This window comes from Ylistrum balloti, unplaced genomic scaffold (genome assembly GCF_031769215.1).
Source record: "Ylistrum balloti isolate Yb309-2 unplaced genomic scaffold, AGI_CSIRO_Ybal_v1 Utg369740, whole genome shotgun sequence".
Classification (NCBI taxonomy): Eukaryota; Metazoa; Mollusca; class Bivalvia; order Pectinida; family Pectinidae; genus Ylistrum; species Ylistrum balloti.
In genome coordinates, this window is record NW_026781950.1 from 574176 (window position 1) to 842510 (window position 268335).

The 268335-nt window shown below is 34.9% G+C and overlaps 10 protein-coding genes across 12 annotated transcripts; 5 read left to right on the forward strand and 5 right to left on the reverse strand.

Moving 5' to 3' along the window:
- Positions 1-7251: 7251 nt before the first annotated feature.
- Positions 7252-15308, forward strand: LOC132543077 (protein FAM81A-like). Its single transcript, XM_060206532.1, has 5 exons — positions 7252-7659; positions 9047-9295; positions 9822-10064; positions 14227-14337; positions 15093-15308. Exons 1-5 carry the CDS (start codon positions 7252-7254, stop codon positions 15306-15308), a joined length of 1227 nt encoding a protein of 408 aa, XP_060062515.1.
- Positions 15309-18282: 2974 nt separating this feature from the next.
- On the forward strand, positions 18283-97434 carry LOC132543058 (ras GTPase-activating-like protein IQGAP1). Its single transcript, XM_060206512.1, has 43 exons — positions 18283-18556; positions 26064-26157; positions 44889-45045; positions 47830-47907; positions 51008-51084; positions 57912-57979; positions 58682-58773; positions 59701-59722; positions 61139-61317; positions 65615-65705; positions 66003-66163; positions 66652-66745; positions 67924-68084; positions 68522-68561; positions 69587-69750; positions 70096-70134; positions 71494-71575; positions 71811-71974; positions 73166-73256; positions 73564-73731; positions 74295-74437; positions 74672-74842; positions 75692-75775; positions 77036-77107; positions 77490-77559; positions 77966-78052; positions 78471-78592; positions 80321-80619; positions 84051-84125; positions 84738-84887; positions 85763-85903; positions 86284-86368; positions 86709-86873; positions 87080-87147; positions 87838-87970; positions 88336-88438; positions 88622-88760; positions 89533-89733; positions 90138-90252; positions 90665-90831; positions 91672-91806; positions 92567-92675; positions 93518-97434. Exons 1-43 carry the CDS (start codon positions 18502-18504, stop codon positions 93641-93643), a joined length of 5037 nt encoding a protein of 1678 aa, XP_060062495.1. The 5' UTR covers positions 18283-18501; the 3' UTR covers positions 93644-97434.
- Positions 97435-102582: 5148 nt separating this feature from the next.
- Positions 102583-151426, reverse strand: LOC132543121 (sodium/potassium/calcium exchanger 2-like). 2 transcript variants are annotated; one of them, XM_060206581.1, is made up of 8 exons: positions 151366-151426; positions 116119-117117; positions 113580-113685; positions 109798-110066; positions 105382-105513; positions 104682-104801; positions 103166-103302; positions 102583-102903 (listed from the first exon to the last, which is right to left on the reverse strand). In XM_060206581.1, the coding sequence occupies exons 2-8, from the start codon at positions 116911-116913 to the stop codon at positions 102654-102656; spliced, it is 1809 nt and encodes a 602-aa protein (XP_060062564.1). In that variant the 5' UTR covers positions 116914-117117; positions 151366-151426; the 3' UTR covers positions 102583-102653. The 2 variants fall into 2 exon arrangements, with proteins under 2 accessions (XP_060062564.1, XP_060062566.1); XM_060206583.1 differs by lacking the exon at positions 151366-151426 and adding an exon at positions 145588-145617.
- A 317-nt stretch (positions 151427-151743) lies between these two features.
- Positions 151744-161826, forward strand: LOC132543097 (integrator complex subunit 14-like). 2 transcript variants are annotated; one of them, XM_060206552.1, is made up of 10 exons: positions 151744-152037; positions 152357-152520; positions 154334-154504; positions 155630-156015; positions 156453-156598; positions 157495-157630; positions 158582-158661; positions 158782-158954; positions 160428-160493; positions 161083-161826. In XM_060206552.1, the coding sequence occupies exons 2-10, from the start codon at positions 152359-152361 to the stop codon at positions 161305-161307; spliced, it is 1545 nt and encodes a 514-aa protein (XP_060062535.1). In that variant the 5' UTR covers positions 151744-152037; positions 152357-152358; the 3' UTR covers positions 161308-161826. The 2 variants fall into 2 exon arrangements, with proteins under 2 accessions (XP_060062535.1, XP_060062536.1); XM_060206553.1 differs by having other exon boundaries at positions 151744-151980.
- Positions 161827-166105: 4279 nt separating this feature from the next.
- LOC132543119 (leucine-rich melanocyte differentiation-associated protein-like) lies at positions 166106-170909 on the reverse strand. Its single transcript, XM_060206579.1, has 7 exons — positions 170801-170909; positions 169196-169269; positions 168961-169043; positions 168264-168403; positions 167776-167896; positions 167229-167328; positions 166106-166493 (listed from the first exon to the last, which is right to left on the reverse strand). Exons 2-7 carry the CDS (start codon positions 169235-169237, stop codon positions 166443-166445), a joined length of 537 nt encoding a protein of 178 aa, XP_060062562.1. The 5' UTR covers positions 169238-169269; positions 170801-170909; the 3' UTR covers positions 166106-166442.
- Positions 170910-172049: 1140 nt separating this feature from the next.
- On the forward strand, positions 172050-178629 carry LOC132543079 (uncharacterized). Its single transcript, XM_060206533.1, has 9 exons — positions 172050-172205; positions 173614-173731; positions 174298-174398; positions 174821-174962; positions 175931-176025; positions 176786-176891; positions 177104-177188; positions 177666-177858; positions 178516-178629. The coding sequence occupies exons 1-9, from the start codon at positions 172050-172052 to the stop codon at positions 178627-178629; spliced, it is 1110 nt and encodes a 369-aa protein (XP_060062516.1).
- A 27956-nt stretch (positions 178630-206585) lies between these two features.
- Positions 206586-218475, forward strand: LOC132543080 (uncharacterized). Its single transcript, XM_060206534.1, has 4 exons — positions 206586-206762; positions 214187-214354; positions 214557-214595; positions 217951-218475. Exons 1-4 carry the CDS (start codon positions 206586-206588, stop codon positions 218473-218475), a joined length of 909 nt encoding a protein of 302 aa, XP_060062517.1.
- Positions 218476-223985: 5510 nt separating this feature from the next.
- Positions 223986-233262, reverse strand: LOC132543081 (uncharacterized). The gene is made up of 9 exons (XM_060206535.1): positions 232839-233262; positions 232103-232479; positions 231244-231259; positions 229211-229324; positions 228607-228688; positions 227228-227355; positions 226066-226205; positions 224718-224774; positions 223986-224120 (listed from the first exon to the last, which is right to left on the reverse strand). The coding sequence occupies exons 1-9, from the start codon at positions 233260-233262 to the stop codon at positions 223986-223988; spliced, it is 1473 nt and encodes a 490-aa protein (XP_060062518.1).
- Positions 233263-238068: 4806 nt separating this feature from the next.
- LOC132543133 (uncharacterized) lies at positions 238069-242432 on the reverse strand. Its single transcript, XM_060206595.1, has 5 exons — positions 242345-242432; positions 240591-240795; positions 239474-239552; positions 238726-238851; positions 238069-238270 (listed from the first exon to the last, which is right to left on the reverse strand). The coding sequence occupies exons 1-5, from the start codon at positions 242430-242432 to the stop codon at positions 238121-238123; spliced, it is 648 nt and encodes a 215-aa protein (XP_060062578.1). The 3' UTR covers positions 238069-238120.
- Positions 242433-244908: 2476 nt separating this feature from the next.
- LOC132543101 (zinc finger protein 69-like) lies at positions 244909-257500 on the reverse strand. The gene is made up of 5 exons (XM_060206557.1): positions 257395-257500; positions 255960-255996; positions 251233-252459; positions 250295-250451; positions 244909-249286 (listed from the first exon to the last, which is right to left on the reverse strand). Exons 1-5 carry the CDS (start codon positions 257428-257430, stop codon positions 248197-248199), a joined length of 2547 nt encoding a protein of 848 aa, XP_060062540.1. The 5' UTR covers positions 257431-257500; the 3' UTR covers positions 244909-248196.
- Between the last annotated feature and the right edge of the window lie 10835 nt (positions 257501-268335).

The following is a 268335-nucleotide window of genomic DNA, read 5'->3' on the forward strand; positions in this document are numbered from 1 at the left end:
TGTCTACTTTGTAAATAGATTCCACTGTGGCATTGAGGATCAGTATTAAGAATATGAGTCAATTCACCGGCTTCTGGTTTGTTTGTCAGGAATGTGGAAAACATGAATCAATAGCGAATACTGATTAAGGATCATATTCTGGCCAACAAAATGGCTGTAAGCACATGTAATTAAGCCGTAACTGGTAATGTAGAAGTTGAAGTAATTGATAGCTGTATATATGTCCATGATATTTTATTCTTGAGAAAATCAATATTGATCGAAACTGCAGCATCGGTGTAGCATTGTATTGCGAAGCATGGGGAAATGGCTGATATTATTTCTTAAACATCATGCCAGAACTACAGATCATATTGTTGACTTTGTGGATACTCTTAATCCACAAGTTTGTTGTCCACAAAATCGTAAATAATTGAAAATTAAAACAGCTAGAACACCCCAAAATCTGAGCCCACCAAAATGTATGATTTTTCAGTATGCCTGCTGAAGATGATTTTTGAAACAGAACTCAAGTAATTCTATTGGCTAAAACTTGAACACAACTTTCCATCGTGTTATTATACTTCAAGATAGCATAAAATACTCCCAGTTAAAACAACTAGTATACAAATCATGTTCCAGCCAAAACATCATCAAAACCATTTGCGAGTTAAAAACTGTAATACAGGTTTGACTAAAAACTACAAACTTTCCTCAAAATAGCTTCACCTGTCATATCTCTCAGGTAAATTAATATCTATTATGGTTATGCACTGTAAGACAGCATATACCTGTCTATAAAGGTCACTTCTAAATCAAATACCTTTCTACAATGGTCAACTCTATCATTAATACCTTAATGGAAATAAAGGAAATTTATAAAGAATATTGCTTACTGTAAATATCACTTCATAGTAAATATATATCTTAGATATATAGGTCATTTATGTAATATATATATATCTGTTTAATTAGGTCATCTTTATAGCTAACCTTTTATGTAAGTCAACTCTTAACAATAAATATCCATAAAGGTCACATTTATATTTAACCTTTGTATAAAGGTCGACTCTATATAACAAATATCTTCTACAAAAGGTCACCTTTAAAAGTAAAACTTTTATAACGATCGACTCTCTACAATGAAAACCTGCCTATAAAGGTCACCTTGATAGTAAACCTGTTATAAAGGTCAACTATAAACAATGAATACCTGTCTATAAAGGTCACCATGATAATAACCCTGTTGTAAAGGTCAACTATATACAATAAATAACTATCTATAAATATCACATTTAGATTAAAACTTTTACAAATGTCAACACTTTTCAATGAATCTATGTACCTCTCTATAAAGGTCATGACTTGTCGGAAATACCTGTTTATAAAAGCCACTTTGTATAACAAATATATGTCTATGTGAACACCTTTTATAGTAACAAACTGCGTCACCTCTATGACGAGGACATATCAACCTCTAGTTTGAAATATCAAGTCAGCCTGATCTCAGTTGAGTTTTCTTGAAACGTGACATTTTCATGTCAATTGTGTATAAATCATGGAATCTAGAAAATGTTTGAAAAGAAGGAACATTTGTTTAGTAGTTACAGGTTGGGAACTCCCTCAAATAGTTAAAACTATCTCCATTTTGTGAGGCTGCGTTCTATGTATAAGAAACGATAAAATGTTGGAATATAATGTTTTATGGGTATCGACAACTCTTGTAATCATAATAAACATCTCTTCATCAGTTTTATTTTATTAGCATATTTCATGGTTATTTGTAAACAAAATTGTTTGTAATAACCTAAAGACATGTAAAATCAATCAAATATACTGAATTCCAATATTTTGTCGTTTCATAGCATTAGTTGTAAAATACACGGGGAAGTTTTGCAAAATCAAATCAGCCTTGACCTCCCATAGGAGTTCTCACAACAAGATACACCAGTAATGCTATGTCTGTCGGAAGTCTGATCAACAAATATATACACAGATCATTCAATAATGAAAATCACCATTAAGTTTTAGAAGATGTTCTGATGTAAATGCCAACCACAAAAATCAAATATGATTTATAAATATTTATACACAGAGATGTATATTGACAGTCAAGATCATTTCATTTTTATACTCATCTGTCAACAGATAGGGAATTGAATGACATGGCAAAAGACATTAAAAGTAGAATAAATAAACGATGGCCATCAATTTATATGGCATTCTTACCCACCTTGTGGTAGTCTTATTCAATTCACCTCATGTTACATGGTTCAGAACCAATATACAACAGTACCTGAATATTAACTTTTCCTCCGAAAAGACACGGGATTACAAATAGTCTGAATGTCCTACCTGATGGTACTACTAAGTTGGCTACACAAAGGCACAGAACATTCTCATAAACATGTAAAAACAGGATTCACGTGGGTTGAAATTAAAAATTGTTTACCTGTGAAATCTTCTTTAAAATTCGAACAAGTGGAATTAATTTGAAGAAAATACAAACTTTATTTACAACATGACAACCATGTTTTCCAAAATGGTGGGATTGCTCATGCTAGTTAGAAATACATGGGATCATTCTGTGAAAGGTGACAGTTCATATCAACTTTGGATTTTTATATACAGAAGGGGGCCCAGTGTGGGGATGGAATTTCAAAGGTGAAGTATCAAAAAAATACTTAAATAAGGATGAATGCCATATTCTTAACCTTCAAAAAATTATATAGATATATGTTAGTAAATGAGAACAAATCTTTGATCCTTTCAATTTGTAAAAAGACTTTGGGTGAATGGTCAGTACAACTTTTTATTTTTTGTAAAACCTGAATTTTACTGACAGATTTTTCTTAGTCCTCAGATACAGCTACCTCAGCACCTCACTTACTATACACCTCACATAATTCTGATATAAGTACCAGACCTGGCTTCTATAACAACTTGTCTTAGGATGATCTACTCTACCAACACCTGAATTTTCTGACACCTTGCTTTACCGACATCTGACTTTTCTGATACCTAACTGATACCTTACTGATACGCCAGCACACCGCCCCCACCCCTCACCCCCTGCTCTTGCCTTCCAAAAATTATAACTGTGATTGTCTCCATTATCACTTAGTAATGACACAAGAAAAATAGCTGGTCTTCTATATCTTGATTCCCAAAAACATATATTTTTTTTTCACCCTAGAAAAATCATTCTTACACAAAGAAACCAATGTCTGAAACTTATCAAAGATGTTATTGTTGATTAACATTTCAATTCTGTTTATAAATATTCAATATTAACACAAATTTCAATAACACAAAATGTACAACAAAAATTATAGCATTTAATTTTTTGACAGATTTTTCCATGTTCAGTCACAAAATCAGCAAATTGAAATCTCATATATTCTGTTCTAACTATGTTGACATATTTAAAATTCATCTTTGAAAATCTATTGTCTAATCAAAATTGTTTGTTTACTTTCTGTGGGACAAGAGATAAGAATCCAAATATGCAAACAAAAATAATTTGAACAGTCCTCCATTGTACGAACTCCCTGAACTAGGTAAGGGTAGAATTTAATTATGGCTAACCGCTAGGGATTATATCCCCCTAGGGAGCCTCATGTGGGAGCCCTGTCCATTATGTAAATATCATTTATGGTTATTGAAATTTTGTTGAATAGGTTTCAAGTCTATCAAACCAATGTGAAAAATGTATGCAAGTAAATATGGGGTTGGATCGCAGTTTTATTAAAAAAAGATTTGTAAGCTGAAGAATTTGAAGAAATGTGTCACAATGTGAGCATCGTAGGAGTGAGTGTCAATCTACTTAAAAACACAGAAGAAAGATGTTATCTTACCGTCCTTTGATGGAATATTGTCTTAGCTAATTTGATTCTACATATATGTAAGTAGAAAATTATATCTTATAATTATATGTGATGTATTTCTGATTTTTGTTTTTACTTCATTTTTTTCTGTTTTGAAGATTTCTTTACAATAATTATGCTTCTGTGAGTGTACTCTTGATGTCCTTTTTTTCTTTTCTTTTTTATAAAAAAGCATTTTTGATGTGTTCACTTTTATCAACAAATTTTGGTAAACACAGTCAGTTAATGCATTTTATTTGTAATGAATGTTGACTGATTAAAATATCATTTAAAAAACATCATTTTGTTGATCAAAAATATGTTTCCTCTGTTTAATACTTTTACTTAAGACCCCAGCTGTTGTCTTCCTGCTGGTGTTACTGTGTGTGAAGCACACGTCATATTGGTTTAGTAATTAGAAAAAACTACCTGTACTTCCGTTAATCAAAACTTTTTGAACAAACACAACAGTGTAAGGACAAATTATTCACCTACAGCAATTAATATCATGGAGTTTGTTTTATTGTTTGGCATCAATTCACTTCTATTTTAAATGTTCTTCCCCTCATGTTTATAATTTTTACATTGATTGTTACATCCAACATTAATGAAACTGGAAAAATTTTATAACCCTGTACTACATGAATGATGTCCAAACCAAGAAGAAAAAGTGAATTCTGATCATCTGAATTTTCCAGGATAAGTGTCGAAATTGTTTTTGATTGTACACATCAGCCATCGGCAATGAATGGTGAAATGATTTTTAATTTGTAAATTTGATTAATTTATTTGTTTACATTCTACAAATCTGATTACTTTTGATGACACAATAACTTTTCCATGTTTTCTGTTGTTGGTATCAGCTGTTGTAGTGTGGTTCAAACAATACCGTAAACACTGATTCCTTCTGGGTTGAATTCCCAAAGAGTTCAATTAAAATACCTACAAACCAATGTACTGGTTTTCAATTTGTTGGTTTTGAAGCACTGTCAACAAGTGATCTAATTAATCATAATCTCCAAATCGTTTACCCTAGATGACAATTAACAACAAAAACACTGTAATTTGCTATGTGTATGTGAATTTAATTTCCTACGAAGGCATAGGTATTGAAAAACTCATTCTATAGGAAATCTTTTATGAAGCTGAATAGATTCTGGCTAAGTATTTATGGGTGTTTTACATAGGGTGAGTAAAGCACTTTGAAAGGCCATACGAAGTGTGAACATGTTTAGCATTAATCACACTCCCTAGACATGGCAACATGGCAAAGAATCCTAACATTTTTCTGTCTCTGGTTCACGTAAAAACATTTCAACTTGGACCTCCTTACTCATACACTAGGTAAGTTTATATATTGAAATACTTCAGAATTTAAATAGATTTTAAGAGTTTGTTTTGAACTTTTGTCTTTCTGTGATAATCTTTTAAATTAGGGCACTCAGATACATAAAAAATTGAGAAATTAAGAAACTGGGCACTGATACTGGCCTGGATAGAAACATTTCTTTGTGTGTAGATTCTGTGGTATTTTTCTTTAGATGTGGAAATAATTCAATTTTCAGTTCATTGATTTGTACAAGATATAAAATGTAAATATGTACGAATGGATTATCCATTTTAATACCCCAGCAAAACTGGGTCTCACTAACCATCTGTAGATGTACATATAAGGTAAGGTGTGTAGGGGTGGGGGGACACATTAACTCTGATTTACAAGAGAAGAAATTAAGTTTATTTCTGGACAATGAAACAGTATTTGTTGGGATCTTGGCAGAACTACACAAGACAATAGGGTAAGCTTGCTACCAAACACAGACATTTGTGTCATTTAAAATTTGGTCCATTCAGTGTTTGAAAAGAACAGAAAAAACTGGCAAGGCTTGAGACAACAAAACCATAAGGTACACTGAAGCACAAAAGACATGTGACTTTACAACATGGCACTGTCCATGGGAATGAAATTTTTGCCAAAAGACAATGACTGTCATAAAAATCTTTCCCAATTTTTCATCAACCTGCATTTCTAGAAAACCAATGTTTTCAGCTTTTTAATCAGCTGTCAACATGTCAAAAGAAATCATGATATTGAAAACCATTTCTTGAACAGTTATCACCTATTATATGTTAAAATTACAGGTAAAAGAAGTGGGTAGGGGAAAAAAGAAAAAGAAAAAAAATGAAGAGGGTATGTCACTATCTAAAAACAGAAAATTCATCATAAAAAATTGTAATTATTCTGTTTGTTATACAGCTTAGAAGTGTTTAAGGTATATGTATGTTATTCATATCAAGTACATGAGGGTTTATCAAACTGAAATGGTCATTTATTATCTTGTTGCATAATTAATATTTTTTATATTCATTTAAACTTCCATTTCAACAATTTTGTTTGTAAGATAGGAAGTCTGAAGAGGATAGGAAACATAGCATGGTAGGAGATTGGTGCTTATATGACAAGAAATTAATTCACTGACTTATACATACTATATTTGTGTGATAATTAGCCATGTGTGACAAAAAACATGCGTGGCAATAAGCCTTAGTATGACAATAAACCCATGTATGAAAATAAGCCATGTTTGGCAATAACAAATCTCGCAATAAGCCCATTGAATGATATCTATTGCAGTTCTAAAAAATTATTATGGTTCTGTGATAAGTCCACTCACAACTTCCAGCTAAAGATAATGGGTTTACCCATTGGTCTTACTGTAGTAAAAATAAGGTACATGTGTATTGTCAAAATTTTAAACACTTGACAGAATCAAACCAATGGCTTTCTTACCATACTGTGTTCATTTCGTGCTAGGTTAAACATGCTATGTTCACAGGCTATACAATATTAATGTTTCTTGAAAACCTTTGACACCTTCATCAAAAGGTACCTGTACCACTGATATCAAGATAATGTACTCGCAGTATGTTTTCATTTTACATAGACCGGTAGTATAGAATCTTCCTATGGTTCATACCGATGGGCTGACATTCTCTTTTCAGAATCTGGCATTTAATTTTATAAAGTGATTGTACACTCAGAAAGTTTAGACAGTGGAAATGAAATGGCCTGTACTTAGGTCCTAAGAACCCTTATACACACAAAGATGAAAACTTCTGATTTAAAAACCAAATTAAATTTCAGTATAAAATCATAATTTTTCTTGTTGAAGTTCTTATTCAAAACATGAGTAGACCGATATCTTAAAAGTATAATTTTTTAAAACTCACATATCAAAAACATTTGTATCATAAATTCAAAAAAGCAAAAAATTTTCTCGTAGAATAGGCTTTTGTGTTTCATTACACATACAGTGAAAAACCAAATATATAAAATGATTTAACCTCAGTCTATAGATAAGGGAAACTTTCATTGCAAGTTTATCATTTGGTTTCTTTACAGAACAACATGGCGTACAAACTACCACCAATAACAGACACTGGCGGAGGTCAAACATACGAGGTCGTAGAGCAGGACTACAATGCGATTCACGTGGAAAGTCCTCGTCGTAAACAAGTGACCGTTGACTCCAATGTTCTCAGTCCACGTATCAACAACTTAGAGAGTAAGGTCTCCCAGGCATTGATGACACAAAATCAAGTTCTGTCACAGCAGCAACAAGTAGCAGACGCTCTCAATCAACAGCAAGCGATGACAAAAAATTTGATTGAGAAAGCTTTTAAAAATCGTGATGATTTCATAGATAGTCTCGCCCGAGCCAAAGATGACAGAATTGAGGCGAATACCCGATATCTTTTACAGAACCATCTACGCTACATTACCACCATTGTTCAAAGGTTGAGCCAGGATATTGCTGTAAGTAACAAGCCATGCTTTTCATTCAGAAGCCCGAGGGTCAAACATATTGATTCTTATTCAAACTTAAGGGATGGGCCTATTAGGGGACAAGGAAAAGGTTTATAATTCCACTGAAGAGCAATATATATATGAATAGACTTTTTCCTATAGACATGAGCTTATTTAGTTGATAAATTTACCTTCATTTGTTTGCCTTGTTAAGTTATTTTTGGCCTAATAATTAATTAAGACATTTATGAATCTGTTTACAGTATTCCATATATATCCTGCAAAAAGTCCATAGCGCTGACAAAACTACTCAAAATTAATATACAGTCCAAATAAAGAAAATTATTCACAACACAGGTGATTACTCCCACTGAACTGCAATTTATATACCAGGTAGGCTTGATGCAATATCTTTAGGAGGCGAGCATACAAATTCTGACTTAACCACTGGGACTGGGCTTAATGTAGGATGATGAAATAACATTTATTTATAATTCTCCCCAAGAGCAATGTTTACCATAAGTTATACAATGGACCTATTACCAGACATGATAGCTTTTTGCCTGACTATAAAAAAATTCCTAATGGAGTGGGAGAGAAGACAATTATTACATGTACATCACAATAGAGCTGTACTTTCAATCTAAGCTATATAAATAATTATACTAGAGTTCTGATGACGGCCAGCCTAGCTAGCTGTAACATGGACATACTAGACATATTTTCCGTACAATACCAATTGCGGGAACGTACCAAATTACAGATAAAAATTAACCTATCACCCACTCAATACAACTCCAGAGATCTGACAATTTCAGGTACCATTACTACCTACACAATCACCAGAATGTTGAACAAGAATGTAACTCATTTTCAAGCAAACAGAATTTATATGTAAACTGTGTTAATGTAACTTAACTATACTGTCACTACTATTACCACTTGATACAGACAATCGTAATAACATCATGGCTGAGTTATTATTTTGACTTAAGTTACGAAAATATTCATTCCATTTTTCTGATGATGGCTAGCCTGTCTAGTCGAAACATGTTAACCAATGATAAAACCATGGAATCCAGATGTTGATGTTCCATATTTTATGTCATCTGTAACTACCAGATTGGTATGGTAATCATGGGATTATCAACAGAATTTCGTTTTTATACCTCATACCAATTTTTACCGTAGCTTGTATGTCAGATGTCCTTTCAGTTAGGTAACTACCAGAGAGATGTTTCTGTAATTGCTTCTCTGTTGGCAGGTAATTGATAAGAATTTTGAAAGATTTTTGAGACCCAATTCCATGCTGCGAAGTTAACCAGATGTTTGAGATTTAACTAAGAAACAATATATAACAAAGATGATTTAAATGGTGTTTGGACTTTTTCCTCAGGAGCAAGAGGAACAACTTCGACTGCGTGACACAGCAGTGGTTGGAACCAACAAAGCTGTAGGGAAGATAGAGGTTCACAATGTTACAAGTCTACAAGATCTTCGTAGCAGAATTGTCCGATGTGATGCCAGTCTCATCCGACATTCTTCAGACATCAGAAACTGCTTCAATGACATCAATGTTGTGTCAAAGGAACAACAGTACCTTAAGGAGAATCTTACCGATAAAATACATCGACTGGAAGCAGAGGTACATAACACATATTCAGAGCTTAAAAAGTAGGGTGAATCGAAAAAAGCAGAACAAATCTAATCATTTTATTCCTTTTGTTTTGCCGAGGGGGAAACTTAATATAATCATGTTGTTTGTGTGTCAGCTTGTAGTAAAATAGTCCTGAACAGATTAAAGGTAGACACACCATACTATAATTCAAGATCCATATATAATTATAGTATATTTTGGAGGTCATCAATCAAGGTTAATGTGTCAAAGGTTACACTTGCCCACTTTTAAAATAACAACCCTGTGCATCAGATATCTTATACACCCTTCAGTAGATTTCATTTGTATTCACAACATTATATCAAAAAGTCTTAAAACCTGATTAAATTTTGGTTATCAGCCAAAAAGTGAAGGGGTCAAAGGTCATACTTGCCCTCTTTTCAAATTAGTTCTTTCATGCCAAAAATAAGAGGGGGAGTGTGGAGAAATACAGATTTCCAAAGATGTGGAAGACATGCATACTTTAAGGGGCATAATTTTTGTTATCTGCCAGATGCTGACAATTACAGCAGAGTTGGAAAGAATGACAGGACAGCAGATGTCAGAAATAGGTCATGTTAAGAAAAATGCAAATAGAGAAATTGCCATACTGGATGAAAAGAACCATACTGCTGTTTTGGAAGTACGAAATGCAATGGCATCCCAAAAAATGACAATGGACTCCCAGCAACACAATATGGAGCTCAAATTCACAGCAATGATGAACAAAGCCACAGAGGAATGGAACTCTGTTCTGGTGAGTTATCTCCCTTTTCTTACAATCACTTATAATTACAGCACTTTATAATCCTACCACCATATCTGAATAATTTATCTCTCTTATTTTGTAATGATGAAATGCAACATTATTCTGAGACAGAAGCAAATATCATCAGTTATTTTTCATAGATTTAACATTTGTTCTATAACATGAAATTACCACCTTGACCTAAGCTGTGTTTTGAATTATATCATTTTGCAAACAACACTACTATTCTAAGACTGTAACTATTGCTCTGAGTTACCTCCCTTGACCAAAGCTCAGTTTTGAATTATCTCCCTTGTTTTACAATGCTAAACCACACCATTATTCTAAAATCTTGGTTGCTATGGAGTTAATCTCTCTTTTCAAAATAAGCCCTCATCATGAATGAAAGAGTTTATTTTACAAAATGTTTATAAAAATCCACCAGTATATTTCAGATTACATTCTGTCATTATCCTGTTTGACCCCCGACCTCAGTCCTATCAAGAAACATGCCAAGTCTTCTACAACACAACCTCGCTATGAAAACCAAAGATTTTTCTAATGAAACTCTGGTGTACAAATTTTTAGTTCACTAAAAGACCATTCTCGGCTATCCTTGAAGCCAATTTTTGAATACATGACTAATGACTAGCATACTGACTAAGATAATGCATGGTATCACTGGTTTTCATCAAATCTGACAGAAAACTTCTAAAGAGCTGAATAGATGAATGCTGTGGAGGATGAATGATAAAAGTCCATGATCTAAAAGCCAATACTACTACAGAATATTCTCTACTTCACTCTTTCAAGATTTGTCCATCACAAACATGCAAGGCAGCATTGACAAAGAAAAAAAAATAGACAGGCATTGCAAGACTTCCTACTAATAATATGACAAATCATTTGTTGATATGCAGTACAGGACACTTCAGAAATTCTCAATTTCTAGTGATCTTATACATGTCTTTTAAGCAATATTCATGGTGTAGTATTTTGTTAAAATATAATGTTTCCCTCTGATTTTATTGGCTAAATTATACTGTACATGAATTGGTCTTGCAATTCTGTTCATTTCACAAATCTAATTTCACACAGGGGTTAGATATTACACTCCAAAGTTGGTCCAGTAAAAAATTATCCTCTTTCTATGGAACATAAGTTGGATGAAAAACACTTTTCTCAAGATTGAATTTTTTAGGACTTTTCTTCTGCTACAAAGTATATTTGAATATTTATCCTGCAACTTGCACTACCATTGTCCCAATACACCTGCCACATATATTTTTGCTGTTTTTGGGCGTGATGGATAACAGCTATATTTCAGTGTGTTAATTAATATAAAATCACTTTCTACATTTACAAAAAAATTACATTTAACAATATGAATAACAGTTGAAATAAGCGATTTTATATGCTGTAATTATTAAGTTTACATACGAAAATTCATACAATCACTCTCATTGATGTTTGAACTATATTTCTGCATGGAGCAATTATTATGGTGTACATCATCAGGCAAAATTCAACGCAACTTCAATGCCAAGTAAACAAAAATTGAACTATAAAACTGCTAAAGTTTTGATTGTTTGATTTTAATCACTGTTGCAGGATCTATAGAATACATGTGTATTCAGATATAAGCTGCTTGGGACAGAAAGTCAAAAGTGGCTTGCCAGAAACTTATATTTTAAGACACTGACCATGTTTTCTTTATTTATAACAAACAAAAAATAAATTCTGTTATAATAAGTTCAAATCTAAACATTAAACTGACTTGACTAATGTAGTTTTAATATCTAAATACCAGAAACTGTTTATTCTTAAATTGATGACTGTTGCTTACCTTGTGACAAAGTATTTGAGCCTTTGAAATAACACATCAAGATTTGTCCTTGTTTGTAAAAAACAATAACAAATCAGAATTCCATGATGATGACTGATCAGAAGTGAGAGATATGTAAACCATTCCCTACGTATCTACACTGTGATCTGTGCGACACATCAACATCCACACTGGGCTCCATCCAATCATTAACAATGAATCACAAGTTTCTGTTTCTACAGCTCCAAACTATATCATATTTTTTAAAACCTTATAATAAAATCCTTCCCTGTCTAATATAGAAAGAGGCAAGTTGACCTGAAATTGATAAAATGGTAATGAACTCAACACACATTTGACCATTTCTGGTAGCAATATCTTTTACTTTCATTTGAAGAAATTCTAAAGAAGAGGCTTATGGGGCCTGTAATGCTCACTATTTTACAGGTTTGCTTGGTTGGTATTGTTTCATGTAATCTGTAGGTTTACAATACTGACAATGCCATTTACTGAATACAAACTTTAAGTTTGATTGTGGGTGCACTATTCATGCAATACACAAAAATGCATCCATAGATGTGTGTACAAAAAGTGACTAAATACCTCTGTTTACTAAGTTATAAGGTTTAATCAAAAGGTTTGAATCCCTACTTTGACTATAGTTTAGTTGAGTATGTACAATGCCCTGGAGTGATGAGGAATCAAAGGGATTGAAACTGTCCCTTGATTATAGTTAAGTTTTGTGTGTATACAATCCTCTAGAGTGATGAGGAATCAAAGGGATTGAATCTGTCCCTTGATTATAGTTAAGTTTTGAGTGTATACAATCCCCTAGAGTGATAAGGAATCAAAGGGATTGAATCTGTCCCTTGATTATAGTTAAGTTTTGAGTGTATACAATCCCCTAGAGTGATGAGGAATCAAAGGAATTGAATCTGTCCCTTGATTATAGTTAAGTTTTGAGTGTATACAATCCCCTAGAGTGATAAGGAATCAAAGGGATTGAATCTGTCCCTGTCCCTTGATTATAGTTAAGTTTTGAGTGTATACAATCCCCTAGAGTGATAAGGAATCAAAGGGATTGAATCTGTCCCTTGATTATGGTTAAGTTTTGAGTGTATACAATCCCCTAGAGTGATGAGGAATCAAAGGGATTGAATCTGTCCCTTGATTATAGTTAAGTTTTTTCAGTCAGGTAACAACCAGCTTTAAGGAGATACTGCCTCAAAATGACCCTTTTTATACATGGCAATAAACACAACGAACAAAAATAAATGCACCACACTATATATTTGGGTATATACAGTCCCCTTGAGTGACGAAGAGTTACAACAATGGATTCTGTCTCTGGATTCTAGTGATGCAGGTAGTTTGAATACCTGGAAGTAGGTTGTCATAAATATTTGATCTGAAAATATTACATCTGGGACAGAAAGATCAATACACTGTACTACAACTAGTGAGACTGATTGATTTAGAAATCAATGATGTACATTTCTGTGATTTGTGTTGTAAAAACATTTCAAATAATGACGACAGATGATACTGAATTTTTCATCGTTTCTTTTGCCTTACATCATTAAAAAACCAGTCCACAAAAAGTCAACTGCACAAAATTTTGTGAGCTGTGTTGCCTAGCAACTTCAAATGTCACAAGCAGTGACAGCATCACTGACAGCATTGTTTGGACAGTTGCTTGTATGTGTGTAGGAGGAGACAATGAATAATACAGGATAAAGTTCAAGAGAGATTCTGATCAATTTTACATAAAAACCAAACTAATTAGAAATTGATAATTAACATCATGACTATTTGGAGGACCCTGTTAAAATCTTGTTCAAATGTTTTAACACTGAGTGTAAAAGGGAACTGATGTTGTCTTTATTCACCAATATCCCCAGGGGTTCCACACATAGTTTCTGATACAAAGTAGATGGTGGGCTAAGTACAATAAGTTTATACATTTGTTGGCATTTTCACAAACTAAAACTGACAGATGGACACCATGACACTTGGATGGACACCTGGATGGCAAGATGGACAGGCGGGAAGACAGACAGGCAGGCAGGCAGGCAGGCAGACAGACAGACAGCATGACAGACAGACTAATCCAAAAGTTAACCTTCTGACAGATAAATAATGAAGACTGATAAGGAAAACTTCATTCATTCTATACTCTATATATCAGGTTATAAGCTACGTTTTTTCCCTCTGCGGTCAGGGGTGTAGCATATATGTTTGTGTGGGTTTTATTTGGAGGAAAAAAAACCCTGGCAGAATAATAAAAAAAAGAAATCCTGTAAAAATCACAATTGTTAATTTTTTTTCAATCTTTAACTCGTATAGAATCGTTTGGAGAGAACAATGGGTGATACAGCCAACACATTCAGTAGCCGACTTCATCACCTGGAGGAAGTTGTGATGGCTGACAGGGAGATTTTACGAGACCTACAGGCGGTAAGTCACAATCACCTTGCCTTCTACACAAACTTCCATAATATAAGACTTTCAAAAGGATAATTGAAATGTCCCAACTTAAGATTGCAGCACAGTTAGGGGTACCTGGTCCCCATATAACTATAGTTCTCTGTAAGGAGGTGTATCCTGCTTTTATAATAGGCCTCTATAAGGTGTTCCCCTCCACCCCACCACCCACTTTTCGTTATTACAGTATTTTGTATGCAAAGTTTTAATTCTAGATAGTAACTCCATTTCGTGGTACTAACATGGGTTTTATTCTTTTTCTGTCAGTTTCCACTTCTTCTGCTGGATCATCTTAAATGTGAAAAAAGATCTTAACTCACCAATTACCTATGTAAAATACAAAAGCTTAGTACGCAGAGAAATATTTAAATGTTTCACAGAACAAATCTTGCCAGCATTTTTTTTACTAAATAACAAACACACCCATACAAGGAAATTCTATATGATTTGGGATTACTAGATGGTAATAAGCACAAATATTTTGTACATTTCCTTAACAAACACTGACAATTTGATTTCAGTGATCAAACTGTTTCACAGCATGTTCTCACTAAATTTTCAAACATGTATGATTTTCTGAAATATTCAAGTGTCTGTAACATAACTATATCACAACAAAATCTATAAATTGATGAAATGTGGGTCATTTTTGGAGGCAAAACATTTTAATGAAAACAGTCTTTGTTACATGTGTATATATACTTTTCATTTGTGCTTTACACTTTCAGCATGTAGAAAAGCGAATGGTGCACAGATTAGAAGTTCATAGCCGTCACCACCAGGAGGAGCTGGCAAAATCTAAACGTGAATTCCGTGAAGGCTTCACTTCTGTCCATGATAGCATATCAAATGCCAAAACAGTTCTCGAAGGGAAACAAAAACTGCTGGAGGACAAATTAAGAAAAGAAATCTCACAACTTAGACAACTGGTTGTGTTGGTTTAGTAATTAATGTATTGTATATTACAGGAACTCATTGATTCAGATGTTTAGTTAATGGAAGGAAACAAATCATATAATGAATGTCTGATTACTTTTAAAGTCAAAAAGTTTTATGCTAAAAACCAGATGGTCAAAGAATATGGGCTACTAGCACAATTTTATCCTTCAAAATAGCAAGGTGGCGTAGCAACTTGATTCTGTGCAGATTGTGTAAACACAGCTAAGGCAAGCGCATGCTGCCAGGAAAAAGTTCACTGGCTCAGAAAGACAAACAAATATAAACCTTAGTTGAACATGCATGTGGCATCTGCAAGTCACAAACTGGCATATCAGTATCAAGTACACACTGTCTGATAAATTTAAACAGCCTTACTAGCACCTCATTTTCTGACAAAGATGCAGTAAACTAGCATTTATAAGAACACTTGAATATACATTGTAAGCGAGCCGAAGCTCTCCAACTCTCGAACATTGTAGAGAGAAAAGATTCCATGGATGAGGAATAGCACATACCAGAAAGGGGAAAAGAGCGTCAATGTTTAAATAGTTAGAATAAAGCAGTTGTAACTAGCTCTTCCAAAGGTGTTATGAGCTTACCTGATTAATTCTGATGTTTTGAGAATATCTAATTAGTTTTTTTCGCAATGGATAAGTCGATAATGCATTCTCAACTGTGATTTAAGAAATGGAAATTTTCTATGAAAATTTGCTCTCAAGAAACAGTAAAATCAGATTACCATTGGCATTAAATACTATTATGAATGGAATCAAGTGTGGTTTCAGGTACGAAGGGAGGGAACTCTTCCTTATCCCAGGAATATTCTGGGTAATCAATTGATGCAGGGACGTATAATATATATTACATGTTTCTGGTTAATGTTATACATTTTCTATCTAATTTCTTGATATCTCTCTCCTTTTTTCCATCTCAAGCAAACACTATGGCAGAAATTCATCAAACTGGAATACATTTATTTAATACTAATTCATTTGAATTTTTAAAATTAACATACTTAATCATTTGCATGATATGATGTACATCCACATTTTGTAATATCTTAATAAAGTTTTTTTTAAAGAACTGAATCTTTCTTATAGTCTTTTCCATACTCATATAAGAGAGAAATATTGCACTACAACAGACAGGTAGTTGGGTGGCGCAGAGGTAATGCACATGCCTTTCACCTAGCTGATTGGGGTCGGATTCCTGGAATGGACCTGAAAAGGTATGGGGCTACCTGCCTGACCATGTGAGTTTTCCCTTTGTAATCTGGTTTTTTCCCCACAGTAAGACCCCTGGTATACTTCCATCCAGGTCAAAAAGAGTGATTAATATAAGTTGCAAAAACTTGTTTCACATTTGTTGTAAAATAGATAAAGTTTATTCATTTATTTAATATATGAAGGAAGATTTTTTTGTTTGCTCAATTGTCAAATTTTGTTCAATTTCTTCAGTCCAAATTGAAGATCAAATATACAATTGATGGTCTATGTTCCAACTAAACTTGTAATTTAAATCTAGAAATGTTCTGATTTCACTTTTTCTTATAATTAAAATACATGTACTTTAATGTCAGAATTATATCTAAAGGACACTTGGTTGTAACACAACAATGATATCATCAAAATTTTCATGGTTTGCAAAATGCAGGTGGAATCCTCAATGGACACAATTCACTGGTAATTCACTAGGGAAAGAACCCCAAGGTCATTAAAACAATGATGAATAATTTGATGTTAATTCTAATGAGGTCAGAATTACACAGCATTCATGATTGCAATAATTTAGTCATAAGATAAAAACCACATAAGAGAAGAATTGGAGAAATGTTTGAAGATTCTTGTAGGTAAGTTTTTTTTTTTTTTTTTTTTTTTGTTATTTGTTTTTTGTCTTTGTTTCCATCAACATGTTTATTTCTTTGTTTGCTTTTTTTTTATAAAATAATATCAAACATTTTGAGGGGACAACAAAAGCAAACAAAGAAAAGAGGGGAAATGGGGGCAAAATGCCATCAATGTGCAATGGTGATCAATAAACAATCAATTATTTGTAAATTTCAAACCATGAAAAAATTGACTTTGCCTCAATTTTTTAAGCATCTTTATTTACTAAACACAATACACTATACTTTAATGTTACATACTGTGTAACATTTTAACAATATTTGGCCATACTGACAGTAATCGTCTGGAGTGCTTTCCAATCCAATTTTTATATCTTTATTTGTACTTGTAATGTGTCCATGTTGGAAAACAAAATATTGTTTGAACTAAACTGGAAAACACTGAAGTACATTAAAAATCATCTGAATTTAATCTTGAAAACATTTTTAAAAAATGAACTAAACAAAAATTATGCCTTTTAAACGCTTAAAATTCTTGGTATGACTTCACGTGATAAAACTTAAGTTTTCTTATCTAAGTCTTTCGAAAATTGATTATTCTGTGACCAGATTAATGTTTTTCTTATTTTTCTTTCTAACATTGATCTTCTTCGGCATGTCCCACTTGGAATTTAAAAAATCACAGTTTCAGTCATAAATTCGTTACAACTGACCTATAACACAGCCAAATTTTATTAGATCTTCAAGAAATATTTCACAATATTTGTTGAAACATGTCTTGGCAACGAACCAGGCTTACCATTTTTCTTGTCATTATGAAAGTTTCGAGTTTAAAATCAATCAAGAAATAATCAAGTGACGTTAGTTGCAATTTAGTTTGGCATTGTACAACACAGCTAGTATATCAGATAGAAATGATGTCACTAATAGTTTTAATCGATAGTTTACCTGTTGCTTCAGTTCACGGTCGTCGCCATTTGTAAACAACCTGTTTTCAGTGCCGTCTGGTGAGTTTTCCTATAACTAAAAGGTCAAAGGCAGAAGGTGAACATACCCACAATTCCCGCGGAAATAGTTTGAACTCTGCGGGTCGCGCCTCATTCAACTGACTGTACACAAGACATTAGAAAAGGAGAATATTAACGATGCCGAATACTCGTTGTCATTCTGGATTAGAAAGTTTTAAAGCAACTGGATTATACAACTAGCAAGGGACTGAAAGTGTTGTTCATTTTTGGTTTGATGTCATTTGCATGGAAATAAGCACTTTTATTTCAAAGGGAATATTGTGTGTAAATTCTATTTTGGCGGACTGAATATTTATGAACGTGTGTCACTGAAGTCAACACACTATGTCAGAAATGGAGGTTACCGATGGTCATCCAGGTCCCAGAGAAAGACTGAGATGTAAGTTTGCTGTCCATTTTTACTGATTTTCTTGGCTATCTCATGTCGCACGAATGTTATGAGTGTGTATATGAAAGCTTGTGTATTGGAGCGCGCCGGTCTCTGGCACAGAAGGCAAACAGCCTGAAGTCATACCTGCCATTCAGCAGGGTAAACAAATCAATCAGCGGCCACATGTCATTGGTCACAGGTCGTTACACATGGATTAGTACAGTTATATTTATATTATGAAAGTTCAAGAGAAAAAAGTCGTGTGTAAATGCCTTATTCTTGATGTAGACATGTCATATGTAATGGTGCCTAGCCCCAACCTTTTCTTTCAAAGTAGGCTATACGTAATCTTAGTTGTACATTCAACATAACTGGATCTTAATTGAAACAGGGACGTTATATTAGTAATGACAGTAAGCTTTCTGGACAGACAAGTTTTTAATCAGATAAAATTACCGACTGAAAGCTTCCAATATATATATATACAGTGGATATAAAACACTGATACATTTGATCGTCTTTGTCCCAAAGGTCGTTAAATGCTAATTTTGTTAAAGTTGATAGACTGTAGATTTAGCAATCTGCTGCTAGACATACACCTGTGTACTAGACTAAATATAAATACAGATATGATTAGAAAGGTAAAAAGTTCCAGACACCCTGACATCCTTTCTCAGGTAAATGTTTACCTGTGTACAAGTGTTATATAACAGAGTACCTTGTTGGTCTAACTTGACAGCACTCCATACATGTAAACACAGGTGGGTAGACCTGTAAAGTTGCAAGTACATTTTGTTGTGAGTCAGTCTTGGAATAAACACATCACATCTTGTAGTATACAACAGGTAAATAGTTTCAAACAAGGAAATCACTGTGATGTCATAATCATACCATAATCACTAAACAATTTATTTCCATTTTCCCCTCCTTACCTTCTCCTTCACCACTCTTGGCCCAAATTAATGAACAGTATATTTACCAATTCAGAACTGTATGTATCAACATAGAATTTACATAGGTTACACAGATTTAAGTATGACACATACAGGTCTACTTCATGTAATGAATTCTCACCCACAGTCATGTACTTTTAAGTAAGTTTTATGCACAAATCGTGGGGGTCCATGTATACATATCTACTATGTAGTGCGTAGTTGGGAAATTCGGACTAGGTCACAGTGATTATGTTAATTTAAAAGCATGTTATAGTAAACAACTTCATGCTGTGGACTGAACTCCACATGGAATTTGAATGACATGCCATATATTACTGTGTCAGTGCGATTTACTACTGCTGGCTGTGATCATTATCTGACGGAAGCACTTGAGAATCAGGGTCCAACTGGAACAAATTAAGGTCTTATACCAAACCAGTGTCAACTTACAGCAATTCTCTGATTTCACATACTTCTCAGATATAAAACACAAGAGATCTAGAGAGCCAAGGTCAAGCTTTATAAAATGTCATTTAGATCCAAAATGTTTTGTATCAAACTTTTAGATTTCTGTATAGTCAAAATTCAATTAATTTTATATCATAATTGAAAAAAAATCAGTTTTTCAAATGAAGAGTTGTACAACTATTTCAAAACACTCACTTAATTCAGTCAGACTGTCAAGGTTACAGAAATTGGGTTAAAGTTCAAAGTGTGATTTTATGTTGTATCACCAGCAGGTGATTTAAGTGTCATTATTATCAAACATCAGATTTACCAAACAGATATCAGCAAGTCCTGTTACATGTACAAATAACTTTGTTTCCTGCTTCATACTATGACTCTTAAAATGAAGATTTGAAAGAGTAAAAACCTTGAGCGTAGATCCAGGCTGATTATATAGACCTCTTTAAATTTCTAGAAAGGCATGTTAGGTGAGGAAAATTGTCTACGTTTTATATCTGATTATTGATGTGAGATTTTCTAATCTTACATTGAAATCAGATTTTCCTAGCAGATACAATAAAATCTCAATTATCTAGGTGTTTCTCTCAGAATCTTTAAAACTTTTAGTTGTCTGATTAGAAAGATCATTTATGATTCTTTCAAATTCTACCACTGGGAGGAGCTTTTTCAATGGTTACTGCTGAAAATTCTGAAACTGAAAAGCCAGATAAAAAATAAATGTCCAGATTTAAATACCAACTGAAATCTCTAATGCTTTACTTTCTCATATTTATGTAAAAAGCAAAAAAAAAGAAGGGAATTTGGATGAAGAAAAAAATATCCTCAAGGCCTTGTTTACATCTAATACTATTATAAGGTAATATCAATAGTTTCATATATAAAGGATAGAGCCAACGCTGCTGTTGCTATCAATGGAGGACTGCAGGTTCTTTGCTTCCCGCCTGGATACCCCTAGGGTATGCAGGGGATTGATGAGAAGGGGTGAGCTTAAATAGGGATGAATCAACCCAAAAGCTGGAGACGGGTTCTTCAAAATTTTTATTCGGTAGTTGGTCTTCCGGTTTCGCCTTTATTATAGGACTTCATCAGGACAACACTACCATAAAAATTATCCCCTAAAGTACATTGTTAATTATGACGTTAACAATTAAGGCCAATAACTCTATTCACTATTACTGTCCATTGAGAAAACATAATGTTTGACGGTCAATTCCTTCACGGTTATATAGTGAAAATTATAGCAAGAATATAAACAATTAACCTAGTTCAGTAATTTTCATCTAAACACACAGTTGACTTGGATTCCGATAAGTAATTCAATTTCCGGTAATCCACAGGCTCCTCCTCCTTCGCTTCGGATGAATTGGGAGTAGAGGCTGTGCTCTCCGAATCACTTAATGCCAAGTCTTGCCTTAATAAAACCTTCGTTTCAACTAGCACTGGTCTCATTGGAGGGCCGCTGGCGTTGATCCTAGTGGCTGGCCTCGTCCTGAACTTTACACTCACCAATTGCTTTTTTGTCAGGACTTCAAACAGTCTTTTGATGTCTGGTTTGACAGCTTCCTGCTTCGCTATCCTCCTATACTGCCGGTTGACTATGTACCCTGGGTAGATATTTTTCATATGTCTCTTATAATCATTATCTCTGCCAAATGTTCGTTTGCACATTTTACACTTGTACCATGTTTTTGTCACAGATTAAGTCTTTTAATCTCGATGGATACATATAAAAGTGTTTTGAACAGGATAAAAATGAAATTACTATAGATTGACAGGTTTTATAGTTAAATGAATGAGATTGACTCGTCTTTTAAAGGGCCCTTGAACCTATCAGTTATTTTGAACTGTTACAATACAGGGCTTTTGACCTGTCAGATTTGGGACCGATATTCTGCCCCATTCCCAATGCAAACCCCAGGTTTTCCCAATTCTAAGGAAAATGCAGCTATTTTTCCCAATTCTAAGGGCAGCGGGCCCCAGTCCCAAAATGGGGTGTGAGAGCCCTGCAATATAGCTTTATTTTTATGTTTTTTTTTTGGGGGGGGGGGGGTGTTATTGGGACTGTTAAAGTCAAATTCCCCAAGTTTGCTATTTGCTTTAGAAGAATTCCTTCCCAATTCACTGCTGAAATGAGGCATTCTTAAAATTTAAAAGTTGGTGTTATTGTATGTTGAAATAATACAATTAGATAGATAATTTGAGGAAATGGTTGTAAATGACAGTATCTTGCACACAGGAAGATGTATATATACAGATCTTCATGGCTTCTGTGTGATATTGATTCAGTTGGTGGTAGGTGATTAATAGAATCTAGAAACAGGAAGTAATATAGTATGTGTATGTAGGAACTGAAGCACAAAAACAATTAGAAAATTTTGGAAATTGATTCTATATTTTTTAATCAAGTGTCATGTGATATTCTGTTACAGAAATTAGAATTAAAATATTTCAAAGTCATGAAAAAGATATGTTGTTTGAAAAAAGTAGTTAAAGCCCTGATACCAGCGACCTAGTTTTTTTTTTATCCAACATGTAACTTGTATATTTATTTTTCCTGATAAGGTTATAAAAGACATATTAAATGATATAAGGACATAAGTGTTACATGAAAATCAACAAAATAATGTCTGCTAGCGGACAAGTTTTCTAAAATTTCTTGTCACCTTTTCTGATGTAAAGAGTTTAAAACTGACATGAACACATGCTAAGGGCAATTTCAGTAAGACCTTCCACAGGTAAACTTGTCATATAGGCTGAGCAGTCAGACTTAGGCTTTAATCCAACACGTACAGAACCCTGATTAACTGGTTTTGCATTTTAAAGTAAACATGTTTTACGAACCCTTCATATTCATTACACAAAATGTGCTGCATACATACAAGTGTCAGTGTCTATCGCCTTACATAGGGAATCTTTCATATCATGCTATCTACATCTACACCTGGTTCTCAATCAGGATTGTCAGGTGATATTTATCTTCTTGATTTGACCAAGATTTACATGACTTGTTGGTGATGAAGCATAAAATGCTTACTTTCCTGGAATTCCTGGTCATTGTCACCATGTCAAGAACCTCCATGAAAATGTTTCTTTAACTTCATACATTTTTCGTTGGTGTCATTAATGTTTTGATTTTTCTTCACTAACAACTGAACATAATTATCGATGAGTATGGGGTTAAGTCTTTCTTGCCTACTCTAAAGAAAATAAAAAGCATATGAAAACTCATTGACAATTGTTAGCAACTTCAATATACTAAATTATGAGTCTTGTTGAAAAAACAAAAAGATATTGAAAAATACATTGTAAACATTGAAATTTGATATGTATCGTGATTGAACTTTTCACCTCTTTCTCAGGTTCTATCGTATACATAGTTATGTCCCATTGCTGAACTTGAACTATGAATAAGGTATATTTTGTTCTTTAGTTTCACATTGTGAAGTTGATCATGAAAAGTTTGATCTTGTATCCCTCCCTACAGACATAAGGTCATGGCCTTTTTGTCCTCATGTGATTCCTGGGGACCAGTTATTGTTGCTGTGTCCAGTTTAATTTCAGCTGTCAATCACTGTTTCCCTATCGATGTTTCAGGTTTCTGACTATGTATGGTATATTGTCTTAACATCAATGTTCTGAAGTTCAATTGTGAATGCATATTTATTTCAAAATCCAGATGTGTTAACATGATGAACTTTGATTTAGTGGTTTTGAATAAAAAAAGATTTTTGAGACCCTTTCTTATCTGTGTTTCGATAGGATATGTATACATTGTAAAGCAATTAGAATATAAGAGTTTGTGATATTTCAAATATCTGAGTTGATAACTGTAATCTTGGGCCAGACTTGGTGATGTAATGAAATACTTGTCTCGCTGGGCTGGAGACTTTCTACCTAACAATATATGGAAATAAATTGATCATAGTTGTTCAGGTGTGCTGCTAGATAACATCGCTCTACTGGGATGTTAATTTCTAAGCCCTGTGTCACAGATATTTATAGAAAGTCTGGAGCCTTAAATGCAGTACTTGGTTGAAATGTTTTCGGAAGTTTGATATTATGGGGCACTGTAAATTTGGACAGAAAGTGCTGCTTAATGATAGCAATCTGAGGCAAGTTCACCTTTTCATCCAGACAGACATACTGTGATTCTGTAATATCTACCTTATTTTCTGGTTTATAAACTGTGGCTTTTTTTCCTTGGCTTCAATACCAATGCAGCTTACATGTGGATGAAAAAAAAAACCTGACAGAATAAATAAAAAACATTTAAATGAAGTGTATCGTCTGGACAAAGATTCTGGACAGTAATGTATTTCGGAATGGTCATTTTGTTGAGGTGTGTTACTCGTACTATTGACCTCATGACCTCCTACCCTGATATTTTTGGTTGCTGTGACCTGGCGCTTCCAGAAAAAGTACAGAATAGTAATTTAAACCAAGGATACGAGTACACCAGTACAAGATGTCAGTACCAAGTACCTGTCCATTTTGTTTGTGACAAACAGATCGTCTAGAACCGTCATTTGCAACCATATTCAGTATGATTTTAAGATTGAAATAAAAAGAAAAGAAAAAACATCTTGTTTTTAATTAATCTAGCCTTTTAATATGAATCACAATAATATCTTCTGAACTTTAGTGTTTGCTTCGGAAGTCATAGCAGAAGTTTATAATAGTCTGCATCCTGGTATCAATAGGTCATCAGGTCAAATTCTAGAATTTCTGCCATGCTTGGTTACGATAAGAATGGCTTCGTGTAACTTGCAATTAGTAATATGGAACTATAAGAATTTTGTCAGCATGCAGGAGCCTTCGCTAATGTTTAATAGTACAGACACCGATAGAGATATTGTTGAGTAAATCGTATGTGGCGTCAGGCCATATATCTGTGTGTTGCAATCTTTGAAGGCTCCCAAGCCAAAACAAGTTCAATAATTTTTATTTTTCAATTTTGAAACATATCAGTGATATAAAGGATTGTCGGTGTATAATTCATTTGCAAACTTTGAAATGTTCCACTGAGGATCTTGATAAATTGCCCTTTGTTGTCTGTTATATCAACAACTTTTGGTCAACATGACAGTAATGACTTATTTTGTGCTTCCTCAAAGAGTGATTCACAATTATAAATTGTGGAAATCTAAAATCTAAAAATAGATATTCTGTATATCACCATTTCATTCGGTTTCAAACGGTGATCGGTTTCAAGGAAGATTGGTTTTTGGAAGTTGCTCTGTAGAATGTTATCCCCTCTGAATATAAACTGATTCCCCGTCAAGAAAATATACTGAAAACATGGGGAAATTTCCCCTAAATTGGGAATAGTTCCTCCAAACAGAGCTAATTCATATATTTTCATTAAAAACATGCTAGCTGCATTTCTCTAAATAGGCCAATAATTCACCTTTTTCTACAATGGGTGTTATTCCATATCTTCTAGACAACCTTAGCTATATAGTGGATGTTTTATTCCAAATTGAGGCTAAAGGGCCATTTTTAGCCCACCATCATTAGATAGATACTAGTCTGATATCTGGTGCCCTAATAAGCAGTCTCATGTCTTTTCACGTAGGGATTGGGCATTTTTTCTTTGTTTTTTGTGTTATTGCCACTTTGAACAACTGTTGTCATTTTGAGGTGATGTCTCCAAATAGTAAATGACGACTACCTTTGTGAACATCATGCAAGAGGTTTACCATAGTAAGCGAGTCTCAACCATGGATACCTTCAGAACAGTGCAGGACTGTCTGTGGTATCAGCTTCCTGTGAAACTCAAAACAACCTCGGAGCTCATAGCTCAGATCTTCTAATATGTTTGTGCTATCACAGCCCCCTTGGTTAACATCTAACTTAAACCATCTTGGTGATATTTGTGAGATCTAAAGTCACACACAACCACAGTATGTAATGTTGCCTCTTTTAGGAATATGCTTGCTTTTGATTTCTTCTCAAGTAAAAGGTCGAAGGTCAAGGTCTCTGATAGTATCAAGAGCATTTGGAGTAACAGTTCCTTGACTTAATCGCTTGTTCTTCATCAATTAGTACAATTCGAAAAAGAAAATTCAAAGTTGTGTATTTTGAGTAAATTTGTGTTTTTATTCACAACACAGCGGATGGCGGGAGACTTACTGCAGAGGAGATGGACACAAAGAGAAAACAGAACATTGCTTATGAGTACCTGTGTCACTTGGAGGAGGCCAAAGTGTGAGTATTGTCTCAATGTGGTGTGTGTGTGTGCGTGCGTGCGTGCGTGCGTGCGTGTGTGTGTATATGGAAACTAGAAACATTTTGTTTTAACTTCAGAAATAGGGGCCACATCACTGAAACTCCAGAATTGATTATATAATGGACTGATTTTGTGTTTATTTTTATTTGTAGAAAGTAAATGCCTCTCTTTTTCAGTAATATTTAATTTGTCATTACACTGACCTGAAATACCTCACTTACCTAGAATTTACAGTGGCTGTTGACTTGTTTATATGTGTAATATGAAATTTTGTTTCACTTGAACACCAGAAAATATTAAAGTATTGATGATTGATTACAAAAAATTGTATACACATTTGTTAGGATTAAACAATTAGTTTAGCGAATATTTAGGATGTGTCCTACCACTTCATTTGATGCTTATAGGTGGACAAACATCTTTGTTTAGATGCTGCAGTAAAGATGGCGTTACTGTCTTACACAGCTGGCTCCATTGATTTATCTGTAGACAATTAATACTACTGTGTACTTATGGTCCTTCTCATCTGGATTAAGCCGTCGTCAATAATTAATCATTACTGTTGGCGGTGTGTAGGTAGATATATATTTCCAGGTCTATGTACCACAGGTGTGTAGGTAAATAATGGAATGAGGTTATACAGGTATATAGCAGATCTTGCATGACTTCAAGTTACTTACGAGGGGATTTCCCTGTCAGAATATTCAGGTCACAGCAACAATTCACTGACATCATGTTGAGAAGTCCTAGCATTAGATAATGATTTAACATTAGTAAAAATACAAAAAAATAATATAATCATTCACCCTCTTGAGAGTGAATCAAAATTATCTAAACCCTTGGGGAAAAATTATGATGATGGCAATAACTTGTCAACCATTGTGTTTGCATCCTTGATAATCTTTTCCGCAGAATTGAGATCATTCTTAATTAGGGCCCTGCATTGAGATGAGGGTGCCCTATAGTAATCTGACTGTCTGTCTGTCTGTCTGTCCGTTTTTGGGTTTCTGTACATTATTATCTCAAATTCTGTTGGGCCAATGATACTCATATTTTATGCCAAGGCTCCATGAAGGAAGTGCTTGCTTGGGTTATCTAGCTTTTCATCTCCCAAGGTCAAGGTCACTGTTCCTATAAACAGAAAATCAGTTAATGCACAATATCTTGAGTTGTATTGGGCCACATGCTCTCAGACTTTATCCAGTGTTACCTCGAAGGAAGTGCTGGCTTGATTTATTTTTGCATATTCTGAGGTCAAAGGTCAAGGTTACTGTTGCTATAAATAGAAAATCATTTATTTCAACCAACGTTTGGTTTTTTTGTTTCTATGTTATAACTTGAGTTTATTTGGCCCGATCCAGCTCAAACTTAATATACTGCTTCCTTATTGGAAGTGCATGGATGGGTCTGCTTTTCAGCTTTAAAGGTGAAGGTCACTAGAATTTGCTTTGGCCAGTTTAACCGAAACTTCATACAATACTTCCTTAATGAAAGTGTTTGCTGAAGGTTGCTTTACAGTTTTGATGGTAAAAACTCAAGTTCACTCATACTATAAACATAAATTTCCCTGCAATAACACATCAGTGGACTAAGACTACAGGCAAACTTTCTGGTCTCAGCAAGACTTTAAAACGTATCACGATTTTTCTTTAATGCGGTCTTGTAAATTAGACAGAAACACCTCAACATTGTGTACTTTCTCATTCACTCCCTCTACTCTACTGAGGAGACTCTTTAATAGACAAAACAGCAAGTCAAACAATGAATCTCAAAATAACTATGTACTGGATTGACCTTATTCAGTGATCACTGACACGATTAACATATATATATATTATATATTATAATCAAATCAGATATCTCTTAAAAGTAGGTCTCAAATGAAATACCACTTATAGTTCTTCTCATGTACCAAGAATTAAGGTCAAACCAATTAAAGAAAACTTATTTAATTGATTTATGATAATTATTTTAAAAGGGTCTCGGTAGAACAGTTCACTTTATAGATCAAAGAAAGGCCTGATGAGCTTTATGAGTTCAAAGGTCATCTTTTTAAGGTTCATTATGCTGTTGTGACATGAACACATATAGTAAGACCCTGGCAGTCATGTTAAATAAAAGGTGATATATAATGTATCAGAAATTTATCGTTGGATAAAAAAAGCCTTGTATTTATATTAATTAAATTAGATTTTTAAATTTTTTTTTTATGGAAATCGCACGTACTGCGAAATTTATCCAGTGACAAGCTCATCAGTGAAAAGAAAAAGTATTTGATTCCCAACTGACCCAATTTTTTGTGCCTACTTTTTCAGATAACTTTTTAAGTTGGGCTGTTATAATACATGTTAATTTCCATAAGATGCACATTATGAAACCTACTCTTCCATTTGATTATTTCAAATATACACTGAACATTAGTAATGATTAATTCTGACCTTAAAAATAAACATAAAATGTGAGCTGTAATACATTAATGTATGAGGACATGAAGCTAGTGTGAAGTTAAATATTTACTTACTAGTAGCAAACAAAATTAATATAAGTCTGTCTCGCTTGCTGTGGAGGAAAGAAGATAAAAACATAACAGGACTGTTATCTCTTTTAAGTGATTTTGAATAGCAAAGAGAGATTGGAGATTCACAATGTTTCACCCCTTCCTTTCAAGAAGCACTTTAAACTCATATTTACCTATCCAAATTTTTTTGCAAATACGAATCAGGAAACATGCATTTTTTTTTATTTCTTTGAGATGGCTAATTTAAATGGAAAATGTTTAATTTGTTGAATCTTAGTCTGGAGATGGAGTAATCAACATGTGATGACTAAATGATCTGAAAGTCTCTAGTATTGTAACTCTATATTATTTTATTCTTGAGTAAAATACTTCCGAATATATTGGATAGAGCCAGTGTGTATAGTGGATAAATTATATGTAAAGTATTTCCCCTGAAGAGCAGCATTAAACAAAGCAAGGACTTGGAAATCAGTCTTCTTAGTTCAGTTGGAATAAGATCTTATTCTGAATAGTTAGATTTATAGTTTGTTGACTTAACTTGTTGTTTTTAAGTTTCTCGCAGATAAAAAATTCTTATGAGCAAAAAAGAAAGTAAACAGTGTCAAATAGTTTAAACACAAGATTTTTTTCACTCATCTACATTTATCATCTAAGAAAGTACTCTTTCGAAACTCTTGGTCTTATTAGGTCACCTGAGACAAAATCTCATGGTGATCTATTCTAATACCCTTCATCGGGCGTTGTGCGTCTGTAAACAATTTAACACTTTCTACTTCTTCTCAAAAACCCCTGATCCGAATTCAATGAAATTTTGCAGAAATCTTTACTAGCCTAACATGAACTAAGCCTGTGTATTATAAGGTCCCCATCACCCAGGGGCCTGAGGGGGCGGGGCCAAAAGTTGTCAAATTGACTAGGATTTCAAAAATCTTCTTCTCTAGACCCAGATATGGTAGAATCAAATACGCTTCATGAATGAAAGCATTTAGAGGTGCTTTACCAAAATTGTGAATTTAATGGCCCTAAATTCATGTTTCTGCGTGGGGAGGGGGTAAAGTTACTATAGTTTATATATGAAAACTAGATTTTTTAATATATTTCAAACTTGGTTAGAATTAAGAGTGACCTCAAAACCCAGATATTGTAGAATCAAATACTCTTCATAAATGGAAGCATCTTAAGGTGCTCAAATTACCAAAATGAGTCTCACATTTCTTCCTGGGGAGGAATATTTTTTTAGACTTTACTGTAATTTTCATAGTAAAATTGCATTTTTGAGTATAACATTAGTTATATCCTACTGGAAATTTTATGATTTTTTTTCCTACGGGAAATAATTTCATAAGAATTATCAGTATAGGATGACGGTTTTGATGGTATCCATGTATTGACAATGGCTTACTATATTCACTGTCACAATTTCTGTTTCATGACACTTCCATGTCAAGCTCTCTTTTTATACATGTGTGTGTGTGAGTTTTATTGAATTTGAGTTTAGATTATGACTATGTTGACATATTGATGAGTTCTTGTTGTTTTTTATAGCCTTCAGCTGCAAAATGCAAAATGGAGTCATGTTTTGAACTTCGAACAGTCTCACTGTTGATTATTGTTGAACGTTAATGATGTTCTTGTAAATTTTTGTCTTATCATGATAAAATGGGCAGGTCACATTGAAAATTTGACAAAGAATTTTGTCTGTGCTTTCTTTACTAGTCCTTTACATTCTAGTAATACTTATTCAGCAAATCTCAGTTTGAGGTCCATTTCTCATACCAGGCTTTATGGTGGCTACACTGGTGAGATATATAAAGGTACACAAGTTAACAATTTTACCTTAGTGTTAATAGGTAAGTAGATGGGTCAGTGCATCTCTCTGTAATGGAGTAACAGTTTATGGGTCTGCTCTTATCCACCATCTCGTGTCTACAGCAATTAAAAAGTCATTAGTACACACCTGGGCCTTTTACACCTGACCCTACCTACACAGGTGAGATAAGTGAGGGACAAAAAAAATCCATTGTAGTTTGTCGTCTAGTAGTTTTACACGATGATAGCCATTGGTCAGCTGACAGATTGTGTTGAACGGATTTTTCAATGGTCAGTGGTCTTGGATGGGACCATATAGTTTTATTTTGTAATATTATGAAGAAATGTTGATCTTGTGTTTTCTTGATTCACAATGTAGTACTGATCATGGCTGACTTGGCAGTGTGGTGAAGACTGATAGCATGAGGATACTATTAAACCAGAGTTTCAAGGGTTCTACCTTTGCTTCAATGTGTACAGTCACACCACATACATTTATGTGACTGCTTAGTTTACTACTTGATGTAAAACTGAATTAATTGATTTCAGTTTTAGCTCACTGTCTCTTAACAGTTACAAGTAACTCAGCTTATGCTGCCAAGGCTCTCAATCTGCCAGATTTGGGGCCGAATATGCAAAATGGTATTTTTTTCCCCAATTTAGACCCCTATTTTTCCCAATTCTAAGCGCCCCAGGCCCCAGTCCCAAAATGGGGTGTGAGAGCCCTGGCTGTCCATTTGACATATGTATCCCATCCCAAAATTAAGTTTTGAGAATAATTTTGGAATTCAGAAAGGCTTATAAGTCCCGCAACTCTCCAGTTTGGTATATAAAATCCTTAGAGATCATAGGCTAAAGATTAACAACTGAATGTTGGTTGCTATTGTATATTTGGCAAAATTTGCATTTGTTTTAACTTTACTTTTTCACCACAATATTCACTTTCAATTTTTAGGAGAAGTTTCTGAAAAGCTTCTAGAACCTTCCTTAAATACAGATAGCACTCCCCATTTATTTAGCATGTACAGTAGTACATCATTTCACAGCTGTCAGTAAGCCAGGCAGTCATATAAAAGGTATTAATAAACTTGCATTTCTCACATTTCTTGAATTATGTTATCCAAATATCAACAATAGATTTATTATAAATTTCATTTTTTCATGACATTTTATTGATTAAATTATTATCATTTAAGTTTAAAATCAATAATGCATATAAGTTATATCGTTCAATAGGTGTATGTACATTATTTACTTGAGATGAATGTTGAATAACTTATATACGCTCTAGAATACACAATATTGTAAGTTATGTGAAATGGTGGCCAGATACATACTTTTTATCTGTATATTCTTCAGCAGGTCACAGCTAGTTTTCGTATCCGGTCCACATCATCTACACTTCCTGTTTTTTCAAACATCACTTCCCTTTTAGGCAGGTTTGGCCAATAGCCAAATGTGTTTTTTCCTGTGTAAACTGAACAAAACCATATTTAGGTGATGAAATGTCAATGGTAAATATGAAATAGACGATAGCTTCTTTAAAATGAAATTTTTATTTTGAATTTAAAATGTCTAATTAAATGATTTCAAAATGAAATTATTGATGACTGTTACAATGGAATACATAGCTGTGATTATGTTTTAGTTCAATATTTAATTTTTAATTAACAAGAATTTAAAAATTGAAAAATACACAAGAGTATAAAGATGTCCTTGAAATTGATTTCCTAATTGAAAACAATAATCATTAGGACCAAGGCTATTGCCATAATTAGATTTAATGCAAATAATTTGAGATGACCTTGCAGAAACATTGGCAGTCTTGAAATTTCCTTTGATGAAAGTGACAGCAAACTTTTCCACAAGTTTTGTAGGGCCCAATTGATAATTTTTCCCAAAATGGAATAATAAGCCGATATCCCCATTACAGTTCAATAAAACCTATTTCATTGTCCTGAATTTGGCCCTATTTGAGTCAACTGTTTTGTTGCCCCCTGGGCTTATTACTGGATAAAATTTTGTGTAACCTGTGCCGCACCTGATGACTTAAGCATAAACTTGCTATAGTTTAACCTTCCAAAATGTTCAGTGTGTATGTAACAATTCAACACCATTCAGTGCGTGCCTGTATATATATTTAGGTAATATTGGGATGGTGATCAATTTTCAATTCAAACTTTATGATCAAGATATCCTTGACATTTTCCTGTATATAATGCATTATTTATAGCATCAGTGTCTCAGGTTTATTTAAAGTAGAGCCGTATTTACCCCTGTAAATGCCCTTATTTCAGATCAACTGAATTTATCCTGTGAAAACACAGGGAGCAGATGTATGATGTCTGACAATGGATATTGGCTCATTAAAGAAGAATATAACATTTGTTGGCAATTTGATGTCACACTGTTTTGTTTGTTCTTTGTTTTAGAACAAGCATGTGCTGTTCTGTAGGTTTACCTGTCACATGATCACAGGAGACGAAGTCTCAAGTGATGATTTGCAATTGCTTTTTGTCTGGCGGCATCCATAAAGAATTGACATTTGTGACTTCTCAAAAACTCCTCAACGAAATCAAATGAAAACTTTTACAGGAATATTCCGTGGCTTCAATTGAGTCAAAATTATTCATTGTACAATCCTCATACACCCCTCTTCCTCCAAAGGCCTGAAGGGCAGGGTCAAAAGAGGCAAAAAAAATCTAATTTAGAAATCTTCCTTCAAGATCCAGATACATTAGAAGCAAATATTCTTCAAGGATGGAAGTGATATGGTTCTTTACCAAAATTGTGAATTTCAAGATCTGGTGGTCTCTAATTACCTGCTTTTGTTAGATATGTACAACTGGTGGGGAAAATGGATTACATATGTATGCAATGATAATAGACTTCAGAATTTAAACTTTAGGAATTTGAAACATACTGTTAAATCCTGTATATTTGAGGTGCTCAATTTTACTAGTTTTTTAAAAGATTTTTTTTCGTGGCCATTTGATTTTGTGTGAAAATATGGCTCCATAAATGTATTTGCACTTAATAAAATGGACATGAATTTGTGGATTGAGAATAACAGTGAAATCACGCAAAATAAATCCCCCATGAAAATTTATTGTTTTATAGTATATCTAGTTATGATTTACAGTGGTAACCACAGAAATGAAATTCTTAAAAATTAAAAGCAAATGATTTTTAGAAGTAGACTTTGTAAGTGTTCAATTGAAGTGTTCTTTGTAGATTATGACTTTATTGCACTGTGTGTAACTTACAATAGATATGTATATTTCACTGGAAATGTGATCTGATATTGATTAGCGAGTTAAGTTAAAAAGGGTTCGAAAAGCCCTTGATAGGTATACATAGATTTATAAATTGCTGTACATAGGTGTGAGTGTGAATGCCCCAGATATACAAATAGGAAGACAACCTATTAACTAGAAATGAATTCAATGAGGAAGATTGTGTGTACTTGATGATAATTACCACACCACACATTGGGATGGCCACATATGATAGAGGATGATACATGTGATAAACTGGATATCATTTATTTTCCAGATGACTGAGTTTTGTCACTAAATATTTTACAAATCATCACTAAAAACATGTCAGTAAAAAATAAGATACCTTGTAAATCAGATACTTTATGTGCATACAATAAGGCAGTATAGAGAAGAAATTCTGATGTTGATCATTCTTCCTTGAAAAGCCTCAATTTTTTATTTTATTTATTTTTTTTTTTTTTTCATTTGCTCTGCAAAATAGAGTCGGTCTTGTTTAACAGAAACGGAAGATTTTTTTTAGGCCTCAAGGTGTAGGATTTACAGTTGCATTACCACATAGATCTCATTTGTCTACAACATATTGATTCTTCATTCTGTTAAATGGCATCCATACAAACTCATCTACTTTGTGTTTCTCAAGGTAGTTTTCATCATCGCTGATGTAGGAGTTATCTGAATAAAAACAATGAAATAAGAACAAAATTGTCATTCAGGATCAGTTCTGTTTTCTCCAGGCTTGACTATTACATAATCTAGGACTTCTAAGAACTGTGTACAATAACATTATTTTAAAGTCAAAATGCATATTGTCTTCCTGTAAAGTACATGTTGGTGGTTTGTGGTTATGTGTGAGATGTCTAGATATGATGCATACAATTCTCAGGATTTACGATCCAAATAAAACGCCCCAAGATGAGTGAGTCATGACTGCAGCAAAGGAGTTGTAATATTTTATTCGAATGACAAATTGCCAAGGTTTTTTTTTTCATCTTGACAACATCCTAGACATGTAAAGGATGTGGAGGAATTTTTGACGATTAAAAATAAAATTGACCAATTGTATGAGAAGTGGTTTGCAGTTAAATCGGAATGTGTCGTGAGTTTTGGTAATGCATCATCACATCAGAATGTTACACAGCCTTAAACTTGTTTTAACCTTATTCTAATGATGTTTTCACAATATTATTAGAACATCTTTAACTAAAATTTAATGGCATTTTAACAGTTTTCTTATTTTACCGCTTTTGCGGTCTTAGAAATATTGAATCTGTTTTGTTAAAGATTTATTGACCCGAGGTGGTTGAATAGATGTTAAAAAATTGATCTTTATCTTTATAAGGTTCTAAAGGGGAGATATGAGGGTCCCAGGGGTGAGATCGGAGTTGATGTTAGCCCCCATCAAAATGGAAAGTAAGAAATTACACAAAAATTCCTGAACGTCATCTGTTATTTCTCTGGAGACGGAGTTGAAAGTGTAAGAGGATTAGTGTTGACTTCCTACCAGTGAATATACATAGCTGACTTGCTAATATGTTGAAGTGGTAATTTGTGGTGATTTGGCTATTTCCAGTTTGTATGGATAGGTCAAAGGTTAACTGTGAATGTTGTATCCTGTAAGCCAGACCTGTCATTAAACTCTAAAGCAATGAGGAGCTAGGTATGATAATGATTTTTAAAGGTGGAAGGGGGGGGGAGGTGCAGTCCCCCACCCACAGGTAAATCAGACAGATTGTATAGCCAAAATGATTATTTAAAAAATTTCAAAGATGAATATTACATAAGTAAGGCTCTTCTATCATGTATGACAGTGTTAGGTAACTACTTCCTGTTTCTGTGTGGGACTTAATTATATCATTGAGTGTGAAAATCTTAATCTAAAAACTGAATTATTTGACCTGCTTCTAATGGCAATCAGACTTACTAGCTTATGATATTATTGTAGCCATTTTAGGGATGTCTGAGCTCAGGAGGATACCTGCCAGACACATGCTGACTGGTTTCTATCATGATGACTGTGTCCTTATCCTGTAATGTATGTAGAATTAAGGAAGATTTGATTTAACACCTACTCAAGGGCACTTGATATCATGATAATGCATGAAGATGCTGATAGCTGCCCTTCATAGGGAGAGATTTAATTGATATCATGCCTAATAAAATCCTGATGTAGGGTACTTGTAACAACTGTTCGCTAAAATTGCAGTGATATTTGATATTTCACTTTGTTGTTAAATTAATGTCAGGTACAGTTGTATTGTAATAGGCTGGTGTATAAATAAGTTGCCCATCCACTTTCCTTTTGCTCTCAGATCACCAAAAGAATTGCTTTGATTAATGAGGCATGTAAGTGAGGGAACAATATGTGACTGTTGCAGGTGAGGAAAACACACACTCACACACACACACCCTCCCTTCTCCCCAAACTACAGGTGACTATTTAATCCACATCACCTGGATGTTTGCATCAGGGGGTGTGTATATTATATGTGTTATGAAAAGACCTTTTCATTTTTACAATTATTACTCATATGCACCATTATGATATCCGTAAGGTGTAATAGATATCCGTACGTGACTGTGCTATTAAGTGCTTTTTCGTGAAAAGGAAATGGAGGAAGTTGGATAGAATTAAGTCCCCACAATATTTTGTATAGAACACTACGCAGTTGAAGCTTATTTACAGTTATATGTGAAATATCCTTGTCACTTTAAATCACCTTTCCTAGATATTATTTTCAAACTGTTCCACATGATGAAAATGGATGTACTTTTTTTGCTAAGACTTGTCAAAGTCATCATAACCCTGTCATCCTGCTGTTCATACTCTCATATGATTGGTTAATATTTGGTTAGTTTACACATACCCCTTCTGTCATTTAAGTCTTGTGCTCTAGAACAGCAAGGAAATTGTATTAAATTGGGATGTTAAAATATGCAGATCAAATTAAATCTGAACATAATACTGCCATGAAAGTGACAAATAACCTAATTTTCATCTTTAAAAATTGTTGCTTTTGAAATATTTGCCTTGATCTGAAGAGGGTTATAAGTGCATGGTAATATTATGTTAACTTTTCTTGCAAACTATTTGGGTGAAAAAGGTGAATTTGATGATGTTCCCTTATGAAACTTTAGATTAAGGGACTTTGTTTAGTGATCTTTATTAATGGATTCAGTTTTGTGATCGATATTAATGGGCTTTGTTTTGTGATCTATATTAATGGACTTTGTTTTGTGATCTTTATTAATGGACTTTGTTTTGTGATCTGTATTAATGGACTTTGTTTTGTGATCTATGTTAATGGACTTTGTTTTGTGATCTGTATTAATGGACTTTGTTTTGTGATCTATATTAATGGACTTTGTTTTGTGATCTGTATTAATGGACTTTGTTTTGTGATCTATGTTAATGGACTTTGTTTTGTGATCTGTATTAATGGACTTTGTTTTGTGATCTGTATTAATGGACTTTGTTTTGTGATCTGTATTAATGGACTTTGTTTTGTGATCTGTATTAATGGACTTTGTTTTGTGATCTATGTTAATGGACTTTGTTTTGTGATCTATGTTAATGGACTTTGTTTTGTGATCTGTATTAATGGACTTTGTTTTGTGATCTATGTTAATGGACTTTGTTTTGTGATATATCATGGACTTCGTTGTTTTGTAATCTGTATTAATGGACTTTGTTTTGTGATATATCATGGACTTCGTTGTTTTGTGATATATTAATGGACTTCGTTGTTTTGTGATATATCATGGACTTCGTTGTTTTGTGATATATTAATGGACTTTGTTTTGTGATATATTAATGGACTTAACTTTGACTTTATATGAAAATCAAGCATATAAAGCTTGATACCAATGTTAGTGTTTCATGTGAATGACATGCATGATTAACATACTGGATTATATAAAACAGATTAAGGTTTCATTAATTGAAGCTTAACCAGTGTGACTCTTGTTAATTGGAATGGAACTTACCATTCCTTAGTAGCTCTATTGTGTCATGAACAGGTACTGGTATAATGGTTTGGAATGATAAAAAATGGTAGGATAATTTTGAGTAAAATTTGAAAATGCAACAATGAAAATTGAGATAGACAGTGGTTCTGAGATACAATGGCATTCCTATTTTTCTGTTTAGTGATGTGATCCCTGTAGAATTGATTGTCTGCAATACTGTCAGTGTTGGACAAATTGGCTATAAACAGATAGTCAGGCAAGTGTAGGAAATTTGCATAGAGATCAATCTGTCTCCTGAAACACTGACTAGACAGTGATAGAACATTCAGATTATGGGTGGCTGGATGGTGGGGATATTTGGATTAGTATTGGGCTTGTAGCTAGACAGTAGTGATTACTGAACCAGATTAGTGGTGACTGGATAGTGGGACAACCAGATTAGTGGTGACTTAATAGTGGGACAACCAGATTGGTGATGACTGGATAGTGGGACAACCAGATTAGTGGTGACTTAATAGTGGGACAACCAGATTAGTGATGACCGGATAGTGGGACAACCAGATTAGTGGTGACTTAATAGTGGGACAACCAGATTGGTGATGACTGGATAGTGGGACAACCAGATTAGTGGTGACTTAATAGTGGGATGACTAGATTAGTGGTGACGGGACATTATGACAACCAGATAAGGTGTGATGAAACGAGCAATTTAGTGTAGCAGTTATGTCTAGGAAAGTGGATGAGTAATGCTGACAGTTGATCAGACAACTGAATTAGTAAATAAACGAATGGATTAATGGCAGCAGCTGGCTGATAATGAAACACCAAAGGGACGTTTACTTTAGACTTAGTAATCGCCAACTTTCAATGCCTGATATTGCTGTTTCATTTGGAAGACCACTTCGTTTCTAATCAGAATGATGATGAGAACATAGATCTTTCTGGTCTGAAATATTTTGGATTGATATGTATGTGATACATCACTGTTGATTTAATCGATGCATCACCTAATCCACGATCAGGTAGAAATTATTGATGATTCCAGGTCACGGCCATGAGTTGGTTGAAGGGTCACTAGAGGGAAACTAGTTAGGTCCAGTAATGAGTATTTACTGATACAATTAAATCCTATTTGTTAAGATTATCATAGGGGATGCACATTATTATTTGTTTACTTAAACTCATTCAATTGTGCCCTACAATTAAAGACAAGACACATTTTTAGCTCACCTGGCCCAAAGGTCCAAAATACCGGAAGGCCTAGAATCATTATATATGACTGGAAGATTCCTTTGATGAAGCCCAACAAAGTTTGCGAAAAAAATAGCCTTGACCCATATTCAAGGTCACAGAGGTCAAATGTGTTAAAACCTTTAAACGACTTCTTCCAAAATACTGGAAGGCCTTGAATCATATTTGGCTGGAAGGTTCCTTTGATAAAGCCCAACAAAGTTTGCGAATAGAAATGACCTTGTCCCATATTCCAGGTCACAGAGATCTAATATGGTAAAATCTTTAACGAGTTTTTCCAAAATACCAGACACCTATAATCATTATATTAGGCTACTATGTTCCTCTTATGGTGACCTACAAAGTTTGCTAAAAGAAATGACCTTGACCAATCTTCAAGGTCACAGGGGTCAAATGTGTTGAAACGTTTAAACAATTTCTGGAACATATGCACAGATATAGCACTGTTAGTCATAAAGATCCAGGTGGGTGATACAGGCCCTCTGGGCCTCTTGTTATGCACATAGCTAGGTGATGTTAAACACTTCTTTGGGCTTACTGTCTGTCTGTTTGTCTGTATGTCTGTCCATTTTACCGTGGCATCAATGTATGCTTTCAGTTGTCTGTCTGCACGTCTACAATCAATAAGTACCTCAATTTAGCAGCTAGTTTAATGTATGCTTTAGCTTGTCTGTATGTTCCTCCATTAGTAGCAAGAAATAAACTTTTCAGAATGTTTTTTTTTAATTTATTGTTTTTCAAGAGTAATTGATACCATATTTATTGGGCAGCAATCCTATAATAAGCCCACTCATGTATATGTATATTACATCATTAAGTAATGCTAATTATTGTCCTGTACCAAGCCCATCCCATTACTCTGAATAAGAAACTAATGAAAAGATCCCCAGTTGGCAAGGATAGATTTGGTAATATAAAAATCCTGATCTCCAGGACTAGGATAGAATTAGTAATATAAAAATCCTGATCTCCAGGACTAGGATAGATTTAGTAATATAAAAATCCTGATCTCCAGGACTAGGATAGATTTGGTAATATAAAAATCCTGATCTCCAGGACTAGGATAGATTTGGTAATATAAAAATCCTGATCTCCAGGACTAGGATAGAATAAGTAATATAAAAATCCTGATCTCCAGGACTAGGATAGATTTGGTAATATAAAAATCCTGATCTCCAGGACTAGGATAGATTTGGTAATATAAAAATCCTGATCTCCAGGACTAGGATAGATTTGGTAATATAAAAATCCTGATCTCCAGGACTAGGATAGATTTAGAAATGTGAAAGTCCTGTTCTTTAGTAAGATATTGAATGACTGATCCATTGCTTGGAATAACACTATAGTAAAATTATGGTGCTTATTTTCAAATCACTGTGATAATTTGTATGTTTTATGGTGTTTGGTCATCGAAAGTTACGCAAGATTGCTTGTAGATATATGTGAACTGTATATCATTTTAATCTAAACTCTCATCCAATGGCATTGGTTTAATTTGGTGCTTGTGCCATTTCCAATATAATGTTTAAGCATGAATGTGTTTTAGGAATTAACGAGTGATAGGTGGTGATGTAATTCTACCAAAATGGGTTCTAGAAATTATATTGTTTGAAATATACCTTGGAAATAGTCTCTAGAGATCCAAAGGACTTGTTTTGAGCTTTAATTTGCCATGGCATTGATGGCTTGGTAATCTGCTCTACTTGTTGCAGCCTAGTTTAGTCAGTTGCTAAAACCTCACATTCAGCTGTTGTCTTTCTAGTCCCGTTATTTAGTAGACAGCTACACATTGCCATAATCGTTTTATGTTTCTGTAAATAAAAGTAAACACTAAAACAGAGAGATTTTATCCTGCACCAACTCAATCATTCAGATTACAAAGATCTGTATAATACTTATTCAAGGTTGAGAAATCATGGCTGATTGTTGATGCATGAAGTAAAACAGTTGTAAGTTCCTCTGTGAATAGACAGAAAAACATGAAGAAAAAAATCATTCATTGATACAGATGAGAGAACATTATAGCTGGGACAAATCACGCTAGACAAGTTTTATTGCAGTGTTACTTTAGTAGCTTAAGATTGTTACTTGATTTGGTTGAAAAAATTCTCATTTCCAGAAAAGGATTTCGTGCCTTTGAAGAGCTGTAGAATTTGTTAGAAATCTCTGATGATACAAAAAATTCCAATGTCCTCTGATTTCACTGATTCTATCTGTATAGGAGGTTGATTACAGTGAGTTAAAAAGGTTGTCAATAAGTTTGGTGTACAGTTTTTTATGGTGATTGATCCATGTATACTCTGCATTGAATGGAGTTTAAAAGCCTGTGTTATGTTGTGAGTAGAACAACATGAGAAGAGTGTTGCAAGTATTGGTTTTGTGAGTATTTTTTTTGCAGGCAGTTCATTGTGGCAAAGTTTGTTGTGAGAATTTGTACTGTGTACAGTTTGTTTTTAATTCCGTTTGTTGTAAGCAGAGTTTGTTGTTAGTAGAATCTGTAGTGTGTACAGTTTGTTTTTGAGTTCTGTTTGTTTTGAGTACCGTTTGTTGTAAGCAGAGTTTGTTGTGAGTAGAATCTGTAGTGTGTACAGTTTGTTTTTGAGTTCTGTTTGTTTTGAGTACCGTTTGATCTAAGCAGAGTTTGTTGTTAGTAGAAACTGTAGTGTGTACAGTTTGTTTTTGAGATGCGTTTGTTTTGAGTACCGTTTGTTGTAAGCAGAGTTTGTTGTGAGTAGAAACTGTAGTGTGTACAGTTTGTTTTGAGTACCGTTTGTTTTGAGTACCGTTTGTTGTAAGCAGAGTTTGTTGTGAGTAGAAACTGTAGTGTGTACAGTTTGTTTTGAGTACCGTTTGTTTTGAGTACCGTTTGTTGTAAGCAGAGTTTGTTGTTAGTAGAATCTGTAGTGTGTACAGTTTGTTTTTGAGATGCGTTTGTTTTGAGTACCGTTTGTTGTAAGCAGTTTGTTGTGAGTAGAATCTGTAGTGAGTACAGTTTGTTTTGAGTAGTACAGTGTGTTTTGAGTACCGTTTGTTGTAACAGTTTGTTGTTAGTAGAATCTGTTTGTTTTGTTTTTGAGATGCGTTTGTTTTGAGTACCGTTTGTTGTAAGCAGAGTTTGTTGTGAGTAGAATCTGTAGTGAGTACAGTTTGTTTTGAGCACCGTTTGTTTTGAGTACCGTTTGTTTGCAGAGTTTGTTTTAGAAACTGTAGTGTGTACCGTTTGTTTTGAGTACCGTTTGTTTTGAGTACCGTTTGATCTAAGCAGAGTTTGTTGTGACTTTCTTTTGTAGTTATTTTGATGTGAGTAGTTTGTGAGTAGAGTTGGTTTTATGTATCATTGGACGTGCTTTCTGTATTTGATAACATTCATGTGTTTTAAATTGAATGTATAACTGAAGTCTGGTTTCCATTGATCAGGTGATACATCCTTGAAATAATATTTAATTTCTCCACGGCTTTCCTCCAGAGACCGTTACTGAAATTGATAATTTAATTTTAGTTGAAAGTTACACCTAAATATTTCACATTTATTATTCTTATATAACATCATTTCTGTAGGGAATACAATGCTTTGTACATTTAATTTGGGTATTCCATTTTTAGCAGTCTAGATCGACAGAAAGCCTAGACTATGGAAATCACTGTTCTAAAAGCAGTCGTGTTATGGTAGCAATTGTAAGAACGATATCTTGATGTTTTGTAAAAAAAGCATTGGGATTGGGTTTGATTTGTCAGACACTTAAATGACTACTTCAGAGATGCTGATAAATAACTTTTTTGTAAGGTGTAAACCAAATTGCTTATGATTCATTTTGAAAATGAAAGTTGAAAATGACTGCCTTAATTTCAAGTTGGTTGAAATGTTTCTGATTTGTTACCTAGCTGTTTATTGAAATTTATCCAAAATATTTCTTAATTTTTGTCACAAACGTTTGAATCAGCAAAAGTCTCATGATGGCCTTGATATATATGAACTCTAATAAGGAGAACCTTTTTTGCCACATACTTTGTATATAAAAGCCTAGGATTTTGATAATCTGGGCCCTAGCTTGATGATAGTAAGTGGTAATGCAAATGTAATCAGTGAAATTACATGTATTGCAGAACACAGAGATAAAACATGTGAGGGACATTGTATATAGAGAAGTTACAATGCGTAATATCGTCCCGATTCCATTATATAACATCCCAATGTATATGTTATACAACTGTCTATAAAAGTGGACAGAATACATCCATTCAGCAAGACGGCATTGCTTTTATTGTGGAAATTTCACATTACACATTAACAACTCAGAAAGAATGCTCTTTGGATAATGATAAGTTCATTTGACATACACTACAACACAGTAGATCTCATTACAGCACCATTGTACCTGTTGTAATAGGCTTATTTTATCATTGGTGAACAACAAAGGTCATAGATTTTGTCTGATTTTGTTCATTTTTCCTGTGGTGCACAACAACAGTGATGTCCTGAGAATCAATAATGGTTTCGTTCCCTGGTCCATCATTCATGGATAGTATCCATGTCCTGATTGGTCAATCATGGATAGTTTCCATGCCCTGATAGGTCAATCATGGATAGTTTCCATGCCCTGATAGGTCAGTCTTGGATAATTTCCATGTTCTTATTTGTGATCATGGATATCTCCATGCTCTAATTGGTTAGTCTTGGATAGTTCCCAGGCCCTGATTTGTCAGTCATGGATAATTTCCATGTCCTTACTGGTGATCATGGATATCTCCATGCTTTAATTGGTAAGTCATGGATAGTTCCCAGGCCCTGATTCGTCAGTCATGGATAGTTCCCAGGCCCTGATTGGTCAGTCATGGATAGTTCCCAGGCCCTGATTGGTCAGTCATGGATAGTTCCCAGGCCCTGATTGGTCAGTCATGGATAGTTCCCAGGCACTGATTTGTCAGTCTTGGATAGTCCCCAGGCCCTGATTGGTCAGTCATGGATAGTTACCAGGCCCTGATTGGTCAGTCATGGATAGTTCCCAGGCCCTGATTGGTCAGTCATGGATAGTTCCCAGGCACTGATTTGTCAGTCTTGGATAGTTCCCAGGCCCTGATTGGTCAGTCATGGATAGTTCCCAGGCCCTGATTGGTCAGTCATGGATAGTTCCCAGGCCCTGATTGGTCAGTCATGGATAGTTCCCAGGCCCTGATTTGTCAGTCTTGGATAGTTCCCAGGCCCTGATTGGTCAGTCATGGATAGTTACCAGGCCCTGATTTGTCAGTCTTGGATAGCTCCCAGGCCCTGATTGGTCAGTCATGGATAGTTCCCAGGCCCTGATTGGTCAGTCATGGATAGTTACCTTGTCCTGATACTGTAGGAAGTTTGCATAAGTACCAGGTAATTAGGTGTGTCACTATGTGCTATTAATGGGAAACCTGTTACTGAAGCTAACTTCCTGAAAACTGAATTATTTACATTCAGATTTAGAGGTACATATACCTGTGTAATAAAATTCCACTGTAATTAAGTTTTGGTAGTGTTAGGTAAATAGAACAATTGAAAATACATAACACGCACAACTTTCAATTTCATTAGTGTATCCTATTGGATCTATATAATCCCTTTGATGCTGTAGTTCTCAATATTATTATTTTTTTGACAGACACAAGTCACAATATTTCTGATATACCATATCCCAAAATAAGTCCATGATTTGTAATAAGCCCACCCACATCCAATATTTTAGTAGAAAAAACAAGTGCTATTTCATTGTCCTGTAATAATGCAACTGTCCTACTTTAACTCACAAGTTATTTGTTGCCCCGAATACTGGACTTATCACTAAATAAATATGATCATCTTTCAAAAAGCCATGAAAAATCTGCAAACTGATACTAATCATGTATTCTGTGTTTATAGGTGGATAGAGGCCTGTATTAATGAAGAGCTTCCTCCTACTACAGAACTTGAAGAAGGCCTACGTAATGGTGTCATCCTGGCAAAGCTGGGACACTTTCTGAACCCTCAAATTGTACCCCTCAAAAGAATATATGACAAAGAACAGACACGATTTCAGGTAAGACTGGCGTGTTGTTTATTCTCTAGCGATAAAGAAGTTCATAATCTTTTTTAGTCAGTAAATTGTATGAATTCAAAATTGTATTATAGTTCAAAATACTGCATCTTTTTTTTTCAAAATTGTATGTCACTTTTTCTATTCAAATCTATTAAAATTTGACCTTCTGTTTTTGAGAACTTCATAACTTTCCTGAAACTAAGGAAAACAGCAACAATTTCCATCCTCCCTCCCCCTCTTCCATAAATTTATTTTAAAGTACTGTGATCCCTTTTTAGCAAAACCAAAAGCAACTACTCCAAGACAGCTAAAATTATTTTGATTAATTGAGCTTTGATCATGGATTGGTGTGACTTTATGCAGTTGAAACTGACAAAGAACTCTCCCAGTAGAGACGAGTCAAGGTTTTAAAAAATATTCCATGCTAATGATTCATATGTGCTACATATAAAAATGGCAATTTTCTGTTGATTGCTCCAGTTGGCACCAATACAGCACTTTATTTATTTTGTAAAAATCCCAACAGGGTGAACATAAAAATTCAATGTTCGGGGAAGGAGTTATTGCAAGACAATAAAAATCATATGTAAATATGTTCTACATAACGGCAACACATAAAGGCGGGCTTACTACCATGCATTTGGTTATTTCTGAATAAAGACAAGAGCATGGAGTGTTCTAGGAAGTATGAGGACTAAAGCTGACAGCTAGTGAATACTAAATGTGAAGTATGACCAGCCCATTAGTGAGGATGCCCTACCCTCCATTGTTTTCATCCATACCTGCATGTTACCTTCAAATCCTTTTTTCGAAACTATGCAGGCAAGTCCCAAATGAATTATACTGTACTTACAACCTGGCATGTTATTTAAGTATCAGGTAGAAACACATGCACCCCAGACATTCAGGCAGGCATGTCTATATCTAAAATCTCTAATTGGTTTCGTTTTAGTCACAACAGTTGTGTAGAAATTATTTGCTAAAGTTGTAATGGTGCTCTAAGAACTTTTCAGTGTTCATGACTTTGATCATTCACCAAGCACACTTTACGTGAGGATGAACGTTGATCACGACAGACAGGCGATGCCACAGGAGACCAACTTAATCTTCAATGCTGGCTTCTCTCACTGACAGTCTGACACGATGCACTGTCTCAGCCAACTCTGCCATCGTGGGTCTGTCTCTCTATCATGTGCATGTTGATAATACATCAGCTCATGCACTGCATAGAGACAAGGGACTTCAATCCATACGATAGAAACCAAGATGGATGAAAATATTATATAATCTTTTGTATAGGGTAACGAAACACCTGTGATCATTAATAAGAAAGAAAATCAGTCTTTGGAGAACAACATCCGCTCTGTTGGTTGTGTGGTGGATTATCCTTAGTTGTTGTAACCAATGTGGTCTTAATTATCTCGTAATAAGCCCATGGTCCATAATAAGCTATTTTGTTATTTTTTACCATATCTTCCAGATTATAAGCCACTGCTTTTTTTCTTGGTGGTCAGGCATGCTGCTTATATACCTGTACATGTGGACAAAAAAAAAATCGGAAGAATGAAAAAAAAAAGTGTACCAGTATGAGACACATGTTTGTGACTGAAACTGATTATCTAAAACCGTCATTTGCAACCGTATACAGGATGATTTTAAGATTGAAATAGAAATAACATTCTCATGGATTTAATCAATCAAGCTATTTAATATGAATTACAAGAATACCTCCTGTACTTTTGTGGTTGCTTCAGAAGCCATAGCAGAAGTTTACAATAGTCTGTTGCATCCTGGGATCAATAGGTCATCGGGTCAAATTCTAGAATAACTGCCATGCTTGTTTACGATAAGAATGGCATATTGTATATAAGAGTTTTGTAAGCATGCAAGGGCCTTCACTAATATTTAACAGTACAGACACTGATGGAGAGATTAAGAAAAAAAACGTGCATCAGTGCCTATATCTGTGCGTAGACCATCGTTGGAGGCTCCCAAGATAAACAGTTTAGATAATTGCTATTTAACGTTTTTGATACACATCAATAACATAAAGGATTATCCATGTGTAAATCATTTGTGAACTTATATTACATGTTTTCGCTGATGATTTTTTAAAATTGCCTTATATTCCGGTGCGGCTAATATATGGATCAAATTGAAAAAAATTGTTAAAAATTGGCTCTGTGACTTAAATAGTGCTGCGTCTTATAACCAGGAAAATACGGTAATAAAACTGCAAAAAATATCCGTATTGAAAAAAAGAAGATTTAAAGTGAAAACAATTGTTCATTTCATTACTAGGGTGATAAATACATCATTTTGCTTCAATCATTTGCTAAAACCAGCGAAAAATTTGAACCACTAAAAAACAACAACAAAAAAGAAAATAGCTTTTGAATTATTATGATCCCGTTCTCAAATAATCCCACCACCTTTATGTTAATGCAAAGGTAATGTGTTGGCCCTCTGAGATTTTGTAATCAGTTTATCAGTTGACTTTGAGTCAGAGATTATGTGTTGGCCCATTGAGGTCCTTTAATAAGCCCACCCTAGACTCTTGAGTTGGAAGTAAAGTGTTGGTCTTCTTGTAATAATGCCATCACCTGATTTTGAGTTAGAGGACCAGTGACAAGCACCCACACCCACCCCCCCGACGTTGACTTTAGTAATACTAAAAGGTCTACAAGAAGACAAACACTACCAAAAACCAATCTTACCATACATTTATTGTGTATTCATTTGAAAAAATTTATATCATCAATGTTGTTTTCCCTTTTACTTCAGTCTCGAGGATTACATTTCCGACACACAGACAACATTAACCATTGGTTCTCTGCAATGGAGAAAATTGGCCTTCCACAGGTATGTATGATATGTATTCAGGGCTCTCACTGCTTGTTTGTTCATTTTTGGCAATTGATTCTAAGGGAAATTCTGCACCCAATCTTTTTATAATAGAATATACTATTACAATAGAAAGCTTCTTTCACATAATTGAGGGTCTAGCTAATCGTTTAATATTCTGTTTCACGTAGTTTCTCCAAGGTCACTTGCACAGTCTAGTAGCTTCTCTGGAATCCTCCAGGGTTTAGTTGCTTCTCTGTGTCTGAGGAGATTTCCTCTTCTAGCTATTCTGTGATTCCACCGAGTCTGATTCTCATCTGAAAATAATGCATTTGTAAGTAAATGTTTTAGAATAGATTGAGTAGCCCCTGATACACCAAACTCGAAGCTTTTATGTGTAGTAACATGTGTTGTGGTGTTATAAAAGGTCAAACCAACCCTGTTTTGGGTTTCGTCACAGCCAGAGACTAAAGTCCCTTGTAAGGTTAAGATATGTCACAACATCTCTGTATTGGCCCATATGCTTATATTTTGTGTTGTAATGTACAAGTCTTATGGTTTGACAGTATACGGTGATATGATCATCATCCTTGTTATACGGATGCAAACAATTTCGTGAAGAGTCCACTTCCTGTAACTGTAGAAGGAGTAGTGTGAATTTCGCCAAACACAGTAATGTAACGGCTTTCGATCTGTCTGTTTGACATCATAACTCTTGTTTATTTTTAGACCAAAAATTTGTCTCAGTTTGGACAAGTCAATTATCATCTTGTCCATCATTATTAGAAAATTAGAATAAATGCTTAAAAACAACTTTAATGATATTTCTGTAAAAAGAATATTAGCCTGTGACCTTCACAGATTTCAACGAGGTCAAATTTCATTGTCATCTGTCTGTCTGTGAATTTGAATTACAATAATAATTTCGAAAAAATTAATGTAGGCGAGTAATGTGTACAAATAATATCGTATGTTTGTACTATATAAGACAGACAATATTGCACTTATCCTGCACTAAGCCGACAAGGCAAACAGGTGGGCTTATTACAAGATGCCAACATGTTACCTCTTACTCAGTCAGTCAGGGTATGTGCTTATTACAGGACCAGGGCTCTTGATCTGCCAGATTTGGGGCCGAATTCCCAATGCAAAATAGTATCTCTTTTTCCCAATTTAGACACCAAGTTTTCCCAATTCTAAAGAAAACACCACTATTTTGCCCAATTCTAAGGCCCCCAGGCCCCGGGCCCCAGTCCCAAAATGGGTTGTGATAGCCCTGAGGACAAAGAATCACTATCTGTAATTCTACTTTATTGTTGAATGAATAATTCAACTGTAGAAAAATTTCTGTAGAACTAAACAATGGAAATAGGTAATAGATTAACTGGGGAAGTTTAGATCAGGTAGGACAGAAAATTTATAGTGAAATTGCAGGAAGTTTATTGTCTTGTTGATAGTACATGAAGGAGCCATTGTCCTTGCCCATGGAAATCTACATCACTTTAACACTTGTCACAAAGATATAGTATGATACCAGTTCAATGTCAATGTAAGTCTGTGTCACACAGACTCTTGTTTCAAGGATATGTATATCACTAAAAGGGGCATAAATTTTCAGAGAAACTTAATCATTCAAAAAATGTAATTATAACAGAGGTCCTTATATATTTCAATATCTCCACACAGGATTGAACCTGGTACTGCTACCTAACTACACTTACACTCAACTGATCCAACAAGATAGAAGTTCTGTCTAACTGCACAATTCCCTTGGTTATAGTGCCTGCCACAGTAACGTTTGTAGGCCAATGCTAAGTATTATTCTGGAGTCCCTACCTGGGCATCAATGTAAGAGAGATTATTTATTTCTATAGTCTCCACAAGGATTTGAACTTGGGTCCTCAGGTGTTCTTGTCTAACATTCAGCATATCAGGCAAAAGAGAGATTTCCTCTAACTGATTGATGTATTGCAGCTACCATTCATCAGTTTCAATGATAAAGTGGGGAGAGTGCTTGGATCTTTGTGATGCTGGTGTACAAGATGTCCCATGTACCCTTGTGAAAAGATTTAGTTCATAAGTTCTGCACCTGATTAGATTTTGGTGGTCATATATGTCAAGGTTGAATTCTCCAAGGTCACTCTTGACCGCTTTTGAACCAGATAGATTTTGTACAAGATGTCTTGCGAGTGCCTCAACAAATTTGTTTTTGAAAATATTGGAAAGTTTGGGATTCATTTTCAATGTGAACTTCTGGTTACTTTGTTTTTTTATCTACAAAGATAAAATTTGCCACAATTTGACATAAATTTGGTATAAAAATGATATACATGTATCAAAATAATCTTTTTTCGGTTTTAAAACTAATAGATATACAACATGCAGTCGTCTAATGGTCTTTGTCTGGAGTGCCACATACCAGACTTATGGAATGTGATACTATACATGTAACAGTCAAGCTTTATGTTTCTAGATCTTGTGAATTATGGTTTTTGTAAATACAGACTCTTTAAAAGATGGAAGGTTTCTAGGAAAGCACTTTATAGTCCTGGTTAACATTAATCTTAAATTTTCAAAACAATTAAATGTGTATGCGTTATTGAGTGTCTGCTATTAACATGTTAACTAATGATTTTTCCTCAATGTCTTAATGGCTTTTAAAGAAAGGAACATTCCCTGAAGTGCTACTATTGATTGTAGGATGTGTTTTTCAAGGGCTTACATTCATGAATGCTGCAGTCGAAATCAAATGTTTATTGGTGGAATTCAGCGTTCACCTATCACTTCATGTGGTGTTGATAACCATGTTTCAACCCAGCAATACAATCTGTACAAATACTTGACAAGTTTTTAGTTCTCGATGAACCAGACCCAGTGAAAACAAATATGAATCGGAAAACCCCATCCCTGTACATGTGAAGTTTAGTATTAAATGAAATACAGATTATTTTTGTATTTTGAGTCCTGTGTTGAGGCTCGAAGGTCAAAGGTCAGTGTATTTGATATCTGATATATTTATTAATTGTACCAAATAAATGAAAGGTCTTGTATCAGTATGCTGGATTCTTGTTTTTTTTTGTTTTTTTTTTTAATATTTCAAGTATGAATTTATTTTCAGATATTTTATCCAGAGACGACAGATATTTATGACCGGAAGAATATGCCGAGAACAATATACTGTCTCCATGCCCTCAGGTAGGTCATGAAATGAAAAAAGATATTTGTATCCTCTGTTAGGGTTAATAACTAGCACAGAAACTGTCTTTATCCTGCAATAAGCCCAGGGGCCAACATGTTATGTCAGACTTAAAATCAATGGACAGCTTATTTAAAGGCAACTAGCACAGAAACTGTCTTTATCCTGCAATAAGCCCAGGGGCCAACATGTTATGTCAGACTCAAAATCAACGGACATCTTATTTAAAGGCAACTAGCACAGAAACTGTCTTTATCCTGCAATAAGCCCAGGGGCCAACATGTTATGTCAGACTCAAAATAAACGGACAGCTTATTAAAGGCAACTAGCACAGAAACTGTCTTTATCCTGCAATAAGCCCGGGGGCCAACATGTTATGTCAGACTCAAAATAAACGGACAGCTTATTAAAGGCAACTAGCACAGAAACTGTCTTTATCCTGCAATAAGCCCGGGGGCCAACATGTTATGTCAGACTCAAAATCAAGGACATCTTATTTGAAGACAATGAAACAACTTTGTGTTTAAACTATACTGGTCAGTAATGTATAGATCTTATTGAGGATAAATGGATATCATGTATATTCAATATCTAAAGCAGACATTTTTCTGTTCTTTTTTAACAAAAGTTATTTTTTTAATTAATTTGCAAAAATTTATCGAAAAACCCATTTTGCCAGATATTAAAAACCATAGATAAATGATTACCGTTAATGTTTTTTTTTTTTATTGTTTTGACATTTCAAAGAAAATTCAGTTTTTGTTAAAAGAGCTTAATTTGCCGTATATTTAGGATATACAATGGAACTGAAATATTCCTGGAGAAAAGTTCATGTAAAATCAATTATAGATAATGGTATTGGAGCTGATCAACATTAACACTTTAAGACAGAAGAACAGAGCACAATTAGCCTACAGAGAAATGTTTGTAGACAGTGGGGAATTAACTAGAACATAACACAGACAGTGGTAGTGTCCTCTGGTTATTATAGCAGACGGCCAAAATGTCACTGAAAAATCAATTATTGGTAAAGCTACTAGCCTAGCTGTGGAGAGAGCTTTTAATAACCAGAGATAAAAGATCAGGGTTTTTTTTGTCCTTTTTTTCTGAACTTTTAGAATAACTTGACTTAAGATTCAGCTTACCTGCTTGAAGGTCATTTGTTCAGTTTTACATCCATTTTGCATCTGTCTTCCCATCTGCCATCAACTATTCTAATGAAATAATAACGAATATGCCTGGAGTCACTATATTTTTTCTGTTGTATTTGCTAGGCTGAAATGTCAGAGTTTGTTTCAGGAACCCCTTAAGGGGTCAAGTATGTCCAAAATGGCCAATAACATTTTTCTTATTAATCATTCCCCCTCCACACAAGTCATACCTCTCTCCACACACCAATCATACCTCTCTCTCCACACCAGTCATACCACTCTCCCTCCACACCAGTCATACCTCTCTCCCTCCACCCAGTTATATCTTTCTCCCTCCACACTAGTCATACCTCTCTCCCTCCACACCAGTCATACCTTTCTCCCTCCACACCAGTCATACCTCTCTCCCCACACCAGTCATACCTCTCTCCCTCCACACCAGTCATACCTCTCTCCCTCCACACCAGTCGTACCTCTCTCCCCACACCAGTCATACCTCTCTCCCTCCACACCAGTCATACCTTTCTCCCTCCACACCAGTCATACCTCTCTCTCCACACTAGTCATACCTCTCTCCCTCCACACTAGTCATACCTCTCTCTCCACACCAGTCATACCTCTCTCCCTTCACACCAGTCATACCTCTCTTCTTCCACACCAGTCATACCTCTCTCCCCCCACACCAGTCATACCTCTCTCTCCCCACACCAGTCATACCTATCTCCCTCCACACCAGTCATACCTTTCTCCCTCCACACCAGTACCTCTCTCCACACCAGTCATACCTCTCTCCCTTCACACCAGTCATACCTCTCTTCTTCCATACCAGTCATACCTCTCTCCCCCCACACCAGTCATACCTCTCTCTCCCCACACCAGTCATGCCTCTCTTCCTCCACACCAGTCATACCTCTCTTTATCCACACCAGTCATACCTCTCTCTCCCCACACCAGTCATACCTCTCCCTCCACACCAGTCATACCTCTCTCCCTCCACACCAGTCATACCTCTCTCCCTCCACACCAGTCATACATATCTCCCTCCACACCAATCATACCTCTATCTCCCTCCACACCTGTAATACCTCTCTCTCCCTCCACACCAGTCATACATATCTCCCTCCACACCAGTCATACATATCTCCCTCCACACCAATCATACCTCTATCTCCCTCCACACCAGTCATGCCTCTCTCCCTCCACCCTCCACACTAATCATACCTCTCTCCCTCCACCCTCCACACCAGTCATACCTCTCTCCCTCCACCCTCCACACTAGTCATACCTCTCTCCCTCCACCCTCCACACTAGTCATACCTCTCTCCCTCCACCCTCCACAACAGTCATACATTTCTCCTTTCACGTCAGGCTCCCAATTTTATGGAAGGCGTTCTCCATGGCAGTGAACCTGCTATCATGAAAATCCAATAAAAGGAAAGATAAATTAGAATGTATCGTTCAATGATTTATCACCAATAAGGAGACATAGATTTAGTGCACAGTCAATAATAGAACAGAGATTTGTAAAATAGCTTAAGAAATGCGACGATGCAGCAGAAGATTAGTGTCGACGGGTCATCGTGTCTGATGGGTTAGCGTCAGTGCATCTATGTGTAAAAGTAATTGAGTTACAGTTAGTTGTGGAATTCTAGATCAGATATCCCTTGTTGTGGTAATTGTGTTTTCACACATGAAAATCTACAGAATGTAGTCTGTCGATTTGTTTTCTTTCTTTGCGGTATTTTCAGCACTGAAGCTTGTTGTCATTTCATTATCAATAAAACCAGTATTTCTGTATTGTTGAAAACCTTAAACAGTTTTTTCAATTAAATTAAAACTTCGAAAGATCAACGTATTCTAGATCAAAGTATTCTAGCAATTATTGAAAATTTTTATTGATATTTTCAAGGTGATGGTATTGAAATAATTTTTGTAAACTGAATTTATATTTTGCAGTTCTAAGTATTTTAGTTATTGTAAAACTGTTTTGTTTTTTGGGTTTTTTTTGTTTTGTTTTGTTTTGTTTTTTTTTTTGATAAAAAATTGCCAGCAGTTTGTATGCTAAACTATAACTAGGGATAGGATGATGACTGAATGTAGTCAATTATCTAATCAGCCTCATTTGTCACAATGATCAATTGTAATTGTTCATAATCTATAATCAATACTTTAGTATTTTCTTGTGTTTTAGCAAAAATTGAATTAATATTTCGCATACTGAAATTGCCAATAACATTCATTCATGTGCAAATTCTATGATAATGAGGTATTTTAGGTTAAAGATACCAAAAAAAAAATTTTTTTTTAAATTCTTTGACAGAAAATGTGTTCACTTTCTATAGATATTTAAGTAGTCAGACAATTATGTAATTGATTAGCTATGACGAAAAGCCTATGTGATTTTAACTGATACTTGATTGTGGATTTTAACGAATTTCCCATCATTAGTCATAGATATCTCGGGCAAGAAACTCATTTTCCTTGTTAATTGTGCATTGGAGTGATTATAGGTATTGCTTCTGTAAGTCAAATTTGTATTTTGTATGTGGTATAAGAAAGCCTCTTTCTATATAAGATTTTGAGTTTGATACAGTAGAGCCAAATAACAAATAAAACTACATCATATAGCCGTTTTTCTCATCCTGATGTTTAGGGCTTAAATTGTTGAAACTGTGGAGGCAACTGGGGAAAATCCTAATTGGTTGAAATAAATGCTTAAAACCAGAAGGGGAGCTGAAAAATATAAGTTGTATCCTCTCAAAATAATGAGTAGATCGCGGTGTGGAATTTTTATTCAATGTAAACACATATCAAACCACATATTTACTTAAGGATCCCACCAATAAAGAGATAATATTGTTTGATATTTCATACATGGATGTAGAGGGATACTTCCAATGTCGGGGCTACACAGTTAGAAGTGGTATATTAAGAGTTGTATCAGCACTAGAGTGACAATTCAGTGAGCATGATTGATATTATCCAAAGTTGCAGTGTTTAAGGTCGATACCAAATACATCTTGTAAGCAAAAGTTTTCAACCAAAGCAAATTTGGCAGTGTTTAGGAAAGCTGGCATACTGGAAAGAAGACATGCCAGTATGACCCAGCATACTCTCTCTAGCTGTTCCTACATCACGTAACCAACAGTAACCAGACCGGTCTTATCAGAAAGTAAGGTATTGATTTTACAATAAAGATGTTTGGCACGGGTAAACTTACTGACAGTACGTTACTCTCTCTATGGAATATGGTGATCGTTCAAGGCTGAGATAGGAGGGAGCATTACCCTAGGGTCAAATTATAGTTTATGTAACCATAGGGTAATGAAACTAATGGTGTTCTGGGGCCAGTGGTATGGTTACCTTAGGGAAATGAATGAGGAAATGGTCAATTGGGTGGAGTCCATGGTTACATGGGGTTGTAAAGGAAATAATAGTACATGCAATTGGTTCTATGGTAATGAAGGAGACAATAGTATATAGGAATGAATCCATGGTTACTTTGAGGTAGTGAAGTATATAGGGTAGATGCAATAGTTACCATGGAGTTTTGAAAGAGACAATAGTATATAGGGTAGGTGCCATGGTTACCTTGAGGTAGTGAAGTACATGGGGTCGATTCCATGGTTACCGTAAATTTGAGGGTATAGTGTGCAAGTATGTTTTTGGGGTCAGATTGAAAAAAAAAGTACATATACATATATGTATGTATATGTATTATATATATATTGATTACTGGTTACCTTGGTGCTACATTTGATGTTTTGATCCATCGATAATTTGGACCACAATGAGCATGACCCTAACATATTTAATTATCTTATGTAAACAAATTCATGCAGGTGCCTGACTTAACAAGCATGGAAGGCTAGACTAATTGGATAACTAAGGCTTATGAACAGGTAAAACATTGAGTATGAGGAGTTTGATGACACTCGGCTTGGGCTGAACACGTGCTATTGGTCTGAAAATGATGTTGTTTTAACAGTCTGAAAATGTTCAGTCCTACCTCATTCCCATAAAAGCAGGTGATATGTTCCGTATTGGTATGATCTTTCATGGTATCTGTACCCACCATGGTATCTGTACCCACCACTATACCCACCATGGTATCTGCACCCACCATGGTATCTGTAACCACCACTATACCCACCATGGTATCTGTACCCACCATGGTACTGTACCCACCATGGTATCTGTACCCACCATGGTATCTGAAGGTACTTAATGATAGATTGCTTACATCAACATCCGACATGGGGAAACAGCGAACATCATTTACAACCAAAGAGAAACTGGACACCATTGACTACACTGAAAGACTTGGGTTTTGTGCCAACCCACTTTGACATCCCAGAATGCAACATTCAGACAATGAAAGAAAAAAGAACACCTGAAGTCCCAACCCCTGACCAGAAACGCCGAAAGAGATGGAGAGAGAGCTGTATAACTTTGTATGCAATTGCCGAGATGCTGACATTGCTGTCAGTACAACAGAATTGCGGTTGCAGGCCATGCAGATCCAGAGAGGTCATAAGGTCACTGACTTCAAAGCATTAATGGGATGGGCTGATAGTGGACCCGCCGTTGATGTTGACATGGAGGACAATAATGAGAATGATTGCGACCTGTTTGACCACGACAACGAAAAATCTACCAAGGCAGACTTCAATCCGGCGTTCTTTAACAGTGACAATGATGAGGAGGAATTTGAAGGGTTTCCAGTGACTGTGTTTGTATAGCACATAGTAATGAAAGTGATCGTGCCTGTGTTTAGTGAAAAGTAACTTCAGTGCTATGAACTGCTTCCTACTTAGTGCTCTATGGATTTATCAGTCGTAAGTTGTTTTCTCTATATACAAAAAATAATTGCATTAAAACATTCGAAATTTATCTTATTCTTTGTTGTTTTTATCTATCATATATGACCGACAACTAAATATAATATAACAATGTGAAGGGAGGTAATCCAATATGGTGGACAAGAATCGAGAATAATAACCCCTAGAATGGCATGTACCTGTGTATAGTACGCACCCCCTTTTTCACACAACAGTTTTTGTCTAAAAATGTGTACACTATACACTCAAATTTACAGTACTTTGAGGTAATAGGAGACAGTATATGGGATAGTTTCCATGACTACCTTGAGGTAGTGAAGGAGACAGTATATGGGATAGTTTCCATGACTACCTTGAGGTAGTGAAGGAGACAGTATATGGGATAGTTTCCATGGCTACCTTGAGGTAGTGAAGCAGTGCATAGGGTTGATTCCATGGTAACTTTGAGATCGTGATGTACATAGGGTTGATTCCATGGTTACCTTGGGATAATGAAGGAGACAATGACTCCATGGTTACTAAGGGATGGTGACTCCATGGTTACTGAGTCATGGTGACTCCATGGTTACTGAGGGATGGTGACTCCATGATTTTCTAGGAAAGGTGATTACATGGTTCCTGAGGGATGGTGACTCCATGATTTTCTAGGAAAGGTAATTACATGGTTCCTGGGTGATAAAGATTCCATGGTTATCTAGGGATGGTGATTCCATGGTTACTGAGGGATGGTGACTCCATGATTTTCCAGGAATGTTGATTCCATGGTTACCACGACTCCTTGGTTCCCGGTTTTGGCCAGTTTATTATTGCAATTTTGGTGTTTTCTGTTTTCAGTTTATATTGCTTCAAGCTTGGAATTGCTCCACAGATTCAAGATTTGTATGGCAAAGTACAATTCACAGGTATGTTGTGTTACAAAATACTTTGATTAGGGGGTAAACTGGCAAAGTACAATTCACAGGTATGTTGTGTTACAAAATACTTTGATTAGGTGGTAAACTGGCAAAGTACATTTTACAGGTAAATTGTATGACATAGTCTATTTTACAGGTAAATTCATGGCAAAATACAATTGACAAAAGAAGGGTACGACAAAATCCATCTTCTATTTAATTTGTATAACAATATTCAGTTAAAAGGTATGTGTGAGACAAAGGTGTATTTAATTTATAAGTTAATAGCAAGAAAACTTGCCAATTGAATTACATGTAAATTGTATCCTACTTTAAGGTGTAAAACTGGTTGTTTATAGACTGACTTGAGAATGACCTTGACATTTCACATTATATTAATTTCCCCTGCCTGACATTTTTATTCCCCTATATACTTAAAGCTGTCCTTGACAGTGTTACTGGTGTAGCAAATGACAGATATAGTTAACAAATTTTTTTACCTGTTATACTAACAGGAAACTGTTGTGAAATTTGGAAGCTACAAACGAAAATTTTCACTGCCCTTTTGAAGGTTACTATTATGTTGATGAACATACTACTGGCAGTAAAAAGCTCTGAAGTATGCACTGTCATAATAAAAGATTACGTTATAGTGATTTTATATCAAAGCATATGACATGTTGTCACCCTAATGTTGTGTTTATTGTACAGAGGAAGAAATCAGTGCCATGAGACTAGAATTGGAAAAGTATGGAATCCAAATGCCAGCATTCAGTAAAATAGGAGGAATTTTAGCTAACGAGGTAATTAATGATGTAAAGATACCCCACATGTAGATAAAGTTTGGGGAGGGGAAGGGGGGCTGGAGTTAATCACTTTGTGTACATGATATCTCATGAACGCCCAGACAGATTTGGTTCATATTTACACCAGAGAATCATAATACCAAGGACTATACCTTACTATAGATTTTCGTGGTCTTTGGTCAAGGTTTAATGTCAGAGATCACTCTTCTCTTGACCATTTTGTAAATAATTAGCTTTGTGTACAAGATTCAGATGAAGGTTTTATCTATATAAGACCCTGCTCATTTTGTTTCTTAGCTCGCTTCTCAAAGAGTAGGGGAGATTATGTTGTAGCACCAGCATTGGTTTTTACAGAAATTTAGTTTTTGGAACAAGTATTGTGAGGCATTAAAAATTCCTGTATAAATGTTCTAAGGTACCGATACTTGGTTTGAGGGTTTCTGTGGGTATAATTTATTACTGCCCGAAGTCTTTATAAATAACTTTTTTGGGTGGTGCTAGTTTGAATTTTGATGATAACAATGTGAGGAGATCTTTTGTTTATTTTGATCCACAAATAAGGACATCAGGAAAGTGGTTTTAAAGTATCCTCCTTTTTCTAGAGAAAGTCACTGGTAAAAATGTCTGATATCAATACATCCACGACTTCTGGAATGTTGATCCAAGTTGTACAAAAGTTGCTACGAACAGTCTACTGATGTGAGAATACCTTTGATGACTTTGTATTGAGGGTTCAAAGTTCAAGGTCACCATTACTTTATGATTATTTAGAATATTTTCAAATAATATTACATGATAGTTGTGGCATGTGGTTTGAGATTGAATTGAGACTTTAGTCTGTAAATTTTAAATTTTAGTTTAAGGTTTAAGACTGTTTTGTAAAGTTAAATAATGAGCTAATAAGAGACTTAATTTTGTTTACAGCTCAGTGTGGATGACGCTGCCTGTGAGTATATGATCTTATGCACATTTTTTGGCCACACTGTATATATGGTAGGATATTTCAACTTAGAAGTGTTTGTTTAGACGCGTCAAACTTGTTTTATAATTTTAGTGGTGGTATCACTGATGGTTCATGTTTATAGGGTACAATCAACATGAAAAGCATTATAGAAATCAATGTTTAGTTTAATTAGGGATTAGGGAGTTCCGTATTTTCTGGATTATAAGCCGCACCTTTTTACCTCAAGAGTCAGGCATGCGGCTTATATACCGATGCGACTTACATGTGGACCACAAAAAACTTGGCAGGATGCAAAAAACCAAGGAAGCGTATGAGTACCTGCCTGTCATGTGTTTATGACTGAAATGGATCGTCTAGAACTGTCATTTGCAATCGTATACAGGAGGATTTGAACATTGAAATAAAAATAACATTCTCATGGATTTAATTAATTACACCTTTTAATATGAATCACAATGATATCTTCTGGACATTCTAGGTCACTTTGAAACCTTAGTATAAGTTTACAATTGCCTGTTGCATCCTGGGATTGATAGGCACTGGGTTATAGGTTATATTTTAGCATGACACCATGCTTGTTTACAATTTGAACGACTTCATGTAACTTACAAGAAGAAATGATTTATGGGACTGTAAGAATTTTGTCAGCGTGCAATGACCTTTGTTAATATCAAACAGTACAGACACTGGTTGAGATATTGTAAACCATATGTAACAACAGGCCCTATATCTGTGGGTAGACAATCTGTGAAGGCACCCAAGCCAAACAAGTTCGATATTTGCTATTTTACGTTTTTTTTTTTAAATACATCTATAAAATAAGGAATTATCTGTGTAAAATTCATTTGCAAACTTTATTAAATGTTTCACTGATGATCTCCATAACTTGCCCTCCATTGTCCGTTATATCAACGAACTTTGGTCAACGTAATAGTTATCATTTTGTAAGAAAGGGTGCGGCTTATATGTGGATCAAATCGAAAAAGTCTCTGAAAACTGGCCCCGCGGGTTATATACTGGTGCAGCTTATACCAAAAAAATATGGTATATGTAATAGGAATTTTATTTCGATAACTTTATGTACAATATAGGCACATATTTTTGTAGTGCTCAGATTTCATGGTTTGTTTTAAAAGATGTTAATGTGTGAGCACTTGATTTTAAAAGGAAAAAAGTTAACACAAAATCTAAGTGGAATATCAACACTTAAATTATTTGCAGACAAATGAACTTGTTGATTAATAAAACTCGTGAAATCAGTGTAGATTTGAAAACGTGCTAAAATTAATTATTTTGCTTTAGAACCTATTTAGAGATAATGTCTGGTGAGAGCATTTTAACTGAATATTGAGTGTCAGCACTGTGTATTGTATGTTTGATGGGACTTTTCTTCGGCAGTACATGCTGCCATCATCGCCATCAATGAGGCTGTTGATCATGAAAATTCGGAGGAGACGATGGCAGCACTTCAAAATCCGTCAGCCATGTTGGTGAACCTGAGGACTGATGGATCAGAAGATTACCAGGAATTACTTTTCTGTGCAAAACAAACCAAGAGAGACATCGCACACAATAAGGTAACTATCATATCATGTTTGATTCAGGAACTCCGATTAGACAAGAAACCTACTACTTCAGAGGGATTGAAGTTTAGAAAATGTAGGTCCATGTGCTTGGGAATAATAATCTTTGAATTCAAAAAGATGTGAAAACTGGGTTTTCAAACCTTTGAAAACATTGTTTCCTTTGTTAAGCATGAAGTGCAAACGTTGATGGACATTTGGACCAAAGTATCAAGTCAGCTGTCTTTTCAAGACAGCCTATTGCGACGGCCTTTCAGACAAAATTTACCGATCCTGGGCTTCTCATTGGCTGAAATATCGAAAAGAGTTAGAGCCCTCTAGCGGCAATTTTCTGCATAAATAATGCAGCGATGTTTTAAATCGCTATTTTAAAAGCATCCACAATAAGTTTATTATAGCGTTGCCCATGTCCGTCCGTCCCATCCCAAATCAGTATATACCACCTAACAACTTCATTCGCGATGTTTTCACTATTATTTCACAAAGTATCCAAAATTAGACATTTTTATTTTTTAATAACAATACAATTACTTTATATTTCTAAAAAGAAGCACAGTGTGGTTGAACTATTGATAAATTTTTTTTTTTTTTTTTTTTTTTTTTGCAATTCAATGTTTTATTCAATACAATGACAGGTACATACTATAGCAGTAGTATATACATGTGAGAAGCACACTTCCACACTAACGTACATTTTCATGTTCATGGATGCATGTATACATGACCACACACACACAGATGTACATCAAGAGAATACTTGCATGTATACACATCACATGTTCAAATAATACATACAAGATACATTTTCATGCCAATAGCACTATTTTACTGCAAGCAGTTTGAGGGATGGTTTGTCTTATCAATCCACCCCTTATTAGCTATTAAGTTGGTGTCATAAAGATTGCTCAGCTGGTGCTCTTCCTCTTCGTTTCTGTTCATCAATTGACCTTTACCCCATATCTCGGGTCATTGTGATCTCCTTATATGGTACAGATTAATGATATACTTAAAGATGTACGTTGTTGACAGTAGACATTGCTGCTTTACACATTGACATTACCAGACAGCTGAGGGTAGAGAGTGCTACCCTCGGTAACATTAGCAGACAGATATGGCTGAGGGTAGAGAGTGTTACCCTCGGTAACATTAGCAGACAGATATGGCTGAGGGTAGAGAGTGTTACCCTCGGTAACATTGGCAGACAGATATGGCTCAGGGTAGAGAGTGTTACCCTCGGTAACATTGGCAGACAGATATGGCTGAGGGTAGAGAGTGTAACATTACCAGATATGGCTGAGGGTAACATTGGCAGACAGATATGGCTGAGGGTAGAGAGTGTTACCCTCGGTAACATTGGCAGACAGATATGGCTGAGGGTAGAGAGTGTTACCCTCGGTAACATTGGCAGACAGATATGGCTGAGGGTAGAGAGTGTTACCCTCGGTAACATTAGCAGACAGATATGGCTGAGGGTAGAGAGTGTTACCCTCGGTAACATTGGCAGACAGATATGGCTGAGGGTAGAGAGTGTTACCCTCGGTAACATTGGCAGACAGATATGGCTGAGGGTAGAGAGTGTTACCCTCGGTAACATTGGCAGACAGATATGGCTGAGGGTAGAGAGTGTTACCCTCGGTAACATTGGCAGACAGATATGGCTGAGGGTAGAGAGTGTTACCCTCGGTAACATTAGCAGACAGATATGGCTGAGGGTAGAGAGTGTTACCCTCGGTGCTGTTCTGTATTGATTTTGCTTCCACCAAATGAACAGATATAGAACTGTGATTGGGTAGTTAGTTTATAGTAATAATACGTAGGGTCATGTTCAGGTTTGATTATAGTCAATAAGCTTTCAAGTGTAAGTTTTCGTGTAAATAACCACAACAACGAAATGAAAAAACAATATTGGAGAGCTTTGTCTAACTCCAATATGATTCTAAAAAACACATTATCTCCAGAAAGAACAATTTTATTTCTTGATCATAGATTCTGCCGGCTAGACTTCAATTTGGAAACTTTTCCTTTGTTTACAGGCAGGGGCATTTGTGTTGCTTCAAGACATCTGGGATTTTTTTCAGGCAATGATTGACAAACAAAATGTAGTATCCTTCAGAGATTTTAGAAAATGATTTTTTTTTTTTTTTTTTTTTAAATAATTGGTAATACAGGTTTGTCTAGCAATGATATTTCATTGTGCAGTTTTTCAATTCTTTTAAGTTTTTAATCCAGTTTCTGATAAATTGGAATACTGTTTTTATCAGCTTTGCTGTTGGTCCAATTTTTATTCAGTTCCAACTGATGCAGGGATGTTGAGAGTTTTGGAGTTCTTTATGTTAACAAAACATCTCAAAAATATGAAGAAAAACAAATTTGAAAACTATAAAGTTATTTTGCCCCTTGAGAAATCACTGTGTTGCAGAGTATTGTGATGGATTGTAGGGGGTTGGTTTGTGATAAAGGAGACTTCAGACGAGCAGACGGGCATTCTTTGATCTGTTTTCCTAGTTAATGGCTTCTGTTTAGCTGAAATATTGGGTTAATTTGCATTCTTGTTTGACAAAGAGTTACAGGCCAGCAGACGCTCCTTGTGGAATTACTGTTTACTAGTGCTGTAGGGCATTTTCTCTTACCTCTACATAGTAAAATCAGTGTTTCAGGGCAATTCATCACTTTCAGCTATGAGTGCTTTGAGACACAAAATGTTACTAATTATCAAACAAGTTTTGTTCCTGCTTCATTTTACAATGTACTTTGGTTAAATTTATTTGATACCTTGAATCATCATTGATAATTGTTTATAACTTTTTCATGACACAGTGTTCCCCATTGTTAATTGGGGGGGGGGGGGGGGTTACATTTTACATTAACCATGTATTCATATAGGAAATTGCTATAAAATAGGTGGTTAAAGTCTTGAATTTCACCAGTTTGGACGGTTTTGTGTCCTCCTTCAGGGATAATGGGGGGACACTTCTAGATGTTATTATTTAGTCATTGGACAGACTTACTGTATTCTAACTAATAAATGCATTGTTTATAAAATCACAAAAGGAATGTGCATAATAACAGGGGAAAGCTTCCGTGTGAAAATTAGGGTGAAAGAAAAGTAACTGAATATTTTTCATTATTTCCTTGGCATAAAATTTTGGGGATGGGGTGGGGGGTGGGGTCAATATTGTAACACCTCTAGTTATTACTGCTGATTACTGACAGATCATTCACTTATCTGTAACCGGTGGCTTAGAAAAAACAGCCCTTCTTTTTTTCTTTCATTTTTTTAATTTTTTTTTTTTTTTTACGTCTCTTTTGAACAGTCTTTGATTAAAAGACTGAAGCTATTATTGGCAGGTCAGTCTTACAAGGAACTTTTTTATAAGTTTTAATTAGTACACTCATCCTCTTTTCTTGAAAAAATGTGAGGTGTTCTTATAGGGGGAAGGTGTACTTATAAGGTCAAGTACAGTATTACAAGACAAAGATAAGGCATTGGTTTGTAACTTTACTGAATATGTATAAATGGACTTATTACCGAGCATGGGTATGTTGGTAGTGTAGGTGAAATACAGATGAGGTTCCTGATGAAAAAATGTATGAAAATTTCAAATGAGTGAAAGATTTTTGTTGTGAATCAAATCGTCATTCCTAGACCTAAAAGGGAATGATGAAAGTCTGTAAATGATAGCAGAGTCATCTGCGGTCATTATATTCATTTAGATGGGATTTTCAGTACAAAAGGAGGTAAATATTTCTGAGGAAATTTTTATTGAGTTTTGTCTAAAGAAATCAACATGTTTGCCCTTAAAAGTGTGCTCAACTTCAAAGATAAACTATAATGTTTCACATTTGATTAACTTTGGTGGTTTATGCTATCGAAGCAGAAACATGAAAAATTTATCGCTGGGAGTGAAAAACACAGATAATAAACACCGATTTTGATAGCTAAACTTTGTTGTCAACTACTGTAAGTCACTTAGATTTCGCGAATTCTTTATCCGGCGAAATCACCTCTGCCAACATATTCGCAAATACATAATTTTGCAAATATTGGTCTAGAAATAGTTTCGAATTCACGAATGATTAAATTATTGGAGATTTGGACTCTGAAAACTCCTATATCGGCAACAGAAAGTTTCATGTTGGTTGCCATTTTGTTTATGAAAGTCATGTAGCTATAGCAATAGGTCAGACGTATTGAGCAGTGTAAGGATTTTCAAAAGAAAAAAATTTGGCCTTTGAAATAATGCTTTAGTCACTTGAATTAACTTCTCAATGGATGTTTTTGTGTTTATAGAGTTTAGACCCAGATGGTAACTACGAACATGACGTTTACGATGAACTGCTGACGCAGGCAGAGATCCAAGGCAACATCAATAAAGTTAATAGTAAGTTATACTTCATCCAAATACATCATATACAGGTCATTTGATCATAACACAAGGTCACATGTTCATTATCATCTGGCTCGTGAAATGTAGTTACTTTTGTTTGCAGTAGAGAAAGGCAAATGATGTTGTGTAGCAATAGTCAAACGTGATTATCTGTGGGACGAATAACTCTGCTAGAGAAATTAAATTGTGCAAAGGAAAACTTTGTTATTCATGCAGTCATTTGATAAAAATGTAATTTTGGTTTCAAGTAAATCAAATTTGGTGATGTTAGAGTGGCCTCCCTTGTTTCAGCAATACATGCCTTAGACCGTTTAAATGATGCCCTGATGAAGATGGATCCCACCCTGTTACTCCAGGCGCTAAAGTCACAGTACCTCGGTCTGAAAGGCGTCAAGGATGACAACATACCTTACTATAGGGAACGTCTCAAGGAGTCTTATGAAAATAAACAGGTATATATTAGGGCTGTAACATTAAAATTTAGCTCATTAAAATATGTGTGTCATAATACACATCCTCCCATTCAATAGTTTTCAATTAATATGCTTGTTTTAAGTAATATGTAATCCTGACTATTAACGTAACATGCCAGTGGGAAGTATATCTAAAATATTTATTTACTATTTACCAACAAGTCAAAAAAAGGGTAATACAAAATAAGCCTTTCTTGCTTACGTTAAAAAATATGAGAGAGAAAAAAAGAAAGAAAAAAAATCGTAAAAAGAAACAAATGTATTTTTTGAAAGCAAAAATGACTTCTGTCTCATACTTTATGAAAGTCCTCAGGCAGTTACATAGAAACAGGCAAGATGGATACTTTGTTATCAGTATAAGTTGAATTGATTGTAGGCTGAGATGATTATGTAGGAGTGCATGGTTGTATCAGTATTTAAATGTAAAGCATGTTGTATGTCCAGGAATTTTTTTCTGTTTACTCCAGAATAACAATGGAGAAGAAGATGTGATACTGGAGAGGGAAGAAATCCAACAAGCTGTGTCAGCAGCCAACTTGGATGCTGATGTAGAATACCAAAGTAAGTGTACAAACACCCTACACACTGGTGTCCAGTATTAAAATGTACCAGAGGATATTTTTGCAAATTCTTATGAAATATCATGTAGCTGACACGAAATTTTGCTTTCTTAGTGGCATTTTGGTTGGACAGTGTGTCTAGGGATTAATCTACACACATTTCATGACCAGAAAAGGGTAGTAATTCCCAAGTGATATGTTTCCCCCTCAGAATGTAAACAAATTACCCATTAGGAAAATATAATGCAAAGATTTAAAAAAAAAAAAAAAAAAAATCCGAAAGAGGGAAAATTTCCCCCAAAACACGGCTAATAAGTATATTTTACTTAATATATATTCAATTTCTGCTATCATGAAAAAGAAATACGAATTTAACCTTAACCTTATTGTCATATTTCATTCATATAATCTTCATGTATGTCACATATTTTACATATTCTGACATTAAAAGGCTGTCCATTTCCTGAAATAGACCAAAACTTCCCTCGATGGGTAGTATTCTCCAAAATCCATGGTGGCTTGGAACAGGTGTTTATTGTGTCCATGCCAGACTCTCCTTCATTTTATTGGAACTTTGAAAAGCAAGAATGAAGAAAATTGCAAACACTTTTTTCTTTATACGAGAAAATCAATATTTTGATTATCAAACGTCTTTCATGTCATGACATTACTTAACACAAGTTTCTGCACTGCACGTAGGACTAAAGAGTAATACCTGCTGTCCCTATTGTCTTATCATCAGAGACAACTTAACAAGGAACTAATCTTCCTTCTTCCTAATATCTCCCTTGACACTTCTTCAATTTTGTGATGAAGGCTTTGGGTTCTGTTCCACAGCCAGTGTATATACTTAATACTCTTTGCCCAACATAATGGTAGAGTAACAACAGGCTTGCATGTTGCCAGTATAATGTGACTGGATGGGGTTTCCTGTAGAGGGCCTTAGCAGTATAAATCACAAAGAGGCTTACAGAAACAAATTACAGCCTCACATAAGCACATGTGCTCTATACATGCCCTCACCTAGCACACAACAATTGATCCATAACTGTGGATATGATGTTACCAATATCAAGCAAACCAAACCTTATATAGTACCAGATACAAAAACATGACATGATTGTAAACATGTGATTAATGACTCCACCTTTAAGCATAACTTTTTTTTTGCCTCAACAGAAGCTCAGTCTGTGATTGCTATCAATGCAGCCATCACTAATGGAGACCCTGCCATGCTCATGAGGGCTCTTCAGAACCCTGCGGCAAAACTACCGCCAGTCAATCCCTATGGCGATGCCCTTTATCTCGAAGAGTTCTTTAACATGCGCCAGGAGAAACAGGTACATGCTTACATGTTAACATGAGTGATTGTTTATTATGAACATAAAAAAAGGTGAAATTTATCAATAGTTATTTAGTCATTGGTTCCCATTTAGATTTTCACATTTCTTTAAAGTACTTTTAATGTTCCTCAGTTGCCTCCATGACTTCAAAATTTAGGCCCTTAGAGCATCACTGTGGAGTCCTAGAAGTATGATGCAGTTCAGTTTAATGTTTTGCTCAGCTGTATTTAATTCTGAATTTGTATGAAAATCTCAACTGTATGTTACTCTGAATTTGTATGGAAAGGTACTCCTCCCTTGTGTGTGTTTTACAATTTTTGCCCTTCCTTTGGTTCTGTAATATGTAACTGTCCGTTAATAAGAATTTTCGATAGAAAGATAGATGTAGATTTGGATGAATTGATGACAAAGTTAAATGTTTTGTATTTTAAAAGGATGACCTGGACTATGATGAAATATATGCTGCAGTAAAAGGTAAAAACAAAAACTTCTTTATTTGGAGTAGGGTTTGAAGGGATTTCAGTGGAAGTGATTAGTGAGAGGGGGTTGGGTGGGTGTGGATCACTCAATCAGACAACTGGCCAGGTGATGATAAAGAAAATAAATTCAAAGTGTTTAGCACACACAGAGATACCAGTACTACAAATACTAATTATAATGAATTTCCAGTTCTATATGAATTAAGTTATCTTAGCTGCCAATATAAATTACATTGTCTCAGATCTGTATGACTGGGGTTTTCCAGACATAACACTTAGTATAATTTGAGAAGATCTTTAGGTCACCTGAGACAAAGTCTCAAGTGACCAGTTGTGATCGACTTTTGTCTGGCATTATGCGTGTGTGTCGTAAACAATTTACATTCTCAACTTCTTCTCAATAAGCACAAGATCAGGCGTCATGGTATTGAGTCAGTAGCATGCTTGGATGAATGACTTCCAAGTTTGTTTAAGTGGATGACCTTGACCTATTTTCTAGGTCACATGGGTCAAATGTGTTGAAATCTTTGAATGACTTCTTCCCAATAACCAAATAGTCCAGTGTCATGCTGGGTTAAAGGGATATCATGTTTGTAGAAATGAATAACCTTGATCTTCATTCAAGGTCACAGGAGTCAAGTATATTTAACTACAACAACAGACAGTATTATCAGTTTGTTTAATTGAGAATTTAGCCTTCGAACTCAGAAACAATAAAAACTTTTTAAGTTTGCATGTATCAGTTATGTTCCGTCTGCCACAATGCTGAGGACAGGTTCTAAAACAGTCCAAAAACCTGAAGAACTCACGTGACCATTAAGGCCCATGGGCCTCTTGTTATCTATAACACTATAACAAACACTGCACTTTTTTTCTTAATAAAAGGAAGCAAACTCATAAGTATGGTTTTCAAGGACTGTTTGTGTTAAATGTAAAAGTCTTCTCAAATAATTATCATTCCAAACTGAAAAATCCGCTCTAAAACGCCATGTAATATATACCTTACAATCAATGTTCCAGTATTGTCTGCCGTGGCTGCTATCAACGAAGCAGTAGAAGTAGGGGACCAAGGTGCTACATATAAAACTCTGGCAAATGAAGATGCTTGTATCCCTAACCTAGAGGAGCAGAACCTTGATCGTTACCAGAAAGGATTGGTGAACGCAAGGGCAACAAAAACTGAGGTAAAGAAAAATACCATATAGTGAATTGGTGTTCACCATTTTCATGTCTCGTGACTTAAGCTGTTGTTTCTTCACTGTTGTTGTACAATCTTAGCTGTCATATAGATTTGAAACCAAGCAGAATAAAAAAAAGGACAAAATTTCAAATTCTCTTTTTTTGAGACAATAAAAGACAATTTTCCAATATTAAATCTCCTTTGAGAATATATGTCTTCATATTTTGAATAAGTTCAGTGACTGAAATGATGAATTACAAGATGATACAGTCACTAGGTATACGTACCATGCTACCAGTACAGGAAAAGGTTGAGATCACTACAATCTGAACTGTGTTTTTTCTCACAGAGTATTCAGGAAGCGGGTGAATCAGCTGAGAAAGTTAGTGTGAGTTCAGAGTTCAATTGTTCAATTGTTATCATGTTATGCAACTTATTATTCTGCCTAACTCTAGTTACCTCTCTCTATAACGTCTACTAGTATATACCTGAGGCTTATAGTGGACACATGAAAAGATCAAGTAGTTACGATTTCAAATGAAAGAGAAGTTTAAAAAAAAAAAAAAATGAAACACTGTTTGACTTTTATTTGGTATTTTGACATACTTATCCTTTCAGATTTACTAAATAATTCTTCAGCAGTGTCAAATGTTCAATATGTCAATATAATTGACGCTAAACAACAAATCACTTGATAGTATTACCTTGCACTTATCAGATTATCACTATAACTCTGCACTGCTCAATCAGCATGTCTGCATGATTGTTCTCTTACAACTAATGCACTGTTCAATTTGGATAGGATCAATTAAATTTGTAGTTTACTGAGGTATATGAAAATAAGTTTATAGGAATCCTTTTTTCTATCAAGATACGATCATTGAGATTTATAGAGTGGGGAGGGGGTAGGGGTGGGGAGAGTCTGCAGCTGTACATATTACTCACTAGTTAAGCCCAGAAACAGACATCAGACAAAAGAATATAATATATGTAGTCAGTTAAAAAGCATGGATTTCTAATGACAACCAGACGCGGGAGGATGATACTAGTCCGGATCAAATCACCAGCATTGTGTCTGTTTCAGTCTGACAGGTTTTCAGTATGGTTAACATAATCATTCACTGTTGCTGCTTGTAGCTTGCATTTCTGAGTTTAAGGCCTGTAAACTACACATTTTTATTGCAAGCTAGTAGGAAGTTTTTCCATAGTCATATACCATATATATATATATTTACAAGCATGTAGCTTTTGTAATATTTGCTGGTCGGTCATCAGATCAACATTGTAAGCATTTAGACAGCCTAATATCAAATTGACATGTTCAACATAAAGCAACTTGACAGCCCAATGTCAGATTGACATGTTCAACATAAAGTAACATGACAGCCCAATGTCAGATCGACATGTTCAACATAAAGCAACTTGACAGCCCAATGTCAGATTGACATGTTCAACATAAAGCAACTTGACAGCCCAATGTCAGATTGACATGTTCAACATAAAGCAACTTGACAGCCCAATGTCAGATTGACATGTTCAACATAAAGCAACTTGACAGCCCAATGTCAGATTGACATGTTCAACATAAAGCAACTTGACATACCATCACCAGATTGACAGTGTTATGAGATTAGCATATTACTGTTGCCAAGAAGTCGATTAAATTCTCTGTTGATTATTTGTATTCCACAGAGATGGAAATGTGATATATTTTTCTTTTGTTTATAGATCAACTTTTATTTTCCAGGTACCGTGTACACTGCTGACCCACTTTGAAATTTGTTCCTGTGTAGATCAAGTCAACCAACAGGTCTCCGAGGAACATCAGCGTATGTTACTATGGATATTTGATAAAGAAACATGTAGGCTTTGAGAAGTTTCGATTAACAAATTGCATTGGAAAAAAATTCTCCTGCAATTTCAAAAAAAAAAAAAAAAAAATTCAGAACAGGTATTGCAAGGAATTAGTGTATTCTTGAAAATTCTGAATATTTATCCTTCAAAATGATTTGAAGTTTGTAAAGTATCCAAGTGATATACACGATAAATTCTTTTGATTTATAGGAGTTCTAGCCATTGGAGATATCAACAGTGCTATCAAAGAGGGCAACCCACAAGTAACATTGACTGCCCTCAAGGAGCCCACAGCCAAGTTAGACAATGTACAGGATGGCAACGCATACAGATACCAGGTGTTATTGTGTCGAGAAGTCGCCTCCAAAGAACAGGTACACAAATTATCTGCATCCCGTACCATCTAAATGATAATAAAATCTGCTTAACTTTGAATTTTTGCCAAAGTTTTACAAGGAAGGGTAGTTGTGTGGTACAATGGTAACAAACTCACCTTTGTGACTTAATGTTTGATTCCTCAAATGGACAGGGAAAGATACGTCGTCACCTGCCCATCTATTTTGGTTTTCCCTGGGTACCATAGTTTCCCCAACAGTAAAACCCCTCACGCGCTTCCACCAGGCCGACAAAAATTATTGATATAATTTGATAAATTGTTTTCACAATTGTTCAAAAAATAAAAGTTAATATTTTATTTATACGGAAAATACTTGCAGTGCTTTGGAGTTTGATAGAATTAACCCAATTTTACTATAATCCTTTTGGCCAAATCAATTTTGATAATTTATTTTCATGTCCAACCTTTCCAAAGTTGTGCTGATTTCTCCAAGGTCATTTAGATTGACCTCAGGGGTGTATCATCACAGTACAAACAAGTTGGATTGTTAAATTGGTTTGTAATGAAGTGTTATAAAGAGGATTCAGGATAATATTTATTTAATACTCTGTACCTTAAGAATTTTGTTTTATCAAAAAACATATAACCATGTAATTACTATACTTTATCCTGCTACTGGCACTGCCATTGTCGGAATGCGCCAGCCACATATATTTTTGCTGTATTCCGCACTGACAGAAAACCGCTGTATTTAAGCACCTGTGGTAATTTGACCCTCTTAAATGACCTAAATATTGTGTTTAGAAATATAAATATTTGTTGAAATAGACAATTCTACATGTTGTAATGAACAAGTTAATTCATGAAAATTTGTAAAATCGTGCGGAGCAATGTTATTTCAGTGTCTGTCAGGCAAAATTCAGTGTAACGTCAATATCAGGTAAACACAGATGGAACAACAAAACTGTTTAAGCTTCATTAGTCTGATTTTCAACCAATTTTGCATGATAAATAGGTTACATGGCCAGTGTCTTAAAATATGAGCTGTATTTTGGCTCAGGACACCCAATGAGACAATCATAAAAACTCAAAGTCAAGGGAGGGCTTATTACAGAAAAATGGCATTGTGGGTAATTCTACTTATTACTAGTCATAGGCTTATTAGTAGGTAAACCATGCATCTACATGATTCTGTCAAGACAATGAACAATGTGGTTTGTTGTTTCAGGAATCCAGTGACGGGGATGCTGAATTATGGGTAGAAGAAATACAAAATGCCATCGGAAATGCTAATAGAGATGCTGAGGTCGGACTGAAAAGTAGGTATTTAATGGTCATGTGTGATGATACGTTTGATGAGTTCTTTTTTCAGGGTTTCAAGGTCAAGCTGAATACAATGTCATTATAAATTTTTATAAAACAGAATTTGAACAATGGAGAGAAAAAAAATGAAAAAAAAATGGAAGACATCTTGGTAAACTAGGATTTTTTTTTTTTTTTTTTTTCTTCTTTTTCTTTTTTTTTTTTTTTTTCTTCTGTGGCGTAGTTTTTCTTTCTTATTTTTTCCTTGTCTGTGGCAATATTATTTGAAAATTTTTCATTTTACCAAATACTTTATATTTGCAGCATCCTTGGCTGTCGAAGAAGTGAACAAAGTAACTGGTGAAAACGATAGTGACCTACTTTTGGACGCCTTGACCACAAGTGACCTTGCCTTACACAGTGTTGTTCCTGAGTGCAAAGATATGTACCTTCAGAGACTGGTGGAGGCAAAAAACAGCAAAGCCCAAAAAGGTGAAAAACTCCCAACAAGTGAAAAGTGGATATTTGATATTTCTACAGTAACTGATAAATTCTGTGTTAAATTTATGTCAGTTGAGTGCTAACATTTTGTTTTTTGAAGAAAAAAAAAATTTTTTTAAATTTAAAAAAAAAAAGACAAAACAGAAAATGAGATGTTACAGAACGTTACCCCAAAACTGATATTAATTGATCTTCAACATACACTCGAACATCGTTAACTCAAACTTAGCATGACCATGGGAAAATTTCAAGATAAATGTATATTTGATTTAAGTGAGTTCAAATGTATTGTGTAAAGTTAGGCAGGGGCAGACAGAATGCTTTAAATTAAATGAGGTCTTTGAGTTATTGGAGTTTGACTGTATAAGTGTAATGGAGTAATGGATTCTGTTTTCTTGTACATAATTTCCTTAAGATTATATATAACTGAAGAACTTTCTCAATTTATTTTCTAAATTCTTCTTTTTGGTTAAATTTCCTCCCATTTTATTATTATAGTTATGTTACTGGGTAACATACAGTTATATATGAGAAATAATGTTGTTATGTTACAGGGGAATGTGGAAGTGGTTGGATGATGAACCGATTAAAAGATGGCTCCAAGTTTTTCTATAACACTCATGACCAGGAGTATTCGTGGAGCCGACAGGATGGTGTGTGTAAGGACCACGAACTGCTTACTAAGGAGGAAGTACAGGTAGGCCAGCATCAGCCGTCCGATCTCCATCAATGGTAGCTTGGACTTCTTGAATTCTAGATATATCTTTCATCCAACATCAGTTTCAAACAGGAGATCTCATGTTTACCAGTTTTGACCCTTTAACAGTTACTGGTGTGCAGATTAGGTTAATCAGTGTATCATTTTATCAGTGTTTATGATTTTTCTTTTATTTTGTGATATTATAACCTTTTGTTTCTCTGTTATTTATAGAAAGTGGTATCCGAAGTGACTGCAGAACATGACCGAGAACTTTTATTTAAAGCCAATGAGAACTTTATTGTACGGATACAGTCCTGTGTGAGAGGGTACCTGGCCAGGAAAGCCTATACTGAAAGAGTCAACTTCATGAACACACAACTGCCAGCAATAACTAAAATACAGGTAATTCAGAAATGTTGGTTGTTTATAAATACATATCTAATTGTGTAACTGATTTTAACTATAATTCTGAAACAATGGTAGTTTTATTCAGTTGGGGTTACAAACTTTTATTCATCAGTTCACCATTTGGAGTTGGGGTGGGGGTGTTTTAGGGACTATGTTTCACTGTGTCTGTCTTTCTGTCCATCCATCATTTTGCTCTTGTCCAGGTTCTGTCTCCTACTTGTTACTGGAGCTTCACACTTGAGATATTGCTTTATCTCGGTGAAGCAGTGTGTTATATATCAAAAGTAGGTCACTTTTACCTACATTTTGACCTTTGACCAATATCAAAGAAAAAGTTTGCCTGTGTGCTATATCTCCTACACTACTTGTCACAGGAACTTAATACTTGGAGTATGAGTTCACCTTTATGAGTCATTGTGTTGTGTATTAAAAGTAGGTAACTCAGACCTATATTTTGACCTTTGACCTACATCAAAAAAGGTTTGTCCAGGCTCTATGTTTGATGCTACCAACCATTGGAACTTCATACTTTGTGTACAGGTTTACCTTGGGAAGGGGGGGGGGGTTGACAATGTGGGACTGTAATTCACCAAAGTGTCTTGTTCTGATGGGGTTACAAGCATCATTCAGATAGGATCACAAGCTTTGTTCAGTTTATTCAGATTAAAAGCTATGATAAGAAGAGGTCACAATCTTAAATGATTGTTTCACTGTTGAAATGGTCTATATGAGACAAAAAGTTTTAAAAAGTTTAGTTAATCTTGAACATTAAGCCGATGTTTATACTTGTTAAAAGATCAAATGTCTAAACGTCTGTGTGATAAGTTTGGTTTTGTTTTTCAGGCCTGTTGGAAAGGTTATAAACAGCGTAAGGAATACCAGGACAGAATGGCTTACCTGAAAGATAATTATGATGCTGTCGTCAAAGTGAGTGTCTCTTTATCACAATACATATCAGATTGCCTCAGAGATATATATATAGGTTACATGACAGATGAATTGGCATTATGGGTGAGTGCACCACCCCATCAGGATATAAACATTTATTTCTTTCAACCTATTTTGGTTTTCGGTTAATTTCTTTCAGTCTGTTTTGATTCTCCTTGGTTCTTCAGGGTTAGATTTCAAAGTTTAGACCAATAGTATTCCTTATGAGTCCTAGAAAGATGAAACATCTGTAGTTTAATCTATTATTTAGCTCCACTGTCTCTTCTTCTAAATTTGTATTGAAGGATGCTAATAATTTATGTGGCTTTTGTACAATCTTTTACTCCACATAAATTATTGACAGAGGGTGGTTATGTGCATTCTTTTGGCAGTTAGGTTGTCTCATCACAAAATATCATTCAAAGAAATTCTTTTTCTCGTTGAGACTGAGGTGAAGCAATTTCCCAGTAGGGAAAATCAATCCATTTCTTTTAAGTCCATCTTGTTCTTTAAAAATTGCAGGATACTGTCCAAATAAAGTCTGAAGCCTGAAGGAAAATCAGTTTTGTATAAATGGTGGGTTTCGGCCCCAGGGGCTTAAGGGGCATGGCCCAACAAGGAAAATCTATTGATTTGTTGAAAATCTATATTATATTGTTCTTTGGGAATTGCAGGATATTGTCCAAATATGTTCTGAAGCATGCTTTGGTGATTGAAAATCAGTTTTGTATAAATGGTGGGTCTCGGCCCCTGGGACAAGATGAACAAGGAAAATCTAACCCCAAAGAGATTTAGTTCATTTTCATATTATTGCTTTGCACCATCAACAATTTATTTGGATCTTTTATTCTTAGAAACAGCTGTGATCCCCACTGAATAACTTTAGCATTACTGAGCATCAGGAGATAAACACAATCATAACTGATAATTTGTCCTGGGGTCTGATCCCACCCCAGGACAGATTTTATCTTTGAAGCCATTGATATTACCATCACATAACTAAATATCATTGCTTGACATCAAGAGATTAACAACAGATCTCTGTCCCCACCCAAAAGGAATTTGAAGCTGTATCTGTGAGGTGATACTTATCAGGGGAAATATTTACCTTCTAGAGAAATGTAAAGTTTTGTATTATTGACTTAAATGTCTAGGAGAGCAATGCAGGCCCTCCAGGCCTCTTGTTATATTAAATTAGTTCTTTAGCAGTATCTGGTAAAAACTTTCTAATTTGATGACTTTTTTTTCCCCCCGTTTCAGCTGCAAGCTCTTGTTCGTATGTGGAGGGAGGCCAGCAAATATCGCCGTCGGCTCAAATATTTCAAAGACCATGTAAGTGTATATACTTCACAGTAATGTAAAACTTCAGTACAAATCACTGTTTTGTTACCTGTGTAGTTCTACAAGAAAATAATTTTTTGTCTGAAACTTATTAGCAGCATGTAACAGATATTTTATCTGTCAGAATTACTTACACTGAAATTGTTCAAAGATTTAATTAAATCAATATTTTCCCACTTTCCTTTTCCAAGACGTCTTTACATTACAAGCTGAAGTTAGATTCTCATTATGAGCAAATCAGGCCTGTAAACCTAAGCATACCATACAAATGGTTTCGTTAAGAAAAGTGCTTGTGAATGTACTAATTGTCCTATCTGATAAAAGATGTTTAGTATGAGTGATGTGTTGAATGATTAAATATTCTATTTTACAGGAAGCTGATGTGATTAAAATCCAGGCATTTGTACGTTCTAACAAAGCTAAGCATGACTACAAAGCATTAAGTAAGTAAATCAGAGGAAGTTCAGGGGTCAAATTTAGTCCGAAAATAGAAATGAGTCAATATTTCTTGTTATCATTTATAACAGAAGATATTTTCTGTACTTAGCTATGATATCATTGCTTCTTAACTTAGAATTACTGTTGTAAGTATTTGATAGAAAGAAATAAATGGCTGTCAGCTGGCCAAGTGGATAGTCATCAGAAGGTGCTGAAAGAACATTCCTCTGCCTGAAATCTCCTTCATCTCTTGATGTTAAACATGCAGACTGATTTGTCAAAAGTGGCTTATAGATGGATTTTTTTTATTTCAACCTGAGATGATTGTGATAGCACTGATTTGGCAGAGATGTAGCCATCTTGGATTTCATTTTGTACAAATGATTTTGAAGTATTTGATTTTTTCCTCAGTGCATGAAGACAACCCTCCTCTCAACGTCGTCCAGAAATTTGTACATTTGCTGGACACCAGTGATGTAGATTACTCAGAAGAGATAGGTAAGTTATCTCAAGGATGTATATTTAGTTTCCTTATTTGGATATGTACATCATGTGGATGGGAGATAACTGTTTGATACAAATTTTGGAATTTTTGTGTATAAATCTGTATGTAATGATTTTGAATTGCTTTGTTTCTTCATGTTCAATGAAACTCTTTGTTACTTGGGAATTTTCATAACATTGTTACCAGTGATAAATTTTGCCCTGATATTCAGCCATGAAAAGACTAGAAAATATATTTTTATTTTCTCCATTAATACAGGAGAGGCAGCCATGTTTAAGTAGATAAAAAGACACTGCCTACCATGGGTCCTGTAGAGATGTTGTTACCTGGGGCCCTTTGGAACATCTGTTACCTTAAATTTTAGGCCTTCTTTTGTTCTTTTGTCCTTGAGGAACTTTGTTTTTCTTGCAGAACTTCAGAGGCTTAGACAGCAGGTAGTGACAGAGATCCGGTCAACACAGCAGCTAGAGCATGACCTTGACACTATGGATATCAAAATTGGGCTTCTCATCAAAAACCGAGTTTCTCTACAGGTGAGAACTGAAATCTCCTTACAGGTGAGAAAACTGAACTCTTCCTACAGGAGAGAACTGAAATCTCCGTACAGGTGAAAACTGAATTCTCCCTACAGGAGAGAACTGAGAACTGAATTCTCTCTACAGGTGAGAAAACAGAACTCTCCCTACAGGTGAAAACTGAATTCTCCCTACAGGAGAGAACTGAATTCTCCCTACAGGTGAGAACTGAGAACTGAATTCTCTCTACAGGTGAGAAAACAGAACTCTCCCTACAGGAGAGAACTGAAATCTCCGTACAGGTGAAAACTGAATTCTCCCTACAGGAGAGAACTGAGAACTGAATTCTCTCTACAGGTGAGAAAACAGAACTCTCCCTACAGGTGAAAACTGAATTCTCCCTACAGGAGAGAACTGAGAACTGAATTCTCTCTACAGGTGAGAAAACAGAACTCTCCCTACAGGAGAGAACTGAATTCTCCCTACAGGTGAGAACTGAATTCTCTCTACAGGTGAGAACTGAAATCTCCTTACAGGAGAGAACTGAATTCTCTCTACAGGTGAGAAAACAGAACTCTCCCTACAGGAGAGAACTGAATTCTCCCTACAGGTGAGAACAGAAATCTCCTTACAGGTGAGAAAACTGAACCCTTCCTACAGGAGAGAACTGAATTCTCCCTACAGGTGAGAACTGAATTCTCTCTACAGGTGAGAACTGAAATCTCCTTACAGGAGAGAACTGAATTCTCTCTACAGGTGAGAAAACTGAACTCTTCCTACAGGTGAGAACTGAAATCTCCTTACAGGTGAGAAAACTGAATTCTCCCTACAGGTGAGAACAGAAATCTCCTTACAGGTGAGAAAACAGAACCCTTCCTACAGGAGAGAACTGAATTCTCCTTACAGGTGAGAACAGAAACCTCCTTGCAGGAGAGAACTGAACCCTTCCTACAGGAGAGAACTGAATTCTCCCTACAGGTGAGAACAGAAATTGCCTTACATCTTTAATATGAGAAAAGAATACTCAGATTGAAACTTATTATCAAAACAGAGTTACATATGAGATTTCTCCCTACTGGTAAAGATTTCTTATCAGAAATAGTGTCTTCATTCCTATTAGAACTCGACTGACATAAAATAAGGTTTCAGATACTGTAAACCAACATTCCATGGGGCATAAAAACTGAAAGACAATTTTTACATGTTTGACACAATATGCAAACACCGTTTCATTCATGTTCCATAACTGAACAGCAATTTTTTTCCATGGAGTGCAAAATTCATCGAAAATTCTCGCACGCTTTTCCCCTGATTTGAGATGTGGAATCAGGAAGATTCCCCTCATTGGAGGTTTCAGAGGTTGAAACAAATTCACAAAAGTTAGTCTCTGTAAATGTAGACAGGGATAATAAACAATGAATATATTACATTATGGTATAGTCTGTTTCACAAATCCCAGGGAACTTGTGTTGACGTCAGAATTGCAAACATTGCTATTTTCAAATGTTTTTTGTAAATGTGAGAACTCAACTGTTATAATATAAAACATGTGATCTTCCTATAGATGATTGGGATTTTGTAGAAAAATTGTATCTCAGTAGTATTATATTTTGACTTGTAACGATATCGTCTTCGGTAATAGAATTATAGCCTGACATAGTGATGTAAATAAGTAACTGTATTAAAACTTTGTCTTTATGGTGTTGTTAAAGGGATATTAATTACTGATGAATATTTCTTTCTCAGGATGTCATCACACACGACAAAAAATTATCCAAACACAAGGAGATGAGCCTGAATGCACCGAAAGGTTTGAAGGCCTTAAGTAAAGACTGCCATGACCGACTGGAGGCCTACCAGTATCTCTTCTATCTCCTACAAACCAATCCGACCTACCTCGCCAAACTGATCTTCGAGATGCCGCAGAGTCGCACGACCAAATTCATGGAGTCAGTGATTTATTCTTTGTTTAACTACGGCTCTAACCAGCGGGAGGAGTACTTACTTCTGAAGCTGTTTAGAAAGGCTCTGGAAGAAGAGATAGCGTAAGTGTATTGTTACCATGGTAACATTGATATTGTGTATTCTACAATTTCTATAGATATTTTATCGTAATGAGTTTTCATGAATTAATTTCTAAGGTTGCTATAGTAACATCATATTTTTCTACAGATACTTTAGAAAGTTAATGTAGTTATATAAAAAGGCATTTTCTACAATTACCATAGTTACACAGTTTCCATAGTTACCTAATGGTTAGTAGTGTATACCAGCTTTCTTTCATTTTGCATTTTACTTTCACAACTTTCACAATTAAAACAAAGTTGCCAGTTCAGTTAAAAACTTACAGTATAGCTTTGTCTGTTTTGCAAAAGTTAATCATAGCAAGATTGTTTTGCTACTGAAATTATGAAAGTTAGTTGTCATGTAAGAAAATTGGTTTATATCGTGCCATATCATACAGCAAGTATGTTGTGCAGGTTGTCATCAAAAAATGTGTAAACTATCCACAATTCATGTTGTGACAGCTATGTAAAAATGTGTTGTCATCAATACATGTTGTGATAGGTGTCATCGAAACGTGTAAATTGTCATCAGAACATGTTGTGATAGGTGTCATCAAAACGTGTAAATTGTCATCAGAACATGTTGTGATAGGTGTCATCAAAACGTGTAAATTGTCATCAGAACATGTTGTGATAGGTGTCATCAAAACGTGTAAATTGTCATCAGAACATGTTGTGATAGGTGTCATCAAAACATGTGTAAATTGTCATCAGAACATGTTGTGTAGGATGACTTACTGGCCTTGGTTAATACCTTGCATCATCAGTTTATCACCATTTTATTATCCTTGGAATGTTAAGGATATATGCTACCTTACTTTGACAAGCATTCTCAATTAATGGACAACTAACTACAGATTGAAACATAGTTCAAATTGACTATCCTTTAAAAACTGAATGATATGTATTTACTGGTTATTCTGGTGTAAGTTATCTGTTAATGGAAGTACATGTAACTTTACATGTACAAATAAGACAGCATACATCCTTAAGTGCATTTTGATACATACACCAGTCACAGTCTTTGTTTCTCTCAAAATAATATCAATATTTTAACCTTTCCAACCTTCCAGACGAATGTAAGTATTTATGGATGAATTCTCAATGTAGCATGAGTTTGTAAACAAGTCAATGTATATCAGATGTCCTAGCACTTAACTAGCTGCAGCCAAACACTTGGAGATAAAGATTTAGCAAACTGTGTTCAAACTTGACATGAGAAGTAAGATTAATGCAGTATGCAGTGTTCATGATAGATTTTTATATATATATATATCATATTTTTTTTTTTTTTTCAAATTTTATTTATTTGTGATACAGTAGAAATTATATTGATCATTAGTTTCTGAAATATGTGAACTCCTACAGGAAGTGTCCATGTAAAGCTGTTGGATGGAAATACAAAAATGTTTTGATACAGCAGTAGTTGTGTAGGCTCCAGCTAGTGATGGCAGTATTTAACTTCTACTTTCTCTTTCAACATGCATGGAAAGTTAGTATGCATGTCTGTCAGGTATTCCCTTTTTTGGTTAATTCTTTTTATAAAGAAAACAAAATTTCATCTTTGTTTTATCTACCTTGGTGTTGTACATGTAAGTGATATGGGACTTGCGGAATAAAGAATTTAGTATTGACAAGGAATTTGCAATACTGTATTGTAGATTTGAAATGGAGCACTAGATGACAAATAGTTTATCACAGTGCCAACATTAACACAGATAAGACACCAACAAAAATCTGAACACATTGGCAGAGGCCAAAAAACAACAGCACAGCTTATAGACATCACAAGCTTCTTTAATACAAAGTTATTTAAGGGAAATTAACTCCATACTGTATTTAACATTGATGAATTAAATATAAACATATTGAGAGATTAGTATATTACTGCTAATTTTCTGTATTTGCTATACAATATATTTATTCAAGTTTTCATTCATCTTCTCAGCTTCACTGATAACTGCTAGTTACTCTTTTTTAATCAGTTGATTATATAAAGGGGAGACAACTTAATGCATGATATTTATCATATCTGTCTGTGTATCTAATAATAACATAAATCTCATTGTTTTGCTTCAGTTTTACATGCAGTATATTCTTTTGTGTTACATTTAGTTTACTGTGTGGCAATAGTATCTAGTTTTGTTTGTTTTTTAAATTTATTTCTTTATTCATATTTTTTACTTCGTCTCCCCTTTATTCTTTATGTGTGGTTAATTTTCTAATTATACAGCTTTTTCCTACAACTTTCTAAGGAAAACCTTACTGTTTCTTGTCTTCAGTGTGAGTGGTTTCCCTTTGATGTCATTCTTTACATTGATTAAAAACAAAAATACACCTGATTATGAAACATTTTGAGTGTTATGGTCAAGATCTGTAGAGGTAGAAATGAAACGTTCATTTTGTTGTACTTACCTGTGAATTTTTATAATCTACGAAGAAAAAATATATCCTAGATTTACATATATATTAGGAAAATTAGAAATAAAACCAACATATATTAGGAAAATTAGAAATAAAACCAACATATATTAGGAAAATTAGAAATAAAACCAACATATATTAGGAAAATTAGGAAAAAAACCAACATATATTAGGAAAATTAGAATTAAAACAAACTAACAAAACAACTGGAACAGATATTTTTAATACACAATATTATATGTTACCATATGCTGTTAGTGCTTTTTAATAACACCATTCACTACTTCTACACCTGCTATGATATTTATAGGGAGGCAAGCACCTTAGTTTAAATGTTGATTTTTTTTTCATGAAGATTGATAATTCTTGTGAAAATGTGCACTTAAATATTAAATTCAAAACATTTAGATACAAAAATTCCAATATCAATTCTCACTTCTGTTTTGTCACTTGGCTACCTGTGTAAAAGGATTTATTAATTTGTTATTGTGCTTAAACATTTTTATTTACGAACCATACATTGTCAAGGTATCTCATGAAAATACGAACAATTATGATCCACATGGGCATCCTCAATAATAAAACCATTAGTTTAGCCATTTTTTTTCTGTATAATCAGCAGTTTACTAGCTATATCTGTTGCCCTAATGCTATAGAAAGTTGTATATATTATACTTAGGTGTGTAGTGGGTTGTAGCTGAGCTAGATTTTGCATTACTAAATATTAAGTTTGTGAGAAAGTATTTAAAATTTTTACCAAATAATTCTTAATTCTTGAATTAGCTTTGATAAATTATTCTCACATTCACCAAAAGATCCTAATTGTTTTACTGAAAGATGAACATTTTCTGTTGATGTTCAATAGTGTCATTTGTCTGATTTTTCTCCTTCAGTAATTGACCAATAACACGAACATCATTTAGTGTAAATTTAGTAGAATTTTAGGAATTGCTCTAATCATATGTCTTTTTATTTCTGCATTACAGACTGAAGGTAGACAGAATGTCTGACTTTGTGACAGGAAATCCACTTGTAGTGAAAATGATTGTGGGATTTAACAGGTAAGATGTGCATAGGGTTGTCATAGCAACAACTTGTAAGATCAACAGATGGTTTTCATAGTAACAACAAGTAAGGTCTACAAATGGTTGTCATAGCTATAAACTGTAGCAAGGTTATCTACCAAGAACAAGGAAAGTTTGTGTGGGATGAGCCATGACCTTTTATGAGGTTAATTGACACATACTGTGGGTCTTTCTGTAAACAGAGAATGTCCCATGTAATTATTATCAGGTGTTCATCTTACCTCAATGTCCTCATGTTTTTCATCTGTTTCATCTTGTTCTTGACAGTTAAATATCTAAAAATAGGAAGGCACCCCTCATTCTCCCATAAACTGCATTTTCATTTACCATATTTCAAAAAGTTATTGCACTTTTGTTGTTTTCAGCATTTTAATCTTGTCTAGACTTTTCCCTCATCTCTTTATCATTGAAATATATCGTACTGTTTTCCCTCGTGATATTTTGACTCATTGTTACCATTTTTTAACCTTTTCTATACAATAGGGCATGTTTCTTCAGCAAGGGATGGGCATCTATTGTTGTGCCCTGCAGTACTTTTGTTTAGATACAAGTTTCATTGTGATTTTAAAAACAGCTTCTTTCTTTCAGGAATCAACGGGGTCAGAATTCATTAAGAGAAATGTTAAACCCATTGGTTACTGAAGTCATTGAGGACAAAAATCTACGCATCAATACAAATCCAGTAGACGTGTATAAAACATGGATCAACATGACTGAGTCAGAGACTGGTAAGAAAAGGTAAGATGTCACATGACTGGTAAAACTGGGTAAGGTGTCACATGACTGGTAAAAAAAGGTAAGATGTCACATGACTGGTAATACTGGGGAAGGTGTCACATGACTGGTAAAACTAGGTAGCATGTCACCAAATCTGAGACCAGTAAACCAGGTAAGTTGTTACATGACCGAGTCTTAAGCTGTTAAACCAGGTTAGGTCTGACAGAGTCTTAGACCATCAAAATCAGGTAAGGTGTCGCTTGACTGAGATGGTTAAAACCAGGTAAGGTGTCACCTGACCAAGTCTGAAGCCGTTAAAACCAGGTAAGGCGCTATATGATTGGTAAAAGAGGATATGGTGTCACATGACCAACTCTTGGATTCATAAAACTAGATAAGGTGTTGAATGTCTGACTGAGGGGTCCATAAAATAAGGTAAGGTGACAAATGACCAAGTTTTCGACTGGTAAATCCAGGTAAGCTAACATATGACTGTCTCAGACTGGTAAATACAGGTAAGGTGACAAATGACCGAATCTCAGACTGATAAATCCAGGTAAGCTAACGCATGACTGTCTCAGACTGGTAAATCCAGGTAAGGTGAGGCTTGACCGAATCTCAGTCTGGTAAGTCCAGGTAAGGTGAGGCATGACTGTCTCAGACTGGTAAATCCAGGTAAGGTGAGGCATGACCAAATCTCAGACTGATAAATCCAGGTAAGCTAACACATGACCGAATCTCAGACTGATAAATCTGGGTAAAACCTGGGTAAGGTCCACAGAATGATACATAAATAAATTTAAAAGTTTTGTAAAATTACGTCTATATCTGCCATACTTGTCAATACATTTTTTATGTATACGGTTATATTAATATTGCTGTTTGAACCTTTTCAGTGCTTTGCCTTACGACGTATCAATAGAACAAGCTTTAGCACATGACGAGGTACAGAAAATGATTCAGCAGTCAATTGCTAAATTACAGCAAGTTACAGAAAAATTCCTCACCACCATTTTACAGTCACTTGACAAAATTCCGTAAGTATCAAGTTTCCTGCTACAACCTTGTAATCACAAGTTACAGGTGTTATATCTAATATCTAAATATAGGTGTTATCTTTTAACCTCTAACTAAAGGTGTGATATGTAACATTTGATTATAAAGATGATGTGTAACCCCCTTATTTCAGGCATAATATTTCATTCCTAATTACAGGGAAGATATATAATCCCTAATTACAGGGAAGATATATAATCCCTTATTACAGGGAAGATATATAGTCCCTTATTTTAGGTATGATAAGTAACCGTGATTACAGGTTTTATAAGTGATCTTAATAACATGTGTGATATTTCACTCCTAATTACAGGTAGGATAAGTAATCCATGATTACAGGTGTGATATTTCCTAATTACAGGTATGGCATGCGATACATGGCCAAGGTTCTAAGAGAAGCTCTGATGACCAAGTTCCCCGAGGCACCGGAAAAGGATGTCTTAAAGGTAAAAACAGATGCAAGGGTGCTGATAGGCTAGACACTTGTTACTTTAATGGCTCAACTCAACCAGGGTGCTAAGTAATCTTCATTATGTTACATGTTCGTTGCCACTCATCTATTTCTAAACAGATTCTCAGGAAACACTAGACAACTGGGTATCTCTCAGTGATATTGAGTAAAATTTATGAAAGAAAGGGGCAAACTGTTTGAGTGGGGAGGGGCTGTAAAAATGGGAGCATCTCATACTAGTCATGTAATAAAAAAAAATTTTTTTTTAAATGCATTGATTTTGACTGTTATTTGTCACCCAGGATGTTTGATCTATAAACTTTGATCTGTTGTAGATTGTAGGAAACCTGCTCTACTACCGATACATAAACTCGGCCATTGTTGCTCCTGATGCCTTCGACATCATCAACGTAGGTGCTGACAGACAACTAACCAATGACCAGCGACGAAATCTGGGTTCGGTTGCCAAAATTTTACAATTTGCGGCTGCAAACAAAGGGGTATGGTTTGTCTTACATAAATTATTCTGCTCATTGATTGTATTAGATAAATTTTAATTGGACTACAATATTTCAAAGTTAAGTGTATGACCATCTCAGAAAGGAATGATTTAAAACAAAGAACGGTATGAAGGAAATATGGCTTGAATTTTTTCTGATAAATAATGTCTAATGGCATAGCGATTGAAAAATTGGCTTTCTTTCAGTTTGGCGGTGAGAGTTCCTATCTGTCCAGTATGAACACTTACATACGAGAGGCACATGAAAAATTCAAGTAAGTTGTATTTGATTCTATTAAAGAGACATTTTATCTGTTGAGAATAAGCATCATTTCAGAAAAACATCTTTTTGACTCCAGATTTTTTGAGGTACTGCTCATAGAATTTAATTGATACTTTCCTACCAAGAACTAGGCAGGAAACTGAACCATGGCTATTGATAGGAGAGATTTATTTTGGGGGTCTGAGGGCCAGGTAAACATTTTACTGGGATAGTCCTGAAGTTAAAATATATACACTGTTTCATATTAACTGGAGAAAAACAAAAAAACTAGTTAAAGTAATATAAAAGATGACAGTCTAGTGAAGATGGAAAACAAGTCAGAAATTTAAGATAAAACAAAATTCTGATTGAAACATTAGGGGCAGATATGTTACCAACGTCCATGAAGCCATGCAGGCAGTCTTAAAAAGTGCTGGGCTTATTCATGAGACTGTTCCACACCCTGACCGTCTTGTAGCAGAAAGACTTTCAAGTAAAATCTGATGCAGTTTGCTCGTTGTACGATGACTTTTATTAGTGCACCTGTTCGAACAATAGAAGGCTGGTGTAATCACAACAGCCACATCCACAGCTAGAACACAAATATTCCTGAAATGGGGAAATTTGTTAATGAATCGATAGGCAAGTTATGTTGTACTTGTGTTATAGCGACCAACCAAGTAATGATAAATGTGTGTTTCAGGCATTACTGTGTAATGGCTTGTGATGTGGAGGAATTGGAGGCCAAATTTAACGTTGACCAGTACTCAGACATAGTGACCATCACCAAACCGGTCATTTATATCTCTGTGTCAGAGATATGTGATACACATCAGGTGAATTAATGTGGAAAATTGACAGTATTAAAGCAGTAATTTAACCCTTATTTTGAAAATTGAAGATAACTTCCCTAAAAAGGCCTTGTACTAAGTTCCTAGATCTAAGTTTACCTGTAAATATGTATCCAGATGTTATTTTATCTGTATTATATGATGTTAGTATAGTTTACCTGTAATATGTACCTGATTGTTAGTTCTGTACTATATACCCAAATGTTTTGTTAACCAGCAATATGTACCCAAATGTTTTGTTAACCAGCAATATGTACCCAAATGTTTTGTTAACCAGCAATATGTACCCAAATGTTTTGTTAACCAGCAATATGTACCCAAATGTAAGTTTACTTGTACTTTGTCCTCAGATGTTAGTGATGCATCAAGATGAGATTGCTCCAGACTCCAATGACTCACTACATGAACTTCTGGAAGATCTCGGAGAGGTTCCAACAGTAGCAGAACTTTTGGGTAATTTTGTTTCACCCAGTATGAAAATTCCACTTTCAGTGCTTTCTTGGATATTCTTTCATTTTAATCAAAGTCTTAATTCGCCAAATTGTCTAGTTATCAGATTTTCTTGAATCACTTGGTAGATATGAATCATTTTAGAGAAATTTTAAAGGATACATTTGATGTTATTTGATTTTACAGGAGTTGATCTGCCCGAGGAAGAAACAATGCGAGATACAGTGGTAGCACAACTGGGAACAACAGAAATAACACTCACACTTACAAATAAGTTTGAGGTGCCAGAAGATGACCAGTCCAATGTTAAACAGCTCCTTATAAGGTAAACGGACACATCATATGTTGAACAGCTCCTTATAAGGTGAACTGACTTCATATGTTAAACAGCTCCTTATAAGGTGAACGGACACATCATATGATAAACAGCTCCTTATAAGGTGAACTGACACTTTGTATGTAACACAGGTCTTTATAAGGTAAATTGACTTATTGTATGTTACACAGCTCCTTAAAAGGTGAACTGAAACTTTGTTTGTTAAACAGCTCTTTATAAGGTAAATTGACATGGCTCCTTATAAAGTAAATTGACACATCATATGTTAAACAGCTCCTTATAAGGTGAACTGACACAACTGATAAGGTGAACTGACACTTTGTATGTAACACAGGTCTTTATAAGGTAAATTGACTTATTGTATATTAAACAGCTCTTAAAAGGTGAATATGTTAAACAACTCTTTATAAGGTGAACTGACATCTCATATGTTAAACAGCTCCTTATAAGGTGAACTGACACATCATATCATAAACAGCTCCTTATAAGGTGAACTAACACGTCATATGGTAAATAGGTCCTTTTAAGATGAACTAACACATTGTACAGTTGTCTTATATTTAACTGCTCCTGCTGTAGTGAACAGCTACATATTTTCTAACCAATCTTACAAAGAAATTAGTTTCAGGTCCAAGTTTATCATGTGTATCAGATACAAGAAATATAGGCAATATCAACAATATAACAACATTGCTTCAGATTTGAAGCAGTCTCAGGTTATTGGACATATAAAACATAATCAACATTTGTTTTGTTACAGAACAAAGCGTCTGGTGGTAGATGTTGTGGCATGTCAACCGGGTGACACACTGACACAAATCTTAGAGTCCCCAGCTACAGATGAACAGGAGGAACTTCACCAAGCCCTCGTCAAAAAACGGGAGCTACGTGATCGGAAAGCGTCTGCGAAACAGGGAGGAAAGGGACTAGTGCGTCACCCCTCCATGTTGTCAGAAACCATGTATGTTATATGTGGGTCAAAGTTCATCGTAATGAAGATTAAAACAGAGCAAATGCTGTTAGAATTATGTTGTCAGGGGCATCTAATAGCAGAGTACAGTAGATTTTACAACTTAGTCAAAAGTCAATCCTTGCTATTCTGCAATTGGAGCATTAATTGCTGGTAAATTATCAGTGTAACTACATACACACCATAATATATTGATGGATGGTACTATACTCATATGAGCCGATGTTCAGTTTGTTTCGTTCATTTTGATGTGCTATGATGAATTCATTTTTTTTCCATTTCTGTCATTTATATCTGGTCAGAAATATATTTACCATTCCAGTTTTAATTTCATAAAAATTGAATTTCATTAGTATGTGTAACTGTTAGTAGAAGTTATGTCCATCCTTCTTCAGGTTATCAATACAAGTTATGAAGACCAAGATCAAAAAGCAGCTACAGAATTTAGAATTGGATGGAGTTGTCTCCAGGAAAAATGACTTCCAGGATCTAGTCAGCATGATTGCACAGGTGGGCACAAGTTACATGTTGATGCTTTATATTGTTAAGTTAATAGGTCATTATCTATACATGTGACTAGGTTTTCACATTGACCTCCATGACTGGGGATCCAGTTCATTATTGTACTAACACTCTACACAATCTGACATGAACGGAGTGAAAACTTAACAATGTAGACTCCGATCATTTGATAGTTCACCAGAAATGAGACAACACACAGGATTGCTGAACATACAGCATCACTGGACCTAGCTGTAATTATTAGGAGCTAAGTAAAATGAGATAATTTCATGAGAAGTCCTATTGTTTATGCCAATCTGTCTCTCCCATAACATTTCAATTAATTGTGTTTTATTATTTCATGAAGGTACACAACCGTTTATGCTACTGTTACGTTACATAATTTTTTATCGGTTTTAAGGACATCCGTAACCAAAGGCGTTACCGTAATAACCGTAAACAAGAGCTGATGCGTATACGTTCTACGCTGAAGAGCCTGCAGGAAAAACGTACATTTTACGAGTCTCAGATCGACTATTACAACAGATATGTTAAAACATGTATGGAGAATTTACAGCAGAAGAGCAAGTAAGTTGTTTTTTTTTTTTATTTAAAATTTGTGTACAAAGTTGACAAGATTATTTGCCCTTGTTATTATTTTAATGGGGTCGTATAACCTTAAAGCTGTCGATCCCATTAACTACTCTAGACTGTTGTCTCTTTCCCCTTGTCCTGTATCCTGTATTTGTAGATCTCATAAGTAAGTATTAGATTTTTTTTTTTCCACTCTAGAAATGTTGGTAAGGAAAACACAAATATGTTTCATATGTTTTTCAATTCATCCAGTACATTTTTTAGAGCAGGCTTGTATATCTCAAAAACTAGATCTGATCACATCATGTGATGTTAAGATTTTCCTTTCCTCCTGAAATGATCAGCATCATCAGCATGTTCCTAGATCAGGAATTGAAAGGACTTGTCATATAACAGAATAGCATGGCCACATGCAGTGATAACTACCATATCCAAGTACTGACATTTCAGTTTGTCACTATAGTTTAAAATGGTCCAACAAGTGGTCAGTAACCAAAAAATATCTCTGTAAATAAGATTCCACAAAAGAATCCTGATGTATGTTGTAACCTGCATTTACCATACTTTACTAAGTATGGACTGATGTCCAAAAAGCCCATTCCATAATTATATTGCAATATGCCTAATTCTTTGCCATTTTGGTGCATTATTTTTGTATACATTTTTTTTTTACGTTGGGTCTGATTCAGGGAAAGATTCTTCCCAATTTCGATGCACTAGCTACTTGGTTGGGCTTGTACCAGATAAAACATGGTAGTAGCAGTCAGCAAATTTATCGTTTTCAAAGTTAAAATGTACGCTGCTGTTGTCAACTATTATATCTTTGTGTTTCAGTAACAGGAAGTCACGAGGAATATTCAAACGTGGTGATGGCAATGGCAAGGTGTCTTATGAGTCTGTGAAGTACAGTGCATCCAAGCTTCATGAGAAGGGAGTCATTCTAGATGTTGAGGGACTACCCAATAGCCAGTAAGTCAAATGGATACCTACAGCACATCTTGTGGAAACAGTTAATTTGTTTTCTTCCTGAAATTATAGAACATAGAGATATACAGGTACAACCAATTGGTTTTGAAAAATACTCCCTTAAATGTATGAATAGATATATATATATTTATAAACTAGTACATAGCAGTTGTAGTAACAATTGTGTAAACAAAAAATATCCCCTTATTTTTTACCTTTAAATCCAAAAATATCACTGACTTCAACCCAAAATTACAACTTCCTGAGGGATTTATATCTGAGCACCTGTCTAAAAACTTACGACACTGTCACAACAACATATTACTCACATTTCAGCAAATTCGTATTAATAACAGATTCACAACATGACCACATGTAGACACAAAGGAAATTTCACTTCCTGTAAAGCTAGTGTTTGGTGTGTAGACACAGATTCGAGACTGCCCAAAGAGTAAACTCTAACACAATGCAAAATTAGTATTCTGAAAAATATGAAGTCCACATTGTTCACTTCAAAATGACAAGGCCAATAGTAGCAAGGATATATTTTTTTGATTTTAATAAAAAAAAAAAAAAAAAACCTTATAATGGGGTAATCTAATGAACAAAGATATCCCCCATGGCCTTGTCAAGAAACTCTATACCGCTTCCTTATTGTGTTGAAAAATGGGGTTGTAGACATATATGATCAAGTTTTCCAATGGGGAACAGTCCTATTTTTATAAGTTTCAATTCTCATCATCATTCCATTTTTTTTTTACAGATTCAAGAACGTTATGTTTGAGATTTCTGCCACAGCAGATCCAGGAACTTTTGATGTCAATGCTAAATTCATGGGTGTAGATATGGAAAAAGTGGAACTTGTGTTCCAGGTAAGAATATCTTTATGGTATTAAAAGGACTTGAAGGACCAATCTATCGTAGGTTTCATTGTTAAGAAATTGAAGCTCTTTCTGATGATGGTGGGCTTTTCAAATTGCTCTGCATCTGTGGTCCGTTCTACTGACTGTAAACAATTTTTGTTTTGGCTATTTCTTGAGACGTATTGTAGGGATCTTTCTCAAATTGTATATGTAAGTTCCCCTTGGTCCCTAGTTGTGCCCATTTGATTTTGGAACTGATCAGAAAAACAAAATGGCTGACAGGCAGCCATCTTGAATTTTGCCAAGTGAAGATTGTTATTACTATTTCTTGAGAAGTATGTATGTTCCCTTTGGTCTCTCCTTGTGCTTGTTTGATTTTGGGACTAATCAAAAGAAACAAAATGGCTTCCAGGAGGCCATATTGGATTTGCCAGGTAAAGATAATCATCACTATTTCTGCAAAGGAATGTTCAAATGTCTTGTCATTAAGAGCAAAATCAGAGAAGAGAAAAGGAGAGAAAAGATTCAACTTCCAAAGAGCAGATAAAGATCAAACAATAGTGTGCACCAAACAACAGTGTGCACCAAACAATAGTGTGCACCAAACAACAGTGTGCACCAAACAATAGTGTGCACCAAACAACAGTGTGCACCAAAACCCCTCAATTTTTTTGCTGTTAGTTTGTTTTCTTGTTTATTTGTAAAGGATTTCCTTTCTATGTTAACATTATTCGCTCTGTATTGTGAAAAGATTATTTTCTTTTTGTAGTTATGAAAAAATTACTTTCTTAAATGTTTGTAAAGAATTCTCTTTTTCACTTGATAGTGAATATTTCTTTTCTGTTTTACAGGATTTGCTCCAGCTCCAGTATGAGGGCGTAGCGGTTATTGAGATGTTCAACAAAGCTCGTATCAATGTCAACCTTCTTATCTTCTTATTGAACAAAAAATTCTATGGTCGACAAACGAAAAAATAACATTTCCTGTTTTAGGTCCTGTGTTCAGGTAGAGTTATCTACCCTCGTCCATATCTTCTGTTGATCTTGCCATTCAAACTCGAAGTAAAAAGGGTGATACCATCTGATTCTAGTGAGCTATGTGACTGCTGTCAGAGGTCATAAGGAGTAATAACTGCTTGACTACAGATATACATGTCTGAATACAGGAAACACAAAGCTGTCCTTCAAGGCACTGCACCAACGCCATAATCATGCTAAACCACTGCTGGTAGTTTAGGTGTTGCATCAAAATTAGAAAATATTTCAAAACTTGTGTTTTTGTTTTACATGAATGACAAACAACTTATATCTGAGATTGAAATTTAATGATAGAAATGTCAATAGCACCAACTTCTGCTTAGGAAAAAAAAACCATTGCATATTGGTTAACTTGAATGGAAAATTTTCTGGTGAAACAAATTCTGTGTGGTTTGTGTGTGTTGATGTGACATTTACTGCAGATCTTTTTAAGGATAGATGATATGCTTTAAATATTTCTGTTGACATTTTCTCTATTAATATTTATAAGCATTACATAATCAGTCAGAAGACAGTGAGTGCTGTTTATCTTCTTTTACTAAAACATTACTAATAAAATATATATTTTTGACCTTTCTTATTAAAGGGGTAGACATACACATATTCAGCAATGAGAGTCCATAGTTATAAAGACCAGCTGAAAACAGTTAATTAATCTGTGAAACTACTTATCTTTCACTCTTTTAAAGCTTCATTTTCCGTCGTTTACATATACCTGGTAAGGTAAATATTTACGACAAACCACAATTTTCGTAATGTTTGAGATGAAAGCTAGTTTAGGAAGAGTGATCTATTGATTTCATTGATTAATGCTGTACAACTCCTGTCTCAGACTGACAGACTTCTGACCAGGGAAAGTCTGTCAAATTAAGAGCTATAGGTCGGTCTCTGTTGACCAGAACCAAGCAGGCCACGCACTGTAGCCTCATGTAGCATTCAAATAGCCATTATATTGCCCTGTCTGGGGGAAACCAGTTATTTAATATTGATCTATGCAGAGCAGAATCATCATTGATCTGTCTGGGGGAAGATTTCTCTGTGTGCTGTAATTAATTTAACATTGATTTATACATAGCAATTTGAGAAAAATATTGTTTTGTCCATGGAATCATTAACTGCAACATCAAGGAAGTAACTCATTATTATTATCCAATTATCATATTGCTAGAATTTTTCAAATGACTTGCATTCAAACCACTTTCAAACTTTACCTTTGATATAGAGTTTATATCTTCCTCAAAAGATCTGGCAGCACAAAGCCTAGGTCATTTTGAAAGTAAATGTGAAAGTTATTGAAAATTTCATTTTTCTTGTCTTTACGCATTTATTTTCCTTTTCGAGAAGGTTTGGTTTGATTTCTATGAAATATACAAGACTTTTTGTCGGATGTCGCATTTCTATACAAATGACGCATGATTTCCAATGTTTAAATGTTTTAATATGATGAAGAAACCGTGCAAGGGGCAATGCCAATATTCTTCAGATTAGTCAGTATTTATGTTTTAATGTAATTTATATATTTTGTATGAGGAAGCTTGTATGCAATGTTTATAACAAAGTTTTATGAATTGTTTACTGGTACTGTTTGTTTACTCTTGTCTTTCCTATTCCTTCCTCGTGTAAAACACAATTTTGTTTTGTTGGTTTGAAATCTATGCGAAAGCAATATAATGGGGTTTGCTACAGTTTTACTCCTCATAAAGTTTTTGGTTTTTTGATTTCATGGAGAGGGGAAGGCTATTGAGTATTTCTTCCGTGTGAGACAAAACTAATTCTGGCGGAATCAGAATTCTGAATATTTTTCAGTGCAACAAATTCACAATGTTCCGCAGTTGTTTTGAGCTCAATATTCTGTCCCAAATGTAATTTATTATCAAACTAGACAGGCTTTGAAGTTGAATACGCTTTCGTAAGTATGTTTTTGTGCTGGGGACAGCCATTAAAATATTGCTAGCTCGTAGAGAAGAAAATTTCACCAAAGCAACGAATCCTTGTTAGTGCAATATTTTCTGATGCTTACCAACGAAAGAACACTTGAAATGATTGAGATGAGTTAACATATTATAGAATGCTTACATTTGTACCAGAAATTTGATTGTTGATTTCAAAGCTAGACTTGAACACTGAAACACAATTTACACATGATCACAGATTTAGGTTTGATTTTTTTACAACTTGGCAGGACCAAAGCTATTTCTTCTTTCTCTAGGAAAGCTCCAACAATTAACGTACAAAGTTAGGCGTCATAGATGATATAAAACCTTGTTATACTACCAATTAATGTCCAGTCAAACTTTGGGATCACTGTTAGCGAATTTGACAGAATCTGGAGAGAAAGAATTTTTATTGATTTTGAGAAACACTGGCATCAAGATTTTAATGTGCCATTAGGTTTTACTTATATTTTTGCTGTTCACTTGTGTGCTTATTTTTTCCTTTTTTTCTTTCTTTAGACTTGTTGACAAATAACTTCTACAAATAATTGGATGTACAGATGAATCTTTATAATATATGAGCACGAATTTAAATGTTTGTTATACAGTGTAAAAAAAATTGTATGGTATTTCCAGTGCTGTCTTAACGGTATCAATGCAATTGACATGGTATATCAACTTCTGAATCTTATGTTTTTCAGTTTAGAAGAAGACAAAAAGTAAATGATAGCTTAGGTTGAGCCCAGTGAAAAATTTCATTTTGTTCTGAAATTCTTTGAATTCAATGTTTTTCAATGACTTAGTGATGTAATTCACTACAATGTATTCCTAAAGGCCAACTTAATGATGTTAGATAATAAAATTAGTGCTAAGTGGAAAATTACAGGGGAGGTTTTCACTTGACAAAACCTTAAACAAACCAAGAACATGAAAAGTAATCAGGTTTTTTTTTTTTTTTGTACATGTAAATTGTAAAATTACATTGTACCTGTAGTTTAATTTTCACAACATGTAGAATAAGTTACAATCTTCTAATAAAGACTATTTTACCCACAAATAAGTTAACAGGGGCAAGGTGAACAATACAAGCCTCTGGTTCATATGGAACCATTTGATTATCATCATCTGGAATATGTCTTGCTTTATACTGCTTTCTGAAATGGAATCATGTAGGCTTGCGAATCGCTAGTTGTGCTTGAATGCAAAGTATTTGTTTTGTGAGAAACTTTTTGAAATATGAATAATTCGAAATAATTATTATTCCTGTCAATACCAACTTCCAGCTAAATGACATTTGCTCAAACCCTTCATTAGAAGAAGTAACTTTCCCTTATTGGAGATTAGATTTTATTCCAGCAGTTTAATGTTATGGGACCAACATTGTATGTTATGAAACAATAATGACTTCTACAAGAGTTTGATATTTCTAGCTGTACTTTCAAGTTTACTAGGCTTTAACCATGAAAATATATCACCAATTCAATAAAATGGGTTAGCCACTGGAGAATACCTCCACATTTAATCCAGAGGACATCTGTGCATGAAACATGTAATAAGAATTTCTGTAATTTTTGAAGATAAATATGTGCTGATGGCATTTATAGTGAATTTCTTTATTTTCATTCAAGGCTTATGATCTGATTGTTTATAATCTAGTGATATATTTTATATGTTTTAACTTTTGATTTCTTGCCCCTGGTGCTACTAGTTATTTTACTTCTGTATGCCGTACAGAGTTACCATTTTAGAACCATGTGCCGTATTTGTGACTGAATAAAAAATTGACATGTTATTGTATCAAGTCTATTCTGAGAGTATTTTTCCTTTTTGTCACACTGGTAGGACAATCAGTAGTGTTTTTAAATAGAGCACAGAAATTCTGTAGTCAATTATTTATATATAGAAACCAAATTCCATCAACATGACAATTTAATGGGTGATTAACTTTTATGAAACGGTCTGTAGTACATGTACACTCTATTCTATAATAGATGAAGTTTACCAAATTTTTCTTTGTGAAGTTCAGAAATGTAAAACATGTTTGAAAGGAAGCTGGTTTACAGTACAATATGAAGATTTTGAATTATGTAAGATATGGCATGGATAATATTAATTTGGGCAATAATATTGATCAGTATATAGGTCTAGAGAAAACAAGAGGCATAGCGGCCTTGACAATCTCCCGAGATAAGCAATAATGAATATAAAGCTAAAAGAGTAGTTATCAGTGTTTTAATTCTTAAAAAGTCATTCCAATGGGAAATAACCGTTATGCTCAAAAATGTAATTTTTCTATGAAAATTACAGTCTAAAAAAGTTTTTGCCCCTGGAAGAATTGTGAGACTCATTTTGGTAATTAAACCACCTTCAGATGCTTCTTTTCATACAGAGGATTTGATTCTACCATGTCTGTGTGTTGAGAAGAAGATTTTTGAAATCTAAGTCAATTTGACGCCTTTTGGCCCTGCCCATCAGTCCCTGGTGATCAGTCAGGATCAAAATAGGCATACTATCAAGCTGTCATTCTTCACTCATAATTCTAACCAAGTTTGAAATATTTCCAATGGAAATTAAACAAATTAAGCAGAAAAATCTAGTTTTCATATATAAACTATAGTAAACTTTACCCCCTCCCCACAGGGAAATGTGGGACCCTGGGGTCATGAAATTCTCAATTTTGGTAGAGCACCTGAAGATGCTTCAATTCATGAAGAAATTGAAAATGTTTAATTGATTACAGACGCAAGACATCGAAGAAGGTGATTGCAATAGGTCACCATGAGACTTTGTCTGAGGTGACCTAAAAATTAGGGGTGTAGCATTCAAAGAGGTATTCACTCTAAAACTTTACTTCTTAGATTGATAAGGCATTCTATTCTTAGACAAGGGGACAAATAGGCCCTGATGGTACTGGCCTGGTGTCGTGTCTTATGCTTTGCTCAAACTCAAAATACATCATGTGTTTATTAAATTCATAATGTAGGAAAATCAAGTACTCGACAAAGAATTATGTGCATTCAGAAAAATATCTTGACAATGTATGTAAACCTTATTTTCCTGTGTAAATTAAATGTCATATTTGGCAAATTCAAATACATTTCATTTGTGAAAAACTTTATCTTAGTTTACAGAAACTTAACAGTCTGAAAGATCATGTTTAACTGTTGCATCAACTTTTATTAACTCAATAAGAAATCTAGATACTAGACGTAACTTCTTTTGGGGTGATGCTTAATGCCCACCCCACCTCTACCAGAAAAAACAACACATGCAATATATCAGTATTAAATTTAACTTTAATAGTCAGAAGGACGGAAATGACAAACTTCTACTTTTAAACTTCTAGTTCAACTGTTGTCACAGTGTTCCTACTTTAAATAAAACATTACAATTATCAGAAATGTACCATGCTACCAATCACGAGATTCTTAAAACATCTTCACTCTTATTAACAACAATTGACTCATCGATGACTGAGTAAAAATCTGGACAAATCTAGAACAAATTTTATAACAATTTACAAAAATAATAAAACCTTGGAATGCATAACAACATTAGTGCTGATGAATATTAATCATAACATTAGTTGAATTAATTCTACTACACATTACACATGGAAACTACACAAAACCATTGTACACTTAACATATCATTTACAAACCCTGTCCTTGTAACAACAAAATCAATGTGATAAATACTTAATTTTTGCTTGAACAAGCTTTAAAACTCAAAACTGAAGATTATACACAATACTTAACAAGTAAAAGAAAGTAAAATAATATACATAAAAAAACCTGGTGAATTAAAACAAAGGGGGTGACTTCTGACTATTATGCACGGAATATAAATGCATATAACAAAAATATGAAAGTAATAAAATATTGTTATTAAAATCAAGGAAAACCTTTTTAAAAATCCTGGAAAAAATGCAATCTGTCCAAATGCTACAACTTTACAAACTTGAACTCGCTATATGCATATCATCAATATCAGTTGGGATTTCATCCTAATTCTGGAATTCAAAGAAATAACATTCATACTGAAACATGATCAGTTTAAAATTGATATTGTTTGTTGGAATGGCTTGATTTACAATTATATCATGAAATAAATTTGTTACGTTTAGAAAATATGAAATCAAAGTAAACATAACATATAAATAGTAATTGGGAATGATAAAACGACTTTGCTAGATATTCCTTTCATAGCTATGTTTTCATTTGTTTAACTGGTTTGTTTCTTAGGACTATGGATACAACCCTTAGCAGTCGTTACTCTGCTAATTAATTGATATATACTTAAAACATATGTTTGTAACCCCCAACTGAGAGTCAACAAGAAGAGAGGTAGTGTACACATCACATAGTCTTTGTTTAAGTAAATCCCACTTTTATCATTACGAGGGGAAACTGTCATGGATCTTGTTTAAAATTACCCTAGATACATTGAGTAAAATTACCCTTGTCACAGAGTTGATATTAATAGATTTATGTTGTCATGGCACTGGACTTTATAAATCAATGTCAAACAAAAAACAAATTTATAAAACAGAACAAGTGTATTACAAGTTTTAACATGTTAATGATGATGATATAATCTAATTAGCACAATTGTTATTACAAATGAAACAAATACTATCTCATGGGAAATTCTTCAATAACAAGTACAGTATGTACAAGAAGTAATCTTTTATACAAAACTCATAACTTCCCACATCAACAAAACTATCCTATTTGTATGCTGTCATGGTCATTCTTGGTGGGATAAACAGTATCACAAAAAAACCTGAAAACAATTTCTATCAAAACATTAACATCACATGACTAGCTTACCACTTCTATAATAGTTTGGGGGTTTTGTAAGTAGCAGCACTTACGATAAGACATTTCATTCCAAGTTTGTATCATAAAACTTTTATAACAAGGTTAATTGTTATCTTTCTTTGCAGATGGTAAAACAATTTAAGAAAATGTATACCAAACCAGGACAATGAAAGTTATTTATTGCTTACAAATTACATGTAAAAGACATCAAACAGAAATAACTATCAACAAGTCTTGAAATATACACCTACTACAATGTTCTTGTCTGGCAATAAGACCATGCCTGGTAAAGCACTTTAAGAAAATGTATACCAAACCAGGATAATGAATGTTATTTATTGCTTACAAATTACTTGTAAAAGACATCAAACAGAAAATAACTGACAAGTCTTGAAATATACACCGACTACAATGTTCTTGTCTGTCAATAAGACCATGCCTGGTAATTAGCCAACTCATATACATTGCTGACCATAAGTTTTCTAATCAATGCTATTTTATTGTCACAAAATCAGGCCACTCTAGCTTTAGGAGAGACTTTGTATGTTGGTCCCCTCGTATTCTTGTAGGATCAATATGATATTGTCTCATATCTACTAGACCAATTTAACAGATTGATGAAAACTGCTCGAAAGAAACGCATCAAAATGATTTGATTTAAAAAAAACAGAAATAAAGTCATGTTCAGATGTCATTTGAGCTATAAAAACACTTATGTACTTAAAAACAGTCAGTTTTATGCAGTTAAATTGGTAAAAATTTCACACATATATAAATAATAGATGTACATGCAAAACACATCAAGGTTTGTAACTACAATCATTTGCAGGAGGAGTTCTTGTTTTCGTGTAAAATGTGTCAGTCATATACGTTGTATATGATTCATCTAGAAAATACTAATACTAAGTATTTACAGCCTAAGAATCAACATGTAAGGCCTTCATTCGGCTGTCAAACTTGAAACTCAGAAATGACTATTAACCATCTCTTTCCCCTTGTATTATCACAGACATGCAATAATCAAACATCAAAGGCCTTTTCCTGAAACAGGGTGACAAGACAACAAGTGAAACTGCACAGCTAACAAAACTAGAAACAACATCACATCACAATTGGCAAGGGAAAGTACGTTAAACCTACCAAAAACCGCAAAAAACCATGGGAACACGGGTCCAAACCAAGTACACCAACATCAGCAACATTGGTCGTCCAAACCAAGTTCACCAACATCAGTAACATTGGTCCAAACCAAGTACACCAACATCAGTAACATTGGTCCAAACCAAGTACACCAACATCAGTAACATTGGTCCAAACCAAGTACACCAACATCAGTAACATTGCATACAAGACATGCAATTTCATTGAAGTATTATTTGAACTCCTTATGTTACAGAGTCCAAAAAACATAGGTATACTCTAAATGAACCATGAATCAATGATGCAGACAGAAGTACCTAATACAAACAGGATGAACTTATTCTATTATTAAGTAAGTGCTAAGTTCTTTTGACTTTCCAGAGAAATTTTTTTTTTTCCAAATAGATCTAATGCTGAAATATTAAACCATAGATTAAGTAAAGGCATTCCAAAGACACTAATGCTAAGCAGGAAATATCCGATAACAAATAATAACAAATTCAACAAAGATATAACAAAAGGTTTAAATACATCTGTACCTGGAATGTGTACAATCTTGTAGTTGAAATACATGTGGTACTAGCCCTGATTTTGTATAATTTCACCAATCCACTCTGTAGTTTCATTGCGACTGGTATAAATTGTTGCCAGATTCAGTATGAAATTTTACAATTGTGTGTTACACTATGTGTACACCTGATACAAGTGTATTCATTAAATGACCATGGCATGACTAGAGAGTCACGGTAAGTAAGGACATGCCAAGATATAACATTGAAACATATAATTATCACAATGTTGTGGTCCAGCCATTTTATCTGCTTACCAAGACCAGAATAACACACACCTGACAAATACACATTATCTTAAGACTGGAAAATAAAACCAAATACAATTATCAGTTTTCTATGCTACATAAATTAGTATAAAAGCAAATTTTATGTAAATAGAAACATCACAGACTTGAATAGCAATAGGGAATTATCATTGAAATCAATTTACTTATCAACTCTATCTTGGAAAAGATGTATGTACAGAGTATATACAGATCCGTTAAGCTTCGATGGGACATGGCACAATGTTAATTTCCAGTAACACGCTGAGTACCAGGAAAATCACATAAAGCACCAACATGATGATACCAAGCAATCGACTCATCCGCCACTTTGACACTGCTATTGACACAATCACTGCCATCAGCATTAAAAACAGCAGACATATTGAGCATGCGAGTCCGTTACTGTCCACATTTATAGGTTTTCCCACATACACTGCCTGGTACAACAACCAGGGTATTGGCAACCTGAAAGCAATGAAAACCATCATTAAAAGTAAGCACCAGTAACTGTCTTTCTTTCAACAACTAAATTTCACTATAAATTTGTGGTAACTCTCATCCACCAAACAGTCTGCATTATACCATGCTCTTACTGCTGTTTTTTTATTCCTGATTTTTTCAGCAATCAATTTTGCAAAAGGTTTTTATATCCAAAAAACTTGAAAATTAAAGTGCACACAAATTTTTTTTCAAGTATAGTTACTAATAGAAATCACAATATAGCTACCCAACGGTAATGTCGAAGATGTTGCTGCCAACAGAACTGGATACAGCCATATCTCCAAAGCCTTTCTTGGCCACAATGACACTGGTGATGAGGTCCGGGATACTTGTACCAGCTGCTAGGATGGTCAGACCCATGACCTGTGTGAAGATACATCACTATTTAATTCTGTTTCTCAGCAATATTAAACCAAACCAATACTTTCAGATTTGATGACAATAATAACGTAGATATTTTGTACTGCATCAGGTTTGCTATGGCTGGACATATGGACAAAATAGCAGACAAACCATTCACTAATTTGTCTAACCATTGGTAGGTGGATTGTTTCCATACTTTTACTTTCATGAGATTTCCTTATCTTACAGCCTAGGGTTGAAATGGGGAGGGATACCATCATTGCAAATATATAAAAGAGCCTCAACATTTCAATGATATAACATCAACAATGGTTAGCATTGAGATAAGACCAATATCCCATACATATTAAGGCTAGCAAAGTAAGACATTCATTAAATTAATTATATATTCCATTCAGGAATAAAGGGATCTAAATCCCCAAGGAAAGATTGTCAAGTTGCCAAACACTGGCCCCACAACCCCTCGATAATAGAGTTATTGCCCTTCATTAAAATTTTGTATCCAGAGTATCACTTCGCTTGCTTTTAAACTAGGATGATGAAATGGAAAATTTCAGTGTAACAATGTTAAGGCCCACAACCCCTTAATTACAGAGTTAGTGCCCTTGGTTGAAATTTCATGTCTTAGTATATATTTGTTTTCATTTAAACTAGGATAATGAAACTTTGTGTATAAAATTGGTCATACGAAGAATAAATACAGATTTATTGCCCTTTTGTGTCAAATAAAATTTCATTTTTGGGGAACATTCATCAGTTTCACTGATACACTTGTTTTTTCATGTTTTATCTTAATTTAAATATCATGTGTTTTCTGTGTGTGTTATGAGATGATAAACAACAGTTTCTTTACATTGAATATACTAGGTAATTATAATATTAGTGCAAGAAGTCGGTAAATAGTTTGAGATGCATTTCAGATTTTGACCCTTGTAACCATAAACTCAAGTCTAGATTATTTGACCAAATCAATGAACAAGCCAACACCCATACCTCTAGGCACTGCCCTGTGAAAGAGTCAATATTTGCAAATCCTGCATCCTTGCATGAACAGTAATGTAATTGGTATAAATAAACCTGACACACTGAATCTGAAAGAACTAATTACAAAACGACTTTAGGCTTTGTGATTTCTGAGAAGATGCCAATTTGACATTTGACCCCAAGGCCTTGAATATATTTATTTAAACAAACTTACTGATATTACACTTGCGTAGTGTTTTTGTTTTTGTAAAAATAGCATTGACTTAATGTCATACAATATCTTGTCCATAAAGAAAAAGATTAAAACTTTCAGATATTGGTCAAAAACTACTGAGCCCTAATGTTTATAGCACTAACTTCCGAATGAAACCAAGAGGATGTCAAACAAGACTTACTGCAGGACTGAGCCCAATTGTTTCCCCTGTGGTGTTGGCCCACCACACCATCATATAAGAAAAAGCTCCAATCCAAAAGATACTGCCGAAGAATGTAACCATGAACCACTTCTTCTTCTCCTGCAATAATACAACAATAAGTTATATAGATGCTTTTTTTTTCTTTTTTTTTCTTTTAAACAAAAATATTAAAGACCAAATATAACATAAAAAAGCACCTTTTTTTACTTCAGATGAGAATAAATACTTTCTTTAAATTAAAGTCTACAGTTTCTTGCAATTAAAATCAGCTATTTTTTCATCAGTCAAAAAAGGACAAATCATTTATATGTTATCTTTCGTGCTTCTTCTGCCATGAAGAGATTCTGACAAAATTACTTATAATGCAAATCAAGTTCAAACATAATAATGCTGATATCCATTGACTTAAAGATGCCGAAAACAATATTAGATCAAAACATGTTTTCCTTCTATCTGCCCTGTCCCTATGGGACATGCAGAACTTTATCTATGAAATGATCTTATTTCACTGTATTTATTCAGTATGTAGCCTATGTAACCATTGAACTCCAATATCAACAAATGCTATATCATGTTCGAGTAATATGCCTATCTCCATATTGCATGTTGGAGATTATGTATTGATCCCCTTAATTTGGTTCAATTCTCAAAGAATTTATATGATTTGTTATACTGTTACCTCTCGTCGCACATCAGGCAGTGTAATCCACAGGGAGAATACTATTGGAGCTACAATGATGTAGTTAATGCGTTTCTTCCAATTATCTGGCCAGCTTAGGTCAAGGGGCTCTTCATCCTCCACTAACCCATTCTGTAATGAACAAGTAAACGTATGTTACACCAGATTCTCAAATCCTTTAATCATTCAGCAATTTTATCTAGTTTACTTCAATAAATCATCAATGAACATTTTTCAGTAATCACAGAAAAAACATATTATTGTGTATACCTAACATGGTCTGAAGATCTTCTGCATTCTGAAGTGATCAATCTATTATATATCTTCACCAATCCTTTCAAACTTTATTGTTAAAAACAATGGATCCCACAGTGTAAAATTTAAGTATTTCCAGACATTCTTTATGTCCCATCAAAATTCTATGAGAATTGGACTGTGGACTTGTAAGTAGATTTTTCATTGCAGTCTGTTGTTAGGTCTTAAGTTCCAATTTTTGAGTTGCAAAAATTTTCATAACTGATTGTTTGATCAAGTGCTTGAATGATTACTTTCAAATTTTGAGATAAATGAAATAATCTATGAATAACCTACTCTGAGCATGTTAAATCTACTAAGCCAGCAAGAATTATTCTACTTGTTAAACTTTTACTTTAAATTTTCAATCCTTTCAAAATTTGCCTGAACAGTTGAACCAACCTAAAGTCTAATTAATTTCTTCACTTAAAACAAATCAGGCTCCATTATTGACATTACACTACAAACAATTCCTTGATTTGATAGTGTATCTATTCTCTAAAAAGTAATTAATCAGCACAAATCATCAAAGAATGTGTTGACCTAGTGACCTATCAATTTAACATTCCAGCTATGAACAGACAATATCAATTTCTGATATCCCAAGGCACATGCTTTTGCATTATACCACTAAGTGAATAATTTGGATATTAGAAGCTCTCTGGCTCCATTGTAAGGTGCACCAACAATAACCATTACTATGGACCATAACTACAAGCATTGTTGAATTGCAACTCCCTACATGTGCATGCATATCTGCATTTGAAGATTTTTTCCTTCTCTGCCAAATTTAAGAATGATACAAATACAAAACAAACAATCCAAGAAGAGGTGCTCTGAATCATGGACACAGATGGTGTGATTACAATATATGTACCTAATATAGAGTTATATAAATATAATGTTCGTGTTTGTGGCACACCACATACATCATTATCTGTCATTAATAAAGAGTTAGGAAACTATTAGGGTCTATGATTTAATTTCAAAAGATATAACATCAATTATCAATTGAAATCCCTCTTAGAACTATTTCAAATATTGCAATGACTTCTTTCTTTACTGTATATATATATCAGTGATAAGCATTCTTTACAATCACACCTGCACGCCAGCCTCCATTAAAGCTAAGCAATATCACCAGGAAATACGTGATCAATTGACTGGCAACTCTAGTAGCCAAATTGGGTTTAAATCTGTCAGTATTAGCCTGATATAATTTCAATCTATTGATTGTTTGTCAAGCCAGAGCCAGGCTCTGCCTGCAGAAATTGCTGAGGGATATTTACAAATAAAGTGAAGGTTCTGCAATGAGTATTGATTGGAGACTATTTTTCAAATGATAATTCTTTTGAAGAATTGAACATAAAATGCCACTGGTTTCAATCAACTTACAACAGTGGCTTAAGCTCAGTGTGATAATCACCAACATTTCGAAAGGGATTTTGTGTTGAATAGAATTAAACTTTAAGAAATTTAAAAGAAATATTTTGAAAATGACTAGAGAAATCATGACGATTTCTATGAGTAACTACTTATAACAAAACCAACAATTTGTTGGACATGGACACAGATCAGTTTCTCACAGGACTTTCCATTTATGTATTTTCTCAAGTGCATAAATTAATGTCTTAACTAGATGTCCAGTCAATAATTGACCTAAACATTACTGACTCACACCAACCTTGTAAACAAAGCTGACCTTTATCAACCTCCTTAATATAAACATACCTGTCCAATCAATAGACATTTTATGATTTTGATAATTGATTATTCTTGTAAAGAAATATTGACATATATTGATATTATTGTACTCTAATTACCATACCAGACATTGAGGTGATAACTGATGATGGACCTTGGCAAACATATTCGATAATGCTTTAAGGCCAAATAAGCTAAGCTTGTTTAATCATGAATTAACAACCGAGCTCAGTAAGCAAGATTATCACATGTTGTAGTGTATGTTTATATTCTGTAATAAATGCCTTCAATTACAACTGTACTACATTAATACCTTCTGTTACAATTGTATTACACTTTGACCTGTTCTTGGTTTGGCTTATATTATTTTACTGTTTCAAGTTTCGTAACTTCATACATATTATTGAACAAACTCCTTGAATATTTTTCATGTTTTAATCATTTAAATAATCGTGATTGCAGCAGAGACTTTACACATGAAATATGCCTGCACAGATAATCCATAGCCTCAACCTAAGGATCTAGTTGTTTTGTTCATCTTGTGAATACTCTTTACTGTTAGTAATTGAATACTTTTATGGCCTCTAGAATAGTTGAATATAATAAACAATTGTTGTCAAGGTTTCTTTCACAATATCATACAGGTAAACAAAAAATATCACCGCAAAATGCTGAAATCAATAATGTTGAAATTGCAATAGCAGTGAGGCTAGAATATCTGTTGATTAACTGTCACAGCAACTAATCTGGGTGAACGAAGCCTACACAAGCATTAGGAAAACTATTGATTGTTGAATAAATTTTCAGGCTGGTATATTCATAGTGTAACTAATGGCCTGAATCCAGTAGCATCAAAGAAAATTACAATATGTTAATGTACACCAGCTTGAAGTTTGTCTTTCAACTTTATCACAAATTTTAAATCAACATTTTCATATAATATCATTTCTTAATAGTTCAGTTATCAGGCTGCTGCAAGACATAGGTTTGTTCGGGATTTAATTGTGCAATCTTTCTGCCTCACACTGTCTGCTATCGCAGTAATGAAAATTAAAACCAGAAAGGCCATCAGGTTTGGGTGATTGCTAAGGTCTATCACTTTAGTACTATTATCATTGTTATGTCATATTGCATAAAACAATGATTATATCTTATTACGTAATAATGTATAACAGAATTAAGTAACATTTTTTATTGTTACAAATACAGTTAGAAAATATCATGTGTTGTAATCTAGGTAGTTGATTGCGCTGAACAATTTTTGATACTATCACAAAATTTCTTCTGTATAACACAAAACAAACAACATAATTTTATATCATTATTACATAAGGATTGACAGGAGTGGTATAAGGAAAGTTTTTAATCCTGCTAACTTTCAAAACTGCAATTAATGTGTGCAGCATGACAAAAAATATGCAAATGAAGTGTAACTCTGAATTTTTCTATATACATATCAAGTTTTAAGCTTGAATCAAAATGATTAAATATTACTAACCATATCGTAAAATTTGTTTTGACCCATGGAGAAACACAATATGTCCACTGTTTGTTTACATCATTACCACATAGAGGAAAAGTCTAGAGGGATCAAAGGAGTCCTATTTTGCTATCTTATGAGAATTTAAAAGGAGTACCTGTAATTTTCTAATAAGCATAGCAAAATTTTATCATGCCACACACATAAAGCTAAGATTTTTCCTCGTGTTAAATTCATTTAAAATTGACCAGCACAAACTGAAGGTATCTATAATACGTTAATGTACATCGTTAAATTAGCTTAAAATTTGTCTTAAAATTTTCAGACTAAATTTTCACAAAAATGTCATTTAAATTTCATTTCAGTCAGTTATTACAATAACTTTTTAATAAATAAATAGAGAATGTTTCAATAAAGTCACCATGTTGAAAAACAAATTTCAGATAAACTTTGTTCATAAATAGCAAATTTGATCTAAAGTGTAGCAAATGTGATAACCTAGAAATTTGTTGACTGAATTCCAAATGATTAAATATCCTACATGTAGGTTAATAATGATGAGGTTGAATCAATAGTACTCAACAAACCTACATGATGAACATCTATGACTAGGACAATGTCAGGTCAGAAATGGTACAAAGTATTGGCCAGGTAGAACGGCAAACAAAGCCAAAACAATTCTAGTGTCCTCTACATTGATGAGGCCAAATCCAATAAACCTCAAAAGACCTAATCTAGATTATTTTTCATGGAATGAGTTAGGGATAACCCAAGTAACGGCCAAATAGGCCTGTTTAAGCCAAGACTAGGCTTGCCGTTCTGATCACTGGACAAATGGAAACTGTAAATACCTGCAAATACTGCCATACTGAAACCACTTATCACCACTTTAAATATTACCACTTACCATAAACAGAAGTTATATTTATAATTCGTACCTCGGCAGTTTGTCCTTCTTCGGCAGGTGCAATGGTGACCTCAGGTAGGGAATCAACCACGCTGCTAGGTGTTTCTGCAGTATTGGTGTTTTCAGCTGGCTTGCCATTTTCAACAGCAACATGGCCATTAGCCTGTACTTTGTTGTTATCTTTGTCCACTCCGTTGGCTACTGGGCTGGTCTCTTCATTCTGGGTGGGCGTCGTCGTCCCAATGACTACTTTTAGGGTGGCGATAGCATGTAAGTTCATAGCATTTTCATGAACTTTAGCTAAAAATTAAACAATAATATCATTATTTACATGGTTGGTGTTGATTTATAGGAGTTATGTGATGAATAGAAATCACATGTACATGTCTTAGTTGTAATGAAGTACTAAGGGAATCAAGCCAGCGTCATTTTTCATTTTGAAGCAGGGTCTCCTTGTAGTAGATGATGGCTACCTCACTGAACTTATGAGAGGCTTGTTGCATGCCATTCAGAACATTTATTGTAAAGTGAACGTGGACTCATCTATTTCACAACTTCTGCTGCCTTTAGAGACATCATTTTGTGTTACAGGGAATCAAACTTCTTCAATAACTGAAATCAATTCACCACAGAATAAAACATAAATATACCCCATTGGTAGTTAATATGTCTGTCTATACTGCAAAAGTTTATATTATAAAGATGGCAATATGGCCGATGACAGAAAAGTGAACGGCTGTGCAACTCATAGGAAGTATTGACTTTGCCCGCCCACTATAAATCTGACTAGCTCTCTATATTTCCACTGTTTTAAATAGCAATAAGTTTTGTTCAGAAATGTGAATTAATGTCTTACTGTACATATAATACATGTTTCAATTCATCTATAAATTTGAATGTGCTTAACAAAACAAGCAAATAAGAAAACTATACAAACTCCTAATCAACACATCCTAAACAAACAGCAACAATTTAACAAAACACAAATATAGAAATGGCTTACATCTAGTATGGCGTACTATAAATAGAGCAAAGAAAAATGAGATGATAATTACAATTTTCTCTATAGCTAAAAGAATTTCATATTCTTATGTATTTCAATAGATATATTATGTTTAACCATGGGATTGACATGACGTTTTAAACCTATATAAATGTACATTGTAGTGGAACAGAGACAAATATAATCTGTTTAGCACCCCAACACTGGTTTCTGCCTCGATATTCCACCGCTCTAACAACTGAGCAAAAAATTCATGTTTTTTTATGTCGGCTGAGTGAAAAAGACTGTATTTAACAGAGTGCAAGTCACTAACTGACCTGCTCCTTTAAAAATATATATCAGCATTACTGTATCCACCATAGTTAGTACCCCAGGGTTTCTAGAAATTTGTTACAAAGTGGTCGCTTATTAGGATGAAAAAATTTAAGATCTGGATGACCAATTTTAGTAGAAAACATCCATACCCCTAATCAAATATTTCAACACTTACCCTAGACTTAAATTATATCCCCTTATACCAAACAACTATGTAATTATGGCTAAATTATACAATTTTTAATTCAAATTCAATACATAGTCAAACCCACTTAATTTGAACTCGGACATATTGGAATACAGCTTAATTTGAAATAGAATTAAATCCCTGGCCAAATATCTTCTTTGTCTTTGAATTTTTGTATTTAAATATCGCATAAATTGAACTTGTAAATTTGAAATTCTACTTTATTTAAAAGATAAATTCCATCCCTCCGCAACACAAAGTAATTGTTTTAACACCACTTAATTTGAAAGCCACTCTGACCCACAATTGAAGGTGTCATCACGCTTTGGCAAGTACGATGTCAATAGCTAGCTAAGAAGTCTGATACAACAAAAATAAATTGTGATTAGTGATCAGTGAGTTGTGTTTGCTATTCAGACACACGCCTAAGTCAGTCTACATTAGAAAAGAAAACCGAATGGCAGTTGTAATGGCTTCCTCAATAAAAAAACATTTAACAACTCACAATCAACGAAAAGTATGAACTGATTTGATCTGTTGATTGAAATGAAAAAGCTGAAAGTGATATTGTAAGAGATTTCAGAATCAATGCGAGTACACTACTCGACAGCATTATGGACAGATCAAAAAAAAAATAAAGCAATACACTGTTAATTAAAATGCAGATATATTGTATTTCATTTGTTGCATATATACACATTTTACCTGTACCATACACTATGGTACGCATTGATAAGGTATTCATAGGACGGTGAAAAAAAGTTTAACAACATTGTCCCTGGTTATATTGAAACCTGGATAATTTGAAGTATTTTCTCATTCCCCAAGGATTTCAATATCCTTTCTTTTTTCTTTTTTCTAAAGTGTCAAAAATTTCTTTCCTTTTCTCCAAAGTGTAAAATCATGACATGACCTAAGTCAATTTTGTTAATTCTTTCAGTTTAAACTAGTCTGGAAGACCTTTAACATCTCTGTATATATTGTACAACTAAATTAGTGAAAATATTATCCACTAACGTTTGCTGCCAAAAATTTCCTCAAAAATCAGTAAAATCTCCATTTAAAAGTCCATAGTACTACTCTTGATTATGCGAGTGCTACCTCTGTTCTTGCTGCAAACAAGGTAGAGGAACTGTAGGTATTGATGTAATGTACTTAAAACTTAACAAAAGCAAGTTTGATACATTGTTGAGCTTGAGGCAAGCATCCCAACTTTAAGTCGCAGACGCAAAGATCAGCATGTGCGTGATTACCCATCAGCAGCATGTTAGGATTAAGATGTAGGTGATAGAATAATTTAGAAGTTGTGTCACACCCAGGAGCATGGTTATGTAATTTCAATACCTGTTCAGGAAGGGGAATTGGCATTAATTTTACATTGACTCCCTCACCCTTCTTATAACCTGATACTTTCTCATAATGAGTACCAGATAAAATTGTTATAAAACACATCTAGATTCCAACGAATTAATTTTCAACCAAATTTAATCAAATTTAATTCTGCCTTGGAAACATCTTGGCGCGGTTAAAGTTTGGCAGATCAACATTTAATTGTACCAATCTTGTGCCTTTTTGTGGCCATTCAATGTCTATGTATTACTAAGAATCCATTACAGTATGATATAGTTGGTTATTATATATTGGTTTTACATGTTTACACCTATTTTGAGGACAATCTATGAACAAGAATTAGAAGAGTCTCTCATTGGTTCATTGGTTTGTACCTATTCATTTTTTCTACCAAAATAAAAAAGAAATATTATTTTGTTTGTTTTTTTTTGTTTTTTTTTTTTTTGAGGAGATGGGTGGGAGGGGATCTATGAAAATAAAGCAGAAATGTTTACTGAATTTTTCTTTAAAACATATCACTGTACAAGATAAATGAAGGCACAAGCTTCTGTACAATTCTGACTGATAAATGTTGATAATTCCAAGTTACTGATAATGTACATGCAATTTAGATTATTGGTCTTCAGTCTTTTGGCTTATTAGCATGAATGAACATGAATAACACCACAATACAATAATATTGAGTAAGCTGAGGAGGTAGACAATATAGACATTTTCCTTATCAGCATAAACATACATGTAACACTTTAACAGACATATTAACATACTAAACAGCTACCACCTCTAGACATTGACTGGTATGGTTCAGAAACCTATATATACACAAATTTACATATCTAGTCTGTCTTGCCAGTTTTGCCAAAACAAGCTTTTAATCATGCTTACTTTGCAAAACACATCAAAAAGAATTTTATTAATATATTCTAAAAGAAAACCACGGGTAGTTTTGTTGACCTACCATTCTGCAGGGGATCTATTGTATGAATCATTAGATCCAGGATCCCATGTCTATAGCGGTTGCCTCCAGAATGTAATATGGAGAGACTCATGGATCTAGGAGTTTTCTGAAAAAAGAAGTTGTTTAATATTATCATACATTCTGACTGCATTTTTCTACTCCTGATTACACATGGTTTTTGTGACCAACCCTTTTTTCATGAATGCTTGACAAGGGGATACCTTAACCTGGGCTATAAATAGTTATGTCTATGCAGCAGAATGGACTGGGTCAATCATTTTGGACCAGATACCTCATTCGGTTGAGCCTCCATCTAGAGTTTGCCAGATTCCAGGTTTAAACCCTGGTCTGGCTGAGCATTTTTCTGCTCCTTTTACAAAATCATTTCCTATAGTGTACAATGTCAAGGACAGTTTGTGTCAAGTCACCAAGAGATTGTAAAAGTTAATATAAATTATATATCATGGCACTAGAGATAAAGCTATTCATGTTGTTCATGTTTATCTAGATAGCAGATTACTCAGACTAGTTGACATGGTGGAAACAAAATACGTCTATGTTTTTATATACAGGGTCATAACATTTGCAACGACCAGTTGCCATGGTAGAAACAAAATATGTCTATGTTTTTATGTGCATGGTCATAATATTTACAACGACCAGTTGCCATGGTAGGAACAAAATTTTTCTATGGTTTATATGTGCATGGTCATAATATTAGCAAGGAATAAGGTCAAACGGTACATGTCATCTGCCTATCTAAAACATAAACATTACAGGAATCAAAAGATATCACAAAGGAATAATAATTCATTAAAAAAACACTATCCAGCCATTAAGCTTGTAGGTAAATGAGCTTAGATTTCTCAAAACGATAAAACCAACCCATGAGACTGTTCTTTCTAGAAAGACAAGGGGGGAAAATACCCTGATAAGACTACAATAAAAGAAGTTTTCCTATTTAGATCTCATAGACACTATAAAGACAACCAAATTAGCTTCAGGAGTATGAAACACTTTCCTTTTAAAAATCCACAATATATACCATAATGTCTTCCTTACACGTATGTTTCTCTGTTTCGGTTTTACATGTATATATACCATTGTTTATGGTGTAAATTTGTCAAAAAATCCTAAATCTTCATATTTCATTTTCCCATCAATAATCATCGACAACTTCTTTCCAAAGGTGTTACAGTCATCAACTTTTCCTGACCTATACTTAATTGATGAGGAAAGGCAGTGGTAATTTTGGAAGCACACTTAGCTTTAACATTGTCTCAGACAATCAGGAAACAAATGTAAATTTACTGAAAGTATTCCAGTGAAAATTTACACTTTATCAGATTAAAAAATGTCTTCACAGAAACAAAACAGAGTAACCACTGCTACTCAGTGTCACTTGATGCATATTGTTTTCTACGGATGAAACCCCAGGTTTCCAAATGACTATCCATTTTACTAGTATATATGAGTCTAACATGTAACAATAAGATGGCATCAAAATTGAAATAGCATATAATTAGACCAAAACATGGAAACTGCTGGCCTCCTGGCCTTATTGCTGGATAATAATATCATAGTTCAGTTGTGATAATTGCTATATAAACACAATATTATTTTCTCGATCAATTTCTTCTTCGATCAAAAGCCCACCACTCCTTTATTGACAGTCATAATTTACAATATCCACAGACATAACATCAAACTTAAGGAGTATTTAGTTTTATTAAGTATTCAAACATTGCCCAAGAGAGTAATTTATCAAGACCTAAATATACAGAAGTTAGCGCTGTAATGATAAATTGATACTTTTGATAAGATCAATATTTCCATGACAATACATGCATTGCCACTTCCATATCTGGTTCTAAAAACGTCAGCAACTGCAAGAATAAACATTTCAGATTTCTGGTTATTCGTACAAGATTGGAAATGGAAGTTCTTACTTTATAAATCATAGTTTTATGACTACTGTGTTTGGGTTTTTTCATGTTACAATATAAAACTTACAAAGCCATACAGGTAAATCCGAAAAACTTTGAGATATAGTAATATCAACAGCCCATGACAGCCATCATATACAAGCATATTAGATGGCTATTCATTTACATTGAATGACTAAATGATAGGATAACTTTCTATCATTGTTTAAAGATTGATTTCTGTTGATTCATTTTCAGTTTAACCGAAGGTCTAAAGCAAAAAGAATGTATTTTTCATCAAACTTATGAAATATTTTTCTCTTTATCAATTTTTTTTTGATGTATCCATATTTTGCAATTTTCTTTCATCCTCGAAAATGGCAATAGTTTGAACCCCTCGAAATCAAGCTTTGAAGTGACAAGTGTCCACAGAAAAACTGAAAATCTGAATTTTCAAGATATAATCATATAAGTCAGATTTGAATTTTCAGGATGTATAGAAGTTTTTTATTTTCCATCTAATAATGCATTAGGATTACTAACACAGCGGACTCTTTGAATGCCCAGGCATAAGAAAACCTCATTAAGCGCATAGTCAACAAATAGATACATACCTCATTTAGTAGATGACTGGCACTTCCTACTTTGTTAGATCCCTTCCGTAATTTAGACTTCACAAATCTCTCAATTTGTTCATTAAATTTCATGAAAGTGACATATGCAATATATCCACAGAGTAGAATGAGTGCTTCATGCCAATAAATTGTTCCATCTAAAAAGAAAACTATCAACAAGATGAGATCTATACTGTAGAAGGTGACGTCCCTGAAAAGAGGCCACCACGTCAGTGTCAACACATCCTTACTGAACAGTGCACACATTCCAATCACAAAGAGAATGTTGAAAACAGCAGATCCCACTATAGTGCCAATACCAACGTTACTTTTGGACAGAAACACCCCAATTAAACTTGTGAACAATTCTGGAGCACTTCCGCCTGCTGCCATAAAAGTTGCTCCAGCTACATCTTCAGATATTTTCAATCTTTCTGTTATGATGCCTAAGGAAGGTACAAAAAATTCATCACAGACAATAGCAAGGGCAACAAACATGTATATCATGCCCACTACATGAAGTGTGACTGCCCCGTGTTCCAACTGCTCCTCAGAGAAAATCTCTGGAGGGTATAACGAACCAGAATCAGAGGAACTGTTCGTTGATTGTAGTTTCCTGGACAAATATTGCTGACTCCCGCCATGTTCCTGTATTAATAGGTTGTGGGTATCTGCTTTCTCTGGTGAATTATTCACTGTTATCATTAATCCAAGGTAACCAATAAGGAAAACACCCACTAAAACCATGAGGCGGATGCTCCGAAAACGTTTTCTTAGCAATCTTCTTATATTCATCCTGGAAGAAGTCTGAACTGTCTTTCCAATATTTCAAATCTACAGATTAAACTGCATACTTTAAAGAAAGGTTGGTCCCTTTATGGTGGGCTGACATCTAAATTTCTCCAGGACAACAGGTATTTTGATGGGAAGGTTGTTACCAGCAATGCTTGGCACAGTGGTTCCATTCCTAATCCAGACTACTGAGCAGTACATGCATGTCTGAAACATATCAATATTAACATTACATATGGTGTATGATATAAAAATTGTTTAAGATCATATTCATCATGGTATTCAATACATGTCACCTTGTAAAATGTAATCTTACATCACTGTTGTGTTTGTTGTCAAAATCAGATATGGAAAAAATAGTTCCTGTTGTGTATAATTGCTTCTTATTATTTCAGACCTTCCCATATAGGTTTTGAAGCTGAAAGGGAATTCTAAATACACTTTCCTTTATCAGAATCAGGTCTGATTTTGATTCATGACCTTCTTCAAACTCATTAGTGGAAACACTATTTTGAAACCACTTTCTGTTCAGATAACATGATGTTCAAGATGGCAGCCATATATAACTAAATGAGACATTGGTCTCAGTTTTGTGTACTGAAACCACTGTGCTCTACTAACAAATATAATTTTCTGTGTATAACCAAATTTTCAAGATTCCTCTCCACTTACTGAGCTTCTAGATAAAGTAAGCTAGCTTCACTCAACCACATGTAACAGTAGATGAAAATTCCAATTACACTATCTGACTATGAATAATATTTAATCAATAACAAGCTATCTCTAAGCATTATGAATGATGTCACATATCACCTGATAATGAACTTAATATTAATGATATATAATTACATGTATCACATACCCTATCAGCCTCAATATAGTATTTCAGAAGCCAGTTTTACCTCAAAACATCACATTTGAATTCTGCATATATTATCATGAGTCATAAACATTGTATATTTATGGAAGTCCAATTAATGTACCTTACTGGCAGATTATTATTTTCATATGAAACACATTTGTCTTAATTTCAAACTTAAAAAAAATTGACCTGTATGGAATTTGTAATGAACTAAAGCAGTACCATCACAATCTTACCTTCAAGAAACAATATAAATGTTTGAATGTTTAAAACTTAAACACCGTAAAAAGTAAACACAAATCTTAACTAAACTCAGAACCACCTCAGTCTTGAGTCTTGTATAACTGCTTTTTATGTTCATGATAATACATATAATGATTTGAATAAGAGCATATACACAAACACAAGATCATTCATTCTGAAGGGGATTACCAAATACACGTCTATCATTGCTCGATAAATTCATCTCAATGAATACCGAGTGGCCCACTTAACTACATTCATTGTTGCTAATGATCAACGGCCAAATATTTTGTCCTCATGTACGTCAGCAAAATCAATGTATATATATTGGCAAATATATACTTATTACAAAATGCCAAGGCTTAATTGATCATCTATTTAGTTATGGTAATGAGATCGCATGTATTTCAACAAAGACACATATTAGGAGGTAGTGTCCCTAATGGCTAATTGTGTCTATTGTTAGAACCAGACAATGGCAGTATGGTCTGTGTACTTACTGTATATCAAAACACATGTAAATGGTTAGTTCCTATAGAAATATTTCAAGTTCTAAATTTCACAGGATAGGGGGGAAAAAACCACAACTTACATATGTTCAAAATAAATTTACAGTGAAATTGTTACTATTTTTAACACAGAAACTATATACCCATTTGGTACATAAATTAATTAATTAATTGCTAAGGTTGAATTTACATGTCACTATTAAAGCCAAGTCGAGATTTCCCAATAATCTCTGTGTAATCCAGCCGTTCACCTACACATGAAGCTACTTTTGGCTAGAGTAGAAAGGTGTAGTTTACTTTAAAATGCAGATTAATTACCAATAGTTAAATCATTCCACAATTTACTTTTTTAATGTGTATCCTTTTTTCATTTCACTAGCCCATGGCTATTAAGCTGCTAAAATATAAAATATTCTGCCAGCTGTGCAACACCTATTTCAAACTTTTCAAGTTTCACCAGTGGCATTGAGCTAAAAACTTGTCAGAGGTGACCCTTAGGTGGTCTTGAACAAGTGTTGTTATATTTCAGGTCTGTTTGAAATCCAAGATGGCTGCTGCCATCTTGAAAAACATATTTTAAACTTCTTCTCCAGTTCGACTGGTGCCATTGAGCTAAAAATTGGTGGGAATGTTAAAGAAAGGTAGCCAACAAAGTATTGTTATTTTTCGACCTTGTCAAAATTTGATACCCCAGCCAAGGAAGCCATTTTGTAACATGACTGCGCAATCATGGTTTCCAGAGCAACACCTATTTCAAACTTCTTTTCAAGTTTCAGCAGTTAGATTGAGCTCCAACTTTAGTGTCAAAAAATAGGTTACACTTGCTACAGTTACCTACTCCTCATCAAAATTATCATCTGCATCATGGAAAACAGCTTCTAAGTAAGATTTCATTCAAAGTAGAAAAAACAACCCTTCTCTCTGCTGAAATTTTTTGAAGTCAGTTGACCATTAAGGCCCATGAGCCTCTTGTTTTATGTAATATGTTTTCGATGTTATGATAAGAAATGATCATAAATTCTTCAGTGTCAGGTAAGGAAAAAATTAATGTTTACAGGGCCTGTAACTTCCACTAGCCCAAGCCGAAAATTTTGTAGCCCCGAGTGACAGGCTAGTGAATTTACACTCTGCATATCTGATCAAACTTTGGCAAAATATGAACAATGGAAAGATTTACATGGCGACACTAAGAGAGTACAAGGAGTATAAGACCGGGTGTTCCATAACGGCAGGTGTCTCCTACTTCAACAACATGCACCCACCAGGTAAATATTAATAATGAGGTGGTCTTGATTGATAACAAACACTAGAGTAGATTACTGCAAAGTAACATAACTCTGGTTGATATCTGAACTGTATATATATATATATATATATATATAAAGTTTTATATAACCCACCAATTTTCCATTATTTAGATTGCCCACAAAACATACCCATTCAACATGTCAGATTTTCATATAACCTTTGTTTTACAATGTACTTTCAAGACTCAATATTACCCAACTTTCCAAACTCTACTTGAAAAGCTCATCTAGCCAAATTAGTCTTACCTTCAATCTTTTGGTTATAACTATATGAAGTAGCTGAATGTAAGCTCAAGGTTAATCACCCCAGCATGACAACTGACCAGTTATCATACTTTAATTTATTGGCTATTCAGAAAAGTTGTTTAAAGGACTATTTGATGCCAGAATGACTTACTTTTGCTACATTACACACTGCCTCACCATGGTGAACCCATTCCCCAAATATGAAGCTCCAATGACTTGTGGTGTAGGCGATAGAGACCAGTAAAGATAGCAGGATGGATGGAAGGACAGACAGATGCAACATCAAAATGAAAATGTAGTCTCCCCCACCTCCTTCTTCCCCAGGGACTAATAAGAATATTGTGTTGTAAAGTATTGAGAACAGCCAAGCAACTTGTGATTGCTATGCTGGCAGGCAGACAACAATGCGATTAAACAAAATAAATGGCACCTGCATTTTATGTGGGCTCTAATTATAGAGCATTCTTTAGTACAATGTGAGACTGATGATAATAATCACAACAAGAGGCCTAGCGGCCTTGACGGTCACCTGAAATAAGCAATATTTAATATAAAGGTTAAAAGATAGTTATTAGTGTAATAAAACAAATTATGACACTGAATATAGACAGTGTCAATACATGCATTCCTTCAAAACTTTTATCCTATACTGATAATTCTAATAAAGTTATTTCCAGTGGGAAATAACCAATGTTATGCTCAAAAATACAATTTTTCTACGAAAATTACAGTAAAGTCTAAAAAAATATTCCTCCCCTGGAAGAAATGTGAGACTTGTTTTCATAATTAAAGCTCCTTAAGATGCTTCTATTCATGAAGAGCATTCGATTATACCATATCTGTGTCTTTAGAAGAAGATTTTTTAAATGTAAGTCAATTTGACCTCTTTGAAGGGGGGTGGGGGGGGGGGGGGTCGTCATTCTTCATTCATAATTCTAATAAAATTTGAAATATTTCAAATGGAAATTCAACAAATTAAGTTAAAAAAAATCTAGTTTTCCTATATAAACTATAGTAAACTTTACTCCTCCCCGTGGGGAAATGTGAGACCTTAGGGCAATGAAATTCACAATTTTGGTAGAGCACCTTAAGATGCTTCCATTCCTGAAGAGTATTGGATTCTATCATATGTGGGTCTTGAGAAGGAGATTTTTTTTAAATCTGAGTCAATTTTACCCCTTTTGGCCCTGCCCCTCAGGCCGCAGGGGGGGGGGGGAACGTATAATTCACAATTTTGGTTCATCTTAGGCCAAGGAAGGTTTCTGCAAAATTTCATAGAAATTGCATCAGGGATTTTTGAGAAGAAGTCAAAAGTGTTGAATTGTTTACGGATGCACGACGCGGTCTGACGGGTATTAGAATAGGTCACCATGAGACTTTGTCTCAGATGACCTAATAGTCATCAAAATATAAATAAGATATAAACACAGACATGATCTTATTTTACTCCAAGATGATACAGTTTATTACATTTAATTCAAAGACTCATTGACCAGGCAATAAATCACTAAATCCAGGCAACTGACTCATTATATCTGTACATAATTTATAGACTGGAATAAACGTTGGTTAACCAAAGTAACCAAGCTTATATTACCACATATGAAGAAACAAAAAATCTTCAATTTCCTATAAAAAGGTACAGTAATTCAGTAAAGAATTCAGCAGGTAACAATTAAGCTAAGCTGGTGTTTTTTCAAAGATCTGTTTGTAGCTGATGCTGTCCCTAATATTTAATTTTTAGCTCACCTTGCCCAAAAAATCACAGGGGTCTTTTTTTTCAAACATGAAACGACTAACTAAAAGGCCTAGAGGCATGAAATCTGGCTGGTATATATAAACCAGGTGAGTGTTTCTGGTCCATTGGGCCTCCTGTTGCTTGTATCTTACGTAATTTGTAGGTCTTCAGAAGAAATCCTTTGGAATAATTATTATCTCATAAGACAGTGAAGTGAATTCAGCTTAGCCTGCAATTAATGCCATAAATGTACAAGAGAATTACAATACTTACACTAGAACTCATGAATGAAATAGTTGTAACACCTCACCACAATATGTCCTAACATTTGTGTGAACACATTTTATAGCCCATTTACTTAAGTAGCATAGATATGCATAGGTAATTGAAGAATTTCGGTAATACATGTACTACCTATTGTGGAAAGGCCTACTTCTTACAAATGGAAAAAATTGGGAGAGCCCTTTGGTTCGGAATTCAAAAGAGGAATAGAATAAATTGTATGACATACATTAAGATTACATGAATAAAATGTGACAGTGTTGAGGTTATATTGATATTTCTTTCTCATGATTGCACGATTTGAAATATTTCCACTAAAGCTGAGGTAATGGGAATTTTTTTCCTATATTTGGGAAGTTACCCTGTGTTTTCTATATATTTTCTTGATGGGGAATTACTCTATCCTCAGAGGGGAAAATGTACAACTTGGGAAATACAAAACTCTTTTTAGGTAGTAAAATTTGTCTATGGTATCCCTGGTATGGCTGCTCCAGGTCATATGGATTTCTAGAGAAGATGAGTTTAAATCAATGTCACTGAAATGGGGTGAGGGAACATATATCATTAGAATTGATCTTCCAAATAACATCTCCAGTAGAAATTCACAAGACTTTTAATTCCAATCTATATAAAAGTTTTACTTCGATTTGAAGTGCCAAATTAAATATCCTTTGTTTTATTGAACTGGTATTTTGCTTATTTCAAGAAAAATTAAACTGTGACAGAATTTCCCAACTTATGCCAAATATCCCTTTAAGTCTCCCAAAAACAGCTTGCAAATGCCCTGTGATCAATACAGAGCATGACTATCATCAATCCTGGATTTTTTTATCCATGAAAAAAGTTGTTTCAATATTCAAGAGAACTTTGTACATGCCTGTGTGTTGTGATGGACATCAATATGGTTATAACTAGAAAGTGATTCATAAAAAGAAGCTTAATACAAATATGAACAATATTTAACCAGCAAGAATGATGAAAGCTGGTGAAAAATTTGAAAATTTGTTAAAACATTATGGATCAAGGATGGTAGAGGGTAGTATAGGGTCTTGTTGTTTGTAACCAGAAATTTGGAAAATTTCATTAAACAAAAAATCAATGGAAATACAAGGCTGCAGAGAATAAATCAATGAAATCTTTTACACAAGATCCATATGAAGCTGTGGACCTGCGTGGAAAAAAAATTCTGTAAATGTTAAGCATTCTCCTACAAAAATGTCCTTTGCATGCTTTACACGTGACAAGGTAACCTGGTGTATTCAATCTATTGTTGAAACCAAACACATTGATAAACACTACATTAACTAGACCACATCTCCATGGCAACAACCACCATAATATTGACTATTTAAGTTATTTATACTGGCATAAGTGACATAGGCTTCATACTAAAGAGTACCTCAATTCAATTTGAAGGTTTAAATGATAAGAAAAGTTACAATGACAGCAACTATGTGTGATAATATCCTCTTATCAATTTGATATAAAATTCAATATGCTGCTATCAAAATTGTTATTCCTAATATCCAGCAATCCAAATCACCTCCTACTATCTAGTCATCCCTAATCACCTCTCACTATCCAGTCATCCCTAATCACCTCTCACTATCTAGCCATTCCTAATCACCTTCCACTATCTAGCCATCCCTAATCACCTCCCACTATCTAGCCATCCCTAATCTCCTACCACTATCCAGCCATCCCTAATCACCTTCCACTATCTAGCCATCCCTAATCTCCTACCACTATCTAGCCATCCCTAATCACCTTCCACTATCTAGCCATCTCTAATCACCTCCCACTATCCAGCCTTCCCTTATCAACTTTCACTATCCAGTCATCCCTAATCACCTTCCACTATCTAGCCATCCCTAATCACCTCCCACTATCTAGCCATCCCTAATCACCTCTCACTATCTAGCCATCCCTAATCACCTTCCACTATCTAGCCATCCCTAATCACCTCCCACTATCTAGCCATCCCTAATCTCCTACCACTATCCAGCCATCTCTAATCACCTTCCACTATCTAGCCATCCCTAATCACCTCCCACTATCTAGCCATCCCTAATCTCCTACCACTATCTAGCCATCCCTAATCACCTCCCACTATCTAGCCATCCCTAATCTCCTACCACTATCCAGCCATCCCTAATCACCTTCCACTATCTAGCCATCCCTAATCACCTCCCACTATCTAGCCATCCCTAATCTCCTACCACTATCCAGCCATCCCTAATCACCTTCCACTATCTAGCCATCCCTAATCACCTAATCACCTCTAGCCATCCCTAATCACCTTCCACTATCTAGCCATCCCTAATCACCTCCCACTATCTAGCCTTCTCTTATCAACTTTCACTATCCAGTCATCCCTAATCACCTCCCACTATCTAGCCATCCCTAATCACCTCCCACTATCTAGCCATCCCTAATCTCCTACCACTATCCAGTCATCCCTAATCACCTCCCACTATCTAGCCATCCCTAATCACCTTCCACTATCTAGCCATCCCTAATCACCTCCCACTATCTAGCCATCCCTAATCACCTACCACTATCTAGCCATCCCTAATCACCTCCCACTATCCAGTCATCCCTAATCACCTACCACTATCCAGCCATCCCTAATCACCTTCCACTATCTAGCCATCCCTAATCTCCTACCACTATCTAGCCATCCCTAATCACCTTCCACTATCTAGCCATCCCTAATCTCCTACCACTATCTAGCCTTCTCTTATCAATTTTCACTATCCAGTCATTCCTAATCACCTCCCACTATCTAGCCATCCCTAATCACCTCCCACTATCTAGCCATCCCTAATCACCTCCCACTATCTAGCCATCCCTAATCACCTCCCACTATCTAGCCATCCCTAATCTCCTACCACTATCTAGCCATCCCTAATCTCCTACCACTATCTAGCCATCCCTAATCACCTCCCACTATCTAGCCATCCCTAATCACCTTCCACTATCTAGCCATCCCTAATCTCCTACCACTATCCAGCCATCCATATAGACTTTAAGTAAAACACATTTATAATCACCACAGTTATTGCACTTTCACACTTTATATAAAAAGAGGTTTGGTTCCAGGCAAAATAAGTATTCACTTATGCTAGTTTGTATGATATAGCTTGTGCTAAGCAGTACAATTCTATATCAAGTCACAATTATGTCTGTCAATTTCACATTTTAATCTAATTTGAATAATAGCTTCAAAAACCTAAACATTTCATATATTTCACAAAACTTCATATTTCCATATTAATGTTCTAATAAGAGAAAAATAATGGCTAGCAAAATAAAACTCTACAATAATTGATTTCCTTAAGTTATGATAACAGAAAAACTGATCAGCATTCAGTCAGAATCAGTTACTGCTTTCATTTTTTAATAAGGGCCACTTTATTCCCAATCAAAATCTTACCTTACAACAGAAACACATTAATGTCTCCATATATTTCCTCTTAAGCTCATTATCTCAGATTGCATTTTCAAGCTTTATCAATCACACAGCAAGATATCCAACAACTGACTGATGAAAAAAGACTCCACACCGAAGAGATATTTCACTGAAATCTTAATCTTGACTAACAGTCTTTGATTAAGGGAGTTAGGATGTGACAACACAGGGTATACCCTGCCTTGGTATCACAGAGTGAAGAAAAGTATTGACTGTCAGGTTTAACTGGTTTCTACATATGCACAAAAGAATGGTGATAAAATGCTCTGGACATCACGAGGTTATTTTGTCATCCAGCCAATCCATCTCCTGCCAAACCCTTTAAAATAATGGAAACACTATCCGCACGTTCCCAACTAAACATCAACAACACACTAATTGACTATACACTGGCTGATCAATATTGACTGAGCAGTCAGCTGATTGAATTCTGGATTGGGAAGTATGTCACAGACCACAATAAGGTGACAGTACCCTTTATGGCAGCATAGGTATAATTAAGACTGTGAAACCTAGTGATATAATGAAACATGCGTGACAATACTTATTAAACAGTTTCCTGGATGTACCTTTTAACATAACAAACACTAATTATGAGAGAGAGAATTGGTCAGTCACCTGTGACGGTTTTTTAATCTACTTTTGATTGCCGCTTCCTTCCAATATTGTATTGAACCATTCATACAATTGCAGATTAAAAACCCAGTATGAATATAAAAGTAAATGACATATGTACCAAGCAATAACTTAATATCTTAAATACCTGAATATGTTTTCAATTCAAACTCAACAGCACCAGCTTAGCAAATCCTCCGAGGAAACAAAAGGTAATTTCCAATATTCTTATAAGACAGCCAACATCTCATCTGTGTGTATACATCATTAACAGAGTTCAAAGTCATGGAAACGCTTATGTTTATGTTATGACAGACCAAGACCATCCCTTTCAAAACCTAATATGATGAAAACATTGATCCACCTGTGACAATTGACAATCAATCGAAAATCAACTAGTCCATGGTTTGATAGTCATTGATCTGTCTCTGTATAAAACCTGTGATCAGTCTAAAATAAAAAAGATCAGGTCTGTGGAAATTGAATCTCCACTGGATGTGATGTCACACATCTCTGTCACAGTAAATACTGCTGTGTTGTCATAGCTAGAACATTATTTACCTTTTCTATGTTCTATTTCAAGTAACAACGTAGGACATTACCATAAAATGGCAGGAGACAATCTATGTTGTGAGGATGAGTAACAACAAAACAGTAGCCAAACATGTATAATTTGAAATATTGATTATGAAAGAAAATTTTTTTTTTTTTTTTGCTTGTTCACCAAAATAGCAAATCAATCATCCATGGATTTTAACATTATTTCAGTTTTGAAACTGCTATTTTCATGGACTGCAAGGATAGCAATAATATGTTTTCAAAACATTTTCTTGTTGATACAATTATACAAATAAAATTCCATAAAGAAATCAATTGGCTATTTTATTTCACTATTAACAACTGGTGCTGCAACTTTAGTAACTGTTAGAAACTGTGGCTGCAGGATTGTTTATCCAGGCATTAAGGCCTATCAGTAAACTTAAAACTTAAAAACTAAGAAGCAGCAAAACAAAATGTTGGATTAATTAATTATGATATAATACTGTGTGTTATGCTGTCTACAGCTAGATTTTACCCCTCTAAGGTTAGGAGGTTTTCAAAACTGGATTAACATTTTTCCTGATAAATTTCCAATTAAATTCATCTTCACAACGTAAAGCAATTAAAGCTTATAATTAACGAAACATTTTTTCTTGAATTTTTCCATTCAATTAGTGAAGACTGGTATTTGCTAAAAGAACAAAAGATCTAACTGGACACTGACAAATATCAAAAGATATTGATATTTTTGCTGCTAAAATATTACATAATCACACTGTACATGACCCCTTTTCGGTGACAGAAGGATGAATATATTCAATTTTATCCATATTTTATCATATAACAATCGGAACATTTTAACTCATGAAATTCAAGTCTTTACAAAAACATTTTAATTGGACAGGTTGAACAATATCTAACTTTTATTTCATTGAAACAACTGTGAGTTTAATCTTGAGCAACTTTTGTTTATATCCATTTAAAGTCCGCTGCCAGGCCTTAGTGATATCATAGCCTTCATTTATACCATGCTAAATTTAGATGATATTCCTTCAAGCTCAGGGATTTATCATTCAAGACTGGTAGATTTAAAGATTAATGATTGATAACAGACAGACACAGAACCATATAATAAACTTATAGCCCTATTAGAACCATGTGAGCTGAAATCTTTTAGATGCATTGGCAACGACAGTGTGGTGCATGTTCAATATGGGAATGATTCTACAAAGAAATTAGGCCACAAATTCAAATCCCAGATTTTATCAATATATTGGAGAATACTGATTTATCTATGATACTTAGACATAACTTCACAGTCTTACTAAGACATAACGACAAAGTAAAAATAAAACACAATTTCTGGAAACAGGCCAGAGAGGCTCCTCATCAAAGACTCAGACTGTTCCAATGAAGTTTTAAGTATCACCAGAATGCTTTAACACCTATCCTCTCACAGACACCAGAAAGCTTTTACACCTATCCCATCACAGACAGATTCATTGCAGTTCTGTCTATATACACATTTATATGCATGACTTGCATGAGTTTGGTACCCAGTAAAACTATCTATACCTTTCATCATCCTTTCAAAGATCTATACCATTACATCACTCTGCTGTTATGCAACCACAGTTATTTTCAAAGAAATGTGGATGTTGGTATTTTTATTTGAAATTTACAGGTTTTATCAAATGTATAAAGAAGTTTTTAAATGCACAAAAATCTATGGGACTTTAAATGCACATTTATCTAGCCATCACTATGTATTGCCTGGGACCATTTACTTCATATCGCGGTTGCACAGAAGAAAAATTTATATGAATGAATTTATCAGCTGTTTACATATATGATTATTTAGTTCATTTCAACAGACATACAGTGAATGCATGTTTTTCTCAGCATTTTTGGTACTCCACTAAGGTTTATGAAGTAGGTACTGCCTGAAAGTGTCAGTGCAACAATTGATCAATAAGATGCACAACTGTATCATTTTAAAATGCCTGTTTCGTGGCTTCACTCAAGTGGGTTACGTGATATATGAAGGAAATTTTATAAAATTTAAAATACATCAGATTCATTGTTTTAATGTCCTTAGTTAAACCAAATGGGGAACCTTCACTACCTTTCAAGTAAGGGCCCATACCTTTCCTTTTTTTAAAGACACCATTTCTGTTTAACAAGTTGATTTGCTTTTTTAATACTTTTAGTATGTTTTAATTCCACATAAAAGGTTAAAAATATATTCTAAAAGTAAAGATATTTTTTCTGGCAAAGTAAACTTTTTTTTTCTTCTTGAATTTTACCCAATCTTAATTCCCCAATACTCAGTATCATAAATAGCTCGCTGTGCTCACTGTTACATTTGTCAAAGCAAATTACTACTGCCTAAGAATATTGTTGAAATAATTTTGTGATGCCAACATATACTTATATTAAAGTCCTGTGCCAATCCAATGATACATAAATAAAAAAAATCATTGACCAATATCAATCATTCAATATGTTCTATAACAAAAGTAAAATCAGCACCATTTAATAAAAATGCATCCTCTTAATATTGTATCCTTCTGTAGCTCCTAATCTAGAGTATAGGTAGGACAGAAGACACTTCAATCCAAAAACTATTCTAGTGTAATAAAAACACACACATTCATAAATAACTTAGAAATACTTTGTACATATATTTATTGCATATGGCATGATATATAGCCACAAGCGTGGCTGTAAGATTTCCTTCCCAAAAAGATTTTTGTCTTTTACTGCAAATACGAATATCTGTTGGTGTGTATTTTTTTCCCTTTGAAACAAAAGTCTAATAAATATGATGTTTTTTCCTCCCAATAAGACAAATTAGCAGCACATGAGGAATCTAAATATGCATTTTTCAAATTTTATTCAAGCTTTGGTATTCAATTTTCATATTTAAAATACATCCTCGAAAAACTGAAAGAAAAGAAGAATTTTTTAAAATTAGTACAAGCATCTCAATGGAATGTCTTAATGTTTTCTATTTTACAAATATATCAATTTCAATGCATTTTTTAGCAATATTTAGGTGTTGCATTAGTTATATGAACTATGTAAATAACAACGGGTCAATGTATATAACAAAAATTATCAAGATAAATGATTATACAGTGAAACCCACTTAATATCATGTTCTATTTGCCAGGGGAAAATGTGATAATAACCGGAACATGCCCTTAACAGTTAACACATTTTCCCAGATGCCGAAACGCAAAATTAATTTTCAGATGCACCAAACTGACTTGTTTCTAACAGAAATTGTTTGAAGACAATTAATTTGAAATTTGATTTGTTTTTCCACTGAACAGTGATTTTCCTTGACTTTTGTTTGTTCTTTGAAATATCTAAACTGCAATCATAAACATGTCATATTAAGTTTACTTGGATTCATACCAACACTATCATGTCATCAGCTGATGTTTTGCTGTATTATTTATTCATCCATTACAGTATAGACTCCATAATAGTGTATCATCGCAAAGTTGGTATACATAGTGTGTATCTATGCAACTTTGACAAAATGTATTCTGAAGATCGCAACTTCATTAGTTGCAGACAAAAATAGCCAACAGAGTGTCAACTGTTCACATTTGAATGCCACGTTTCATTGGCTTTTAAATCAGTGGTTATTTTTAATGACCAATCAGATATCATGAAACATGGCAAAGGGAAAACCCTGCTTCAGTGCATTTTACTGTCACCTTACAAACATTTGTGGTAATTTGTGCAATACATGATTTGAATATTAAAATATTAAAATGCTGATATTATGACCGATTGGGTTTCCAATCTTCATTCCAAAGGATACATTTTTCCCTTAATAAATCATCCGAGAAAAATTACGATATCAGCAAAGACATAAGCAGCCCAGTGAAGCTTTTCAGGGCAGTGTTATTATTTTCTATGATGAATTATGCTTAATCCTAACTTCATTTTTTGAAACCTGGTGACATTCATAATGACGACAAAGACATGCAGTGGTTTGGTATAACCTGGGACATTGTAAAAAGAAACAAAACAAATACATTTTTTCGTAAATTACAGTTCATGGTTGATTCTTTTATTTAATGTCTTTTGCAAAATCATCTTTTTTGTTTTGAAAATGATCTCTGTATGCATACTACAGACTTATTTTCAAAGTTTCTGCAACACATCAGGTATGGCGCCCACTCCAACATTGATTGCATCATGACAAGTTCCAAATGACAAGAGTTTAAAACTCACTTTTAACACATGGAATGCACTAGCTAATTAAAAAAACAAACACACTAGACTTCATTTGACCTAGCTGGACCTTACTGGTAAGCAGGTTAATCTTATCCTTCAGGAGTTGTAAGGTGTGAAAAGTTGGCCAGTAGGGCAGTGATGATGTTTTCATAATGCATCCAGGTGTGATATATGACCCTTTTGGCATGATTCCATAGAACCTGTTCTAACTTACCTGTGATTAACCTGTGATTATTTTTTTGTGATAGTTGGAAAGGAAGTGATATTATGTGTTGCCCACATGAAAACAAGTGACATCAGATGTTGGATTACATAGAATTTATAGGGGGGAAAACTGGTGTTTCAAGAAAAGGTGATATTAATCTGAAAGTGACATTAACAGATGTGACATTAAGTGGGTTCAATTTTATAGTCAAACTTCTGTAAATAGTACAGGATATTTCAATACAAGACAAAAAAAGAAATGATGTCAAATCTAGTCTACCAGTGTAATCATTTCAAGAACCATACCATCCCCAACAATACCTACCACCTTGACTCTGAAGACAAGAGGCCCAAGGGGCCTTAACGGTCACCTGAGGAATATATGTCAATAATCTGGGGATTTTAAAATGTTGCAAAAATGTAACAACACTTGTGCAGGATCGTGTGTAAAACATCTGTACCAAGTTTGAACATGATCCACCCAGTGGTTCTTGAGAGGAAGTCCAAAATGTGGTTAATCTGACTGTTGGTTCATGAGAAGAAGATTTTTAAAGATTTACCTAATTTACCCCCTTTTTCCCCCTCCTGGGGCCCCTATTGGGGCCATGCCCTTTTTCTTCGCAAACTTGAAGCGGCTTCCCATGGGGATGCTTTGTGCCAAGTTTGGTCAAAATCCATTCAGTGGTTCTTGAGAAGAAGTCGAATATGTGAAAAGTTAATGACGCACGACGACAGACAAATCACCATGAGCCTTCGGCTCAGGTGACCTAAAAAGAAACCAAGGATCAAAGATTTGTGGTGAAGGAAAGATTTCAAAACAAGACTGACATTGTCAATCACACTCAATCTGCCTTATTATGCATTGCCTGATTTAATGGTTGGCAAATGATTTATATAAGGACCATAGACTTTACCCTACAGGTATTATCAGCAAATTTAATCAATACCTTTGCCTATATCTCATGAGTTACCATAGTGACATGTGATGTCTTCAGTCAGGTAGCAAAGCTAATTACTATTTAGGAATGATTACCGTCAATCGACAAGAACAATTCACCAATTTTAAACCACATCAACTCAATCAACAATGTTTAAATCATGTGTGTAATTTTCACACCTCCACATGCACATTAGTAATATTTCTATAGCAGTGGTATTTTTCTAAATCATTGATAGGAAATCTGTTTTACTCAAAGCTTTTCATATTATATCTCTAGGGAAGGTTTGACACTGAAACAATGAAATTCTAGTTATTTGTTCTTACTGTGAAATGGTTGAGTTGGAAGTATTTTCATGCTCAGGGCAGAAAGGGGTAATTTGTTTATTGTTATACTGACAGATTGAGTGTTTGCACTGCAAGTCTGAAAGGTTTGTAAAATCAAAGAAAGAATTCAACAGCAAATCAGTTATGATCATCCTGCTGTAGTCTAAAGGAAATATTCAAATCTATTATTTGTAACAAGGAATTCAGGGTCCTAAAGGGAAGCAAACAAAACAAGAGACCTAACAGCCTTGACGGTCACCTGAGATAAGCAATATTTAATATAAAGGTTAAAGGATAGTTATCAAGTGTCATGAAACAGAAATTGTGACACTGAATACAGACAGTGTCAATACATGCATACCATCAAAACGGTCATCCTTTACTGATCATTCTTATAAAGTTATTTCCAGTGGGAAATAACCAATGTTATGCTCAAAAATACAATTTTTCTATGAAATTACAGTAAAGTCTAAAAAAATATTCCTCCCCAGGAAGAAATGTGAGACACATTTTGGTAATTAAGCTCCTTAAGATGCTTCCATTCATGAAGAACATTCGATTATACCATATCTGGATCTGGAGAATATTTTTGAAAGTTAAGTCAATTAGCCCCTGCATCCCCACCCCCTTGGAGAAGGGATGGGGAGGCAGTCAGGATCAAAATGGGCATACATCAAGCCGTCATCCTTCACTCATAATTCTAACCAAGTTTGAAATATTCTATATACCGTATTTATTCCAATAAACGCCCAGGGGGCGTGAAATTTTTCAGACAGGGGGCGATTAATAAAGTAATCGCCTTTGCAGAGGAGAAGGGTAAACATGTCGCAGTGAAAGTGTTTCGTGTTGACAGAAAACGAGTGCAGGACTGGTGTCAAAACAAAGAAAAATTAAAAAGTCTTTCTTAAACATCTAAACGCTGTAAAGGAGATGGGAGACATGTCAGATATGAAGATATTGACAAAAATCTGATGAGATGGCTACAGTACAGACAGGAGGCCGGAATACGAGTGACTGGGAAAGCATTGCAGTTTGAGGCCCTGCGTATGCATAAGGCAAACGGTAGTCAATCATTCAAAGCCTCATATGGCTGGTTTTCTAAATTCAAAAAGAGATATAACATTTCGTTCAGGCGATCTACGCATGTGGCACAACATGAAGTTTCATTAATTGATGATCGTATTGATAGTTTTTTTAATTTCGTGTTAAGAATGCGTCGGCTACGAGAATACCCCGATAGCCATATCGCTAACATGGACGAAACCCCGGTGTGGTTTGACATGCCAGGAAAATCGACATTGGCAATAAAGGGGGAAAAGGAGGTCAGAGTTTACAGTATTGGCCATGAAAAACAAAAAATAAGGGTGACACTGGCAGCATATGCCGATGGGACTAAAATTGCCCCCCTAGTGCACATGCCAGGCATTCGTCCCCTTCCGAAAGATGACATACCAAGTGGTATACATGTGTGGGGCCGGACAAAAATCCTGGGCAAACGAGGAAAGTACACAATTTTGGTTAAAAAAAACTCTGGGGTGTGAATAATGCAGCTAGGCGGTTATTAGTATGGGACGCTTTCCGTGGTCATCTTACTGCAGATGTAAAAAAACTGGTTCGTCAAAAATATAATTCAGACATCTGTGTTATACCCGTAGAATGTACATGTAAGCTACAGCCAGCCGATGTGTCATGGAATAAACCCTTCAAACAAAAACTTGGAGAGTTGTATGATGAATGGTGTTTCAGTGGCCCCATTGAGAAAACCAAAGCAGGGAATCGTAAAGCCCCATCTAAAGCTGTAATGTTGTCTTGGGTCAAGACAGCATGGGATAGCATTAGCCCGGACACAATCAGAAGATTGTTAAAAAAATGCAGTATCACAAATTCGCTGGACGGTAGCAAGGATCATATTTTCCAGCATGATTCTGACGATGAGGAATTCCAGGGGTTTAGTGAAAAGGATATCCAAGCTGCAGATGACGTTTTGCAAAATTTAATGGGTGATGTGAACACGCCTTCTATTCCACAAATAGAACTGAGTGAAAGCGAGACTGGCGAAAGTGAAAGTGAAGACAGTAGTTCGTACGGCAGTCCCGGCCGTTCCGCCTGCAGTATATTGAAATGAACCGTGGATTAAATTGATATTACTTGTGTACATGTCGTGACAGTGTAATTTTCTTGTGCCAAAATTCATTTGTTCATGTTCATGGATACCAGGAATTTAAAATTTATTAAAAGGTAAGCTTTGTAACCTGACTCCTGAGTTGTTGAAATTTATTGAGAAAACAGGTGGGGGGGGCGTTTATTAGAGACGGGGCGTTTATTGGAATAAATAATTCACAATTTTGTTTCATCTTAGGCTTGAGAAGGTTTCTGCAAAATTTCATTGAAATTGCATCTTCGGTTTTTTTAATAAGAAGTCGAAAATGTTGATTTGTTGAAGGACACATGACGCCGGAAAGTTATTACAATAGGTCACCATGAGACTTTGCCTTAGGTCAAGGTCCCCATGAGACATTGTCTCAAGTGACCTAAAATTTTAAATTAATATCAAAAATATAAAATACCTCCAACAGCTTTGAGTCAATTTTCATCTTTTTGATTATTTTCATCATCCAAGATTATCGCAACAGACAGTAAAAATAAACCAAAATAATCATTGGGGAAAAACTTCTAAAATGGTTTTACATCTTAAAAAAATACAAAACTGTATCAAGAACTGCTAGTTTTGTCTCTTTTCAGGCTAATGTCTACTGCGCATAGTTTCAAGATAACGAAGATAATATCAAACTTTTATAAAAGCATGGTCAAGAGATCCATATTTATATACGTACACTTGATAAAGATTTTACAGTTGTAATTTAGGTACTGAACAAACCTTTACACTGATGTATTGAATTTATAGAAAGAAACATCTTGAAAAATTCCTGCTTTAACTATATGATTTCTCCTAGTGTCATGATGTAAACACTTAACTCTAATGTCACCTTACTGTTTTGTTGATGTCAACTGTCAGCAATGTTGGTGTCAATATGTGATGATGATGTGGAGGTTGGATACAGCCACAACATTATAGATCCATTAGTTAGCCCCAAATGATTTCTACAGACTATAATCTACTGTCTATAATGGTAAAGTAATGTTTTAAGGAAGCTGAAGCTATACATGTTGTCACATCACCTTTTACCTGGGGAAAACAGTGTTATGCAGAAAAGGGAATGCCACCTTCTATACATTTTTTATGTAACTGCCACTTAAAAAATTCTAAATATAGAAAGTAATTGACAGATAATATTTATAAGATTAAACTAAGACTCAGCTGATTTATCGAGAAAAAAATACCACTCAGAAAGTCATTGATTCTATTGAAAGATAGTCTTATGTTTATGTTTGAAATGTTATTCTTAAGAAATTTCTTGCTAATGACACATCAATAAATCATATTAATGATAACAGACTATATCAGCATGACCTAGTAAATACACTTGTGTTCATAGCAATAACAAAAATAAGCAGTAATGTTATTACCTAGAAATTGTATTCATCCAGCCTTTTTTTAATGTTCTGACTTTTTTTTTCAAAAACTAAAACTGAATTTTAGCTTTTCATTCTATTATAAAAAGTATGCTTTTAAAACCTAGCTTTCCCAATAGAATGAAAGAACGTACACTAAACATCTTAAATATACTCCCAATAAAATACTAGTTCTTCATGGAAACTGATTTTCAAAAGATTTATGCAGACTGCTCTGCTAATGATCTAGAATTTTACTTGAACATGAACAGAAGACTAAAACTCACAAACCAACAAAAATTCTGTTTTGACTTTTTTAGATGTATAAAATGTATGTAAACCAGAAAGACTTCCTAACTGTACAACATAAGGCTGGCCCATCACATGCTATCCAGAGAGATAGGTGTAAAGTATCTGACTACCTCACTGATAACACAAGGCTGGCCCATCACATGCTATCCAGAGAGATAGGTGTAAAGTATCTGACTAAGTCACTGATAACATAAGGCTGGCCCATCACATGCTATCCAGAGTGATAGGTGTAAAGTATCTGACTACCTCACTGATAACATAAGGATGGCCCATCACAAGGGAGGCCTATTGCATGCTATCCAATGCAATTTGGGTAAAGAGTCTAGCTTCTTTACCGAACAACACACTGGAGGCCTCACTGAAGAACATACCTGAATCATACCACATGCCATCCAGAGCAATTAGGGTGATTTCTCCAGCTTCCTCACAGAACAACACACCATAGTCCCACCACATGCCATCCAAAGCAATTAAGGTGAACTCTCTCACTTCCTCACTGAACAACACACCATAGTCCCACCACATGTCATCTAGAGCAATTAGGGTGAATTCTCTCACTTCCTCACTGAACAACTGAGCTACTACAGACAGCATTTAAGCACCCTAACTTTTTTTGTGTTTTACTGTATAAAGGAAAGAAGAATGATAGAGAAATTAGACTCTGCTTCCTTATATAATATGATGATCAGCCAATCAGCTTTCAATTCACAACTTAAATGCAAGGTGCGAGAACTCCTTGCAATGAGATGATCACAAGAATATGAACCAATATATATAATAGGCTCTCTAAGAAAAAACTGTAGTAAATTAATTGAATATACAAGATAGAAATGATTAATGACTGTCACCAACAAAGAAAGAAACTAATTGAGAAGACTTTCAATAATAATAGGGTTTTGTAAAAAGGCCTATTATTATGTTTCTTAATCTTACTATTTTGTTGTTTTTTGGGTCCTCTTATCTTTTTACTTATAAAAAGAGACTATCACAGTCTGGAAGATTCGTTAAACTGTTTTCAAAGTAGGTCAAAAATTCAATATGACTACCATAATTTCATTGGTTAAATCTTTCAAAGGCCATAACTTAAAAATCATGGATTATATTGAATTCATCTAATTATATTATTTGTAAGTAATCTTCAGGGCTAACTTTTCATTTCAATAGAGGATATTACAAAAAAAGTTTCATAAAAATTCTCGCTGTTTGTTCAATTGTCACTAATTTTCAATTTTCATTTCACAAGAAATGATGGTATCAATAAAATAGTTCATTTCATCAATTACATTATTATTTATTGCAGATATTACAATTTAGATGCATTTCTGGTAAGGCATGCAACAAAATGAAAAACAAAATCATAGATTCCTACATTGAAGTGTGTGATGACTGGAAATAACATAGTAGCACATACCTTATCATAACCAGCCATGCTTAGAAGATTTGAAAGGCTGTTTCAATATTCACTAAAAATTTGTAAATCGATCCTTGTGTGTTACAATTCAATAAAAAGAGGGGAAACAAATCTTTTAACATTGCATGATTTCAAACATTTTTTCATCTACCACTTGAACAAATATGAACATTTATTATCTTTCTATAACAGAGAGTAAAAATAAGATGACAACATAAAAAAAAACATTAACCAATGTTCAGGTATATTTTTGTCAGAAAACATGGCGACTGCACTATAGTGATGATCAATGGCAGTATTATGTAAAATTTTATCAAAGTGTTAAAGTGACCTTGTTCAATAACACTAATGTCAAAGCTTGCCCAAGGTATGTGCTGGAAAATCAGTGCAACCAATCATACCAATAGTTTGAACTTGACTGAGGTATGTCAAGCATATTTATACATTTAAAAGTTACAGTCATTTTTTTAGTTGACTGTCCATTAAAACTGAAGTCAAAGATTTCTCTGTGAAATCATGATGAGTGTTGAATGTTGGTTCCTCAAAAGAAATAACTAATAAAGTAGCAAAATTGTACCATAGGGTAATCATCACTCTGAAGTGCTAGGAAATACATTCTATGATACCTGACTGACTTACATTGCAGTGGATTTTGGTGTTAACCAACAACAAACACAGGCAGAAAGTCCAAAACACACTGTGTTCACAAAATTGTCAAGAATTTCTAATCCCAGTGATTTCATCGAATGAACCACTGCTCAATGTGCAGTTTCTTGAGAATAACTTAAATTGTGATAAGAAGACTGTAATCATACAGATGAATGAATTCATAATTTGGACCATTTTTGTTTGTGTTTTTTTTCAAACTTTATCTTCATTTGAGTAATATTCCGAGCCTCACCCTCAATGTCTTCATGGACATTACAGAAAATGAGTATAAGGAAAAAGAGTGAGTTTATATATACATCTCTTCAATTTAAATAAGGTTCTGTATTGTAATAAAATTGTCCTAATCATAGTGATACTAGTATAGTGAAGGTTTTCAAATTGATGACAAAACTGTCCAACTTTAAAAAATCAACAGAACAACGAGATTTTTAAATGTATTATTACTAGTATGACTGATACAAGACCTATCATCACAATCATTCTTTGTGATCTTCCAAGACTGAAAAATCAGCATATTGTGATACTTGTTTCAAACACTAAGTATACATATAATGACTGCAAAGAATCCTGTTCTACATCTACTTAATGAAATTATAATTACAGATGTTCTGGAAAGATTGCAGGAGAAAAATATCAAATAAAAATATTTTGATACTAGTTATAGATTCACTACAAGTACAGGATACAAAGTGATATGGGTTAAATTAGATTTTACAAAGTATTTGATGATTAAGTAAGGTTGACCTTTAAAGATTTTAAAATCTATTCTGTATAACAGAGCCTTCATATGAACCATGTCATTTTACCTATAAAATGCTACAGTATCAAATATGTACATTCAGACATGCATGCACAGGAAGCAAGGGATTAGAAAAGTAGAAGTTCACAACAGTAAAGACTTTATGTTTCATACTGTTCTCTTTCTACAGACGATGGTAATCACCTCGTAAATAACTAAGCCTCTTACAAATAGTCTCTTTAAATACACATATACATCTCTCATGCCATATACGTATCATATAGCTTGCATGTAAAACGGTAGACTAACTTATGATGCATGGCCAACCATAGCCAAAAGATAGAATGTGGAGTCCATCAAAGAGGCAATATGTGTTTGAACCTCAGACCAGATCACAATAAAAAGCAGTTTAAGTTGTAATGTCACATAAAACTTTGTCGTGTTGGGCCTCATCTTTACCTATAAAGCCCACCTCTGTGATCAAACTGAAATCTTTATCTCAACTTAACACAGATCCACTTTTAATAGAAGTATTGTGTTCACTCCTCTAACCCAGACATTGTCCCAAGTATCACTGTTCATAACAAAGAATATAAATAAAAATCCCAATTATAACAACTCTAAAGTGTAATTTTACCATATTTCTATGCATATCACACAGTTGATTTTCAATCTGAACAGAAAATGTTATTTTTGTGGCAAATTCTTCAAATCAATTGCTGAAAAATAAGTTTTTTATGTATGAGAAAACCCTTACAGTAATCAGGATCAACAGGATACTGTTGCCAAGGAGTAGCAGAATTCTGTGGGTGGTATTGATCATCAGGATTAAATGAAAAATGGCTCAATTATAATAAACTATGAGACTGCTCAGGAAAAAACAAAAAAAAACATTCTTTGAAAGCAGGATATTCAATGTTTATGTTCTTAAAGAAACCAATCAATCTTAAACGAAACATTTAATCCTACTATGGTTTATATCGTTGTAACAAAAGGTCACAAAATCCATGTTTATTTTCAAGATAAATTTCTTTTGGTAATTAAAATGATCAGAATCTGATGACTTTTAAGATTTCTTTCATGTCCCTGGATACAATGTTTTAGAAAAAGTACTTGTCCCATACAGTCATAACTACAGGGGCATAAACAATTTTTTCACAGGGAAGAAAGGAAAAGTCACTGCTATTTGGCTAGATATTGCTTCATTTTTACATTTTTGGTAGCAAAATGATAAGAAATAAATCTCCAAGAAGGAAAACACAACTGAGACTACCTTTACTAAGTTTGTGCTTACTTTGAATTCAAAACAAAGCCAGCTATTTTCTCAATGTAGCTATGTCTGTCCACTAAATTTGAGGTCAAATAAAGCTGAAATCCAGGGAAAACACCATCAGTGCATGTTTAATTCACATTCAGTTGACATCTTTCAGGTACATCAATATGTATACAAACTTCACATCGTCAGTAAAGTTCAACAATAATATCTCAGAAAACAGACTTTGTTTCATATAAGCCTTCATTGCTGTTCGGATTTCTGCAGTAGGAATGAGGCAGCTTTATTTTTCAAAGGATGTATTTGATTGGTCAATTTGATTTAAACGACCAATTAAATGGGCCCTTTGAGACGTAAAATTCTGTCAATCTCATCTGAGATCTTATTGACATGCGGCTGCAGACTATAAGTTTCATCAAAATCTGTGTATATTCACTCAAGTTCACAAAAAAAAGTTAACATAAGACCAAGAACGGTTGCTGTAAGTCACCATGACCAATGATCAGGTTACCTAAAAATCACTGGGTTTACTGGGTTTTTTTTCAAATACACAATAGGAAAGTAGTATACTGAGCATCACTAAAGCAATACCTGTCCCCTACCAGCCTCCATAAGCCACTATAATGATTTATAAAGACGGTGCTGTTTGGCATTAATTTGGAAAAAAAATCAGTAAACAATTATTTCTAACTGATTTAAATGGAACAAAGCAAAAAACTAGTATGAAGCCGCTAGAGTGCTGATAACAATTTTCTAAATCATGCTGACCTTGACTTGACCCAACAACCCTGATTCTCAAACTCATCCAACGTATTTTGATACTTAATAAGAGTGTTTAGTTTGATGAGAATTCCTCCATGAATAAAGTCACTAGGGCAATAACAAATGATTTTCTAAATAAAGTAATGATGACCATGACCTTGACCCAACAATCCTGAATCTCAAACTTGTCCAACATATTTGGATACTTATCTAGTGTGTGAAGTTTGATGAGAATCCCTTAAGAATAATGTTGTTAGTGCAAGCTAAAACCAACTTTCTAAAATAGTAACAGTGACTTTGACATTGGTCCTATAACCCTGAAATTCAGTCTAGTTCAAGATATATCAATGCTTAATAAATGTGTAAAGTTTGGTGAGAATCCCTTATAGAATGAAGCCCGTAGAGTGTTAACAAACTTTCAGACACCGAGATGGAGGCACAGATAGGGAAACCCTCTAATAAAAAAGAAGACAACTGACACAACACCACATTGTGTCAGACTCTAAACCTGAGTTTTACATTGATATTCAGTCTTTGTTTATTGCTTTTTAGGCTCAATAATTTGCCTATGAAATATATATATATACCTTCAAATTTTACCCTCAAACTCAGCCGAATGAACTTGACCTGTAGTTGGCCACTTTTCGGATGATTTCAACTTATATGCTCCATTATGTCAAAAAATATGTACCAGATATTTCAAATATGACCTTGGCCTTTGACCTGCTGATCTTTACCTATGGTCAGTCAGTTCCTCCTTTATTATTTCAGTCAATACTGCTTCATTGTGCCTGCGAGTATATATCAAGTTTGATATTGACTTTTGACCTGATGACCTTGACCGGTGACTTCTCATTTGATTTTAGTTAATTAAGCTTCATTATGTCATTAGTAAATATTCACCAGTAACACCCAGAGTTGTAATATTTTTTGCTATATATTCCCATTTCTACTTATAGTAAAGGTGACAAAGACTTTAGACCTTTGGTCATGAAAACAATGGTGATAGCACTCCCTGTGAAAAAGTAATGGAGAAAGTCAGAATGCAATCATCCTGACAGAACTTAAGCTATTTTGTAGAAACCAATTTTCTAGTTAACGTAAAGTTGATCTTGACCTTTGACCTCAGGACCCAAAAATTTACTCCCACTGAAGCACTTTAAAAGAAACATTGGGTAAATAGGTAAAATTTGAGTGTGATTGGCCCAAGAGAACTTCAGATATTCTGCAAAAAAAAAAAAAAAAAAGGCAACCTGATTACTATAGGGCACATGCATCTTAGATGTAGGCACTAATTGCTGATGCGAGCAGATTATTTCTCACTTTTTTATCAGTTCACACTTTTATAAGCCTAAATCCAATGAGTAGACTATATATGGAGGAAAATTCTGATTGGTCGAGTCTACACACATAACCCAGACTGTGGTGTGTCAGTGGCATATAAGCATCAATGACACTGATCAGAAGCCAAGTTTGCTGGAAAAAATAATACTTGGTTATAAACAGAAAACCAAAACTTTATTTCAAGGTTTGCATTTGAAATTTTTTTTCAAAGAAATGTTCCCCTTTTCATTTGTTTTTTGTTTTAAACATTTCCCATCATTAAATCATCATTACAGTGTCTAACTGTTGCAATCCCAGATTTCCTAACAAATCAAACAAATCTGATAGATAAAATCCCTTTCACAGAGATTTCATCATTTCCTTTAAGATCATTGCTAGTTGATAAACTCACGTAAATAAGTAAAGGGTAGTAAAAAAAAAGGGTAGTCAGTTTTACTACCGCATGTTTGCTGAAGGACTTCAACAATTGCATTTAGAAACCTTTTGTCTGATTTACTTTGAAACTTGGATTCTCTCTTTACACAATGGTAACCCAGCCTTTATTCATCAGGGAATATTAATAAAAACAAAGGAAAATAAAAATTGCTGATAATAACCACACGTAAATTACAATATCAGCCTCAGTTACCAAAAGTGCAAACTTGAATTTCAGACACAGCACAAAATTATTCTTTACACCTTCATGACAAGATATGATATATGATATTTCCGTCAACAAATCATGTAAATATCACACTTTAAGTAATGCAAGTCTAATATAGCTGTAAAATGTTTTCAAATTTTGTTTCAATACTGGATGCAAACCAGTCCCATGATGTGATATATCATTAAAATTATTTATAAACAGATATTGATCTATCTCCATATTCAATCTGCCAGACCTGTTCCAATAGATTTCCTCACATTCCAATATATGTTTGCATGCCTGTTCTATTGAAATTGATCAAAGTGTGGAAGCTGAAGGCAATATGTAACAAAATGTGATCAATACTTTCTTTCGCTACCTTGAGCAAATCGATAATTTCTTGAGGATATCAATCAATTGTGCTTTCTCACCATTAATGAAGGGCAAGACTGACAAGCACAAGACACTATTAATTAATCTGATTTTCTCTTTTGGTTATTTTCCTACAAATCAGCAAATAGTTTTATTTCAATAAAAGTAAACATACCAAGATCCAACACAGCATCATGAAAAAGAACACCAACACAGATCATTATCAGTACATTTTTTGAGGAGCATAAAATATATCAATGACAAGTCATTTTTGTTCAAACACTGGTGTACAAAATGACAATGGTTTTGTGTCAACATTTCATTATTTCTTTATATAGTACCATTTGATAGCTAGGTCCCTGGTCAATCCTGAAAAATGAAGCTCTAAATAAAAAGGCAGATTATTTCAAGTAATCTTCAGCCTCTTGTCAATGTCCAGCAGCTTTATTGAACAAAGGGCTATAACTCTACATATGTTATATACATTGTGGAATGAAATAATTTGATATTAAGGTAGTCAAGGTAAGTGTTGACTTCATAATCATGATACTTTTACAGATGATTGGACATTTTAAAAGACTTGTTTGCTGATACCATTTGGACATTAAAATTACTATTTCAATCATTTTATAGTGTTTATTTAGTGGATAGTCTGCTTGTTTTTATGCATATACTGGAAATAAGATAATGAATTTGGGTATTTCATCTTGTATGAAAATGACAAAATTCATTATCTAAACTCCAGTATATGATAAAAACAAGCATAGTACCTCAATTCTAAACCATCTGAGTCTACAGGTGATGTAATTATCGCAATATCAACAATATTTAACCAAAAACTAAGACCTGCACAATTTTATTTGAAATGGTACCTTAGTGTTCTTAGCCAATCCGAAAGCTTGTTTCAACTATTGATGACACAGAAGCTTGACCCTCTTTCCAGTTAAGTTGTCGATAGATTCAGGTCAAGATGTATGGTCCAGGCATTTGAAAATGCTTGAAATGTTTGGACTATCTGTCTAAATAGTTGTTCATATAGATTCCTAAAGTACATAACCAAAATTCATCATGTTTTCTGTTTGGTAAATGTATTTGCTCACTAAAGTAGATCAATGAAAGAACAGACATAATGGAGAAATATTGACAAGAGATTATGATGGGAGACTCAACCTAAATTATAAGTATGTTTCTTTCAAATGGAGATGGGGATTTATTTATTTTACTCTGTAAAATTATCCTGTAAAGGTAGGAGACAATATTACGTGTCACGATTTTTATTAGCTGCAGTATTAGTTGATACCTGGATTGAGAATATCACCTACTGAAACAGTTGAGGTCTTTATCGTTATTCTGACATTACTGAAAAACTCACTTGAAGCAGAAAAAAATTAATTAGAATGTCACAAAGACATCATTATTGAACTCTCAACTTCACATTTCTATGACACATCTTAGCATATAAAAATAAAAGTTCTCACAAGACAACCAGTTAAAGATTTTAGTGTGATGATTTTGATGACTACATGGTCACCTTTATCACCAGACAAATGACCAGTCTGAAGTGCACATAGTGAACAAAGGATTACAGTACATTAAAGAAAAGTTGGTAGATGCTTCACTACCATGTGCACCATGTACATCAAGGCTGGTATTCTTCACACTGGTCAGTTATAATTTACAATATATGTCAATGTTGATCATCTGCCTCAACTAGAATGATGTCCACCATCTTAGGGGTTTCAGGAGTGTATCGCAGATTAGATTATAAAAATTTCAACATAAAAAATTCTGTTACATAAACTATTGTTTTGAAATGGTGTTTGTACATGAATATCAAATATTACTCTGCTGTATGCCTTTCTAAAACACATAAATATTGATGGCAAAACTGTATAGTCAGTGGCGGTAAATTCTTACTTAGGCATATCTAAGCAAATTAATTTTCACATTTACATAAGATATCGCTTCAAGCTCATTTCCATGGCAGAGAAAATCAATTATCAAGTCAGAAAAATTTATTATCTCTTCTTATAATCTCTTGTCATGTTCCTACAATTTAAAGTTTTGATCAATCAAATGACAGCTAAAATTGTATAAAAATGGAAATTCTTTACTCACATGCAGCCAACTTGTCAACACAGATTTGTTCTGACTGACTACTTGTACATAGTGATATGTGGTTTCTTTTCACTGTGCAAAGCAATGCTGGAAAATCAAAGAAAAATTACAGCTTTTTCTCATTGAAACAGCATCAAAAATACAGCAAATGCATGGATAACATAATTTCTTTACCACTTTTCAAGTACACAAGAAAGGTTTGTAGGTCTGGTATTTCTCACTATCAACATGAAGAGCATTGAGCATATATCCATCAATCAGTCTTTTGTGAAACAGTGAACATGGAGGCTATAGGGTCTGTTCACACTGGTATAGTGATCATTTGCCTGTTTTAAACATATTAATCATTCACTTACTGACATAAGAACACAACAAAATGTGATAATCTCTTCCTTTTCTTGTTTGTGTATCAAGAGATTTGAATGAAAGCTTTTAAGTATGTAAATCTCCTATAGACATAGATTATCAATACTTGACACAGTACATAATTATCTGGATTAAATTTATATTTATAGATTTATACACACACCACCCTGGAGTAAAGACATGTTCTGGTAAATTGTAATGTAAGAGTATACATAGCTTTATATATTTTTCATGTAATCTACTATCTACAATTTTTATCTCCAATTTTGACCAATCTATGCAATTTATGATTGATCAATAATGAATCAATGCAGCCAAACAAAATATACTTCCCATTTCCAGTAACCCTATTAACCCTTCTACTTTTGCCTACCCTAATTTTTTATGGCAGTTTTCAAAGAAGCACTGTTTGAGTCAAGATCTCTTTCCTATATAAAGCATACAAAATTAATGTATCTAAACATTAAATTTGATCACCCTACCTACTGGCACCCTTAATTTGTCTAATATGTTACAGGAAACATACATTGTCATGTCTGGCCTGATCAATCAGCGGTCACTTGAGAAGAAGTGATGACTAATCATGAATGTTAGAGTAATTCTAATAATCTGAACACTGTATTAATTTTCAACATTGGAGGAAAACCTTCTTGTACTCATGATCAAAGAGCAATGAAAGAAGCAATAGGTCATGACCTATTAATCAGATTTGATTTACCTAATCTAAAGACCAATACTTAAATCATTGATCTCTATGGAAGAATTAACAATGGCCAACAAAGTACACTTGTTATTATTCATTACTGGTCAACAATCAACAATTGACTGATTCAAGACGACGGATAGACTTCATGTCAATAGAATATGGTAAATGCAGGGCTCAACTTTCAGACTATTTCTAAAATCACCAAAGCAACCAAATTCCAAAACATGACAGCCAAAACAATTTTCAGATGAAAAATTTTGAAACTACCTCTGTTAACATGCTTTTTGTCATAAACTTGTGTAACAGAACAAGGAAAAACACATTCCTGCTGACAACCTGACAGAAATTGAACATAGGTCTCTGGCATGAAGGTCCTCTACCAACTGATCCTGAGAAGTAAACTCCATTTGACCATATTTAATACTTTAAGAGCTACACCAACCCATTCCTTTCATACTATTTTTCAAATATCTATGTTGTTTCCATAGTTACAGAGAAAAAATCTATACTGAATCGTGCCAATAGTAGAGGATACAAGTAGGACACTAGTCTGATATTACCAGGGTTTTCAATAATTTTGTTGGTAGCAGGCTGTGTAGTGAAAGTAGGAGGCTGGCCTGCCGTGTATGTGTAGTCGTTTACGGAACATTAGTACGGAACTGGATTGGTGTAGACGGCCAAATGATCAAAGTAGTCAGTCAAATTGGTCGGCAACCGGCTCTTATGGAAAACCCAGATTACACAAAGTTTTTTCTAGATCAGTTCAACGATTTGGAAGTTGGGGCAAGTAAAATAAATTCAATACAGTAAAGATTAACTTTCTGACCATTGGTTTCCATGGTAACAGAAAATATCAGAATTGAATGTCACCAATAGCTAAAGGCACAATGGTATACAGGGGCACTATAAGTTGTAGCCTAGAAAAGCCCTTTAGATAGACAGAGCCTGATTCAATATCCTTCACAAACAAGTTTTGATAATGATTATGGCTGAGCTTTGGAATAAAGTCTAAATCATAAAGTTAACTATTGAGAAACAGATAAACACAGAAACAAGATTGAAGTCATATAAGGTATTGTAACAGTAAAGTTTAATCTAAAATCCCATTAGAAATAAAGTTTAATTTCACTTAACTGATTGATGATTTCTTTACATAGTAACAATGACCTTGATCTTGAAACTTTGGAAACTCATCCAAGGCATTGATATGGTAAATTTTTCTATCAAATTTGATCAAAAATATCTCTGCACATCTTTTGACCATGATATCTGGGTCAAAGTTGGCTTAATCATTCATGACCAGTAGCAATTTTCAGACAAAAAAAAGTTTAGCTAATAAATCAGCCCTACAAATCATGTTAACATATTTAATTTTTTTGACATTTTTCTACAATCTTTGCAAAAAAAAAAGAAACATTCATGAATTTTTCCCCCGAGATTTAAAAGTTCATACCATTCTTAAACAAAAGAAAATACTCCCATACTCATATAGTTAAGCTACCCCTAAATGTATGTATATACAGTTGAAACTTGTCTCAAAATCGCTTGAGTTGAAATTCCGTTTGAGTAAAAATAATTTTTAAGTCCTTATTTTTTCTCTCTTCATCTTTGTAATTTTAGTTCTGATAACTCGAATATCGATGAGTTGCAATTTTGGTTAAGTCAAAGCAATTTTTCAGTCCCTTTAATTGTATAGCAAGCGAAAAGTCATTCTTTGTTTCGAAATAAATTTTTGTCAAAACATTGGCACATCCTCTGACGAAATTGGTCAATATATACACAGAGAAGAAAGTCATCGGTGCATAACACCACATGACTAACTACAGCATACCGTACACACAACACTTGGTCTCTGGTGATAAATTACCAGTTTAATTTTCCAATTAAAAGTTGCATCTTCAGAAACAATAAAACTGAAACCGTCAAACCAGTACATACTTTTTGACGAAATCTGATCCCCACATTTCATAGAAAAACTAATCTTGAGCTTGTTTACTAATGGACTGTTATCGGCACTTTGACAGATTTAGTGTTTGGACAATGAAGTGCTGAAAGTATTATTCATTGATAGATTTGCTAAATTGCCAATTATGTTTAGAACTTTATACAAGTGTGTTACTTTCAGAAACAGTAATAACAAATCCCATGACGGCTGCCTGTTGTCCATTTTGTTTCTTGATCAGTCCAAGTATGTCAAGATATACAACTAGGTTCACAGTACCATTAAAAAACATTAGGAGTGTAAAAACATTGTGCACTTGCCAGGGTAACACTCTTCCACCTGTCAAGTTACATTATCATACCAGTAATTAAATGCAAGCAACTTTTAAGTTGTGCTCTGGACATGAAATTTTAACAAAGAGCAATAATTCTGTGAGCTCTGAATTAGGTACACTACATACCTTCTAAGTATGATCAATGTATACATCAATGTGTATTATTCTAGTTCAAATACAAAGGCATTGCCTTTGTATGACCAATGTATTCACCTAGTTTCATGATCCTTGCTTAACTGTGTTATGTTATGTTCCGGACACCAAATTTTAACAAAGGGCAATAACTCTGTAACTGAGGGGTCACTTTCTTGGATTTAGCACAATGCAAAACCCTTAGTATGACCAATGTATACACCTAGATTCAGGGTTCCTGCTTTACTAGGGGCAAAGTTATGCTTTGGACATGAAAGGACAGATGGACAGACAAAGCAATGACTATGCTCTCCTTATAGTGGCTGGTGGCTACACCACTGAACAACATACAGGGGGCTGTTGCATACAATCTAGAGCAAACAGGGGAAAGTCTCCTGCCCAAGGACACAACCATGACGATTCAGCTCAGATCTCTACCTGAGATTACATAGGCCAACACTCTAATCAACTGAGCTTTTGCAGTCCCATTGAAGAAAGAAGAGGAAAAGACCAGATTAAAACTAAAAAGAAAATGCAAGGACCTTTATAAAAGACTGGCTGTGAAATACAAGAATGCTAATATAAGTGACAATAAAGATGAAAACAAACTATGTGAAGGAGAACTGAACTACATGTTGGTCAATCATCAGCAATCATGACCGAATAATTCAATTAGTAACGCATTTGTCTAAGTTTAGAGGATTCCAGGTTCTAATCCCTGTCTGGCCATGTATTTTTCTACTCTTTGTTGGTTTTAAGTTGTTATGTGTTCAGAAACAAAGACTTACAAAAGAGAGAGGTGAGAATATAGCAGAACTGGATAGGGTCAAAAGTCAGCAACCAGGTGGGTCAATTATTAAAGTGTCTGTCAAGTTTGGATGGTCCCAGGTTCAAACCACAGACTGGCTGTGTATTTTTCCCCTCTTGTTACATAAACATAATGTGCAAGAAATGGCAACCAAATGCACTCTTCAGGCTGGTTTCAAATTTGTGGACTGGGGTTAGTGCACAAAATGTGTTCAATGGGTACATTTCAAACTGTACAATGATTGAAAGTCTGTCAGAAAAATGATGACTGTGTCCTATTTGTACCAAGGAATCTAAGAATATCACACTTTATCACACTTATAAATACATCTGCTGTTATTAGGTTTAGAGTTCACAAATTTTAAGTCAATGGTCAAGATTATTGTTTTGGAACTGGATTCTGTATTCCAGCAGGAATCCATCTCTGGAACACTACAAACACTTGTAGAAGATTTTCCGCCGGACATTGGATCTAATTTTCTTCGTACAATTTTGAACTTAACCAATGACATTGATTGTGATAACTACAAACAATTCATTTTGTTTTCACTGTGTTGCTGTCAATTTGTTGTTTTTGCACCTGTGGATCAATTTAGAATGACCGTATAAACACAAAATGTCAACACACTGCACAAAAAGTCATGTGCAATCTTGTATCCAGTTCAAACACAGGGTTACAGGTTAATTTTTTTTGTATTCTATTTTGAATAAATACTCTTCTTTGGGTTGGAGTTATTGAAATTTTTTTTTGTTTTTTTTTTTTTTTTTTTGTTATAAATTTAAATGATATATACCTACAAATAGGCATAATCAATTGGATATTAAATCTTTGATGTACAAAACCATGTGCCATTAAATATAACATCTGCTACCGTAACACCTTGATACTGTAGCAAAAATCAATTCTACTAACATTAAATTATAGGACGTTCTAACAAAATCGTAAATTTATATGAATGCAGGCAAGGTGTGACTAAAATAAAAACTCCAGTTATTCATTTATTTACCTTGGCTAACTCAAACTCATTTTATTGAAAGAAAATCACTCGCCATGGATAGATTCAAATCTATAAGACAAAAACTTTCCTGAGAAACTGTTAATTTGTCCACACATTATTTGCAGGAAGATAATAGAAGGGGTTCCATCGGTACTGTAAAAATTAATTCGTCAAATGTATCAACTATTGTAATGTTGAACGCCGATAAATTATTTTCATCGCGTATTGCTCCTGCACAGGGCCGTAATTCAACTTCATATTTATAAATATTGAAATGTAGCTGTATCACCATTACACGATGCTCTGTATAATTCATGAAACAGGTTAAATATAACGTCATGTAAGCACGATTTTAATAATTTACATTCACTGTTACATCGTAAATCTAGGCCGGATCATATCATTGACAATGTTTAGTATAGCAACATGTGTTACTCTTGTGTTATCACCAGATTAACAGGAATATTTTGTATGAAATATATAAATAACTTACCTAACTAACGTCTGATACCAGAAACCAGCGCTGTCGTCACTCGATAAATTAGTATTTGTGATTGCACATTGTCGGTGACAGTTCGTCAGACGATGCCATGGTTGCTGCTGATGCTAATAATGATGTACGCATGCCCAGAGGGCACTGTCTAAGCGGATGAATTTTGTCTTCCGGTTTTCAATAAAAAATAAAATAGTTCTGCAAAAATTTGGTGACTAAAAAGTCCATTATTGATTATCATGAATTTCTGTAATCCATTTTATTTATTTCATCTTCTGATTACAAAAACGTTAACTTTACATTGTAACAGTGTTAACTTGTTTTATTTTGAATGGCATTACCTATATTTGAACTTTTGACCCCAAAGATGGCGTACAATCGGCAAGAGAAGCCGGGAATCTTGAGTAAAAGATCTTGAGCTGCCGAACTTGTGGTCGTTGATCATGACAAGACGATAGACCTTGATCAATATGACAAAATTTCTTCTTCTGAAAGTTTCCTAATCACGTTTTTGATCATATTTGTAAAATTAAAATAGGGTTCTGTACTGTAAATTCACACCATTCTGATTTGCCACAGCCATTTCCAAAATATAAGCCAAGCAATCTTCACAAGGTATATTACCCGAAGTCTAAACTCCGACAGGATTTCTTCATAAATAACCAAAACAAGGTGACATTTAACATCCATGTACAGTATCTTCAAGTTTAATTGAAATGGGAATAAAGTTTTCGTTTGTGGTAAAATGGTTTGTAAACTGAATCAAGTAGTTCACTTTTATTTGCGCAAAATTCTGAGAGACCATTGAGAAATGTGTACTATATTAAAAAAACACATAACAAAAATATCACAAAATTGGTGAGGGGAGGGGGGTTGGAGAAAGCAGATGAAATTATGTTTTAAAACGATAACACTTTTGTCTGATAATTTCATTTATCGGTTGTCCATAGATTCATTTACCCATTGTCTATTATTGAGTATTACATTGTAGCAATGCCAACTGTGATAGCTCTGGATGTGTCTCTCTCCATGAGTAGGCCTGTGGCCGGTACGGAATGTCCTGAAGAATACCAACGCCGAAATCTGGCCATTCATGGGATCAATACCCTACTAGATTTTATGTCGTCAAACTGCAGACTAGAGTTAACTTCCTTGGTTTGTATATCATCTAAACATTGGCTCCAGTCTGCTGTATATTTTGATGTTACTATTTTGTTAAACTGTAGGCCTATTATGTGAACTATTGACCTATGTGATGCAGAACTTTTGGTTACTGTTACATAACACTTTACAGTAGAAACAAAAATTGATCAAATCCATTTATCATTAAATATTATGAGTATTCACACACGTCCCAGATACCATGAAAGAGCCAAGCAATCCATCTCTGAAGGCCAATATTTGGTTTTGTATATCAAATGAATAAAAATTGACTTTATAATAGGCCATGCCTCCTTGCATTTTTCATTGCCATTAAACATGAACATCTTATGATGAAAAAAGGATGATTTCAAAATGATCACTTTTGGTGACCAATTTCTGATTAGAATTAACTATTGGGTTGTAGACTTGTTCAGGAGAAATTTATTTAAAAGGTTTGTGGTATGAAAAAAAGTCATTCCCATTCCAAGTGATGATTTTATATATAATGTGTGCACTTCTGGGCCAATGTTAGGCTAATTCAATTAAATGCCTCTGTGATCTAGTGATTTCACATGAAACAGAAGAGAAGATACATTTCCGATACACATGTCTGTCATTTCAGGTGAGCAAATTTGAGGTATTTGTGGACATCTATCAGAAAAATACTGGTGTTTCACTGATCACTTTATTGAATAAATTTCATAATATGAACCCATTTCAATACATTTATGTATTTGTTTGGTTGCAAATCATCCATGCAGCTCGCTACAGAGACTGCAACTAATGCACCAAAGACATACAGATGTATAAAGAGTTATGGTGCAGTGTCAGCACATGTCTTTGTACTTTCATGCCTTCCTTTCATAACTTTGTAAATGCTGTCACAGCCATCTATTATCAATAGGAGAGTCTCATTTAATGTTTCCAGAAAGTTGTTGCATAAGCTCAGAAAAAATCAATTCACAAACTCTCACTCATATATACATATGAATAATGCAGAGTTTAGACAGATCATGTTTCACATTTTCTAAAAACTTGCAGATGTCATGAGTTTTAAAAAGATAGCTTAGCTTTACCAAAATTTAATTCTTTCATATAACTTGAAACCTGATAGGTCACATCAGATACTTTAGACACTGTCTTTACCAGATATTTATCCAAGTGAGAACTTGTCCTAATCTTAGGGTTAATACTTCACTGTCTTCAACACACAGGGGTAATTGTTTATTTTCTCCCACAGTTCCTAATTATGAAATACCAAATTTGTGATTGAAACATTATGCTATTATAATTTGTTATTGGTGTATGGAACATCTGAAACATTCAGATATTTTTTAACAGTGACTTAATAACACTCCATCTGACCCAATTGTGAGTGATAACATATTCATAATAAATCCATGAGCTGTCTTTCTTTAGGTAAGTAAATACAGACTTATTAAATTGGACCCACAAAAGTTTGGAATAATGTAAAGTCTTTTCTGGAAAGTAATGTCTTGCATTTTTACTTCTAATTAATTCAGTTGAATATAGATGTAGCATTGCTATTACCATGGAAATTGATCTATTAGAAACAAAAGTAGCATCAAATGACATACCTGGTAGTCATTGAAAAGTCCTGAAATTCTGTCTAAATATGCTCGACAAGAACCATGAAAGGAGATAATTAGGATAAGAATCTTCAGGTATAAAGGATGCATGGGCAGTGTTATATTACTTGTATCATACATCATAAATGGCTGTATAGTAAAAATAATAATCTTGATGTCACACAGATATTTTTTTTGTCATTCATACCCTAGTTAATATATGCTTTGTTATTCAGGTGGTCTTCTCATACCTTTGGGAACAGCTTGTGAGTTTTACACGAGACTTTGAGTCAATAAAGACAGCACTAAACAAAGTAGAAGAGTACAATGTTACAAGTATAGAAGCTGCACTGACTGGGGTCAGCTCTGTCATCACAGACCAGTGGAGTGCCATTACTCCTTGTCAGGTAAATCTTGGCTTTAAAAGTACCTCACCTGGAAAAAGATGGGTAGTTTTGCATTGTGTTCATCCTCCTTCTGCTATCTTGTTCAGGCCCTGTTTTCTACACAGCTAATCACGGGAACTTCATGCTTGGGATATGGTTTCACCATGGTCAGATGGTGTGTTTCGAAAGAAGGTCTTTTTGACATACATCTTGACATTTGACTTGTATATAAAAAAAAATAATCATGCTCCATCTTTTGCGCTATTTATCACTGGAACTTAATAATTTGGATATTGCTTCACCGTGGTCAGATGATTTGCCATGTTTCATAAGTAGGTCATTGTGACCTTCTTTTTGAGATATTGTTTTTGAGGAATCAAAATCCTGCTTTTAAGGTCACAGGGGTCAAATATGTTTGAATCTTTAAATAACTTCTTTTCAATAACCAAACGGTCCAAGGTGCTGATATTGGGCCTGTAGCATGATGGGATGAAGGGCTACCAAGTTTGTAAATATGAATGACCTTACTTTCAAAGTAACAAGGATCAAATGTATTGAAATGCGGAACCAAGTTCTCAATCATCAAAAGACCAAGGGTCTTGTGATTTGGCCTGTTGCATGCTTTTTCAACAAGCAGTATGTCCGCAGTAATGACATTTGTGTAGTGTATAAAGAATATGTTTTCAAATTTGCTGAAAATGGCTTTATGAACCAATCAGTGTCTTCTATGAAAGCTGTAGTGTAGTTGAGCAATTATTTAATGCCTATTTTGCCTCTTTCATATATACGGTAGGTCCTTATATTCAGATGACCCTTAAGGCCTGTGGACCTCTTGTTTACAACTCTATTCCGCATTGATAAATAGCAAAAATAGGATTCCTTAAAAACTTTTATAGTATCACATAACATATTTCATCACAATATCCATACACTGTATTGCACAAGTTCAGTCTTCATACCAATATCAAATGTGTGCCTGTCATATGTAACTCCCAATGATCTTAGAAATGATACCAAAATATTGGATGTTATTTAGGACATGTTTCTCAATATTTCTTTTTAAGGATATAATTATCATTGTGTTTAGGACAAACTGTTTAAAACAATTCATTTTATTAATATAAAGTCTTTTACAACTGATTGCAGGCTGTTTTAATAACAGATGGATCCACAGGTGCAGGTCAAAGGTCACTACAAACCATGTTGCAAAACTGGAGCAAACATGAAGGAAGCAATGTTGATGAAAAGTTTCCTCTTCCATTTCCATTTTCCTGTAAGCTTAATGTGGTGATCTTGGGTAATCCCAATGAGAGTGAAGTAAAAAGTGCTATTCCTATGTTTGAAAAACTTATAGAAATTAATGGCCAAGGAGGGGAGGTGATGGTGCCGGAAAATTCCTTAGGCTTAAAAAGTGTGCAGACATTGTTTGAACAATTAGCTGAGCGATGTTATTCGCCGTATCATGGCACATTACAGTGTGGTCATTTCAAATGTCCAGTTCATCTGTACCCAGCACCAGACCCATACAGGAAGTAAGTGGAATAAAATGAAATAATTGTACTTCATATGTCTTTCAACCATTTTATATTTAGATTGCTTGGTCTTCATTTACTGGAGATTTATCTTTGAACATGCTTTGTCATTATAACTATTTGTATAAACTGTTCTGTAAAAACAATATGTATCTTAATTGAAAATAACGCCAAAAATAGATATATAAGATTTTAAATCCTCAAAGCCTACTCCTCTTGATTAGTGGAATGTATTTTCACCGATTTGTTTTGGAATATTCATAGGATAAGAAATGCTGTCAGTAGACAAAGCTCGAAATGAATGCTTTCAATTTATCTGTTAATAAGAATGTTCAGCACAGAAGCAATGAAGGCACAGTGTGTCTTTTCATGTTTTATTTTTCTTATTTTAAATAATTTATATCTTAAGATATTGTTATTTTGTATGTTTTGTTCAGGAATCATGATTTTGAGACGATTGACACAGAAGTTGCTGATAAATTGGACATTCTGGGGTTTTTAGATATTGCAGATGTTGCCAGTCCTCAGACGCTATCAAGACATCTGGTGTTTCCAAATTCTTCAAAAGAAAACAAATCAGATGGTAATAGTTTTGAGAGTGTTGGTAGGGCATTTATCTATTGCAAAACCTTATTTACTATCAAGTAGTTACAATTCACTTCAACCTTTGTAAAATAAAATAACAAATTTAGATAAATGATTGTAAATTCCTACCTAAAATGTATAGCTGTTGATGTAAAACATGGTCATGTGGACATCTTGTCAAACATAGTTTTGGGCACCACATCACCCCTCAGTCTTTGCTTTATATTGATTGAATAGAATACATAAGTGAATGATCATATCTTTGAAAAGAAAACATCACTAAATAGCATGTGCAAAAATATTACTTTGACAAATTCACTGGATTATAGGCTGGTGATTTGACAGTGTCTAAAGTGGTAAGCTTATAATTATTTTTCGAGGTATAGAAATGAATTTACATATAGATTAAAGAGCTTGATCTTAGCATAGCTTGATCCATACAAATGGAAACGTCCTTTACTTTCAGCTTTTGCATGGAATAATCCTAACTTTTAGTGTCACACCTTGAAAGTTTTGGAATTCAACATTAATGCCTTGAAAAATCCTTGAATTTTGTCTTTGGTATTTTGGTGAAAAAGAATAATATTTTTCCAAAAATAATCACAAAAGCAAATTTCTACTGTGTTTTGATGAAATTATGATAATATTTGTTCTCCATGTTGTGGTAGTACAGAAGAATCTTAATGACAATTTTACCACAAATCATTGATAACATTCTAAAGACAGTAATACTTTGACCAGTCTTCAACTTATGTCAGAGAGCCCTGGAAAAGTCTTGGTACTTAGTGTCTCAAAGTCTACAAAATATGTACATATATGTAACACAGCAGAAAGTTATAGATGTGACAATTTGAGGAAAAAATCATCATCATTATTATTATTTCATATCTGCAGAAGCCAGTAAAGATGTTAAAACAGAAGAAGATGAGGAAACAAGTGTTAGCCATGACGAGGGAAAAGTACCAGCTTTTACTGTCTTATTACACGGCAGTCTGAAAGTGGAGGGGATGGTGGCTCTTACAAAAGTCGGGTTTGTAGATTCTGGCATTTTATAAAATGGCTGGTTTTAATATTTTTTTTTTGTTGTTACTTTTATTAAACCCATGAATTCTGGATGGTCTGATAGCACTGGTCACCTGCTTGGCTATATGGGTGTTTTTCCTGTTACTCCAGATTTCTTCCACAGACCCCCTACAAATTTCATTCACAGAATATAAGCTGTTAGCTTGTTTTGCAATTGTTGTATTGTTTGTAGTTTGATTTATGATCTGTAAAAAAATTTACTAGAAGATGGAGTGTAAGTGGATTTTGTGAAATACAAATTAAAATTTGAGTTATTCCTCTGCTCTGCCACATCATTTTGTATTTCATTCCAGAAAATTTCATAGTCAGAAGGAAACATGGTTTTGTATGCTGTATTTTGATTAGGTTTTAAACTTGAACAAAGGAAAGTACTTTTCAATGTTGGAATATTAGTGGATAGGAATAAGTTTTGTTTGGACAAGGCATTGACAGGCAACAGAAACAATAATGACACCTTGGTCAGAATATCTCATCAGATGAAGAATTGTAGGAAGTTTGGAATGTAATGTGGCATAATTGTACAGCTATTAGAAGTATCAAGATGACTGTTCCCAACATTAGGAATAACGACATTAACTATACGATACCTTATATTACTCTATGATAGAAAGAATTTTATGTAGTTGTTTGTATATCATGGAACATTTCCATTAGGTTTGTAAAGTATAATGAACTGATGTTCTTATATCATAACAACTTAGAAAATTACCTGTGATGTTTCCATGACTACACTCACCTTCATCAGTCAAATGACTATTGTGAAACATATTTGCACTGAGGTATATGGTGTATAAGATTATATTAAAATTAAAGAACTTTTTGAACCTCACACAATATTTTTTACTGGTCGTGATGGAAGAATGTTTATTTAATAGTTGAATGTATTGTTTATTAACAGCCCAGACTGGTATGGTCTCCTGTACTCTTGGGCAGACAGCAAGAAAAAAAGCAACCTCATGCTTTCTCTATTAGAACCTGGTAAGTGATCTTGATGAAAGAAAAAAGTTGTAGCCACAAATTTGGAATATTTTGAATTCTTTGTTCTTTATAATAATTGAATGAAATTCTATACTTTATTATGTATACTGGTGTTTATAGGTCAGGAACCTATAAACTGGCTTGGTCCAATGAGCAGTTTAGCCCCGATATCTGACTTCTCTGATCCTCCATATGGAGAAGATGACAACAAAACACCATTTCCTGTACGCCCCCAGGATAAACGTAGCTATGCACAGAGCTGTGTGGTGTGGATTAAACCATCAGGGTTACAGGTAAGCTTAAAACAATTCAAGACATGATTAAAGAAGTGTTGAAACTGGATTAAACCATCAGGGTTACAGGCAAGCTTGAATCCATTCAAGACATGAATAAAGAAGTGTTGAAACTGGATTAAACCATCAGGGTTACAGGCAAGCTTGAATCCATTCAAGACATGAATAAAGAAGAGTTAATATTGGATTAAACCATCAGGGTTACAGGTAAGCTTTAATCAATTTAAGAAAAAATTTTACATTTCTGTTACATGATTTTGATATGTAGCATGTTTTAAGAGCTTATATCTTTATGGGGTTCAAATGTCTCGCATCAAAAAGCAGAAATTTTTAGCACAGCTTAAATTTCACGGGTTTCCATCCAGATTAGCAAAGTTTATCATATCATCAATAAAAGTATCTGGAGATAGAGCCAACATTGTCTTTCTTTCAAGTAGTGAGTAGATGGGCCCTTCGTTTATCACCTGAGTATCTGGAGGTATACAGGGGATTGATGAATAAGGATGAGCTTAAATCGAGAAGAATCAATCACAATAGGCTGAAATTTCTTTTATTAGGTAGTCTTAGGCTGCATTCACATAACCCGGTTGAAATAGTTTAAGTGGTCTGGAATGATTCCACTATATACGAATGCACTTGTACCAAATGTTGGACCCAATATATGTAAAGCTCAAAATGCACAGTTTCAGAATGTCTTATCAGGCATAAAACTATTAACTTAAATTAAGATACCATCCATTTCACTCATACTCTATGCTCCCGGAAATATGCAAGTGCACAGTCTCTACTTTTTCAGCTGAAATTCTGAAAAGTAATGATATTCAGCAAGTTAGTTTCAGACAGATATGACTGGACCCCTCAAACTGCACATACCAAATAATCCTTAGTCCATCCTCGTTCCTGATCTGTGCCTGGTATTTTCTTGCAAGTTCAACCTGTCCAACCGTTTCAACCGCCTTGAAAGTGCTGTAATAAATGGAATTGTTAATAATCCGCCTCAAGCATGTTGAGATTGATTCTATTTATCATCAATAAAAAATCATGCCAACAAAATTACCTTTCCCCATATCTGATTATTACTAACACTTGATAACTCCCTAAAACATTGAGTAGTTGTAGGTTGTTGAACCAATGCTGGTTAGTGACCGTACAAATGATTATAGATAAAATAGGTATAGCCGACAGTTTTCATATTCGAGGGTTTTGATACTAATACACTGGAAAAATTTCATCTTCTTGTAGTTGATTCTCAACCTATTCAACTTAATAAGTAACATGTCATTATTGTACATTAACCATTATTTTATAAGACTGACATGCTTGCCCAAACATTGTGTATTTTGACTAACTTTCTTCCCATCACACATAATAACACATAGAACACAGAGTGTGTCTTCCTGGTTGCCTGGTCAGATAGAATCTCTACTTTATGACTGGAATATGAAATATTTCAACAGTTCTTTTGTATTACAGAGTGACCTACAAAAGGTGTTGAGACATGCCAGAAAACTTCCGGAAAAACAGCAGCAGTTTTATAAGGTAAATCAAACAAGCAATAACAAATCTGTTTTCTTTATATTTGACTTTACCTTTCTATGCTTCTGTGACAACGTGGACAGGAAATGCTATCCTGTATATATATATACATCCAGACTACTTCAGGCGGAACCACATTACTTCAGTCAAGAGAGTGTTAGCCTATGTAACCTAGGGTGAAGATTCAAGGTGCATGGTTTGACGCTCCCTACCTGAAGGGGTTAGGGTTTCTCTGGAAGCAGAACAACAGATATGGTGGTGTCCTTAACCATTTTTACCACTTCACCATTATTGCTCTGGATATCATGTAGCAAGCCTCTTGTATGTTGTTCAGTAAAGATGCCACCAGTTAATGCCAGGAAACCCCACCTTTAAGTGGTTCTGGCTGTTATGGGCGTAGAGGGACAAGCCCAGTCAATCTTCAGATCATACCTGCTTCAGTGTTGTCTCAAGGTTTACCTTGTAGTGCCAGAGGAAACATTGTGTAATTATCACATTTGTATTTATGTTTTGACATAACTTTCACTATTTTAGACTCTTGAAATTTTTAATTACTGACCACTATTCACCTGAGTATTTTATGTCCACACAGGAGCTAAACAGACTACGCAGAGCAGCCCTAGGCTTTGGTTTCCATGAGTTACTGGAAGGTATGGCAACAATGTTAGAGAGGGAATGCACCATGTTACCTGGAACAGCTCACCCAGATGCTGCTCTACAACTCACACATGCAGCCAATGCCCTACGTAGTGAGACTGCCACAGATATTGCACAGATGGTCATGCCTTTACGGACAAACTTTAGTCAAGATGACTAAAAAACTTCTTTTTTTTTTCTAAAAAAAATTCTTGTGAATTTCAGTTACAAGCAAATTCTGTCCCCCTTAAATGGAAAAGATATAATATAGATTTGAATACTGGGTCAGTAAGTATGTTCTACAAAAATATACTCAGGTTAAGTCTGAAAGATGAAAATAAAAAAGATTGCAATTACTTGAAGACATGCTTATAACCAGACTGTTAAAGCATGGAAACTAACATAAATTTTGTATGGGTATAATTTATTTCTGATACTGCTTCAAAGGAATTCTGAGTAAATTTAACCAGTACAAACTCTGAGTATCACTCTCTTTTAGATGTTCATACTTACAAAATCATATTTTGCCTCCTATTTGGTAAACTGACTTATACATTTTGTATTTTGATAGAATTACTTAAATGGTTTTCGGTCAACAAAATAATTTTCTACTAGTGGGGTACATGTGAATCAAAAGGTAATGAAATATTCCTTGAAATGGAGAGGTATTTAGAAATAAATACGAAAATACTGAATCAACTTTGACTTTGTTCTGTTTTACTGTGTTTACATGTTAATTCTTTAAAATGTCTGGTATTGACTTATGAAAATCAAATTAAATGTTGGTATATTTTAACCATGATTTTCAACTCAAATGAGAAAAACAAAAATATGCATCTTCTGAAATAAATCTGATTCCTTGAGATTTTATCAAAAAAAAATTTTTTTTGTCCATTTTTACAATTTTGCTCCAAATTATAATTTTACTTAGTAAAACTTTTAGATTATGCTAATTATAACCATGCAAGGAAGAAGAAGGATTTAAAAGAATTTGCATTACTTCCCATATTGGGCCCATCCTAGAGGGCTGAGACCCACCATTTATACAAAATTGAGTTCCTTTCACCCTAGGATGCTTCAGGCCAAATTTGGACAGAACTCTGATATTCTGACAAGAAGGAAGATTTAATAGAATTTGTTTATTTCCCCTATTCAGCCCCAAATCTCCCGTCCAATGGGATCAATATCCATCATTCATACAAAATTGATTCCCCTTCACCCAGAAATGCTTCAGATTAAATTAAGGCAAAAACCTTTTCTGAAGAAGAAATTAGCTAAACTAGCTAAATTTCCCAAATTTTGTCAAAATGTAGTGAGTTGTTTATGACTAGAAGTGATTTTTAGTAAAAAGGTGATGGACACTGCAATATGACAAAAGCTCATCAGTCTTCCAGACTAGGCGAGCTAAGATATTATATCACATTGATTCTTGAAATATATGATACAAGATGAAATATTTGTACTTCAAAGAATACATGGTTCTCTAGTTTGATTATGTATGGACAGCTTGCGGAGTTTCTTTTTACACTGACAGACTAATTTAATTGTCATTATTATTAATGAATGAAATGCCAAATATGTATCGGATCAATGGAGATCAGAAAAAGAGTGGTCCAGTTACATTGGGTTTTCTTCTTCATGAGATTAATGTTAATATAATGCACAAGAAATGCCATTGCCTTCAATCTAGCCTGGATAGTGAAGTTGGTTATGTGTTGGACAACAAACCCAAATATCATGTGTTCAAATACCACTAAGCACTTTTTATATTTTTTTCTAATTTTGCAGTCAAAAATGTATTGAAAAGGAGGGTGTTGGGCACCTTGCTGGATGGCCTATGTAAACGCCCCACCCAACCACATCCCTGCAAAACCTTTGATTTCTCTTATATTTTAGAGAAAACTTCCTGACTGTGGTCCAAATTCATTTGCATATTTGGCAATATCAACATCAGGCTACATAAAAAGGGAGATAATTTCAAATGTTTTCAAGGGCAGTAACTCTGTTTCCTTTTTTTCACCCTGTTCAGTGTTGCATTGGCTTTAAACTACTGTCAGATAGGACTCAATTTTCATCGTTTTTCTAGAAAATACTCTTTCGTGACCTTTCTATATCAGAATGCTTTTTAAAGAATTCCCCTATTAGGCTCAATCCCCTTCTGACCAAGAGGGCTGAGATCCAACTTTTATACAAAACTAATTCCCTTCGCCAAAGCATGCTTCAGATAAAACAGGTATTCCTACAGAAGAAAAAAGATTTTACAGAACTTGCTATTTTTCCTGTATTTGGCCTTGCTCCTAGGGGCTATAACCCAGTTTGGGTAAAAATCAACTATTCCTATCGAAGGAGTAGGAAGTTTTATAAATTTGCTCTATTTCCCATATAATACCGCTCCTCCCACCACAGGAGGGTCAAGACCCACTGTTTATACAAAAGCAATATCCCTTCACCTTGCCATGCTTCAGACTGAATTTGGACAATACCCTGCTATTCCTGAAGAACAAGATAGATATTAAAGGAAATAGATAAATTTCCTTCATTTGGCCCTGACCCTCCCACCCCAGGAAGCCAAGATCCACTGTTTATATAAAATTCCTGAAGAACAAGAAAGATTTTAAAGGAAAAGAAAGGAGTTTTTTTTTTCCAATAGGCCAAACTCCTCTTGCCCCAGGGGGCAGAGAACCACTATTTCTATAAAATTATTTCCCTTTCCCCCAGTATTGCTTCAGACCAAATTTAGTAAAAATCAACTCATTCATATATGACTTATAGGAAAAGTTGGAAATATAGGAAATGTGATTTATAGGAAAAATTGACAGACAGCAGACACTCGATACAACTATCCATATATCTTACTTGGCCCAGTGACCTTAAAATGAAACTCTGGATTAATTCTGTCATTGTTTTATTTCCTGACTTCTGTGAATAGCCAAAGGCACCATCACCAATCTCTTATACAATAAAGAGTTCTTTTGTATGTTATAAATTTTAATCTATGTTGAAGGGAGGTAACTCCAACAAAGGCGGCAATGAAACAATACCCTAATATATCAATTCAACATGGTAAATAAAGTTAAATAAATGGACATATCATCTTCGTTAAGATGTGCAATTTTACTAATAATATTTATAATAAAGAGACCTTACATCAATAGTCATTAAATCTCATTCTTTATTGTAAACTGATATAGTGAAACAAAATTACAGTTAAAAGGCACCATACATTTTCTACACCAAAAGACTTGTAGAGTGAAATCATTTAGCAATGGTTTCAGTCAGGTTATTGTGAATTCATATTCTGCTGTAGCTCATTTGTTAAATTTTATGTAGAGTTAAAGATTTTCATAGAATCCAGCTGAAAAAGTTTGGAGTATTTAATGACATCCACATTCCTAAAATGATGGCAAAAATAGCAGCTGCCTTTCTGCATACCTGAATTTACATTAGTGGTGGGTTTGTCGTAAGAGTGGAGTATGCTTCTAGAAGTATAACTTTTCCTGAAACATTCTAGTCATTCAAGTGTAAGCTGGTTAAAGCTGCAGCAACCATAAATATATGTCTAACTCATTGTACACAAATGTTCTATTCTTAATTTATCTCTTTTGGCACTATCAAATTTTAATGCGAAATCATTTTCTGGCATAATAGAGCAATGATAAAGTGGTGTATCCACACAAAGTTATATATAAGCAGCATAAAATGACAGCAATTAGCACAGCAATAATTCAGCATATTACTCTCAGCATGACAAAATATGTATGTTTACATTGTTTAAGTTTAAAATCAGAATGAAGTTATTAAACACAGAAAATAAATACAATTTCTTAAATCAAACAATGCTTTGATAAAAACCTCTTCCTTCTTAAAACATTTCTAATTACTGCATATAATCTACTCAATAATATCATAGTAAGTTGTTAGTGATGCAGTGAACTTTGAACTGTATAATGACAATATCCATACATAATACATTAATATAATTGACAACATGACATCAATTTTCAAAGTAACAACAATGTATTATAAATTATAAAAGAAAGAATCAAAGTCTGTCCCCATGGATTTCAGATTCTATCACTTTTGATGAAAGAGATCACAGATTTTCGTACTTCTGTAATAGTTCTTTAATATTTTTATTTTAGTAATTTGTTTTATCATCAGCAGAGCCTTGACTTTGAACCTGGGTATAATCAGGTTACCAAGAGTTTCAAGATATAATGAAGTCACCATGAGTCCCAAGGTATAATGAAGTCACCATGAGTTCCAAGGTATAATCAGGTTACCAAGAGTTCCAAGGTATAATGAAGTCACCATGAGTTCCAAGGTATAGTAAGGTTACCAAGAGTTCCAAGGTATAATGAAGTCACCAAGAGTTCCAAGGTATAATCAGGTTACCAAGAGTTCCAAGGTATAATGAAGTCACCATGAGTTCCAAGGTATAGTAAGGTTACCAAGAGTTCCAAGGTATAATGAAGTCACTGTGAGTTCCAAGGTATAGTAAGGTTACCAAGAGTTCCAAGATATAATGAAGTCACTGTGAGTTCCAAGGTATAATCAGGTTACCAAGAGTTCCAAGATATAATGAAGTCACCAAGAGTTCCAAGGTATAATCAGGTTACCAAGAGTTCCAAGATATAATGAAGTCACCATGAGTTCCAAGGTACAATCAGGTCACCATGAGTTCCAAGATATAATGAAGTCACCATGAGTTCCAAGGTACAATCAGGTCACCATGAGTTCCAAGGTATAGTAAGGTTATCAAGAGTTCCAAGATATAATGAAGTCACCATGAGTCCCAAGGTATAATCAGGTTACCAAGAGTTCCAAGATATAATGAAGTCACCAAGAGTTCCAAGGTACAATCAGGTTGAGTTCCAAGTAAGGTTATCAAGAGTTCCAAGATATAATGAAGTCACCATGAGTCCCAAGGTATAATGAAGTCACCATCCCAAGGAGTTCCAAGATATAATGAAGTCACCATGAGTCCCAAGGTATAATCAGGTTACCAAGAGTTCCAAGATATAATGAAGTCACCATGAGTCCCAAGGTATAATCAGGTTACCAAGAGTTCCAAGGTATAATGAAGTTACCAAGAGTCCCAAGGTATAATCAGGTCACCAAGAGTTCCAAGATATAATGAGGTCACTGTGATTTCCAAGGTATAAGAAGGTTAGCAAAAGTTCCAAGGTATAACAAGTTCCAAGTTATAATGAGAGTGAAACCCTTGGATTGCAGAGATAGAACAGCACCATCAAAGTAGAAAAATGCACTGATGACATGCCTTCACAATCAGTATACCTATCACAAGCAGTATATCTATGTGTTGTCTTGTTCCATCTTTTTCTTTGTACTCTTTCTCCGTGATTTCTGCAATGTTAACAATATTCTGAAGTCTACAAGAGTAAATGTACCAATACAATGCAATAAATGATAAGTTGTGATCAAATTTCCACTGAAAATAACAAGGGCCGTCAGAGACTAGTTATGCTACCCGATTGGGACAAAATTTATGTATGGAAATAACAAAGGCCAATAAAAGGGTTATGATTCTTACGTACTGCCCTCCTACTCTTTGAGACCTGTCTACCTAAGAAGTTTCATTTTAATACCTCTTATAGTTTTAGTGTAATGCTCCGGAAAAAATTTAAGTATGAAAAATAACAAAGGGCAATAACTCCTAAATTATGAGAGTGATGGCTCTTGTGCACTGCACTTCTCCTAGTTGTGATACATCAACCAATGAAAGCTTATATTGATACCTCCTATAGATTTTGTGTTATGCTCCTGACAAAATCATGACAGACGGATGGACAATGCGGCAACTATATACTCTCCTTTCAGGGAGCATAATGAAGCCAATTTATACATGTATACATCGTTCTTTTGGTGAAATTATAAACCATGCTATTTCTTGTCTTGTAAAAAGCCTATCCACTTACTTCAAGCAAGAGGTAATGTATTAATATTGTTCCTGCCCCTAACTTATTGCAGAATAGACACATTTAACAACTTTGTGTCATAGTGTGAAATTTATCTTACGGGTGTCAAGTTTACTCCGCTATCATACAATCATGACTTAAAACTTATCCCTGTAAAACTTACAGATCGTCCGTAAATCCTTTCTGCTTCCGCTCTTTCATTTTCTTGTATGATTTTATCATCCAGAGCATCCAACTTTTTCAAGCGACTGATGACAAAGTATCTATGGATTTGAAAAATTTTATCATATCAGACTTAATACTCCTAAAATTAACAGAAATATAGCACTGATTGTAAATGATAACCATGTAACGAAATTTATGTAAAGGATATTATATTCTGAATTCTAGGTCTCTTTACATGTAGAAACAAGCTGATTTAGGCTTCTAATAATTGGTAAATATTTTAGTGTCTTTGTACACTTTATCAGTAAACAATGCAAAATTGATCATGGTTAAGACACAAACAATGAATTATGATGAGTTTTTCCTAACTCTAGAATGTGATTTTCTTTGGGTTAATAAATCATCATATCAACCTCAAATCTGGTCCATAACACAAAGTTAACCTTGCATTTCCAATCTCAATATCACATTCTTTTTCAGAATTGATACCTGACATCAAAAAAGCACTACAGGAAATCAACAATAAGACAAAGACAGTACTAAACCTGTAATCCATGTATTGTTGGAATGTGCCACCATTGAAGAAACTGGGTGCAGCTTCATTATTCATCATTGATAGATGCCGCAGGTTTGGACAACTTTTGACTAGTGTAGCTATGAATGTGCCTAAGAAGAGGAAGTAAATATGTACAGAAACAGCAACCTCAATCCAAGATGGCTTCCTCATAAATTTAACCTAATTGTTTTTCATATAATTTGAACAATTGGGCCCAGAAGGCTGGTGACCCGAAGAAAAATTTATTTGAAATATCTAGTAGGTATTTTTTAAGAAATAGCGATAACAAAAATTTTGAAAATAAATGGACACACAAGAGACTAAAGCGGTGTGAAATTAAGTCTGTCATCTGATTATGGAAGGTTAAAATTTAAATCTATGTATGTAAAATTATCTACAAATAATAGCAGGTATATTTCTACAAATTAAAATTTAAATATAAGAATAGTTTTTACTAAAAAAAAGTTAAATGCTTACTAAGGTTAGTGATTTTATTATGATTGAGCCATAGCGTATGGAGTTTGTTCATGGAGGGCATTTTGACGTGCGATCCAATTTGATTGTGGTCCAGAATCAGTGTTGTTAACTGGGGGTAATCAATAAGGAATCTCAGATCTGTACAACAGCTGTAAGGAATATAACACAACAACCATGCCGCTCACAACAAAAGTCATGTTTACAGTTCATATATCAGTAGCTTTTTGGCCCGTTTTATTTTCATATCTTCTGACTGGTCATTTTGGTCACATCCTTGTGACTCCAGGGGTTACGACAATTTTTACTCTCTGCATCCATGGAACATGCCATAGATAAATTGAGGGTTCCATGTGTGACACTTTTTGGCTAAGATGAAAAGGCCACTTCGATCCATGAATGTACATCAAGCGAATCGCGAGGTTACATAACTGTATATTGTGGCTTTGTAATTTGGTGTCACTTTTGTAGTCTTCAAAAGGAATGTATCAACCTGTGATTGGTCAGTCATTTATTCCTGGAAACCAATCAAATTACTGCGCTTGTGTCTTCAATTTTGCCATGACATGTTTCAGGGGTACAGAGAGCGAAAGTGATTGTAACCTCTGGAGTATGGCTTGGTAAAAGCCAAATATTTGATAATTTATGAAATTGTTGCTTGTTCAGGAAAACAATTTTTGGTCATTAATGAAAAGGATATGATATCTTATTATGTGTTAAATCTAGCTCCGCAGTCCTGCCTCCCTCTTGTTCAATCAGCTCTGTGGGCACTTCCGTCAAACTCTACAAGTATAAAGCAAACCAAGAGTTAACAGAGAAGCAGCTTCATTTGGGATGGGTACAATAAGTCACATCGATCGCGATGTACCTGCAGTAATTGTCAATATATTTCTACAAACAAAGTAACTGGTAAATCAATATACCTAGCTACATACCTGATAAGCTAAGTTTTGTCGTTTCCATTCTATTGCTGCCATTGTAATTTCCTTTTTTTCTTACATCACCAGTTCTGGAACATAAAAGAAGGTTCACACATATGAATAACAGTGATACTACAGTACTATATATTTTGCAGAACAGAACCAGTCAACTAGATATTTGATAGATAATAGCTGGTTTTACTAGCATAAGAGCAATTTGAAATAATTTGCTGCATTTTCCCTTTATTGTGTCCAACCTCTCCCTATTGTGTCCAACCTCTCACCCTCAAAGATACCTCAGACCAAATTTGTACAGATTTCAACCATCTGCATAGAGATCCACTGTTCATACAGAACTGATTCCCCTTCACCTATGAATACTTAACCATATTTGGGCAATCCATTCATTTCCTTACAACCACCACCCATGAGGAGTAGGGTTTTTAAAAATTTGCTCTTTTCTCCCTACTGGGCCACACCTCTCCCACACAGAGGGCCCAGTTCATACCAAAGTGATTTCACTTCATTCAATATCTATTCATTCCTACAGAGGAAGAAGGATTTTAGAGAACTTCAGACCCCTTGGTGCAAAACAGTAATATTTATACCGACTTGGTTCTCATTCCCCTAAGGATGAGTCCAACTTTGGACAAAACATGTTCGGTCATTCATGACAAGTAGCGATTTTCTGTAAAATGTTGATGGACACCAGATGCCACATGCATTGCTGCGGCATGAGCTCACAGTCCTTCGGACCAGGTGAGCTAATATATCATAGCACAGGTATTAAGTCCATTAGAATGAGACTTAATATGGTGTTCAATGTGCAAATGTCCAACTCACAAGATAAAGATCCCTCTGTAAAATGTTGATGAAGAGTAGATACATGAATGGCAACAAAGTGGTCAGTTCAGGATATGTTAGGATCAAGACTTCAAATAAGAATTTTTTTTTCAGGGAATGAGACAGACTTCAAAAAAGAATACCAAATTATCATTTTTTCATTCCTCTCAAGCAAGCATGTAGAGTATGTGGGGCTGGATACTATGAAGTGGTCAGAAAAAGGATATTAGGTCACCGAGTCAATTTATAAAATTTGCAGAAACAGTCAGCTCCATTTCTATCCCATCACCCTTCTCCAGTTAAATTTAAATGTTCATCTTCATCCATGACAGAAATTAATGCTGTAAGAAACCTAATGTTCCAGTGAAATGTTGAGAGCTTGCCCAAACCACTAGCTAGAATATATATATATTCTTGTACAGAAATACAAGACAGTGTGGAAGGGGAGAGTGGGAACTGGACAACATATTCTGATTGATGCATAGAGTTTTTCTTTTTAAAAAATCATATCAATAATAAAAAAAATAACAAAGCACGTGACTAAAATGAACATAGTAAGGAGAATATATCAGTAATTCAGTGCACGAAACGCGATTCACATCCTTAGATCATATTTCAATCAAATCAAAGACGGTACCTGTATATGGAACGTGAACAACACAAGCGAAAATCAGGTTTGTATGATGCTCTAGTGGACTGGATTTATGCTTGTCATTTACGTTCCAGACACAAGTGCTGTGTACAAACATTCTAAAATAATTTTGCTGAAATACTTACATCAATTCTCATTTCTGACGCCAAAATACGAATACGGCATCTTTACTGCTGATATGTGAAAGATGTCATGTGTGTTACCTGTACATTGTTGTATGAAAGGAGATGTCATGTGTTTTATCGTACTTAATGTTACAGGTTACTTCCGTCACAACCTTTACGTACTTCCGGTTTTACGAAATGAAAGTAGGACATTTTTTTATGCGCCAGTTAATATTATTTTGCCAGTTTCCTATCCACCCATAAACAATTCTAGTACTGACATTTTCTCCTTTTTTAAATATGGATTGAGTTGCAAATTTTCAAGATGGCTGTCATCTGCCATTTTGAATTTTGACGTTTAGGTTGAGATCTCTACTTTCACGAATATCTCCGTCCGTTTTATTCAAGTTTCCAATAGATGTCAAATACTGAAGTGTTGTGCCAAAATTAGACTTACGCATATGCAAATTTTAATTAGCATTTTATAATTATTTACGCAATGCTCAAGAGCTATCGAATCATTTTTTCTTTAAAAACAAGTTCGGGGATCTTCATGAAGCTTTATGTGTTTCTTGTGTTCTTATATTCCAATTTTCCACTTTGATTAGGTGTATGTCCGTTCATTAAGAAAGTAGATTGATTTTGTTTTTGGGGGGGGGGGGAGGGTTGGACACCGACGCGTATATAGAATATTGACATGTTTACGATTGTTTCCAAGTTTAGGCTGCCGTTGTTGTTAAAGAAGTTCTGTAATTGGTTCCAGATCTCGAGATTCGTTTTATGTTCATCAAAGGATCAAACTAGTCTTTTTTTCTTGTAATCAAGGTGTCGCACTTGAAACTTTCAATTTTGCCATGACATGTTCCACGGTTGCAGATAGCGAAAGTGACAGTAACTCCTGGAATAACGAGGATGGTCATACGTAGCTAATCAACGTTAGTATTCAGATATAGAGAGATATAAGAAAATCGAAAATTGGTGAAATAATTGGTTATAATTCAATTCGATTCAAATATTTAACGCACAATTCTTTATACATAAATGTTTTGATGTTTTAAGTAAAGCTTTAAAAACAAATGCTGATACATCAATATCTGCATGTATTAAGACTTCAGGAAAGAATTAGAGTTCGGATTTGTTTCATAGCTTGAAGGCCTTATTCGTTATTCGTGAAAGAAAAGCATTTAGGAAATGTTATCAGCTACATTGATGTCACTTATGTAAACACAGCAGTTTATCAATAAAGAGGTACACAGCGTTTGTGTAAATAATGGCGGACATAGATGAATCAACTCCGTTCATACCACCGGGTCTGGTGCACGAGGCACACCCGGAGTTGTTCGATGTACGTGCCATGCCACCACCCCCGGAGCAAGCCAAACCTGGTCAGCTTCCACAGCACGTCATCCGAGAGTTCTTCGAGGAGGTATGTGATTGCAGAGGGTAATTTCACTGCATTTAACCCTAAATTTGTATACAAATGGTAGCATTCGGAATAGGTGGATCAACTCAAATCGATATGAAGTAGTCATATTATGAGATCAAATGATATATTTAAAACAAGGGGCCCAGAGGGCCTGTATCGCCCACCTGGGTATTTAAGTCAATAATTCAAAACTTTATATTTCAGTACAAGGGAAATATTTCCCATGATAAGTATTACCCCACAGATACAGTAGGGACGGGGACAGAGATCAGTTGTTAATCTCTTGATGTCCAGAAATTCTATTAAGTTATGGGATGGTAATCTTAATATCTTCAAAGATATAATCTATCCTGGTTGGGACCAGACCCCAGGACAAATTATCAGTTATGATTGTGATTATCTCCTGACGCTTAACAATGGTATACTTATTCACAACTGATTCAAAGAAGCGAATATTGAAATGAGTTATTGATGATGCAAAAGTAGACAATATCCTGCAATTCCTGTAGAACAAGATATATTTTGAAGAAAGTCCTAGGTTTTCCCTGTTGGACCCCGATAACCACAGTTTATGAAAAAAAGTATTTCCTTTCATGCTTCAGACCATTTTGGGATAATATCCCCCAATTCTTGGAGAACAAGATAGATTTGAAACAATCGATAGATTTTTTTCCCATGGGACCCTCCCCTTTAGCCTCAGAGTGCCGAGACACACCATTTATACAAAACAGATTTTTCTTCACCCTAGTATGCTTCAGACCAATTTTGGACAATAACCAGCAATTCCTCAAGAACAAGGTAGATTTTAAAGAAATTCATAGATTTTTCCCTGTTGGTTTTCTTCTCCAAAGGATGCTTCAGACCAAATTTGATTATCTTTCATGAAAAGTTGCAATATAAGGTCAAAGTTGAGGGACGACGGACGCCGCGGTATCATTATAGCAAACTTGGTCTTACGGGGCAGATGAACTAAGAAGAATGTCCGTGGTTTCATGGGGGTTTACTCATGACTTCCTAGATCACAACGATGGTCGTTCAGGGTGAATGTTCACTTTAAATTCGCGTTGTCGTCTTTAAGAAAGAGAAAAAGTTCCATTTAACAGTATTTTATGAAACTACCACAATTAGTTGATAATTACGATTCATTGCGATAAAATCTGGATTCAAAGAAACGAATATATTTAAATGGCACTTTTTTTAACAAATAGTAAAATCGAAGAAAACATATCAACACCTCTTGTCGACTAATACTATTTTTTAGATTTATAAATCTGCTACACAAATCTTTTTTTTTTTAATTTATACTGTGTTTTCACAGGTTAAGATAGAAACATTTATGTAGAGCTCGTGATTTAAACACGTGTACATATCACACATACAATATATTTGTTGATGTATCTAATGATAGGGATTTGTCGTGGTACCAGAATTTTTCCGCCCAGAGGAGCTTGAGCCGTGTCGACGGGCAGTTGAGAGACAAGTGGAGAAATTGGCTCAGAAACTCTACAAGGCCGGCAAAATCAAAAGTATGACATATACTTCAAAAGTAATATTAAATGGGAATGGGCGGGGGTGGAATAGGGAGCAGATTCTCTGCTATACGTAACCTCAGATTGAGATCCGAGGTGTATGATTCGACGCTTCCTATCCGTGGCTGAGAAACGGATTGGTCTGTACTGGCATTGTTGCGTCATTGGGCAAGCCACCTAAATTTATTGATCTAGCTGGCTTGTTACATGCCTTCTGTATGTTGTTCAGTGAGGTAACCAATATTTACTACAAAGGAGACCCCGCCTCAAAATGGCTGTTCACGGAGCGTTTAACACACATCAAAGAACCTACAAATTAAACAGACAATAATCCAATCAATATTAAGCGTTAACCGATGGTATTAATCTAAGGTTGTCATCGGTAAGACCAAGCATGCGTGTTTTAAATTAAATATGTATTCGTTCGCAATAGTGAGTCTCCAATATACTACTTAGATATCTCCCTGAAATGCCCGGTCTCCAGTTGTTTTTGTTTTAGTATGATTTTTTCATAGATATTGCAAGCATTTACATTTGTAAATCAGTGGAGTTTGGTGTTTTAGATTTATACGAGGAGTTTGGACTTTTTGAGCGATTGACCCAAATAGAAAAAGAATTCCCAGGAGCTAACATTATCCTACTTAAATATCCAGATCTTTGTGAGGTAAGAATACTAGAAGAGATTAGCTACAGACGAAACGCTTCACTTCGAAATCTCCACTATTCTTATAAATCAATTAACATATCTTATTGTTTACAAGTTATTTCGGCCTGACCAATTCGTTTTCAGCTATTTTTAAACCAACATCGGGCTGACAAAATACCAAGTAAAGTTATAGTGTCAATGTACAGCTCACTTTCCAAAATGTTTGAGATAACGTGAACTTCACAATGTCTACTATTATAAGCTTTTACTCAAGTGTTCAGCAAGTCTGCTGTCGTATGAAGATTCCATACACAACAAACACATACATGTCCTTACTAACGCCATTCTATTGTTCATAAATAACATTGTCCAAGCAGGGTTCCGTCTGTCCGTATCTTACAAGAAGCTGCTTTAAAGAGCCCCAATTGTTGTGTTTACAGGAGTTTAAGGCATTGTGGAGTAATGAAAGATTATTGAATGTGGTGGAGCAGCTTATCGGTCCCGAGATAAACGGACACCCCCTCTGGAACCTCCGAACCAAAACACCCCAAAACGAGGCTACCACAGTGCCGTGGCATCAAGGTTATAAATTGAATGAGTTAATTCACATATCATAAAATAGTTCTTGTATTTTGAAGACAGATGTATGATAAGTCAAGTTGACTTGGATTTATTTGAGATTTCAGAACAATCTTGAACTACCGTCACAAAAGGAGACTGGCCACACTACATTTCAATCTTTCTTTTTCCCCATATTGCCCCCATTAATATGTTGATTTAAAACAAAATAGCCTCTCTTATCATTTCTTTTTTCACATATTGAAGAAAGAAAGTGTTTATCTTTAAGTGAGGAATTGATTAAGGTAAAAGACACATTCATCTTGCATATGTGTGTGTTAAAACTAGCTCATCCTTCCCATATTGTCAGTCACAATTGTGATGAACATTGATTTATTTTTAAATGTTAGTGGATTTCGTGGTCACGGGATTTGTGATGTAGACCTATCTAATCTTTAGCAGATATGTGGCTATCACTGATATTTATCCAGTTACAATTGACCCGCGGATGTGGTTAATACTGTGTTTCAAGCCTCTCGAATTATAAATCACAGTGCTGTGTGCTTCGATCACCTATATTTGTAAGCCCCTGTGTTTCGATCACCTATAGTTGTAAGCCCCTGTGTTTTCATCACCTATATCTGTAAGCCCTCGTGTTTAGAACCTATATTTGCAAGTCCCCGTGTTTTCATCACCTATATTTGTAAGTCCCTGTGTTCTGATCACCTATATTTGTAAGCCCCTGTGTTTCGATCACCTATATTTGTAAGCCCCTGTGTTTCGATCACTTATATTTGTAAGCCCCTGTGTTTTCATCATCTATATCTGTAAGCCCTCGTGTTTAGAACCTATATTTGTAAGTCCCCGTGTTTTCATCACCTATATTTGTAAGTCCCTGTGTTTTCATCACCTATATTTGTAAGCCACTGTGTTTAGAACCCATATATTTGTGAGCTCCTGTGTCTTTGTATTTATATGACCTAGTATTTCAGACTGTGCCTATCTAGACAACGAATGCTACACAACTTTGCAGGCCACCGCTTGGATACCTCTCCTTGATGCAAACGCTAGCAATGGCTGTATGCAGGTGAGTGTCATATAACACAGTCGCTGCATGTATTAGACACTTATCACATGAATTGAAATTCTGATCCAGAATCAGTTAAATTGGCGAGAAAATACTAACATTTCATATTTACACCGATGCTATTAGATAATATACATACGTAGTTTACCTTTGTTTTACCAACGATGTCAGCTAAGAGAATATATGCTAACTTGAAATAATGCCAGGTTCCTTAAATAAGAACTTATACTTAAGACATTAATAGAATATTTGATATTGATGGCGACCACACACTTTCGCAGTGTTATTATAAAGTCACTCGAAATCTTTTCTATTGTATATCCTGTTTAGCTGCGGTTGGAAATAAACCTGTTAAAATTAATGTAATCATCAGAGCACATGATACATTGGAACCTTGTGAAATCAAATATACGGTTGGAAAACTTACTAACTTGTCATATACGTTTGTGTAAATCAATATAGGTATACATGAAAATATCAGTTGGTGTTTTCAATTATGTCATACTTATCTTTTTAAAAACGATTTGAAACACAAAATAACTAGAAAACTATTTTTTCAGAAAGGCAGGATTTAACTGAATTTCAGAATTATGATGTTTTAGCATAACGATAGGGTGATGATCTGCTATGTCAAACATGATTTTTTTTTGTAATATGGTAAACTACAGATTGTTGTGTTTATTGTAAGCTAGCAATGCAATGCTGGAATTCTGTGAGAACCAAATAAAATTTTACGACATTTTCTTTTTTTCTTCGGTAGATGGTTCGTAAAGGCCACCGGAAAGGCAGGATAGCAACTCACCAGTGTTGTGATGGCGGCACCTGGTACGTCATGTTGAACGAGGAGGAGATGGTAAAAAGTCTCGGTAATTAATTAAATTATACTTGTAAATATCGTTTCTCAATACAGTTTCCCCAGTTTTCTCTTTATTTGCCTCCCATTTTCGCTGCAAGCCATTTTTATGTGAATGCCTAGGATTTTTTCAGGTGTGAGATGCAAATCTTCACGACTTCATTCCATCAGAACTGTTGCCCTTTTTTTATTTTGACTGTGGTGTCGATGTTTTCCCTTTTTCAGATACAAACCCGGCCACGGACTTTGTCACGTGCGAGGTCCCATACGGAGGGATGCTTTTATTTAACAACGTCATTCCTCATCGGAGGTAGGTCTATAAAATACTACTCCCTTAGGCGGTAGGTGTCCATCACAATATCGCCCAGTAGCGACAGCTAGGGTACATAAAACTTATATATACATCTATATATATCAACGATATACAAAATGGGAGATTTGAAAAAAAAATGCTGCAAAACTAATTACATTCCATGTTAATGTATTTAAAAGTTTCATGTTAAGCATTTTAAAGTGTATATATATATTTATATATCTGTGTGTGTGTTTGCAAATGTCATCGAACGGAGGTATAGAATCTGAATAACCGAACTTAAAACAATCTTTCGTATTTATTTTATAATTTGCGCCACGTTGCGGAAGTGACATACGCACACGGCCACGAACGCTAAAACGCACATATACAATACAATTTTACCAAATTTATTGTTTAGCAATGCTGAATCTGCACCTCGGTATTGAATATCTCCTACACGTACCTTTTTAACGGAGGACATTGATCTTGCAGCCTCCTGAATAGGTCTAAGGATATTCGTTGGAGCTTTGACTTGCGTTGGCAGAAGCCTGGCCTACCTAACGGGTTTTACGGTTTGAAGGAAGGCGTTCTGATGAGGACTGCCACTGATCCAGACTATAAGATATCGTGGGAGAAATTCGACAGAACCGTCCGTCACAAATTGCTAAGAAGTGCTGCGGTGGAGGTATGTACATAACAGTTGACTACAAATGAAATTTTTGATGAAGCAAATTTTTGGAAGTTAACCAAGAGTTTGATGTTCGTAATAATTATGGAACGGACCACACCAATTTGTTATTTTCAAGGTAAATTGAAGCCAATGAAAATATCCACCTTTACTAGTACGACGCTCCAGTGAACTCAGAAAAGGGCGGGCTATGGCCAGTGATTAGTGACTAAATACTATTCAAGCATAATCGTCGAAGAAAAATGTTTTTATACGGAATTTACGAAGCGGACTATTTTGTAAATCTTTATAAATTTCATTTCCATAGTAACTGTTTATCTGGATTTTGAACCCTTCGAAATAAACAAGTATTACACTATACACATTATAATTAAAGGATGCTAAAGTATCATTCCTATTGTAAGATTGGTGTGGCTAATATGTATCATACTGTCGAACCTCGTTATCTCGATCTCATATAACTCGAAGTCCCTGTTTAATTCAAAGTTTTTCATCGTTCCCGGCCAAACTTCTCACTTAACATCCGAACTCACTTCAATCGAATACTCGGATAACTCGAAGTTTCCCCACTGTCCCACCAACTTCAGGATAATGAGGTTCGACTGTATATGATAGAAATGCTGTCTATAAGCCCAACTTGATGACTGCTTTTAGGAGGACGAAGACGAATTTGATACGACAGTGCCAGGACCCTGGATGAAAAAATGGGAGATTGTGCACGTGAATCATCACGTAGACAGTTATAGGGCGGACAGTGCCAGAACATAAAGAAATGAACGACTTATTTATGTTTTGAAGTAAGCATAGTTTTAGGATTAGAGTTCTTTTTGATAGCATTTTGTGAAAGGAATATTCACCCGAGCTTTCGTCTGCGTAATGGAAATGTCGATTGTGACAAGTGTAATCAGTGTTCGTAAAGGTCGCCAGTTCCATTTCCGATAACATATACATTTTTGTCACATAAAAATTGACAATAAAATTACATATATATATATTTATATACTAAATCATTTATCAAGGGTGCCATAATGAAATAAATTATTTAAGGGTTTCTTTTAAAATTTAACTCTTTTATTGAGAAATTATGTCCAAAATATCTTTACGCTGAAAAGTTAACAAAACAGGAGGACAAATAGGCCTGCATTGCGCGCTTGGTGTTCCAATACTTTTCACAAGTACGGTGATTTAAATGTCACGTCACCTTCAAAGGGAGTGTAAACCATTGTTTTTACTTTAAGTTAAACGTTTTTTTATAAACGACTTGTGGACCAACGTGCCATTATCGTTCATCCACTCTGTAGTTAACAAAAGGGCGGCTGTGAAGCATAACCATGACAGTTGTATGTTTGACCCTTGTAATCTTGAAAGTGGGTCAAGGTAATTAATTCCAGAATGCTACTTGAAAAAATCTTATAACCCAGATCCATTTCCTTAATGAGAAATTGTTAGATTTTAACACATTTGATTATGTGACCTTGAAAGCGGGTCAATGTCATTCATCTGAACACATTACAGTAATAACAGAGATAATAAGTAAAAGAATAAACGATGGAACAAACTTGATCCCTAAGAACGTGAAACATAATTGAAGTTATTTCTTTTTGGGGCTTCTCTTAACAGGAGTTTCTGACCAAAGTATTGTTTAAATTTGACTTCTGGTTAATCAGTGTTATTACAAATTTGATCCATGTGGCACTGAATTGGGTCAAAGTCATTTGGTTTTTGCAGGGCTTTATCAGGAAGCCATGCTAACCTGTGACCTTGAATATAGGTTAACATTTCTTTTATCTAATTTTAATGAGCTTTAAACCAAAAACCTACTGACCAAATGTCATTACTTCACATCAGATCATTCTTCAGAAGTTATTTAAGGAAAAGAGGACAGATGAAGGACAGTTGGAAACTGCATTATAAATTTCACTTGACCACTAGGGCTAGGTGAGCCTTACCTTAATATTATAAACATCTCTCTTATATATACCTAATAAGAAAGGGATGAGAGATGTGTGGATTGGTTTGAAATCAAGCATTTCAAAGTGAAATTGAACAAAGAAAAGAAAGAAATAACAACACTTGGTCTAGACCATCTAAGGATCAGCTGAATCCTGAATCCCAATCGGTGGAACTTGTGAAAAACATTAACATGTAAAAGGTTTACACTATGATGCTTAATGTGAGAGGAAACAAAATGACTAAAGGCATAAAGTCGAAAAGAGCAGTAATTTCCTAATGATACAAGTTCCATCAATTTGGGACAGTTGAACTGATCCAAACGGTACAAATAAACTCAACACAACACTGATCACTATATGTAACTTTAATAGTATACATAAAATGGTTTTGTATATGTTGCATTCAACTCACTCAAAACAGCTTTATCAATAAATGTACATCTCATTTCAGTGGAATAACGTACACATGTACACTTGACATGAACAAATTCTCCCATAGAAAAAGTTAACGAGGAGAGCTTTCTCCAGAACTGTACATAATTGGTTTTATACAGGTAAATAACAGGGTAATACTATGAGCATTGGGGTTAACTTTCCGTTTTCAAATCAACATAATATAAAACAATATAGGAAGTATCAAATCTATGGAAACTGGGTTAATTCAATGAAACACTATGTACACATGTATATGAAGAAATAGTGACACATCTTATCTAGATAGGATTTTAATACAACATAATAAAAAATCTTTTTATAATATTAAAATATAGAAAACCAACAATCAATATTAAATTACATCTGGAGTTTAAAAACTGAATTGTTTTTTGTACTTTTTTACTAACACAGTCAATGTTTGACTAGAATAATTTTACCTCAAAATTCTGTCTATAACATGAAGATTTTTAAAACAAATATTTGAAAGTTTCTTTCATCAAAGAGAGCCAAAATTTACATTTTGTTGATCTCATGGTAAATTCTCTGGTTCAATTTAATCCTCTTGTACGATATCAAATTATGTGTAAATTAATTTTCTATCTCTGGAGGACTTGATCTGATTCAAAGAAAATCACAAAAAAAACCCCATAATAATGTTTTTTCCAAATGACAACCTCCTGGCTGTATTCACAGATTTTAATATTTCTATCTGTTGTTTAACTGCTATCAAGCTCTGTTAATGCAGCCACCACTAATCTGGTCGATGAATAGTCAAGCTACATTTATCCAGCCCCATTAATTTGGTCGATGAATAATCAAGCTACATTTATCCAGCCCCATTAATCTGGTCGATGAATAATCAAGCTACATTTATCCAGCCCCATTAATCTGGTCGATGAATAATCAAGCTACATTTATCCAGCCACCACTAATCTGGTCGATGAATAATCAAGCTACATTTATCCAGCCACCACTAATCTGGTCGATGAATAATACTACATTGTTTATCCAGCCACCACTAATCTGGTCGATGAATAGTCAAGCTACATTTATCCAGCCACCACTAATCTGGTCGATGAATAATCAAGCTACATTTATCCAGCCCCATTAATCTGGTTGATGAATAATCAAGCTTCATTTATTCAGCCCCATTAATCTGGTCGATGAATAATCAAGCTACATTTATCCAGCCCCATTAATCTGGTCGATGAATAATCTAGCTACATTTATCCAGCCCCATTAATCTGGTCGATGAATAATCAAGCTACATTTATCCAGCCACCACTAATCTGGTCAATGGATAATACAGCATTGTCAATCCAGACACCACTAATCTGGTCGATGGATAATCAAGCTACATTTATCCAGCCAAAACTAATCTGGTCGATGAATAATCAAACTACATTTATCAAGCCCCATTAATCTGGTTGATGGATAATACAGCATTGGTAAACAATGAATAATTAAGCCATGTCAATCCAGCCACCACTAATCTGGTCAATGGATAATACAGCATTGTCAATTCAGCCACCACTAATCTGGTCGATGGATAATCAAGCTATTTTATCCAGCCACCACTAATCTGGTCGATGGATAATCAAGCTATTTTATCCAGCTGACTCTGATCTGATCAATAGATAATCAAGCAGTGTTAATCCAGCCGACACTGATTTGGTCACAGGGTTATCCAGATGTTGTCTTTATGTGACTGATCATTCTTAAATCTAACCATCTCGCACTCAAACATTGTTGTCAAAAACATGAGGATGGTTATAGGCATTTTACTACATGAGAAAGATTTGACTTAATGATAAACTGTTTATATATACTTCATATCTACATTAACATGTGTGATCCTCAATGATCTCAAATTATCTTCAGAATATAACTTCTTCAACAAAAATGAAAAAGTTAACAGAAAAGCATGAATTTTTCCCCTCAAAGAGATGTTGCCTTATTTTTTACTGAGATCCATACGATTCCTTCCTCTCTGAATCCTTTTGGTAAAATAAAGGTGAAACTAAGAAAACCCACACCCAATCTACTAGCCAACATCCAATCCTACCTATATAATCAAATTACAATAAAAATGGAGATGAAATGAAATGATCGAAACAAATCAAACCATATTTCAACATTCTCAAAAAACAATTCATTCAATTAATTGTATTCAATCAATTTTAAAAATCCAATTCATCAAATGAACTGTGTTTAATAAATCTGACGAAGTCAATTAAGATAATTGATTAATGGTATTTAATCAATTATAATAAGTTTTTTTTTATATATTAGCTGCCTACACAGGAATGGAGGTCATGAGGAACATGCAGTAAACCTCAGCTGTTTTCAAAGACCTTTCCAGACACAAAGTCGGGGCCCAACTTAAATCACATCAAACAAACATTTTCAAAGTCAGATTTGGAAATATTGAATAATCTATTCTTCAATACAATACAACTGCTCAGCTTCATCATATTTGCTTTTCCTTTAAATAATAATTTGACTTAAAATCTACAGTATAGTGAATTTACAGAGAAAAGTATTAAAGTTGATCTCAATGAACTTACCTTTATCACTAGCAAAATTGAGCACTAGAATTCATTTTACAGGAAAGATGAAAAAACCCCAGATATTTGTGTGGCTCTGCATTTCTAAATCATTACATATGCCCTATATGTACATTGTATTTTCAAGCATACAGCACTGAGATTTCTAATTATCTGAACACTTATGAAAAAGTACCAAACAAATTCAAATTTCTGATATAAATAAAAATGGATCAGAACAGCACTTTTTTCTTATTTTGAAAACCTGAATTGAACAGTGATTGCAAAAGTCTAATGACATTCCAAACAATTAATAAAATATGAAAAATGATCTTATAACATGAAATATTTACATTAAATGATCTGACACGTATTTTACTGTGATGCGGAAAGCGCTTTTAATGATCTAAACACCAATTAATTAAGGTAGGCTGTGTTTACACTCTCTATCTCTTAAGCAGCATTTAAATGCCAATTCACAAAATGTAGATGAGACTTTCTTTTTATGAAACTTGTTCTGTATACATAGGACCCATTAGCATCAAGCCAAAGAAATAAACAACTTTATGATAAGGTTATGTGATGGAAATTAAAATATTGTACATGACAATGAGGAAATTGACAGAAGGTAAAAACTCTACATTATAAATAAACTCACATGCACAAAACCCCAGGCAGAATAAAAAAAAACACTTCCAAACACCTTGTATGAATTAGGATTATTATAAAATAAAATATGACTAATTTTTTCACCAATAACAAGAACTACTATATATGATAACAGTGTAAGTGGATACAATTTTAACACACAAATGAAAAAATAAATACATGATTTATATGGGAAACAATCATCAAACATTAATGAATATTCAAACATTAATGAATATTCAAAACAGTTAATGAATATTGAAACTATTCAATCTTTAATAAAAATTCAAACATTCATGAATATGGAACCAGACAACTACAGGTTTTCAAAACATTATATAATGAGTATTAAATTCACACATGCAGCACAAAGCATATGCATAGATACTTTACCAAGATGTCTTTGTCAAAGATGTATGTTTTAACCCTATCAAGTCTAAAGGGGCCTATCAGAAGTATCTCCATAAGAGCTGTGTAAACTTTGAAGTTTACTGTAAATTCTTTTTGTCTGGACCTTTATTGATAAGATCAGGTAGCTAACAACAGGCATAGTTTTTTTCCAAACTTTTTTTTTTCTTTTTGAAGACTGTTGTGCAAACATTTTGACATTTCATGAATTTCATGAATTTCATTTGTATTTTGTCTTTACAGGTAAACCTGTAAAATTAGATATTGCAAGTGTTGATCCTTAAATCATTACTACTGTGTATTCCATGACATCAACAACAGACCCAATGTATTTTGTAAATTATAACTTAGATTAAAACTTAATCTATGACAGACATCTGAAAAATACATACTATATTTAAACACTGAAGTATCCCTTGGGTTTGAGCTACTAATGAAAGCATTGTTGAAGGGAGGTAACTCTGAACCAAACCACAGGTGAAAATTTTAAGAACCCGCAACAGCAAAGAAATGTGACTGTGTATTGATTATATCCAGGTAGCTTTTGTTTATAAATAAGAATAGTTGAATCAGAGTTGTTCATTTATATATAAATGAGGACAGACCTATGTATATCAATTAACTTTGTGACAGGCCATAACTTAACCTTTCGAGGCTTGTATATTTCTATTTCACACTTTAAATGTTATATCAAAGATACAATGAACATAATTGTTTAAATGACTAAGCCCCTAGTTTTTTTAATACACATAATCTGCCCTTGGTTTATTCAAATACACATAATTGATTTCATATCATACCAATAATATACACGTATTCATGATTTTATATCAAGTTGTTCAATAACTCCAAGTGAACTTTTGTTTGTCAATTGTCATCACATTCATAACAAAGATTTCTTTGCTGTTGTTAAATCATAAATCCAGTCGCAGTTAAAACAAACCACACAATTCCATGCATTTTGAAAAAAAAGAAATACATTCTAAATGTATCAGAAATTTTAAAAATGGATTTTTGTATATTTACAAAAAGACATCACTTCAATACAACAAATGATTGAAGACATTGGGAATACTACTGTACAAAGGTCAGGCACCCAAAACATCTCTAGAAAATCAAACTTGTCAAACTGCAAATAGAACAATTTTCAAAATCTTTGTTTTCAACATTCACCTTGTAGATGTTAATAGAGTCTATTTGACTCAACCTTCAAAACCTAATAATCTTCAAACAAGGCCAGAAGAGACTGCCCTAATACATACTGTGAAAATTACATCTTATCCAATGTTTCATCAACAACTCCATCCTTGATTTAAGCTGGGAAAGAAATACTGTCCTGTATACTGTTACATTGTACTTACAATCATAGTTTTATTTAAAAAATGGTAATTTTTTTCCAACAGTCAAAATTTCCAGGTATACATCATCACATTCAACATTCACTGTATTATAATATTAAATTGCTTTCCATTTTAGAATCAAAGGAGAACAGTTACCTATATGATAGGTAACTTAGGCCAGTACTATAGAGAAGAAATCACAGAGTCCAGTTACCAAGGATTAGAAGATAAAAGGGGCCAGTTACTGTAGATGTGAAATCACAGGGGCTTGTTACTACAGATATAGAGGAAAACACAGGGGCCAGTTATTATAGATCACAGGATGACCAATCCTCTGTATGTTCAGTTTTATTACCACATACCAACATCATTCAGTAAACAACACTTCAACATTCCAAAAGTGCATAGCAATTGACAAATAGGTATTCCAACCTTTAGGTTATCAAATTTTTCTATTTCATAACAATTCATATTAACAAAATTTAAAAAAAAAAAAAAAAAATCTCAAATTAAACTTAGGTGAAATTGTTCAAACGAAGTTTTTTGGTATGGTAAAATAAATGATTTTAAATTTTAAGCCAAAATTGTTTCATATTGTATATACATTGGGAAGGCTTGATGAATTCCTACCAAAGGAATTTTGTAAATAGTAATATTACAAGGATTTTAAGGAAACAAAAAGAAATCAAATTCTGGTCTTAATGTTTTGTGTTTTATCCAATTTCTATCACAAAACCATGTGGTGAGAAAAATCCAAGAAAAAATTTATATATTAAACCTGACAGTAACAATAAAAAGTGAGACCTGACAACAGAAAAGTTGCATATGAAAGACATTTGTTTGTACAGCAATGATGGACCAACATGTACAGTAAAAATTGTCTTAATCAAACAGGTTTTGGTGACCAAGCAAAAGTTGTCTCCCTTGTATTTGCAAAACATGTGCCGATCAGGTATGTTTTGCAATTCTATCATCTTCTTAACATCAAAATATATCTTATTTGACAGTAAAAGCAGGATGGTATTGCTTTATTGACTGGACGGCGTCACAAATTAAAGCTTAAAGACACTGATTCAGAGAAGATACTTGAACAAATCAAATATCTCAACATCACATCTTAGCTTAATTTATGATCCAAATGTTCAAACTGAACTTAATAACATGAAATGCTATTGATGTTGAAGAAAATTACCTTAGATAATGCCTGATAGTCCAACCTTACTCATAAGACAAGGGGAGAGAATTATATTTCAACCTCTCAATGAGTTTTTTAGTTCTTAGTCTAATTATCCACTCATGAACAGTCAGGGTAATTTAGAGGTGGGGTCTCCTTGAATAAGCTGATGGACCGTCCCAGCTTTATAAAATCAGTTTTCATTTAACAATATGGGCAGGCAAATATCAAAGGATAATCATGTTTTAGTCAGAAAAGGGCAGATAATTAGTGTCTGATGGTGCTACAAAGGCATATAACTAATGTCTGATGGTGCTACTGGTACAAGAGCAGATATCTAGTCTGATGGTGCTACTGGTACAAGGGCAGATAACAATGTCTGATGATGCTACTGGTACAAGGGCAGATAACTATGTCTGATGGCATACTGGATGATCATTATGTACAACTTTTACTGCACACATGTTGTTATATACGTAACTGTTTGCATGGTGTGATTCCAACATTCAACATTAACAAGTTTTAAGGCAGCATGAGTAGCTTTAACAAGGTTTGATATCACGGTTTGATGTTATTAAACAACAATGGTATAATAAACTCAATCTTCTACTGTGTAAGGTAATACAGTGGATTCCACTTAATGTCACTTAAGTTTCCTCTTATTATCATGTGAATTGATGTATTGCAATTTTCCTTCATATCCTATATATAAAATCAGAAAATATGAACTAAGATGTTGTTTCTAACTTCAATATGTTTTAGGAAAAAGGCAACTGATATTATTAGCATTTAAAACAAAATATCCTAAAATATTATTAGCATGAATATTGTTTTGACAGAAAAGAGAGGTCAAAGTTCAATTTCATATCACATATCCTCCCTGTCAACATGACATTGAGTGGAATGTACTGCACAAGAATGGCTACAGTGAAATACTACTAATGTTATATAGGTTTGAACACAGAATTTCATCATTATTATATTAATACAAATCTGAATCATGGTTTAACAAATAACACTAACAGGGAATAAATTACTGTAATATATAAAACCATACATGCCATTTGATAACTTTGAAATACAATTGCAATGAAAAAAAATCTCAGTGAAAGTTTTATAATATATTCATATTTCGTTCACCACATGTTAATAGGCTGTACACAAACCACCCAGGCACGAGATATATTTGACATTTGACCTTGATCAATAATAACTGTGCCATAACTAGGCAATAAATATAACACTCAAAAAAATCTTAAATGATTACAAAAAAATTGCATTTTTGCTAAGGCAAGGATGGAGACACAAATCATATCATTCTGTGTTTGCATAATAATTCATCATCATCATCATCATCATCATCATCATCATCATGAGTTATATCCCTCTAATCTTCCTCCCTACAAGCTCTCCTTCATGAGCATATACCGTCAACATCATTATAAAAAAATGTTTCATGTGCATATATTTTTGCATATTTTGTAATCACAACAAATTTGCAATTAGGTTAGGGATAATAACTACTATTAAAGTACATAGTGTATTAAAAGTAGTCTGGTTCCTGAATATTAATTGCAGTTAATTTGTGGTAAAACAGAAATCACAAATGATAATTGAAACGAAAAATTGATAATGAATCTAAATGTTCACTATTAACCATTGTAACTATGATCCGGCCTTGACAATCCAGATGTTAACTCCAGACCTGCTCTTACACTTGTGGGACATCAGTGATTGGCTAGATATGTCAACTAATTCATAATCTAGACCTGCTCCAAAGCATGTGCCACATCAGTGGGTGGTTAAATATCCCATCCACTTAAACTATCTAGACATGACTTCATTTTTATTACTTATACAATTTTTTCCATTTCTCACAAAATGAATATAACAAGCACGATATTATTCGGACACTAAAACAGAGATCAGGACATTCAAATGCAGTCTGAAGGAGACTTGACTTGTATGGTTTCTATACAGATATCAACCATCATAGACTCTTCAGCGATCAACACTTCGGGAAAGTTTTAAAACTCTATAATCATGTTCAACTTCACACTTCAAGACAAACTATCATACATGCACAAGAACCTTATCTGTCATGTTTTCACCATTTGTATGGTGAGAGTGTTAATACAGAAATACTAGTGTCCCTCTTTATGTGTGATGACTATATATAGTATATGTGTAAAACATTCAAACTTTTTAACACAGAACAAGGAGAAAAAAAATGTTTGATAAAATTAAATTTGAATACACATTTATAAATGAAACCAACAGACCACAGGACATTTTAAAACAAAGTTACATTAACACTTGATTAAATTATTATTGAAACACTTAATATCAAAAAAGGTTTTGTTCACTACAATAAAAAATATCTCATTTTTTATTGCTTGCTCATATACATATTCCTGTACAGATCACTATCCCTACCCAAACCAAAAAACAAATTACAAAGTAACTCAAAACCATTCAAATGTTAGTACAATATTTCTACACAACTCTCATATCATTCTGAAAACATCATTACAAATTCTATCAGCTTCCCATAGTAAACACGTATTAGTGGTACCAATTACTGAAGATGGTGGAATGGAGCCTTCCAAAAAATAACCATACATTTTTGAAGACTATATAGTTATTTGTAATGAATTTTAAACGTGTTGGAAAATTCTATTAAATTTTTTGCTTTAAAGATAATACTTTCAAGAAAAATACCATAATGATTTCTATGGTAAATATTCAGATTATTTTCTTTTGTCAAATATCTAATGCAATACGTTAAGCTAAAATTTCTGCTTCAAATATGATCATCAAACAAGAACAAATTATTCTGTTGTTATTATGTGCATCTGAGCAGGACGACCTGAACTGTAATTAGGCTCTCCAAATTAAATTGACAAAAAAACCTTTGAAAGTGTTATCCAATTCCAGTCAATTATAATAAAAATAAATATACTGTTTACGAAATATGGTATCCAGTGTGCTCATAGAGACTGCTTATTTGTCTTCCATATCTTTCTGGTGTGTTTTCTGGTGCTTTGTCAAGTGATACTTCTCTGTGAAGGTAGAGGAGCAGACGTCACACTTGAATGGTTTCAGGCCCATGTGAATCTTCATATGACGTCTCAGTCTTCCATTATCCACATATGACTTGTCGCAAACATCACAACGAAAACTCTTTTCATCGTCATGCAATTTGACATGCTTGTTGAGATCAATCTTGGAGACAAAGGTCTTCTCGCAGATGTCGCAAGTAAACGGACAATCTCCAGTATGTACTTTCATGTGCATCTGGAGTGTGCGACTTCGATCAAATTCGCTGTCGCAGATATTACACTTGAAGGACTTTGGTTTCTGGGTTGATTGACGTGTATGCCGTTCCAGATGTTGCTTCAATCCAATCATGTCTGTGAATATTTTTCCGCAGACACGACAAGTGCGTTCTTTCTCTTCAGTGTGCGACCATAGGTGACGAGTGTAATTTCCTTTAAAGCTGAACTTTTTCCCACACTCTTTGCACTCCCATGGAGTTTCGCCAGTGTGAATCCGTACATGATTTCTCAGGATAGAGCTCTGACGAAATCTCTTTCCACAGACATGACATTCAAAAGGCTTTTCACCTGAATGAATACGGTAATGTTCATGCAAATTTGTCTTTGATTTGAACCCTTTACAGCAAATCTCGCAGATAAATGGTTTTTCTTCAGAGTGACTTTTCTGGTGGTCCTTCATTGCCATTATATCCTTGTACGACTTACCACATACCTCACAAATGTGAAAATTTTCTCCTGTATGTTCAGAAATATGCATTTGAAGTGTGTAATCATCGCTGAAAGCATCATTACAAGTACTACACTGGAAGGGCATTAGTCCAGTGTGCTTGCTAAGATGTTTCTGTAGTTCACGGTTGTTTCCAAATTTCTTGTCACAGACGTGACACATGAAGGTGAAAATATCTGTGTGAGTTTTCATATGGAATGACAGTAGATCTTCATGTCCAAATATTTTCCCGCATGTTGAGCATTCATGAGGTGTGTCAATCCCGTGCGAGTCCTTGTGGACAAGATAGCCCTGCAATGTGCCATACTGGCGACCGCATATCTCGCACTTATGCAGTTTCTTTTTCTCCCCTGTATGTGTTCGCATGTGAGACTTTAGGCAGCGTTTCTTCTCGAAGGTTTTGTCGCAGACATCACAGGACAATACTTTTTCTTCATCATGGTTTTCACAGTGTGTTCTTAGTTCAACTTTGTTTTTGAATTTCTTACTGCAAATTTCACACTGGAGTGCTATGCTTTCAGTATGCATTCGGACATGAGCACGGAGACTGATACTTGTATCAAAAGTATCCCCACATATTCCACATCGACACATCAGCTTCTGGCTGATATCATCTTCTCCATTTTCATCCTGAATGTATTCTGAATCTACATTTCTGAATGGTTTGCCGAAACTGTCATCCATGTCAGCATCATTCTGTACAGAGTTTCCTACACTGTAGCTACTAGAATCAAAGCCGTCATTACTTTGGAAAGAACTGCTGGTACTTTGATCTAAATTGCATAGGGTTGCATAATTTTCATTACTGCATAGTGATTCATCCAGACCATTGCCTCTGGCTTTAGAATAATTCATAGTAGTATCACAGTTCTTATTCATCAAATTTTGCTGAGTATTATCACTGAAGGTGCTAGTAGCTGCTGTGTTGTTGAGCTCTACAGAAAGACTTGGATGATTAATGGTGGCCCGATAGCCAACCATGGCCGTGTATGGTTCAGTCCCTGGATTCCATGCATAGGCAAAATCATGCAGGGACATAAGCGATGCTGATACTGATTTTCCAAGGCAGTTCCTATCTGGCTCTTCCATCCCATGTCCATACATTCCATCCACTCGGGTTCCGTTGTAATTTCCAGGTTTATCATTGTACTTGTAAGGGCCTGCATATTGTTGATTCATATTAAGATTGTGGTCGCCAGGAATGCTAAGGAGGGTGGGCTCCAATTTAACAGGTTGAAGGGAAATCATTTTTTGTGCCCCCGATGGTGGTGAACTTTCTCCATTTTCTATCATTGTTGATGTGGCGTCGGTTCGAGGGTACTTAGCTGGTGATGGTTGATAACAATCATTTTTACCATTATTCAAATCTTCACTCAGTTCCCTTTTTATTGATACTGGGGAGGCACAGTTTTGAGGTATCACAGAATAGCTATCCCTGAGATAAATTTCTCGTTGCATAGTGTAAGAATCTCCAGATGATACATTAAGTTTTGAGTCCACTCCATTTCCTGGCCAGGGCTGTCCTTTCTGACCACCATTTTGGTTACAGTGCACGTTATTGAGGCTAGAGGAATTTTCTTGTTTAATCTGTCCATAGGGAGTAGTGAATGATCCTAAAGGTTTTTGTTGGGGAGTAGAATTGATAGATTCCTGTGGTGTAAACGTACTACTGGCTGTGGAATGACTATCTGGGAGAGGAGGTTTCATAGAATTACCATTGTTATGATTCATTAGGTTATAATTACTGTCAAATTGTCTAGGCCATTGCTGATATTGTTGTGCTTCTTTCACAGCAGTTTCATTGTAATCCTTCAATTTAGTAAAATCATGAATAACTAAATCGTCTCTCTTTATATCAAGCACTGCTTGTGGAATATCATTTTGAGATATGGAATTACCATTGTCCATTCTGAACATCTGTGAGGTAACATCTTTTTTCTCAAACCCGTTGCTCCATGTGTTCATGTTGTATGGCATTCCACCATTGGTGTTTTGACTGTAGCTGAGCTGTGCCACGTCCTTCCAAGCATTTTGATATTCTTGGGGAAGTTGTACAGCCCCTGGATGCTGGAGACTCTGCCCATCCCCCCGGAATCCTCGCCCATCATCCTCCGCTAGCACATTGAACCCGTCACTAATTGCATTGATCATGCTGACTGCCTCAACACCATCTCCTGTTTCCATAGCAGTGGTCAAACTTTGTGTAAAAATTTCATCACTGTTTTTCTAATTTAATGTCGCTGATGTACAAGCATGTCTGGATATACTGTGTGGTGCAACAAATACGACCTGGATGAGAAAGATGACATCCACCAACACATGTGTTTCTCAACCAAACACTTTCAGAGTCTGATGTCATGGGAATGAATTAGAAGACTAGGCCATCTCCATAGTCCATCATTACCTACAATTATAAAATATTGATGAAAATTACTACTATAAACATTTTTCATTGTGATTATTATCAAAACACTAACACATACATCTCTGCCCTAAAACACAACAAATGATTAGATTTTGAATTCCAAATGATTAAGTATGGTTTTGGGAGATAACATCCCTCTGATCAGCATCACAATGTTAACAAATAATGGTTGAATGACCATCAACAAACTCTTTAATTTGAGATGTTGAATTTACTACTGGTACATTGGGTTGAATTTTTCCTTCTAAATAAGGTATCTCTTGCTCCCCTCCTTTTCTAATCTTATTCTGATTATCTTATTTTGCTTTGATCAGTTCCTAGCTTTGTGTCCTCTCAATCTCATTAACAGTAAGCCAAAGTCAAAAGTTAAAAAGAGCTGAATAACCTGTAATATGCAACTGTTGTGGTTTCTGAGGGGGTTTCCTTTTTGCTTAATTTGAGGAGTAATTAGATTTGTGAAAAAATGAAATTAGCTAGGAGTTCCATAGTCATTTTTTTCTGCTTCTGACAAAACTGTCAACACTTGATGCATATAGAAAAAACAATATGTACAATTGTAGATGTCTGTTAAAATATTATTTAAGTTTATGCATGTATGTGAAGGTTCTCTTCATGTGTGTCTTTTTCAATACCTCTGCCAGTATGATATTCTCCAGCATGACTAGTCAGTTAACTAATGTTGCTACATAGTTATGGGCTGGATGGGTGACATCCTACCTTGTCCAGAACATCATTCTATTACCCTATTATTATTATTGTGAGACAGAGATATAGTAGTACATCTGTACTTGGAGTATGGAGTCCTGACACCTGTTGATTCCACTACTAGAGAAACATATATGTCACATACTTGTACAATTATCACCCTTTTTTTTTACTGAAGAAACAAATTCAATCCACCAATTATCAAAGCTATATTACTTTTCAGTCATGCTTCCAAACTTACATGATCAAATTACTCAAACTTAAAAAAAGGAATATTAAAATATGTGTTTTTTCCTTGTCTCCCTAGTAACCAAATTAATATAAACAGTCTACTCAACCAAGAGAAAAAAATGTACATGTATATATCATCATGATACCTTTTATTTTTCTAATCTCAACACAAAATCCTGGTTACCTTGAATAAGGAATGGGAAAATTTATCAAGATATGAAATACTTTGTAATGCAATGGTAGAAAGGTATGTCTATATACTCTATCAGCAAAGGTAAATTCTTAAATTCTGAGTTATTAAGTCATTTGCTTCTGCTTCATTCACAACTTAAAAGCTACACAATTTAAGTATATGATAATTCTAACTTTTGCTCGCATGGATGGATACACTTCAAGAAAGCAGAACACATTAATCTTTTAAAAATTTACACATTTGTAGCTTCAAATAACAAACTTTCAAGTTATGATCAGTACATTGTTCACATGAAACTAAACCTCCCAACACTGGCATTCAGGAGAATAAGGGGAGATATGATAGAACTGTATGAAATAACAAGTCAAATTTATGATAATGAATGTTTTAATGCTATTACATTATGGAGAGATGCCTCAGATCGCCATAGTCACAGAGGTCATTAAAAAATATTTCCTAAATGATCCACAACTATGCTTAGAAAAAAACATTTTTCAAACAGAACAGTAAAAATTTGGAATGAACTACCAGAAAATGTTGTATCTGCTGGGAATGTTTATTTATTTAAAAACAGACTAGATGATCACTGAGAAAGCCAAGAACTTTTCTTTAATTATAAAGCAACAATCCAGAATTAGATATCAAATCCAGTGACGGATATATGTATTTTATTATGTATTCATACTGTATTGTAATGAGTCTGGTATAGAGGACTATGACAAGTCCTGAACCAGAAATAAACTTATCTTATCTTATGATTATAATCCTTTTCCAAGGATAGTCTTTATTTACTAAGGGTCAAAGCTTTTACAGTCGTTTTTCTCCCTTAATTTACAGCTGCCTTGACCTTCATAAATGGGAAAAATATAACAGGATTTTCTGAAAAATTTGGAAATCAATCTTCTATTTTACTTAATTTTATGGAAATGACACACATTTTGATTAGTCTTTTTCATTTTGTTGTTGTTGTTTTTGTAGCGAAACAGAGCAAAAAATCACTGTGTTGTACCTTCAAGTTATCATATTCAATATCATGTCAGGGTTTAAATAATACTTTTAATTTGATGTCTAAATCTGTTCACAAATACAATATGGCAGCATCTAAGACCTGATTCTTTATATTCCTGATATTTAATGTAATCTCTATATTTTATAGCTTTTTTTATCTTAATTGTCCAAAAGAACAAGATTTATATGAACTTTTTACAATCAATGAGCAACTTATGAGTTCTTACAATGGACGGGCCCCATAAAAAGACAAAAACTTTTGAAATAGTGAATAAACAAAGCAAAGGCAGATTTTTTTTTTAAACTTTTAAAGGTGAATTTCTAAATATCATTTCATGATTAAATATAAAATCAGCTATCTGTAAATCAATAATATTGCAAACTTGTATCTGTGTAAAAAAAAACTTCAATTAAGTGATTTTTATATTAAAAAAAGTCCCACAGAAACAACAAAGTCTGTACCTGAAAAATTCTCGAGTATCCTAAGAAAAAAATGTCAATATTGTGAATTAAAACTCAGCCCTTAGAGATGATGCAAGACGAATGTCATTGTCAACATAAAACATGCTGCAATATGATAGAGAGAAGTGAAACTTAAATCATATGGGACCTGCTTAGTACTTGATGTACTGTATTGGCACCGTTCAAAGCCATCCTAGCAACACATATAATCTGTGTAGAAATACGCATAATAGAGCAATGTGACATAGACGACCATTTGATGTGCCACGGTCATGACCCTGTATGGCATGCCGATCCTCGGCCAAATGGTTATGACATAATCTATCAGATGTCAGCCAGTTGACAGATCACACAGGGCACATCTGTGTGTCTGAGGTTAGCCACGATGTTCACATATGTGTGTCGAAAATATCGACAATGCTAGGCATGCATTTATTAAAAAAACATCTTTTAATGTTCAAGCCAGTCCATAGTTGTGTAATAAAGATGCAAATATGATCGCTAGTTTCAATTTCCGAGCATGAGGCCCCTTGTTTTGGCTGTTCTGTTTAGCTCCCCACCCCACTCTACACGCATGCGTAGTAAACTTGCATTGAACTAGTGTTATGGTTGATTAGGCAAGATTTCTGTGTATTTCTCACTTCAAAAAAGAAAGAAATGTATCTTATAACATCCTCATAACATTTTTTTGTATATAAAGTATACCTTTGATGCATTTAAGTTTATCCATTACTGTCTTATTGCAACGAAATCAAACTTCTTTCCGCACTGATAGCAGAATGTGCCCTGCAGCGACACACAATCTCCAATGACCTTCTTTCACTTCCTAGCTGTTTTTAGATTATAAAGAGTGACGATCAATACTTACAAACATCTGAAGGCATCAAAACAACAATTCAAAGTGATACTAAAGTTGCAAAATGTAAAGAAACATTCATAGTTACCCTGCTGTTTGCGAAAGGGCCTCCCAACGTTGGACCTGTCATCGCAAGTTCAGAACGGAAATGACTGTATGGATACTAATACAAGAACCGGAAACGGAATGAGAAGATTGTTCGGATTAGGCCGGATGTGCGTAGATGAGTGTGCACTTTGTACTCGTTATAGTAGCCCTTATCCGATAACGTGCACGTGTTGAATTAACAAAGAAAATTAACATATTATTTTTATGATATTTTCTTTAATCTGAACATTGTAAACGTACTCAGTGTTTCTGGCATGATCACATGACGTGCTTGTTTACACGTGTTACAAGAACAATGCTTCAAAAATTAAGTTACGCGCAAATTTTGTACAGAACATATATGTAAGTTTAATTTATTTACATTTTCTATTCAGTCACTAGAAATAACGTTATATATATTAGATCTCCATTTTTCGTCGTTTGAAAAAATCATATAATTATGAAATTTTGAAGCATGTTTTTAATCGTATAACAAAACCGTTACTTAAGTCAAATTATAGTCATATTAGCAAAAAATACCACGATCAAATTCGAATGCCATCGTTATCATGATGTCAGATCTGAGTTTGGATACCACATTGGAAAAATGTTGTATATAAAAATGTGGTATAATTTAAACTGACATGTCTATTTTTTCTGGATATGCAATACTTATTTGGTAAACCATATACCAGTTGTCTGTCCAATCCTGACTTCTCTAACATTAAATGTTATGCTGTCCAATCCTGACTTCTCTAACATTAAATATTGCCTGTCCAATCCTGACTTCTCTAACATTAAATATTGCCTGTCCAATCCTGACTTCTCTAACATTAAATATTGCCTGTCCAATCTGGACTTCTCTAACATAGAATATTCCTTGTCCAGTCCAGACTTCTCTGACATTAAATATTACCCTGCCCAATCCGGACTTTTCTACAATTTAATATGTGTTGTCCTGTCCTTATTGCTCAAATATTAAATATTCACTGTTCAATCCCGACGTCTCTAACACTGAATATGCCTTGTCCATTCCCGATTTCTCCAACAGTGGCCAAAAGTTAAACATTTCTTGTTTTGTCAAGAGTTTAGTCTTAAATCAGTTACTTCTATGCCGTACACTATAGCATAAGATAACTGGACTTCTAAAGATAAGTCTAAACCCTAGTAAGTTTTTTTGAAGCAGCAATATATTGATACTTTAAACTTTATATATAGATATAACCTTAATTAAAAGCATATAAGGGATATTTCAAGGGCTGTGGTTCAAATTTTCGCCATCTTTTCACAAAAATGAGAAAAAAAAGAAGCGTGATTGACTCTAATCATCTTATTCTATCCTCAAACCTTTATCGAGCTTTCAAATCTTCCCAAATGATGTTTGTGAAAGTGTATCAGTTCTTGCAGTAATTATGCTCCGTGTGAACAGATATTTCTTCAAAGTTCATAAATTAAAAGACGATTTAAGTGTTTTCATATTCAGAAGATGTAAAGGATTATCTGAAACTACAGAAATCCACAAGCTACCGAAAATAAAAACAAGCAACATTAAGTCACCGGCAACAGAAAGTCACCTTATTTACGGTCTCTTTTTGTTTTTGATTAAATATAAAATCAGCCTTTGAATTATCTTCTGTTTTTTTGGTGGGAATTCTCAGTAAAGATTCATTTTTGTCTGTTGTACGAAACTAAGACTTAATTAGGATTTTACATTAAAGCCTTCTTAAGCAGTCTAAATAAAGTACATCAACTTCCTTTTCTTCATTTTCACGAAATCTAATCATAGTTTATACAAATAATAATATATATGCCCTATATCGGTCAAATAGTGAAAAAGACACAGCTATAACTCCATGGAAGAAAGTATTTCTAACCATAGAATATCCTGCCCACAAGCTTCCTTAACGGAAACAAAGTACTGTGTTCATTTACCGTAATTAACATGGTGGGAACGACAGTAAGACAGGAGTCTATATGAAGTTAGTGAGTGAGATTTCTGGTTACGGAAGTTAACGATAAGGAATTATAAGTTTCACATGGAGTTTTCGTTGCTTAGATAGAAGGAACAACTGGTCATTTTTGCAAATAAATCTAAATTTCGAACGGTGGCGAAAAAGGAATATTGTCAAGGAAAATAACAGAGACTCAAAATCGATAAGAAATGGACAAAATATTAATAAGATGTTTAACGGTTCTTACACAATCATACCTTTTTTGTTGTTGTTGTGAACCAACATGAAGGTTATAGTGTAAACGTAGTGGAATTTATACAGCAACAAAATAGGTATACAAGAACAAAACATCCTTAAAGTGGGTATATCAAAATTATTACTACAACCCTATCTCACAATAAAATTCTTTTATATATACATGTTTGAATTAAATGTAGACGTACACACTTCAAACAGGATTGTTTCGTGTGCTTTCTAATCTTGGATAAATCTCACGACATTGAAATAAACTTAATTTCTATCAAGGTATTTGATATATCAATGTATTACAGGAAACGGTTTCTTGTTGTCGTCTTTGTTGACGGATATAAGACAGGTCGAGTGATCTCCCCTGTAATGTAGTTGACGATGTAACAATATAACCGCCCTGTGTTCTCTGGAGCTAATGTAACTTAGATTCAACCCTTTATGTACAAATAATTGTATGGTACTGTCCTCTTGTCTGGTAAGTTAGAAGCTACGACACGTGTCAGAAAGCTCGCACTGGTGTGGTCTTGGTGTAAATATGTAAGAAATGATACTGATAATATCATCATTATATATTTCATAAATAAAAACCCGAAAGTGTTGTTTGTATACAGTTAAAATACTTGACTTTTAACATACTTAAGGATGTTCGTTATATTTGATATCATTTATATTAAATTTGTTATAAATTACTTCATACCTGAGACTTAATGATACATTTGTTATAAACTATTACATACCTGAGACTTAATGATACATTTGTTATAAATTATTACATACCTGAGACTTAATGATACATTTGTTATAAATTATTACATACCTGAGACTTAATGATACATTTGTTATAAACTATTACATACCTGAGATTAAATGATACATTTGTTATAAATTATTACATACCTGAGACTTAATGATACATTTGTTATAAATTATTACATACCTGAGACATAATGATACATTTGTTAATGATACATTTGTTATAAACTATTACATACCTGAGATTAAATGATACATTTGTTATAAACTATTACATAACTGAGACTAAACGATACATTTGTTATAAATTATTACATACCTGAGGCTAAATGATACATTTGTAATAAATTATTACATACCTGAGACTAAATGATACATTTGTTATATATTGTAACATACCACGTAAGGTCAATTGATAAAGTTGTCATAAGTAAAATAAAATTGTATGGTTGGGAATAAATTGCTATAAATGGTTACACACTTTACCGTTATTGGTAGATTCACGCCCTGTTCTAAAACATTTCTTCAGTATACCACCAGACCTCATATTAAACAGAAAGAACGCATTCGTCCTATTGTTGTAAGAACTCTCTTTTCCAAGAAAGGTGAATGGTGATGCACATATACAATTGTGAACTATACTGAAGCATATTTCGAGAAAAATACGTCCAAATCAAAGAAGAAATATACTGGAGGCGAAATCATAAAATGATCGAGATTCTGGTTGACAACGTCTTCTATGAGTTTGGTGGTGGACCAAGGGCCTGTTCCCATTCTCATGACTTTCATGTGAGAAGTCGTCAACTGATGGAAGATGCAGGTTGTTGAAAATTATGGGGAAGTTTTACGGTTGAAATAGTGATCTCATTGAAAAACATTCTATTTCTTTGTGCGATATAATGCTGGACGTATTTTGATGCTCGTTAATTAGCCTGTTGGTTCCGTTGTTGCATACCTTGTTCTCATATGAGGACGTGATATTACTTACTTGGATTGACCAAGGAGCAGAAGACGCTTACTCTTCGGAACACCTGGTACCTGATATTATGCTCCTTATACTTTTTTTCAGGAGTCTCAGTGTAAATCTTCTTTTGTCCATATTTTAACCTAGTTTTATTCAATTTGAGTGTGTATCATTATGTTGATATGATGATATTTTCATTTTTTTGTATTTTTTTTTTTTAACTTTTGTGATACCGTACTGCCCTTTTGTTGGCCTAGTTGTGTTTTGTTTTAGTACGAGGGAATTTATCGCAAAGCTTATCAAAACAGATTGTAAAGACTTTGCAACGCCTTTCAATTTCAATGACATCTTGATGACGTCTTATCTTAACAAGATATCTATTGCTCACGTCCATCATATATACCAAACAGAATTGGAAATAGAGGATAAGACAGATTCTTCTCTATAAGCCGCTTACCTCGATCTTTTCCAACAACGAAACCAACATGGACAGCTTTCCACCAAGTTGTCTGATAAACATATTTACATACGCCAACAAGACATAATTAATTGATTACACGATGTTATTGATTCATAAACACCTTCGATTTGTTAATATATTAATGATATGTTAAATAGCTAAGGACTTTTTACCTATTATTTATTTACATACCTTCGGATTATCATGATACTATACAAACTATGATGACGCGTATTATTTACCTTGGGTTTACTGATGAATTGTTTATATAGTTTACAGACCCTTAAATCATTGATATACGTTCAGTTATAATCACATACCCAGTCATTGTTTGAAACGTTAGATTACCTCCGAGCCGCGAGGAAGTCATTTTCACGTTAACACATTTTTGTATAAGAATTATCTGAACACATGAATACGAATAAAAAGACATTAATTCATTTGAGCCAGTTATCAAATAATAATTCCTTTTACATAGTTTCCAATTTTTATTAACATAAAGAAAAAACATAATAATAAAAAAATAAATAAATAGATAATAAAGGAAAAATATTTAAAAAATCATTTACCAATATAAGTATTTGCGTGTAAGATTTACGTAAATATTCACAAAATCGAGTAAATGTGAAAGTTCATTGACTTACAATGATACTTTTTGCATTGATCAGAATCTTAGAGTGACGAAATAGCTGTGTGAAGCAAGTTAATTTTTTTTAACTTTATTGTATTTAATTCTATATCTTTATTGAAAAGGGTTATTCATATGTGTTTTTAATAATATTTTATATTTTTGTTATCAACATGTTAACTGTCCGTATCTACTTCACTTGTCGACTGCGTGGTTTAATCTGCTATAAGCGGATTTCCTGCTATATTTAATACTGTTTAGTAAGAGATTTAAAAACAAAGAACCAAACACAAGAATAGAATGTGTGATATATTTACGAAAATGATGACAGCGATCAACACGGGGTCTCCTGACCCTCCAGGAAGGAAAACAAGCCATGAGTATTGTTGATGAATATGTGCAAGTGGAGAGCGTCAAACTATAATGGAAAGGTACGGAACAACGGACTATTTATCAAAAAGGAAAGAAAACTAGGCCGAAGTAAAGAGAAGTCAACATGGCTAAGAAGATAATATTTCGAGAGTACACTACGGCCGATGCTAAGAAGGATGGACTTCGTCTGATGGCGAAGAGGAAAAACCAGGACCTCCGGCGGATGTCACTTCTGTTACTTAGGGTAAGTCAAGTTGATGTTCTAACAACACTCTTATTTCATTGCTGTTGATCATGATAAATCATTTACCTGTATACAGCGAACCATGAATAAAGTGGATTCGAGCTGCAGGAAATCCTGTATAAAGGTCTATTCTGCTGTTGATGGTTAGTACAATTTTATAAACCAGAACCTGTATATAACGGACCCTGTCATACATGCAAGTATGAACGTCGGATTTTCGGATGCTTGTTAGATTTATATGGTGAGTGTCGTCGATGAAGCAGTAGACGCTTTCTCTTTCGGAACACCGGGTCTTATTGCCGTGTACATATACAGGAGTCTCCGTGTAAGTCTTTTTAGACCCTCTTTTGCTATTTCTAAATACGCCTCAAATATAAACGACCTATATATTGTAGTTAATCTTATATTACGAACTCACAATACGAGGACAAACCACGGCAATAGACGCCCATTATCACTAGGATTAATTACAACTGATCTGTATATATCATGGTTTCCTTATGTTAAGGCGTCAGACTGTTCCCAAATTGACACCAAATGGCCATGCGAATATGGAATTTTGAATTTCTTCCGAAGTTGGCCCCGAGCTTTGTCAACAGGCGATCAATCTACAAATGGACACACGAATTCAACACGACTATTAACCTTTGCAATGTGTTTCGGCAACTGTTTGGTATTCCAAAGATTATGCCAACGCTCACGTGCCAGAGTTCGAGAATCTCCACCAGCGGTCATACGGCGGCTTATGATGCCCTCACAAATTACCCGAGAGTTAAACTTAAACGTTTCATTTATCGTGTGTCTATCTTTGCTGAATTTGGAGACAGTCTGACACCTGCTGCATTCACACAGCTTACCTTGAGGCAAGAGATCAATAACACCACTGTCCCCTGGCTAAGTAACATCTGGCAGATAAACTTTCAACATAAAGTTTCGAGAGAAGCAAGCTTGAAGTTCTAGAACCCATGGCCTTATTCTCGTCGTCATTTTTGTTAATACTTTGCCTTAGCCTCGTCGACGTAATGTTCTGCTGATATCTATATTTTTTTCTTTGTTGTTTAAGTAACACTTCGTATGAAGACTAGTGTGATTATATTGAAGAGCATTATTTAGAGGTCAAACATGACGTCACTAGTGCAACTGACCTGTTTACATAAAACGCTAAAGTTTCTCGTGCAGGAGACCAGTAGAATGGTATCGGTATTTTCTCGGTATCTCACTGTTTCATTACTTTACGTCATTGTGATAATATATGTCATAAGTGGGTCTCGCGCACGGATTTTTGTTACACTCTCGACTAGGTTGGAGTTTCTGATGAAAGTGTCGTAGCTATCCCAATTCATGTCCAAATTTTGGTAACGATGGATGAAAGATGCCTATGAAATAACAAATATTTATCCAAAGATTATTTCATTGAATTGCTCAAGATGGAGTACCAGTCACGTTTAACTTTAGTTTTAATAATTTTCTATTGCTTTCCTTCTGTTAAGTCTACTTACCCTTACATTCATATTAATTTTATTTTCGCTTAATTAAAGTTTTACCCAACATTCCCGTATACTTTAACTGAATACTTGAAGTGATACACTAGACCAGAGGACCTAATACAAGTTTGTAAACCTAACACCTGTGTTAATTGAGAGTAAGGTTTTTAATGAGTATATTTCGTCGTTATATACGGCATGACCATGAAAAATCGAAGTACTTTTATAACGTTGTAAATGGCACTCCGGTAGAACTTATCGGCAAAAACCAGTGTAGTGTAGATTTTATTTGAGATCTTCATGTTACAGATAATCGGTGTTCGAACGCTATTCTCTGTTTGTACCTCGTTGCTGTCATTATTGGTACGCTATGGATCCCAGTACAACAATAGGCCTGTAATCAGACATTATCTGTCTGTTCTGAATAGTACTGTTTATTCTATGTAAAATATATCGAATTACGGTTGGTTCGGTCAACAAACATATTTTCCCCAAACAAAGGTATTTCTCGTTAGCTCTTGCAATGAAGCACGATCGATATAGATTTGGAGTGTCGCCGCAAAGAACGCTGAATAGCAATGGTATCTCTTCCGGTTTTTCTGTTTTAAAAATATAAATTTACTAAACGTTAAAACTTTTCATTAAGTTTTAACTTCCAATTTTAAAGAAGGTGTCAAATTTGATGCCAAATTCACGTTTACTTCGAATATGTTTAAATGCAAACAATATAAGTTGGCCTACAGTGCTTTTTTATGAGATACTTCAATCTTTTCAATGTTTCAATCCTTTGTGATTGAAGGCTGGGTGAACCCTCTAAGAGGATTCGCAGACATTGCGTAAAATTAACACAATTGTCGTCCGTTTTTGAGCATTCAATGCTTAAAATAACCTTACTATTGAATTATGGGTTAAGTACATTCCTGCATCTATATTTCAAGAGTTATCTCGTTAAATTTTTTAAGTCACTTCCTAGACTTTAACACCGTATGTCCATAGGATCACTGACAAGTTCTGACAGAAATATCTGCATGATGCATTTTTATTCATTATTTGGTTGATAACAGAGATAAAAGTGTACAGGGATATGTTATGCTCTTGTGTATTTTGCCCAGTCCTTTCAGATGATGTTCAAAACGAGGCGCAATGCCACATTTTTACTAACAGGACAAACTGAGCCCATTAGTCTGCTGTTGGTAATACCTACCTTACCACATACAGGATTGCTATATTCTTGTAAATCAGAGAACGTTATCGTTAAAAATCGTTTTTCACAGTTAAAGACTTAAAGGTATCAGTGGGCATATCTATCCGTGTCATGACCAGTGAAGTCTAGATAGACATCTCTGTTAGTTTTGAATAGTTGGTATATGGTAAACAGGTGGTTCCTAACCACATCTACGGTGTTCTTAACCTCTGACCCTTCGATAAGGGCTAATAATGTCATTTTGTCTCGATATCTTATTTGTAATTTTGTCTTGATATCTTATTTGGCTCCGCTGTAGTCTTCTTGTATGGACTTTTGAAATTGCATCTTTGTGTTGACTTGTTTACGTTGTTGTTTACTGGAGATTGTACCCCTTCGTTTGTATCTGCACTGTTATATGAACGTACATTTTGTATTTATCTATTGTAATTCTAAAGTATCTTTGCAATTGAAAAAAACACTGATTATCTTAGATATGATAGGTTTTGTCATGAAGTATTCTGTTACAATGTATTGGTACCCCGTACTTCTTCTGATCGACTTTTTACTTGGGCCAGGTGTCTCATCACACCAAAACGATATTCAACAGACCGAACCCTGTATATCTCATTTGAACTTATCACTGGTGTTGCCAACATTTCGAAAAATTTTTTTTTAAATACCAACAAGTCAACAGGACTCGTGAAAGAACACAAAGAGAAGAATATTAGGTGTTCAGTCATAATGAACACCTGCTTCATCCACGACACCCGCCATGTAAATCTTGGTCATTCCAAATTAGTAATGTTAAGTGCCCGATTGACAACAAGGTTTACAACAACGGAAACAACAGACATACGAAAAAGCACGAAGCACCCACTGTAAACCTTTTGTGCGAAATGTTCATTTATTTGTAATACATATGTAATAATTGATCGACAACCACAGATTGGACATAAAACAACTTTGGATTATAATAAACTTGTAGCATTTATATGCTAACATTTTAACCGAACCTTCATTTTAAAATGACTTAATATTCACAGATAATGAATTGAATAACGTGCGTTGTTTTTGGTCATTTTATTTATTATACCTCACACAACACCCCCATATAGTTAATTGTGTGCCTGCTAATTTTATAAAGGCTTGTGTGTTTGTGATTGACATGTATTCAATATCAGTATAAGATCATGTAGTTTTTCAGAATATAAACAAACCTTTGTGCGCTTATTTTTTCAGCTTGCTTTTTTTCGAACTTTCGCTTTTGATTATCAAGATATGATAAACGTAAGCGACAGGTATATTGAAAAGATAAGACCATTTAACACTATGTATTATGTGTATCTATACACCAGCTCGGTATGAGGCAGTTCTACCTGTGTTGTGTTACACTCGCGGTCAATCCACATATACCGCTTTAGCGTGCCAGGTTACTCATGGATGTTTCCTATACTTTATATTTTATACTGTTTTACTTTGAAAATGTCAGATAAAAATCTAATACACATATCGATCACTGTTAGTGTGACAGCACTATTCAATAATCACACACAGTTACAAGCTTATGACTAAAACATATTATATTAAATCCATATGGTCTGTTATAACCAGTAATGTTTTTCATTACGATCTTGGTAACTTTCAAAATAGCTTAAGTCTCTCAGTACATTGATCGTGCTAACTCAGCTATTGTTCTGCAGATTACAGGAATGAAACATGGTATTAAAGGTCGGCCTTAGTCGGTAAACACAAGCAAACGGTGTCGCGTTAAGTTCGGTTATATGTGGTTTTTAGTGTTACAGAACGCTCTTTTGTTAATGAACAACCTGAAAGACAGCACAGTTTACAGAAGCGCTAATACTAAGGAGAGGCTATATATATATACAGTTTAAATACCTAGAGGAAATGTTTTGCCCTGTAGGGTAGGTTATGACTGGAGACGGTTTTAAACTGGCCCCGGGACGATACCTGGGATCTTAGAGTGCTGTCATCTTGGTTGTTAAAGGTCTCGTAGAAATTTAAGCCTTCGTATGTAAAATGTGCTTTTATTCAAATATGCAGACAGACTATAGTGATTCACACAGTTTGTGATCATTTATTATTGATTTCCGTGTTTCCGAAGAAGGAACTATGTAAGGGAAAGTGATATGAGGACATTTTGTACCACCGATATACCATGACAACCCACCAGACCGTCCCTTCCCCGGATTCTTCCTACATGAACTCCCCTGTCGCCTTCGTACAGCCGCGACACAAGGATAAGGGTTCATATGTACAGAGATGGAAGGTATTACGTGAAAGAAATCGAAACTTACCTCGACTTGACTTCAATGTCAATAAATCTGCTACAAAGGTAGGTCATAGTTAAATCTATTGAAAGCCAAGTTAGAAATATGCAAAACGCAATAGAAAATGGATTTTTATTAAAATCAAAAAGAATATATTAATATGAGAAAGCTTATATAATTTTGTATGCTATTTTATTCAGTGACCATACCGATGAAATATTTTAGGGTGTTGTCTCAATGAAAATTTCAGGATTAGATCAAATGACGTCATACAAATACAACATAATGTGACGTCAAAATGGGTCATAATAGAAACAAAGCCGGGAGGACTTCAAATGTGACATGGTAGTGTGTTTTCTGCAATATCTGAAAAGAAAGAACGCGATTTAACGTGATTTAAGAGAGGAATCAAAGAATTGATCTCTTGAGCGAGCCGTTCTTAACACATATCATACAGCTCATGATATATTACATAACTTATGACACAAATGTAAAAGCACCTAGTTGAGCTCCGATTGGCTGAAAATTCTCATTGCTTCAAATGTAACGTCATATCTTCATGGCAACATATGCATTGTGACATCATCACAGAAAGTATCTGTATCTCTCATATAAATATTTTAAAGCGGGTTTAGAAAGCACCTAATAAAATACTGTTTTAATGAACTTAAAACACCAAAGCCGTGTAATAAAAAGAATCTTGCATTACAGATTGGTGAGATTTGTCACGAATGTTCTGTTTTACCTCACCAGAGCTCTGGGAAGCATAACGTTCTCAGATTTGTTATATAACTTTCATCTTACGTAAGATCCTCTCTGTACATTGTAAGATGTGTTATTTGAAAGATTTACAACATATTTCGTTTGGAGCATTGTCGAAATATAACCTCATTCGAGCTTATATTCCTTATTTTCAACATTCGAAACAAAATAAAGTTATTTTCATCTTATTGTTCTTTGTAATATTACATAGTTTTTAAAATTACTAATTTTTTCTTAAGATTTATTTAAACTGCTCATGTACTGATGTTAAATTTGCTTAAAATACAAACTATTTTGTATAAAAGAAAACCTGAGAATGAAGCAAAATTATACGTAGACCGGGTATTTCTTCAGTTTCCTACCTATCAACCTTCGTATATGTAACATACTTTAAAATCATTTATTTATTTTTATCTATTTTTGACTTAGGGTGTCCATGATTACATTAACTTTTCAAAATTTCAGCGGATTTCGCGACTATTATTTAACAACGAAATTAAGTGCCACAGTAATAGTAGTCTTACGTGAAACCATGCAATTTGAATCCCACGAAAAGACAAATTTTGCAGTATCTTTCTACTTTTGACACCCTTGGTGTCACTAGAGGAGCCGATTCCTCCTTTTTTCCGGAAAATATTGCTTACCAAAAGTGTTCATCATGTATTTTTCATAAACTTTAAAAAGCACCGTTACATATTATGTACATCATTAATGTTTAACAAAAAATGTCAGTCACGAATTTTTTTCCGGTTTCGCTTGCTACTCGATCCCTTCTAACCACATATAAAAGGACGCGTGTGTTATGCCACAAACATGGAGTATTTGCTATTTTTCAAGTCATTATGCAACAACTCTCAAGGACATCAGTGATAAAGTAATGAAAGGAGACAAGATGAAGATGAATAATTTGCCACGGAACATTTTTCATTTTTTTATATCTTCATGTTGTAATTGCATAAGAAAAGCCATATTTGTAGTTGCTTCCCGTTTCAATCAGTAATTGTAGAATGAACACTTAGTAAATGAAATACGCATTCTGCTTAAGTAGGACAGTATCCACGGTCAGTCATTGTCCAACATTGTTCGGTGAACAAAAATATTCATATTATGGAATATATGAGTCGTTAAATGAAAATATTAATTGTGATAATCAGAGAGGGCACTTACCGGTGAAGAATTGTTTCAAAATATAATTAATGCCGCACATAATAACAGTGCTTCAGGAGAGGACTTTGTTCGGTGTAAAATACGTCTTTATGGAAAATGAGTTCATGTATTTAGTGTCGGGCACTTGTGAAGAATTGTTTCATATGGTGCAGGACACTATTTTGAAGAATTACTTTGTTTGGTGTTGGACACCATTTTGAAGAATTAATTTGTTTGGTGTTGGACACCATTTTGAAGAATTAATTTGTTTGGTGTTGGACACTATTTTGAAGAAACAATTCATCTTATATTTTATTTTTTTAAAGAATCTGTTTACCTAGTGTAGTAAATTTGTTTATTTTGTGTCGCATTTTCTAAGGAATCACTTCATTTGTTGACAGGCACTTCTGTTTTAGTTGCCTTGTCGCTGAAGAATCTGGTTTTTATCACCCCTTGACAGTCGGTGACTGGATGTGTTTTGTTATATTGGTTTCAGGTGCTTACGACAAATGTTATAATTTCAGCTAGTTTTTGTTACTGTTATGTATTTTACTTATGGAATGGCGAAAATTATACACAAGCAAATAGCACAGTTCAATACAAATTCAGAAACAATTAATTCATTAAACTGCATCATACAGCTGTTTCGTTCTTTTTGGACTAGTCAGCGATGCTACATCATACAGCTGTTTCGTCCTTCTCAGACTAGTCAGCGATGCTACATCATACAGCTGTTTCGTCCTTCTCAGACTAGTCAGTGATGCTAAGAATGTGAATTTAGCATCAAGGAGGCGACTGAGCAAACATATATCGATCAAAAGAAAAAGTTTAGACGGGGAGGTGCTCTAGACCCATAATTTAATCAACATCGCAATTTTCATATATCTAATCTCAGAAGAACGTTATGTAGATTTGTATAATCTGAACTGTGCAACTATCTAAATCAAATAAAAAGTATACAATAATTTTAATGCTGTGTGGCAAGGGTCTTAGCTACGAATTTCAATATCACTTTCCGATAACAGCAAATATTAACCTCTCCGATGGAGCATACTCTCATTAATCTTAATTCAAGGACACTGTTTCGGCTAGCATTTTAATGTAACCAACAAAGATTGCTTCCACACAGCAGTATGATAAGCGTAATTGTTGAATATCTCCTTTGATTTTTTTCTCTTTCTGTAAAGTAGCATTCCTGCTTTCCAAAGATTGGCATTCATGTGCTCGTTTCCTTTCAGTAGCATACTTCGCCAAGTGATGAAACTATGACGACTCAGGGTTTTAAAAATGTTGATGCTTATTTCTAGTAATAACCCTTCATTTTCAAAGTGAGACATAAATTGTACTATTTTTATATCGAGTGCTCGTAACCTTAACATTTTGTCATATTCTCTAGTGCATTTTCTCAGAGTCTATTATGTTTTGAGTTTTGAAGGCTGTCTGTGAAATGATGTATGGAGTTAAAACAACAAAGAAAATACCAAGAAATCAATAAAGCTAGGGCAGAATATGAACAAAAGTAAGATTTACAGAAGACTCTTGAAATGAAGACGGGGAATAATGCATCGACGGCACTCACCATGTAAATGTTTGTCAATCCAAGAAAGTAATGTCACATTTCCAAACACGAACACGATAAACAACAGCGGAACCAACATGTATTCTTATGAGCATCAAACAAGTCCAACTTCATATCGCATAAGAGAATAGGATATTTCCTAATGATACTATGGAGACGACCGTGAAACTTCTCTCATTTTCATCAACCTGTTGTGCACGTGGTTCCATTCCATGAGATTGATGAAGCGTGTGAAAAGAATAGTAATTGAGAGGTTAAATGAAAAATTCATATTGAGTGTAATCAATGTCGGCACAATGAAATGGAAACTGCGAGCGTGATATTTGACTGATGTAAAAAAAAAATCTGAATTGGGGATAGCCTTCACCTCCTCTAAATATAATAACACCATTTCCTCGACAGAGTTTCTGTAATATAGTATTAACACCGTTAGGGTAGCAATATAATATATACAAGACTACACCTATCAGTAGCATTGCTGAAAAATTACCAAATCATATAGCTTTGGTTTGGAGTCAAGTCGGCTATAAGATCGAATTCGATAAAAAGAACATTTCAAAGCAATATATTCAGATAATTTTAGCATGCTTATGATAAAAAATATGGCACATGAGTTAAAATGCATTGATATGGATTAACACTATAAGTTTTCAATAATATCCTCTTTCCAGGTACCCGTTCAAATGAAGGATATTTCTTTTTATCTATGATCGCCTGATACCTTGTAATAATGTTTTGTTAAGAAATTTTCCATGACGGTTAAATCCAAAACGAAGGATAAATTATTAGACTAAAAGATATTGATCTGTTTCACAGTGAGGTTCGATATTCAAAAGCAGGTCTGTTACAGGGAGTGTGATTTCACAATAAGTACGTGATCTATCTCTAGTTATCGACTTGAATGCAACTCGGTAACACCCGATTTATCGGTCATGAATGTTTTAAACACCAAGCAGTACCAATAAGTGTTCAGGTTAGGTTCCAAATATTATTAGTAGTAATGAAGCAGAGAATCGGATTAGGTCACTGAAGCATTAGGTAGGCAGATACACAAAAATCACAGAATATACAAAGCTCCAAACAAAAGAGAATTTGATCAATAGGTCTTAATATAAAAGCAAATCACGACTGGTCTATATGCAGAGTTTAGTACATTTTATCCAGGTCATTCGCTTGTGAAATTAAGGGATCTGCCAAGCTTTCCGTTCGTCTGTACACAAATTCGGTTTATTCGATATTCAAACTACATATAGGCATTTACTGAGTACTGACATAACTAACCGACGTTTTGTATACGATGTGCAGTTTACTTTACTAACGTTTGTTTTTTAACCGATGTGCGGTTAATTTGCCAATGTGTAGTGAAGACGGTATATGCATTTAAGGTCGAGCATGATTCACTATTCTATGACAGTATTATATTGTCAGGCCATTAAGACTACCGTGTGACCTTGTATGACAGTATTATATTGTCAGGCCATTAAGACTACCATGTGACCCTGTATGACAGTATTACATTGTCAGCCCATTAAGACTACCGTGTGACCCTGTATGACAGTATTATATTGTCAGCCCATTAAGACTACCATGTGACCCTGTATGACAGTATTATATTGTCAGGTCATTAAGACTACCATGTGACCCTGTATGACAGTATTATATTGTCAGCCCATTAAGACTACCATGTGACCCTGTATGACAGTATTATATTGTCAGCCCATTAAAACTACCGTGTGACCCTGTATGACAGTATTATATTGTCAGCCAATTAAGACTACCGTGTGACCCTGTATGACAGTATTATATTGTCAGGTCATTAAGACTACCGTGTGACCCTGTATGACAGTATTATATTGTCAGCCCATTAAGACTACCGTGTGACCCTGTATGACAGTATTATATTGTCAGCCCATTAAGACTACCGTGTGACCCTGTATAACTTTAAAAATAGTAACTTTACGTACACAAGCTTATATCTATCACTCCTGTTGGCTAGAAGGAAATCGCACGAAGGGTCTTACTGTGGGTAAAAACCGGAGTACACTAGGAAAACCTACCTGGTTGGACTGATAACTCCAGATCTTTTTCGTTACCACACCGCCACCCTACTACCCGTATGACTTATTTTGTTGATGGGCTATCAAGACCATGTAGAATATCTTTCGTTGTGTATGATGGTTTTATAAAGCTGAGGGGACTGTTGCGGCTGTAGGTGACAGGCCAGTAAATATATAGTAAGATTTACCAAATAATTAAACATTAACCACACATAGATTTATTTTGTGATGATGTTTAATTATCGGCTATTCAAAACAGTATCATTGCACATTTAGCGTTTTCTTGTATGAAACATTGAGAATATGTAACATTGGCTTAATGAAGTACATTGTGGGAATGCTCATCGCTTCCTTAGGTAATTCCTAGGTTGACTTTCATATTGATTTCTGATTTACAAACTGTCTTATGGACCATAACCCTGATTTTATACCCGATTTTTGGTTCATGGGCATTTATTCGTTGTTTCTCCAACAATTAACTGCTAAGTTAGTGCCAATTCTTGTTTCCTCTGGTATTCATTTATTTAGAATTTTACTCTAAACCTATTTTTCTCCTTTACCTCCGAATCTTTACGCAGAATAAAACACGTAAATAACATGTAAAAGAAGAAACATCTTGCATTTCTTCCAGACTACAGCGAGCTATTGACTACTATCAGATCTATCCTAATTAGTGTTGAAGTACGGCACGATCAGGTGTCAACTTTGTGTGTAAAGGAAGGTCAAAGTAATGACACACAAGATATAACACTCCGTACATAATATTAACTGGTGTTAAATATATAAAAGGAAAAACACACAAAATCGATTTAAATTGCTCGAAATCACTCCAACTACTTGACTTGTGCTATACAACTTGCTTCACGCCATGTTTACATTACCTACCATGACGTACCGATGTTTATCTTCTTGTCTGGTATCTTATAGCAGAGAGTGTATAATATTTGTTATGTTTACATTTCACAAAATAAAAAAATGTAAAGAGTTTATTTGAGTAAGATTACCCGACTTTCGGTCTGTGTTATTGAGTAAAGCATCTAAGTTACTAATTTAATATATATACCCTATAATTTCATGGTGTGACTTTTTTCGAAAGATTTACTCTTAACGTCTTATCAACAGCAAGGGTCATTTAAGGATGATCCCGCGGTGTAAGTGAAGTGAGTGCATATGTTGAATGTTCTTGTAAGCCTTTTTCCTCGAGATATAGTGCTGCAAAGAAGCTGGCATTACAGTACTGGGTATAGTGACTTCTATTTTCGAAAACTCTGGTATGTCTCGGGCCAAGGACAGAACCCAAAGCCTTCCTCACAGGAATGCTCATCTAAAGACCAAAAGTGAGACCGTGTCACGGGAGGCGTTGTGAAGAAGAAAGAGTTATTCTCCAGGTGTTGTTATGTTCTCATGACAATGGTGGATGAACAAAATACTTTCTCCAGCAATAGGTCGAGATCAACATATCATCATTAAATACACAAAAACATGAGGTCCATGGGCCTTAAGGGTCTTCTGACTATAAAGACTTTTATATGAAGAGGCCAAATAGACCTAACATAAATTGCTCAACTACACTACATTTCAAATAGAAGACATTGGTTATTTCATAAGACATTTTCTTGAAATCATATCCTTCATACATGTACTACACAAATGTCATTACTCCAGACGTATTTTTGTTGAAATAGCATGCCTCAGGCCAAATATACAGATACCTGGCCTTCTGGTTATTGAGAAGAAGTCATTTGAATGGAAAGTTTACGCGCGACGACTGACGAAGCTCGATGACTATTGGTCTTCCTGATCCTTCGGGTCAAATGACCTAAAAAGCATCTGCAACACTCATGAATACGACTCAGAAAGATAAACAGATGCTACTTAAGATTGTGCTAGGAGAGGAATATAAATATGTTTACTAAAATTCAATAACTGTTCTTCTTTTCAACAGAGGCCACGGAAGAATGCAGTAGTAGGTATTGCACGCTCTCTGACTATGGAAAGTATGAAACTACCGTCAATATCTACGTCCAGTGTCATCACCACGGCAACCAATGGAACAACAGGAGGCGCTAGCATTAAAACAACCGGAAGTGGCTCAAAGAAACCAAATATACAAGTAAGGCGGTAATAACACAATACTGATAAGTTTTACGACTACATTAAAACAGTTCAAAGAACTTCTTATATTCCGTCTCCTTTTGTCTTATTTACTTCTTACGTCGATTTGTAACAAACGTGCATCCAATATGATCTTGCAAAGATATTGTATGATTTCTGTATACATTATACATATGCTTGTTTTCATGTTATTGAAATAGGTGCTGATACACTTTGCCAGATGGCGGTGCGGTCAATTGGTACAAATATGCATACGTATATTAACATCTTGTAGTTGGTAGTGGCTGTTTTACTACATTGAGCTTGTAGTAGTGATAGGTTAGAAACTTTGTAACCGATAGTGTTTGATGCGAGTTTTACATTTCAAAGCTGATAGCGTTACAAGTAAATGTTTCATTTATTTAGTATCTGAAAGTTTTTTTTGTATATAGTTTTATCTTTATTCAGTATCCGGTAGCAGTGTTAAATGTAAATTTTATATCCCAAATCAGGTGGTGTGTAATTTTTACATTTATTCAGTATCAAGTAGCAGTGTTAAATGTAAATTTTATATCCCAAATCAGGTGGTGTGTAATTTTACATTTATTCAGTATCAAGTAGCAGTGTTAAATGTAAATTTTATATCCCAAATCAGGTGGTGTGTAATTTTTACATTTATTCAGTATCAAGTAGCAGTGTTAAATGTAAATTTTATATCCCAAATCAGGTGGTGTGTAATTTTTACATTTATTCAGTATGTAGCAGTGTTAAATGTAAATTTTATATCCCAAATCAGGTGGTGTGTAATTTTTACATTTATTCAGTATCAAGTAGCAGTGTTAAATGTAAATTTTATATCCCAAATCAGGTGGTGTGTAATTTTTACATTTATTCAGTATCAAGTAGCAGTGTTAAATGTAAATTCTAGTGTATAATGTAAATTTTTCCATAATGTGGTAGCGTTAGATGTCTGGTTGTTGTGTTACAATGTAACCTTTACATTTTCTAGCTTGTAGTGATAGATTAGAACACATTTTAGTTGGTTGTGGTAGATGTAGATACAAGGAGTCATTCTATACTAACTATGTAATCATCTAACTAATGTCATCAATGAATTTCCAATGCATTAAAACTGGAATTGAATAGGTATGGAAGAAATGACAATTTTACATATAGGTAAAATCAAAATACCGACTCGAAGTCTGTCGAGGTTTAGGTGTCATGTTCTACACTCTTTGGCCGATTTCTGACAATTTGACATCGTGTCCTTTTTTCCGCCGTAAATATCAGATTGCGAACAAACTGAAAAATGACGCGTTTGAAAAACTATAGCAGTTGTATGGTTCCGATTAGGCAATAGGTGAATCATAATGTTTATTCTACGAATATGTTTCGGTTGCCGGATATGTCTTAGTTTATATTATCTATCGCAGACTATAATATTTCAACCACTATACATTCTGAAACCTTGTCATGTTTAGCTAAAACTTTTTGTTCTTCAATCTCATCCTAGCTAGGATTTAAATGATAAAGTATGACAACATAGAATATAAGTTCTTAAAACTCATCTAGTTCACGGTTATAGTGTGGTGTATCGATGACAACACGGACTAACTAATGACTAGCGTATTGCGCGAGATGGTAAGGAACTTTTTCCGCTCACGTACTATAATCCTATGTACACTAAAGTTGAATATATATTAAGTTAGTAACTTCGATGCTTTACTCAATAACACAGCTCGAAAGTCGGGTAATCTTACTCAAATAAACTCTTTACATTTTTGTATTTTTGTTAAAGTTCAGTGTGACGAGATGCTAAACATATATACCAAAAAATACACAAGCTATGATTAAGGTGACCGTGTAGTTATATGAACATTACACTAAGAGCCTCTAGTCTACTGACATTACCAACCCAAAGGTGTTCCGAGGTATGACTACATAGATTACTTCAACGTCGTGATATCGATAAAATGGAATGGAGATGTAGTAAAGACAGAAACACTGATCTTGCCTTTAACACAACACTAAGAAGAGTACTCCAAATCTTTCTGTTAAAAAGCAAAAATAATGTTTACTTTCAGCCCTTCCGGAACTTCCGGTCTTATTCTCCTGTACTTTTAAACTGTCTCTGTAAATCTTTCTTTGGATCATATTTTGTTTTCGTTTTTTCGATTTTTCAAAATTCTAATTATTGATTTGGTTCAAATGTCAGTATTTTGCTATTGTTTTCAAACGAATCCCAGATTTTCGCTGACACCTTGAAATAGTTTTTCTCGCACCGCCCTGGACTCTCTCCACGACCTATATTTCATATCCCGATGTTGCGCTATGTTGGCCACCAGTTGCCTTAACAGCTGCATCTGTCGCTTTCTCTGTCGATTGTACTGATTATTTTATCAACTGTTTGTATGACGTAGTAAATTATCTGGCTCTACTACATCTAATTTTAAACATGGGTCTGTTGTACAATCTTCCAGATAACAAGTGATAAATACTGCTGGAAGATTTTTAGTCCCCCGTTTTAACCATTGTAGCACAGTTTAGAATAACCACGTGTAATTGAAATGTCTTCAGAAATTATCAGATATCTGAGAATTACGAAGTTAATATTTAATTAACGGGTTAGTTCACCTTCCAATCTTGATTTTTAAAAAATGTTTATCATTTTTGATCTCATTCAGCCGTCTCCTAAGTTTTAAGAATTAGACCCTTAGCTTGACAGACGATGCTAGATGCCTAGAAAGACAAAACAGCTGCATGATGCAACTTAATTAATTATTTGGGCTGTACTATATCTAAATCTGGATTTGTATTTATGGGTAATAATCTTTTAAGTATTATTGCACAACCCTTCCGATATGAAGGCATTTACGGTGAGGTTCCCGTCGTTCTTTTTCATATGATCAACACAATTATATCAAAAACTTTCGATTCTTTTTTTATCAGATATGTGAGAATTACGTTTTTTTCATAGAAGTGAAGCTTAACTCACGTCATTTTGAACATAAAACCGGAAATGCAGCTGTTTGAATGTTTGCAAATCTTCCTTTGAAAAAATTCCCTTCATGTACCTAACCGTAGCTACTTTGTTCCAACTCATTTTTGACTAAATAAATTTTCGTATTTTTAAAGTCGTATTTTTAAAGAAATCGAAATATCATATATATGATTATGGTGGTCATTTATTGATAAACAAAACAGGGAGATGTTATACATAACTAAATAACAACTTCAATCCTTTGAAAGTTGACATCGATATTATTCTATGACTAGACGTAGCGGAATATTAGCATTAACAATTGGTGTATCATTTCTTTGTTAACCGTATTTAACATTGCAAGAGAGATAACTCTTTGTTACCTTCAATCCCAAATATACAATCACTGTCGATCGCTGAAGCCACAGGTTCATAATAGCATAAATTATCAATGAATCATATATTTTTGTAGATAAAAGTGTAATTTTAATAGGAATTTTTGTCCGCTAGTGTGAAACATTAAAACATTTCCTGAAAAAAACATTTAAAAAAGTGAGAAATGCGACATATAATTCATTCCTCTTGGTAACACGATATATGATTTTAATTTATTTTTTGTTAATTTCAAATTGCAGGACCCCGATAAGCGGGACCGAGAAACGCAGCTAAATGCTGCGTTATCAAAGTCACTTCCAAACATAGCAACATCAGTACAAACGGATACGAAGGCAGGCGTCGCCGCGGCAACCAAACACAGATTCGAGAAATTTGCTCACACGAAAAAACTAAGCCGACGGACAGACGAAAAAGAGAAAGAGGACGACAGTCAAAATCTTGTACAGTCGGGTATATATCAATTTAACTTAAGCAATTTACAGGAGGAAGAGGAGGGTACACCTCTTATAGGGGGAAATGATAAACTTTTATCACGTGAAAATATAGTGAACAGTGCAAGAACGAGACAGAAATTAGAGAAAGATCAGTTAGGACGTAGAAGTACAAGGAAAAAATGGCGGGATAGTTGTAAATGTATGAGGTGTGAAATTATGAAAAGACAGTTCGTTGAAGGAGATGAACATTACACAAAATGGGGAATCTATCCTTGTCAGAACTTGAAACGAAGCAAGTATTATGACCAATATTTTTATGACAGTGACTGATACTTACTCTATCGTATATATTCTCCTCTACATGTATATCTATATAAATATGTAGTCTAAATGATCCGTTCAACAAGCTACTGTAAGTGGTGCAAGAAAAGTATCAGTGATATATTCGTAGGCAACCAAGAACGAAAATTGGAGCCGAATTAACTGAAATATAGCTATAAGATATAATTAAAAGTACTAATAATATTACAGACAATGGAACTGATTTAAATCTTAAAGGCAACATGACAAAATAGCCAACATGGAAAAACACTAAAATAGACATGTTAGACAGATGAAAATAGTGTTTCTAGGCTAATTGTAAAGCCTGACGTCTTTCCCATAAGTGTACTGAATATCATGTTTGATGACACATCGAAGAAAGACCCTATATATATTTGCTATATCAAAACATTTCTGTGCAGTAGTGATATTACTACCATAATGAATCTATAAGTGGCCTCATTAATCTGTAATTAGTTTAAGGTTCGGGGTTTACAGTCGTTACAAAAACAGATTTCTTGCTATCTGTACCATATTGAATAATTTAGAAGCTGGATAAGACGTGTGTGTAAGAGGTATAATTGTCATTATGTGTATAGGTCAATTTTCAAAACTGTTTTGACTTTTCATTAAGATCACAATTAGCCACAATGACAACTAGTTAATGCTTAGTTCCATCAATAGGAGTATCAACAATATCAACCTAACAATGGCCACGATAAATACCACAGCCACAGCCACGATAAATACCACAGCCACCACAGCCACGATAAATACCACAGCCACAGCCACGATAAATACCACAGCAACGATAAATACCATGGCCACCACAGCCACGATAAATACCACAGCCACGATATATACCACAGCCACAATATATAACACAGCCACATAAATACCACAGCCACCACAGCCACGATAAATACCACAGCCATGATAAATACCACAGCCACGATAAATACCACAGTCACGATAAATACCACAGCCACGATAAATACCACAGCAACGATAAATACCACAGCCACCACAGCCACGATAAATACCACAGCCACGATATATACCACAGCCACGATATATAACACAGCCACATAAATACCACAGCCACCACTGCCACGATAAATACCACAGCCATGACAAATACCACAGCCATGATAAATATCACAGCCACGATAAATACCACAGCCACTATAAATACCACAGCCACGATAATTACCACAGCCACGATAATTACCATAGCCATGATAAATACCACAGCTACTGTTTATTTCAGCAGGATGTGTGATCTATGACAACTTGTCTGTGTGCGTGCATAACCCTTGTCGTCACAGTACTTATTCACATTTTCAATGTCATCATCGCCACATATCCCTCTTGCATCACAACCTTAACATTTTAGGATAAATGTAAAAATGTTTACATGCCTTCTGAAAATTCTCTGATATATATAACTGGTATTTTTCAAAATGGCCTTAAAAGATAGTAATACGAATTGACTCAGATGAAGCCATCTACTTGCATATCTCATGTTTGACAGTTTAAAAAACATGAAAATATTATCAGAAACCTAGTAACAATAGCCTCTTTATAAAATGTAGACTCAATACCACAAATTTTCACTCATACCCATGTAAATGGATTACATATGCTAGTAATGGCCCCATAATAATGACATGGAAAATTCAAATAAGATCAATTGGTTAATATATAGCTTCAACATTCTTTCCAGTAATGTTACTGTCATTTTTGATACTTGTACATAAAATCAAAACAGGAAATTCTTCTTTTTTTATATCAAGTACAAGAAAACACCAATATTTTGAATGTTCTCAAATATTGTCAAAATTATCATTTTGATGTACTACGATATTGTACTGGATTATGCAGATCAACCTGATTAGTGAAAATGAAAAATAAAAAAATGAAACTTGAAAAGGAAAATAGCTCACACTCGTGCCCTAAACACCTAGACGAGAATGGTTTGTGTGATATTTATCATGCTGATCTTTCCTAGTTAGTGAAAGTGTAAACAAATTAATGTTAAATTCCAACATACAAAATGAACAAACAAGAGATTACAATAGGATAATAGCCCAATTAAATGTTTAACAGCTCGTGCTCCAAAGTCGAGATGTTAGTGGTTTGTACTAATGGTGTCCCTGTTTGCCTCTTTCAGGTGTCTGAACACCATGTGCTCCTAATCACCTCACAGATGCACCATTCCAGTCACAGAAACACACCTAACTATCAGCATGGTGCGGTCAGGAACCTTGGTATTTTCTAGGATCTGTTCCAGTAACACCTGGTAATGGTGTAGTCAAGAACCTTGGGTCAGCAGCACGACGCCAAGCCACAAGATACATTACCATGTGATAAGCATTAATATTATAAATGCAAGTTAATTTTTAAATACAAATCCTATCTTTATATTGATTTTGATTTTCATGTGAGAAATTCATAAAAAGAACATAATTTCTTAACACTTATTATTTCTTACAGTTGTTACAAATCTTTCAGCATTCACATAGCTTTATGTTCAAGATAACTAGATAAATGTGAAAATATAAATATGACATTCAAAGTTCTTAAAGAGTATAACTGGACTGAACATCAGTAATCATTTACTCTGTAGCATATACATTATGTAACTTCATGTGTTCATAATATCTTTTGTATTCTGTTACCATGTTTACGGCACATTAAATAAATCCATTGAAACATATTATAATGTGTGTGTGATTTCATGTTTCATACATATAAATCAGGGTTTTCCATAATTTTGTTAGTAGTAGGCTGTGTAGTGAAAGTAGGAGGCTGGCAAAGCCAGCCGACCCGAGCCACAACGAGGTAGGAGTGGCCTGCCGTAAGGAACATTATTATGGATTGGTGTAGGCGGCCAAATGATCAAAGTAGCCGGTCAAATTAGCCGGCGACCAACACTTATGGAAAACCCTGTATAAATACAGTTTTTTTCTGTTTATTTGAATGTAAATAATGATTTTTATGATTTATTTTCTATTTCTCCATTTTTTCACTTTGGTTTTAGAGATTTACTTAAATATCAATTTTAATCAGATATCTTGTGAAGTCAGTATTATGTAATGGGCATGAAAATTTTGATGAGTATTTGAATTATTTGTTTTGCTTTGCCGCCTTGAATACATTTTTTGAAAATTTACCTAAATTAAAAAACATGTGAAAACTCACAAAATACATGATTAATTCACAATTACTGCATCGTGTTGAAAATAAGTTGGAGTAATATCCAGATTTTAAGATAAACTTTCACAACTTTCACACAAAAACTGAATCTGTATAATCCAAAAAAGTATGATTCTCACATGCATCCATGGATAAAAAGCAAAATTATATTTCAAGAATCTTGAGTCATTTTCAAGCATTTTGAAGTATGGATGATATTAATTCCATCATCCACTTTCCTCAAGAGTAAGTAGGCCATAGTTGGGCTATAATAATATAATCATTAGGAGATTTAGATATTAATGCTTTCACATGTTACTGGTTGTTATACATATATAAAATTACAAAACTCCCAAAATATTAATCTTATCTTAAAAATAGATTTGCTGGCAATATCTTTGACATTAACGTGTCACTAGTCTGCTAACGTCTTTAATCATTATGATGTGCAATTAAGGTCGAAAACTAGTTGCATGTATTGTCAAAGGTGTCAAACATGGAAACGTGTTACCAAGATTAGAAGGCTTAAATCTTATGTCCTTTAAATCTAATGTAATGTACAGACTGAACACCACACCAGGTATAACACTGAATATATATACAGCCACAATGCTTGTGCTGAGAAACTATCGAATGGATTTTATTAGTAGACCATTATTTAAATGACGTAGTAAAAACATAATCTATTCACTCTTGACAATATTTAATAGATTTAAATGTAATTTTAATCATAAATTGTATAATTCCTTAAGTTTATGTAATAATAACAAGAGTTCCACAAGCCTTAAGGGTCATCTGACTGTAAAGACTTATATATGAAAGAGGCCAATCAGGCCTAAAATAAATTGCTCAGCTAATCTACAGCTTACATAGAAGACATTGTTAGTTCATAAAGACATTTTCTTCAAACCTGAAATCATATCCTTCATACATGCACTACACAAATGTCATTATTCCAGACATATTGCTTGTTGAAAAAGCATGCCACAGGCCCAATATAAAGACACTTGGCTCTTTGGTTATTGAGAAGTTGCTTATGCATTTCGACACATTTGACCCCTTTGACCTTGACAGTAGGTCAAGGTGAACAAATGTGGTAGCTCTTCAACACGGCATGCTACTAGCTCAATAAAAGCACCCTGGACCTTTTGGTAATAGAGAAGAAGTCGTTTGAAAATTTCAACACATTTTACCCTTGTGGCCTAGAAAGTGGGTCAAGGTTATTCATTTTAACAAACTTGGTAGCCCTTCATCCCAGCATGCTGCAGGCCCAATATCAGCACCCTGAGCCTTTTGGTAATTGAGGAGAAGCTGTTTAAAGATTTTAACATATTTGACCCCTGTTACTTTGAAAGCAGGCCAAGGCCGTTCCCATTTTGTATTGATGTGCACTTTTGAAGTTCAAGGGTCCTGGATTTAACTTTCATATCTGAAATATGTTGTATACTCAACAATTTGTAGATGATGAATGTATGTGTTAAAGCAGTACAGTAGCTCATGGATGTATATTTGAACAAATGAAATATATGAGCCTAACAATTGGTCTAAAGCATATCAACTGGATAAAAGTGGGCTTCAAATATTTTCACAACATCTTCCAAGGAAATATTTGGATTTTCAAGAATGATTCCAACAGCTACAAGCTAAACAATTAAAGACTAGATAATGATGATTGTTTAGTCTAGAAAATCACCACAGACTGTGTTATTCAAAATATACACACAAATTTAATGTGACAAAAAACAGTGTTAAAAGATGTAAACAATACATAGCTACAACAGTCATGTTGTCCATTGAATAAAAGTTTGTATATCACAACCAGTAAAAGATAATGTTCCCAAATAGTCATGTTGCCCAACAGGTATAAAAAAGGAGTATGGGAATTTGCTACATCACCAATACAACTACATCACCATTACAACTACATCACCAATACAACTACAAAATGAAATGTTATTTAGTCTTTTGTCTTTGTTCACCAATACAAAGAACTGTTTTAGAAATAATATGTGTTTATAATTAATATCAATTACAACGGGCACAGTAACGCAGAAGTTATAGTCAAAACAAGGTGCAGCCAATCACAGAAAGCTTGTTTAAAGCTTGTTATCAGATAAAAACTAAAATAAATTTTTTTCATCCCACCTTGATACACCCCTCACATTGAAACCAGAATTTGTTCCAGTGTGTTGAATGATTTTCAAGAGATGACAACAATTTGGAATGGGAAGCGATGTGACAGGTATGGATATCACATTATACGCAATGGCGGAACAAAAAAAAAACACAACAAAACAAAAAAGTGAGTAATTTGTACATCACTATTTCTGGAGCTGCTGTTTGAGGTTACATACAACATTTTCAAGTTGTGAGATCTGGTCATTCCAGCGCCGTCTCCTAATATGAACTTCCTTCATTTGTCTCCTTAGCCGGGTCAGCTGTGCGGCGTTTCGTTTCTGCGAAGACAAAAAAATGTACATGAAAATGGAAGGGTGCAAAGAACCTTTATATGTTTATGTGACAGTACAAACTTCTTCTGCAAGTGTTCTGTGGAAAACTGAGGCGGCCATTAAGTTAGTCAAATATATGACAGTTTCTTTCTCGCATTATTATCTAAGAAATCTTAATTTTGCTTTAAACATTCAAGAGATTTGTAAATTCACTGTTACAAATAATGTTATACTGCATCTCCCAAAATCATCTAAGGTATACTTCAAACACTTATACCAGATAACAATTGCCTACATTCTTTGTTTTTTAAGCAGTACAAAAAAATATTAAATTTTATTTCCAAATGTATATATACACCTGTGTGAAGAAATTCCTTGATGCAATCGTGAAGATGGAATGCTCTCAGAATTAAGAAACACAATAAACAAACACAAAGTTGATATACAATTATATCTATAGATCTAAATTGTTTTTAACTACTTATCATAATAAACTCAAAAATAAGAATTTGCCTGTTCAAGCTTTTTTTTAATAAACAACAATAACCAATTTGTACTACTTTTCAAACATATTGATATTTATGTAGATTATTTCTTACTCACATGCAAAACAAGAATAGACTGCTCCAAAAGTCTTTGCTTCTCCTGTAGATCTTCAATCTGTAAGAAAACAAGAAATCCCAGTGGGATCTTGGCGCCCACCATTTGAGGATCTGTTTTCAGTTCTTGAAGATTTGTTTATTCTTTTTTTTTTTTGTTACAGGTGTTGTAAATGTTCATGAACTGGTCTTCATTGAATGTACTCAATGATGGCACAAGATATTTTTATTAAGCACCTACTGGCAAATATCATTTGAAAAAGATCCCAAAGTATTATTAGATAGCAGTCAGCTACAGGTGGATAATGGACATGGTCTTGAATCAATATACGGTAATAGAATATCGAAGAAAATCTGCTTGTGCTGTATTACTGTTGACATCCAAGATGGCTGCCTGTGGGCCAACTTGATTTCAAATCAGCCCAAAAAAAGTACAATGCACAACTAGAGACCAAGGGAAACCAATACCTATGAAATATCAGAAGGATCCATCCAGTACTTCCCCAGAAATAGCGGTAACAAGATTTTACTCTCAAAATCGAAGATGACTGCCTGTCAGCCATCTTGATTTCGGATCAGTCCAAAAAAAGGAAATGCACAATTAGGGACCAAGGGGAATCTGCATATGAAATTTGAGAAAGATCCATCCAGTACTTTCCAAGAAATAGCGATAACAATCTTTAACTTCCAAAATCCAAGATGGCCGTCTGTCAGCCATCTTGAATTTGAATCAGTCCAGAAAAGGTAAAATGCACAACTAGGGACCAAGGGGAAACTGCATATGAAATCTTAGAAAGATTCATCCAGTACTTTCCCAGAAATAGCGGTAACAAGAATTGTTTACGGACGGACGGACCACGGACCAGACGCAGGGCAATTTGAATACCCCACCATCTGATGATGGTGGGCTAAAACAAAGAGTACCGTAGGTATACGAGTCAAAAGGAACATCTTGGTTTTGGTGCACTGTTAAAATACTCCAGTTAAAATCAAGTCACTTTTCATACTTCTCAAGAAATAGAAATAACAAACTTTCATTGACAAAATCAAAGATTGCCACCTTTCAGCCATTTTGTTATTTCTCATCAATTCAAAAATCACACAGGCACAACTAAGGACCAACCAAACCTAAAAATGAAATTTGAGAACGATCAATTCAGTACAGAAATGCAATAAGGAAATTATTTACGGACAGTGGACAATGGACAATGTCAATTTAAATAGCACACCATCTAATGATGGTTGGTCGAAAAAAAAAAAAAAAATTTCCAAGAAAAAATGGAGGCTTGGGAACCCTCCCTGGATCTGCGACTTCAAGTAATTCCAAAACTAGGATGTTCAGATATTAATACCAGTTTAGTTTTTTCCTCAGCTGTCTTCCTTTGTGTTTCCATTTCTTCATCCAGACACATCAATTGATCTGTGACCTGCTTCTCAGATGTTCTGTCCATTAATTTCAAAAATTCCTCTTTGTTCAATTCATTGTCTCTTTCTGTGGAAACAAGAGTACCAGTGAAACAACTTTATTAGACACAAAATTTTATCAAAGGGCAAATAAATCTGTAATTGAGGGGTTAAAGGCACTGAACTTGGTACAATGCACATTGTCCTAGCATGATCAATGTATACACCAAGTTTCATGATCCTTACTTAACTTTGGCAAAGTTTTGCTCCTAACCAGAGTTTTTTAACAATGGGCAATAACTCTGTAATTCAGGAATCGATGGCTCTGAATTTGGTACACTTCACATTGTCTTGGTATAATCAATGTATCTACAAAGTTTCATAATCTTAGTTTAAATGCAAGCAATTCAAAGTTGTGCTCTGGACACAAAATTTTAACAATGAGCAATAACTCTTAAATTAATGTGTTGCATTACCAATGTATATACACTTTAAATGCAAGCAAAGTTATGCTCCGGACACAAAATTTTAATATAGAGCAGTAACTCTGTAATAGAGGGATTGAGGGCCCTGAATTTGGTACACTGCATATCCCCTTAGTATGACCAATTTATACACCAAGTTTCATGATCCTTGCTTAACTGATGGGAAAAGTTATGCTCCAAACATGAAAGGACAGACGAATAGATGGAGGGACAAAGCAGGGACTACATGCTCCCCCCATATATTTCCAGCATCATAAAAAATGCAATGGAAATATTTATGAGGTTATTTATGAGTACTGCAAGTTATAATAATGATAGATATTGCATCTTAAGTATTGATAAAATATGCACAATGAATATGCGAAACATTATCTAAGATTCATTATGGTTTCAATTTTATCAATACTATCAGAGACGTATATAACACATATATATATGTCTCTGATACTATAAAATAAAAGACTAACAAGGTCATTATATGGTTCAATTCACCTAAGAAAAATATCAACAGATGTTCACAATAATCCAATCAACACAGCAATTATTAACATTTGATATGACAATTACCTGTTAAAATTGACTATACAAATAGATTAACAGATACGATTTTGAGAAATAACATTACTTTTGTTGCGTAAAATTTCCATGTCCTCTGTCAGATTTCGAAGTTCAATCATTGTGTCACTTTGGTTTTCTTGCTCAACTACCATATGTACATAGGCGGCAATTTTTTGTTGGTAACTTTCAATCTTGCTTTAAAAAAATTAACACAATGATTTAAGATAATATTATAGCTTGATAAATATTTCAATGAAAACAGCCGAAACTAGAACTATTATCCTCAAGATAACTTTTACCTTCTGCAGATGCAAGTGCCTCTATATACCAAATTAGGTTAAAACTCCATTAAAAATGTCAAAAACAGTTGACAAATTATTTTTGGCATTTCCTAATACCTCTTTGTACAAGTTAGGTAAAAATAAGTAAATATCTACATTTCAACCAATTAGAGGCCACTATTTGCCTTAGCAAGGTTGTCATGACAATGAAACACATACAGTGTCATTTGGCATCCCCTTATACCCCTATATACCAAATTTCATCAAAATTCAAATGATAACTAAAGTTTGCCCAATCACAAGCCAGGATTGTGCTGCCATAGTTACTGTTCTGAAACATCTAATGCATTCTACCACAGCTTTCAATTAGTAATACCATTTGACCATAATCAAATAATAAAATCTGTAGAATGACCAAGGAATAATGGCCATTAAAACCTGTTCACAGTTACCAGTCACAATGGCAACCAAAATTTTGGATAAAAAGTAAAAAACCTGTTTAATGTATAAAATGTTACTGTTCAATGAAGGTGTAAACCAAATTACAAGTCAATGGGATGGGAAACCGCTATTTTCTCAAAACGCATTACCAGACAAAATTGTGTTCATTTTTAAAATAAAAGAGGAATAACTCTCTAAAATTGGGGAAAAAGTGAAAGGTCACTTCAGAGAGCACATCTTCATATTATACTGGCTATTTCCACCAAATTCTAAAAAGACTCACAGCAAAATGAGCAAATGCACAGCTAAACAAAATCTGTGTCCATTTTTACATCAAAGGGGGATGACTCTCTGATATGGTGGGAAAAAATGCACTTCACTTCATGAGGCACATTTCCATATTGTACTGGCCAATCTGCCAAAATATATAAGAGATCTGTGGTAAACTCAGCAAATGCAAAACCAGACAAAGTTTGTCTACAACAAATAGGCGGGCAGATGACGAACAGACAGATGGACAAATGGATGAGGTGAATCCATCATAACACACATGCACCCCCTCGCCCCATAATGAAGCGGAATACGAAACTAAAATACTGTTATGCTAATCCATTTTATTACTACATAAACACAATCTACGGTACCATTCAACGAAATATTGCATTTTTCCCCCCCCATTATAATGTATCCTTATATATAAAACAAGATAACGATAAAAATTTACCTTTTCTCAAGGTCATACTCTTCTTGTTTGTAAAAAACTGTTCGCTGTACGTCCTCACATATTGATAAATAGCTGGTTATATCTGGTATCGAACAAATCATACAATTAGCTAAAAGTACCACAAAATACCAAAGAATGCCAAAATACCACAAAATGCTTAGGTACCCAAATATCTCAAGTAATGGTTGTGGAATAACATCAGGATGACTGATCTGGCATGTCACCCTATACTTTTTCATGTTTGTTCAGGGAATCCAACCCCTGTGTTACCACTGCATCTACCAATTGAAAATAATATGTAAGCCCCTCCTCTCAAACTATTGTGACATACTTAAGGGGAAAGAAAGAAAGAAAGAAAGAAAGAGAAGAAAGAAAGAAAGAAAGAAAATTTTTTCTCCATTTGAATACTAGTATCACATGTCTCGAGAAGAGAGAGGGATGATTAATTAATGTTATTTATTGAAAGTATACTATTCCACTATTTACAAAGAAATTCATCACCCTCTCCTGAAAGAGTAGAGTGACCACCACGACAACTACTGGTGTTTTATATATATACGCAAGAACAAATTTATGAGTAAACAAATATGAACCATGAACCAACCTTGCTGCAATGCATCACATTGTTTAGTGCTCTCAATGACCGACTGATGAGTGTGAATGACATCATGAGATACACCAGAAATCTCATCCCTCAAGGCTTTCATCTCCTTCTCAGCTAAAAAGTGAATTGAATATATCAATAATACTTTATCAACAGTGCAGTGTAGAAAAAAATATTATGTGAAGCTGATATCTTATTCTTGTATTATAAAATGCAGGAACGTGAAAACTTGTTACAGTTGTATTTGATCATATTCTACCTGATATGGTTATAACATTCTCAGTTTAGTTCTTTATTCTCATAACTTCATACATAGGTGTTGAGAAGGTACAACATGTATACAGTAATGTATAGATAGCCTACACATTCTATACAATGTACAACAGGTTACCCAGGAGGGTTTTGTTTATCTTTGAGAATAGTAAGAAATTTACATACGTTGTGCAATGTACTGAAGCTTCAACAGTTCATCAAGTTGTAGAAATTAATACAATTTGGTATGTTACGATATCGAGGGTGAATATATAAATTTCTGTACTGTTCTGGATTTTGGATTAAATGGTCAACATTCACTAACTTGAAGCCCAATGGCTTTTGCTTGCCTGCTTGTTCTACTTTTTTGCAAATTGGAAAGCACATTACCCTCGAATACTACTATACATGTAACACAAATACTGTGATACTGAGCATGTGGGTCATTGAAAAGAAGAAATTTGAACCTCTTAATACAATTGACCTCTGAGGCCTTGTAAATAGCAAAATTCATAAATTTGTACCAAACTTGGTACATTTTTGTAGGTCAGAACTAGCTCTACATTCCAGCATGAAAATGGTCTGAAATAATGTACCTAGATTTCTCAGTTATTCTAAAGTTGGTAAAAATATCAATCACATTTGTACAAACATGGTAGCCCTTTGTCCTAGTTTAAAGTTTACTTTTAAGGGAAACATTGATAAGGAATTGGCAATAACCTTTTGGCAGGTGAGCTAACACTAACAGCCCTCTATACTTCATATACACCATAGAAGGGTGTAATTTTTTTAACCCCACCTAAACACCCCTCCCCCAATTCCCTTTCAAAGAAAAGAAAAGTAAACAAAAATACACCAATACATTGGGATAGTTCCAAATACCTATGTTAAACGTAACATGTTCTTAGGTCTCTCTGGTATAAAATTCATTTGAAGAATATGTCAAGAAAAATTGCAAGCATCACTAGTTTACACTAACAAAAAAGACTCATATTAACAAATTCCTTAATTGTGTATTGTTGGACCACTACAAGATACAAGCAGTAACTGATAAAATAAAATTCAGATGGAAAGTTTTTACGTTATCACAAAAAGATACACAAGCCGAGTACTTATGTCACCATTAATAAGACAGACTTGTATATCACAAAGAGTATACCATGACTTTAATCAACAAAGACAAAATTGTAACTGGACACGAAAACACAACTCAAAACAACTGGACCAAAATCAAATAAAACAATCTTAAAGCCAATCATGCTATTTCAACAAGGTCAGCAATTTGTGAAAGCAGGTGATCAAAAAGTCAGTCTGATCAAAAGCATGTTCTTTTATTTCACTTCTGTGTCTCCTTACATTGGATATTGAGAAGAAGTCATTTAAAAAAACAAATTTGTCCCCTGTTACCTTCAAAGTAGGTCAAGGTCAATCATTTTCCCAAACTTCGTAGTTCTTCATCATATCATGCTACAGGCCCAATATCAGCATCCTAATCATTTTTGGTTATTGAGAAGAAGTCATTTAAAGATTTTAACACATTTGTCCCCTGTGACTTTGAAAACAGAGCCAAGGTCATTTATTTTCACAAAATTGGTAGCCCTTCATCACATCATGCTACAAGGCCAATATCAGCACCCTTGACCTTTTGGCTTTAAGAAGTCATTTGAATGGAGAGTTTATGCACGGCACATGACAACAGACAGAACAAAATGGCTATAGGTCATCTTGACCCTTTGGGTCAGAGGACCTAAGAAACCCTTACTAATCAGAATAAGTCTCACCTTCTTCAAATTCTTTCTGTAAGAGAAAATTTATGCTGATTTGTAATAAATGTGTAGATAAACTTCTCATGCATTACTCACAAGAATAAATGGATAAAATCAGGAACAATATATGGTTGTTCATTTAAAAATAAAATCAGAAGGGGAAACCATTTGATCCATTTTATGACTTATGTGGGAAAAAAATATTTGCTTTTAATTTTTTATAAAACTGTGAAAATTCCATCCATTGAAAAATACAACTTTAGAGTATTTGTATAACAATCAGTGAAACACTACATCAAGACAGACAATGGACTTGTACAGCAACTTATGAACAGACCATTTTATAAGAAGTGCTCATTCAAGCAGTTTTCAGGCATTTATGACCTTAGACTCCTATCACCTTGCAAAAAGTAAAAGTAGGTCAATGTCATTCATTTGAAAAAAACTTGATAATCCTTTATTCTTGCATGTAGTTCTTTTTATTCAAAGAGGTCATTGTAACACATTATGACTCCTGTGACACTTAGAGTCTATCAAGGTGATTCACTTTACCAAAGTTGTAAGTTCTTCACCCAAGCATATTACTGACCCAATATCTTGACTCTAGGTCTCTTAGTAATTGAGAAAAATTGCTTAAAAGTTGAAGATTGATACAGCAGCTGGGCAGGAAAGTGAATACCTATAGTCATACACTTGTTATGTGCTATTTGATAGTGGCCAAACTTAAACAACCCCAATAGAAATATTAAGAGAGCTGTGCAGCTCATTTGAAGAATTAGAGTCCTCGATCAAACCTTGCCCTCTGCTGGGAGGAAATGTATAGCATATGATGTCACCTGTCCCTAAGTAAATTAATCATCTTTTCTTTTTTTACCTGTAATGCTACAAGTTTTAGTTGCTGAAGCTGTATTGCTGCACCTTGACTTTTCTTGCTCTCCACCACCTCTGCGAACACCTGTGGCAGGGTCAGCAGGTTATCAATGGCCTGGTCTACTAGCTGGCTCTCAAGCTCCAGACTGGACATGGAGTATGTAAACTGTCCACTGCATTCATTAGATGGCTTTCGTTTAATTTTTATGTCCATGTTCTGAAAACTTGTCAGCTTTGAACCTTGTGCAATGTGTTGTGTGTCTTTCACAGAAGACAAGTTATGACAACATGATGTATGATCATAACTGGACATGTCTTCAGTGACGCTGGCCGTTGTCTGTGTAGCTGAGAATGACTGGTGTACTTGATAAGGATTGTCATCTGAAAATGAAATGATATGATTGTATTTATCTACCAATAAGCCCCTTCTTGGATTCCAGTACGCCCAAAGACATTGTCGTTCAATAAAACCACATTATCAATTTACACATGTACATTACTGATCATGTGACCCTCCTACTTCATATGTGTAGTGCCCTTATTGCCTCCACCAATCCTTAATACAAGACATGCATGTGCTTAGGGAAATCTAAATACTAGGTCACTTGAAAATAAAAACAAAACAAATTCTCACTTGCAGATTTGGTGCCTACCAGATTGTGAAAAACAAAGTTTACAAAGACAGATTATGGTAGCTTTATTACATGTATTTTTGTGTAAATAACATACAATACATGTACCTCCCAAGCTAGGGTTTACTTCTATTTTGACATCATCATGTTGCGGTTCTGGTGTTCCACTGTCGGTACTGAGGGTGTCGTCAATGACAATTTTGTACTGCCCGTCATCATCTTCATCACTTAGTATCACATCCTCCTCACCTTGAGCTTCGATGTCTAATTCAGGCTCTGGCCAGTCACCAACACCATCGGGTTGGGGACTAATTTCCCCTAGTGATGTTGACAGATTGGAATTGTCAACACTCGTGACTGTTCCAAAATCTCCTTTTGCTGTCATTGGCAGAGGGACACATGTTTCTGGAACTTTCAAACTATCACATTGTCGTTTTGTTTTTGTTGGAACACAGATTTTTGGTATTCTGTAATGACAACAGGAGCAGTTACTCTCTCGAACCCCAGGCAGAGACTTAGAAAAGATATACATGTTTTTAACGTCTATACCCCAGGTAAACATCAATATATCGGTTCTCTTTCCCCACCCCCTTGTCATTTGAAACTGGGTGTACATAGGTGAATCCTTGAAAATCGCGGAGCACAAGTCTAGAACTTCACACAATTTTGGGGCATTTATACCCACATTTCAGGGTATTAAGGAACACTTATATTTTTGTTCAAGCGATCTACCATTAGCAGTGAACACATTGCATTCTGATCAATGTGATCAGAACAACATTTAATTAGTTGGTTTGATTAAAATTATCAAAATTAAAGTTAAAGTACCTCATCTCCGTCATTTTGTATTTCAAAACCCTGTCTTTGAAACGGGAAAATGGTTGTGGTCGATTCGTTATTTCATCGAAAGTTGATCAGATTCTACCTGATTTTCAAGCGCCAAAATGACGTGAATTTATCAAAGTAATTTGTAGGGCAAATACGAATCCGGTCTAAAAAAAATCCGTTTTCCTTATAATATATACTTCATTGTCCTTCTATGACTTCTCAACATCAACGAATATTTGACTTTGTCGATTATGAGAAATCAGAAAACGACTTTCAATGGGATTGCAGATTTCGCTTACTCTTCTGACAGTAGACAGAGCTCGACAAGTGTATCCACCGACAGAACTACGTTGATTCCCGTCAGAGCAAGGGGTATACGTCACAGCAACAATGTCAAATGACGTCAGGTCGCCATTAAGATAGACATGTAGACCTATGTACAATCCCAGAGGTGTAGGAAAAAAGGAATAAATTCCTGCCTTGACGATGACTTATAAAAAGTTGATCTCAATCTCAGGGAAATATTGTTAAAAGTTGGCTATCACGCGGCAAGGTTCATGTTCGCAAACTAGCGATTTTTTTGTTTTAAACTTTATTTTATTTTGGCAGTGGCATTTCATTCAAAGCATGTTATACAAAAAGGATTCAGAAAGAAGTTATAAACTTATGTTAATCTGTCTCCTTAGAAGTAACAAGCAGGCAGCGACTGATCGAATTTGGGAAAGGGAAAGTGAAAAGAGTTTAGGAGAGGGAAATGAAGTAAGGAAACTGGATAGAATGAGTAGTATAGTATGTATACATTATGTGAGATCGACAAATACAATATGATAAGGAATGCAAGTTCATCCATAGTAACATATGGGTATCTTAATAAATTGTTAATTATACATGTAGTACTACAAACTGCTGTACTATTAGTTAATACAGATATACAAAAACTCATGAAAGTAAAAAGTTTCGCGTATATGGAAGGAGTACAGTAGTGTTGGCAGTAACTCTTTCTAATGCTCAAATCGTTTAGTCTTTAATATGAAAGTTTGGACACTAAAAAATACAGCTTCATTTTCTGCAAATGATAAAAATGTATCGCCAAAAAGAAGGACGTCTACAGATTTAATGGGAAGAAGATGAGAAAGAAAAAGATGTCTACATCTGTTATGATTAGAACAAGATAAAAAGAAATGTTCGGTTGTTTCATTTTTTTACCCCTTGGGTTGGGATCATCCCATATCAATATCTGAGCTTCTATAAATATCCTGCAATAGACAAAGCAAACACAATTATATTTTATGATAAATTAGATTTTTTTTAAATGGAGCCTTAAATTTTTCCACTAGCCTTGGCGAGCAAAAATGATAATTTCAAGATGAAATGAAAACAATAATTTCTGACTGATGCAACCAATTAAAAATATTTCAGGGTATATACTCTAGGGGAACAGCAATATATTGAAGACTTAACGCCATGCATTAATGTACTAGATTTTTTTTTTCAAACAAGTCTTCTTTGCGTATCATGATCGATTTTTTATGCCGAAATTTTTGTTGTACTTAGAATGGAAATCAGAGGAGAACATAGTTATTATATCAGAACTAAGATCTCACCAAAGGTACGTGTTCTACGTACACATACGGTCACCCTTGATCGTTCTTCTCTTTGAACTTTTTATTTTACTCTAATTAGGCATATTCTTGAATAAGGAGATATGGTTTGGGAAAACAATAATTCAATCTGATAGGTTAAAAATCTTCAGCTAGAGACAGGAAGAATAACTGCTGGCGGAAATATATTAACCGGTAGAGCAAGACTTTATCTTAAAACTTAAAGAAAAGACACAAGCATGACAAAATCCCGATCCTTAAAATAGTTCATGATCTTCTTCCTCTGTATTTACATGTCGTAAACGAATTCCTTTTTTCCATCAGAAATTAAACTCTGGAATTCTTTACCTGGTGTTATAAAAAGTAATCAGTCACTCATTTAGTTGAAAAAATATCGAAATGTGCCAGATCAGAGAGTCCCTTCTTCTTACAATAACGGAAGCGGAATGGGTCAGATTTACCATGCAATGTTAAGGATGAAATGCAGTATACATTGCCCATGTCATTAAAATTTATCGATTACGTAGAAAGTTAAACTAGAAGAAGAGACCAACAACTCGACTTACTATATCATTGTTGACCTTTTCGTCGAGCCTCCGTTGTTTTAGTAGTCTGAACCGTCCTATTTTACAGATATTCTGTTTTTCGGTAATATCAAGCTTAGAGATTATAACAACTTATTTTTTCCTGTGTTCAAAGTTATATAATGTGTTCTAAGAGTTTCGAATGATCGTTTTAGCCTGATGCACAAATGTAATAGCACGTGTTTTTCCCGTTTAGATGTCATGACGCAAGCTACTTTCTCCTCCTATTTTTTTCAATTATTTTTCCTTCATACATTTCACATCCCTTCTTTCTACTTACTGTTTTGCTATTTTCCACAAATTTACGAAGTATTTAATTCATTCATTTTCCCATTTGATGTCGTCCTAAAGAAATCATGTGTTACAAACAGAGACAAATTTATATAAATTGTAAAACTTGTTTCTGATTCCGATTCAAATGTGATTCATACTGCTGTGTTTTATGTACATGTATGTATTTATGAATGCAATAAATTTTATATCAACCCTGTCACCAGGTCGGAAGTTCCAACGACCTAGCTGCTCCAGTATACAAATTTGTTTTGCTTTTCTTTTAACCAATTTTGCCATAGATATCATTACATTGAAAACCAAAATGTACATGTATATTCAATCATTCTATTTTTCAAAATACGACGATGTCGGGTCCGTCATGTGTAAAAGTTTAGCGGGTCATCTGCAGCAATTCTCAAGAACAGAATGTAACATATTCCAATGTTGACATTTAACAAGAATTACATGCTGTATTGCAAGGTCTTGTCTTCGGCCTACAAAAACCTACTTGTTCGACTTTTGATCGAACATTTGCATAGGGACTTCAACTACAGAATTCAAAAAAAAACCATCCTGATCCTTTACTGATTAGAGCAACCACTCGTCATGCACTGCTATTCCAGTTACAGGCATTTATGTTTAAGTAATACGGAAGTATAATACTGTATATTTGTATGAAGTTTCCAGGATTTAGACACGATAGCCCTAGATCCGTCACTGAATCTGAGTCGAAATAAACGAATTTAATATCAGAAATGTTTATTTCATATTTGTTGTAATTGCGAAAAGGATTAAATATTCTGTTGTACTTTAGTCAGTAAGGCTTCGTGAGTATTAATGAGCTGAGCGAGTCAAAATAAAAACAAATTCCAGGGGAAAATGACAAAATAAACCGGAAGGGTAAGTGCTTTCACTTTCTTCAACGATTCTAACCATGTATATCTAAGTCAGGACCAATGAATTCCAGGTTCTCAATTGGAGTATTGGGGCAGTATCATAAGTAGACCATAAAAGTAAGTTGACGAGAGCAAACGTAAATTGATCAATAAAATAGAATATTTCTCAATGTGATCATACTGACGAAAACATATTTCTTAGTATTCTTTTTCGACCAGCATAAACATCACAGAAATACAGCGTGTTCCGCGAGTTTTATGTCATGATATTTAAGAATTGAATTTTCACTTCAGCAAGCCTTGTATACAAAATGAAGACAAATAAAAGATGACAAGAGTTGCTATTTTTGTAAACATCACTTTCCATGTCATTTCTTGTGTCATCTTGGCTACAACTACGGTTCTAATTGTGACGTCTTAATACCTCTGTCGGTTCAGTGACGTCATTTCTTTGCAATCGTCGGATATCTTAATAATTTTAACGACTGATTTGAACGGATTCATGAGTTTCCATTCATATGAAATTTATAAATCGAATCTCAAATATTTTTTTAATATCACCGAGATAAAAATGAAATATTGAGAACGATCATGTCCCCAAACTACCCCCGCAGAAGTAATTGATGTTAATTGCGACCAGTTTGTAAAATCAGGAAGAGAGTGTCGAAGTAATGTTTGTGATGTCATTCATACATAATTTTATCAAAATCGGGAACTGTTTTAATTCTTGGCAGATTCCGGAAAGAGCTTAGGGAAACCTCCATGAAAGAAGATACAGAAAAATAAGGAAGAAGAAAAAAAAAACACTCAAAACTCAAAAAAAAAAAAAAAAAAAATATTCAGAAATAGAGACAAAAAAATCTCCAAATCTCACTTGGGTCACAGGATAAAAGGAAAGACTCTTTTTGTGTCATTTTATACCGACTGAAGTGAGTTATAAAGAACCGATTTCACCATTTATCACAATTCAATAAGCCAAAGCTACAGCTATATTTTCATGTTGTTTCAAAACAATGCCTGGCGCCAAAGATTTTCTGCTTTGCCATACTACCCGTGTCAACATTTTGCAGACATGCAAAATGCATGATTATCGCCCTCTTAGAATCATACATTCAAAAATAGACATATACTATAACACATGTTTAAGGATCCCAAATGGATTATTTATTTTTGAAAACAGATATATTTTTTAGAACTGGTCATTGTAATTAAGGAGCTACATGACGCTTTCTCCGGCCACTACATAACCAACCGGAGCATGTCGGCGATGGTTTGACCAATGACGCGTCAAACGTCAGACATCCCAGTTGAGCATCAGTCGCTGGCTCGCGCAATTGTACCGTAACATTATAGTCACCCTGTTGATAAAAAAAAATGAATTCAATCAAACAATATACCATGCAAAATTGTTTGTCTTGTACTTGAATTAAAATTTCTGCAACGGTCATTCATTTTTATTAAAAATCAAACCAAGAAGGCAATCGTGTGTACTGTTGAAATATTCATTTTCATATGGCTCAAATTGTATGTTTTTTTTTCTCAAAAGGATGTTTGTTGAAGTAATATTGAAAATTCTTGTCAATTTTTTTACAATTGATCAGCTCGTGGAAATATGTCACCAATGAAAATGACCTCTCTACGATAAATACTGACATGACAGTGACCATTACAAACGATCAACATTTCCCCACTACAAGGAAATGGCACTATGCAAGATCTGAAAACGAATTGAAAATTTCTCGCGTTTCTTCAATATTTTTTGACTGTTTGAAGCTTTGTCAAGTGTTAATGTAAGCAACGAAGGTTTACTTACGGTGGCAAAAATATCCATAGCACTGGACAGGCGAGGGATGTGAAAAACAAAATCTCGGACGACGATACTCTGGGGCTGTATTGGGCATGCAATATTGGCACCGGCGTTGTTAAACATAGTACTTATCTGTGTGTATGAAAAAAAACAGTTACCTTTTGATGCTATTTACACTAAAGAAATTAAGCTGGAAAACCAGAAGGAAGTTGCGTACAAATATTAAGTCATAAAAAATACACTCCAGAAGAATACACAGGAGAATACCCATACTCTAATATTGAATGGTTAAAATTGTTAGATTTCTTTGAATTATATAAGACTTTTAGTATGATTTCATTTCTACCTGAAAAGTTAAAAAGATATATTGTCGGTCAAAGTATTTTTTAATTGATTCAACAGGTCGCATTGCGTGTTGTGGTAAGTGTATTGTGGGTAATGAAGTTCCGGCCACACTTCCGTTTAAAGTTGATCGTATAGGCAGCTTAAGCTTGTTGATTTCAAAGTTTCACACCACACACAATACCATAACGCGCTCGCTATAAGTCATCCAAGTTCAAGTATCAAATTTGCCATAAGCTGGTGACTGCCACGCTGAACATCGTGCAAGAGATCCGTCGCCTGTTAATGGTTGCAATTGGATTTCAGTGTCTTGCTGAAGGACTCGATCATTATAACATAAAATGGTCCATGGCTTCAGTTTTATTGTGCATTACTTTTATAGATAAGACCTCTATCTTACAATTTTTCTTACCTGCGAGGTCACGTTCTGAGCTGTGCTTTGACTTCCGATTTGTCCCAGATCATTTAGGATAGAGCATCCGTCAAAAGTACTGTAACACATATCAACATAAAAACACATGCACAGTATATGTTGTACTGGTTCGTCTGAAGAGATTTCGTTGATGTTTTTAATCATTTACTGGCAATGGAATATTCACAAATTAATTCAATAACATTTTGATGATATATGATAAGATTTTTTTTAAAAATAGTATAAGATACATTGCTTTATATCTAAATTGCTTTAATTTATTGAACCATTTTCTCGAGTATATCAATATTTCTGGGAATCGATTTTTCTGATCTTATAATGTTATTTACACATACGATATATGTATACTAAAATTCCAACTAGTACCCAATCTTATTTCCTATGGCAACCACGTGCCCGGTAACTACAAAAGCGTACTTCTTCTGTAAACTTTTATGCGGTGTTTCCGGGAGCACTCAATCCGTGGAAATTGATAGACACGACACACATTTTACAGTTGGAAGCGGATTAGTTTTTGTAGGATTGGAAACGATCAAATCTATCACTGAGATCGACTAAAATGCAAGCTAAAATGCCCCCTAACATTTGTAATTAGGGATACAAACGCGAGTTTGAATAATCTCGAATATTTATAAGTAGGTTTAAGTGACATTAAAAACACATCGATAAAAAAAATTGAAGAGAGTGACTACTCATGATATACACCGAAAATAGTCTTATGAAGTGTCTCCCTACTTTCAGATTAATTTTGTTTGTATATGTACTAAGCTGAAGGAATCAACGAGAAATTGATACTATTGATATAAAATATGAAATCTGAGATCTGATGAAAGCGAAATACAATATGAAATATTTACCGCGAATAAGCTCTTAAAAGGTTTAACACCGTAATTGAATGCCCTTTTTGGAGATATTGTGAACAAAATGATACAAATAGGCTACGTTTATCATTTTGGTCGTTGTTGTCATCATTATATTAGTTAGCAGTATCACGAGGAATGAATGGAACATTCGTCACATCTCGGTTGGTTACGTAACTACATCTTTATCGATGAATAATACCGGAATTAGCCGAGGTTAGCCGAATTGAGCTTACCAGCTTCCGACATTTCCCACACATGCGATCGGAACGTCAGTGCCAAGAGCAGTCTTCCTAACAAATTTGAAGTCCATCATAGCGACCTGGATGGGTTTAAGAACAGTAGCATTGAAGGTGAGGTGTAGATCTCCTGGGATGGCGAGAGGCACCGGAGAAACCTCGATGCTGTGGACAACCAGTGCATTGTGGGCTTTGTCGCTGGCTAAAAAAATATATGTCATGTAAACAAAACTTTAATCCAAACTCGATATCGTTGAAAAATTGAACAGAGTTGATCAGTATTGTCCTCCATAAAGATGTTTTGTTATATGTTGTCATATTTCTTCTCAGCGGTGGTTATAGAAACATCCTATTTCAAAAACTTTGATACATCGTATGCATCGCAGAATGCTTATGTTATGGAGTTTCCGATTGGATGTAAATTGAGAAGATAACTGATGTTTTAATGAGTACTGTATTTATGGTATGTCTGATGTTCACATGGAACGCCACTGGAACGACTGTACCATCAGAGATCTTCAAGATCATCTTATCTCAAACTGTTCTCCCGTGGAAATAAATATAATAATAATATTCTTCGGTATACTTGTGTGAACAATTCTAAACGTTCATCCGTCAACTTTCATCAACATCCTATTCCACAACTCCGACTGAATAATTCGTTACGCCACATTTTATCGAAAGTTTTTTTTTCGAAATCAAAAACAATGAAATCAGTCATGTACGAGTAAACATCTAGACGGCTAACAGTGATTAACTTGTGATTTGCCGGTCATGTAACCAACCTTTAAGAAAAAATCGTAACAATATTACCAATATGAGCCAAAGCTAGGAAACTCGAATGTTAAAGACGATATTCAACAGTTTGACGTTCAAGTTAGTTATACAGACAAAAAGAAAATTTCACTACCTCATCTATATATAAAAATCCAGTGAATACAATACTTGCATATATTTCACTTTAACATGAACAGATGTATCAATAATTCAATTCATCCGTGATTAACCATTTTATTAAATATGTTTGCTAAAACATAAAAATACTGTTAAATATCTTCTCTGTATTTGACTTTAATCGAGTTGTAGGCCTATTCAAAGCATTTTAGTGTATCTACAAAGTATATATATATGTAGTCACCAGAATAATGAATTTTTAAAAATACAGATTCATTTAGATAGTATCTGCATGTGTGTCCGCACACTCGTAGAAAGTACATCGTTAGTCAGTAGGAACTCATTTCATCATTAAAATTGTATTAATTTTACTTGGAAGTTGCTGACAGCGTTGAACTTGTGACGTCACAGATATGTGCTACCTGTATCCTAGTCCGAAAGTTTTTGTGTTGGCCGGTATCGACCGACAAAAAAGATAATCGCGGATAGGTAGAAAGAACAATTTGGACTACCCACACTGAGGCGATTGTGTGCATTTCAGATAAATCACAGTATCTGGGAAACGGAATTCGACGTTACCACTTTGTTGACCTAATGTCCTTGTATCAATATGAAGCATTTTATAACTAGATATAGAAAAACAATTACAGTGCACTTAAGAATGATGAAGTGTCTATTTCATGTGGTAGAACAAACTTAATGAAGGTTGAAACATGTGTGTGCCGGTGAGGGTGTGCGTGTGTGTATGAGGGTGTTACATTTTTCGATGTGTTATGGATGTCTATTAACATTCCCAAAGCAGCAGGTATTTAAATCAATTAACAACATAACACAGGTAAATATTAAAATGTACTTACAACAGTCCGACCAGACGAAGGGCAGCGCTGCAGAGGCTGTAGCTGAAAGAACAGCCAGCACGATAAGGACTGAGCTCTGACCAGACATTTCTGTGATGAGATAGGATCCTGAACTGACTGAATGTGTGGGGACTCCGGTATTTAAGCTTGTTCGACAGAACAAAGTCCATCTTGAAAACACAAGTCTGTTGAAGGAGGAGATAAACTTTGGACCGAACAGTCACCGACATTTTCTTCTTGTTAGCAACATTAAAATTTCCGTTGTTTGTGCTCCAGCTCAATGTCTCAAAGATCCGGGTGTGACCTAACAATAAGCTATCTGGTTCAAGGTACAGATTTTAAATGCAAAATTTTAAAATGCAGCATGCAATGTGCATGCAAACCGAACTTTATCATAACGTGACCATTTACACCCGCTGAATTATAAAATACTTTTAAAAAACCTGCTAGTTGTATCATAGTCCAAGGTTTCTGACTGATTTACGTTTTGTCGGTGTACCTGTGCCCGTCCGATCGTCAGAATTCTTTGATCAGCAAAACATATTTTTATTATAGTTTACGCTGACTTTGCGATAGTTATAAATCAGAAAACGATAGAAAAGTGTTGAAATTTTTTCTATTAATATCCACTGTATACATTTACTTTATTAATGTCGGTAACAAATAAAGAAATTTAAAAAATGACCTCAGATCACAAGATATTAGACCGAAAATTTATCTTCGATGATAATCTAATTCCAGTATTCACAATCTTTATGCCGTAATTAATATTGACATTTTTATTGACTGTGTTCATTCTAGAATGAGCATAGTCAACGAAAATGTAAATGTAAAAAGTACATTTCCGATCTTACGAGATATAGAAAGAGTCGTCTGAAGAGAAGGCCAATATGGACGTTCTTTAAAGCGTACGGAGTTACTGAAGAAAAAGGAAACATACATTTAGTTACCAAAATGAAGTGAATTTTGTCAAATACTTGGTCAAGAGGTGACAAAGTTATACTGAACATTTTCATGCGCAAATGGAATACGGTCTGGGTGACAATTTGTGATGTCATTTCAGGAACATTGTTGTTTGCTTAAACAGGAACAAGGCCTGATCGATAACCATGGATACCCTACCTCTGTGCTATCCATTCTTTTAAACTTACAGTTATTCCAATGATCGTATACAGAAAAGGATAAGACCTTTCTCGTTTATATTGGATTTCTTACCTTCATACGATTCCACAAAGAACATTTCATCATTGGCTCATCTAGTTTCAACTAAAGCTTTAAATAATTCGTAATGTATGTACCACTTTCCTAACTGCTATAAAATCTGTGATGATTATGATACTGTACACTCCTGAAGTGGAATTAATGAAATGTGGATTTTGAAGCACACTACAGAGCTGTTGATCAAACTTAACATCCGTTCCTGAAACACATCCCTTAAAAGAACGTTTAATTGTCCGCTCTCTACACTACTATATTCCATACTAAAGGTGGTCTGGTGGCGCAGTAGTAACATCTTTCGCTGGGTAGGGGGTCACCTCCCCAATTATGTGGGTTTTCTACGGGTACGTGGGTTTCATCCCTCACCACTAAAACAGGTGAACAAGTATATATATATATGTCAATTATAACGGAGAGTATTTTGGGAAATATTGAATTCTCTACCGACAAAGTTATACTCTTATTACAGACTGTTGGCATAGCAATAGGGACTAACCGTGCCCCTCGTGTCTGAATTATTTTTGTTTTCTTACGCGTTGAATTTGCCATAGAGCTTACTAAGACATGTCACGAAGACCATGAGAAAGTCTTCAAACTAACTTTCAGATATATTGATGGCGTCTTTGTCTTTTCGAATTTTGAGTTCTTCATCAGCCGCTCACCTCGATCTTCATCATAGCAACACATGGCTGACTGGGACAGCTTGCACTACCTGTGTGATACCATCCAGTTCCTAAAACTGGCCTGTGATGTTATGGTCATATTTATATGAATGCAAAGTTTTAATCTAATTCCTCCAGGAATGATGTCACTAAAGTGCTGATAAAGACTTTCAGAGTAATGGTGGCCTTGACTGTAAAATTTGATCAAAATCCTAATGAAGTGAAGCTGCTAGACCAATGACACTTGATTCTCTAGGAATAAGTGACCTTGACCTTAACCCTACAACACAGACCCTCAAACTTTGCCCTGGTATTCTAGTCGTTTGTACATGTGTAATATTTAAGATCTTGACCCTTTGACCCAGACATTCGACTTTATAAGTGTGCGAGGTTTGATCAAAATCCCTCGCGGAATGAAGTAGCTGGAGAGCTGACAAAGACAAGTATTAATATGTATGTACACATGTACAACATATGTACAGGGACATTACTATATCCCCTCTGACAAAGGTTTGAAGGGGATAGTACCTGGTAATACACTTCAACTTCTGTTATTATTGGTGTGGAAATTTCGATAACCGACTAGTAAATGTACATGCAGTCAGGAAGTCTAGACTTTGCTTTCACGTTTGTTTTCAGCACACATAGGAAATAAACATAACACAAATACCTTATTTCTAGAGACATATAATTTCAGCTGTTTTTATTTAGTAATGCTAACAACAAAACTAACAACAATATGATTAATATATAAAACAAAAGTATCTAGACTGTCACATACAGTCACACTATTTCAATACTATATACAGTATTCAAAAACAATACCATCCTTATATTCAAATATCATATATTTGAATTCAACAAACATTCAAAATATAAAATCTGCCATCCATTTCAGCCCTAAAATATAACGCACAAAAAGGTACTTTAGAAACGCAGCGGCTTGACTATAAAACTAGGAGTTCATTGGCTAATTTTCAGTTATCATAAAGGTAATAAATGTACATAAAAACTTGTTACTTAATTCCAATTTTATGATGTCATAATTTTGATCCCAAAAAAGTATTTCAAATCCACTTAAATAATCAAGTCACTACTGTACATGTACTTGTGACAGTCTGAATCCTTGATCACTAAAAATGATACAATTTATTGTATTTGAGATTTGGATATACTAGGATCTGAGTCAGTGATTACATAACAGATAAACATGTACATTTAATATTTTAAGAAATTACTATTGTTCATATTCATTATATTTACTTCAAAATAATTTTGTATGAAGGTTGTTGTAAGTACATTATATGTAAATATAGATACAAGCATGAATTTTATCAATGTAATTGGAAGTAATATTGTTTCTACAATAACAATACATTGAAAGTAATATTACAGTAACAACCTGTTTGGCAGAGAGGGAATGTAGTGTGAACATTGCATACAGATTGTATCTTTGATCGACAGGCATTACTAGCAGGACACCCCTGATACCTCTTTGATCAAAGCTACCAGGAATTTAAATCATTTAATACAATGAGGAATGTTTGACAACAATGACTACCTGAGACACTAAATATAGCCACTTACTGTTGAATCAGGCAGCGAGATATGACAGAACAGTTGTTACTATATATAGAAAAACACCTAAACAACTAGGTCAATGTAATTTATTGCTGTTCCATTTATACGTTTTCTCGAAGGCCATCGATGCCTGTAGCAGTTGAACACCACATCAAAACATGAAGAAGGGGCCAATTCCTAGCTCCCTGATTGGTGCATACTCAGGAGCATCTAACTACTGCAAGTGAGGGTACCAGCCAATTATAACCCCAACACCAGCTCCCTGGAGAATGAGGTTGTCTGACCTGTCCTCTCTGGTCACCTCCAAAACAGAAAGTCATTCCTCTCCGGGAAGATGGAAGTGGCAGTCACAGACTACCATGGACTGGGAAGCCAGTAGAAACTAAGACAGATAAGTACTAATCTGGTTGACAGGGTAATCCTGATCTGGAGACAAAGTAACATCCCAGTTCCATGTACCCAAGAAGCAACAATATAGGCATTAGTCCTAGAATGGCCTAATTTAGCCTGGACAATCAAAAAGACTGCTCACTCATCACTGTGGAATCATAATTACTGATCCCTTATTCTGTAGACATTGTTGACAGCTTCAGTTGAGGTAAATTCCTTTCAGAGAAATAGAGATTAGTCTTGCCCAGTAAAGCAATCACTTTGTTTTACAGTCAACCAAAAAACAAATTTGATATGATTTAATTTAGGGTCAAATTACACCAAATAAATGAACCACATCAAACTTATTGTAATCAAAATTCATGAAAATGGCTTAAGAGCAGAGTAAGACTGCTTAACATCTGTAGACTGTAGATCAATCACTGCCTTCAGTGAAAGCCAGTGTTGGTCCTCATTAAGGTCCAACATCTCCTGCAGTCTCCAAAAGACTTTGACAGAAATATCCTACAAACATACTATCTATTCAGGGCTCTGTGGAACTGAATATGGGCCCCGTTCCCTATTGGATTTATTTCACAATACGGCCATGTTCCAAAAATATATACTTCTAAAAATTGCCATCCCAACTGATCAATTTTACCCCAAAAATGATATCAAACAGCTCTTTCTCATATGAGCAGAAAAATCCCTGTTATATGTATGAATGTATACTTCACACTAAAAAAATAAAACCTTTGAACTTGAACTCATAACTGCTATAGAAATTTCTATATATCTCTATTAAATAAAATTAATATATATTTAAATATCTTTTAAGTTTAAATGTATTCTTCCATCCAACCCATAAAATATATAAAATATCACATTAAATTCTTAACGGCATTCAGTACATCTGCAGAACAATGAGATTGTAGACTTAATGACACCTATATGTTGTAGCAATAGATTGAAATCAGAGAAATACAGTGCTTCCAACATATTTCTGGGGTAATAAAATTCCAACGTGTAATCAGTTTTTAGTAAAATAGTGCAATGAATTGCATATCCACTACAATGGCTACATAATCATTACTGGTAACAATTATCAGAAATTCTCTGCACAATTACTTGATATGTACATCTGTTAAAAGGAGCACTTTTTTTAACTTGTCTAGTGTGTAAATGTCAGTGTCAGCGTTTCTGTATCTATCATGTTTTATGGTTTCTAGTATTAAAAGCACAAAGGATAAAATATTGTGTAAGAAACCATTACTTTGATCAGTCTGTCCTTACTTGTCAATATACTACTGTGAGCTTTAAAATGCTAAGTGTGTGAAAGTCGTGTAAGATAGAAATTAGTGTGAGAATGAAATCACTACTTTCCAGAAGGAAAGAAAGGTTGAAAAATAAATACTCTGAAAATAGAATATTTAGATATAATCTTTGTCCATTTATATTTTCCTTGGAAAAAAATGTGTCCTTTTTGTTTCTGACTTTTAATAAAGCCATGGAAGTTTGAATTCTTTGCAGAGATTGTCCAGTGTACTAGGGGAATTACTTATCTGAAACAACCAAAGCAGTAGATGACTTTCTCCCCTTGGTAAAAGAGAACTACTAACCTCACAATCCAATAACCACACTGATCTTAATTAATTAATATTAATTAATATCAGATGAAAGGTCACTAATTTGCCCATATGACGCAGACAGTCTAGCTGACTGGTGACCACAAATTGGTCAGACTACCTTCAGCAGCCTAATTGGTCAATTTTATTCAGCTGAGTGTTGGCTGGTTGAAACCGAAGGCTGAACAGTGTTTGGATGCTGGTAGGACGGAAGCTGATTGATAGACATTTTTTTAAAAGTGGTAATTTGGGATCCATCATGACACATTGATGAAAGGTCAAGGGTTACAGATATCAGTTCTTATATTGATACCAATAACAGCAATACAAAACAAAAACATATAATTGTCAGAGTTGTATCATTGCAGTGATGTGGACACATGTAGGAGGTCAATGGTTACTTGACAAAGTTATGATATGGTGTGTTTGATGAGTCAGGAATGAACTGGAATTGAGATCCATATTCACGCATGATGGTAGAGTAAGCAACAGCCTGAGGTATGAATGTACTGCCCCCTATGGCAGTGCTGTTTTGCATGTACATGTTGTTAGTGTCAATCCCTTGTGGATGTTGTTGTTTCTCCATTCCGTTACTATAGATACCACTATGTGTGTCAAACTTCATTCGTCCCTGCCCTGGATGGGAAGACATTTGTGAGTGGGGTTGGAGATAGTGTTGTCCTGGGTGGTGAGGCTGTGCATGCTGCATAGACAAGGGAACAGGTTGCCGTGGTGACTGTGTTGGTGAGGGAGCAATTTGGGGCATCAATTCTGTAGGTCTATCTATCACCACAGACTGAGAAATATTTGGGCCTGATGATGTCACAGTATTAAACTGCACGGAGTCATGAGAATGGTTTGGGTTGGTTACCACATTATCATTATTCACAGAATCATCTGGCTTGGCGGCTGATGTTGAGGATGTTCTTGCCTCAAAATAATCGTGATCTGAAGTCCCAAACTTTGTGGCAAGGGCTCTTTTTGTACTTTTCTTGCGCCCACTTGTGGAAATCTTGTCCATTGGCAGGGAGTCTGTGCGTGATGCAGGATTTTTCTTATCACTGTCAAGAGTGTTAACTCTGCGTACTGGTGGCAGGAGATCGTCAGTACCATGGACGGCTTTCAGATGACGGCGCAGGTTGTACATGCGTTTAAATGCTGTGCCACACCAACACTTGTACTCCTTCTCAACAGAATGTACCTTCATATGGCGTTTAAGTGCATTTTTAGCTTTGAATGTGAGAAAACATTGATCACATGTAAATTTTCTATCCTCATTGTGTTTATACGCATGGTGCATTTCTAAAGTTTTCTTGGCATGGAAAGCTGCTCCACAAATCTCACAAACAAAGTTCCTCTGTGACTCAAAGTGGAGTGACATGTGGCGTTTGAGATTGTTAGGTTCTCTGCAGCTGTAGCCACAGTACTGGCATGTGTGTGGTTTCTCACCAGTATGATAACTCATGTGTCGCTGGAGAGCATGTTTTCTGCAAAGACAAAAAATCCTGAATATAACTGTTATACAGAAGAAAATAAGTTTTTAGTCATTATCAGTACCTCAGCTCTTTGATTCGTTAGAATATGAAGTTGTCCAAATAAAACAAGTGTACCATATAATGGAACAGCAAACACATGTCCAATGCCAAAGTGAAACCACTTTATATTAAATAGCATGAAATTAAACAAAAATGATTTAATCAGCATAGCACTTACAAAGAAAAACTTCATGTCATTACACCAAAACTACAAAGTTTTGAAAGAGATTAGTACCAAAAAATTTCCAGATAAAAAATCAAATTCATGGAAATACAACAATGATTACTCTTCAAAAAATGGTTAAATCTTGTATGTGCGGTACTAGTGTAATGATGATAAAGTCTATTGACGAATGGCAATGATGTTCAAGAAGAAATATTCAAGGAGTAAATAACCCACATTTTTCAAAATCAGTTGCAAGGCCAACTGGAAGAAAATTGAAGTCAGAAGTATTAAAGCACAATTTTTCCCAACTATTCATCTAGATTTACTGAAAGAAAATAGTCAGTCAAAGGCAGTCATCTCTTGATCAGACTTGAACTTGAACTTGAACAGACTCACGATCAAGATTTCTGATTTTCTATCTTTTGACCAATGTTTTGTATTATGTTTTTTTGTAATAATCTTCATGCATATGTCACAATAAAATTGGAGCAGATTATAGTTATCTAGATAATTAGATGAAAAGTTTAATCTGTTATATCATTATGTTAATACATGTTTTCTCTAGCTATATTTGTACCATGTATCATATGAATTTCAACACATTAAGACATTCCGAGTTACATCCACTCCTCAATAGTTGGTTTGTCAGTAATAATACACCATCAGTGACCATACGAATTTAGAAAAACCATCTTAATATCTCTAAAATATCACAATATTTAATCTGGCAAATATAATGTTAACCTTCTATAAACTTGAATTGTGCCAGACATGATGGTTGTTCCTGTACAAACCTGAAATAAGCCTTTCCACAGATAGAGCATAGAAAAGTGCGTTCTTTCACCTCCTCTCCAGCTTTGATGGAATGTGTGTAAGTTTGTTTATGTTTAAACAGTGCCTTTCCAGTCCGGAAAAATAATTTACAAGCTGTACATTCAACAGGCCGTTCTCCTGTAAAGACACCACCAATATAAACAAACCACGCGCCACAAAGTGTGATACATCTATTATTTATCGCACTCACACTACTGGAATGAAAATCCTAACAGAAAATCAAGCATATATTCACTTTAAAATTTGATTGAACATGCTTGCATCACTCATCTGTTTTAAAATGCTTTTTTCGATGCTTTTTACCAATGCATTTATATTACTTCTAGATCTCATATCACTGACCTTCAAAGATATTCTAAATCAAATGTAAACCAACATCAAAAACTAGCAAATCAAAGTTGACATTTCATACCATTTTCAAATTCTGTAATTTACACTGTAAGCTTATAGCTACAAGTAATAATTTTTATGATTTCTTGATAAATCCTGATACCTTTCCTATAATTCTGTCAGAATACATCAGAGTACTTTGACCTCTCTGTTGATTCTAAGTAAAAAAAGTGTATTAAAAATTTGACCCTTGTGACCTTGAATGAAGAATGATAAAGAAACAAGTCTTAGATTGATGGTCATTCTTTTCAACTGTATCTCTTATTCTAAATAAAACCATCTATCAAAGCACAGATTAATGTATGAAACAGTGTTGAGTGGCAGTGCAAGTTCAAACTTTGCTAATGACATAAGTATTACCATTCTTTTGATAGAAAAAATGATAGTTAATATATGAAATATTTTCCAGAAATGGATCTGAACTACAAACCCAAATTAACAAATGTAAAAGCATGTGATTAGCTATTTAGCCTTATATAGATATATATAATCATGTCTGTTTCCATACCTGTATGGATTCTCTTATGCACATCCAGAGTATACGGTCGATCAAATGCCTTGCAGCATACGTCACATTTATATACTTTGCCGTCATTACTTCGGATGATGCCATGCTTTTCCTTCAGATGGCGACAAAGTTCGCGGCGTGTACAGTAACGCAAACTACATAAAGGACAGGAATGTTCATTTGCGGAATGACGATCAAAATGTTGAGACTTTGCAAATGTAGCACTACATTTGTCACAAGAATAAGCGCCAGTCTTCTTATGGGTACTAGAATGTTCGTTATGGGCTGCTAAGTCCACTGAGAAATGTCCACACTTCATGCAGACAATTTTTCCTTCAGCATGTTTTTTATAATGTTTGTAGACCGACTGTTTCTTGATGAACCCTGCAGAACAATACTCACAAAAGTATCGTGACTTCTGTATGCCATGTTCACTACACATATGATCACTCAGAAGTCTGGCAGTTTGAAATTCATCACCACAAACTCGACATAGCCTTAAACCTACATGGGACTTTTTTCTGTTCTTACATCGATGAAGAGCAATACTTTCTTGAGATAAAAATTCCTCATGACACATTTCACATGATTTCGCCTGTTCTCCATGCTCCAGAGCATGAACGACTAGTGACTGCTGATGAGTAAACGATTGTCCACAAGTTACACATGTAAATATTTTCCGCTTTGGTGGACGTCCTCGAGCACGTTTAATAACAACTGGTTCAACTTTTGGTTCTGGAATTATTTCAGTCTCTTTATGTTCAAGTTTAAGATGTTTCGGTTTTCTTCCTCTCTTTTTACCTGTATAAACATTTCCTTTGACATGTGAATTTAGAGTTGTCTTTCTTGGATGTTGTTGCTTCCTGTTTCTTGAAGAGATTTCTCTGTAGGAGTCAGTATCAATGTCAACGTCTGAAATGTCTCCATTGATTTCTTGATCTTCATCTTCACTTCCACAACTTCCTTCAACCTTCACATGTGATCGTCGACGATCTCTCAGTCGTTGAGAAGGCCAAATTGTCAATTTATCTTCTGCTACTTTCACCGACCGGTTGACAAGCTCATAAAGAATGTCCTGGACGACCTGTTCTGGGCTGTAATATTTGTCAAGAATTTTGCTGGTCTGTGGGGTGAAAGTTGACCAGCTATGATGGGAACCTCCCACTATCTGCTCACATGACTTACACAATGAACTGATCACCCCAAGGGCCTGATCCTGTTGTATCGTGTGTGTGTGTGTGTGTGTGTGTGTGTGTGTGTGTGTGTGTGTGTGTGTGTGTGTGTGTGTGTGTGTGTGTGTGTGTGTGTGTGTGTGTGTGTGTGTGTGTGTGTGTGTGTGTGTGTGTGTGTGTGTGTGTGTGTGTGTGTGTGTGTGTGTGTGTGTGTGTGTGTGTGTGTGTGTGTGTGTGTGTGTGTGTGTGTGTGTGTGTGTGTGTGTGTGTGTGTGTGTGTGTGTGTGTGTGTGTGTGTGTGTGTGTGTGTGTGTGTGTGTGTGTGTGTGTGTGTGTGTGTGTGTGTGTGTGTGTGTGTGTGTGTGTGTGTGTGTGTGTGTGTGTGTGTGTGTGTGTGTGTGTGTGTGTGTGTGTGTGTGTGTGTGTGTGTGTGTGTGTGTGTGTGTGTGTGTGTGTGTGTGTGTGTGTGTGTGTGTGTGTGTGTGTGTGTGTGTGTGTGTGTGTGTGTGTGTGTGTGTGTGTGTGTGTGTGTGTGTGTGTGTGTGTGTGTGTGTGTGTGTGTGTGTGTGTGTGTGTGTGTGTGTGTGTGTGTGTGTGTGTGTGTGTGTGTGTGTGTGTGTGTGTGTGTGTGTGTGTGTGTGTGTGTGTGTGTGTGTGTGTGTGTGTGTGTGTGTGTGTGTGTGTGTGTGTGTGTGTGTGTGTGTGTGTGTGTGTGTGTGTGTGTGTGTGTGTGTGTGTGTGTGTGTGTGTGTGTGTGTGTGTGTGTGTGTGTGTGTGTGTGTGTGTGTGTGTGTGTGTGTGTGTGTGTGTGTGTGTGTGTGTGTGTGTGTGTGTGTGTGTGTGTGTGTGTGTGTGTGTGTGTGTGTGTGTGTGTGTGTGTGTGTGTGTGTGTGTGTGTGTGTGTGTGTGTGTGTGTGTGTGTGTGTGTGTGTGTGTGTGTGTGTGTGTGTGTGTGTGTGTGTGTGTGTGTGTGTGTGTGTGTGTGTGTGTGTGTGTGTGTGTGTGTGTGTGTGTGTGTGTGTGTGTGTGTGTGTGTGTGTGTGTGTGTGTGTGTGTGTGTGTGTGTGTGTGTGTGTGTGTGTGTGTGTGTGTGTGTGTGTGTGTGTGTGTGTGTGTGTGTGTGTGTGTGTGTGTGTGTGTGTGTGTGTGTGTGTGTGTGTGTGTGTGTGTGTGTGTGTGTGTGTGTGTGTGTGTGTGTGTGTGTGTGTGTGTGTGTGTGTGTGTGTGTGTGTGTGTGTGTGTGTGTGTGTGTGTGTGTGTGTGTGTGTGTGTGTGTGTGTGTGTGTGTGTGTGTGTGTGTGTGTGTGTGTGTGTGTGTGTGTGTGTGTGTGTGTGTGTGTGTGTGTGTGTGTGTGTGTGTGTGTGTGTGTGTGTGTGTGTGTGTGTGTGTGTGTGTGTGTGTGTGTGTGTGTGTGTGTGTGTGTGTGTGTGTGTGTGTGTGTGTGTGTGTGTGTGTGTGTGTGTGTGTGTGTGTGTGTGTGTGTGTGTGTGTGTGTGTGTGTGTGTTGTGTGTGTGTGTGTGTGTGTGTGTGTGTGTGTGTGTGTGTGTGTGTGTGTGTGTGTGTGTGTGTGTGTGTGTGTGTGTGTGTGTGTGTGTGTGTGTGTGTGTGTGTGTGTGTGTGTGTGTGTGTGTGTGTGTGTGTGTGTGTGTGTGTGTGTGTGTGTGTGTGTGTGTGTGTGTGTGTGTGTGTGTGTGTGTGTGTGTGTGTGTGTGTGTGTGTGTGTGTGTGTGTGTGTGTGTGTGTGTGTGTGTGTGTGTGTGTGTGTGTGTGTGTGTGTGTGTGTGTGTGTGTGTGTGTGTGTGTGTGTGTGTGTGTGTGTGTGTGTGTGTGTGTGTGTGTGTGTGTGTGTGTGTGTGTGTGTGTGTGTGTGTGTGTGTGTGTGTGTGTGTGTGTGTGTGTGTGTGTGTGTGTGTGTGTGTGTGTGTGTGTGTGTGTGTGTGTGTGTGTGTGTGTGTGTGTGTGTGTGTGTGTGTGTGTGTGTGTGTGTGTGTGTGTGTGTGTGTGTGTGTGTGTGTGTGTGTGTGTGTGTGTGTGTGTGTGTGTGTGTGTGTGTGTGTGTGTGTGTGTGTGTGTGTGTGTGTGTGTGTGTGTGTGTGTGTGTGTGTGTGTGTGTGTGTGTGTGTGTGTGTGTTGTGTGTGTGTGTGTGTGTGTGTGTGTGTGTGTGTGTGTGTGTGTGTGTGTGTGTGTGTGTGTGTGTGTGTGTGTGTGTGTGTGTGTGTGTGTGTGTGTGTGTGTGTGTGTGTGTGTGTGTGTGTGTGTGTGTGTGTGTGTGTGTGTGTGTGTGTGTGTGTGTGTGTGTGTGTGTGTGTGTGTGTGTGTGTGTGTGTGTGTGTGTGTGTGTGTGTGTGTGTGTGTGTGTGTGTGTGTGTGTGTGTGTGTGTGTGTGTGTGTGTGTGTGTGTGTGTGTGTGTGTGTGTGTGTGTGTGTGTGTGTGTGTGTGTGTGTGTGTGTGTGTGTGTGTGTGTGTGTGTGTGTGTGTGTGTGTGTGTGTGTGTGTGTGTGTGTGTGTGTGTGTGTGTGTGTGTGTGTGTGTGTGTGTGTGTGTGTGTGTGTGTGTGTGTGTGTGTGTGTGTGTGTGTGTGTGTGTGTGTGTGTGTGTGTGTGTGTGTGTGTGTGTGTGTGTGTGTGTGTGTGTGTGTGTGTGTGTGTGTGTGTGTGTGTGTGTGTGTGTGTGTGTGTGTGTGTGTGTGTGTGTGTGTGTGTGTGTGTGTGTGTGTGTGTGTGTGTGTGTGTGTGTGTGTGTGTGTGTGTGTGTGTGTGTGTGTGTGTGTGTGTGTGTGTGTGTGTGTGTGTGTGTGTGTGTGTGTGTGTGTGTGTGTGTGTGTGTGTGTGTGTGTGTGTGTGTGTGTGTGTGTGTGTGTGTGTGTGTGTGTGTGTGTGTGTGTGTGTGTGTGTGTGTGTGTGTGTGTGTGTGTGTGTGTGTGTGTGTGTGTGTGTGTGTGTGTGTGTGTGTGTGTGTGTGTGTGTGTGTGTGTGTGTGTGTGTGTGTGTGTGTGTGTGTGTGTGTGTGTGTGTGTGTGTGTGTGTGTGTGTGTGTGTGTGTGTGTGTGTGTGTGTGTGTGTGTGTGTGTGTGTGTGTGTGTGTGTGTGTGTGTGTGTGTGTGTGTGTGTGTGTGTGTGTGTGTGTGTGTGTGTGTGTGTGTGTGTGTGTGTGTGTGTGTGTGTGTGTGTGTGTGTGTGTGTGTGTGTGTGTGTGGTGTGTGTGTGTGTGTGTGTGTGTGTGTGTGTGTGTGTGTGTGTGTGTGTGTGTGTGTGTGTGTGTGTGTGTGTGTGTGTGTGTGTGTGTGTGTGTGTGTGTGTGTGTGTGTGTGTGTGTGTGTGTGTGTGTGTGTGTGTGTGTGTGTGTGTGTGTGTGTGTGTGTGTGTGTGTGTGTGTGTGTGTGTGTGTGTGTGTGTGTGTGTGTGTGTGTGTGTGTGTGTGTGTGTGTGTGTGTGTGTGTGTGTGTGTGTGTGTGTGTGTGTGTGTGTGTGTGTGTGTGTGTGTGTGTGTGTGTGTGTGTGTGTGTGTGTGTGTGTGTGTGTGTGTGTGTGTGTGTGTGTGTGTGTGTGTGTGCTTCAGACGCTTGAACAAGATCTCAGCTTCAATAATCTGAAATGAGATCAAATGTTATATTTTTCAGAGTACATATTGAAATGTAATCATGTCCACAGGTTGATACTATTTTACTTGGGCAGATTACATGGCTGCCATAGTCAAAATGAGGTGCAATAGACCTGTACTGTTCACCTGTTCTGCAGATTAAACAAAAAAGACATCATTGAAAGAATTGATTCTGGTAACTTTCATATTCATCCATCACATCCATTCTTTACAATATATTCTTTTTCAGTTGAAATAACAAAACTTTTGGTTTCTTTGTTTTCTAGAAGTCATTGAAAAATCTTATCAATTTGACCATATAATGTTAAACGTGGGTCAATGCCATTCATCTGAACAGACTGGGATGCTTTTCATCCACTATTCTATTCTACAAGTCAAATATCATGACCATTGGCCTCTTGATTATCAAGAAGTTGTTCACAGATTTGACACCCAAAAAAAGAATGAAGAATGTTCATTTGAAGAAACTTGGAACCCTTGACCTTCAGCCTCTTGTTTCATATATTGGGAATAAGTTGTTTATAAGATTAAAACACATCTGACCCTGACTTCTGACAACATTGAAAGAACTTCATATCCCTTCATCCAGCATGATTCTGGACCTCTTGTTTATTGAATATAAGATGTTTTAAGATTTTTAACATATTTGATTAAATAATAACCATGACCTAGAATGTCCATATGTAGGCGAAGTCACAAAATTTTACCAATTTCAGGCTTTTCATGACAGCATGCTTCATGACAGCTACACTTCTCTGTTTTGAGAAAGATTTTAACCTTTCGACCTCAGTGACCTGGAAATTGGGTCAAGGTCATTAACTGGAACTCACTTAGTTGCCTTATATGCCAGCATACTATTTTGCTTCCTGATTATTTAAAACTTTAGGCACAAAACCTAAAATATCAAATACCTCCTCAGTACATTATATAGCTTAACCTTTTCATTTTTTTTATATATTCAAACATTATTTTTAACTAAAAACTAAAACATGCAAATAGAATGATGCGGATACTGTTGTCCATTACGTAACGACCAGACATAGGTAACAATCTAATATCGGGTCGTTGCATGGGCAGACAGGTATGCAATTAGTACGACTCGTCGACATCAGCTAATAGTGTGTAGCGGAACTAGACTGGCTCTAATCTCTTAACTGGGGGAGATTTCGAATATGACACACCTCAAGCAAAATGAATATCCTTTAAACCAACAATTTATCGATAATTTCATGCCATTATCAAATCATTACTAAATTTGCTCGGTGTATTACAGTAACACTTACGCTGGGTCGGTATAGGGGGACCTCGAAAATTTGCATAATAAATTCACCTGATTGACCCTCAAATTCCAATAATAAGCATTAAATCTACCACACTAAACATCACCTTTGATACAAAGAGTCCGAGGTCGTCCTGTTCCATGCTGTCGCTGGCCTGTTGTCAAGTCGACATGAAGCATAATATGAATATATTTTCTGTGTTGGCGACCATGACAGTTCTCTCGTCTCGACCCTCCATAACAAATCAATACTACATCCGGTTTCGTAGGGAGCGGCTATTACTTTTGGTAAAACTGGAAATAAAGAAAAAAAATATTTCTGTGATGAAATCGCAAATTCATTTTCGACAGTATTTTCACGTGCCTTTTTGTCTCTTATTTCTAAGTATGTTCATTCAGATGATGAGTGTCGCAACTGGAAAGACATGGAGTTCGACGCTCAGAGACAGATTCCCTCATTTTTCAAAAAATAATTTCTGGGCAGCACACATCATCATGCATTTTCTTTTTGTAAATAAAATTTACGAAAAGACAGTCTGCAAGCCAGATTTGTTTTTCAATTTTATTTTCAGTTTGATATTTAAAGAACAAACATTATGAAACATTAGTTTTCCTGTTTTAGGTAAAGTTTTGTGCGGGTTTTTATTCGTCTGTTTGTTATACCTACCTGTATACTTGATAAGGGTTCTAGCAGAGCTGAGTACAGAAACTATCTTGCTACTGCACGGTAATCTAACGGCCCTCAAGCGGGAAGTGCTCTAGTTCAGACTTTTAGTCAAGTTTTTTTTTTAATTTTATCAAATCTCCACGTACATCTTCATGGATGTACGCGTGACGTTGACACGGAGCTCTCAGGCTGATAATAGTGTTTTTGTTATCAGATATATTTACAAAAAAGAGAGGGACATATGTTAACATACGCTTAAGAATTAGTTGATAGTGTAATCTGTTTGTTAACACTGACAAAACTAAACTACTTATCTTTATAAAAAGGAAGGGAAATTTGAAACAATGAAAAGTGGACAATTGAGGACAGGTTGTTGTCCAATTAAGCTACGTAACTTGGGAAGCCATTAAATAATAGTCGCATGATGGTAAATATCTAGAATATTTACATACACGCCAACATACAAGTATTGCAAGACAAAACATTTATTCCCTTCAAATAACAAACCTTTCATCTTTTATTGATGTCGTTTGTTCCTTGATATTTATCGGATTTGTCCATACATGAGATAAAATGAAGAACTTTAACGGCATTTCAATATACCACAAAATATGTACGAACTAGACACTACTCTAACATAATGACCGTGAAACCGTAATGGAAGGGAAGTAACTCCTACAGGATTGTGGAAAAACACCACCACCTAGGGCCTGTCGGTGAAGTAAAACATTTATGCACGGAACAATAATCAGTCCATATTTTATTTCTGTTGAGTAATATGTCTTTAAAAAGTGTTAAGATATCTTATCTGAATATATAAGATACTGTATCTTAAATCTTACAACATTATACAAAATATCTTACATATTATGATATCTTATTTTGAAATAGCAGCAGCAGCTTTATCCGATATATCGTATGCTGTGTAAGATAACTTTTACCGAAAATTTATTGAGATATCTTATATCATAGGTAAAACAAGCAGATCGGTATGGCTTGTATATAGTGTTAAATACGGCCTCTGACACTCAGCTGATGGAGCATGCTTCGATTATCACGCCGGAGACCCGGGTTCGATTCCTGGTTGAAGCACTCGACAGGGATGTGTGTTTTCCCTGCTCTTTCACATTATATATGGTTTATCTTAAATAAATAAAGTTTCGTGTGATATCAGAGGTCTATAGGAACAAGATTGACTCAATCTGTCAAATTAATCGAGCACTGCCACGGCTGATGTGATCAAATATAGTGTTGGGTCTCACGTGACGTTTTAATACCGTATAAATTTAAAATCAGATTATCGGCGGCCTACTCGGGTTTAAGTTTCCCCGCTATACCTCTTTTATACTGCAACAGACCATATTAAGATATACTGTAATGAACCCGTTGATTAGATATCCGTGTTGTTCTTTTAACAAAGTGTGGATTTTAAATGACACTCGATAACCGATTTTCGATGCAAGAGTTTGTCAGGGTATCGTACATATTCTTTTTCGTGCAAACCTTGTTTAAAAACATGCTTTCGACTTACATTTTGTACTTGTCGACACATCTCCTATATCATCATCCGCATGCAGCTGTTTTTGGTTTTTACATTAAAATATCATTTCAAGCCTTAATTTAACAATCCTATATCGCTCACAATTATATTCATGAAGTATCGTGTGAATTCATGTTGAAATCCGGTACGTAAAAAAATGTCTGTAATTTTTTTCGACTCCTTATTTCCCCATTAATATTCAAGCAACGTAATCCAAACGACTTCTACCTTATGAATTTATGAAACTACGCATTGTGAAAGACGATGTGTTGAGCATACCCGAACAGTTTCGCCGATATTCTGCTGACGTTAATGACGTGGGAGTTACTTCCCCTCGTTCACCAGAGCAGTGAATATCCTCCTGCGCTTGGCGCACTTTTTTGGAGCTCTCTATATGTCCTAAATCTTAGCTCAACCCCAGTCTATAACATGATTTTTTCTTTGCTTGCATGGTTCGTTATGGTCCAGTTTCTCTCTGATCTAATTAAACTCATTAAAGTTGTAACTAACATACCACGCTTCTTCAAGGGTTTTCAAAACTTCCCACCTGTTCCGCCGTCACAGTTCATAATTAAATTTTGTAAACGATATGAAATGTATCACCAATGAAAAAAATGTGCCTGTGTGTACAAGAATGTTCCTGATCGTCTGAAGTGGTCTCATGCAGACGATATTTCTTGGATATCCGATCTTTGGTTTCCGAGTACTAACATGCATTCCTTTGACATATGGTATAACTACGTTGCCCAGGGTCATCTGTCCGTTGTTTCTTCTTGCTATTCTAACAGTCTTGATGGTCAGTTTAGAACATCCACATATTTTTAGCGCTGTTTTTTTCCTGTAAAGCAGCGGCCCATCTTATGGTATAAAGGAAGGTGGGGTGTAATGTGTAGACGTTTGAATGGCCCTAGTTTAAGAACATTATAGTGAATCAAATGAAATTGAAACGATGGCACGGATTATCCAGCAATTGAGTGAATCACATTGAAATGACTCCGAGTAACCAGTATGATATTGAGTCTGATGAGAACTAAACGTGTGAGCGACACAGACTTTCAATAATCTCGTTAATTAGATGAAATGATAAGTTTGAGTGACCCTGATTTACAAGCAATTTAATGAATCAGGTTAAAAACGAGAAAAAACCGCTATCGACAAGTTGATTAAACAAAATGTTATATATTTTATAACGTGTAGATTGTACATACCTTACCAGTCTTTTCTGACAGTAACACGGTTCCATGATTCCAAGCACCCTTTCTACATTATCTAACACACTAAAACCTAGACTGGCGTAACCTGACCGTGAACAAAGGCGCACAAAACAGCGACATCCAACAATCACTGATAAATACCGCCTCACCATACCTGACACAAATCCATGCTTCCTCAACTCGTGAACAGAGTATGCTAGACCTGGTATTGTCATCAAACCCGTCGCTCATCAAATCCTCAGTATCCATCCATGGCATATCTGACCATGACGTCATTGTGACAGATATGGATGTGAAGCCTACCAACAATATGCGTAAAACGAAAATACTCAGATTCACCAGAGCAAACTGGGACGACATCAAGCAAGATTGTAATAAAATATCAGCAACAATCATAGACATGGCCACCAGAGACACAAATATTGACCAACTATGGACAACATTCAAGTACAGCATTACCAGCACTATGGAAAAGAACATCCCGTCTAAGCCGGGAAGCAGTAGACCAACAGCGTCTTAGACGTCCTGAATACTACGCAAGATGCTGCACCGTAAACAAACCTTATACAGGCAAGCTAAAAAACACAACAAATGGGGAAACTATCGTCAACACCAGTGTGTGTGTAAGAGAATCTTCTGGAAAGCTGAATGGGCTGGTATCGCCCTTAAAACGAAAGGCTCGCTTAAAAGCCAACATCCTGCTACAGCAATACCGCTCAGTATTTACCAAAACTATACCAGGGGATTGCGACTACCTTCATCTTCCAGATATAGACATCAGTCATCCACTGAAGGACATCTAGATCAACAGCCTGGGTGTAAACAAACTGCAGAGGTCTGGATGCAATCCTAGACACAGTCTTGAAAACCCGTGCGTACAACATTGCTCCACGCCTCAGCATCATGTTTCAACACTCTCTAAGCACCGGCACCCTACCATAGGACTGGTTGCTGCAAACATCTCCAGTATGTTCAAGAAAGGAAACAGACACTTAGCAGAGAACTACAGACCGATCTCAATCATTTGTTTGTCCTGCAAGCTTTTAGAGCATATCATTTGCCAACACCTCATGGATCACCTTAAGAGGAACTAAATTCTCAAAGGCCTCAACTATGGCTTCAGAAGTGGATACTTTCGAATCCCAACTCGTAGCAACCTGGGACGACCTCCTCAAGTCACACGACACAAACCAGCAAGTGGACTGTATAGTACTTTATTTCTCCAATGCATTCGACGCTGTGCTTCACTTCAAACTGCTCATAAAGCTTCGCGTCTATGGCATTACAGGGTACATACACGAATGGCTGACACAGCTCCTGACTTCGAGATCCATGCGAGTCGTGTTTAAAGGGGAAAGGGCAGAAGTACCGATGGAATCCGGTGTGCTATAAGAAACCGTTCTTGGACCCATACTCTTCCTTTGCCATATTAACGACTTGCCAGATTGCGGTCGGTCCCAGGTCAGACTGTTTGCAGACGACCGTCTGCTATACCGCGTGATTCACAACATCATCTCGCACCAAGACATCCACGAACTAGAGAAATGGGTCAATAAATGGGCATGAAGTTCAACGCACACAAATGCCATTTCCCGAGTGCGCGGAACCGTAGTCTCCACTTCTAAAGCCTCAACAACGCCATTCTACAGCAGTTTGACTCTACCCACAACCTCGGCATTACCATCTCCAGTGACCTTAAGTGGGGCATCAATATTGGGAAAATACTTAAGAAAGCCAATTCCACTGTGGGTTTCTTAAGAAGGAACCTGTGCAGCTGTCCACAGCAGAGTAAGGGGACAGCTGACAAAGCCCTTGTCAGACCAATACTAGAGACTGGAGCTATCGTGTGGGACCCCTACCAACAAGATGATATTAACTCCCTGCAGAAAACCCAGCATCAAGCACCCGGATTTATAACCGGGGACTACAAATCTCATGAAGATGGCTCTACTGCCTCAGCTCTTCAGAATTTGAAACTACCCTCTCATCAAGAATGACGCAAACATCTCAGACTAGATTACCTGTAAAAAATCTATAAAGATCTTATTCCAGCCATAAAGTCTGAGCAACATCAGAAACCAAGGAAAGCAGGTAGTAACATCAGAGCCAAATCCTACACAGACTTCAAAACTAGAAATGTAGAAGAGAGTTCTGCATGCCACCATACCAAAGGGTTCCAGATACCACCATTTACCAGTGAACAATATAACAACTCTTTCTTTGTCAAGACCACACTAACTGGAACCAGCTTCCAAACCGATCTGTAAGCTGCGAAGTGTCGAGGCATTTAAGGCAACCCTCAATATCACAGCGCGACTAAACACCATTAAGCGTACTGTCCCCGCTGCAACTATACAACTTTTGGGATCTAGCAGCGTAACAATACAGATGCAGAGACTGGTTTTCTTAAAATGTGTTTCAAACACGGATTCATTTTTTATGCAGAAGACACTAGAGAGAAATACAAAAATACAATTTCACGCATGCTCAAAGACGATGAAAATCTACCATGACTTTTGATTGGTCAGTGGCTCATGAAACAATATCAAGCCATTTTGACTGAAATGGAAAATTCATTTCGGAGCGTGGCTTAACATGGGCGCGGAAAACATCAATTGGATGCAGCGATAATGGTAGTCATTAAATGAAACACCAACTCAAAATGTTAATAAAAAAAAACAACAACAACAAAAGGCAAATGGTTAGCAAACATTTCTGCAGACCCTTACGGTAAATTGAAACTATTAATTTCTTCGGATGGACTAGGAATCCAAGTATCTCACGTTGTTTCTTGTCGATTGCTTTTAGATCTATTTTCAAAAAACGTAATTTTCCTCGTAGTTCTGAGTATGTGAGATTTGTGTATTTTTTAAATAATTTTCAACAAAGCGATTTCTGATGATCGTGACGTTTTTCACATATTCTCAATACAAATGTAGTATCCTTCAAAACCTGGTCATCTTGCGTTATTCAAGTGCATCGTGAGATTTCTGATGATGAAATACACGAGACTGTGATTTTCAGCACCAAACCCACACAATATACTTAGATTAACTAAATGACAACATGGTGATCTCATGTAAAAAAAATCTAGTTATGGTCTCAGGAGGTTCCAGCTGTTTTAACCAGTCTCTATGAATCTTAGTAGGTTTTTTATCTTTTCGAACAGTATTTGGTTGTGATTCCACCTGGTCACATTAAAAGTCTTGTAAAGGGAGACAATCCGGATTAGAAAACGACTAAAATGTTGCTATTGGCATCACTTTGATTGATTTAATATCGTTGTAACCAGAAAAAAATATAAAAAGAACTTTTTTTCAAGAAAGGAGAAAGGCGATACAAATAAATGGTTATGAACTATACTGAAACGTATTTTGTGAAAAACGCGTCCAAATCAAAGAAGAAATGATAGGATTTCTGGTTGATAACATCTTTGTCGAATTTGGCGGTGTCTGAATTTTGTCCATTGCGCAACAAAAATGTTATAGCGTGTAAAAAATCCACTTGAATTGGGCGGCTTTTGGCTTTTATCAAAATATTACTTCCACTCCCCGCACTGCAAATATATAATTCCACGTCAATTTGAAGTTATTTCGGCTCTCCATGTCTACGGTCGCCATTAATACGACGCAATTACATATTTTTTGCTTCCAGGTTGATATTACAAAGTGACCTCATTAAAGGTCATTTTATGATAAATATAACAAACATCCTATACACAAAAAAAATTGCATGGGAATATTAACTGAAAAACAAGGGGGGAGGGGGAGGGACTGTGAAGAGTTTGTTGCTTTCTGTAATTTGTCACTTGTAGGAAGAAGGTGAGCTATGAGCAGAAAAGTGATAAAAGTCATCTGAACGATCCTTCAATCAAAATGTCACTATTTTACCATAACAATAGCAGAGGGAAAAGATTGAGTTTGTCAGGTGAAATACAGTTCCTAAAAATTCTATTTAAATTTCAATGATAATCCGTTATCAACACGTACATGGACAAACAGGAAATTCGTTGATTTTTTGCATATCGTTAAATACTGTTGTTTAGAGATTGAACATTGGTGTAAATACTCTGAATTTGCATTAAGATTTTTAAAATCAGCTCAAGGAGATTTGACCGATTGCATGTTTTACTTATCTATACAAATAAATTAATCCTTGTATATGTTTTCTCATTATTTTTCGTCTCAATGCACGGTCTGGTAATATTTGGATTTACATATTACGCTAACATTGCGGTGGGATTCTGGGAAATATCTCTCCACGCCCTATCAATTAATTTCTCTCAATATACGTTTGTTCTGTCCCAAAATATTACTCCATATTTTTTAACCCGACCATTTGACTGATTACCTCACAAGTCTTCCTCATAACTCACATGTTTCAATACTGGAGACGGACTTTTAATCAGCGGGGAAAACTTCCGAATCCATTCATGTTTATCACGTGTTTTATTAGGGTTACATACAAACATTCAAGATGAATTAAATCAAGCTTATCAGTAGGGATTGGCACTTAATTTCTAACATCATGACGGTAGACATCACTTCAAACCCGCGAGCCTAATCACGTTTCCCTCCGATTAAGTTCAAACTGTGGGTGGCAGCGAAAATGTGAATTTATATCCACTACACATAAAAATGTCCTTTTTTCATTACTTACAAATATAGGTGCCGCACACAAACTGATTAAGATGTAATTAACGCACCTATCAGCGACTTTACGTTGTACGCTCTATCATCACACATTTCCGTCTTATGCTCATCTATGGAGAAAACAGATACGGACATATTTTTTTTTATTTCAACCATTGTAAGAAAAAAAAACTATTTTGAATCGTAACAATGAAACAGTGTCAATGATCCTTAAGGGGCCCCCCGATATTTGAATATGCGACTGTTCAACATATACATACCATGTTTGATGTATCACACGATGTGATGACTAGAAAACCTGTGTGTCAAGATAATTTAACCAGAAATAGATGAGACAGATCATTGTCATACGTCAAAAAATAGTCATCCGGGTCTTGTTAGCGGTAGAATAATTACTTGACTGTGGGATGAAGACGGTGACGCCCTAGAGTTTCATTATTAACTCAATTTATCTGGAGAGAAACGATTGGATCTTCACAAACAGGCCAAATATATACATGGAGGAAAGGACAAAGGCATCGTAATTAATGTACAGGTATTTTTTGTTACGATGTTACCTGTATGAAGAGACAGTGTAGCTATACACAATACATATACATTGTACGTACATCGTGCTTATAAACATGTCACAGTGAGCCGTTTAACAACACTGACAATATATGGCTAAGTACATTGACCGATTGATACAACGTGTAAGATCATTTACCTGTTGACTGAATGTATACCTGGGTTCTTACTTACCATTAAACGACATAAAAAAGTCTAAACCTGGAATTTGTCACGATCTAGATATAGTCTACCACACTGCTGGCCGTGTAAAAAGGGACGAATAGAAGGACTTACAGAGCGGTTTAAAACTCGACGGATCTATAGACGACTTTTTGTTTTTACGAAGGATAAAGAAGTATTCTAGCCTACTATTATGGATAAGAAAATGTATCGCGTGTTTTTATCACTGCTCGTGCTTCTAGCAACGCCATGTGATATCCATTCCCACGAATCAGACCATCCCCATACGCATATGGATGAGAAAGAAATCACAACTTCCGAAGGTGATTCTTTCAATGGATTTGGAGATCTACTTCCGCCCACATGCCGGCAACTTATGGAAATACTGAAAATTAATATGACTCGATTACAGAAGAAATCGTTCCCTGTCAACGATGAATTCAGCAGTTTAGCCGTGTATTGTCCCTTTTCGTCTTTACTTCTGACTTGTGTCATGCAAAATATTTATGAAATCAAGCAGACACCGAATGCCCTCGTTTGGTCATCCGGGTATCTTTTAAACTTTCGGAAGGCATCGGATATATCTCAAAAGGTGTGTCTGTGGTTTCAATACCCGGCAAACGGTACAAAACAGTGTTTGAAGAAAACAGAGCATGCTCGGGGAATTTGTCGAGAGAGGGTTATGAAAAATCTCCAATACGTTCGCACGACGATGTATCAAGATATCAAATCATTTCAAAAATTCAACATCATTTGCACTGTCCAGCAGCAACTTCCAAAATGTGTCGCTTCCGAACTTGCTGGGCAATGTGACAATGAAACAGTCAGTCACATGAAGATGTTTTACGAAATACTAGGACGCCAGGACTGTTCAGTGATGGACCCAAGTTCAGAATCCAAAAATTCTGCCCAGGCCAACCTGAAACAAGTTCTTGTTCGGAAAGCTCTCTCAGGATGTGGGTTTGAGGAATCATTGTATGGATTACCCGCACAAAAGTTCTCCTTTGAGCGATATGTGATGTCGTTGACTAGAATCTGTGGTAAACTGGACCATATTGTTGAGTGTTTGAGTGAAAAAATTGAACAACCTAAGACCAGCATGGCGAGATATTTAAAGGAAAGCATAGATCTCAAAGCCATGACCTCTTACACGCAAACACTGTGTAGCGCAGAAATAACCTTTCGGGACAACGTGAAGTGTTTGAAATCCTTGGATAGGAATATAGAGTATTGCATTAACACTGTGAAAAGCAACAATATGATCGATAGATATTTCGATCCTAAAAAACGTAAAGAGCTAATGATATGCTCTATACTGGAGGATTTTTCGAGTTGTTTTACAATCCAAACTAGCCGGTGTAATGCTAAGCTTTCCAATATTTTAAAGAAATCTCATTCTGATGGTTTACATGGCATGTGTAAGGTAGGAAAACATACACCAAGCCATGTCGGAGGATCCGTACTTCTTCACTGTGGCGTTACTATGGCAATTGAGGTAGAAACCTTGATGGCTACAGTGAAAAACAATGCATCGACGATGGTATCAATAATCGATCGTTTGATCGATTTTGGATGTTCTGAAATTGATAGATACATGGACTGTCTTAATCGATATTTCGACCCATCGAAAAGTCTATTAGATGGGTTCATGGGAACATTTTTGAATCTTTCGAATAAAGAAAAAATCAGAACAGTGTTAAAAGAAGTATGCCATCATGCCAGTGCAATGAAACGAAACATGCCGTGTCTGTTGCATCACGAAAAGGACTTCAAGACATGCGCAAGTCTATCGCTCCCATTGGTGAAGAATAATATGCTTACATTACGTAATTCGAACGGGAGACAACTCCGTGCCAAATTCTGTTCCGACCTTGCGGCTATGATGACCTGTTCTATCGATGCGCTAGGTCATTGTGACAGAGCCTTGGCTACTCTTGCCAACAACACGGTCCTGCAGATCCTAGATCAACAACACTGTGGCGAGATAGGCACCAGTTTCCGTGATAGTTTGACCTCTGGAAAAGCCGCAGAGCCATTCAAGTTTGACTTCTTGTTACGATTTCTCTTAATTTTCCATGTTATATTTACTTTTATATACGCATAATAGATAATTATACACCGCTAAATATGTGTGATGTGTTATGTGTCTGTGACTAAACTTTTCAATTACATCAGATAGATTATTAGTTCCGTTACACGGTACACGTTGACATACCAACCGAAATGTCATTTCGGGTAAAACTGGA

Bases quoted from the DNA above. Each gene is read 5' to 3' on its own strand.
- LOC132543058 (XM_060206512.1), top strand. From the start codon at position 18,502: ATGTCAGAAATGGAGGTTACCGATGGTCATCCAGGTCCCAGAGAAAGA. The intron at 85,904-86,283 runs GTAAGTATCAAG...TCCTAATTACAG, and splicing joins CAGTCACTTGACAAAATTCC to GTATGGCATGCGATACATGG. The intron at 90,832-91,671 runs GTAAGTTGTTTT...TTTGTGTTTCAG, and splicing joins AATTTACAGCAGAAGAGCAA to TAACAGGAAGTCACGAGGAA.
- LOC132543119 (XM_060206579.1), bottom strand. From the start codon at position 169,237: ATGGCAGCAATAGAATGGAAACGACAAAACTTAGCTTATCAG. The intron at 169,044-169,195 runs GTATGTAGCTAG...TTATACTTGTAG, and splicing joins GACAAAACTTAGCTTATCAG to AGTTTGACGGAAGTGCCCAC. The intron at 167,329-167,775 runs GTTTAGTACTGT...TCAAATCCATAG, and splicing joins CAACAATACATGGATTACAG to ATACTTTGTCATCAGTCGCT.
- LOC132543080 (XM_060206534.1), top strand. From the start codon at position 206,586: ATGACAACCCACCAGACCGTCCCTTCCCCGGATTCTTCCTACATGAAC. The intron at 206,763-214,186 runs GTAGGTCATAGT...TCTTTTCAACAG, and splicing joins TCAATAAATCTGCTACAAAG to AGGCCACGGAAGAATGCAGT. The intron at 214,596-217,950 runs GTACAAATATGC...TTCAAATTGCAG, and splicing joins GATGGCGGTGCGGTCAATTG to GACCCCGATAAGCGGGACCG.
- LOC132543079 (XM_060206533.1), top strand. From the start codon at position 172,050: ATGGCGGACATAGATGAATCAACTCCGTTCATACCACCGGGTCTGGTG. The intron at 174,963-175,930 runs GTTATAAATTGA...CTAGTATTTCAG, and splicing joins CACAGTGCCGTGGCATCAAG to ACTGTGCCTATCTAGACAAC. The intron at 176,026-176,785 runs GTGAGTGTCATA...TTTCTTCGGTAG, and splicing joins CTAGCAATGGCTGTATGCAG to ATGGTTCGTAAAGGCCACCG.
- LOC132543121 (XM_060206581.1), bottom strand. From the start codon at position 116,913: ATGAATATAAGAAGATTGCTAAGAAAACGTTTTCGGAGCATCCGCCTC. The intron at 113,686-116,118 runs GTATGTATCTAT...TTCTTTTTTCAG, and splicing joins CCAGTCATCTACTAAATGAG to AAAACTCCTAGATCCATGAG. The intron at 103,303-104,681 runs GTAAGTCTTGTT...ATCTTCACACAG, and splicing joins CAATTGGGCTCAGTCCTGCA to GTCATGGGTCTGACCATCCT.
- LOC132543101 (XM_060206557.1), bottom strand. From the start codon at position 257,430: ATGGAACAGGACGACCTCGGACTCTTTGTATCAAAG. The intron at 255,997-257,394 runs GTGATGTTTAGT...ATCTCATTTCAG, and splicing joins TCGGACTCTTTGTATCAAAG to ATTATTGAAGCTGAGATCTT. The intron at 249,287-250,294 runs GTTTGTACAGGA...TTGTCTTTGCAG, and splicing joins TGTGGAAAGGCTTATTTCAG to AAAACATGCTCTCCAGCGAC.
- LOC132543133 (XM_060206595.1), bottom strand. From the start codon at position 242,432: ATGTCTGGTCAGAGCTCAGTCCTTATCGTGCTGGCTGTTCTTTCAGCT. The intron at 239,553-240,590 runs GTAAGCTCAATT...TATGTGTTACAG, and splicing joins GTGGGAAATGTCGGAAGCTG to TACTTTTGACGGATGCTCTA. The intron at 238,271-238,725 runs GTAAGTAAACCT...TTTTATCAACAG, and splicing joins CTATGGATATTTTTGCCACC to GGTGACTATAATGTTACGGT.
- LOC132543081 (XM_060206535.1), bottom strand. From the start codon at position 233,262: ATGTATATCTTTTCTAAGTCTCTGCCTGGGGTTCGAGAGAGTAACTGC. The intron at 232,480-232,838 runs GTACATGTATTG...TTTCATTTTCAG, and splicing joins AGTAAACCCTAGCTTGGGAG to ATGACAATCCTTATCAAGTA. The intron at 228,689-229,210 runs GTTGGTTCATGG...GTTCGATACCAG, and splicing joins ATGTGATGCATTGCAGCAAG to ATATAACCAGCTATTTATCA.
- LOC132543077 (XM_060206532.1), top strand. From the start codon at position 7,252: ATGGCGTACAAACTACCACCAATAACAGACACTGGCGGAGGTCAAACA. The intron at 7,660-9,046 runs GTAAGTAACAAG...CTTTTTCCTCAG, and splicing joins GGTTGAGCCAGGATATTGCT to GAGCAAGAGGAACAACTTCG. The intron at 14,338-15,092 runs GTAAGTCACAAT...TTACACTTTCAG, and splicing joins TTTTACGAGACCTACAGGCG to CATGTAGAAAAGCGAATGGT.
- LOC132543097 (XM_060206552.1), top strand. From the start codon at position 152,359: ATGCCAACTGTGATAGCTCTGGATGTGTCTCTCTCCATGAGTAGGCCT. The intron at 158,662-158,781 runs GTAAGTGATCTT...TGGTGTTTATAG, and splicing joins GCTTTCTCTATTAGAACCTG to GTCAGGAACCTATAAACTGG. The intron at 160,494-161,082 runs GTAAATCAAACA...ATGTCCACACAG, and splicing joins AACAGCAGCAGTTTTATAAG to GAGCTAAACAGACTACGCAG.